General features: G+C 40.6%; 10 protein-coding genes across 21 annotated transcripts; 5 read left to right on the forward strand and 5 right to left on the reverse strand.

The window, feature by feature from the left end:
* Nucleotides 1-5,959: 5,959 nt before the first annotated feature.
* Nucleotides 5,960-14,470, reverse strand: LOC141767075 (uncharacterized). 3 transcript variants are annotated; one of them, XM_074634323.1, is made up of 23 exons: nucleotides 13,960-14,470; nucleotides 13,821-13,885; nucleotides 13,461-13,746; nucleotides 13,203-13,297; nucleotides 13,006-13,120; nucleotides 12,784-12,909; nucleotides 12,546-12,659; nucleotides 11,947-12,051; nucleotides 11,731-11,853; nucleotides 11,419-11,642; nucleotides 11,049-11,310; nucleotides 10,896-10,963; nucleotides 10,326-10,389; nucleotides 10,118-10,223; nucleotides 9,942-9,987; nucleotides 9,769-9,838; nucleotides 9,189-9,264; nucleotides 9,026-9,108; nucleotides 8,855-8,944; nucleotides 8,135-8,257; nucleotides 7,883-8,035; nucleotides 6,673-6,733; nucleotides 5,960-6,327 (listed from the first exon to the last, which is right to left on the reverse strand). In XM_074634323.1, exons 1-23 carry the CDS (start codon nucleotides 14,041-14,043, stop codon nucleotides 6,140-6,142), a joined length of 2,727 nt encoding a protein of 908 aa, XP_074490424.1. In that variant the 5' UTR covers nucleotides 14,044-14,470; the 3' UTR covers nucleotides 5,960-6,139. The 3 variants fall into 3 exon arrangements, with proteins under 3 accessions (XP_074490424.1, XP_074490423.1, XP_074490425.1); XM_074634322.1 differs by having other exon boundaries at nucleotides 13,203-13,300; XM_074634324.1 differs by lacking the exon at nucleotides 6,673-6,733 and having other exon boundaries at nucleotides 6,184-6,327; nucleotides 13,203-13,300.
* A 1,878-nt stretch (nucleotides 14,471-16,348) lies between these two features.
* Nucleotides 16,349-20,487, forward strand: edc3 (enhancer of mRNA decapping 3 homolog (S. cerevisiae)). 2 transcript variants are annotated; one of them, XM_074632499.1, is made up of 7 exons: nucleotides 16,349-16,508; nucleotides 16,720-16,885; nucleotides 17,142-17,368; nucleotides 18,029-18,367; nucleotides 18,462-18,615; nucleotides 19,666-19,883; nucleotides 19,974-20,487. In XM_074632499.1, the coding sequence occupies exons 2-7, from the start codon at nucleotides 16,722-16,724 to the stop codon at nucleotides 20,306-20,308; spliced, it is 1,437 nt and encodes a 478-aa protein (XP_074488600.1). In that variant the 5' UTR covers nucleotides 16,349-16,508; nucleotides 16,720-16,721; the 3' UTR covers nucleotides 20,309-20,487. The 2 variants fall into 2 exon arrangements, with proteins under 2 accessions (XP_074488600.1, XP_074488601.1); XM_074632500.1 differs by lacking the exon at nucleotides 16,349-16,508 and having other exon boundaries at nucleotides 16,565-16,885.
* A 3,589-nt stretch (nucleotides 20,488-24,076) lies between these two features.
* LOC141766064 (tyrosine-protein kinase CSK-like) lies at nucleotides 24,077-40,632 on the forward strand. Of its 2 annotated transcripts, XM_074632502.1 has the most exons (14): nucleotides 24,119-24,552; nucleotides 26,641-26,701; nucleotides 32,333-32,430; nucleotides 32,542-32,655; nucleotides 33,052-33,164; nucleotides 35,608-35,827; nucleotides 36,421-36,514; nucleotides 36,632-36,697; nucleotides 37,296-37,395; nucleotides 37,504-37,594; nucleotides 38,032-38,105; nucleotides 38,669-38,864; nucleotides 38,955-39,041; nucleotides 39,524-40,632. In XM_074632502.1, exons 3-14 carry the CDS (start codon nucleotides 32,416-32,418, stop codon nucleotides 39,704-39,706), a joined length of 1,353 nt encoding a protein of 450 aa, XP_074488603.1. In that variant the 5' UTR covers nucleotides 24,119-24,552; nucleotides 26,641-26,701; nucleotides 32,333-32,415; the 3' UTR covers nucleotides 39,707-40,632. The 2 variants fall into 2 exon arrangements, with proteins under 2 accessions (XP_074488602.1, XP_074488603.1); XM_074632501.1 differs by lacking the exon at nucleotides 26,641-26,701 and having other exon boundaries at nucleotides 24,077-24,552.
* Nucleotides 40,633-42,722: 2,090 nt separating this feature from the next.
* mapda (N6-Methyl-AMP deaminase) lies at nucleotides 42,723-49,506 on the forward strand. The gene is made up of 10 exons (XM_074632503.1): nucleotides 42,723-42,858; nucleotides 44,850-44,980; nucleotides 46,017-46,077; nucleotides 46,825-46,912; nucleotides 47,016-47,097; nucleotides 47,296-47,422; nucleotides 48,353-48,433; nucleotides 48,517-48,655; nucleotides 48,741-48,841; nucleotides 49,315-49,506. The coding sequence occupies exons 1-10, from the start codon at nucleotides 42,814-42,816 to the stop codon at nucleotides 49,504-49,506; spliced, it is 1,047 nt and encodes a 348-aa protein (XP_074488604.1). The 5' UTR covers nucleotides 42,723-42,813.
* nat10 (N-acetyltransferase 10) lies at nucleotides 49,274-59,836 on the reverse strand. 2 transcript variants are annotated; one of them, XM_074632497.1, is made up of 29 exons: nucleotides 59,697-59,836; nucleotides 59,434-59,563; nucleotides 58,312-58,403; nucleotides 57,860-58,031; nucleotides 57,538-57,660; nucleotides 57,389-57,450; nucleotides 57,183-57,297; nucleotides 56,389-56,496; nucleotides 56,072-56,205; nucleotides 55,882-55,975; nucleotides 55,690-55,788; nucleotides 55,461-55,597; nucleotides 54,930-55,054; nucleotides 53,651-53,801; nucleotides 53,009-53,105; nucleotides 52,793-52,909; nucleotides 52,497-52,598; nucleotides 52,330-52,404; nucleotides 52,120-52,236; nucleotides 51,845-51,978; nucleotides 51,715-51,763; nucleotides 51,533-51,629; nucleotides 51,332-51,439; nucleotides 51,078-51,250; nucleotides 50,874-50,993; nucleotides 50,667-50,765; nucleotides 50,250-50,323; nucleotides 50,079-50,159; nucleotides 49,274-49,992 (listed from the first exon to the last, which is right to left on the reverse strand). In XM_074632497.1, exons 2-29 carry the CDS (start codon nucleotides 59,545-59,547, stop codon nucleotides 49,848-49,850), a joined length of 3,114 nt encoding a protein of 1,037 aa, XP_074488598.1. In that variant the 5' UTR covers nucleotides 59,548-59,563; nucleotides 59,697-59,836; the 3' UTR covers nucleotides 49,274-49,847. The 2 variants fall into 2 exon arrangements, with proteins under 2 accessions (XP_074488598.1, XP_074488599.1); XM_074632498.1 differs by having other exon boundaries at nucleotides 59,434-59,560; nucleotides 59,697-59,828.
* A 951-nt stretch (nucleotides 59,837-60,787) lies between these two features.
* caprin1b (cell cycle associated protein 1b) lies at nucleotides 60,788-162,394 on the reverse strand. 5 transcript variants are annotated; one of them, XM_074632506.1, is made up of 20 exons: nucleotides 162,268-162,394; nucleotides 156,008-156,140; nucleotides 147,494-147,572; nucleotides 73,281-73,445; nucleotides 73,011-73,073; nucleotides 72,806-72,892; nucleotides 72,468-72,706; nucleotides 72,282-72,364; nucleotides 67,452-67,634; nucleotides 67,278-67,330; nucleotides 67,102-67,185; nucleotides 64,064-64,228; nucleotides 63,881-63,989; nucleotides 63,704-63,765; nucleotides 63,527-63,619; nucleotides 62,723-62,869; nucleotides 62,191-62,344; nucleotides 61,865-62,041; nucleotides 61,449-61,555; nucleotides 60,788-61,338 (listed from the first exon to the last, which is right to left on the reverse strand). In XM_074632506.1, the coding sequence occupies exons 2-20, from the start codon at nucleotides 156,052-156,054 to the stop codon at nucleotides 61,252-61,254; spliced, it is 2,184 nt and encodes a 727-aa protein (XP_074488607.1). In that variant the 5' UTR covers nucleotides 156,055-156,140; nucleotides 162,268-162,394; the 3' UTR covers nucleotides 60,788-61,251. The 5 variants fall into 5 exon arrangements, with proteins under 5 accessions (XP_074488607.1, XP_074488605.1, XP_074488610.1 ...); XM_074632504.1 differs by having other exon boundaries at nucleotides 61,865-62,044; nucleotides 162,268-162,393; XM_074632509.1 differs by lacking the exons at nucleotides 147,494-147,572; nucleotides 156,008-156,140; nucleotides 162,268-162,394 and adding an exon at nucleotides 77,315-77,483.
* On the forward strand, nucleotides 86,163-92,095 carry lmo2 (LIM domain only 2 (rhombotin-like 1)). 3 transcript variants are annotated; one of them, XM_074632494.1, is made up of 4 exons: nucleotides 86,163-86,815; nucleotides 87,699-87,783; nucleotides 88,980-89,195; nucleotides 90,952-92,095. In XM_074632494.1, the coding sequence occupies exons 2-4, from the start codon at nucleotides 87,773-87,775 to the stop codon at nucleotides 91,175-91,177; spliced, it is 453 nt and encodes a 150-aa protein (XP_074488595.1). In that variant the 5' UTR covers nucleotides 86,163-86,815; nucleotides 87,699-87,772; the 3' UTR covers nucleotides 91,178-92,095. The 3 variants fall into 3 exon arrangements, with proteins under 3 accessions (XP_074488595.1, XP_074488594.1, XP_074488596.1); XM_074632493.1 differs by lacking the exon at nucleotides 87,699-87,783; XM_074632495.1 differs by lacking the exons at nucleotides 86,163-86,815; nucleotides 87,699-87,783 and adding an exon at nucleotides 88,121-88,600.
* On the forward strand, nucleotides 122,183-148,133 carry alx4b (ALX homeobox 4b). The gene is made up of 4 exons (XM_074632510.1): nucleotides 122,183-122,854; nucleotides 135,371-135,684; nucleotides 143,372-143,500; nucleotides 144,042-148,133. Exons 1-4 carry the CDS (start codon nucleotides 122,497-122,499, stop codon nucleotides 144,360-144,362), a joined length of 1,122 nt encoding a protein of 373 aa, XP_074488611.1. The 5' UTR covers nucleotides 122,183-122,496; the 3' UTR covers nucleotides 144,363-148,133.
* A 1,975-nt stretch (nucleotides 162,395-164,369) lies between the features above and the next one.
* tspan18b (tetraspanin 18b) lies at nucleotides 164,370-205,257 on the reverse strand. The gene is made up of 9 exons (XM_074632511.1): nucleotides 204,959-205,257; nucleotides 181,591-181,671; nucleotides 172,104-172,199; nucleotides 169,153-169,347; nucleotides 168,798-168,872; nucleotides 167,791-167,889; nucleotides 167,357-167,533; nucleotides 166,583-166,666; nucleotides 164,370-165,238 (listed from the first exon to the last, which is right to left on the reverse strand). Exons 2-9 carry the CDS (start codon nucleotides 181,591-181,593, stop codon nucleotides 165,191-165,193), a joined length of 777 nt encoding a protein of 258 aa, XP_074488612.1. The 5' UTR covers nucleotides 181,594-181,671; nucleotides 204,959-205,257; the 3' UTR covers nucleotides 164,370-165,190.
* Nucleotides 205,258-244,051: 38,794 nt separating this feature from the next.
* On the reverse strand, nucleotides 244,052-272,088 carry cd82b (CD82 molecule b). Its single transcript, XM_074632516.1, has 9 exons — nucleotides 271,959-272,088; nucleotides 264,445-264,517; nucleotides 263,120-263,192; nucleotides 255,804-255,928; nucleotides 253,613-253,687; nucleotides 251,614-251,712; nucleotides 249,261-249,434; nucleotides 247,946-248,029; nucleotides 244,052-246,048 (listed from the first exon to the last, which is right to left on the reverse strand). Exons 2-9 carry the CDS (start codon nucleotides 264,505-264,507, stop codon nucleotides 245,971-245,973), a joined length of 771 nt encoding a protein of 256 aa, XP_074488617.1. The 5' UTR covers nucleotides 264,508-264,517; nucleotides 271,959-272,088; the 3' UTR covers nucleotides 244,052-245,970.
* Between the last annotated feature and the right edge of the window lie 1,300 nt (nucleotides 272,089-273,388).

Consider the following 273,388-nt stretch of genomic DNA (forward strand, 5'->3'; position numbering starts at 1 on the left):
ATTTAGAGGCATTGTGAGATGATATCTCCACCCCCGGCCCCCGCCCACCAGGGAGCAATATTACCGGTCAAGTCCCTCTGCAGATGAGGAGATCACTGGGATGAAGACGGGAATATACTGTATGCATGTCAGGACAGCAGGATGATTTTTCAACTTTGAACCAGGAAAGACACCTGCAGCTGCTAAAGATTATCTATAAGAGAATCCTTTTTTATAAAATCATGTAATACGCAGGCTCATTTTGTTGCTCAAACCTGAAACTTGTGACTCTAAATATCCAAGATGTTTGAATGGGATACAGATGTTTTGTGCTTTTGTAACAATGGCTTTGATTGACTGAAGAAGGAACATGTGGGGAGATATCTCCAGGACTGAAAGCCAGGATGTGTTTTCATAAGTCAAACAAGTGATCGTCTTCACTGAGACCTCTCGGCGTCTACTTGTTGATGTTTTAAAATAGGCTCTGACAAACTTTGGGCACACTGTTGGCACCATGCCTTACCACGATGAGGAGTACCCAGGTCAGCCTCTGTGGCAGTCGGTGCTGCTCTTCTGCTGTAAGGGTATGATCGAGGGCATCATGGTCATCCTCTTCTTCTGGCTGCTGGTGCAGGTCCTCTTCACCAAACAACTAGAAGGTATGGTCTTAAAGAATAGGTAGGTTCATGTTTTTTTTAAGTCTAAAACAAACATCTTGTGCATATTTACATTAAGGAGAGACACTACAGGTGAATAGAGTAAAATGTTTAACTAATAGATATCATCATGAAACTTCCCCAGTTGATTACTGACATTAAGACATTTCTTTTTTGTATTACAAGTTTTCTGAAAATGTATGTTTAAATATGCAAATGAGGCATTATCTAATGCTAACGTTTGATGAATTTAGGAGAAATCTACAGATGCAAATAGACAAAGTGGTAAAATAAACATATAAATGTGTATTTTGTATGTTTTCTTTCCACTAGTCTGAAAGAATGCAAGTGTGAACCACTCCTTTAACAGTACTTTAATATGAAATATGAGGTCTATTGCTTTCAGGTAAATGGGGTAAAATAGTACATGTTCTGTGTTATGTAATCCCGAGGTTGCACAAGCATAAATTACACCAGTTTCTAAACTACTGCCATCTGACTGATCTTATTATTCTCTTTTATGTCTGCAGTTCACCTCCAAATTCTTCTTTTGGTCGGACTGATAGCCTTTTGTCTGTGTTTGGTCCTGGGATGTATTATGTGCTGGTGGAAAAGTCAGATATGTGCAGTGAAAGACAAAGATCCCGTGACGTCAGAACCAGCTCCTGCCGAACCAGCTCCTGCCGAACCAGCTCCTGCCGAACCCATGACCTTTGCCCAGAGGCCCCCTCCCTCAGTGGCGACGACGGCATCCAGGCAGCAATACGAGGAGCTGGATGGAGACATAGTGGAGTACCCTTCCACGTTCACCAGCCCTGCCCCTTCAGAAAGAGAATTTACCTCGCTGTCGTTCTCTAACCGATCTAGAGCTGGCTCTGAACAGAAGGAGCAGGCAAAGTCTTATTTTTCCCTGCGCCGCCTCAGCACGCCACCACTAACATCACCCCTTTATAAACCCATTGATGCCAGTCATCCTTCCCTGCCTACATTTCCCAAACTGGGATTGTTGTCCAAAACATGTAAGGCTCTACAGAGGCGCTGCATGGCGACTGGAGATAAACTATCTTATGATGAACACAGCAGGCTCACCAGCCCCAGCGCTGTCGCTCCTTCTATGCCTGAAGAACTGATCCCGCTGGCTCCACTGAGCTACGGCTCCGGTGACAGCTGCCAACAGCCAGCATCTCCAAAACTCTGCCTCCATTTCACTATGGCCTTCTCTCCAGAGCAGCAAACCCTGGCAGTCACCGTCCTCAGCCTCACTGGGACGCCCCACAGACTGGACGATGTGTCTGTGCTGGGCAGCCTGCCGCCTCTGTTCCCCTGTCCCATACAGGCCTCCGCCAGGAGCAGCCTCAACCCAGAGGCCCCCAGCCTGGAGCTGCTTCTGAAGGTGAGCTCTGTGAAGGAGCTCCAAAAGTGTGTACTGAGAATAGCCGTATACACACGGGAACCTCCCAGCGTTAGAGGCAGTACCACACTGGGTGAACTGGAGGCCGAATGTGGAGGAAGAGACTGGAGAGCAGAGCATCCTTTTCACCTCACTAAAGAGCTCAACACAAACAAGTGGAAGCGGAAAAAGGTATCGGTGTATTGAATTAATGTGAGCAGATGTTGACTTTATTTTTAAGATACATAGAGGTATGGGTAGATTAAAGGCAGGGTTGCTGATCTTGAGAAAAAACAAGAATACACTACATTTTAAAAATGAGCCATCCGAAAAAAACAGCAGTGTTGTCAACTCTTTTCAAATGAAAGTGGCTAGCAGCATTAGCTGCTGACCAGCTTGCTAAATCTAGTGAGAAAGTCGCCAAGTTTGCAGCACAGCAAACAGCCCGTCTGTTCAGGCCTCCCTCCAAAGCCACTCCCCCAAAATCATCATTATGAGCGTAAACAACGAACATGGCTATAGATTGCTACAGGAATGAGTCCTAAAACCCGGAAATGAGTTAGCATTTGAGCACTTCTGGTTCGCTCGTCTGGAAGTCAATGGGTTTTTTGAATGGGTTTTTATTTAGATGCCTGAATTAAGGTCTGTAGTTAACACAAGCTTAAGAGATTGTAACGTTTTGTTCTATGATATAAAATACATCAATAAATACTCGTGGATTTTGAAGTCTTCGTCCGCCTTTACAGCCTCGCTGTTTATACTCGCACCACATGACCGTGGTGTAGTTTGTTTATAGCCTAACGTTAGCGTTTTACTTCTGGCGATTGCATTCACACTTCAAAAATCATTAAAGTGGTGTTCATTTGTGGAGATTATCTTGCTGAACAAAACTTGTAAGTATCATAAACGTGTGTTGGCCATAGAGCTTATTTTCTGCAATAATCCAAAACCCAATGGAAAAATCTGATTGGCTTTTTGTTGAGGGAATCAGGGTGATGATGACTTCCTGGTTGACCTACAAAAATACGACATCCCTGCAGCAGTCTATTGTTAGCACTCACAGCTGTTAAGCTAGCAGCTTGTGGAAGACTCCAGTGACGGGTTTATTACAATCCTGCGAAGATACTAGATTTATTTTTATGTCATTTGATTTATTGAATGCTGTCGGGATGTAAAGAGAATTTCAACAAATGTAACAAAACATTTATTTGAACAACACTACCAACCCTAACTTTAATCTTTTAAGGAGGCCCTGAGGCGAAAATCTGTTGCTGGGCCCCTTTTGGCCCCCCTTTTGAACACTTTTACGACTTCAGTTTAAGATTAAAGGTCAAGAATGATCATTCAAGCTCTACCTAGGGGTGTTGGGGCCCATGTGGGTCTGGGGGCCCGGGGCAGATAGTTGCCTGTTGTGCCCGGTCGTTGGTAATCGAGTTGAAAGGTTACTAGTCTAGAAATGATCTGCTGAAACGAGCAAAAAGTGGAACAGATGAAGACAAAAATCAGTTTTTTGTTTTATATTGTTTTGTTTGATTTTTGTTTTGTTGCATATGGACATGATATCTCTGTGGTCAGTACAACTAAAACCTTTTTCCTTTGGTGATTTATTGGATTTTTATATACTACAAAGCTGTGTTTCCTGCTGATGGAGGTTTCCCTCTCTTCTCTTTGACAGCAGAGTCTGATCTCACAGGATGCACTGATGTGTAAGGGGCTCAGCTGTCCGCCACAGATCTTCATCTTGCTTCAGTATCAGGCTCTGGCTCATCGCATCAAAGCCACGGTCCTCAGAGCAGATAACCTGGACAGCCTCGTTCACACGTTTGCAGCAGCAGGTAAAACCAGCATTTAATGTCACTTGAATTTGACACAATGTGTTTGATTTAGAGATCCCACAAGGACATCATGCACAGAGGCATTATGCAAGCGTGCGTGGGCACTAACTTTTGCTATCCAGGGGCAGAGGTAAAGTAATTCCCTATGTTTGCTTTTAATGTTTAGGGGATTAAATGATGTATTACAGGACCCGAATGCAGAAGGAGATCATCCCTTTTTTTTAATGACATTGTGGTTTAATCCCTTACTATTCACAATCCTCAGGGAAATGTTCCAATTTCCTCTGGATCTCTGATCTGACAGATCTAATCTTTGTTTGCATTAGCCCGTCAAAGCATCACTTTTATTGCAGACATCCTGTATAAAGAGCCATTAGATGTTATAATATCTGTCTAGGATGTACATTATGTCACATGAATTTGACTGAGATAATCTCTTTTGGTTTTATATCATATTCTGAAAGTATTTGAGTGGACAATAGTGCATTACTATGGATAAAGACAGAGGAAAATATGTATTTTATGCTTTCTAGCTCTGTGTTTTACTCTATACCATACTTTATAGTGTATTTACAGGAGAAAAGGTGGTGTGAGGACAGTAATCTTTTTTTATTTTTGAATTTCTATCCAGTTTTTATAACTGTTCTTGTGTGATGTGATTTTTCAACATTTCCACCTTTTGATAAATGTGTTTTCGATCTAAATAACTAATACAGAGACTCTGTTGGATTAGAAAAATGTATGCTTGTTGACTGCAACTCTGGGGTCGGCAGCTGTAGCAAAAAAAAGAAAGATTTGATACCGAAAACTGTCAAAAACAAATTTTTTGGCTTTGTGATATTCCAACTCAATACATACCTGTCTTGTGATTATACAGCATAGTATTGTCCTGCCATTTATAGTTTCTAATATTACTTATTTGCAAACACCTCTTCCCAACATCCATTTGAATCTTAGTTATCTACGTTTAATCTTTCTTCTACAATAGATTTCCTCTCACACTTTTTACTGTGCACAGAATACCAGGTTGTGATCAATCTGCACCATGAAGGAGTTGTGATCAGCTGCAGAGAAACTGAAGGAGACTCCTGCACTGTGTGGAATGCTTCTTTCCTGTTTGACCTGCCTCCAGGAGACGTAAGTCAGCTGCCCCTCATGCTGGAGTTCATAATCATGCAGGTAAAGATTGCTATGGGAGCTCGCAATCACAGAATAAAATGCATTTCTGCAAATAACTACATGTATCTGTACTGTAACCCTGTGAATTCCTGCTCAAATTTAGGTCCTTTCAGGAGGTAAAGTTCTTGGTCGAGTCCTAATCGGAGCCGAGGCTGCAGATGCAGGACGTGCTCACTGGAGGGACATGTGCAGCCTAGAGGTGGAGCAGCCACGCTGGCACACGGTACAACCAGACACAGGTGTGCTGAAAACAACTATGTTGTGACCAGACGTGGACCTGACGCACTGTATGAACCCAGTGGGCGTCCAAACTACAGGTTACCTTTGCCATGAAGTGCACACAGCTAATGTTTCACTTTGTATATCAAATGATGTGTTTACTGACAGTTTTAATGCATGGATATATGGGCACTCAGCAATACAATCTTGACAATGGCCTTATTTCAGTGTATCAGTCTGTGAATTCTGCAATGGGAAGGTACTGTAAGGGCACAAACATTACCTTTGTAAATGTAAGTTCATCATTTTTAGGCTTATAACAGAACAATTTATTTGTGAAAGATTACCTAGAACAGACTTTCTAAATGGATCTTTTACAGTTTTGGAGAACTTGGATCTCTTATAACTATTCGGTCTCTCCTAAACAAACATGAAGGTAATTTAACTGATATTTAACTAGAAATCCTGTTATTCTAGTATTCAGTCCTTGTAACTTAAATACACGTAATACACACAAACGTATTGTATATTCTCTCATCTGTAATGTCACTGTTCTTTTGAGATAGGTTTGAAATATCTTGTTGGCTGTAGGATTTTCTGAATGTCAAAATGATGTGAAGAACGATCATGTCATATAAATAAAACACACTTTTGCCTGAAGTACTTTGGAGACTTTTATTAACACTATTGTACGAGGTAAAAGCATCAACCAAGTATCACTTTAGCAGAATCTGTGAATTAGTTCTTACATTTCAGTTGATAGAAATGAAAAAAATAAAAGCTGTAAGGCACAAAGTTTGCTGGCACAGCACCCTGTAATGACTGGTCTATGTATAAAGTTGTATATAGCAAGTTCTGCCCAATGCAGGAAACAAAACACCTCATTTGTCCTCTCCCTTGTCTTCATCTTCATTTTCATCAGGGCTACATATAGCTACAATCTCAGCCAGGAATATCCCATCAGGATAGAGGAGAGGTGTCCTCTTCTGCTCATCTGAACAGTGAGAGGACTTGTCTGATAGTTTCTTCGCAGCAGGAGGGCCGTCCTGGATCGGTTGCCTTAGTGTGGCTAAATCAGGAAAAATTTGAGGGAATAATTACACAAAGATTAATATTTAAAAATGGCATATCAATTTGTGTTCTTAGACATGCAGAAGTTAGAATACCACAGAAAGAAGAAGATAAATTAATTAAGCTCAAGGACTTATCCACCAATAGTGATGAGAAAAGTAGCTGTTATTTTATTAAACAATGTGCTTCATATTATTTAGCCCAGTTAGGTATTTGTGGATATGTCCCTGACTGACATTAAGACATGAATCCCATGGTTTTCCCACCAAACTAAAAAACACGGCACAGATCACAGCACACGTTTACACTAATGATTAATATACCGATTCATGCACAACTTCACCTTGAAGCCGATTCTCATTTTGTGCCTTCAGATTGTGGATTTCTGCGCTCATAGTTGACATCTGGCAGAGGAGAGAATGGTTTCAAATCTCTCATTTCATCTTTATATTTTCATTGCTAATCCTCTTTTGCTGATATATTCTGTATTTTTTTAAATGAATGCTTTTTAAAGTAGATTTCCGTTATTATTTGTTTCACATCTCTTTTTCAAATAGCAGCTAAAAAAGAAGTTCAAAGGAGGGCAAAATCATTTTATTGTAAAGTGCAACTTCCTCTTTAACATTTAAGACCTTTGATCTTTTGTCTCACAGTCTGTAGTTTTTAGAAGATGGAATTTGCTATTTCTTATTTATCAGCACACAAAACTATGGCTGGGTTGAAATGGAGAAAATCAAATATCATGATATTTTTGACCAAATATCTCGATATCTATATTGGGACGATATTGTAGGGTTAACTATTGACTTACAAAATTAGATTTATGAGATTTTTTAATTCTTGAGTCTTAAGCCATATTACCATATCCAAAATCTAAGACAATATCAAGTCTCATATCACAATGTTGATATAATATTGATATTTTGCCTAGCCTTACTCAAGAGCACTAAGACTTTTTAATGTCTTTGATACAGACTTTATCATATTATGTCTGGATGTTACTGACTGGTTGTTGTCATAGTTACAGGCCTTCAGTATAAGACAGTGACGTCCTGTAACTCTTTCCTATCCTCTTATCATTAAGTCAGATGTGCTCCAGCTGACCGGTTCACTCCTCAGCTTCAAATCCGATTATTTCCCGAGTAGAAAGAGTTATATGTGAGATTAAAGCTGAACTACGTTTCACAAAGAGTCTAAGTGGTTGTGCAGCCAGGCTGACACCCCTCCCCTGTATGCTCTTTGATTAAAGCTGGGATTAGTGCACATATGTGTGTATATGTAATGAATGAATGTTCTGTTAATTGTATGATATAATCTGTGTGCCACGATTATGCCATCAATGATATTAATTTGCGTCAATTGCAGATGCTAATACGTTATTTATGAAACACACTAGCGTGCAGACAAGCAGTTACAGATGTTCTTTTGAGCGTTGTGGTGGCTGGAGGTTTTATGTTGATGTTAGTTGTTGCATATACATCCCGTTTTAGACTGTTTATGTATATTTTCAACTTGATGACCATTCCACTTGGTGTAATTTAAGCCTTTACAACCTGTTGGCTTTGGTTGTGGAAGTTTTCCTCATCATGATCCTCCTCTGCTGGCTCTCCTTCCTCCTCTCCTGACTCGTCACTCTCCTCCTCATCCTCCTCAAACACTGGCATCAAACCAGAGCCCTGCTGCCAGCTCCTTCTGTCCACTGAATTCTGAATGAAAATATAAAATAACATGTTCATTCTGCCCGTATTCACATTAGTGTAATCTATTTGATCTCTATTACTGTTTGTTGGTTGTAGATTCCTTACCCTCACAACTTTAGGTGTTTGGGACCAGTCTTGTGGTGATGAGGCTCCAGTCTGACCTGTTGATGATCCGTTGTCAACCTTTCCCACCTCCTTTCCTTCTTGCTCCTTAAACAGATTCTTTAACTACAAACATGGTAAGATACAGTATGTTACTTTTGTGAGGCTTGTTGTTAATTCCAACAAGTATAAAACAAGACTAGCCCCTCTAGCAGCTCTTCAAGGCTATCAGGATATAGCGACCATTTTATAGAAATAACTTTTTTTAATCATATTTGCTCCAATCTCGCCTACTTCAGCTTAAATCAAAATCAGCCCAATCTGGCAACTCTGACTCTGTTAAGAGTAAAATTTCTGCATTCAAAATTTTACTAAAATAAATGCATTAGCATCAAAATATTTTAAAGTAGCAAAAGTAAAAGTATTAATTATGCAGAATGGGCCATTTCAGAATAATTTATATTATAAATTAGATTATAATTATTGATGTATTATCACTGGTAAAGGTTGGGCTAATTTTAATTACTTTATTTACTTCTGGGCAGCTTGTAAATTTCAGTAGGCTTAAGGACATGATCAAATTTCATATCCATCCAACAGTTGAGATATTTCAGTCTGAACCAAAGTAGTGGACCGACAGACTGACATTACCTTCCCTAGAGCCTCCTTGCTGGATTAAAAACAACCTGAAATCATGTTTGCAGTATACAGTATATACTGTACCTGTTCAGTGACCATCCTCCTCTGCTGGTCCGTCTCTGGATTAACAGTTTTATCCGTCCTGCCTTCAACAGATGGTTTCTCATCTTTACCCTGTAGGCGAGGAGTCTGTCATTTATTATATTCATCACCACGATAGGAGGCAATCTTTAGAGGTGTTTTTACAAACTTTACCGGGTAAAGTTGCCTCAGTGTTTGAAGCTTCTGGACCGCCAGTGTTTCCTCCTGCTGCAGCTGGTTCGTCCTCCTCCTGCTCTCTGAAGGAGGAAGAAGTTTCAGAGCTGAGCCAGTGAGGGAAATCAGCACACTATAGCTTTCTTTAAAAGCAGGCTCATACCTTCCAGCTGGACCCTCAGTGAGTTAGTAGTTGACACATTTGCTTGGCCTCCATCAACTTGAGCATCTCCAGAGGCCTTTTTCCATGAGCGTTCATGAGATGATAAAGAAAGAAGACTTGTGCTAGTTAATAACCCATTCAACACACCTGCTGGTCCACAGCACATATTTATGATTTAATTCATAGCTTGATGAGACTGCACATTTAGGGTGTATGGCGACTGCATCTTGAGCTCCAGAGAAGAAATCTTGAGCCTCATTTCTTTCCCTTTTTATACTCTTCAGAGCTTCTTCCCTATCACAGTAATGATGACAACCTGATACAGACTCACTTCCTAGTCTTTAATTATTTTCCTTCAGCTCTTTTTCTCTTCTGTCAGTTTTTGCTTCAACCTTTGACCCTCACTTCTTTCTATACACGCCTATTAATCATGAAAGTTAGCCGTCAGTATTCTATTTATTCTAAATACATGTTTACATAAAAATACATCATTGTATGTAATTGAATCTTCACTGAACACTCTCCCCTCCCTTATTATTAAGCTCAAATCCATTTCAGTTCAGGAGGATCATCTTGTTACCTGAGGGGCTTTGTTGTGGCTGCTGTGGGCGTCTGGTGGCGTCTCCCATAACAAAGAGGATTCTGATAAGCTGATGAAGTGTACACGATAAAGACACAGATCACAGAATTTCATTTTGAGCGTTTTGCTTATGGTGCATTTTGAAAATGAAAATCACATCCAAATCCACTCACTCTGTCTGTGTCTCTGCGTCCTCAGTCTGTACCGAGGCTTCACCGCCTACAAAAAAAGGTCACAGCACTTTAACGCCCTCTTGTGTTTAAAGAATAAAATAACAATGTCTGTGCTTTAAAGTAATCTTGTTGAGAATATTTGCAGGTGCCACAGACTGAGAAAGAAGTACATTCACCTTTATCTTTATATCTATGAAGCAGAGCCTGACTCCTGCTCCTCTCCAGCTCCAGCTCTTGTTTGCATGCGTCAAGCTCAACCCTGAGCAGTGAGTCTGATTCCTTCTGTTTAAAGACATATAGTTAAATAACCAATATAGTGTATATATCTACTACATATTTAACAATAAGATCATCTCAGTGGCATAACACTGAGGGATACACTACCTTGGCTCTGGCCAGCACCGTCTCCATAGCAGCTTTGTGCTGCTGCAGATTCTCAATTTCTTCTCTAGGCAGGAAAATATGCATCATCAAAACAAGATGTGTTGATTTAGACAGCAATTAACTAGTGGAATTGGTGATTCATATTATTAAAGGTCTTATTGATTACATTTTTATGCAGACAAATATTTTTAAAAAATAGTGCATCCACAGAGCTTTTAGAAAGGTTTTGAATAATAGTATGTCTCTTCCTGAAAAAAAAATTATTACCATTGTGAATTAAATATTTTAAATTGTGGCAGATCCAAAATGAGTGTTTTGTTTATCTATGTGGAAGATATCTAATGTTTGGTTCCCACTTCTAACAAGGCTTGTGAGTCAATAGTCAAATGACGTCGGTATCACATGGTATCTCTGTGTCGTCAGTTTGGAAAAAACAGATAAATGTCTGAGATTGGCGGTAGGTGCCGGCAACGACTTGTTGTGAAGTAATTTCAATGGAATTGGGGAAGGGAGAGTGAGACATCTAGTGGCTGAATGTTATCAATGTTTTCAATATCATCTTTAACTGACTTGTCTTTCTGGCCCTCTCTCTGAAGTCTTTCAATCTCAGTTGCCAGATGTGCATCTTCCGCCTGGAGCTGAAATTCGATTTTTGATTTTTCAAATTAGATGCGTCTAAATGAACTGATGTAGAATAAAGTTATTATCAAGGGATGGTCTTACTTCATTTCTGGAGTTGTTCTTTTTTAGCTCCTCTAGTTCCTCCTGGTTGGACTGCAGGGTCAAAGCCACCTTTTGCCATTTCCCCGCCCAGTGTGAGGCCACAGCTTTTAGTTCCTCGACGCTCTGGACTCTCACTGCATCTTGTTTCCAATGCTCTTCTTCTTGCAGGTGTAGCTTCTCCTCCTTCTCAAGGACTTCAGCCTCCAAACACATACACCGATCCTGCAGTTTCTGTTTCTCTAATTCCACTTCCATGGATTCCCTGGATGAATAAAAGTTTGAGGGTTTCAGTAAAGAGAGGTTAATTATACTACGTTATAATATGTTTGTCTTCAAATATTGAAGATGCTATTCTTGATCAACATCTCACCTGAGCTGGAAGCACTTTTCTTTAATCTCTGACTCATGTCCACCTTCATTCATTTTACTCAACAGTTCCTCTTTTTCTCTGATCAGCTGAGATCGTTCTGCCTTCAGATCGGTGATCTGTTTGGAGTCAGAGACCCTCTCTGCTGTTACCTCCTGTAGCTGAGACTGTGATGTGTTCACTTTCTGCTCAATCATTTCAAGCTCACATGTCAGCTTTTGATTTACCTGGTGTAAAGACACAACAGGGATCATTTAATAAAGAATTCAGAAAAAGTTAAACTTCATAAAAAGATGTCCAGTTAAAGCTTTCAACCTCTCGGAGAGCCTTTAATTCTCCCTTCATCAGTTCATCAACAGTTTCCTGATCCTGTTTGTTGTTGTGGGACTCACAACCCTCTGAAGCTTGTTGGGCCCTCTGGTGCACATCTGCTTTCTCCTATATATGCGGGGGGAAAAAAAGCTATGTGTTGGATATTTTGATCTTAGATACCTCAGACATTGTAGTTAAAGATCATACTGTATATGATACCTGGATCAGGTGATCTTTGTCAGACAGAGCTCCTGTCAGTTTGGCCTTCAGTTCTTTAATATTATCCTCCAGCTTCAGCACTTGAGTTGACAAGATGGCTTTTTCCTGAGAAGAATTAAAGGTGTTATTGATAACATTTTTATGTAGACAAATATAGATAATAAATTTAAAAATACTACATCCACAGAGCTTTTAGAAAGGTGCCAAATAAAAGTATGTCTTTTCCTGAAAAATGATTATGATTGTGAATTAATCATTTAAAAAATTTGGTGGGTCCAAAATGAATGTTTTGTTTAAAGATATCTGACGTTCGGTTCTCACTTCTAAGGCTAGTGAGCCAATAGTATTATGACAATGGTATCATGTGGTATCTCTGGGTTGTCAGGTAGTGTGGAAAAAGCGGATAAATGGCTGAGATTGACGGTAAGTATCTGGCTTGTGAAGTAAATGCAAAGGAACGGGAAAGGGAGAGTGAGACATCTAGTGGCTGAATGTTATCAATAGCACCTTTAAAGACAATTTCCAAGATGTAACTCCAATTATAACATGTTGAAATGTACCTGTAGGATAAAGTAATATTGAATCAGAGGCAAACTGACCAGGCATGCTTGGCTGATCTTGTTGTTAGCGTCACTCAGCTGTTCTTGCACTTCAGAGTGAGTCTGTCTTCTTCGATTCATCTCCTCTATTTGATTCAACAGCGTCTTCTGTGTCTATACGTATACATAGAAGAAGAATACACAGCCTAAAGGTGTAAATATGGAACAAAATGAAACTTTCGTCTAGAAATAATCGACAGTAAAGTTTGAGATTTCCCTCGCACATTTTTAAACTGACCTCTGCAGAAGACTGGAGTTTCTGGAGTGCCTGGTTTCGTTCTTCTTCTTGTGTCTTTGCCCTCGTCTCAGCATCTCTCAGAGCCTCTCTCAGCTGACACAGCTCTCTGTCAACCTTCTGCCGCTCCTGAATCAAAATGTAAAAGCAGTGTTTGGCAAATAAAGAATAATACATTATTTAGAACACAAATCTGTTTTCATAATACATGAAGCCTACACACACCTGTCTGTTAAAGTCTTCTTGACTCATTGGTGCCATTCTTTCTGTTGGTTGACCATTGCTTCCTCTGTCCAAAGTAGACCTCATTTGCATCAGGTCCTTCTCCAGCTGTAGGACCCTTGTGAGTGAATTAAACATCAGGATTTTCAATCTTTTTTAAGTGTTTAAATTCTCCTTTCCATGTCTTTTGCTGCACTTACTTTTCATGAAGCTCTCCACGTTGCCGACTCTTTTCAAATTGGGATAATTCAACTGCCTCCTTCTGCTGCTCAAGAGCGCCCATTGTTTCTGACAGCTGCTGTGAAACACGTCAGTATAAAATAATAGGATGCTGTGTTCAAATGAAACATATTCGAAGCAGCTGAAAAACTATAAAACCACCCTAAACAACCAGTGGCAAGGAGAGAGAGAAATGCAAACTTGTTTCCATAGACATTTAAATTTAATTTTTTTCTTACCTTATGTTTCATGTCAAGCAGTTGTGCAGCAGTTATGTTGTAGCTCAGCTGTGAATTTCTGGCCCTCAGCCGGTCGAGGTGAGTGTCTAAACGCTCGTGAGCACCCTGCAGCCATTGCACCCCTTCTGCTTGTCTAAAGCTACTTTCACCTCGGGCAGCCCTTAATTCAGCCCCCGGAGATGGACGAAAGGGTCTTGTAGCACCCTCAGGTGCCAGATGGGACAATGACTGCCACTTCCTTAGACCTGGGTCGTTCTGTCTGAAGCCACCGGTGCTTCCAGATGTGCTGGAATACAGAAGTTATTACACTACCCTGACTTGAAAATGAATATCACTGTGTCACCTAAATTTCCTCCTCACCTTGTGCTGACGTTGGACAGAAATCCTGTACCAGAGACAGCAGCCATACCACACCATGCCGAGGTCTAAGAAAGTAAAACACATTTTTAAAATGATCAATGTGTTGTATCAGAAAAAAAAGACCATATCTGGGTCTTACCTGAGCTGTAAAGCGAGATTTGGTGTCCCACATGTCGAGGTCCGAGGTGAGAGAAAATGGACTTGTGTACGAAGGTCTAAACATTTTGGAGTGTCTTCCTAGATCAGAGTTATCTCTTCCCTTTGTATGGGAGAGGCTACAGTCCTCATCTCCCCATGTGTCTGCTGCCCAAGCGTCGGGATAGGTTTTCACACAAAGGTGACAGATCGAGGTGTGTGGCTATTCTTGGAACATGTCTTGATATTTCCACTGCTTGCTTGATGGTCAACAACTAGTTTTAACACTGCATGATTATTACAGTGTGGTCAGAATGATTTTCTCCTATTATAAATTGGTTAATCACATCCTTTTCTGTATCTAAATACAAGTACATATAAAATGTGAGAGGTAAGAAAAGAATATGCTTTGATTTAATAGCTGGAGTCTGCAAAAAATTACTTTCTCTACCTTTCTGCAGAAACCCTCTCATACTTGCTCTGCTTGTAAGCCTCACACAGCTTTGATTGCAAGCTTTTAGCCCTTGAGCCGAGTATCCATGGTAACCCATGTACACAGGACGCAGCGGGTGGGTGTGTCATGTGCTAACACTTCTGGGATAGTCTCCACATGATCTCACTCAGTCTGCTGACTGGCTGTTTGTTGACATGCGTTGTTATGAACATCTCACAAACACTGATCATAACACACATAGCTTACCTATGATTAATTGTGTATGACAGAGACTGTGTCTAGATTGTTTATAATTGCCTTTAGGCACACAAAGAGAATATGCTGTATAATTAGCCTATATACTCTTAGATAGGTGTTTTTTATTTTAGCCCCAGGGAAAAGCAAGCATGGGATGAATTGTCAGATACCATGTCTATATAAGCATGCTAAAACTCTACAGCTCAGTGTGAAATATTGCATGCAACTGATTAAATCCAAAGTTGTTTCGTTGCATATGACAGTCAGACCATTATTCATCTCTATCCTTCAAGAATATTGCGCATCCCAATCAAAGCAGCAGTAGGCAGAATATTTTTGGCAACAATGGGAAAAAAATTCATAATAACGTTTCAGCATATTATAATTCAAGTGTCCTGAGAGAAAACTTAAACGTCTGCAACTCCTCATGACTCTGTTTTCAAACTTTAAAAAGTCCTAGCCCGTGACTGGAGACTTTGGCCAATCACAGGTCATTTCAGAGAGAGAGAGAGCGTTCCTATTGGCTGTTCATTCAATGGAGAGAGCTGTCAATCACTTGCGAACTCCGATAAAACGGTCAAACTAGGCAGCGCTGAACAAATATGAATCAATATTCTGTTATTGTAATGTCTATTTCTCGCCTCAAATGTTTTCAGAAACATCTTGTAGCGTACTGTTTAGCTGTAAAATGAGAAAGTTTGCTCCGGCTGGTGGGCGTGGCTTGGTATTTCCTCAACTGATCTCAACATGGCTGCCGGGTCACAAACTTTATCATTTTACGGCAAAAAGATGTTTCTGAAAACATTTGAGGCGAGAAATAGGCATTACAGTAACAGAATATGGATTCATCTTTAATCAGCGCTGCCTAGTTTGACCGTTTGATCAGAGTTCGCGAGTGATTGACAGCTGCTCAGAGACAACAGGCTCCAGCTCGGCTCTGATTGGATGTTTTGCTCCGGTCTGTGAAATCTTGCAGATGCCATTAGGAGCACCAGAGGACACTGGAGGACACAGAGGGACATGATTTTTTTCAGATTACCTGTCTCATGTACTACTGTCAGAATATAGTGACCGTTTTACAAAAATAACTTTTTCATATTTTCTCCAATTCTACCCACTACAGCTTCATGCTCGCCTTTTTTAACTTGGCCCACATGGGGGCAGAATAATGGAGAGAATTTAATTATTATTATTATTATTATTATTTTATTTTAGATATTATTATTATTATTGTTATTATAATAATAACAATAATAATAATAAATAATAATAATTTAATTTAATTTAATTTAATTTAATTTAATTTAATTTAATTTAATTTAATTTAATTTAATTTAATTTATTATTTTTGTCCTGCAAATCTACTGCTCCATATTCCCGTCCAGTGACAAAGAAAGAAGGGAATTGCTATCAGGAGTAGATGATGGAAATATTACAATGGGTAATCTGCTAGGAAAGACATCTAAGAAAGTACACAATCTTCTAATTAATTACTTAAGGGCAACAGGAATAATGAAGAGAATTTAATTATTATTATTATTATTATTATTATTATTATTATTATTATTATTATTATTAATTATTATTATTATTATTTATTTTTATTTCATTTCTTTTTTCCTGCCAGTCTGCTGCTCCTCCCTCCAGTAGTCCAGCAGGTGGCGGTAATGCACCTCTAAGCTGGTTTGCCAGTAAACACCACAGAAGAAGAAGCAGTCCTCCAGCAGCAGCATCTCCTGACCATTCAATAAGCTAACAGCTAGCACACAGAAGCAGCTTCAATTCTCCTTTCAGCACTTAATTACACACTGAATTCATTTGTGTTCTTATAAAGAGTGTGATCTGCATCGACTCCGAAAAAGGTACAACATTTAACCCGACATCTTTAATCAAATCTGGTAATTAACGCTGGATAACAGGCCGAAGCTAATGCTAATCAGTTAGCATAACTTCAGTAACATCAGGCCAGTGGTGCCTCTGAAGTCCTGCTGTCAGAGAGTTGGTTTATTAACTCAACTCAAAGTCTGTGGTTTTATACAAAGCTTCTCTGACATTTGACCTTGTGTTGTGCAGTCATGGCTGCGGATTGGTTGGGTAGTTTGGTGTCTATTAACTGTGGTCCAACACTGGGAGTGTATCAAGGAGAGGTGGTGTCTGTGGACCAGACCAGCCAAACCATCTCCTTAAGGCTGCCTTTCCACAATGGGGTCAAGTGCCCTGTTCCAGAGGTCACGTTCAGGTAAAGCTCAGACATCAATACTCTCAAGTTTCAAGTTTATTTGTCATATGCATTTAAAAGTACAGTGAAATGCAATGAAATGCATTTTTACCCTGGCTCTCTTTCTCAGCCCTTAAAATCTATAAATAGTACAGTTGATAAATGCTACAATGAATAAGACAATACCTGAGAATAACATTATAAAACATCCATAAAACAATCCACAGCTGAGACTGTTTCTTCCTGTTACTAAAAGTTTTACTTATTTTTCCTGCAGTGCCATTGACATAAAGGAGCTAAAGATTTTAGATATCAAAAATGGCAATGCTAGGAACAGCTCTTCTGCATCTACAAAGGTAAACAGTGCTCCAGTTGCAGTCCCGAAGGGTGACCCCAGGTCTGTGGAGAAACTCAACTCCCCTCAGCACTGCTCCAAAAGCCATGGAGAACGACACCTGGACGTACCTGGCCAGCCAAAAGGATTTCGTCGAAGACACAACTCCTGTAAGTGCAATGTAGTTCAGTTTCTCGGTCAGATAATAATATTGCTGATTGTTGCTGTGTTGAGATTTACTTTACTTACTTAGTCCTTGTTGTGCCTGGTGGCACAATGGGCAAGGACTAAGGATCTCCACTCATCTCTGTTGTTTGCTTTCTTCTCAATGCTGTTCCAGCTGTATCCTCTCGTCTTCATTTCTCTTTCGATGGTTCGCCTCCACGTTGTTTTGGGCCTCCCTCTTTTGCGTTTTCCCTCTGGTGTCCAACGCAATGCCACTTTTGTCATGTCATCAAATAGTTTCCTTAATAAATGTCCTAGCCATCTCCATCTTCTCCTTATCAATATTGTTTCCATGTCCAAGCACCCTGTCGTTTTGTGTAGTTCATGGTTTGTGATCTTCTAGACCAGAATATCCTCATGATCTTTCTGAGGCGGGTTTTGTGAAAGCTGGAAAGCTTGCCTATGTCTCTCTGTCATTCTCCAGCACCATATAGAAGGACAGATAGTACACAGCTGTTGTATAACTTTATCTTGGTGTTTCTAGTTATATTATATGTGTCGGCTTCCAGATGTTTCCAAGTCTTAGAAATGCTGTCCTTGCTTTTCCTAATCTGACCATAATGTCTCGGTAAATTGAGATTTACCGTATGTATTTTTCCTATCAGGGTCATCTAGTAGTCGAGGGGTAAACCAAGTGACGCCGAAGAAGAACGGAGTGAAGAATGGTCAGATGAAGCCCAGAGACGACGAGTGTTTTGGGGATAACATGGACGACGGGCTGGAAGCAGACTTTGATTTTGAGGGAAACTTGGCTCTTTTTGACAAAGCAGCAGTTTTCTCAGAAATCGACATATCAGAGCGCCGCAATGGTGCAAGGTCACGTGGGACGCCTCAAGAGCAGACACCTACTCGGTACCGTCATGATGAAAACATCCTGGAGGCCAAACCTATTGTGTACAGACAGATTACCGTGCCGCAGCCTGGGGCCAAAGAATACTGCACTGGTGAGCTGTTTCACATTGTAATGAAACAAATGGTAGCAAGGGCAATTTATCTGAGGTAAACTGTTAATTTTCTGGTGTCCTTTTTTCCATACAGACTCTGGGCTTGTTGTACCCAGTATATCCTACGAACTACACCAGCGTCTGTTGTCAATCGCTGAGCGTCATGGTCTCTCACTGGAACGAAGACTTGAGATGACTGGAGTGTGTGCAAGTCAGATGGCACTTACATTGCTGGGTGGGCCCAACAGGTAAGCACAGAACAACTTTAGCTAAGTGACAGTTAAAGGAGTACTTCACCCACAAAATGAACATTTGTATATCAATTACTCATCCTATGTTATCTTGAATTCCTGCACGGTGAACGAGCAAAAAAAAAAAGAAGTCTTGATGAATTGAAGTAAATGGGAGCCGCGTTTATCAACAGCAAAACTATATCAAATTATCCATTTACAAACTCTCCCACAACTCGTGCAGTATAATCCAAGTGTCATTTATCCAGTCGTATGCTCACTCCTTCCCAAACACATGCATCTTTGCTAAGACCTTACTATTTAAAACACTTCCGCATAAACAATCTCAAGCTTGCACAGGCATGCTACTCGTCCGTACGAGTCTGAAGTGTTTTAAATGGTAAGGTTTTAGCAAAGATGCATGTGTTTTGGGAAGTACTGAGCATACGACTGGATAAACGAGACTCGGATTATACTGCAGGAGTTGTGTGAGAGTTTGTAAACGGATGTCTTGATATAGCTTTGAAACACGGCCCCCATTTACTTAAGTTGATCAAGACTTTTCTCCGTTTTGGATTTTTTGTCCGTTCACTGTGGAGGCATGCAAAAAAACAGTTTTTTTCGAGAAATCATAGGTAACACAGGGTGAGTAATTGATGTACAAATGGTCATTTTGTGGGTGAAGTATTACTTTAAGTCCTACTTGTATCTTATTGTCAGCTGAGCTAGAAAAACATCTGCCAAGAATAACTTCATCTGACCAGTTTAGTGTTCATTTTTACATAGAAATGAGTTACTTAACTGTTTACATTTACGTTTAAAATAACATGTCACAATATTGAGCAACGTTTATTATATTATTAGGTTATATTACATATTTTGTCATTATATATTCATATGGTTATGTATTTGTTAATGTCTTCATCTTTTTTATTAATATTAGACACATTGGGCCTACATACTAGTGGAGCTTATTGTTTTATATGCCGAATATTAATTTACTGGCATTCAGTGCTTGGTGAGTGCAACATTCAGGAAAGCAACTTAGTTTCTTTGTGTTTCTTCCAGATTCACTCCGAAAAATTTACACCAGCGTCCCACTGTGGCTCTGTTGTGTGGCCCTCATGTTCAGGGTGCCCAGGGCATCAGCTGTGGTCGTCACCTGGCCAATCATGAAGTGGAGGTCGTCTTGTTTCTGCCCAATTTTGTCAAGATGCTCGACTCGGTCACCAGCGAGCTCACGCTCTTCAACAAGACTGGTGGCAAACAGGTGTCAAGTATCAAAGGTGGGAATATTTTTCTGCTTTTATTTTTTTACGTTTTGCATTCCAGGTGAGGTTAGATTTTTTTAAAAATGTTTCTCTCCGACTCCGCAGACCTTCCAGACACTCCAGTGGACTTAATCATAAACTGCCTGGACTGCCACGAGAACACATTCCTGATGGATCAGCCTTGGTACCGAGCGGCTGCAGACTGGGCCAACCAGAACCGAGCGCCAGTGCTCAGCTTAGACCCTCCTGGTAGTGGACAGGGGCAGGCAGTCGAGGCCAAGTGGTCTCTCTCTCTTTGCCTCCCCCTCCCACTGACTGAGGGGGCTGGCAGGGTTTACCTGTGTGACATAGGCGTTCCTCGCCAAGTGTTCCAGGAAGTGGGAATCAAGTACATTTCTCCTTTTGGCTGCAAATTTGTCATCCCGTTGCACTCTGCATAACGGGACTAACGGTCAACATGACAGATTGAATCTTTCACCCTCCATGACCATTTGGGTTTTGGCGCCTTATATTCCAGAGTTCATCCATTAAGTTTCTAACTCATCAACACGTGAATGGGACCCCTGTTTGGTACATTAGTTCTACAAGGACTAGGGCTGTCCCGAATACCATTTTTTGGGCTTCGAAGCTTTGGGAGAGTGCCGCTGCCACACTACTGCACACACACGCACCGCTACGCATAACAAACAGCGATATCCGTCTGAGAATAACTAATAATAATTAATGGTGAATATGAATAATGTTGTGGAAACATTCTTTATTTCATATTAATAAGGGATTTTTACATTATTATTACATACATATATATATATATATATATATATATATATATATAAAAAACAAAAAATGAAGCATTCGAATACTGATTTGGAGGTTGGTTACCACGGCAACGGTCGAAGCTTCGAAGCATTCGGGTCAGCCCTAACTAAGTGCATATGGGCGTGATAGGAAAGAGCTTTATTGAAAAAGTAAATGTGTTGACCATTAGAGCCTTCAGCCATTATGTATATACCGTTGTATTTACATGATACTACAAGATATTTTCATAAACACGTGTCAAAAATAATACCACATAGTGTTCAGTAGTTTTAGATTGAATAGGACAATCTGACTTATAATGGGGGGGAAAAAATCTGAATGTTACTGTTATCTAACCTCATTCCAAAGCCATCTGGTGAATAAATGGAAATCCACCATATAATTCATGCAAATGTGATGCTACTACATTAATCTGCATGAGACAACAGTAATTCTACTTACAATGGTGTTACCATTGCTAATGGCTTGGCTTACAGCCCGCCATTCTCTGCAGCCCTCTGTTACTGTTGTCTGATGTTTTATTAGGATAGAAAATCCATTGAAGACAATGTGGAATAATTGTCATTTGTGTGAGTAATTTTCAAACTAAGCCAGCGTTGAATGGAGCAGCAGTTCTGTCTGTTAATGGTAAATTAGGCTGTCATGTTAAGGGCTTTGATAAGATGACACAGCACGCAAAACCTCCAGCAATCTTTCCTTTTTGTGAAAAAAATGTTTGCTATCTACATTTTGTTATAATAGAGAGCTAAAGTCATGACGTGAGCCTCTGTTCCACTAGCTTCTGTTATTTCTTTTCATCAGTCGTCTCGAAACAATTTCGGCATCCACTACAGCAGTTGTTATAAGAAATTCAAACCTTTGTTAAAGGAACAGTGTGTAACATTTCAGGGATCTATTAGCAGAAATGGAATATTATATTCATAACTATGTTTTCATTAGTGTTGAATCACCTGAAATGAAGAATCGTTGTGTTTTTGTTAGCTCAGAATGAGCCCTTCATATCTACATAGGGAGCGGGTCCTCTTCACAGTCCGTCATGAACGGACAAACCAAACACTGGCTCTAGTGAGAGCCTTTAAAGTTTTTACGTTACCCGAAGGCCACCGTAGTTCTCCGACATGCTTGTGAAACTGCGGTAACGTTATAACTTGCAGTCTGCAACCACACCACTAGATGCCACCAGATTCTACACACTGTACCTTTTAAACAACGATTACTTTGTGAGCATAGAAAAAACTACAAGCATCGGTCCCTCTGTCATTGTAACTTGTTTTGGTTCATATCCATAAAACATACAGAGCTTCTAGGAAATCTTTGTTTACGGTTGTTAAAAACATAAATACTGAATAAACAATGAGATTAGATTGTTTTTCAAAAACACTGCCGTCTTGTTCTAAACCCATGAAGCGAGACACCCGACGTGTTGTTGAGAAAAGACTTCCAGCTAGATTTTGAGTTAGTAGATTATTAACAAAGGTCAATTGTGAGATCTTGAATGATGTTTTCTCGGGAACAGAACCTAGAAGTTGCGGTTTTACTTTGGCTCTCTATTGTATCTGTTAAAGGACCATACCAGAGTGTTTGTTTCAGTTCCTTAACTAGAAATCATGTATATTCAACATGTGTTTTTAATTACAGGTTACAGTTTAAATTTATTTTTATAATTTTTTTTCTATTTGTTTCCAAGTACTAGATGATATTAAAAAATCTAGTCTGCAGAAGTTACATAACTGTTTGGCAATGTAGTTTAGTGCAGATTTCAAAAGTCTGCACTGGATTACAACATACAAAAATGAATGCATACTTGACATTGTCTGTGATGGACTAAAGTTTCAAGAGTGTCCTAGTAGATTTTCATGTTGAATGGAAGACAAAATACTTTAACATTTCTAAAATGGTTCGTTGTGATGTAAAATGGAAGTTATTTGTAAGAAATGGTGGTATGGTCCTTTAAGTTTCAAACCACCTTGCCAGTTAGAATGTCAACAGTTTTTGTTTGATCAAAGTTGTGTTGGTTGACAATGCAAGTAGTGTTTTCTAAAGTATAAATGCTCTGTATATTTGGGATTTGAATGCATTTCTGGATAAATCATCTTGATCTGAACTCACAATCAAGATGCAACATCCTGCACTGAGTAGACCTCTTTGAACCGATTAGATTGGGTCTTTATGGTGAGAAATTACTGAACATTTCTTTTCGTGAATTCCCCCTCCTGATGTTATGGAGTAATCCTGTTTGTGTACTCAACCATTGAGGGTATTTACCATGAAACTAAAACATAGACTGTGAAATATAATTAAAGCAGAGCTGCTTGTTTTGTGCTGCTTCTCGAGGCCTTGGCTGAGGGGTTGTAGTTATGTTGTATCTCTACTGCCAGATCTGTTTGACAATGAAAGTCAAACCTCTTGCTTGTTTGACAATGAAAGTCAAACCTCTTGCTTGTTTGACAAGATCACATTCATTTTGATTTGTCCAGAGATCATTGTGCACATCAACATGTACTTAAATCTTGTATCATTGAGGTCGGTGTTGTCTAGAAATGGCTGAATTGAAGCAGTTGCAGAAGCTACAAATGATGTCATCTGGGATATAGTTTATGGTGTGGCTTTGTGCCCACACATTAACTTCTCAGGAGGATTAAAAATACTTCTATTTGTTTTCTCTGTGCACATTATCCTGCACACAGTGAGAATAACTTTCATGCACAAAGGGTTTGTCCTTTCTCCTACATTCCTCCGGCCTGATGTGTTATGTCACATCTGTTGAGACAAGTCTGGCTTAGAAACATCAGCCTGAATGTGATGAGTGTTTTTTTGTTCTCTCTCTTTTGACCACCAGGGGGCCATTAAACCACACTGTTGGTTGGCTCTTCTTTATTCTGTTGTAATGGCAGCTTTTATGTACTATTTCCTTAAACAAAGAGTGTTATTTCTCTACGAAATGTGAAGTCAGAATCCATTTGGGGTTTTGACAGGAAAGCACCTGTTTTTGAAAGTTTAAACGCAGGTTATATGCTTCTTGAGATTTATTAAATTAGTTTACATGTTTCAAATTCTCAGCACTGGATTGTTTTAGTCTATGATTAGTTTGCAGTTCAATTGCATTAAATATCCAGTGGGAGGTTTTTGTCTAGACAGGACAACTGTTTGGGGTTGAAGTTCACTGTCAGGCTTCTTGTGCAAAACAAATACTGTGCAGTCCTCTTGTGTCATGTGTCTGCAGAATGAAACATTAAAAAACAAAACTTTCAAAGTTGCTTTCACCTTGTGGATTTTTCTTGTAAACATTAATGATCAAATTCCTTCATCAACTTGGACTGAAATGATCCTTTTTTAGCCGGACTAGTTCCTCATTAACGCGCATGTGCACTAAAAAATCAAGGTGGGGCAAAAAAAACTTGAATGTTTGTGAGGGGAAGAGGAGGAGTGAGTGGGGACAGCCTGAAGTAGACTCAAATTATCGCATTTATTTCACCGCTGCAATATTTAACCAGCTGAGTTATCGCGTGTTTTTGTCACCCTCTTTATTGTTTTCCAACAGGAGCGTCGACACTTGTATGATAAGTGTGCGTAAAAGTTACATTGTCGTCATATCAAGCGACATTTTCCGCATGATGTTGACAGGAGACGCACCAACAGAAACAGTCTTGGCTGGTTTTTATTGAAATACTGTCGGGCAGCTGCTGAAGTTTCAGGTCACCTGAGGCAGATATCTCACTTCCTCATCGGGACTTCATGTGTTTTTTGCACTTCGACATCAAACTGTCTGGTATTTATTTCGTGAATGGAGGATTTGTCTGCTTCCTGCAGTAACTGAATCACCTGTTGTTGACTCAAACTTCTCGCTTTTTTTGCCTGCAAACAGGTAAGAGTTTTATTTTGAAATGGAGCAGCCAACCTGTGTGTTATCAGCTTGTATACACTTCATGTTATCTTATTGTAACTGACAGCTCTGATGAAGTTTATCAGAAAGCATTTGGAGCCTGTGGCAATACTTATATCAATGTTTTTATCTCTACTTCCTTTTATATGATGAGTGCAGCTCAAAGTGGTTTACAGTAAAGTAAAAATAGGCTTAATAAATGTGTGATTTCCTTATTAACATCCTCCTCCTTCGTCCACTTCCTCTGTCTTTTGGGGTGCAGCAGCAGCATCATGCAACTCTCCATAGTGCTCTGACACATATTGATAATGATCATTATCTGCTGACTCAAGGTGCTGCATCAGATTAGTCACATTTCCTTCCTGACAGTTTTTGACAGTTCATTTTGTTACTGACTTTGTAAAACTGGGCTGCACTTGCGGGAATGTTTCAAGTTTATTTATTCCTCATATGCACAACAATACAAACGAAGAGGTCGTTGGCAATGAACATCTTGGGTCTCATGTTCCCTTCAACAATGCTCATTAAAAATGTATATTTAAACAAAAGAAAAGCAAAATGAGAATCAAAGAATTACATAGTGCAAGTTAACATATAAGGCTTAAACCTGCAGTAGGCGGAATATTGTTTCCGCATCATTGGGTACAAATTCCATATTAACCTTTCAGCATATTGTAATTCAAGTGTTCTGAGACAAAACTAGACTTCTGCACCTCCTCATGGCTCTGTTTTCAGGCTTTAAAACATCTAGCCCGTGACGGAAGACTTTGACCGATAACAGGTCATTTCAGAGAGAGAGCGTTCCTATTGGCTGTTCATTCAACGGAGGCAACTGTCGACCAAACGGTCAAACTAGGCAGCGCTGATCAAATATGAATCAATATTCTGTTACTGTAATGCCTATTTCTCACCTCCAATGTTTTCAGAAACATCTTGTAGTGTACAGTTTAGCTGTAAAATGAGAAAGTTTGCGCCGGCTGGTAGGCGGTGCTTGGTTTTTCGTCAACTGATCTCAACATGGCTGCCTGGTCAAAAACGTTCTCCTTTTACAGCTACAAGATGTTTCTAAAAACATTTAAAAATAACTTTTCTTAATCATATTTGCTCCAATTCTTCTAACCACTACTGCTTTAAAGATAAACGTACATAACTATAAATAATTTATGTGGAAGTATTTCAATGGATAAACAGAACATAAACTGGATGTGTAACTTGCGGAGGCCTTATTATTAAATGGTAATGCCACTCAGTTTTGCTATTGCTCTTTCTCATTTAGTCTGTCATCCTTAGGAAACAATTAATAAAACATTTGGACACTCCGCCAATGTGCCAAACAGAAAAAAAGTTCATTGAACCAGGAGGAACCACTGCGGACCTCTTGGGTCTGTTTCGGGGTGATGCCTCTCTGGCTAAGATGGCAAGTTTCTTAAAAAGTATGAAGCCAGTCTTGTGCTGACATACAGCCTCAGAGCTTCTTCCATAAAGGACTCCTCTTTTAGAGTGTGAGAAAACTGTAAAGAGTGATGGAGCTGGTGAAACCACAGCAAAGCATGCCCTGCTACCCGGTAATGTGTCATGCATGGCTGCATCAGCAGAGCAGCATTGCACTGCATGGTGTGTGCATATAGCACCTCAGCAAGGAAGTGTCTGTCCACTAGTGCTCAGCTTTGCCTTACATGGTGTTTTATGGCGTGTTTACATAGTAAAATCATCATTTAACCACAGTGCGATATGGGTCAAGACCTTCATTGTGTTGTTTGAACTTTGGATAGGCATAAAATGCAAAGTTTACTGTACTGTCTGGATGCCAAATTAATGGGGAATTTCCCCCTGACTGACAATCATTGATTTCCTCTTCCTGTTGCTCTGAAGACAGCCTTGTTTTTCAGTATTGAGTTTTGTATTTATTTATTTATGATAAACAGGAGGCTATTTAACCCTGTTATTTGCTGTCATGCCTTGTATCGCTGAGCCTCACAGGCAAAATTGACCGTCATTAAAGTGACACAATGACGGCTTGTGCTGCAGGGCCTACCGCTGGACTCGTACTTCCTGTCTCATATCCTGCAGGCAGTTGCTTCAGTGAGCTGTGCTGCTTCACCAGAGTCCAGCTGTTGTCCCGGAGGCAGAGGTGATTTCCTCCTCAGAGGTTTCAGACCCAGCTGGGTGAACTGTTGGCGTGCACTCGTTCTCTTTCTGTACATTTCTCACCACTCGGTGTGTTGGTTTGTGTATCTGCCAGATAAAAGCTCGGGGGATATATGGACAGAAATCATTGTTTCCTTCTCGCTGCACTTGGCCCTGTCACCCTGCTGCTGTAACGGTGATGATAACAGGGCAGAGGCATCAAAGCATTCACAGAGCGTCCTGAGACTGGACGGTCAGGATGAGGGGCAGCAGATTACCCAGAACCCCCTGCTGCTGCTGCACATAGAGGAGGGATGCAGGAGCACACAGACATGATGCTCCATGTGACAGTCTTACTACAGGATATCCAGTGGTGGAAGAAGTATTCAGATCCTTTACTTAAGTAATATCAATACATTAATATGAGAATACAGTCCTGCATTCAAAATCCTACTTAAGTAAAAGCACAGAAGTACTATCAGCAAATTACACCCAAAGTATCAAAAGTAAAAGTACTTGTTACATAAATAAATGGCTCATGTGACTGATATATTGTTAATATTGATGCATCAATGTGTAAGCAGCATTTTAAAGTTGTAGCTGATTGAGGTGGTGCTAGTTTTTACTACTTTATATAGTATTAAATTTCATCCGGTGATTCCCAACGTAGGGGTCAGGCCCCTTCAAAAGGTCACGAGAAAAATCTCATCTCATCCCAACTCGTCACATACTGACACTTTGTTAGACCCCTCGGCGTCGTTTTTCGGTCGCAGTAAACACGTGCTCAATGTTGTGAATTAAACAAAAACACTTGCTTAAGTTCAGGCAATAACACCACTTAGTTAGGATTAGGAAAAAACAACATTGTGTTGCGAGTGTTTTATGTTGCCGTGGATGGGTTTACGTTGTAGTTAATGGAAAGCCTGGTGTGTCTCATACTGCCGCTAAAGGGTGCCGGGTGCGGCGGTATCGAACGCCGACGACCATGACAAAGCTTTTTTCTTTTACGCCCTTGGAATGAGACTGGGCCGGATATAAACATTTTTATAAATTATTTTTGGGACTTTGTGCCATGAATACTTATTTAAATGAAACCATCTTGTCATATCACCATCGTCATTTTAAGAGGGGAAATGTCTCTTTGGTGGAACTACTAACAACTCGTCAAATGTGACAAGGGGCCCCAAGTAGACACTGCTTCTTTGTAAGGGGGTCATGAACCAAAACGAATTGGAGCCACTGATTTAAACGTTAACAAGGCAGTTTATTTGACTTCTTTTATGTCAAATTTTAATCTGAAATGTAACGAATCACTCTGGCTGTCAGATAAATGTAGTGGAGTAAAAACTGCAATATTTCCCTCTCAAATGTAGTGGAGTAGAAGTATAAAGTAGCCTAAAATTGCTCAAGTACAATACAACTATACCTCAAAATTCCACTTAAGTACAGTTCTTGAGTAAATGCACTTTGTTGCTTTCCATGCCTGAGGATATTTGTTTGAAGATGCCCTGTTATTCTTTAGATGATGATGCTGTTTTTGAGTGACGAATTTGAAAAATCAGTCCACACAGGACGTCCAGCCATCCTCACTTCATTATATCTCAGCAGTTTTGCAACACCTTGCATTATCAGCATTCTCACCTCTGCAGATAGACGAGGGAGTGGCAGATTTAAACACGACCAAAGTAGACATTTCTACATTCCTGTCCTGTCTTGCTTCGTGCAGTCAGGCTGCCGCTGAATTTGTACAGTTTAGACTACGAGTGGCTTGCACAAGACGAGAGAAAACGAGTCAAATGTTGATCAACCGGTTTGGTTTGAACAATAGGATTGTTATGGATGCCAAGAATATGCCAAATTGGATTATAATAGCTACATGAGCTTTGTTTGAATGTGACACCTCTACTTATTGGTGGCTTGTTACATTTGGAGTAAGTTTGTGCTCTTCCCTGACTTCACTTACAGTTTGCTGGTTTCCTGTTGCTTTCAGTAGCTTATGTCATGCATCGCTTCTTCTGTAGAAAACAATATCTCAATCGGATGTAGTAATTCACAGATCGCAATCTCTGTATCATGGCATCGTTAAGTATGAGGCTATATTTGTCTATGTTTAAAAAAATAATTCACGTGATACTAACAGAGCAGAAGACACATGTTGATTGTACTCGCTGAATAAAGCGTGAAGTTCATATGTCCAAACCTGCAGAACTGAAGCATTGCTGCACTTAAAGCTACTCACTGGACAGACCGATGATGATAGACTTCTCAATGAGAGAGAGGTCAGTAGAAGCCCAGGGGTCAGTAGAGACTCAACCGACTCACAATGCTAGCCTTGTCCGCCTCCCGAAAAGAGCAAGCTGTGGTTCCATGTCGAGCTCTCTGGAAATGGCAATGTGACACCATGACAGACTGAGTCCTGTCCCATTCAGTCAGCTGCTGGTGGCCTGCTGCTGAGATGCATTCACTGTCCCAAAAAAGAGGAATTAAAAAGTGCTTCTTGTGTGTCGGCCTTGGCTCTATTGATCCATTCCTCACATGGTGAGATCACTTTGCTCCTTCACCAAGGACTCTGCCCAGACAGAGTTTTCAGAGCATCATGAGTGTGATATCCTGCTTGAGTTATAACACCTACTGAGATTTTAGATTTGACTTCTCACCTAGCCACGCTAGCATCATGGCTCTAGGGATGGCATTGTCGGTCAGTCCACCACTTTGGTCCAGACCAGTGGGCTACCTCTGGGTCTGAAAAGTGAAGCCAATGCGGTAGTACCTTAAACTGTCATTCTTTCTAATAGCCAGCAGGGGGCGACTCCTCTGGTTGCAAAAAGAAATCAGATTGTATAGAAGTCTATGAGAAAATGAGCCTACTTCTCACTTGATTTATTACCTCAGTAAACATTGTAAACATGAGTTTATGGTCTCAATCGCTAGTTTCAAGTCTTCTTCAATACAGCCTGATGTTCATTTAGTAAATTATGGTCCCGTTTAGAGTAAAATAGACCATAAAGCAGGGGATGCTTTAGGGTGTGGCTACCTTGTGATTGACAGGTCGATACCACGGCGTTGTCCGTGTTTTCGTCTTAGAACTTTTAACCCTTTCACAGTGTGTTTTCAGTTCATGAAAGTTAATTGTAACATTTTGGTGTCTTACTCAGCGTTCGGTTGTCCACCGTCTTGCGTCACTTCTAGTTGCAAATAGCCAAGATGGCAACGGCCAAATTGCCGACTTGAGGCTTCAAAACCGTAGTCCACAAACCAATGGGTGACGTCACTGTGCCTACGTCTACTTCTTATATACAGTCTATGATTCCCCACAGGATGATTCTTACTGACTTTAATGATCCCCTGACTTTACCTCTAGCACCACCAGCAGGTTGACATTTGTGATTCAGAGTGAAATGTCTCGTCAACCGTTGGATAGATTATCATGCAATTTGGTGCAGACATACATGGTCTTTGTTAAACTTTGGTGATCCCCCGACTCTTTATCAATGGTGGAAGAAGTGTTACGATATTTTACTTAAAGGTCCAATGTGTAGGATCTTGCGACATCTAGTGGTGAAGTTGCAGATTGAAACCAACTGAAACTTCTTCCTTGTGCCAAGTGTGTTGGAGAACTATGGTGGCCGGCGCAAAAACGCGAATGTCCCTATCTAGAGCCAGTGTTTGGTTTGTCCGTTCTGGGCTACTGTAGAAACATGACGGTTGGCTCCGTGAAGAGGACCCACTCCCTATGTAGATATAAATGGCTATTTTCAGGTGATTATACACTAAAGAAAACAAATTTATTAATATTATATTCCATTTCTGCCAATAGATCCCCCTAAATGTTACACATTGTCCCTAAGTAAAAGTAGCAATACCACAATAAAAGTATACTCAGGTACAAGTAAAAGTACATAAGTAATATCACTAAAATGTACTTCAAGTATAAAAGTAAAGTACTGACTATGCAGCTAAAATGGACTCTATTGTTTTTTCATTATTATACATTATACTTTTAGATCATTATTATTGATATAGTAACATGTATGTTGTATTTTTAGGTTGTAGCTGGTTTTGGTAGAGCTAATTTTACTCGTTCTTTATACTGTTTAATTTACTGTATAACAATGCATAATATTTTATATGCTCATTATAGGTTTTTTAGATCTTATTCTGTAAAGTAACAAGTAACTAAGTGCCAAGTACATGTAGTGGAATAAAGAGTATAAAGTAGCATACAATTAAGATCAAAGGAGGTACAAATAATAACTCAGAATTGAGTAAATATACTTACTTACTTTCCACCACTGCTCTTTATGTCAGACAGAGGTTTCCAACCTGGGGGTCGGGATATCCTAGAGGGGTCGTCTGAGAGGCCACAAGATTGGTTTGGTTTTCTTCACAATAAGCATTACAACCTCAAAGCTCCGCTATTATGACTTCAGACTTTTAGTCTTCTTTTCCTGTTATGACCTTCTGCCCAGTGTGAAATGTCAAAGTGTAACCTAGAAAAGATGGGTTTGTGATGAGCGGATGCAGAATGGGGCGGGTGTCGTTGCTGGGTTGATGATGGGCGTGGGAAATGAGTCCAGATAGACAGCTGCAGTACTCCATGGGGGACAGCATCCCTCTCATCCTCGTCATACCGAGTGATGACAGTTCCAGATGATGATTTTTCACTCTCACATTTGGTGTCTGTGAAGAGGCCGGTCATTTATTTAAATGCTTGGAGAGTGATATCAGCAGTGTATCTGTTGTCATGTTTCTAAGACCTTCACACTAATCCATACAGGAAATGGACTGCATAGTAGTGGACATGTCGGAGGATGTGACCCCATGTAAAGCGACAGATCTATCAGAGCCAGGATTTTCCCTGAGCTCTGACCATTGAGCCCCGCCACCTCTCCATGGGAACTGATACAGGAAGAGAGGAAGTGGGGTTTTGGGAGGATTGAGAGGGGGGATGTTGAGCATGACTTCATCCATAGGTCATCATTTCGTTTATAACGCCTCTGCTCTGATTTGTTGTGCACGTATCATGGAAACGCTGCCCCTGGGTGAGTCAGGCCTAAGGTTACAGTTGCAGTGGCTGCTTTATTGACGTAAAGAAACGTTGGGCTGGATGAGTCCCTCGAGCATGGTCAGATCTCACCACAAGTTTGCATTCCAGCACTTAAGAGAGCTATCTCGATTCCTACCAGGGCCAGTCATTGGGGCTTAGCTGGAGAACCAGTGTGTGTCAATTTTTGGTCAAAATGAACCTATATAGAAGACAAAGTAGATCTGCTTTTTATTCATCAGCTAGAATATTATCCCGAAATATACTTGAGTTATTATCCACCAGCACACTGATGCCTTGTCTTTATATACATATACTGTTATCCTGCATCATGGAAACATTCTGCCCAAGTTGTGAAAGTGTGATTTAAAAAAAGACTTGTTAGTTCTGCTTTCTGTATCGGCGAGTTATTTTTACTGACACTGTCTGATCTGAAGCTACTCTAGTGCGTTCTGACAATAGCTGACTTGTTTACTATACAAATTAACGTTCACACCTACACAGCAAACTCCCTGAGAATTTGTTTTGTGGTTAAGTGAATATCTTTGAAGCAAGGGCGTCGTACCGATTAAATTATGTTTCTCCTCTTAGGTACTGAATGTGTGTGCGTGTTTACCAGCTCTGATGGTAGCAGCAAGAAGACATAAACTGTGAGAGGATTGAACCGCCTCACCATGACAGAGGCCCAGGTAAGTTCGGCCTCCAGATTATGTGCATGTCAGATACACATTGAGACATGTCTGATGAGTAATTTACAAGACATTTGTTTACTAATTAATGATGTGCCCATATTCCCGTAGGCTCCATGGCCACAGGGCACAGAGTGTGTGGCCAGGTACAACTTTAAAGGCACATCAGAGCAGGACCTGCCCTTCGACAAAGGAGATGTGTTGTCTATTATTATTGTCACAAAGGTAATATCTCATGTTCCTATTAGGGCTGTCAATTGATTAAAATATTTAATTGTAATGTATGTTAATCTGTTCAAAATGTACCTTAAATGGAGATTTGTCAAGTATTTAATACTCTTATCAACAAGGGAGTGGGCAAATATGCTTGCTTTATGCAAATGTATGTATATATTTATTATTGTTCAGGGCAATGCAAGACGTCAGGGTGGCGCATCGCCCTGTCAGGGTTTATTTCACCACAACGACCGGCTCGCTGCTCATAATCCCTCACGTAGTTTTGCTTCTGAGTTCTCATGCAGTTGTTTGTAGATATTAAAACACATAGAATGACCTCATAATTATGTTTCCTAATCCACACTAATATTTCATTTTAACAATTTCTGACATTTTGTGTTTCAGGATCCAAACTGGTACAAAGCCAAAAACTCTGCAGGTCGCGAGGGGACAATTCCAGCCAACTATGTTCAGAAAAGAGAAGGTGTGAAATTTGGTGGCAAGCTGAGTCTAATGCCGTGAGTACACAGTTTATCATGGTTTAGTTAGTTCTGATGATCACGTTTCAAAGAAAACAGGATCTTGTGTCTATATCTCAGAAGTTGCCACCACACTAGCTTTGTGTGGTGTCTGAAGCGATGGCTAAAATAACTTCCTATGGGCTATTTGTCGTGGCAGTGACGCCGTAGTTATGTGAATGGAGACCACAGTTGGGTCGGGCTGTGTTGTAATTGCAGTGCACTTGTGTCTGTTTCCAGCTCAGCGCTGCTTGAACTCTGCGTAGTTTCCTGTTGTTTCTTTTCTATCTCAGACTGAAGCAATCTCAAAAATCTCCCCGTTTGTCCACATGACGGGTTTCCGTGAACATGTGAGTGAATGACAGGTTTATTTATAGAGCCCTTGATCACAAAATTATGTCTCGAATAACTTCATGAAGACAAACCTACCAAGACAACAACAACCAGTGGCAAACAAAACGCACAAAGAAAGGTAATATGAAACATAACATGACAAAATATAGCCATTAGGAAGACATAACAGCCCTACTTGAGCTACTCTTAGCTTCATCTAACCACTATTGACCTTAAATCATCACTTTTTGGCTTGGGTCTTAGTCAACTACGATTTCTTTAGTCGATAAGTAATTTTATTTATGCTTTTTTCATGCTGAATGACTTGTTTCCAAGAAACTTATGAGCACATCTCTGGTAAACACAAGATTTAAAGTGGTGCTTTTGTGTGATTCTTTGTGGAGAAACTCAGTTTTACAGATCTGTCGATTAAATCAACTAATCGATTAGTTGATAAAATCGAGTGTGTTAGTCCACTAGGAATTGCTTTGGTCGTGGACAACGCTATTATTTATACATACAGAACAGTGTGGCTGAGCGTCCGTTCTCTTGTACAGCAACATATTGTTTACAGTTACACTGAAAAATTATATTAAAGAGGACCTATTATGTTTATTTTCAGGTTCATACTTGTATTTTGGGTTTCTACTAGAACATTTTCTTAAACTGGTCATGCTGCAGCACCTCTTTTCTCTCTCTGTCAAACTCTTTGGAGTCCGCTCCAGCTCCGCTCTAACTAGCTTTGTATGAGGGTGTGCCAAACTAATTGCTAGGCAGTTATTATGCAAATGTGTTACTTGGTGACATCACCACGTTACGGAAGAAAAGGCGGGACTTGAAGCAAGGCGTTTCAGGAGCAGTGTTTCTGTGGGGGAGAGTAACTCCCTTTGGGCTTTGTAACTTTGCAAACCTTTTACATGTACAAAAAACTATGTAACACACAAGGAAGGAACACCAACTGATCTTATCATATAAAATGCCGTTTTCTCATTATTGTAAATATCACCAGTCATGAATGTGAGAGTAGAATGGTAAAGGGGATCTAAGCCTCTGAGTGGAGGCAGCAGTATGTAAAGTATGTAAGATATTAAATACCTGTAATACAGAACTGAAAGGAAAACTCCTCTTCCTGTACACCAGAGGGAAGCTGCTTCTGTTTCTGTGGGAAATGAGGTTTTGTTTGTGATATTTAAATGAAACTTTCTCATGGAGCCAGATGCAAATGAATTTATTGTACATGCTGTCAATAATAGAACTGGTCACAGTGGATATGCAAATCTATTCCTCTTGATCTCCAGAACAGTGTTTGTTTTGTTCGCATTAAGGGCCCATTTAAGGTTGATAAATTAACATTATGAAGTGTATTGAACAAAGAAAGATGAAAATGTATCAAAGGCTAATGGAAAATAATCAGCAACACAGGCCCCAACTGGATCCTAGCAGTGTTTCCATAGTAATTCAGATTAGACCTTCACTGCTTTTACACACTGATGTCGGTCTGATTAATACCTCTTAAAGGTATCCATTCCAGTGCTGACAGAGGATATACTTTGTTAAAATAATTACAAATTAATGCTCATTTTGGTGGCTGTTGTTTGCAGTACTGTTGAACTGTATTATACCGAGTAACTGTGTTATACTTAGTACTGTCTCTAATATTTAGTCTCCCCTCATTGCATTGATAAAAATAGGATGGACAAAATATTATAAACACTTCTCAGTATCTGTATAATGTGGTTTAATTCAACAGCACTATACATGTAGCTGCCAAAATGACCATACAGTTGAACTAATACTGCTCTAAAACTGGACATTATAAATTTCATGAAGGGCAGATTTATTGCAGTACTGTTGTATTAGACTGCATAAGTTTTGGATTTGTCCACCTAATAAACTGGCAACTGAGTGTACCTGTAATATGCTTGATGCAAACAGACGAACGTCTGCAGAAAGGGTCCAAGTAGATCTCAATCATTTTGTTTCTAAAATGTATAACTTGTCATCATTTTCAGGATTGTTGTTTTTTAATTCACAGTGATTAGATTAGTCTTGGTGAGAGCGTTGTTATGGTCTCTTTTTATAGATGTTTTTACCTCTCTCTCACCCCCAGATGGTTTCATGGGAAGATAACGCGGGACCAGGCCGAGCAGTTGCTTCACCCTCATGAAACCGGCCTGTTCTTGGTGCGAGAGAGCACCAACTTCCCCGGCGACTACACTCTGTGTGTGAGCTGCGAAAGCAAGGTGGAGCACTACCGCATCATCTACTCCAGCGGCAAACTCACCATCGATGACGAGGGGTTCTTTGAAAACCTCATGCAGCTGGTTGAGGTAAGACACTGAAATTAGTTTTTGGTTTATAAATAAGATGAGGGGTTTCTAGTTTTGTTCTGGTGCTATATCAAGCTTTCGTCTACTGTATGTTTGTTTCATTTTCCTGTTTTAGAGCCCAGCGTCTCTGCGCTACCTCATAGACCACATACAGTTCCTGGAACAAATAATGAACAGGAAGTGTCAAAGAGGAAGAGTGAACAGTGTGCTGAGGTGCAGAGTCCTAACCTCAAAAAGACACATGGCCTTTTACTCTCAGACTGAGTCCTTTTCCCCTTTTAAACAAGCTTATTTTGAACCAAAGCTTACTAAATACAGTATATTCTACAGAGTAAAAGAGAGGAGTATGAGTATGAGTAATTGTAGTCAGGCCTATTTAAGAGGAAACCTGGTCAGTCCTCCATTACATGTTTTGGTAATTTGACTTTACAGCCCTCCCTTGGTCATTCTGAAACACTGCTCGCTGAGTTTTATTGCCCCTAAACTGTGGTGCTTTTCTGTGATATGTATATTTATTGAAGCTCTCTTAGTGTTCAGAAAGGCGGTACAGTTATATGCTTAAATATTCCATAAAATATAAGCTTTCTTTGTAGCACTACACCAAAGATGCCGATGGCCTGTGCACCAAACTAATAAAACCAAAGGTGGAGGAGGGGTCGGTGGCCGCTCAGGATGAGTTTTCCAGGAGTAAGTCTCATTTTGTCACTCCTTTACAATTTATGCAACCACGTCATTGTAGCTTTTTTTGTTTATGAGAAGCATGTATGGGCCTGTTATGTTTTTTCCTCTTTAAATGACCAACAGGTGGCTGGTCGATGAACAGAAAAGACCTCAAGCTGCAGCAGGTCATTGGAAAAGGAGAGTTTGGAGGCAAGTACAAGTGACCTAATTTTATTTTATTGTTTACATGTTACAGAGGTCAGATTAGGGCTGCAACAATGATTATTGTCATTGTCGATTAATCTGACGATTATTTTCTTGATTAATTGATTAGTTGTTTGGTCTATAAAATGTCAGAAAATGGTGAAAAATGTCGATCAGTGTTTCCCAAAGCCCAAGACACAACTGTCCACAACTCAAAGATATTCAGTTTACTGTCATAGAGGAGTAAAGAAACCGCAAAATATTCACATTTAAGAAGCTTGAATCAGAGAATTTTTCTTTTTTTCTTTAGAAAATTACTCAAACTGATTAATCTATTATCAAAAATATTACAAGTATAGGTAAAACTTGAGCATTAACTTAACATTTTTCTGTATAGAATTTGTACAAAGGTTTTGATAAAAGTCAAGTGAAACATTAACCATGCAAACTTGCTAAACTACATTATTCATAACATATGTCCAGTATGGTTCAAGTGAAGGTTTTTGTTATTTGTGTTGTTGGATTTGTATCAGGAAGATGGTTAAATAAAAGTACTGTTGAATGTGAGTTAACAGTTCATTGTTATTGTTTGTGATCCTTCCAGATGTCATGGTGGGAGACTACAGAGGGACTAAAGTAGCTGTGAAGTGCATAAAACATGATGCTACAGCACAGGCCTTTATTGAAGAGGCTTCTGTCATGACGTAAGGAAAATCACATATGTTATCACAGTGGGGATTTTTTCAGAAACATGAATAAACAAGTAACATGTAAACTGCATAACACGTCTGTGTGCTCCTCTCTGTCCTCAGGCAACTACGGCACGATAACCTGGTGCAGCTGCTCGGAGTGATTGTAGAGGAGAAAGGGAGTCTGTATATAGTTACTGAGTACATGGCCAAGGTAGGTGGCAGACTGTCAGTATGATTATTTGTCAACATCCAATGTAGAGCTGCAAAGATTAATCGATTTGTTGTCAACTATTAAATTAATCGCCAACTATTTTGATCATTGATTAATCGTGTGAGTACATTATTTAGAAGAAGTCTAAATTCTTTGATACCAGCTTCTTAAATGTGAATATTTTGTATGGTTTCTTTACTCCTCTATGACAATAAACTGAATATCTTTGAGTAAACAAGACATTTGAGGACGTCATCTTGGGCTTTAGGAAACACTCATCAGCATTTTTCACAATTTATGGACATTTTATAGACAAAACAACTAATCGATTAATTAACAAAATAAATGACCGGTTAATCGACAATGAAAATAAACGTTAATTGCAGCCCTAATCCAGTGTACTGTTATAAAGATGTCACTTGTTTTTTTGTTTTCAGGGCTGTTTGGTTGACTACTTACGTTCCAGAGGCCGGACGGTACTTGGTGGAGATGCTCTCCTTAATTTTGCACTGTGCGTATGACTGCAGTATGTCTATAATATCTACAATTATGCTGTTTTAAAGGTAGACTGTGGAGTTTTTGATCACTAGAGGCACTGTGGAGCAATGTTTTGATGAGCGGCTCCCTGATTTTTTTATATTTTGTGCTCTGTATGTCAAATTACGGATTGTATTTGTAAAATACACTCGCATGTAGGCCTACCTCAAAAACGAACCATTATTACCAAAGAACAGGGACAAGAACAGCTGTATGATGTCTCTCGGCTTCATGCAATTCCACATAATTTGGTGACGGTTAGAAGTGTAAAAGGCAGCAATGCACCAGTAAAAGAGGAGAAAACGAGAAAAAACAAACAGCAAATGTTTCATGAAGTTTGAGATGCATGCAACACATTGTGGGCGAGAAACACTGAATGTAAACTAAACCATGTTTATTTGCAAAACAACTCCAGTGTACCCTTTAAGATTGTCCATGTTTTATTGCATCATCAGGAAATTTGTACTGCATGTTTTTAATCCCAGGATTGAGTTTAAAGAGAAAAATCCTTCACTGTCTTTTCTTGTACTTTTACAGAGACGTCTGTGAAGCCATGGAGTACCTGGAAGTCAATAACTTTGTCCACCGAGACTTAGCAGCCCGCAACGTTCTTGTGTCGGAAGACAACTTGGCCAAAGTCAGTGACTTCGGTCTGACCAAAGAGGCCTCTTCCACTCAGGACACTGCTAAGCTGCCTGTGAAATGGACATCGCCGGAGGCCCTCAGAGAAAAGGTACACCATTGTTTACAGGGACTGTTGCCTTGTGTAGCTCCAACTGATTGAAATAAACTCTTACATGTGTGTTTTTCTCTCAATCAATAGAAATTTTCCACCAAATCAGACGTTTGGAGCTACGGTATTTTGCTTTGGGAGATTTACTCTTTTGGCCGAGTGCCTTACCCGAGAATTGTAAGTATCTATATATTTTTGGAAAGAGGCATACAGAAAATATTAAGGAGGATTTAGAGCTTTGATTTAAGAAGGAGATTAATCAGCAATGCATTTAGAGTCTAGACTCTTTCCTATTGCAGTAATACTTGAGAATGCGTAGTTTATCTTACTTAAGGGTACAATGTTGGTGTGACTTTTATATAACCTAAAAATTTACAATATCTATACCATCTAAAAAAGGTTTTCTTTGTGGTAATGTACATACTGGAAATTAAGCAGGATAAAAAAGAGACTCTAAACTACAATCCTCTTTATTGCAAATGTGACAAAAATCTATTTTTTGTTAAGAAAAAGTACTGTATATACTGTGTTCTTTAATGTGTCGACTGTTTCTGACCAGTCACATCGCTTGCCTCAAATCCTCCTTGTCTGATACAGAATAGTAGTTTTTATTTTGAAGTAATTTATGTTTTCTATCAACAACTTTTTCCATTCTGTAGCCATTAAAAGATGTTGTGCCTCGAGTGGAGAAGGGATACAAAATGGACTGTCCAGAGGGCTGTCCTGAAGTGGTGTATAACATCATGAAACAGTGCTGGAACCTGGATCCTGCTGCTCGACCAAGCTTTCAAATGTTGAAGGAGTGGCTACAACATATCAACCAAGGGATGAAAAAACACTGAGACAGAACAGACCCAAAGAGTGACTTTCCGCCTCCTTCATTTTGACCACTTGGACCATAACCTAGGAGGGAAAAAATTGATTTCAAAGGACTGTTTTATTTTGCAAAGTTCACGACAAAGTTTGCATTCACCCATCGTCCACGAACCGTTAATTAAAACTGTCAACGTTTATGTTTCTTAGCGTCATTCTCACCTCAGGTTGTTGCAGTAATTCGTAATTACTGGCTCAGTCGCTCTAGTGAGTCTTTCTGCGCTCGGTTATCAAGAGTGAATGATTAACTGTCATATCGACGAGTCTTTCTTTAGAACACAGTGCTGCCTCAGAGCCACAGTGCCATGACCTGTTTTTTTAAATATATTTTATGTCCTTTATGTTGATATCCTTGGTCATATTGGTGGCATCATTACATTTTATGAACAGGTAGAGTAAACCGTAATTAAATTTGAGTTGACTGAATCCATGGTATCCGTTTAAAGAGGAAAGACGCTTCAAAAGTAGGAACAGTCTTGATACATCATTACTTGCTGTATTATTTTTTTTATAGTTTCCAGGTACACTTTTTTGCATGAATGTTGGATTATTTTGTTAAATGGACTTAAGTTAATATAACTATAATTATGCAGCTCTATTTTTTCATTGCTATCTAATTTTAAATGTGTTTGGATCCCTATAAGTCAAATAAAGAAGCACAAGTTTGGACAAATGTCACCTTTACTACTGATATAATAACACCATTCAGCTCAGTCATGTAGAGATCATTTCCATGTACAGAATTTTCCATTCGACATTGATAAATGTTTTATTTTGGGAATCTTTGGATTTGACCAAATTTTCTGGATTTTGTATGTAATGAGAAAAGGAGAATGTTAATAAATGTACTGTGCTGCCATTTTTTCAAAAATAAAAAAATATTACATTTTGAAAATTTCTTTTTTAGCATCCTTTTTTTTTTTTATTAAATTGTAAAATTCAAAGTATTTGCTATTTAATTTGGAAGTAGTAAATTGTAATTTAAACGTCTGTAAAAGCCTACTTTAATATTCCTCAAATACTGTACTTACAATTGGTACCAGAACAATTTGGAGGTATTTTTTGTTACTTTCTACTTCCACCACTTATATTTTATGGACTATGATTGTGTGTTTTGCATAAAAAGCTTTGCTCTGCAAAGAAACTAGATAATTACAGACATTAGATTAATATAGTAAAGTTAAATAAAGCACAACATTTGTTTTTAAAATAAGTCAAAATACCAATATTTACAAGCTGTAGTCACATGGTGGGCTACTTTTCTTTCAGCATTGCAACGTTTTAATAAACGTTATTGCTGTAAATCCAGTGCAGTTTACAAAAAAGGCAACAGTGCCATCAATGGATGAGCTTTCTTATTTAAGGAGGGTGAGAAAGTAGCTATATATTTAATATAATTTTCTGTTTCTTTCAAATAAACAGCAAACAAAATTTACATTTGTGAATATGAAACTTTGCCACCAAAAAGAAACAAATTAATAAGGAAATACAAGTCATTGTCTTTATCACGTAGAAAGACCAAAGATATCTTTAAAGGGGAAAGAAAAGTCTTGCATAACATTAGTTTTCATTTTTGTAACTTCTGAAGTGAGAATTGAATGGCACTGCAAAGCTTTTATTTCAGCAGAAGTAGTGGAACCTGGAAGCTCTGGATGCTTCCCCATAAATACCTAATTGTGACTAAGCTTAAGGAGGTGTCTTTCAAAATTATTCAGAAATATTACCCTGCCAATCACTACATGCAGAAAAAAAGACATACAGTATATATATATATATATATATATACATTTCTTGGTGATGGAAATATGGCTTAAAGGAATTAAAGACAGAAGCCATAATTAATATTTATCATATCTTTAAGGACTTTACATTATGATGGGAATATGTGGTGTTTGGTTCATTAAAAAACCCAGGAAAAGTTTATAAATTATAATGAATTTGATAATGATGGCATTTTTCTTTTTTATTAATGATGAATGTTAATTTAACAATTAAAAACTGTATTTGGGTAGTTTACCTGAAGGATGTTAAGCAATATGTGAAACTACTTTGTAATTCGATTAACAAAAAGGCTATCAAGACACTTAATATCTGTATGGTTTGTAATATTTTTGTACTATTTTGAATTTTTTTTTTTTTTAAACCTTTTTCGACCATACTATACTATGACCATGTTTTGACGTAATATACTATATAATATAATATACTTTTCGAGATACTATGGTGTGCCTTTTTTTTTTTTTTTTACTTTTCTCGACATGTTTATACATGTCGAGAAAAGTTAATAAAAAAAAAATAAAATAAAATAATATGACTTTTTCCGATTTTGTTTTTAGACTTTCTGTACTGTGACTTTTTTTCGACATACTATGCTTACTATACTATGACTTTTTTTAGTTTTTTTCGACATACTATTCTACGACCTTTTTTTTTTTACATACTATTTTTTTTTTCGACATACTATACTGACTTTATTTTTAACTTTTTTCGACATACTATACTATATATATATATTTTTTTCTACATACTATTTTTTTTTAGACATACTATACTGACTTTATTTTTTAACTTTTTTTGACATACTATAGTATCACTTTTTTTAACCTTCTGCAACATACTACACTATGCCTTATTTAAAAAAATTTCGACATACTATACTATCACTTTTTTAAAAAACTTTTTTCGACATACTGTACTATAATTTTTTTTTCTAACTTTTTATCCACTTACTATACTGAGTTTTTCGATATACTATACTATGACTTTTTTCTTTTACTTTTTTCAAAGTACTATACTATGACTTTTAATTTAAAGACACTTAATATCAGTATGTTTTGTACTATCTTTGTCTAGTGTGATGTATATTATCCCACTGTATTATGTTTTTTTTGTTTAAAAAAAAAAAAGAAAAAAATAGCTACGGAACCTTTGACGAGGGGAATCCACTGTGTACACAGGGGGGCTTATTTCTGTGTTGCACTCGGTGGTGTTACAGTTAAATGTGTCCTCAAAACAAGGGGTCCAGCTTGTTGTCTCGGATCAGAGGCCTCGGAGGTTTAACTGTTTAACTCTAGACATGGACAATGAGGTCGATGTCTTCTATCGGGAGCTGCCGAAAGTGGTAAGTCACAAGAGTATATTGATAGATGATTAGAAGAGAAGAGAGTCGGAGGAGTTTAAAGATGGAAACATGTCTGTTAACATGAGATAACATGTATACTAGTTTACGCTAGCTACATGCTAACGTTAGCTTAACCCAGCGGTCTCTTAGCAACCTGCGGCGGTTATTTATCATTGTTGTAGCTCTAAACGGTACGACGGAGAATAAAAACATAATCTGAGTTTACAAGAATAAAGTCATAATATTACAAGAATAAAGTCATAATATTACAAGAATAAAGTCATAGGTTTATGAGAATAAAAGTCGTAAAATTATGAGAATAAAGTTATAATATAAAGTAGAAATTTTACGTTATTTTCTTTTTTTCTCATAATATTACGACTTTATTCTCATAAAGTTATGACTTTATTTTTGTAAAGTTATGACTTTACTCTCATAATATTACGACTTTATTCTCAGAAAGTTATGACTTTATTCTCGTAAAGGTATGACTTTATTCTCATAATGTTACCACTTTATTCTCATAATATTACCACTTTATTTTCATAATATTACCACTTTATTCTCATAATATTACCACTTTATTTTCATAATATTACCACTTTATTCTCATAATATTACCACTTTATTCTCATAAAGTTACGACTTTATTCTCGTAAAGTTATGGCTTTTTTCTCGTAAAGTTACGACTTTATTTTCATAAAGTTATGACTTTTTTTCGTAAAGGTATGACTTTATTCTCATAATATTACCACTTTATTCTCATAATATTACGACTTTATTCTCATAAAGTTACGACTTTATTCTCATAAAGTTACGACTTTATTCTCATAGAGTTATGACTTTTTTCTCGTAAAGTTACGACTTTATTCTCATAGAGTTATGACTTTATTCTCGCAAAGTTACGACTTTATTCTCGCAAAGTTATAACTTTATTCTCATAAAGTTAGGAATTTATTCTTGTAAAGTTATGACTTTATTCTCATAATATTACGACATTATTCTCGTAACATTACAACTTTATTTCATAAAGTTATGACTTTATTCTCATAATATTACCACTTTATTCTCATAATATTACCACTTTATTTTCATAATATTACCACTTTATTCTCATAAAGTTACGACTTTATTCTCGTAAAGTTATGACTTTATTTTTGTAAAGTTATGACTTTACTCTCATAATATTACGACTTTATTCTCAGAAAGTTATGACTTTACACTCATAAAATTACGACTTTATTCTCAGAAAGTTATGACTTTATTCTCGTAAAGGTATGACTTCTCATAATGTTACCACTTTATTCTCATAATATTACCACTTTATTTTCATAATATTACCACTTTATTCTCATAATATTACCACTTTATTTTCATAATATTACCACTTTATTCTCATAAAGTTACGACTTTATTCTCGTAAAGTTATGGCTTTTTTCTCGTAAAGTTACGACTTTATTTTCATAAAGTTATGACTTTTTTTCGTAAAGGTATGACTTTATTCTCATAATATTACCACTTTATTCTCATATTACGACTTTTTTCTCGTAAAGTTACGACTTTATTCTCGCAAAGTTATAACTTTATTCTCATAAAGTTAGGAATTTATTCTTGTAAAGTTATGACTTTATTCTCATAATATTACGACATTATTCTCGTAACATTACGACTTTATTTTCATAAAGTTATGACTTTATTCTCATAATATTACGATTTTCTTTCTCGTAATATTACAACTTTTTTTCTGGAAATCTCAGATGTTTTTCCCCTCAGTGTGGCCCTAATACTCCGTAGTACATTTGCACTTTGGCCCTCACTGCATTAGACTTATATAGTATATACTTAGACTATAAACTGTTACCTTCATCACAATGCTCAAATGTTTTGCGGCTCCAGACAGATTTTCTTTTATTATTTTTGCCTAAAATGGCTCTTTTGATAGTAAAGGTTGCTGACCCCTGAGTTACATGCTGACGTCATTGTGTTAACAGGAGCTTCATGCTCACCTCAACGGCTCCGTCAGCTTCCAGACTATCGACAAGCTCATCAGCAGAAAACCTCATCTCAACATTGAACACGACATGACTGCTATCGGCAAAAACCAGCGGAGGACACTGGATGAGTGAGTATAACTTTATAATTCAAAGTTTAATATGAGTGCTAGCTTAGATGGATAGATGGATAGATGGATAGATAGATAGATAGATAGATAGATAGATAGATAGTAACTTTATTGATCCCGAGGGAAATTCAAGTTTCCAGCATCACAGTTCCATAGTGCAAAACATGTTAGTAAAAAGGCAGTAAAAAAGTTAGTAGTGCAAAGTACAAAGTACAAAAAAATATACCAGATATAAAAATACAAGGAGATGAAGAAAACTGTTAAAAGTGAATATAGTGCAGGGTAACAGCTGTGATACAGGACTATTAAAAAAGTGAATATAGTGCAGAAGAGACTGTTAAAAATGAGTATAGTGCAGGGAATCACCAATTAGTGCTAACTTATCTAACTAATTGGAGATTAGCATTAAGGCAAGGCAAGGCAGCTTTATTTGTAGAGCACATTTCAGCAACAGGGCAATTCAAAGTGCTTTACATAAACATTCAAGAACATTAAGACATAATTAAAACAGTTATAAAAATATAAAAACATTAAAGATTAGAAAATAAAAACAAGCTAAAAATAAAAGCTATAGGATAGAAGCTAAAATAGAGTATAACACACAAGAGTAAAAGCTCTAGTGCAGTATATAAGATCATTATATCTGGTTTAATAAAAGGCAGCAGCAAACAGGAAAGTTTTATGCTTTGATTTAAAAGAACTCAGAGTTGGAGTTGGTCCTGCAGGTTTCTGGGAGCTTGTTCCAAATATTTGGTGAATAAAAACTGAATGCTGCTTCTGCATGTTTAGTTCTGACTCTGGGGACACTAAGCAGACCTGATCCAGATGACCAGATGATTAAGTCATTCCTTTATTTAATGTTAATTCTTTAAAGTGATGTAGAATGCAGTTCATATAGGAGTATATATTGTTTTCTTTGTATGTAATGGGGAAACAAATGGAAATGTATTCAGGCAGACAATAGTAAACATGACAATGGGGAAGAGGGGAGTCTTTGTTAAAGGGGGTCAACATTATAACAACATGTTGTCCGCAGGTGTTTTCAGGTCTTCAAGGTCATCCATCAGCTGGTGGACACAGAGGAGGACATCATGATGGTGAGGATTTGTCTGTTTGTTCAAAATAAAATTAGCTTTTTGCTGTGTTTTATCTATTTTTCTTTGCACAGAATATCAGTAATAGGCTCCACAACCAAGGCTGACCCCCACATGAGAACTATGAGGACTTGAAGAACTTTAAACATGCACTATCTGCAACCATCTTGGATTCTAACCACTGGCACACTTTACACTTACTTTACACTATACATCCTATATGCCACTTTATAGACTGCACATATGTACATATTACATTTATTTATTATACGATACGATAATACTTTATTGTCAGACAGGTCTGAAATTAGTTTTGCATCACAGCAGCTCCATTTGCAACATCACAGAAAGGACAAAGACAAGAAACAAGGATACGTACATTTAAACATTACAATCACAGAAGACGATATTCAGGGCCCTTCAACGTACATTTGATCTGGGATTAGGCTCCATATTTAGTTTTAGGATTGACTGGTGTACAAAAGAGTGCTTCAGTCTAACCTTATGAAATCGTGGAGCCCTGTATCTCTGATTTGATGGTAACAATTCATATTCACTGTTCAAAACATGGTTGTGGTCAGAGACGATGATGTCAGCCAGCCTTAATATGTGCATACAACATTTATTTATTGACGGACTGTACACACTATGTTCACCCATTCACTCTGTATCTTTTATATCTCTATTTATTGTTTTTACAATTTTTGTATACCTTTACCTCTCTTAAGTGTTTCTTTTCTTTCTCCCCAGGTGGCTACAGATGTTATCAAGGAGTTTGCGGCTGATGGTGTCAAATATCTAGAGCTGAGAAGTACACCAAGGGAGGTGAAAAGCACAGGTTAAGATGTGAACATGGAGCCTAATATTTTTGATTTACCTTCAGGATTGTTTTATCAAATTATTAGGCTTACAAGCTTATTACGGTATGTTTCTTCCTATAGGATTGACAAAAAAGAGTTATGTTGAAACTGTCATCAAAGCCATCCAACAGTGTAAAAGCGATGGAGTGGACATTGATGTCAGGTAGGCATAGACTGTATTATTTCAGTGTGCAACAAGTCCAGAAATGTATCTTGGGTGTATGAGATGTGACCGTGTCGGACATGCTCCCTTCACTACATAGCACTCAAAACACTGTGTATTTTGTTACTATGATGATCCAGTAACTTGAGTGCCGGCCACAGTAGTGCATGGTTCTGAATATGCTCATTTGTCCTGAAGGTTTCTGGTGGCGATTGACCGCAGGAATGGGGCTGAAGTTGCCATGGAGACGGTGAAGCTTGCTGAGGAGTTCATGCTGTCCTCTGATGGTTTGGTGGTGGGACTCGACCTCAGTGGCGATCCAACCGTGAGTCCAAATTACAGTTTTACTCTGAATATTATGCACCAATAGGGTTAAAGCGCACACTATTTGCTGAGGTTTTCTGGTACGAGCTGTGACTTATTTCTGTATGTTGGAGCTCAATTGCTGTTTTTGTGTGCCAAGGAAAAAAATTATAATGCAAATATAAATACTTGGATCTTGGTGTTAACAGTTTCTGCCTTTTACAGGTGTTGGGTGTATTTCTCAAACAGATTAAAAGGATTGTTTTACTCCTCTAATATTACGCAACTGAATAAAACACCCACTAGTTAGGTACCAGTTAGACAAGTTGTAATATCAAATTACATCTTACAGGTCACGGCATGTTCAGAATGAGTACCTTTACTTTTGATGCTTTGAAATACAGTGTAATCAGTTTTCCTATACAGTAATGGAGGAAACATAATGAAAGTAAAAAGCATCAACAGTATAAGAAAACTTCATTTTAATTTTGTCTTACCGAAAGTATGATCTTCTGAGGTTTTCTGGTAAAAGCTGTGACTTATCCCAGTATGGTGGATTATTTTTTGGTGTCTGAAGTGCCAAAGAAATATGACTTAGGCCTTGGTGTTAACAGTTTCTACCTTTTACAGTTAGTGGGTGTATTATTTCTCAAACAGATCACAACAGGGTCTCTCTTGTGTAATTGTGTTTGTCACATTTTGAAACATGCATTGCTGTTTTCAAATGCTTCTTTTTGACAATCTGAGTGTCACAAATGAAATGCCATTGAGTGCAACGTTTTGGGATGGTACAGCACAGTACAGTAACTGATGCCTCCAAACTTCAGTAAATAATATCAAAAGTATCTAAATGGAATATTCAGCCAGAAGTGTGTTTTTCCATCAGGTGGACCAATTGCATCTGGATTTTGTCACAATACTTCCTGTTAATTAATATACTTTTTATTTTAAGGTTGGCCATGGCAGAGACCTACTTCCTGCTCTACAGAGGGCCAAGAACTGTGGACTGAAGTTGTCACTGCACCTCTCCGAAGTATGACCATAACATTTTAATGTTATTCATTATCTGTAGTCACATTATCTGTGAGTGATCTGACATTACAACAACTGTTGCAGGTACCATCACAGCTGGAGGAGTCAGATTTGCTGTTGAATCTTCCTCCAGACAGGATCGGCCATGGCACCTTCTTGCATCCTGAAGTGGGTGGATCTCAAAGTCTTGTTGACAAAGTGGTGAAGAACAACATACCTCTGGGTAAGAGTGAGATTAAATTAATAACTTTTTGTGTTCTCAGAAATTTTACTTGGTTTTTGATTTCTCAACTTTCTTTTTCTTGTAGAGCTTTGCCTGACATCAAATGTCAAAGGACAAACTGTACCATGTTACTCCAAACATCATTTCAAGTACTGGTACCAGATGGGACATCCAAGTGTGATTTGTGTAAGTCTGTGGACCTTATTTTTTTGCTTTTTTGGCATACTATACTATTTTTTTCGACATACTAAACTATAATTTTTTTTACTTTTTTCGACATATTACTTTTTTTTTTTTACTTTTTTCAACATACTGACTTTTTTTCTTTTTCTTTTTTAACTTTCTTCAACATACTATACTATAACTTTAAAAAAAAAAAATGTCGACATACTATACCATGATTATTTTTTCGACATACTATTGACTTTTTTCCTTCATGTTTTTCGACATACTATGACTTTTGTTTTTATTTTTTTCAACATAATATACCATGACTTATTTTTTTTCCCGACATACTGTGCTATGACTTTTTTTTTTACTTTCTTCGACATTTATCAAATATGCTGGCTTCCTAAATTGGCACAGGGATTCTCAATGTTTTGATGACTGAGATGACAGTTGATGGTAATAAATGATTTTTATTCTTTGTCACATTACAGACTGATGATAAGGGAGTCTTCAGTACAGACTTGTCTCAGGAATATCAGCTGGCAGCTTCCACATTTGGTCTCAGTCGTGAAGACGTATGGAAACTCTCCCAGCAGGCCATAGACTGTATCTTCGCAGCAGATACAGTGAAACAGCAGCTCAAACAGAAGTGGATTGACTTACAGCCTCAGGTGTTCAAGTGACCCATTCAGTGGAACATACAGCCTAACATATACCTCAAAGTTCAGTTTTTAAAACTTTTTCATTTAACTTTTTACAAGTTTTTGTAGAATCAGGACATCAACTAAAAAGGGAACACGTAAAATAATGTTTGCAAAAATGTTTGCAATAACCGTAAGTGTGTTATTTTCTGCTGATACAGTCTGCACAGTGTTGCACACATCATATATCAAACAAAAAAAGATAACATCCTGTCTTTTGGATGCTCTTCTCTTCGGTATTTGCAAGTCAATCCAAAGTTCTCCAAATTACAGATCATGTTGATGCTTCTTTGTTCCCACACACCATCCTGTCAATGCAGCTGTCACGCCCTCTTCCCAAATTTGCCATGTTTGTCCTTGCTTTTCTTGAATTTGCCAGTTTGCATTTCCTTCTTCTTTAGTTTCCCGTGCTCGGGAGCCCCATTGCTTGCTTTAGCGTTTCCCCCATCCAACTTCCTCTTCTTGTCACTGTTGGGAGAAGGACATGTTACAAACATGTTTCTACAACAACCAAACAACCACACTTTTGCCAAAGATCCTGTATGTCACTGCACCTCTTGATGCTGACGATAGCTGTGTTTCCCGCTTCCTTCAACACCTGGTCCCATTCCTCATCATCTCCACGTATCCTGTACCTGTAAATACAAAGGGAATCATAACTACAGTCAAATTGCTCTGTATTGGTTTTAGTTCAAAATGATGCACACAAATAACTTCATACTCACTCTTCCATGTCCATTTCCTTCACTTTCTCTACATCCTGCTTGTGTTTCTCCTCAAACTCCTTGGCTGCTTCATTCTGTTTGTAACATTCATTTTTCAAAAAAAAATTCTCAAACAAAAATCATAAAAGGTGACGGGATACAACTAACTTTTTTTTCATTAATGTGTTAATTATTTTTTCAGTTGATTTTTAGGTTTATAAAATGTCAATAGTAAAAAAACAGCATTACAATTTGGAAGAGAACAGGGTGACGTCTTTAAATAACTAATTTTCCACAACAAATGGCTCCAAATCCAAAAATATTTATTTTACGATTGAAAAAAACAAACACATTATCACACGAGAAGCCGAAACCAGCAAATGTTTTTGCCTTTTGCTTGATAACTGACTTCAACAATAGAAAATGTTGACCACTTACCAGATCATCATTAAGGCTTCTGACGGTCGGCTCCATGGAAACGTCTTGAGTGGTCGCCATCTCTGCCTCAATAGCTTTTTCTTGGATGCTGGTGAAGACCTAGAATAGTAAACAAATTAAAAGTGTTATTATTGTTGCAATAGCTTTAAAAGGCAGCTTCTTTATATCGTGTTTTTCAATGGATTATGACTTCAAGAGCAAACTTACTTGCACAAATTTTCGGATCAGACGGTTGAAGAGGCCCATGAGCTGCGAGCTTGGGAGTTCAATTTCCTTTTCTAGCTGATCTACTGATTTGTGCTGTAACCCTATACCCAGCAGTAATGCCTAGAAAAGAACAGGGACAATCAACAACTATCAAAATAAAACTGTATTCACAAAGACTCAAACATAACCAATAGGGAACCTTACACACTGTGCTGCCGAGAGAGAGACGTCACCGAGCTGCTTGAGGAAAAACATGCGAGCCACCGTTGGGATCAGGTCCATGATGAGGTGGTAGTCCACCATGCTCCTCGAATACAGTTCCAGACGTTTGAGGTCGTAAGGGCTGAAAAGGGATGCCAGCTCGGCGCTACTGAGAACTGAAGGTCAAAGACAAGTCAGATCGGGTCTGTGAGACGCAGAGGAAATCTGATCAGGGTAGTTAGTAGAACGAGTCTTACCGCTCCTCTCCTCCTTGGACTTCTTGTTCTGCAGGATGCTGAGTGACAGGCTCGGATGAAAGCGGCTGAACTGGTAGGAGAGGAGAGACAGGAAGCGCCGACGGAAATCTGAAGAAATCAAAAACTGTTCAGTCAGACTATAATAAGTTTAAAACAAACCAGATCTTCAGAGGTAGTGCAGGAAAATTCATGGAAGTTCACCTTTCCAGAAGGCAGACAGCCACTGGCTCTGCTCTGTTGCTTCATCTGTGTTCAGCTCCTTCAGCATCACGCAAGAGTGCTCTCCTGTCAGGTCATTCTGGAGACAACGACATACACCAATAATTACAGCATGTGACAAAAAGCACAATGTACAGAAATACTAAAACATCTTTTATACTTACAGGGGTTTGTCTTAAGTAGACTGGAGTATAACCCGCTTTCCTCCAGAACCTGTGAGGTTGCAAAAAGAGTGACATTTCTAAATCTGCAAAAATATTACGACCCCCTTCCCCCATATTCAAGGAAACTCACTTGAGCAGCTGCGTAGTAAGGCCATATGACACCCCTAGATAGTCCAGTCTCTCTGCTCTCCTCTCACTCAGCTTCAGCAGCAGAGGAGGGAGCTCCTTCCGTGGAGTGATCACCTCCTCCAGCAGACTGACAGCCTGGACAAGAGACAACAACAAGGCTGCTGTCACAGAAGTGTACATTTAATCTGCTTTATCTAATCTCTAAATTGTGTTGTTACACTTCATGTGAGGAATTGGTGTCTTTTAAATATAGCTGAATACATTTAATTGTATTACCTCACTGCTGACGGAGGTGATCTCGTTGGGATTTGAGTGTGTGCTCTCATCCATGGTGGGAAACTTGCCCTCGTAATACATCTGCAGCAGCTGGAGAGCTCTGGAGCCGTAGCCCATCTAGTCGACAGGTTGAAAAAACAGTTACATACAGTACATCAAGGTTAATGTAAAAACTGGACAAATACGCTGAGGCCTCTACAAGCTTCTTACCCCTTGGTAGTCTGGATTGACAGCAATTCGCACCACTCTGGCTCCAGAGAGGCTGCCAAACTCTGGGTCTTGGAACTATGAAGAAAAGAGCAGAGGATTTTATGTTTGCACTGTGGAAACATGAGCTGTAATGATTTTTGACAAAAAGCTTTGTGACCAGTGTGTACCTGTTCTGACACCGTCCAGGGAATGAGGTCACCAGAGGCCTTCTTTCCTCTGGACAAACTGTTTAGGATGGACTGCCGAGATATTTCTCCCTCCAGACACACCTGAGTGACAGAGAAGAACAAAAGAAAAACAAATACAGTAAGTGAAGTCAAAAGGGGGAGGCCAAAGTATACTCTCTGTCTCTGAATACTTTTAAGTGAATTAGGAATGGCTGATTTGGTGGAAGTCTCTCTTGAACTTATTGGGACTGAATGGCCTTCACTCTTGTGTCATGAGGGGGTCCGGAGTGTCTTACCTGCACCACAGCGAGGACCTCAGGTAGTGAGTTCTGTGTGGGAGGAACAGGTGGCAGGAGGCAGAAGAGGTGATGGGCTGGAGCATCGGACAACATCTGCAGGTCGTTTGGTGAATTCTGGATCCCAAGAAATCATTTGAGCGGGTGAATAAACAGAAGGATGACACAACACTGTGAGGAAAAACAAGTTGTGTGAATACAAACTAATGATATCACCTTGTAGTGCGATGCCACGTAGAGGGCCATCAACCGCTGCAGGAAAGCCTCAGATGCCTTGTGGTAACAGAAGAGTGTGTCTCTGTTCACATAATATCTGGACAGAGTGGGTTAAGGACATACGCAGAAGAAACTACAACTTGTTTTGCTTTAGACTCAGACTAAGATGCATGTTTACAGTGTGATTAAAAAATGTTTAATCACAAAATTTGAGATTTATTACAGATAAACTAATATGTTGCAATTAGAATGTCATTCGATCAAATTAGATTCACCCCTGATTCTACTAAGCTCTGATATGATGAACATTTATATTTTTAAATGGTAAATAAATTTAATTGGGATGTCGAAAAAAGTCATAAAAGTCATAGTATGTGTCGAAAAGTCATAAAAAAGTCATAGTAACGGATGTTGAAAAAAAAAAAAAAAAAGTCATCGTATAGTATGTCGAAAAAAAGTCATTGCATAACATGTCAAAAAAAGGTCATAGTATGTCGTAAAAAAAAAAGTCATAGTATGTCGAAAAAAGTCATAGTATAGTATGTTGCAAAAATATAAAAAGTCATAGTAATGCATACTGTATGTGCATTAAGAGTTGACAGGTCAGGGTAACATTAAGCCTTTAAAGTGCATAAAGGATACAGGTCACAAGTCTGTGGAAGTGGGCAGCCAGAAATGAGCCTGGGTATGTTCAGACAGTCCAGACAGAGCAGGTCATTCAGCCACTTCTCAACAGCGTCCCCTGGAGCGTACCGAATGGACTCGTGAAGAGAAACCTCATGGAGTGAGCGAGCTGTGAACGGAGACAGATAAACAGCAGTCAGTCCATCCATTTTCTGCCACTTGTTCTTTGTCTATCCACTTTACTCTCACTCATGAACAAGACCCAGAGATACTTGAACTCCTTCATTTGGGACCGCAACTCACTCCCAACCTGGAGGGACCAATCCACCATTTCCCTGCAGAGAAACATGACCTCTTTGAGGTGCCAACTGCTTCACACTCGACTGCAAACCGCCCCAGTGCGTGCAGATGGTCAAGGTCTGATAAAACCAACAGAACCACATTATCTGCAAAGAGCAGCGAAGCAACTCTGAGGTCCCCAAACCGGACGCTCTCCTCCCTACGGCTGAGCATTGACATCTTATCCATGAAGATCATGAACAGAATCTGTGAAAAATGACAACCCTGGAGGAGTTCAACACCCACTGAAAACATGTTTGACTTTGTGCCAAGAATATGGACACAGCTCTCACCCCGGTTATACATGTTTAAAGAATGGATGTCTTGTAGTAGCGGCCCCTGTACTCTATACTACAGGTTACATTAAACTTGAAGAAAAAACAGATCTTCACAACTTAAAGGATTTAAAGGACAAAATTCAGTTTTTCCTTCTCTAGTAGTAAGTAGCATTTAGCATGATCTGGCCCGCCTGCACTTGAGCAAAAATCAAAACTTAACTACGGCTTTGAGAGCACTTTTTTGCACTTGCCCATCACGTGAATGATATAACTTGCAAGCTAGGACCCCTGATTCACCAAACCAGCTTGCTTCCAATAGTAACAAAGATGCTTAGGGGAAATGTATCAGAGTAGGAGTTCACATTATATTTTAGGAAATGTAGTGACGTAAAAGTGAAAGTTGATAGAAATATAGAAACTCAAGTAAATTACAGATACTCCCAAAAAAATACGCAAGTATTGTAACAAAGTATTATTAGCGCTGGTTCCTTCCCCCCCCCAGAGAGGTGATGTTCCACGTCACCTCAAACCAGTCTATGATGCCAGAAGTCAGCACGCCTACATCACCGCCTTTGCCTGCCACCAGACCCTCGCCAGGGAGCTTCCCTCTCAGGTCTGGCTCTGGGAGGGGCCCGGGTAACACTGAACACACACACATAATACAACGCTGAGATATTTACCTGCTGCGAGCCGCTCTGTGTTGGTGGACCTGTTCTGTGCTGACATGCTCTGCTGACTGTCTGAACTCTGCTGCCTCAACTGCTGAATCAGTTTGAGAGAAAGAGAGCGCCCGGTGCCTTCATACCTGCAGAGACGAAGGAAAACAGTGCTCAGAAATGCAAATAGTTGGAGCTGAAATTATGAAGCAATTTATTGATCGGCGGAAATATCACCTATTTCGACAATTGATTATTATTATTAAGGACCAGTGTGTAACATTTCGGGGATCTATTAGCAGAAATGGAATATAATGTGCGTAACAATTTTTTCATTAGTGTATAACCACCTGAAACTAAGAATTGCTGTGTTTTCGTTAGCTTAGAATGAGCCCTTCATATCTAGTATATCTATGAGTAATACAAATATTACTCATTATTGTTTCTACTTCACTGGTCATTGAATCCATATTACTCAAAATAGTTTCTAAAAATGTGTGAACAAAAGTAATGTGGTATTTGATAATGTGGGTTTCATGCAGCCCTGTTACTGACCCGTTGATGGTCGAGGCCATGAAAACCAGATAAGGTCCCAGCAGCTTCTTAACCAGAGGAAGAGGGATGGCTGCAGCCTCATCAATGACCAGCAGTTCAGCCTGGCCCAGCTTCACTGCATCACCTGGGTGGATGTACTGTGGGTCACATGAACAGGAAGGTCAGATATGAGTATTTCGCTAACTGTAAATAACAGGAAATGGAGACGAGTGGTCCGGTCTCTTTTTACCTGAATTGTCTGCCGGTGCTCTTTGAAGATGTTTACTCGCACCACAGCTTTGTTGAAGTCTGGATTCAACGACTGGATGATTTCATAGTCAAGATGCTCCTACAAATGCAAAAAAGAGGATATGAAATGGTTTGTGCCAACAGCGTGAACGTGCGGTCGCCGAAACACAGAGCAGATTCTCAGGCAGCCTACCTGATACTGCAGAGCATCAAAGCCTTTGAAGATGAATTCAAACATGGTGTGGAGGTTGTCCGGGCTCGGTGAGGTTACAAAGATATTTGAGTAGCTGTAAAGAATGTCAAGGTCATCATTAGCAAAATTGTAAGACAATGCAATAGACAAAATGGATATAATCATATGACGTTATAAAACTAATCTGTACCCAAAAGCCACAGCTCCAGCGACAGCCAGCCCCAGTGCTGCAGACTTGCCTCGACCGCGGGCAGCGGTCAGAGCCACGGTGCTCCTCAGAGTCTTCTCAGAGATCGCCTCAATGAACTTCAGCACTCCTTTAGCCTACAGGACAAAAACAAACCTTGAAAGTTACAGACTGATATAAAATGTGAAGACTATTGAGGTGTATATCTCTGGAACACTGTTGATGAAGTGTTTTTTTTAATTTTTTTTTATTGGTGCATTCATCAACAATAGCTATACTTGGTAAACGTGTAAAGTGTCTCTTTAGTGAGAAGTCCTGACCTGGTCCATGGTCCTGCAGCTATCCACTAACACACCAACAGGCTGAGTGTCCTGAAGGGACTCCTTCAGATCCTTCAGCTCCTGCTCTCGTGGAGACAAACCGTCCTCCTGAAGGGGATGAGACAAATGGTCAGATATCAGGGAGCATAAAGACAACAAGCAAGCAAACTTTATTTATGTAGCATTTCTTCCACAAACCGTTGTCACAAGTACTTTATGGAAGTGAGATAAGAAACAGAGACGGACAGACGATATAAAAACAAGAACACGAAGTGTACCAACTTCAAAATATTAACTTTTTAATATCAAGAAAAATCTTTGTTTTCTGCCTTGATGTTGGAACAACCAGAAGTCTCCTAGAGGAGACATGTGGCTCCCCCTAGTGGTAACATCTGATTTAAAAAGAGGCCTCAACATGAAATGGTTTGTATGACAAAGTCAAAAATGTTTAAATCAGTCCTAAAGGAGACAAGGAGCCAGTAGAGAGAAGCAAAAGACAGTGTCATGTCCTACATTTTGTACAAACAAACAGAGAATAGAGAAGAATAGATAAGAAGTGCAATGATATATGGAATAATAAATCTATTTGATTAGTTTCTAAAATGGTAGAAAAAGTGAAAAATGCCTGCCACAATTTCCCAGAGCCCAATGAGACTAAATGATCACATTGGAGATGGAAACAGTAAATGTCATTTTTGCTTGACTTAAATGAATAATTAATTATCAAACTTATTGTAGATTCATTTTCTGTTGAAAATCTATTGAACGACTAATCGTTTCTATTCTCTAGGTACCTGAGTCTTTGGAGGAACAGCCTTGATGTTTGCCATGTGGCTGGAGATTGGCAGGATGTTGAGTTGGTCATCAATAACAACACAGTTTTTGCAGGATGCGAGCGACAGAATGAATCTATAGAAACAGTGAATTAAAAATGATCAAGTATTGTTAAACTGTTGACTACAAATGCTACAAATGCCATGAAAGCCAGAAGAGCTCTTACCTCTCATTGAACCTTCCCACCACATCCTGATGAGCCTCTGTGCGGTATCGAGAGTGCACGTCCTGGAGGGATGAAAACAAGCCACGATGATCCCAAATCAAGCAAACAGAGTCTGACATGTGTGGAGATGGAACAGATTAAAGACTTACCATGGTCATGGTGTACAGCTGCTTGAGAGAGTTCATTGTCCTGAGCAGAATCACCACTATACCTCCTCCTTCAACCGTCTCAACAGTTCTTGCCAGGAGATTGGGAGTGAGAGCTTCAAAGTCCTGTGTGACACAGAAAACAAAAACTCTTACGAGTCAAATACATCGGCTACATCAGCTTTAGTCTACATCAGCTTTAGTCTACACAGCAGTGGGTAGCATCTGTTTTTTTGGATTGTGACCAAACAAAATGAACCATATTTCGTGTCCTTTACTACATCTCGGGAGCCACTGTGTTTACAGCCAAAGAGGAGGAACTCACCTGCAAGACGCACATGCCGTAGGTGTTTCCCAGGATCTTGTGTGTCTCGTTGTAGTAACAGTATCGGATGTTGGTTGCAGCGATGAAGAGTTCAAACGGGTCGTCCTGATTCAGATTCAATGTGCCAGTTTTGATCTTCTTCTGAAGCTGTCTCATACGCTTCTTCCGATTGCTGTTTCAGACAAATAAGACAAATCAAAACAACGTTCTCCTTTTTAAAAAAAAAATTAAAACAATTACATTTATGTCCAGTTCCAAATATGTACAGATTAGAACTATTGTTTTCATAGTTTTTGAACAACCGTAACCTCATTTTCACTTCTCTCCAAAACATGTGTGCCAGTTTCTGAATTGCATTTGATAAATTTAGGAGAGCTTTGACCAAGTTTACCCTTCTCCTTCTTCTTCATACAATAAATGGCAAACTAAATGTGAGAGGAGTTTACACTCACCTGCTGAATCCCAGGTCTTTCTTGTAGCACCAGAGTACAGAAGGTCGAGCTCTGACGGCAGCTTTAGACAGCATGTGATGCAGAATGACAACCTGGATCAGAGGAGGATTTTTACTTGGGTTAAATATAAAGAGACTTCTATAAAATTTAAATAAAACCTAATAAGGTTTTTAAGGGAGTCCCTGAGGGTCATTAAGGACAACACCCTCCTACAACACCCTGTTCTCCATCCTGCCCTCTGGTAGAAGATACAGGACCCCCAGGACTCTAACAAGCAGACTGAGGAACAGTCTTTTCCCCCAGGCCATCAGACTTTTAAATACACCATTCATATGACACCTTCTCACACAAAAAGTACCTCAATCATATATATTATACTGTATATGTTCTTAATATGCCTTGTACAAAGTATTTCCTTTTATAATTGTAATATAACTTATCTTTTTTTTTGATTTATGGAACATTTTATTACTAAAAACATGGCAAAAATAGATTTTTTTTTAATGGCTCTCGACAGTATTTTCTTTCTCTTTTTTTTAGCTCAAAGTTTTTTTATTGGTATTCTGTACAAAATCCAATAAATAATTGTATAAACAAATGATTCCCCCCATCCCTATAATAATATTACTGCACCATTAAATAAGCAGAGTTAATTTAATAAACAATTACATTTATACATATAAATGAATTAAATCCGATAGCAACATAAATGACACATATACCAAACAAAAACAAATAATAAAAAAAAAGAATAAAAAAAAGGATAGGACCAAAAAAACCAGAAAAATAAGTAAATTAGAAATAATAATAATAATAATAATAAAAAACTAAGTATAAGTTGTGAATTATATGTAATATGGGGTCAGCAGTTTAAAACTTCAATGTCAGTTGTCTCCATAGCATAACATTTCTGAGCACACCCTCTTGTAGTATAGCGAATCTTCTCCAACACCAAATGAAGTATGAGATCTTTAAACCACATCCTAAAGCTTGGAGGAGACGTCTCCTTCCATTAAAGAAGTAACTTGTTATTGTAATGAAGCTTCCCAGCAAAAAGCATTTCACACGATCGTCCTACTGTATATCCGACGTGACAGTAAACATGTTGAATCCTGACTGTACCTGGTCTCTGCCTCGGTCCCCCACCACCACATAGATGGTCCGGTGCTGCAGAGCGACTCCGTTCTCGATCTGGACTCGGATCCGGTTGTCCACCTTCTTCCTGACGGTCGCCATCGTCTCTTACTGACTACTGAGAGAGAAGTCAGATACATATCTCTCATATAGAGGCAGAAACACCAGAGATACAGACATAAACGTGCAGTTACACACCCACTAAGTGCTGCTAAAGTGAACTATGAGGAAAGATTAACAGTTAAAGTTACCTTCTGTTACACACGAAACTGGTTGTTGTTCAATTTCCACGCAGTTCAATCAGTCTGAGTTTACATGCTGCACACAGACATCATCATGCTGTGGAGACTCACGTGGAGACACACGTTCATGGAGGACCCCTGAGTGACGTCATAACTGTGAGACTGTGTTTAAAAAAGAAAGTTAAAATGAGCACATTGGTTTCTTCTGCCTGCCAGGTGGAGATCTAAACTACTGAAACGTTTTAGCTTTAAACTGGAACTATCTGGATAATTGTTTCATCGTTTAAGTCTTTTTTTTAAAGCAAGAGTGTCAAAAAAAATTAACCTATTATGACTTTTTCAAATTTTAATATTTTGCTGTTTTTTTTTTAAGTCAAGTTATAATAAGTCAAATATATTTGTGTTTTGGACAGATTAGATGGGCCGAGAAGCTATTTAAAAGCTTTCAACCACGGTTCAGGGAAATTGTGCAATGCAAATGCAATTTGATCTCATTGACTTACACAAAGACACAAAGACTATCTGATATACGTCTCTCCATAGCCAGTGTGTTCATCTTCCTGTGAACAGGAAACCAGTTCACTGCTGGCTGTGTTAACCACAACATATACTACACAGAAATGAACACTTGAGGCAAACAGTTCAGGCAGTTTATGAGTGCAACAATTATCATATTCATTCCACAATTTTCAGATATTTTAATGAAGAGCATCATATTAGTTTAAATTGGGACTGGTGATGAGCATAAGCTAATGGGGGGGGGGGGGGGGGGACTTAAGAAAGTGCATGTCTATGGTGAAAACATACCTTCCAAATACAGCATGAACAATGAATTTAAGTTTAGCAAGAAAGAAACTCAGTCTGATACAAAAAGTCAAAGGGCATTTGTTTGTATTTATGTCAGGAAGCCTTATTCAGAAAGTGTTTAGAGCAGAATGGAGCTGCTGAAAACGAAAGGTAATACATAAATCTAACAACAACCCTGAATACAACAAAGTAATCAGAATATAAAATGAACCACTGCAGCATTTCATAGTTGACATATTTTCACTGACTCATGGGTTTTCCTGTACAGCAGAAATCTGAGGCGGAAGCATGGGTATGCAACACAACTTTATTGAAACTCTTGAAGCAACATCAATTTACAAACAAGGAAACGGGAGCTCATTGAACATAAAACGCTTTTTTTTTTTTAGAACCAAAATGACAGAAAAGAACCGAGAAGGGGAATAAACTCCCAAAGGGTTGGACCAGCAGTGGCAGGTGCATTTTTTTATACAAAAAATAACTTATGAAATCTTTCAAGTTTACAGGAATATTGTAACACATGGCTTGTGTAAATCGATGATTGGATCTACAGCTCAGCTTGTGTTTCAGACTTTAAATGATTTAATATTTCCAAATATCAAAGCAGGCATTACTTTGATTTAAGAGACAGGAAAAATACCACTGATGAAGAACAAAAAAAAAGAGAACATGAGTGAGCTGGGGCAAATGCATTCTTGAATTTTGAATTTTCAGTGTGGTGCAAGTTAGTCAGTCACAGTCATTATGAAAGGCCTTTTCAGGATCGTATTGCCTGAGCGCTGCCTCTCGACACTCCTCTGGGTCCCTGACCAGCTCCGCGCTTATAGTTCGGTTGGTAACCATCCTTCAGCAACAGAGGGGAAAAAGGAAAACAGACATTTTAGAAACTACTCTAACAGACAGCAAAGATGACGTAAACAAATCCAGTGTGAGGTCTGAATGCTTCTTTCATACCCTCTGATAATTCCCGTTTGAGTAATCCCGAGGTGTGTTGAACTGAGTCTGTCCATAACCGGAGTTTGGAGTGTTGGCGAAAGGAGGACGATAACCATCATAGCCACCTGAAAACAGGAAGACTTTAAACTTAAAATGCTTCACTCAAGAATAACAATAAAATAAGCTCAGACTCTTTAGCCCCTTTAAGACATGCATGCAATTTTACATGTAAACAACCTGCGTCACTTTTATGTAAGTCACAACGGCAATCTTACAAGGTCGAGCTGAGTAACATCTCCACAAAAATAGCCAATAGATCCCCCTAATTGTTACACACTGGTCCTTTAACAGATAGTTGAAGCCAGCAATGTCACCTATTCCACATCTGAAGTGAAAATAAAGGATTCATTTGTGGATTTAGGTTGTGATCTTACCTCTGAATCCATTCGATGAGCCTCTGTAGCCGTTGATCATGCCCCTGGCATTGCGAGGTCCACCGCGAGACATGCCTCTGCTGTTGTAGAAGGATTGACCCTGCCTGACGAAGCCTGGGCCCTGCTGGGGAGGCTGCTGATGGCCTCCGGACTGGTCTTGGGAATGGAAGGCACCAACTACTAAAAAACAGGTGACCCAAAACAGATGCAAGTCAATCCCCAGTCAAAGTCGAACACACAGTATTTACACAAAAAGAAGTTTAACTGGAACATTATCTCAAAAAAGACAAATCAATCCAGTAAGTAAATACTGAAGGTCTGCCCACCAGACTGCAGTTGTTCTGACTGCATCTCCGTCTGCTCCACAGGATGCTGCGGCTGGCTGCTGAAGGCTTGGTTGTAGCTGTTCTGGTATTGGCTGGCCTGGTTCAAAGCCTCCGTCTCATTAGCTGGCGGGACTGGGGCATTGAGATTGAACACCTGAGGGGAGAACAAGGGCCACATTGTGGTGAAGCCAAAACCAGAGGAAAGGTCACAGGCTCATTAGGAGAAAGTCCATTACTCATTATTTCCTGGACATGGCTGCTTCACTACAAACCCATACAACTGCAATATGATGAGAGAGCACTTAAAGTCTACGAAAGCAATTCTTAATGGAAGTCATTAATGATTTTCTATTTTGATTCCACTGAAAGTCCTGCAAAGACCTTTTTTTTTATCTGCATGACAGGCCAGATATTCCGGTCTTTGAGTAAACTTAAATATTAAATGCTTTAATACAGGTATTATTTGATAACATAGGCAATTCTTCAGTAAGTTTAACAGATTCTTCAGTAAAAGTCATCACAAGGGCCTTACTGTCTGCATTGACTGGAATGGTGCTGCGTTGACATTGATGCCACTGCTGTGTGGAGCTTTGGAAACAGGCTGGAAAACTTGTGTTTGAGAGACAGGTGGGAGAGCTGTAGAGGGTGGAGGCTGCTCTGGCGACAAGGACATTGAGGTCTGTTGAAGAGGGAAAACACAAGCTCAGGAGGTCGAAACATTTCTCAAAGTCATTTATTATTTAAGTTCAGGTTTCACGATTAAAATTCTTTAAATTTTTTTAAGAAATGAAGATTGATGTATGCTGATAACTGAGGTCATGTCCTTGTTATTTTCCCTGGCTATTTGAATAATTTAACCTACAGTTAAATACTTACAAAAGGTGGGCATTTTACAGGCTGATTCCAGTATGTTTCGACTTCATATACTTCAATGGTAAATGGACTTGCTCATTCACACACCGATGGCAAAGCCTTCGGGAGCAATTTGGGGTTAAGTATCTTGCCCAAGGACACCTCGACATGCGGACCGGAGGAGCCGTGGATCTAACCGCCGATCTTCCGATTGATGGATGACCCGCTCTACCTGTGAGCCATAGCTCAACTAAATACAGGACTGGGGCTGGGTCTCTGTTTGTATGCTTATGCAGTACATTTCTTTGAGGATTATAAACAAGTTTGGACCCTTTTTAAATTAAAATCAAGCGTTGCAATTCATGTTTAATAAGATCTTTGCCCAAATAAAGTATTCTTAAGTTAAAAAAAGTTCCCTGAATTAAATCAGGTAAATTGCCCAGCAATATAAGAAGGACTCTTTCAACAGAGCAGCATGGTTTACCTGGATGGGGTCGATTGTTTCTGTTGAGGGTCGAGGATCTGGCGTGTGCGAGGTCTGATACATGGGGGGCGGAGTTGGGGAGACGATAGGAACCTGAAAACAGAGAAGAGTAAAAATGAAACAATCTCTCTCAAAATGTCTACAGTCAGTGTTGTCCGTTCAAGTTTGATTACTTACTTGTGTGGGCTCAGGTTGGACAGGAACAGTGTTGGGTTGCGATAGCCGGGACTCTGGGTGAACTAAGAAGATTTGAGCATTGCACCTTAGTAAACCAGAAAAGTCATTTCAAGCTTTCAAGTATCGTGTTTGCACAACACAAGACATCAGAACGGAGTTTCTCTTTGTAAAACGTACCTGGAGGACACACCATCTGTGGTAAGTCCATGTTCGGAGCGGGTTTCATAGGCTGCGCTGAGACGATAGCAGGGTCAATGGGCTGTCCGTCAAACTCCAGCATAGAGTCCTGAGAGCAGAGAAGCGATGAGCACCGTGCTTAATATCTACAGTAAACGGGCGTCACTAGCACAAAGTTCCCACCTGCATGAAGTTGTACGTTCCCTGCATCTGTGCCATTAAGTCCTGCACCACCTGCTTCCTGACCAGGGGGTCAGTAGGCGGCACAGGAGACGCTAAGTTCAGGGGGTGGGTCTCCAGGGCAACAGGCGAAGCCGCAGGCTGCTGCTGCTGCATGGCAACGACTGCCTGAGAGAGGAAGACAGACAGAACAGGTGAATCAGAAACATACCGGAGGAGGAATAAAAACTGGTATAGTACTTATTAGATGCTACCTGTGGATTTATATTCACATCATGGTTTGTAAATTGAAATGCTTATATAGTTCCTCAATGCTGTTTATTATGTATGTTTTCATTAGTCAGAGTGTAAACTTGCACACGTGAGTAACAATCTGACCAGTGTGACGGAGGCAAAATACTCAGCACAAAAACCTGGACCAATCAGCGTAAATCACACCGTCACAGGGTGCTGCTCAGACACCTGACAGCCCTCATCAGAGAAAGAGCCTGAACATACTGTACAGTGTAGTGCCCATAAAAACAATTCAACGCTCTTTGAAGGAACTTTCAGGTTTTATTTTTCCCCAACTGTGAATCATAGTAGGTTAATTAATCTTCTTTGACAATGCACAACAGAAAAGCACCTCATGTCAACACAGGTAAAAATAAATAAATTAAGTGTTACTGTCTCCAGCACGCACAGAGAAGTCAAATCCTTGTTTATACTCGCTCAAAACACCGTGATGCAGGCCTCCACAGATGGCGCACAAGCTACGAGCACGCACAGAGGAGTTCATGCCCGACACGTTGTTCGTTGCATTATTCTGCAAAATGCCAGGGGCCATATAAAATAAATATTCTGTGAAGAAGCAAGAAGTCAACGAGTGTTACCGGAAGAACGCAATAGACCTATTTCCTCACGGAAATTAAAGTGAATTGAATTGAATGCAGCTCCTCAATGCAGAGGAGGAATTGTAATTAACTGTAAACTCATCAAATATTCATGGATATACTTTATCACCTTTACAGAAAGGAGTCAAATATTTGGAACAACAAATGTATTATAATGAAACAAAGGTTGAAAGTTTGAATATCCTGTAAACAATTTGATTCGGCTGGCAAAATACTATTTACTGAAACGTGGATTTTAAAAGGTCTCCTGTTTTTGAAACATTTATAAAACAAACTGTCGGTCTTTCTAAAATCCTGAGACATATTGATAGTATGAATTAATTCACTATTTTACTTCTTAATTTCAGTTATTTGCTCTTATTAGTATTTGTGGCAGTCATGTCCGCACAGTGGGCGCCAAGTTGCAAAAATTCGGAGATGCACAGCCAAGCCCCGACTTATGGAGCCTTTGCGCTTTACATAAGATACGTGATGTCTGTTTGGTTGCATGCGCCCTCACGCAGGGGAAACTACGACGAGCATAAACCCAGCCTAAGAGAGTGATGAAAGAGAACTATTTAAATGTTGACCAGGCATTGTGTCAAGGTTGCTAACAAATGTTCCTGACTACATCAATAGTTAGCTGCATACTGTATGCCTGAGGATAAAAACAGGGTACACACTACATTTCTTCCGGGACCTTTCTGGCTATGTGGCTGCAGACATCACAACAATCATTTGCAGGATTCTGCCGATCTGATTATCATTCCAATACTGATCAAATGGATAAAACATCTGACAAACACTTTCTAGCCTCCATCTCTATTGTCACCATCAAATAAAGGCAAAATGCCAAAAACAATCTTTCTGATAAGATGCACTGATGAAAGCATCTAATCTGAACATCACATAACCAGTTTGAACATGACATATAGAAGGAAATGCAGATGTCAAGTGATAACAGCAGCAACCACTCGGCTTTTTGAGCAAAGGTTATTCACACAAGAGTATTTTGTTGTTTAAACCCCCCCTCCAGACAGTTTTACTTCCTGTTTTTTAGTTAACGTTCTTTCTCAAACAGAGAATGGAGGTGTGGTTAATAGTCCGATGAAATTTATCGGTTTTCAACCCAGTTTAGATGAAACCAGTTTAGATGAAACCAGTTTAGATGAATTTACTGTTTATCAGACCACAAATGAGACAAGAATTAGCGCAACACACCGACTCTCTCTCATTCGCTCGCTCTCTTTTACCGTCTCCTCCTGGCGAGGCGGCCGTCTGGCTGCTGCTGCACTGAGGAGCCGCACCGCCGCACGCCAGCCACTGCGCACCGGAGGACGGATAGACATGTTGCAGAGGTCCGCCGTTTGAATTACAGTTTTGGGACGTTTTGGAGGTGCTAACATCGGCCACTCCCGCCTTAGCTCCCAGCACCGACACCGCACTGGGCAGCACTGTGATTCGTTTATTTCTCTAACGGGACTTTTCTCCTTTTCTTTTGGGCTGAAAGTTGTGCGCTCCCTGTTCGGACCTGTTAGAGGCCGGTAAGGCTTCAAAACGATATCGGCAGCTTTCCGTTAATTTATCTCCAGGAGGAGACGGTAAAGAAGAGAGCAAGTGAGAGAGACAGTCAGTGTGTTGTGCTAAGTTAATTCACTGTGTTGATTGCACTGTTCACCGTTCACACAAATGCCATTGTGAAAATAAACACACTAAAGTAAAAAAATAAAATGAAAACCCTCAGTTAGCTAATGCAACTATTTGGTCTACCTAACTACACTTAACTACACCTAACTAGAAAGACAAACTGACAGATATAAACAGATTTATCAGTTTGCTGCTCAGACGCAAACGAGCATGAGTCCGCCTGCGCGAGCTTGGAGGATGACGTATGACCTGCAGCCTCTACTATAGGCATACGTCATATCATCCCATTTTAGCAACAACCTTCTTTTTTCACTTTGAACACAAAATTTAGTTATTTATCAAAAAGCTTTTGGCAAACAGTGTGGCTCAAATAAATATGAACTATCATAGAAATGCCAAAATACACTGAAGGGGGGCTTTGATGAAACAATTTCTTATTTTTGTGGCTGCAAAAATATTTATCAACACAAAGAGGAAAAAAGTAAACTTCAATCCCAGAACAACAACATCCCTGCAGCATACCTCTGTTTCCGTGGTCCACTCGTCCCCCTGCTCCTTCTCACTGCCGCTGTATGTGCCGTCTGGAATGAACTGTCTGTTTATAAACTGGAGGGGGAAAAAAGCAAACATCAGCACAACACTAATAAATATTATAATCAGCCCCAAGACTTCACTGGAAAGGGGAAAATTAATCTCACCTCTGTTGTTTCCACCGCAATGGGCTCTGTGAACTCCTCAATTATTTCAGTTTCTGTGAAGAGAAAAACTGTTTATGAGTATAATGCAGTGCCGATTTCATTTAATGGCTTCATTACATTATCATTTTAAAAATAGCGAGTTAATGTAGCATGTCTTCAGAGAGTGGTGAGGACCTGGATCAGCAGTCTGACTCTGCTCTTCTGCTTCTGACGATTCAGATACTGCTGCGGCAACCGCTGCCACTGAGGCTGGCTCTTCCTCCTCTTCCTCCTCACACACTCCGTTTTGGTGAGATGGAACCCGGTCGAAGTACCCACTCAGCAGAACCTGGTCCAAAGTCTCTCTCAGTGCCTTGTCTAGCAGAGGAATTACACAGTAAGCACTTTATTGGAAAGGCAAGCCACACAAATCACAACAATCAAACCATTATTTTGTGAGCTTTGAATTGACCTTTTGCTAAGCCCCGCCCCTTTGGTGTTAGCTACTCTGTCAAACTGTCGGAGCTAGCATGGAGCCCACACTGTCACTAACTGCACTCCCTGAAGAAATATCTGATTTTTTGAAAAACGAAAAGTGATTTCAGAGAGAAGCAGACAGAAGGGTCTACGAAATGCTTTTGAAGGATATATCAGGATGTCAAACTGAGAAAACAGCAGAAAAAATAGGTTAAAAAGATAAAGATAGAAGCTAAATCCTACAGATCACAGTGTCAAAGTAAACCACTACATCACATGGCAATCCAGACAGAAGACAATGAAACTAAAGAGCAACCCTGTTCCTGTAAAGCCGAGTAGGTCTCAACATGTGTATAGCTAGCGTAGCATAGAAGTGCTAGTTAACGTTAATGATGTGCTGTTCCATGGTAATGTTAGCTGTAGAGCTGCAAAGATTAGTCGATTAATTGTCAACTATTAAAATAATCACAAACTATTTTGATGATCGATTAATCGGGTTGAATTATTTTTAAAGAAAAAACATATATATATAAATCTGGTTCCAACTTAATGGACAGATTGAACGACAATGAAAATAATCAGAAGAAACGTATATCTCCTTCCAACCTCTCCGAGTAACAAGTACCACTATTACACGTGCCCCAGGCACAATGTTGTTGTCGGACTCTGGCCGGAGCGGGCCAATGCTACGCCATGACTGGCCAGTCTGTGTTCGAGGGGTGTGACTTCAAAAAGTCCTTAAAACTACATAGTAACATTTCAAACAGCAAGGATTAGTTGAAATGTGAGAAATTGTTTGTTTTCTTGGTCTTACGCTACGTTAATGTCACCTTGTGTATTAGGATATTGTGATGGGCTTTATTCACCGTTTCCTGATATTTTACAGACCAAAACGATCAATCACTTAAATCAAGAAAATAATTGGAGATTAATCAATAATCATTTTTTTTTTGTTGCAGCCCTAGTAACATTCAACACCAGCTAAGAATTATAAACAACACCACCAGCTGTATTCTCAAACCATAATCTCAACTGGTGTGTTTTCAGTTTGCAGCTCAGTTTGGTTCCAGCTTCTTAAATGTAGATATTTGCTAGTTTTTCTCGTCTTCTATGACAGTTAACTGTCTCTTTGTGATTTGACTGCTGGTCAGACAGCAGAACAAAAAACACAAATGGAAATAGCAGTGTTATCCTATAACTAATATAACTGTAGGTTAACAAAGTGAAAAAATAAACTTCATATGACACTGCTGACTGGATGCAGGTGACGCATGCAGAAAGAGGCCACAAGATCAATTGAGTTCAGCTAGCCAGACTGCTGCAGCAATCAAAGCTAAATATAGTGCTTTTATTTGCTCCCAAACTCAACACTGTGTGCATGACACACAACAATTCAAATATCCACTTTAAAGCCCCTGAAAATGTGTTTAAAATCTTCATATTTATCAATATAATTCAGTATTTAAAACTAATAAGCAAAAGCAATAATCAAAGCTTAAGTTCATAAAAATAGCTTTAGGTAGTATTTAGCTAGGGCTTTCCTCGAACAAAGAAATTCTTAGTTGGCTAACACTCATGCGATTTTGTTGACTAATCAATTAGTTGATTTAATCAAACCTGTGAAACTGAGTTTCTCCACAAAGAATCACACAAAAGCACCACTTTAAATCTTGTGTTTACCAGAGATGTGCTCATAAGTTTCTTGGAAATAAGTCATTCAACATGAAAAAAGCATCAAAAACGACTAAGACCAAAACGACCGATTAGTCACTAATCGACTAAGACGGGGCAGCCCTATATTTAACACACAAACTCAGATAATCTTCATCAGGACTGATTGGTTTGATTAGAATTGATTGACAGTGATCTGACAAAATAACCAAGGAACCCCACAACTGTCAACATATTTTGTTTCAAATGTTCCCTAACCCTGATATGGTCCACAAAAGCAATGGTGCCTTCAAATGGGGTCGTGTTTACCGTGTTTAGTGGAAAGTTTCTGAAAGCTCTGAGTTCACGAGTTGTGACGTGTTTGTTGACGTTGTCACAAATGGCGGAGGCCATGGAAGTTAATTTTTCCGGTACATGATAAGTGAATATATTGTAATTTTAGTCGTGTATTGTAATTCGTCGTAATTTTATAATATGTCTGAGGAAAATATTGATATTCTTAACTGCATAATCCTTTTCCTCCGTCATTATGCCTTTGCATTTACTGCATTATGTTACCCACTTGCTAGCTTGCTAAATTGTTAGCCTCTGTGGCTTCTAGATGCCGACAGTAACATTAATATTGCCGTTGCTTAGCAGCAGTGTTGTCACGACTTACCCACTTGAACGGCAAGCATATCGTGTACACGACTTCCCATGTTGTAAACACAAGCTCACAAGTTTTATTTGAAGGCATCATTTGTGTCATCACATTTTCCCCAACTGTTCAGACAAAACAACACACACACATGAGAACCAAACATGAAAATAGTGTATTAAGTAGTACCACATTGCCGAGAGTAACAAGCTGATTGAAATATGTGTTTTGTCAAATCTCCATAACAGTCACAGAACGAACTGAAAACTATGGCAACTTCAACATTAATTCAAGATGTAAAAAAAAAACACAAGGCCTGATAGGGGCTAAAATATCCTAAATTGCTGACTGACTACATAATAAATACGCCACTATAACAATCATGACTTGTAATTCACTAGAAAACTCTAGAAGAGCCTTTAAGCAAGCTCAGGCATTTCCACTTTTGGCTCTTCGGGCTTAGCAGGTCAGTGTTACTTCATTTACTGCCTCGTGCTTAAGGCCAAGAAGTCTGCTGCTGCCTGAATAAATATCACCCTGAGTCACTGAGTGAGACCTCCCTACTGAGGTGAAAGTGTCGGCCAGTGTCACTACAGTGAACTGGGTCACCAGTATCCTAATGTGGCTCCAGAGATCTGACCAGTGGAACCACAGGCGACAGGGCCACTGGCACCCTGCCCCGCTGCTGAGTCAGGATAAGCCCACAGCGCTCAGCCCCCAAGCAGAATGCAGCAGTGCGAGTCCTGAAGCCAGATCGCTGAGAATGCAGTACGCCAATATCCCCGAGCCCTGATTATTCACATCACAGCCCTCACACACATGCTGCATTAACAAAACACAATGTACATGCTACATTAACATATTAAGACTGGTTAGTGGCCTGCAGTGCAGTTTAGATCAACTTTATGCCTTGGGTACTAGGTACTATTACTCGATAGTATGTGACAAATGACTTATGGCCAGCTTCAACACAATAAAAGGCTCGCTGATGACTGCTGCGTCGTCAACCATCTGAAAAAAATGTCCTGCCAACAATTTTCACCACCAGCTGGGCATCTAAATAAAGCCAGTCTGACTTAAACAATGAATCCCCTCTAATGTCAACTTAATTATGCTTTTAATTACAGCCACTAAAAAATATTTTCAGCACAGATTAATGTGAGTTATTTTCTTCATGAATTGATTAATCCTTGGTCTATGAAATGTCAGTAAATAGCAAAAGTCTTAAGTCTTTTAAGTCTTCAAATTGCTTGTTTTGTCTGTCCAAAAGCCCAAGACCCAAAGATATTCAGTTTACCATCAAAGAAGACGCAAAGAACTAGCAAAGTAGGAACCAGTGGATTTTTGTAATCTCTTTCTTTAACAATTGCTTAAATAATTAACCGATAATTAGGGCTGTCAATCGATTAAAATATTTAATTGCGATTAATCGCATTATTGTCCATAGTTAATCGCCATTAATCTCACATTTTATATCTGTTCAAAATGTACCTTAAAAAGGGAGATTTGTCAAGTATTTAATACTATTATCAACATGGGAGTGGACAAATATGCTTGCTTTAAGCAAATGTATGTATATATTTGTTATTGGAAATCAATTAACAACACAAAACAATGACACCAAATATTGTCCAGAAACCCTCACAGGTACTGCATTTAGCATAATAAATATGCTCAAATCATAACATGGCAAACTGCAGCCCAACAGGCAACAACAGCTGTCAGTGTGTCAGTGTGCTGACTTGACTATGACTTGCCCCAAACTGCATGTGATTATCATAAAGTGGGCATGTCTGTAAAGGGGAGACTCGTGGGCACCCATAGAACCCATTTTCATTCACATATCTTGAGGTCAGAGGTCAAGGGACCCTTTTGAAAATGGCCATGCCAGTTTTTCCTCGCCAAAATGGTTGGTACTAACTGATACCTTATGTTTTCTAGGTTCATATGATGCCAGTATCGCCACTCTAGCTTTAAAACTGAGCCCTGTACAATCTAAAAATTGCAAGCTGTGTTAATGGGTTACAGAAATTTGTGGCATTCAAACAAAGCAGCATTAACTCTTTATGTTGTTGTTCGGTTACTGATTATCAAAATAGTTGCCCAATTAATTTTCTGTCGAATGATTAATCGATTCAGCTGTAAAATGCAGTGTGCCCTGAAAATAACTATCCAAAGCAATCATTAACTAAAATATTGAGCTCTACTGCTCCGTAGGATCCAAGTTACATTTCACTTACATGTTGTTCCAACCACAGCCTTGTCCTTCCCTTCCATCAGGTCCCAGAGGTGCACAGATGCTTCTTCATACTGGTCAACCAACCTGTAAGTGTAGAGATAAGTTGCACGGATCCCCTTGTTAAAAACGAAAAAAAAAAAGTCTTTTGCATCTCGACTTCTCCCAGATATCAATGCCTCAGACCTACCTGATGTTTTGGTCACGGTCTGGCCCCACTAGCTTGTAGAACTCATCAAAAGCTGCGAGGTCTACATCTGTCAGCAGCGGCGAGCCGCTGACTCCCTGCTTCAGGTCCTGCCGCACGGTGTCCTCTCCCAGCCGGTCCAGGAGGAACTGCAGCTCCAGAGTCGTCTTCAGCCTCCTCTGCTCAGCCTCCTCTCGCTGCAGCTGCTCCCGCCGTGCAGACTTCTTCACCACCTTCTGGATCTAATAATGATATGCAATAGCCACATAAAGTCAAGATACTACAAGTCACGGTGGACACCACTCTGAGGGAACATTTTCACAGAAAACAGTCATTCTTACATCTTGTCCCAGTGTGATGAACGTCTTCTGCAACTCTCGGCCAAATTCTAAGTTATTCGTGATTTCCTGGAATTTGGTGAGGGCCTCCTAAAAAAAGCAAAGGACAAAGAGACATTTTACACATTGCTGGGGTGTAACATCTTCATAAGAATTACAGGATTATATGTGTTCATGTATAAAATGATGAAGGCTTCAGTGCACCCACCAGTTGGTCCTGATTGAGGCTCTCCCCTTTATCCTTCTTGACTTGATAGTCATCCAGTTTACCCTGTAACAGAACATCCAAAATGCAGCTCAAATTGTTAACACATATTAAAAATAGATAAATTCTTCTTGTCAGTGGTTTAGTTTTTTAGGGTACGTCAGCTATGGATTGCTTCTAAGTGGTCATGCCTCATACTGTACACAACAGAGACATTATAGTTATGTTGTTATCAGGAAGGATCTGGAACAAATGGATCTCAACAGTACTCACTTTTTTCTTCTCCATGTTGCGGACCTTCTTGTCGAGGACACACAGCACTTGCTTCATAACTTCAGACTGTCCACCGAGTGCAAAATTGCCCATTGACCCTGGAGCGGATCCCACATCTGGGCTGGCAGACTGCACTGTCCTATTTGCATTCATCGCTGAGGGCATCTAGAAATTAAAGAGGGAAACTGAAAGTTAAACTTCTGGAGGAGTAAAAGAGATGCCTCCATCAATATAGAAATTATAGAAATTAATAAACAAAAGATTAATTGGAAATTAATATCATCAGCATGAGTTGACTAATGAGTTGTCAAAACTATGGTTGAACAGACCATTAAGTCAATAAATGCTGCATAATGACTATTGAGTGTAACGTCATGGGATTAGGGCTGCAGCTAACGATTATTTACATTACCGATTATTCTGCCGATTATTTTCTCAGTTAAATTAATCATTTGGTCTGAAAACCATCAGGTAACGTAGAAATGCTCTGATCGAATACTCCACATATCAACATCAGTACCAGTGCAGATACAGTTTCTTTGTCAATGTCATTATTGGCAGGCCCACAACTCAGTTATGTGTACTTAAAAACATTCCAATAAATTTCATGCAGCAAAGTATACAGATTTTAAATTTGGGGAAAGGAAAGCAAAAGGTATTTGGATTAGCTATTGCTATCAGCAGTTACTAGTTGAGGTACCGTGACCGGTATCAGGAGAGATAAGGTTGGATCAGTGCATTCCTAGAAAATCAATATTTGCTTGTTTTATAACTGACAAATAGTCCAAATCCTGAAGCTTATCAGTTTACTTATTTCAAAATAGAAACTAGAAACCTTTTTGAGAAGCTGGAACTTGCAATTTTTTGGCCTTTTGCTTAAACAATAACTCAAATGATTGTTATTGTTTATAAAAAATTGTTGCTGGTTGATTTTTCTGTCTAATGACTAATCGATTAATCAGTCAGCTCTACATGAGATAACGTCAGATTACATGATACAGTGGGCCTAGATAAATAGATTGCCAGATAGACAGATGTCACAGGGATCAAATATAACAGAGAGATTACATGAAGTAAAACATGTAATATATGGAATAATCTGTAGAGGTGGGACGTAATAGCACAAGCAAAACAGCTATGTACTACAGGTGGTGCATAATCGATGTAATCTAACTGTTAGCTAGGTGTAAACGATGTATAATCATCAATTGTAGCTTTATAACAAAATACACAACTCTAACTACATCCCTGAGCCTCAACACCCCAATTCATCAGAGCACCTGGCCAGCTTTAGTGCCAACCCTGCATTTCTCCTTATCAACATATTTACAATCAGATTACATGATACAGTGGGCCTAGATAAATAGATTGCACAGATAGACAGATGTCACAGGGATGATCAAATATAACAGAGAGATTACAAACAAAAGTAAAACATGTTAATATATAGAATAATCTTTAGCGGTGGGATGTAAAGCAAAACAGTACTACAGGTGGTGCATTATTGATGTAATCTAACTGTTCGCTAGGTGTAAACCATGTATAAACATCAATTGTAGCATAACAAAATGAAGTGCACCAGTCTGACTATATCCCTGAACCTCAATTTCATCAGAGCAACTTTAGTCCCAACTGTGTGTAAACTGGAGAGGTCGTTTTTTCTCCATATCAACATATTTCCACTATAACTGCAGCTACATGCATGATACAGAGGGCCTAGATAAAAAGATTGCACAGATAGACAGACAGATGTCACACACAGGGATCAAATATAACAGAGAGATTACAAACAAAAGTAAAACATGTGGAATAATCTGTTGAGGTGGGATGTTTTGCACAAGCAAAACAGCCATGTACTACAGGTGGTGCATTATGGATGTATAGCAAGGTATAAACGACGTATAAACATCAATTGTAGCATAACAAAATAAGTGCACCACTCTGACTACATCCCTGAGCCTCAAAAACCCCAATTCATCAGAGCAACTTTAGTCTGAACTGTGTGTAAACTGGATATCTAAATATCTCCACTATAACTGTAGCTACAAAGCTGTACCTTCGGCTACCAGCTCCATGGTTCAGTATCCCCCCCAACAGTGCGGTCAGCTCGCCGGTGTTATGATGGTGTCTAATGACTAATCGATTAATCAGTCAGCTCTACATGAGATAACGTCAGATAACATGATACAGTGGGCCTAGATAGACAGATGTCACAGGGATTATCAAATATAACAGAGAGATTACCTGTGTATTGACAAAAGTAAAACAGGTAATATATGGAATAATCTGTAGAGGTGGGATGGAATAGCACAAGCAAAACAGCTATGTACTACAGGTGGTGCATGATCCATGTAATCTAACTGTTAGCAAGGTGTAAACCATGTATAAACATCAATTGTAGCATAACAAAATAAGTGCACCAGTCTGACTATAACCCTGAGCCTCAAAAACCCCAAATCATCAGAGCAACTGGCCAATTTTAGTCCGAACTCTGTAACAAAATATAGATAGATTGCACAGATAGACAGATGTCACACACAGGGACAAAATATAACAGAGAGATTACCTGTGTATTGACAAAAGTAAAACATCTAATATATGGAATAATAGGTAGAGGTGCAAAACAGCTATGTACTACAGGTGGTGCATTATTGATGTAATCTAACTGTTAGCAAGGTGTAAACGATGTATAAACACCAAATGTAACATAACAAAAATAAGTGCACCAGTCTGACTATAACCATGAGCCTCAAAACCCCAATTCATCAGAGCAACTTTAGTCTGAACTGTGTGTAAACTGGAGAGGTCGTTTTTGAACATCCTTATCAAAATATCTCCACTAAAACTGTATCTTCTAAAACATGCAATAATATATGGAATAATCTGTAGAGGTGGCATGTAATGCAAAATGTACTACAGGTGGTGCATTATGTATGTAATCTCACTGTTAGCTAGGTGTAAACCATGCATAAACATCAATTGTAGCATAACAAAAACAAGTGCACCAGTCTGACTACATCTCTAAGCCTCAAAACCCCAAATCATCAGAGCAACTTTAGTCTGAACTGTGTGTAAACTGGAGAGGTCGTTTTTTCTCCATATCAACACATTTCCACTATAACTGCAGCTACATGCATGATACAGAGGGCCTAGATAAATAGACTGCAGATAGATAGATGTCACAAATATTACAGAGATTACAAAAGATTACAAAAGTAAAACATGTAAAATATATGGAATAATCTGTAGAGGTGGCATGTAATGCAAAATGTACTACAGGTGGTGCATTATGGATGTAATCTCACTGTTAGCTAGGTGTAAACCATGCATAAACATCAATTGTAGCATAACAAAAACAAGTGCACCAGTCTGACTCAACTCTAAGCCTCAAAACCCCAAATCATCAGAGCAACTTCATTTCCACTATAACTGCAGCTACATGCATGATACAGAGGGCTTAGATAAATAGATTGCAGATAAACAGATGTCACAAATATTACAGAGATTACAAAAGATTACAAAAGTAAAACATGTAAAATATATAGGGATTAATCTGTAGAGGTGGGATGTAATAGCACAAGCAGAACAGCTCTGTACTACAGGTGGTGCATTATCTATGTAATATAACTGTTAGCAAGGTGTAAACCATGTATAAACACCATTTGTAGCATAACAAACTACAGGGACTACATCCCTGAGCCTCAAAACCCCAAATCATCACAGCAACTGGCCAACTTTAGTGCTAACCCTGCATTTCTCCATATCTAAATATCTCCATAATAACTGCAGCTACAAAGCTGTATCTTCGGCTACCAGCTCTCTGGTTCAGTATCCCCCTACCAGTGCGGTCAGCTCGCCGGTGTTATCTCTTACGGTTGGTTAAAATGGCCCTGTCCGCAGCAGCAGACCGTTGACTGAGCTAGCATCCTAACGCGTTGCTAGCCTGGCTGCTGGTAGCTACAGCAACGCGTGCTAACCCGCAGCCCGGCCCGAGAGCCTCGTTACCCGGACAACACGACTCCGCGTTCACCCACCTTTTGATGGTGTGTATGTATCCACAGAGGGAGCTTTGATAGCGGGATGTACGAAACGGCCACGTTGTTGTTGTTGTTATTATTGTTGTTGTGTTGCTTTATTTCTCTCTCTTTCACTGTAGTGTGGGATCCGCCCCGCCGGCCTCACCGACAACTGAGACGGTGCGAAAGACGGAGACGCTCTTTATAAACGCGGAGCTCCGTTTTCAGCTGGTATTCAGCATGCCTGAGTAAATAAACTACAAAAACAAAGCAGTTTAGAGCTTGCATATATTAATAACGATATATTGATTTATAAAATGCAAATATTAACAGTTGTTTAATATGTGTTTTACTTTGCTACAATTAAACATTATAAAGTTGATATTTGTGATCAGGCAAAATAGTCGACAGCCTCTTGTCAGAAAATCTGCACAATCATTAGCTTTTTTTTTTTTTTTTTAATTTTATTAAACAAATTCAAATTTACAAACAACATGGCTCATAGATGATTGCATTAGAGTAAAATGACAAGGTGCATACAGAACAAGAACAAATAAAATATGTAAATTTATACATGTAAATAATAATAAATTAAATTAAGGGCTATAGGGCTGTATACCTGTAAATCATATTCTTCTGTTATGCTAAGAAGTTTCAAAGCATTTTTTGTTTTTCATGACTCTAAGGGCTTTTATGTAAGAAAGAAACTCAGAATGAAACACATTAAACCTATAGGTTTCACTTTCATATACTTGGATTTGTGCAAATAAAATTTTCCAAGAATGAGAATGTTATTCACCAGAAAGTCATCTTTGTTATTGTCCATGACAAGTCCATAAACAATGACCTTTTGAGAGAAGTTTCCCAGATGAGAAACCTTTGGGAAAAGCCAGTCATGTATATCAGAAGCCGTAAAGCTCCAGAATATATACAATGAACAAATAAATGATCAGTAGTTTCAGTATCATCACAAAATACACAGTTATTGGTTTCAATCATTAGCTTTGATTAGGCTCTCATCTGGGAAACTTCTTTTTTTTTTTTTTTCGGTCATCATTCAAAATAAAACTTATAAAAGATATAATTAAAATCATCATTATTTTTTTTTTTATTTCAAAATTACAGTATACATAGTAACAGCAGAAAACATCAAAAACATTTACATACAAAAGAAGCATTGCGAAAACATAAACAAAGAGCTGTGACAAACATAAAAGGAAAACAGAAATTAAACAAAACAGACATAAAATTAAAAAAAAAACACACACACAATAAAAATAAATAAATAAGTAGATAATAATAATAAAGACCACGCGAGAGTGTGACAATAATTTCACTTGAAATAATCTGGGAAACTTCTCTCAAAAGGTAATTGTTTATGGACTTGTCGTGGACAATAACAAAGATGACTTTCTGGTGAATAACATTCTCATTCTTGGAAAATTGTATTTGCACAAATCCAAATATATGAAAGTGAAACCTATAGGTTTAATGTGTTTTTTTCTTACATAAATAAGCCCTTAAAGTCATGAAAAACAAAAAATGCATTGAAACTTCTTAGTATAATAGAAGAATATGAATTACAGGTACAGCTCTAGCCCTTAATTTAATTTATTATTATTTTCATGTATAATTTTACATATTTTATTTGTTCTTGTTCTGTATAAACCTTGCCCTTTTACTCTAATGCAATGATCTATGAGCCATGTTGTTTGTAGATTTGAATTTGTTCAATAAAAAAAAAGCTTTTATTAGGCTTCTCTCTCTCTCTCTCTCTCTCTCTCTCTCTCTCTCTATCCCTGTGTGCCATATACAGTATTTCTTTCTGCAGCAGCTGTCCCATCCCACTGTAAAGCATGTGCGCCTGGTTCACAGCTGCACTCACTACACATTTAGTCATGCCAATACATGACTGTACTATCTTTTACACATCAGTTTGAAGTTTTAAAGTCCTAAAATCATGACTCCAGCATGTAGAGAGTTGTCAAGTTATCGTGTAAATGTGAGTAGGGATTCCTTTTGCATTGTCTTTTCAAAAACTTAGAGGTTAGTTCCTAAAATATGTTAAAATCCTGATGTACAGCATTTCCTAATCTATTGTTCAACATATCAAACAAATATCAATCGGCCAGTTTTACAACCGCAAATCCATCTGCGTTGCATGCATCTCTGTTGACCTGATTCCAACTCTGCTGTACACTGTTCATACGAGAAAATAAAGTATATTTAAAGACACAATTCCAATGTTTCCCATGTTAAGAATTCATAAAATAATTATATCATGTAATAAGCTGTGCAAGCACTTCAGTAAATGGAAAGTCTCAGATATATGGATGAACAAAACTGGTTCCAGAGATCAGGCCAATGCTGCTTTCTTTACTGCCATGTTACTCCAGTAGATGGCAGTAAAGTTCAGCAGTATCATCAACAACAAAACACTGGTTAGAGAGAAAGTTCAGTTTATGTGCATCCTCTCTGAAATATATAGACCTACTACCTATTTGCTATCATGATAAGACAAAATGAATTGCTTGCTTATACAAACACAGCCCATTATGCATACAAACAGAATAAATGCTGAAAACAAGTGAATACCTATTTGATTATCTAACTTTTCCAATATCTTTGGGACCTGTATATGTAATAATATGTTTTTCCAGTCTTTCCATCATGTTTAAAGGGCAGCAAACTGGCCAGAAGAATGTGAAACCAGCTTTCTTTTGTTTTGCCAAATACAGGAAGCAGTTAACATGGCTGCACAGCTTTTTGATTGCACTGTTCCACTGAAAGTGTTTTCTTTCGAGGATAATACTGATTATGGGAGGATCCCGAGGGTAAGTGAAGCTCCCTTTCAACGAGTGACTCATTTCCGCAGCCTGCTGTATTTCAATCAAACAACAACACTGGACACCGGCCATTTTCTGAAAGAATTCCAGGGTGTTTCCTCGTCTGACCTCTGACCTTTACACCTTGACATTGTAAAACTTACAGTTTTCTAATTTAAACTGTGGTAACAGTGAACAATAACCTTTGTAGACCTGTGACAGCTTAGGAGGAGGGCTTTGAAACAGTTGCCAATTATCACTTCACTTCAGATTAGGCAGGAAGTGGTCGGCTTTGCTATTGCTGTTCCAGAGTTCGTGCTATCAAAGCGTCAACAATACGTCCAGAGTCCCCTTATTTCAGGAAATGGGCCTGCAGGCCTGTGTCCAGATAATCCATGATGTATGGATAACCATTTTTGTCCCACGGCTAATTAGGAGATCTATTTAAAAATCTCTGATGACTCAGCAAGCAGGTGGATATCCTGCGATGGCCTTGCTATTTAGTAGAGGAACTTAACTTGTAATGAATTCACATTATTTGCTGAACGATGAGAGAAATAGCTGTTTAGTTATTGTTTGCTTAGTGCTGACGCTCATTTTCCAGCTGCCCTCAAATTCCACACTGCTTTCAACTCCATAATGCTCTCAGTACCAAACAGGCAAAACAGGAAGCTGAACATGAGTGACACCACTTCCCAAAAGGTTGTCTACATTCTTAACTGTTTGCTCCCAAATGCTACCTTCAGATAGGTATAAAAGCGAAAAAGAGATTGCCTGTGTTGCCCATGACATCACATGAACATTCAAATTGAGACTTGAAACTTGCACCTCCTCTATGCTGACATTTAGGAAGTGTAAAGACACAGATAAGGGTTTTACCGCCTAATGACAACAAGCTAGTTTTTAATGGTACGCTGCAAGCCGTGTTACTCCTATCATACTGAACCATCTGGAGTCAACCTGTCTATCTGGGGAGCCATGAGAGGGGTGCCATCATGCATGGGAGGTGGGGGAGGGAGGGTGGGGTAGGAAGTGGATGCAGTGTGCACCAACCCCCCAGGAAAGCTTCATCTCTGCATGCATGTTGCACATCCTCTGGGCTTACTCAGTCAACTCCACAGGAAGTAGTGGATGACTTGGGTGTCATATCAGCACTGACTCTCTACTCTCTTGCTTGTCGTCTGTCATAAATATGTTCTTGAGCTTTGCGATTGTGCAACATGACATTTTGGAGGGTTGAGACATCATGTTACTGATGTGTAGTTTTGATTAAGTTCTTCGAACCCTACAGACTATCAGTTGTGTTCATCTTTACAAAGGGGTTTTACTTTATTTTACATTCCTGTTGAGATGGCAAGAATTTCAAAGAAAACATTATGCAAAAGACATTTCATGTAATTGTACAGAATGATGTTGATAATGATGTAGTGTGATATAGATTAAATGCAGTGTTGGAATAGTATGCCATGTCATCAGATTGTTGCTGTTAAAAAAAGTCAAGCTGCAGTTTAGATCCACGTCAGTCCAAATTGTCATCACTACATTATTTTATCCTGTTAGACATTTGTGGGAAATTGTCATAATTAGCGGATACGTTCTTTTATTCCTTCCTTTGGTGATCTACCATGTGAATAGATGATAAAACCTAATATTGGGTGTAGTAGGCCCCCACTGACCCACACCTCTGGTGCTTATAATGATAACACCTATTTAATAACCTGACAACAGTATAATCAGCTGGTTTTTATCAACTGAGTTAAAGGGGGGATTTTAGGGTTCAAGTGTCAGTGGATGGCCAAAGGACAGGGTTACAGTGGACTCCCTTCACACAATTGGAAGACCTCGATTTTGCAGATGACTTGGCACTGATCTCAGGAACACACACACAAATGCAACAGAAGACAAACAAATTACATGAACACAGCAAACAGCTAGGCCTCATGATCAACGTTGGAAAGACCAAGGTCATGAGGATCAACACTAAATCCCACCAAGGAATAAATATCAAGGAGCAACCCCTAGAAAATGTGGCAGAGTTTGTCTACCTGGGAAGCAACATCAGCACAGACGGAGGAGCAGATAAGGATGTGGAGCTACGCATCAGCAAAGCAAGACATGCCTTCAGAACACTCCGACCTGTATGGCTCTCTTCCCAGCTCTCCAAAAACACAAAAATCCGAATTTTCAACTCAAATGTAAAATCTGTCCTTCTATATGGCTGTGAAACCTGGAAAACCACAAACACAATCACCAACAAACTGCAAGTGTTCATCAACAACTGCCTCCGATACATACTGAGGATATGGTGGCCCAGAAAAATTACAAATACAGACCTGTGGAAACAAACAAACCAGGAGCAAATCAACAAAGAAATCAAAAGGAGAAAGTGGAGATGGATCGGGCATACACTCAGAAAACAAGAAACAAACATAACAAGACAATCTCTGGACTACAACCCACAAGGAAAGAGGAAGCCAGGGAGACCAAAAAACAACTGGAGACGGTCTATGCTTGACGAGTTAAACAAGATCGGGACCTCCTGGCAAGAAGCAAAGACCACTGCACAGAAGAGAGTGAGGTGGAGATCCATGGTGGACGCCCTATGCTCCCAAGGGGGCCAAGAGGACTAAGAAGAAGAAGAAGAAAGCCACCGTGTACCGTGCTGTTGTGTTACAAAGACAGAAGACAAATGTTTTTCATTTAGAGTTTTATCTCTGTCAAGCTGCTCTGCTTCCTGTGTAGCTGGCCCAACACGGTGCCATGCTCACCTTGCTGCTGGGCCCTCTCAGCTTGGTATCTATCCAGTGAGCCCACACAGTCCAACAACTGTCTAGCCCAAGGATGCATTCAGCCTGAATTCAGAGTTTGCCCGCGATCTTCCTCCGTTGCATTTGGCTGAGGAGCTGACTGTGGCTGCTGAAGTTGAGGTGCTTTATCTCCCTGCCCAGTCCAACTGCTGTCAGCGGCCCTCCCTCCTGCAGGCCGCCCCGAGGCTTTGGCAGCCGATAAGAGGAAGAAAAGCCTACAGCGGCTCTGGTTAGAAAAGGAAAGGCTCTGAGGACACCAACAATGTAGAAATATCACTGCATTCATTTCTCACAGAGACGACTTTCAAAAGATCTTATTTTGGGGTATTTACCAGTTTAGGCCTATCTTGTAATCCAAGAGCTAAAGAAGACAAACCCATAGAGCGGACAATACTAGAAGAATCATATATACAGGAAACTGTGCGATTTATCAACTTTGTATGTTGACATAAATCTGTATTTTATCTGATTTCATCAGTGGTGGAAAGTAACTACATTTACTCAGGAACTGTATATATGTGTGTAAGCTATACTTACTTTAAGTATTTCCTTTTACTTTCTCCCTCTATTCAACCACATCTCAGAGGGAAATATTGTACTTTTTAGTTCACTACATTTGTCTGAAAGCTGTAGTTACTATTTAGATGGCAGATTAAGATTTTGTAAAATGTTACAGCTTCAACTACACAGCCTATGATATACATAACATAATAATAGTGCATAATGAGTAATTGATATTTTAAGTATATTTAGGTGATAATACTTCTGGGTCTGGATGAAGAAATAGATTATAAACCCTTTTTTTTAATAAACAACCCTCTTAATTGTACCTATTGCATCATACTGTATGATGTGATTTGTATTGTGAGATATTTTCTCTGCATCTCATTTCACTGCATTCAAAATAACCAGCAAGATGTACTTGTAATAAGCAAACACCAGTCGTAAGAAAGTACATTTACTCAAGTACTGTACTTAAGTACAGTTTTGAGGTACTTGTACTTTACTTGAGTATTTCCATTTCATGCTTTATAATTCCACATTTCAAAAGGAAATATTGAAGATTCTACTCCACTACATATATTTCACACTAATTTCATGCTAATATGATATGATGCAGTACTACTACTAATCTACCCAGTAGTACACAAACTATCTAAAATGGTCTCCACATTAAAACTAAAAACTCTCTATAATAATATAGCACATTGAAAGGAGCCATTCAGCATGAGCACTTTTACTTTAAGTACATTTTGCTGATAATACTTACTTATACTTTTACTCAAGTAACATTTTTAATTCAGGACTTTTACTTGTATGGAGTACTTTTAGACTATGGTATTCCTACTTTTGTTTAAGTAAAGGAGTCATAAGTAAATCTAAATACTTATTCCACCACTGGTACTAAATATCCAAAGTAAAGCAGTCATTATGCAGAATCGCCTCTAGGAGAATATTAAATTATGGAGGCCTCAAGGTCAAAAGATGATATGTCTTTAATCTTTTGTGCACACAAGTTATTATCTTGTGTAACAAGATAAACAATAATAATGATGTTGGGACTTCAGGGGTTTTCCTGTTTTGTTGTGGGACAAGTTAAAACATAACCTTGTGTAAATCCCAACATATTTGCACAACTCCAACCTGTTTTGGTCTAATCAGCCACATAATTACAAAATTAGGGTCAAGTGATTAAAATAGTTCATCGCGATTAATCACACTTTTTTTATCTGTTCAAAACTCTTATCAACATGGGAGTGGGCTAATATGCGTGTATATATATATATATATATATATCCCATGTTGATAAGAGTTTCACAAAAGTGGAGAGGAGGTCGTGTTGCTTTGGCTCAATCTATTTGGCGCAGAGAGGAATCTGTGTTGCTCTGGCTCGATCTATTTGGCGTGGAGAGGAGTTTGTGTTGCTCTGGCTCTATCTATTTGGCTGGAGAGGAGGTTGTGTTGTTCTGGCTATATCTATTTGGCATGGAGAGGAGGTCATGTTGCTCTGGCTCTATCTATTTGATGTGGAGAGGAGGTCGTGTTGCTCTGACTCAATCTATTTGGCGTGGAGAGGAGGTTGTGTTGCTCTGGCTCTATCTATTTGGCTGGAGAGGAGGTCGTGTTGTTCTGGCTATATCTATTTGGCGTGGAGAGGAGGTCATGTTGCTCTGGCTCTATCTATTTGGCATGGAGAGGAGGTTGTGTTGCTCTGGCTCCATCTATTTGGCGTGGAGAGGAGGTCATGTTGCTCTCGCTCTATCTATTTGATGTGGAGAGGAGGTCGTGTTGCTCTGACTCAATCTATTTGGCGTGGAGAGGAGGTTGTGTTGCTCTGGCTCTATCTATTTGGCGTGGAGAGGAGGTTGTGTTGCTCTGGCTCTATCTATTTGGCGTGGAGAGGAGGTCGTGTTGCTCTGGCTCTATCTATTTGGCATGGAGAGGATGTTGTGTTGTTCTGGCTATATCTGTTTGGCGACGCCGGGAAGCTGCTTGACATTACATCCCTCTGGATCCACCTTCTCACATATGTTCACATCATATGTTTTGCCCTGAGGCAAAAAAAAATTGCGGTTCATGTCAACTATAAAAATCTCTCTGAAGTGTATGCATAGCTTACAAGAGGCAACCTTTGGTAGAGGGTAATGCAACTAACGGATCACAAAAGTGTCATTTGAGAAAGAAAACATGTAGAGTAAAAGCACAGATTCCGCTCACAAAATATGCTGTATTTTTATAACTTATTTATGCAAATAAAATCTAAATAAGCGAATAGCTGAAGTGATATCAGGCAAGTTTTCTGAAGTATTAAATAATGGTACCATTTCAACTGAAACATGACATAGCTTAATATATACAGAGGAGTCCAAAGACAGCACACAAGGCTAAACCTGAACAAACTGTATCTTCTTGAGGCAGAGGTGGGACTTGTAGTCAGAGACCCAGAGGGTTGTGGGCAGTGTTAAAGGGGTGATGATGTAATGTAGTGAGTTGATAAAGTCATTAGTTGGAACTTATAAATCCTTTATATAAAGGATCAAATCTCTATTAGAAAGTGGTAGCCTATTAAAAAAAACTCTATACATTTCCTACATTGTTTTCATATAAGGGAAGTAATGAGACACACTGTAATTACAGGAGAAAACACACACACAAGGCCTGTATGGCTACTAATTATATCATCATGCCTCTCTTTTATCTTTTGTCCCATCAGCACTTTGGTGAAGCAGCTCGAGCACATAATGACCTCGTTAGTCTCAGTCACGACCTGACTGACTGACTGAGCTCTGAGCAGCAGGCTGTTCCGTGTTTAGCTGTCGCTTTAAGACCGATTTCCCCCCATTGTCAAACAGTCGTGAGCAGGAAGAGGGAAACGAAAGCACAGAGAGAGAGAGAGAGAGAGAGAGAGAGAGAGAGACCGTATTTAAACACGATGCTGCTGCTGCTGCTGCTGACCAAGGCTTCACACAGAGGAGGAAGAGGAGCAGGTCTGTCTGCAGCCAGACGCACAGACACGGACAGACTGACCTTTTGATGGTGGATCGATGGTGTTTTAATTTGCAGATCGGACAGTCGCTGCAGGATGAGACTTGAGAGACATGCACTTGTCACCGCGGGTTATTACTGCCTCAGGAAATGATGACATGATGTCCTCCATCATCGTTTAGCTGCTTAGAGCACAAATCGTCTTGTCTTGCGGCCATTTCCACAACTGCTTTTCAATTAAACACACAAAACAGACTAAACCTGTGTGTTGGAGGCTAAAGGAGCAGGTGCTTCAGTCTGCTTCACAGGTAGCCGCTCAAACCACATCTAAACCCGGCTGGACAGCATCACATCTCAGACATGTCATCCACTATAGAGAGGAAGACCATGGAGGCAAATGAGTAAGTATAAACTGGCCTATTTCTGATGTATATATAGAAAAAGACCTTCAAAGATGCTTCATCATTGTGGCAGCCAAACTATCTCACATGTTTGAATCAATAAAGTTACTAACTATCTACACTGTTAAGAATTCCCCAGTAAAATAACAGTAAAGAACAGGCAGCAGGGTTGCCTTTATGTTACTGTAAAATTAACATTATTATACTGTCGCTGAAATTTACAGCTTTGTACTGTTAATGAAAAATACTGTTTTTAAAAAAATTATAATTTCACAGTATTTTACAGTTAATTTTCTGTTTAAAGATACATTATATAGCTGGTTTTCACCTTTCTTTTACATTATCTTACCGATTTGTTTTAATGCACTATTTAGGTTGTATTTTTTTACATACATTTTAATAAACATTATTTTTTGCCTAGATGAATAGACTTAGCAGGTTACAGACATAGGAATAGTCACACTAAATACATTTAAAGGCACTTGTTAGGAAAAAGGCTATAATAGACTTGTTGACTCTTTTCCCAAAATGTCTGTCTATAGCTGGCTACAAGCACAGAATGAAAACCATAACAACATGTGAGTGAAGAACAATAAAGCTAATTCACTGATTTTACAATCATGTACAATATACAAGCCTCACATGTGCAGATCAGGTCCCAGAATTAAAAAAATACTGCATGAAACTGTAACTGATGAGACTTTAGACAGTTGAGTTCAGTTAAAAAACGGCCTATGAGCGTAATTTAACAGGTTTTCTTTTGTATTAACAGTAAAGCACTGTTTTTAGCAATAACAGGTTAATACTGTTGAAATCCTGCTGTAAATTAATAACAATTGTTTGCAGTGTATCTATCTATCTATCTATCTATCTATAAGTGCAGATGGCTGATAGCATGAGGTCAGGAGTCTCCTGCTGATAGGCAAGACAAATGATCACCTTCATGTCCAAGAGCAGATGGTTAAAATGTGTGTAAAGAGGAGTAAAAATAGCTCTTTGGAAGAAAAAAGTTCAGTGTTTCCCAAAACAAGTGTCCTAAATACAGGCTGAGATATTAATATTATTATAATAGCCGATTGTACCAAAAATATTTCAGTTTATTTTCTTATCTGTATTGTTTTAGGTATAAAGGCCTAATATACTGTATATATGAGAGGTATTTCTCCCTCAGCTGCCTGCAAACTGTGCATCCAAACATTATTCAAACTAACTTTATTTTAAATTCTAGTGTAGGGTTAGGGTTGGTTGTCAACGATTAAATTAATCACCAACTATTTTGATAATTAATTAACCTGTTTGAGTATTTTTTTTTTAAGAAAAAAAGTCTAAATTCTCTGATTCCAGCTTCTTAAATGTGAATATTTTCTGGTTTCTTTACTCCTCTATGACAGTAAACTGAATATCTTTGAGTTGTGGACAAAACAAGAACATTTGAGGACGTCATCTTCGGCTTTGGGAAACACTGATCGACAATTTTCACCATTGTCTTTTACCATTTTATAGACCAAATAACTAATCAATTAATCGAGAAAATAATCAACAGATTAATCAACAGTGAAAATACTTTAGTTGCAGCTCTATTCTATTCAGTGGAATAATTTAAAACCAAACTTGTCAGGCTTTGATATGATGCACAAAACTGACATGTAGAATATTTACATCTGTAGAATGGTGTATATACTTTGAATATTTCACTAACTATATAGTTTCAATGAAGATTTGGAACAAGCCGATACAGAATATATATGAATAATATGATTTTAACAACCTTAAAGCTTCCTTTTGGTAAAGAAAATGGGAAAATGTAATGTTATGGGATTAATAAAGTAGCATTTGTTTTGTTGCTACAGGATTGTATTTAAAAATACATTATCCAATGGCTCCCTCAGGTGGACAGCATCAAACTGCAATTGTACATGTAACTCAGGATGGACAGATTAGAATCAGTGGACCAATAAATGGCAATACAAGATCATTTGATCTTTTAGGTCTGGGCTTTAAGCTCTATTATTTTGAAAATCTCAAAATATGAACAAATTAACAAACACTTGTCAATGATATTCTATTGTAGATAACAGGGTGGTTAAATGAGTAATTGAGAAAGCAATAATTTGTTGTGTCCCTAGTATATTTGATTTTCTAACCAGTTTTCTCTCTGGTCTAGGGAGCCGGTGGATGAGGTCCTCCAGATGCCTCCGTCTCTGTTGACGTGTGGTGGGTGTCAGCAGAGCATCGGTGACAGATTCTTCCTGAAGGCCATCGAGCAGTACTGGCACGAGGACTGCCTGAGCTGCGACTTGTGTGGCTGTCGACTCGGGGAGGTGGGACGCCGGCTCTACTTCAAGCTGGGAAGAAAGCTATGTCGGAGAGACTACCTCAGGTTGGTCCGACGGTGTAATGTTGTACTATTATGATTTAATCAAGCAGGTTGTTAGTTAGCAAGACCAACAAGTATGGACCATTTCACAGTTTTAAGCATAAACATTCCAAATGTGTCCCAGTTTATTTCCTGTTACAGTATATGTGAATGACATAAGCTGACAGGAAGTAAACATGGACCCAAGCTGTTGCCTAGCAATGCAATTCCGTTGAAACGGTCTATATGTGTATGTAGGGGTGTAGGAAAATATCGATACACATGAGCATCGCGATATTATGTGTTGGGATACTGTATAGATTCTCCAAAAACACTGTATTCATTTTTAAATAACCTCTTAAAAATCTGACGGCCCGCCGTCGGACCCGGCCATTATTTGATCATTCGACGGTTGTAGCGGGCGTTTTAAAGCTAGAGTGAAGATATTGGCATCATATGAAACTAGAAAACCTAACGAATCCAGCGGTAGGCCTACCAACCATGTCATACTACCTTGTCATGACGAACGCTAAATAACGCTCCAAATTTACGCTAAATTTTGGTGAGGAAAAACTGGCATGGCCATTTTCAAAGGATTCCCTTCACCTCTGACCTCAAGATATGTGAATGAAAATGGGTTCTATGGGTACCCATGAGTCTCCCCTTTACAGATATGCCCACTTTATGATAATCACATACAGTTATGGGCAAACACCATGCAGTATTTTGCATACAGTATAAATGTGTTATTTTTGCTTATTCTAAAATGGTGTATTTCTGGTGTGACAGTTTTCCTAAAATAAGATTTGAAAAAATCTTAATATATCGCAATATATTGAATCGTTACCCCTGTATCATGATACGTATTGCATCGCCAGATTCTTGCCAATACACAGCCCTGAGTGTATGTAGCCAAAGCCTGATATGTCCGCCTATGTCCACCGACCTCCACTGTTGTCACAGACTATTAAAAACATATCAATGAGCCACATTGCTGCACTGGGTGACATGTTGTTTCTTCATTACAGTAAACATGGGCCCCTTCAGTTTATTTTGAGTCAATTCCACATACACTGTGTTCTGGTGCTCTAAATACTCACGACGAGTACACCAAATGTGTTGCGCAGCTGGAAATAGTCTGTATAGAGAGAGAATATAAATAAACTATATATTCATGACGTGATTTACATCATTTCTTCAAATTGAAATGAGGTTGGGGATGAGTGTCACAGACTGGTTAGAGAAGTCAGACATTATTAAGAGACGGACTAATACTTTGTTTTGGTCTTTTCAAGGGGTTTGTTGACAATAACAGAAATAAAGAATATTGCCACTCAAAATCTCACACATTTTTTTGACAAACCCCACTTTAGCTCATGCTGAATTGTAGGTTGTTTAATGGGTTGATTATTATTATAATAATTTTAATTTAATTATTTTAATTAATATAGTGCCTACTTTATTTAGTCCTAAATAAATTAACTTTATTGAGGATTAACTAAATAAAGTTAGTACTAAATAACTAACTTTATTTAGTCCTAAATAACGTTGTGTTTAATCAAGTGACTACAAACTAGAACACAGAAATCTTGAGGCCAGGTAGTGCTAATCCAGTATAGGTATATGGTCAGGGGAAAAGATCCACGGGAGTTAGTTAGTTCCTCGCTGTGGGACTAATAAAGGATTATCTTATCTTAAATTGAGACTGAAGGGATTCCTTAAAGATTCATGTTTTCCATCTTCTTCTCAGCATTATGTTCATATCCTCTCATCCATTCAGGCTTTTCGGTCAGGACGGTCTCTGTGCTTCCTGTGAGAAGAGGATTCGAGCGTTCGAGATGACGATGCGTGTGCGGGACAAGGTTTACCATCTGGAGTGCTTCAAGTGTGCCGCCTGCCAGAAGCACTTCTGCGTGGGTGACCGCTACCTGCTCATCAACTCAGACATTGTGTGCGAGCAGGACATCTTTGAGTGGACCAAACTCAACAATAACAACATGGTTTAGCAGAAGGAGTGTCACCCTGGCTTTTCCCACTGGCATGAATGAACCATTGATAAACAGACTTTTTGCAGGCTTTATCATGCATCTGACAGAATCATTTTAACACAAAAGGAAAGGCTACATCTCTGCATTGCTTCCCTGCTAGAGACTAATGAAGACTGCACCAGCAATAACAGAAAGCTTCTCATCTAAGGCTTCATCCTTGAATGCAAAAAAAATGCTTAAATACTGGAAATACTTATCATGCAATAATAGTTGTTTGTTATACACACTGGAATTTTAGACCTTTAACAATGAACAAAAAGTTTCTTACAGTCAAACACTGTTTCATCGCCTCAGTCTGGTCTGAACTGTTCAATGAGAATTTCAGTAAGGTTTTATTTTATGGATCGTAATTTCCTGAGAATTTCCTGAGAAGAACTGTGTAATTTGGTGCTAATTATAGGGAAAATACCTATAAAGGAGCTGCTCCTTGTAAAATCCAAGTAAATTCACAAGTAGTTCATTATTAGCAGCTATATGGTGAATTATATGCTTGCCTGTGGACAAATTTCACATTTGCATGTTCTGCTTGCCGGCTGCACTGACTGTTTCCATTTTATACATAAATAGTTTTGTATTTCTCTCCAAGAAACTTCCCTAGGAAATTAGTGAGAATTTATTAGGAAATTACAGACCTGTAAAATGAAGCGTTACCAGATTTTCTTGTTATAAATGAAAAGTCCTGATCAGAATGATTGTACTGCATTGCCAGGTTGAACTGGTGGCGCCCTCTGGTGATCAAGGGATCCCATGCAATACTAATTCTACTGACTTTAGAGCTGTTTCCAGTGTGTTTTTTTGTAACTGTTACACCTCTCTGAACATGCACCCACGGCTTTTTGGATATTTACTATTAAATAAATTTCGATTTAGAGAAACATTGATAATCTTTGGCGTGAGTGTCTGTCTCCCTGGTAGTTACAGATAAACCTGAAATCCATGCAATCCAAGCATTCAGAGTAGGGCTGTCCTCAACCAAAGAAATTCTTAGTGGACTAACGATTTTGTCAACTAATCGATTAGTTGATTTAATCGACCGCTCTGTAAAACTGAGTTTCTCCACAAAGAATCACACAGAAGCACCACTTTAAATCTTGTGTTTACCAGAGATGTGTTCATAAGTTTCTTAAAAATAATTCATTCAGCATGAAAAAAGCATAAAAAAATTAATAATCGACTGAGGAAATCTAAGTCGACTAAGACCAAAACGACCGATTACTCAACTAATGGACTAAGAGGGGACAGCCCTAATTCAAAGGATTAATTTTACAAGCTGTGCATACAGAGAAGGTTTTACTACTCAGTCAGTTTGTAACTAAAACAACCCGGATTTTTGAGCGTGATGTTGAGGGACAGTAATCCCCCACAATGTAGTGCAAGAAAAGTAATGGAGGAGCTTCTCACAAAAACATTTATCAAATTTTGAATGTTTAATTGGCGGATGTGTTGAAAAGTCGCAGTTTAATTGCCTTACATATTGTATAATTTCCTGTCCGTATACAGTAAAGTAGGGCTGCAACTAACGATTATTTTTATTGTTGATTAATCTGTTGATTATTTTCTTGATTAATCGATTAGTTGTTCGGTTTATAAAATGTTGATCAGCGTTGACGTCCTCAAATGTCTTGTTTTGTCCACAACTCAAAAATATTCAGTTTACTGTCATAGAAGAGTAAAAAAAATTGAAAATATTCACATTTAAGAAGCTGGAATCAGGAAATTTAGATTTTTTTTTTCTTAAAAAAATCCTTAAACCAATTAATCGATTATCAAAATAGTTGGCGATTAATTTAATAGTTGACAACTAATTGATTAATTGTTGCAGCTCTACAGTAAAGTAAGTTTATTTCTTGTACTCTAACTGCAAAACAACAACATCTTATAAAGATTTCTCCATACAGTTAGTGTATATGAAATTGGGACACAGCTATGGCCTTTAAGAGTATGTAGATAAATATTGTGGGTGTGTTTCTAACAGAGTAACAGTACATCCTTCTGGTAAAGTAGTGCTCTACCCTGTTTTAGCCACAAGAGGTCACTAAAAGATGTGTATATTCCAACCATCCATGAATCAACCAGTTATCAGGGTTGTTTTGGCCAGGGCAAGAAGAGCTGCTAAATATTACACTGTTAATTATTGTAAATCTATTATGGGATGCAGCTTTTTTTATCATAATAAACTCTCCTGGCAGGGCAAAAAGGGAGACGAGAGAGAAACAGAAGAAATTGACGTTAATTAAGTCATGATGTTTTGGGCTGTAACATTAACTGTCTGTCTTCAAAGCCGGTGTCCCTCTGCTCTTCTTCTTCATGTCTGCCAGCCGTCAACTGACTCTGAACTGGCCACGAGGCGTGCTTCTCCAGTGCCATCCCACAACCTCCTGCCATCCCCAGTTATCTTTACAGGCATAACATCAATAATTGAATCCATGAATTGCTCTTGCGTGTGAGGTTGGGAACGAAGGCGCCTGACCACACCGTATTAGCGGGTGGGAGACGCAGCCTTAACTGACATAAAAAAAGTGGATGAAATATGTGATCGGGAAACAATTTGCAACAAAGGAAAGAGAAATAGAGGAGAGGAGGTTAAAAGGAGAGCACAGAAGCTCCAGGATGGGGTCTTTAGCATGGCCTGACAGTAGTTAATTCATAGACAAGGGAGGAACCGATGGAGTTAAAAACCCACCCAGGCTGACATGACGCGTTTGCTGAAAGAGAAGCTTATGGGGAAACTAACGAGTTTTCCCACAATAGAGATGGGAATATACTGTATAGGCACACCGAGGGATACTGGGCCTTTGCTCGTTTGGAGGTCTGCAGATTGAACGATCGTCAGTGTGGTATTAAGCAATGCTTGAGGAATGGCTGCAAAGAAAGAACTACTACACGGTGGTCTCACCAACAAATCAGCTCCATATTGAACGCTAGGCTAAAGATATGTGTGGATAAATAACATAGTAACTACATAAATGAATAGTATTGGCACCAGCTCAGTAGTCTAAAAGCATCTACAATACTGGGACTGTTAACCCTTGTGCTTTGTTGACATTGGCTTTACTAAAAGTAATAATAATGATATTTGCAAAACCCGCCAATTTTTTTTCTTTCAGATATTTTCTTTTCTTCTGACTGCATTAAAACCCAACATGTAGAAAAGTGTCAACCCTTCTCTTTGCCACAAACTGGGCTTACACATTTGATGAAGGTGACAAAATACAAAAATTACCATAAAGCATTGTTGTCACATCAAATAAGGAAAAATCTCCTATTTTGCATGCTATTTAGGCAAATCATGAACAACTAGAGAACAAATTTGCAATGGGATCACACTAGCCGCAACGCCAAATCGGGCCAGGGGCGTAAAGTGGGGGGGGGGGGCAATAGCCCCTTCCCCACTTCCTACCCCCTTACTTCCGCGACCTTGCTCGAACCTCACCCATCTTTGAGCTTTGCCTTTATTTTGATCACAACTACACCCCTGTAAAGTCTTGTGACTGCATCTTGCACGTTTGTAAAGCTATCGCTGTGACAAAATTCGTCCACAGACAGACGGACAGAAATATAAACAACTGGCAAAGTATTCAAAACCGCCTCGCCTCGCTACAGTAGGTGTCTCCAGGACCACATTTTGCCATGATGACTCACAAGGTACAAAAAACACCAGCGTCGTGGCCAGTAAATAAACTCTCCTGGCGAGGCGAAAAGGGAGAAGAGAGAGAAACAGAAGAAATTGACGTTAATTAAGTCATGATGTTTTGGGCTGTAACATTAACAGTCATTTACAGACAAAGAAACATGTGTTATCCTATATAGTGATGTTTTTTGAGGTCAATTTGTTCCCTGTTGTGAATAAACTGTTATACTGTATAATGTTAATAATTGTATTTAACCCTTTTAAGCCAAGCTAGCAGGGTGGCTCTGGATGGCAATGTCGATCTGTTGGTGATTTGGTCCACCACTTTGGTCCAGACTGAAATATCTCAACAACGATTGAATGGATTAAGATTAAATTGAAGGTCCTCAGAGGATGAATCCTACTGTCTTTAGTGATCCCCTGACTTTCCCTCTAGCGCCACCAAGAGGTTGACATTTTTGGCTTTTAGTAACATATCTTGACAACTGTCGGATGGATTGCCATGAAATTTGGTACAGATAAAAATGGTGGATGAACCCTAATGGTGATCCCCCTTGAATCCTACCATTAAAGGTACAGTGTGTAGGATTTGGCAGCATATAGTGGTGTGGTTGCAGATTGCAACCAACTGAGTACCGCTCCGCTTCCTCCTCCCTTTCCAAGACTGCAGTTTTGTGAGTGCAAAACGGTGGTAACGCCGTCCACCGCGATCAGAGGCCATCCTTACCATAATAACACTACTTTAGGAGCGAACGGTAGTCAGACAGCGGCTGTTACTGCGGTTTCACAAGCGTGTTGGAGAACTACGGTGACCTTCAGGTAACGTAAAAACATGAAAGGCTCTCTCTAGAGCCAGCGTTATACACTAATGAAAACATAGTTATGAATATTATATTCCACTTCTGCTAATAGATCTGCCAAGATGTTACACACTGGACCTTTAACTTTTCGTCTAGCATCATCATCTGGGTAACTGGGTAACCTTTAGTATGTCCAATACTTTGGTTTACGAACAAATACGTGCAAAACTATACATTCCCATCAGCCTCAGTTGTAGTATGTGATTACTAATAAATAGCAAATCACAGAGCTGAGGCCTGCACTACAAAGCGAGTTCAACATACCCAAGGTATCTTCTTGTTATCTGGCTTAACTAACCCTAACAAACCAATGTTTTCTCTCTCTCTCTTGCTTCACCACTCACTTCCCACATAAACTCACACTCTACGCACTGGCTCTGCTATTCATCAAAATACCTAAACTACTCTTACAACAACTGTCTCTAGATAGGGCCATTCGTGTTTCCACGTCGGCCTCATGCCACCATATGTTACACACTGTTCCTTTAAGTATGTATTTTGAGCTGTCAAGGAAAGCCGGGAGTACCAAACAGAACTTGAGGGTTAAAGGAGGGTGTTTTACTCTTTGTGTTCGGCTCCCTTTCTACAAAGAGTTCACTGAGTTTAATGAGACTAGAGTTGAGGCCAGGTCTCATCTCACGACATTCACAACACACAACACACCGGTCCACAGAGACCCACAGCGTCGGCCAAGCGGCCTGCGTTCCATCGGCCAACTCTCCTCTGCTACCCTGCAGGCTGAGCTTTGCCAGAGCACTGCCCTGACTTGCACAGCAGCCTCGGCAGGACTCAATAAAGCCCTGTGCCTCTTGTGTCATCCCCACCAGCTGTACACAAGGCCGGGAGTGTAGTGCTGTGTTTGTGTGCCGAGTGAGGCCTGTTTCATCTCCAGCGCCCATGTCACAGCAGTCCCGTACGGGTAAACCTAAAAACATCCAGCTGTGGGCATGGAAACCAAGGAGACTTTCTGAGGATGAAACCGCAACAGCTCGCAGCTTGTTTTTATCAAACAGCTCACCCCACTGAAACAACCACCACACATCGACCTCACGCTGGTGCAGTTTTCAGTGTGGACAGCAGATGGCGGTTCTGGTCCAGGTAGACGTTCTCGGGGAAATGCACAAGTCTGTATGTGTGCACGTGCAAAATAAGTGACAGGCAGATTAAGGGAAAGCTGGTTCGTATGGACGCCAACTCTAGAAAAGATTAATTAGAACTGAACTGAAAGTGACGAGCCATATTCAAAGCACTGCAGACATGACAGTAAGAGTTCAACAACACCTACAAAGGAAGATGTGGTTGGACAATTATCTGCAGCACCACGGCGATTAATCACAGCGCGGCCTGTCAATGTCAAACCCGTCTGACAAAATGAGTCAAGTGCTATTGATCATGCCCGCCTTGGGTTTCACTTGCACTCACACTTTATCAGATGAAGCTAATTGGGAACATATTCAGTCTGTGGTCCTGAGAGATGTGTCTGTCAGGAGTCACATTCCTGCTCCGATTCTCCGATAGGCCGTAGCGCCTGCAGTCTGGATGGAGGACATGCGGTGGGAGTAGAGTTTTGGGGGTGGAGGGTTGTGGGGTAACGGGCATTACATTTAGAAGTGGATGAGTAATAAGTGTGCATCCTTTAGCTCTCGACGGGCTTGTCCTCTGACTGGATTAAATATGTGCTGAGGATTTATTATGTATGAGACCTCTGGGGCCCCAGGAAAACTCCCAAAACTGGGCTTGACTTTTCTGCCACCTTATATTTTCCCTCTTACTACCTCACACAATAATTCTCACTGATTTCTACCTAACTTCCCATCAGTCTTGTGTAAAGATGTGTGATGTGATGGAGTCTGTGATTATTATGATGTTTACTGCTTCAGCCTGGATGCCTGCAGGCTTTTTATGTCAAACAGAGAGGCTCGAGGAACAAGAGCACAGTGGTGGAGGAAGTATTTAGATCTTCTACTAAATCAAAAGTAACAATGTAAAAATACTCAATTACAAGTTAAAGTCCTGCATTTAAAATGGTACTTCAGTAAAAGTATGTAAAAATGTACTTAAAGCTACGGTTAGTAATGATAAGAAACTAGCAACAGCACACTACATTTTTAAAATTATCCAAACGAAAATCAGAGCCGTGTGTTTCCAACTCTTTTCCAATGAAAGAAGCCAGCAGCAATAGCTCCAAAAGTTGCTAAATCTAGCGAGAAAGTCGCCAAGTCGGCAACACTGACAGTCCGTCGCTTCAGGCTACCCTTCAAAGCCAGTGCCCCACTATTATCATTATGAACATATACATATCATAATGAACGTGAACGGTGAACATGGCTATTGTTAGTACTCACAGCTGTCAAGCTAGCAGCTTATGGAAGACTCTGGTGATGTGCAATGAGTGCACGGGCAGAGTGAGGGTAGGTAGACAGGAATTATTATTAGACAGTCCTGCAACAGCCACAGATACCAGATATTTTTTTTCTTTTTTTTTGTCCGAGCATTTGATTTATTGATTTATAAATAAATCAAATTTATAAATCAAGTCAGGATGTAATGAGAATATCAACAAATATAACAAAAAAAGTTTTTGAAGATCACAAACTCTAGCGTTAAAGCTGGGGACACACCAAGCCGACATCAAAGAACTAGCGGCGAACCAGCTGCGCTCACGTCGCCTTTGCCTTGACCAGAAGTCGCACTCGAACACACCACAAAGACTACAGCCGACAGCCAACTACCACGTACATTCTGCGCCTGCGTTAGAGGAAATGAACTGATTCGTTTAAGCTGAACAGCCAATCAGAGTGATTTCTCTCACGACAAGCTCCGCCGCTGATTCAACATGCTGCATCAGCCGAAAAAACTCCAACACAGGCAGATTAGGGACACACCAAAAAAAAACTAGGCCGACAGACGCTCACCGAAGGCCCCAAACTTTCAAATGGACAACCGTTGGCTTGGTGTGTCAGGGCCTTAAAGTTTCACATATAAAAGAACTCAATGCGGAAAAGTGGTGTGGAATTGTGTCAATTATATATTTGAATTATTATTACTATTACTATTACTATTACTTACAGTAATATATAAGTAGCATTTTACTTTTGTAGTTGGTCAAGATGGAGCTAATTTTATAATTTTGTATATTTAAATCAAAGTGAATACATCAAGTTGAGACATGTTTTGTATGTAAAATATAAATTAGTTGTAACTATATCTGTCAGATAAAATTAGTGTAGTGAAAGGTATAACATTTCTTCCTGAACTATAGTGGAGTGGAAGTGTAAAGTAGCATGAATGGGAATACCACATTTGCAGTCTTATTGAGAGTTAGATGAGGAGATCGATACCACTCTCTGTAAACATGAGGATACCGCCAGCAGTTGGTTAGCTTAGCTTAGCATAAAGAGTGAAAACCGGGGGAAACAGCTAGCCTGGCTCTGTCCATAGGTAAAAAAAAATCTTTACATATCTATATACTGTATATACACTTTACAGGGGGGTATGTGGGACCAGTAACTTCTAACTTCCTGGAGTCTCTGCTGGTTTCCTGGCTCCAAAATCGTCCAACGTAGTTGCTGGTAGACAGATTTTTTTACCGTTGGACAAAGCCAGGCTAGCTGTTTCCCTCCGTTTCCAGCCTTTGTACTAAGCTAAGCTAACTGAATGTTGGCTGTAGCTTCTTCTGTGCAAACATGAGATTTCTATCAATCTTCTCATCTAACTTTCGGTAAGAAAGCGAATAAGATGTCCCTTTGTTACATTCCACCGCTGTCGAAGCGGCTTGTCTGAACACACTGACATACTATTGCATTTATCATAGCTGAAATTCTTTAGATCATCAAAAAGATGTGATGCAAGTAAATCTGTTTTGAGCCAATCTACCGTATGGTTTTTACATATGTTTCTTTGGCCATAAGTCATTTTTCCCCCTAAAATGATCCCCATATGTTGAGCGGTGTTCCTGGCTTCTGATGAACCAACTACACACTGCACACCAGGCTCTGTCCCAGGACCTGCATCAAACATGCTGACCTTATGGGATGGGTGGGGTGTTAGGTGAACCATTCTTTTTCTCTTACACTGACTGACACGGGCAAGCAAGCAGCAATATTGCAGAATAATAACTGTAGCCGCATGTCAAGACCACATAGCACAGATTAGAAACTGAAAATCATGGGTATTATGTGTTCTATAACTCCAAAACCACAGACTTGTTGTACTTTCATGGATGAATAGTCAGGAAAAATGAACCGACATGACACATGAAAACATTCTTGAGGGTTCAGTGTGACCATGAGTGAGTGGATACGGTGTTACAGGTCAAAGGTGAACTTGGTCGGTGCTGCCAGCAGAGAGAGCGGCTCGTTATAAAGAGTAAACCTGTCCAATAGAGTAGAAAAATGATTTTTCATAAGTGAGAATCTCTCTTTTACATGTGAATACGTTAGCTATTTCAGTGATTGATTCCTGTGGTTACTTTTCATTCAGCAATCTCCATTTTCTCATTAAAACACATCACTATCATGTATATCATTTTTTATCTAGACACATTATTCCAGTGGCGGTAGGTGACCTCTGGCACCACGCATCATGGGGACCTCATAAATTTAGACCTGCTTTATTTAGATGAGCATAAAAAAGCACCTCCTGGTATAAATCTAAACCTGACTCCCACCTCCTTCTCATCAGACATCAGTGAAAAGCCAGACTGTTACCAGGAAGCAGACCGTGGCAGCAGTGCATTTCTCTTTCAAGCAATCAGCTATGGAAACTCCAATTAAGGTGGTGGAAAAAGGTGGCTACTGCTTTTAAAAAATCAGTGCAGATGTGCAGGTAAGTGACCATGCGGCAAACTTGTGGCTACACGGCGTCGGGCTCAGTGCAATTTCCGTCTCTAATTGGACTTCCCACGCAATGCCTGCTTCCAATCATTGCAGAGAGCCGGCGAAGGCAGGCACACTGGCAGGATGGTGGTGGACCACAGTGGGATAGATCATGAAGAACTGAAAGGACACAAAATTGACTGGGCAGAGATTTTAAATTACACATTTACAGGCTCTGTATGGCTGTTGTCAGTGATGGAAGAGGCAAAAATACTCCATGTAAATGTACAGCATATGTGTGTGTGTGTGTGTGTGTGTGTGTGTGTGTGTGTAAGCATCATTTTTAATGTTGTAGCTGGTTGAGATGTTGCCACTTGCCACATTTAGTTTGATCTAGATGTATAATATGTTATAAGCTATTTGATGTGCTGCAACGATTGGTCAATTAATCAATTAGTCAACCAAAAAAAAGATTATCTGAAGTCATTGTTCGAGAAAAAATGCCAAACATTTGATGGATTCGGGTTCTCAAATGAGACAATTGTTGCTTTTCTTGGTCTGAATATTTTAGGGGTTTGGTATGTTGGTCGGACAAAACAAGACATTTAGTGATATCACCCTGTGATCTGTGGTATTGAGATGCAGACCAAACGATTAATCAATTAATAAATAGAGAAAATCATTTGCAGATTAATCAATAATGAAAATAATTGTTAGTTGCAGCTACAGTATGTCACGATATGAGATTTTCAATAAATGATTATCGAGGCCAAAAGAATTCACAATAATGATATTAGCATGATATCTATAGACAATTAGAAAAAAATAAATATGCTATTAGTCAAATTCATCTTTAACTTTTTAGCAAATGAATTACACTCAAAATATGAGTGTAGGAAGGTGGAGAGAGAGTTTGTAACCATAATTTTTTTATAAAATGATTTAAGAGGCACTGGATTATTTTGTTTGCACGATATTATCATATGTGAATTATTAACATGTTATCAATATTTCATTTTTTAAATATCATGGTTATCGTCAATACCGGTATATCGTGACACCCCTAGTTAAAACCCTAAAGCTGGTATGTTTTATGCGTATAATCCTAATCTGCAAAACGAGTAGCAACTATAGTTGCCAAATAAATGTAGTGGAAGAAAAAGTACAACACTTCACTCCGAAATATGGTGGAGTAGAAGTATAAAGTAGCATACAAAGGAAACACTCAATTAAAATACCTCAAAACTGAACTTGTTCAGAACTTGAGTAAAAGTTAGGGCTGTAGATAATCGAGATTAAACGCATATTAATGGCACATTTTTGATCTGTTCAAAATGTACCTGAAAGGGAGATTTGTCAAGTATTTAATACTCTTATCAACATGGGAGTGGGCAGATATGTTTGCTTTAGGCAAATGTATGTATATATTTATTATTGGAAATCAATTAACAACACAAAACAATATATAATAATATAATAAACAATATTGTCCAGAAACCCTCACAGGTACTGCATTTAGCATAAAAACAAATATGCTCAAATCATTACATGGCAAACTGAAGCCCAACAGGCAACAACAGCTGTCAGTGTGTCAGTGTGCTGACTTGACTATGACTTGCCCCAAACTGCATGTGATTATCATAAAGTGGGCATGTCTGTAAAGGGGAGATTCGTTGGTACCCATAGAACCCATTTTCATTCACATATCTTGAGGTCAGAGGTTAAGGGACCCCTTTGAAAATGGTCAAGCTAGTATGACATGGTTGGTACCAATGGATTTCTTATGTTTTGTAGTTTCATATGATGCCAGTATCTTCACTCTAGCTTTAAAAAACTGAGTCTTTGACAACTGAAAAAAGTTGCATTAATACATCAAAGAAATTAGTCATGTTAAAACAAATTTGCGTTAACGCGTTATTATCTCGTTAACTTTGACAGCCATAGTAAATGTATTGATTTACTTTCCACCACTGGCTTTCGTCTATGAAAATCTTGTCTTCCCAAACTGTTGAAGCACTGCAGGGAATTGCCACCCACCACAATATTTGAGCCTCATCGATTCTCTACACCTGCTGTTCTAAATCTTCCCTTAATGCTTAAATCCTGGCAATGCCATCTTTAGTTAAGAATTTCTCTCTTCCCTTGGATTTCCTCTCTTTCAGAGTTGCCTCACCTGGAACCAATCTGTAACACAATCAAAGTGTCCTAACATGAAAGCTCAGTTCCTTCCTTTGATAGTCCATTTCTCTCCACACTTGTTCTTTTCTCTTTTCTCTTGTAGCTCGAGCAGCCGTGTCTGGAAAAAATTCATCTTAAAATAGAGACTCAGTCACTAAGCATTATGCAAATTTCCTTGAAACAATTCACTGCTGCTCTGCTTTTTGCAGACAACAGAATGGGCCCTTTGTCTAAAAATAAACTGTGCATAATGAAAGCTAAGGGCCTGGCTTGTTGAGAAATGGAGAACACTGTTGCGAAGGCCTTGAGAAATTTGAGGTAATAAAATATAAATAGGAAGAAGAATAACTTTAATCTAATGACTTCACAAACCAATTGTTCCAAAGCAGGCGAGAGCCAGTTTTTAATAAAATAGGAAGCGTGAAATGTGGAACGAAGAGTGTAACATAACTTTTTTTAAAGCTTATTCTGTTTCCTCATCGTTGGATTGCACTCATCCATCCTGAGCGTTGATTGCAGCTTCTGGATGAGTTGATGCTTACGGTTTGTATACTGCATGCTCATCAGTCATCCCTCTCAGCTTCAGAGTGTGTCCAGGATCGCAGGGTGATTAAACTCTAATAGCAGCCTTTTGAGCAGTCCGGGGGGATTTACTCCTGAGTCAACATGCCAGACCCCATTTCCTCCTCACTCACTGCTGCCTCTCAACACCCGGCCGGCTGCAGCCACAGTAGAGCTCCACATGGAACTTGTATAGATTGAGAAAACCTTGGAAGTGACCCTGCATAAGGCCTTAGACATACACGAGGAACTATGCCAATAAATGACTTCCAAATATTACGTAATTTACTTTGTTGAAACATCAACGTTTGAAAACATAACTGTAAAGCCATGATTAAGAAGCTTTTGTTTGATTATCATGATAAATACAGATACGTAGTTCTACCAGATTCTGCTTGTAATCCAACAGGAAAAGTAATTCCACATACTTTATGTTTACGATGCCTGAATATATTTAAAAATAAAGCCCAAAAATAACATTTATTAAAGCTACAGTAGATAATGTGTTTTAGAAACCTTTTTGTTATAATTGTTGAAATTCTTTTACAACCAGACAGTAATCAAATATCAAAAGCTCGGATAATAAAGAGACAAAAATCCAGTATCTGTGGCTGTCACACTGTAATAAGCCCATAGACTTATAGATAAAGATGGACAATATGACAGCTCCCCAAAATAGAAGCCGTAACTTCTCTATCGCCCCCTGGTGGCTGGCTGCAGTATAGATCATAGAGCCCGCCTCCTCCATGTTAGCGGATGGGACATGGGCCAAACTAAAAAGTCAAAGTACACATCAAATACATTTTTCCCAAAGATGGTTTCAGTCATTTTAGGTAGTTCTTATCACGCTGATGTATGTTAAAGTGTTAATTTTTCTGATAAGTTTGGTTTTAGTTAGCCCCTCCGATCACTACTGTGCAGACTCTGGCTCAAAACGCCAATACCTCAAGATGGCAGCTCTCGTATCCGGGATATTTTGGCTTCACTTTTGTAAAGTGGGAGGAAGTGGAGACATGTCGGAGGTCTGCGCTGTCCCGAGTGCACTTGTAGTCTGTATCTGTATCGTAACTTCAGAAAGAGGTTATTCGTTAAAACGAAAAATTATCACTTACTTTTGGAAGGTGATGAAATTATGAAAATACTTCATGACACTTTTGCTCTTTTGGACAAAGCCTGGTACCCCTCTGCTCACTGCTCCCTTTCCAAGACTGCGGTAACATGAACCGCCGCGTGCAAAACTGTCGCCGTTTGCCTCACTCAGAGGCCATCCTTACCATAATAACACTACTATAGGAGCAACAGAAGTCAGATGGCGGCTGGCGAGACCACGGTTTTGCACTCTGCGGCTCACGTTACCGCAGTTTCACAAGCGTGTTGGAGAACCACGGTGGCCTTCAGGTAATGTGAAAATGTGAAAGGCTCTCTCTAGAGCCAGTGTTTAGTTTATCCATTCTGGCGGAGCAACATGGCGGACTCTGTGAAGAGGACCCGCTCCCTATGTAGATATGAAGGGCTCATTCTAAGCTAACGAAAACACAACAATTCTTAGTTTCAGGTGATTAAATATTATATTCCATTTCTGCTAATAGATCCCCTGTAATGCTGCATACTGTTCCTTTAATGGGATAAGCAGAGTAGAAGTTTCTGGCACAACTTAACCTACCAAGGTGCGTGGAGAAGGGAAAAAGTCTGAAGAGGTCAAAACTCCAACAACACCAAGGTCTTACAATTAAGTTGTTCTTTATACTACAAGTGTTGCTGGAGTTTTGACCTCTTCCATTTTGATGGTATGACACATTTATGCAATCATTACTTTTCTTATATTTTATAGACCAGATGATTAATCGAGAAAATAACCATCAGATTATCTGATAATGACAATAATCACAAACTGATCTCTACCAGGACAGTAGTAGGACACTAATGTCCAGACAAAAATTGCAAAATCTATTCAATTATAAATAAATATATGTGAATATCTGTCTAACTATTCAAAAGACGTTTTTGGAACAATGTTGTATAAAGAAATCTGTAAGCATCTAATCATGTGAATTCCTACTAGCTGTTATATGAATGGGATAGTTACGTGTTTGATCCAAATTCATTGTGGTGCTTTCCCAAGATGTCGTCAAACAAAACTGATTGCAGAGATTGAGACGATTGTCATAGTGCTAACATTTCAGACATCTTGTTTTGAAACTTCCCACGAACAACAACACAGCACCCGTTATCCAGCGTCCAGCGGCTCAGTGGAGACGACGTATGCTGCTCCTCCATGTGACTTTAATTGAGTGATTAGATGTAATTCAATAAGCAATCGAAGGGCAATGCGCGTGAGTTTTAAGGCGTAAAGCAAAAGAGCACTGGTGAGTGGAGCCTTTGTCCGTGACCCGCCATCATCGCTGCTACCTTTCAGGCTAAATCACGCGGCCTGATCGGCCCTTCGCCAGCGCCCCTGTGAGGACCCCTCCACTCTAATTGTCTAGGCCACCAATTTCAGGAACCACACAGTTTACAGGTTTAATGCTCAGGCTTTGCCATGTCTTGTGTTTGCCATGTGAGCCACTATCTTTAGATTGGGATCGACCACACAAAAACATCCCACTTATTATTTTCTGTGAGGAGAATTTCCACTAATCCCTTTGTTGAGATGTTGATGATGAATGTTTGCCATCAGCTACCTCTGATAGGCCAATATTCAGTCTAAAGCAACCACCATACAGAGCACATCGACTTCTTTCAACAACTAAAAGAAGAAAGTTTTGAATTCAACAACATCAGTGACAGAGGATTTCGAAATTACTCTGAATTGTGACACAACTTTTCCCAGCTTGAAATATTACCCCTGCCTGTGGATCCATTAGACCCACATTCACACAGCTGTTTACTGTCAATCCGCCCCAGCTCATGCAAATTTGGCAGGAAATGGCTGGCATTATAATAAAGAAACTGAAAATGGCCCGCTCCATAGCTCCACTATGATGTAGTGAAATAGTTCCATAAATTACTTCAAGTCTGCTAATTCTCAGAGTAAATCAAAGTCCCCAGAGGAGCTGAAGTCTGTAAAATATGGCTCATTACTCAACCAAAAGGGACACCAGCCCTCAGCAGGATTAGAAAGTCAAGGCTAGTTATAAAATATAAAAGAAAATGTTAATCTTAAATCCAGGATTGTAGAAATGTCAGAAAATTCTCGCCACCATTTGAGGAGCTGACTTGTGGAAGCAATCTTGGCAAATGTGTGTGTAGACAAGTGTATTATCCAACATGTGTCTTTAATGCTGGGTCAGCCCACTTGCCAACTGTCATATTGTTAAAGATAGACTACACCCTCTTGGATTGTGCCAAGAAGGCCCATAGATTTACAGTAATACTCCGCAGCACAATAGAGAGAGCAGAGGCCTGCCGGGTAGCCAGAGGCCCTACTCTAAAGTTATATGTTGTAAAGCTTTGTTACTATAATTGCTACAGACTCCTGGATACAAAGATGACTACTGCTGCTGACTCAGATCACATCTGAATCCACAAATCACAGATAAGTCAGCATCACATGCAGAGTGTTTGTATCAGCAAAGTGGGGCTGCAATCAACGCTCAGACACCGTCCCTGACATCATATCTATGACTGACATACTTACTTGTCATATCCAACTTATTCATTGCCTTGCTGCAGCAGGCAGCTATTTTCAGTAAAAAGAAGGGGTCTAATAAACCCACTGTACACTACCTGCTCAGCACCAAACAGCAGACCGGTAAATTTAGCGACTAGCCGGTGAACACAGCTAAGCATTTAGCAGCTAAAGAACCAGATTACAAACTGCACTGACTTGTTGTACGTCTCTATAGCCTTCAAATGTTAACACCCAAAGTGTGGGAATCTGTTTGCCAACATGTGCCCTTGGGTTCAACCCAACACAACCCTGATTAACTTATTCTGGGAGATCTCTAATTTCTCCTGGAATGTTTTTTCCCAGACGTTCAAACCACGAACAAATAGAATAATGAAAGCAACACAAGAGCAAAAGGTGGCATGTTGTTTAACGTGAACGGATGCTGCATTACGGAGACTGAGATATGGGCGAGGATGTGAACTAATATTGTCCTGTGGTGGTTCAGCAGGGGTAAGTAGGACACAGAGGCATCTGAAAGAGGACAAGGCAGTTGTTCAACAAGTGTTCTCCGAAATTCATTGCAAGGAGCATGACTCTGATTATAACGCCATGTGAATGAGCGTCTTTCTTGTCTCAATGAGGACATTCCTGACAATTAGGAGGATGACTACAGCTTTGTTTGTCTCTCGGAGGCAACCTTGTCCGTTGGGTCAGTGACTACCTGGGAGTCTAAGATGCACATGTGACCTGTCTGCATGCAGCTCTGCAGCGACAACAGATGGCAGGTGAACAGCCACAACCTGTTAAACCTGCAGTAGGCAGAATGTTTTTGGCATCATTGGGCAAAAAATCCATAATAACTTTTCAGCATATTGTAATTCAAGTGTTCTGAGAGAAAACTAGACTTCTGCACCTCCTCATGGCTCTGTTTTTAGGCTTTAAAAGATCTAGCCCGTGACGGGAGACTTTGACCGATCACAGGTCATTTCAGAGAGAGAGCATTCCTATTGGCTGTGCTCCAGCTGGTGGGCGGTGACTGGTATTTCTTCAACTGATCTCAACATGGCTGCCGGGTCACAAACTTTCTAATTTTACAGCTAAACGGTACACCACAAGATGTTTCTGAAAACATTTGAGGTGAGAAATAGGCATTACAGTAACATAATATTGATTCATATTTGATCAGCTAGTTTGACCGGTCGATCTGAGTTTGCGAGTGATTGACAGCTGCTCAGAGACGGCAGGCTCCAGCTCGGCTCTGATTGGTTGTTTTCCTTCGGTCTGTGAAATCTTGCAGATGCCGTTAGAAGCACTGGAGGACACCGGACGACACAGAGGCACATGCTTTTTTCTCATGTCTCATGTGCAACTGTCAGGATATAGTGACTGTTTTTTTTTTATCAAAACTTGCTCCATTTCTACCCACTGCTGCTACGATTACAGTAAATGTTATTGATCATGTCAGTTACAAATAACGAGCTGCAAAGAAGTGAAGACTGACATGTTTATTGGGCCAGTGTAACTTCTAATATGACTGGAGTTGGGGGGCTTTATGCTGAGCTGCAGAGCCAACCAAAGAGCATAAACAGGAATGTCACTTGGTCAGGATATTTCATGGTGCAACCACAAAACCAAATCCGGATATTGCCTCCTGGGATGCTGCTACGCTTCAAGTGCCAAACTCTGGCACTGGAAACAAAAGAAACAATGTGTGACAGAGGAAAATAGAGTGAACATAAAAGTGGTTTGAGAGGGGTTCGTATGAGAGATGAAAAAGGAAAAAAGACAGAGAGCTTGAGCAAAGAAGACAAAAACAAGATATGTTACTGAGTGAAATTGTTGTTGACACATAAACATCCCAAAATGTTGTGTGTCAAACCCTCAGGTATGCAAAAGAAACTGAGGAGCAGAGGTCTCTTTAGGACAAGAAAACACCTGTTGACCTCACAGCTTCGTCTTCACTTCACTAGAAATACTGGACAGCTCATCCTACCAAGCAGAAGCACACCAAGTCATCTAATTTTCTTACTTACGAAAAAGTCTCACATCTCCTGTTTAGCCATGCTAACGGCATGGTCCACACTGAAATATCTCAACAACTATTGAACGGATTGCTTTGAAATTCTGTTTACACATTCATTGTCCCCAGAGGCTGATGCCAACATCAGATCAAAATTTAAATTTGTCCAGCACTTTGGTTTATGACGAAATACCTGCAAACATAACGACAATCCCATCAGCCTCAGCTGAACTTTGTGTTTAGTGCTAATTAGTTAGCATGCTCATACCTGTTAAACATCAGCATGTTGACAGTAGGCCTTTCCCATTTCTGATTTTATACGGCTCGATTCCTCTCCTCGACTCCTCTCCTTGCGTCTTAGTCCCGCCCACGGGAGATGCGAGCGGAGGAGGCGAGGAAGGGACACGATGAGAGAGGAAGAGAGGAAATATGTTTTTAAAGACATGGGACATCCTTTCATCTAAAGCGTCACGTGAAGCGACGTCCGTTTCTCATCCGTCTGTTGTTCACACCTACAATTAACAGATTTTAACTAGATGGTGAATCAGAAGACAACTAAACTATAAAACTTTTAATCTGTGATTTGTCTTCACTCCAGTATGAAACTCCAGCGATGTTGACATCTATCAGATCAGTCCGATCGGCACAGCGTCAAATCAATAAATGATATCCAATAAGGGGGCGTGTCGGTCGGTCGGTAAAAAACATCCGTGAAGGATACACTGGATGTGTATGTATACACATACAAGCAAAAAGACATATATGTGCATAGAAGTTGTGGAAATAAACCCAAAATTAAAACAGAAACAAGTTTTAACACAATTTGAACCCAGGGAATCTGATAAAAACAGAAAAACAGGTGAACCCATTTAAAAATGTGTCTTAAAGGTGCTAAATGCCAGATTGGGCGCGTCTCTATTACCACCTCTCGGCTCTCAACATGGCGACGGCTGAGCTGGCGTCTCGCAGCTAACAGTGAAAACAATGACAAAGTGCAGACGGAGCTAACCGTGTTAACCTGGGGAGGAACCAGAGGGTGGGTGCTTCGCCTCCGCAATGACACCGTCAGTCGGGACGGCGTTATCAGCTGTAACCGCCGTATGAGTGCAGTGGAAAGCGGCGGCTGTGAGCTAGCCAGTGGGGCGCGCTCACATGGACGAACATGCACTAAAAGCAGGCGCAACCGGCCCGGCCATGTCAACAAAGCTCGGATTACAACACACACAGAGGGAGAGCGACTTTATTCTCTGCTCAGGTAGACATTACTCCTCTGTATCTTTACAAAGCAAATAGTTGTATGTTACTGCTCTGAATATCGTATAGAGCACCTTTAAGGTGCAGCTTAAAAGCATCAACAGACTCAACCTGTCTAATGGCCTCCAGCAAGCTATTCCAGAGCTGAGGTGCCGGCCTTTTTCTTCCACTAACAGGGCACAAACATGCCACAGTGGGTGGATCTGAGGGTCTGGTGGTGCTGTAAGGGGTGAGAAGCTCTGAGATATATGTAGGGGAGAAACCATGGAGAGATTTTAGATGAACAGTAAAATACCGGAAATACCTCTGCTCAAAGAGGTTACAGGGAAAAAATATAGAACTGATTATGAGGGGAGAACTGTCTTGATTCAGAGCTGGAAGGACGTGTAGGTGACCTGGGGTGGGTCACGGTAACGATAACGATCGGGTCAAGATGCACTCTATCCTTGTGTCCCTCCTCTGAACATATGCAGGCTGTTGGGGGGGAGACTGGGTGAGTCAACCAGTCACCCACAGTGTCCTCCTGTTCAACCTCCTTTAAAGCGAGCTCTCTATTGGATTAACGTTGGCCCGAGGGTGAGAGTGGGTAGAGGTAACCTGAACAGAGGGGAAAGGGGGGTCAACCGACTGTTTCAAGTGAAAGTGGAATTTGGGGCATCTGTGTTTGTTTGTAATTGGACGTGTTTGGGGCTGACTCTGACATCCTGCAAAGCCTAAGGGGTAGGGCAGAGGTTAGCCATCGTAGTCCCGTAGTACACTGTGCTCATGCCCGAAACTGCACATTGACCGCTGCTGTTGAACTTTGAGCATCCTTCCTTTTCAAATGTATCACCATCAGGTTCGGGTATAAAAGTATTTTTCTGACCTGAAGCTCTGCTCCTCGCATCCCTCGAGCGAGTTATCAGCGGCTGTTGGGTGTGATGATGTCAGCGCACAGTCTCTGACATTAAAGGAGCAAACCGGTTTCTGATGACAGCTTCTCTCCTCGCCTCCTCGCACAGATCTGATTTTCTAGAGATAGCCTCCAGTTTGCTGAAACAAGCCAGGCTCTTCTCGGCTACTGGCAAGTAAAGTGGGCATCATGCTGCCTGTGCAGTATGCTAAAATCACATGACTGCGATATGACCTCAGATACATGTGATTTTCAGCCAATATTAAAATATCAAAGTGTGTTTTGAAGCAAAATACTGACAACAGATCTCAAGATTTGTTGAAATATTAGTGTGTTGCAAATACTGACATGGGATAGCACGGCGCTCCAGGAACGGCCCACCTCTGAAACTCCTGGGGTGAAAGGTTACTAGTGTGACAGTGCCGGCTCATCTGAGGGTCTCTCTTTACCCCAAAAGCAAAACACCCAAGGGCAGAATGGTGGGCTTGTCAGGCCACCCCAACCCGACTCCCCAGGATCCTGGCAGGGAGGCAGAGAACCCAGGATCAGGGCTCCCCCCTGCACAAATACAGACGGGGTCGTGGGTCATCTGGGGAGCTCACACAAGGCTTTCATCCCAGAGAAGCTCATTTCAGGGGAATGTGGCTCTTTCCCCATCTAGATAGGAGTCCTCCCTGAGCCCTGTGTGGCTGCGCTGAACCCTGGATCGACAGACATGTTCCCTCAGACCCGTTTGTTTTGTTTTGGTGCTGCGTCTCTGCGCACATCGCCTCGCCTGGTCCAGACACTGCTGTGGGAAGATCAGGCCGGGTCAGCGCACACATGGTGTTCCGTTACAATCCAAACACTTGCTAAAACTGTATCAAACGGGCAGATAGTGGAGACCTGCGTAGAAAAATAAGGTTGCTGTATTTTTGGCTATTACCTTGGATGGTCTGGAGAGGACAGCAGTGGCTAATATACAGATATTCACATGCTATGAATAAAATTTAATTAATTTCAGACTTTTAAAACATAACCAACCCAGTTGCACTAATTGGTGTATGAATGACATTCGCAAGACATTTCCCATGCAATAAGAACGCCGCTTTTGCTTTTGGAGTGTCATTTCTATGCCATGTAGTCTGCATTGACTGTAATATAAACGCAACCGCATAAATAGGCCACGTTTAGAGCTAGTGACGTATTACAGAAAGAGAGAAAGACCACTTACGGTGGACGAGGGGGGGGAGGTGGATGGGTTCAATGAACACAGGACTTTAAACCAGGAGGCCAGTGTGTCCCAAAGAGTTGTTTTGAAGTTACGTTGGTGACGTGTTTTTTGTGACGTGTTTTCCGTACTTCTGTTATGTTGTTTTTGTGCGAATTTTCGGTCACATGTAAACATGGGCTTAATGTTGTGAATTAAACAAATACACTTTCTTAGGATTAGGCAAGAAAACCACTATGGTTAGGTTTAGGACATTTAGATTTTGGGCTTGGAACTACTACGTTTGTACAGTGTAAATGACACTGAATGCTGTGAACATGGGACATGAACGGACAGCTGATTGTAACGTGATGCACGAGACACGAACAGCAGTCTCCTGGATGAAAGCCTTGTGTTTGTTGGACAAATCCAGAGTATTTGCGGCATCTGCGGATGCCTGATGTGTTTCATACCGTCGTCAAAGGGTGCCGTGTGTGGCGGCGCCAAACGCTGACCGCCGTGACAAAGCCTCAGCATTTAACAAAACTTGTGGTTTTGTTGCTTACATCTAACTACGGCCGTTACCATAGCTTGGTTGCGTGGCGTACAAATAACAAGCGAAAGGGCTAAAATGCGTTCTCATGAAACGCAGAATGTCCTTGTAATGTTGTGCTATTTATACGCCTTCCCCTGAGATCAGGACTAACATATTGTGAGAAGGAGAGACTAGAGCTCATGGTGGAGTGTAATTTCCTGTTTATTTAGTTCTAAGCTTCTACAAACCCAAGTCAAATGTAATTGGGCAATTACACTGTTTAGATACAATGCAAGCCGTGTTACATCTAATTAAATGAACTCCCTTTTGCCTGCAGAAATACTGTACTGACATGTACACTATAGATACTCTTGTTAGGCTCAATTATAATAATTTAGACTTCAGATATCCGCGGAGCGGTCCGCCATCGTCAGCAGCTTATTTCATAATGATCTGAAAGGATGCAGGTTTGAAGTGTAATCAGTCCTCCAGGTAATTTTGCGTTGTTGAAAAAAAGTCATCATGTTCAAGAGTACTTATTGTAAATTAGGGCAAGGGTAAACAATAAACATCAGTACATGGAAATGCAACAAGTGCTATTTTCAGAAAGAGAGCATTTGACTCGCATTAGAGGCTGGCCTTGAATGTGTCTTTGTATGAAATCACTCAGAAGATGCACTGCAGCAGCTAGAAACCACTGAGATTTGTGTCTACAAATAGTATGCAATCTTATCTGACTAACAGCGAGATGAGGAAGGTATTAGAATACAATAATTTCAGTAGTAGACATGTAAAATTGTGGCGTAAGATGCCTTTATCGTTGCTTTTCGAGATGATTTGGGAACAAAGCACATCTGGCTTTTTCCAACGATATTAAACGTCAAAATTACAGGACATTAGTTTAATCTTTCCAGAATGCTTGGCACATGGCACATTTTCTGTCTGCAATCAATTTGCACAGCATTAATAGAGAGAGACTCATTATCTTCATTATCTCCTGTGTTCGTTTGCAGCGACTGATCTTGGCAAAGATGCCCTGTAGCTGTCATCAACTATCGCTCAATATAAAAGACATTTAACACCAGAGCAGAGATGTTTCTTCTTTTGGAATACATTACTGTTACTGTGTGTGTGTGTGTCTGATCTCCTGTGATATTTGCAGCATGTGTCCACAACTGTTCAGCCTCCGCCTCTGAAGTCTTCCATATGTCCCGCGTTTGAACAATCATGAGTGCTGCTTCAATTTTTGCGTTATTAGAGCGAGGCACCTCCATGAATATGTTAACACTGTGGAGCGATAAATATATTCCACATCCAAGCTTCCACATGTAAAATGTTTCATCTATTTTTAGCACAATCCCTTTGTAATATGCATTAATCAAGTGTTCCTCTGAGGTGATAAAAGCCTTGATTTTATGGACTATTTTCTCTCAATGTTAAATTGATTATATTTTGCAGAATGGTTGTAGATGAATATTACAGTTCAGTAAGGAGGACAGTGAATCTGGCTTGATCTAACGTGATATAATTCTCTGGACACAACAATGTTGTGTGGTATTTCAAGTCAAGTCAAGTCAAGTCAATTTTATTTATAAAGCCCAATATCACAATTCATAAATTTGCCTCGGGGGTCTTTACAATCTGTACAGGATACAAAACCCTCCGTCCTTTGCAGTATGACCCTCTCTTGTTTCTATTATTTGAATAATGGTAATAATAGTAATAATAATCTGGCTGCAAGTAATGATTATTTTCAAAATCGATTAATCCACAGATTATTTTCTTTAAGAATCAGAATGCGAAATTTTTTTATTCTGGATTAACTATTGAATTGTTTTGTGTATAAAACAGTGAAAAATGCTCTTTATTTTATTAATTTATTATTTAATTTATTTATTTTTAACTACCAAGACCACAAGTTTACATCTTCAAATTGCTTGTTTTGTTCGACAAAGAGTCCAAAACCCCCCAAAATATTCAGTTAACTATCATATATGACAAAGAACAGCAGATATCATCACATTAATCAACTTGAAGGAATGAATGTTTGACATTTTTCCTTGGAAAAACAACTGAAACAATCGATTATCTGAACAGTTGTCAATTAATTTAGTTGGCTAATCATTTCATCTTTAAATAACTACTAAATAACAGTAGTGAGTGATAATGAATAATCCTAACCTTAAAATGAATGAATTACATTTCTGAAAAACACAAGAGAATAAAACATCAGCACAAAAAGTAAAAGTAAATTTTTTTTTTTATAAAATCCATAGCTGTCTATTATGATCTAGGGCAGCAACTAACAATTATTTTCATTATAGATTAATCTGACAATATTTTTTTCAATTGTTTAAGCTTTTTACCATAAAGAGACTCTATGTAAGAATCAGAAATTGTTTGTTAACAGTGACACCTGTGGTCGTTAAGTCAACGACAGTCAGCATCTTGTTGCTCGCGCTTGTGCTCGCACTAGCGACACACACGAGACTAGATATGACTTTGTTTTTTTTGTGCTTCCCTGGAGTTCGTGTTAGAGTCTGAGTTGTGGTTGGGGCTGGTCGTTTATTGGTGTTAGCTTACTTCATTTCTAACTGAATGTTAGCTATGGCTAAGGCACTTGCAACCGTCACATCTGTTGGATTTTCCAGGAAAAACGGGCACGGGTTCTTCACAATAAAAGCAGTCTACAGGCTGATAGAGGAAACCCAGAAAGTGACGGAAGGTCTAATTTTTTAGGTTAGGTTACAACCTATCCACACATTGGCAATAAAAAAATATGTATATGTGTAAAAAGACTCCATTTCTAATCAAATGTTAGCTATGGCCAAGACACTCACGAGCGTGCATGACGTCACATCTGTTGGATTTTCCCGGAAAAACGGGCCCGGGTTCTTCACAATAAAAGCATTCTCCAGGCTGATAGAGGAAACCCAGAAAGTCACGGAAGGTCTAATTTTTTAGGTTAAGTTACAACCTGTTCACACATTGGCAATAAAAAACTATTTATATGTTGGAAAAAGTTACATACAGTCCTTTTAAAATGTCAGAAAATAGGTAAAACTGACCATTAAAATGTCCAAAAAAGCAAGGTGACATCTTCAAATGACTTGTTTTGTCCGGCCAACAGTGCAAAACTTTTAAAAAATATTCAGTTTATGAACACATAAGATGAAGAAAAGCAGTCAATCCTCACAATCTAAAAGCTGGAACTAGAGAATGTGGCGCCAAAACGATTAACGAAGTATTCAAAACAGTTTTCAGGCGATCGACTAATAAATGAATCGACTAGTTCTTTCAGCTCTGTTATGATATATGTTACAAAAAGGATATCAAAATTGTTTGCTTGGGTTAATAAAGTAAGATCAAGTGCATTATTACTCTCTACATCCGTGCTCCTACGTATCTATATTCACTTTAGTGACTCCAGAGTGTCGGCTGCTGCTGCAGTGATGATGGATGGAGGTGTATGCCGCTCACGGGTTAACTGTCCGTGTCTAAACCAGATAAAGAGCCGAGAGATGAAGGCAGTACAGCATCCCCTCTGTCTGCCCCTGCTTGGTCCTGTTTATTGAATTATACATCAGTACAACCGCTGCCTCTTTTTTCTTCCCCTCATCTCTGCTTAATTTGATCAGAGAATCTGCTGATGCAGTGTGTGCCCTTGCTCATGTGAAACCAATTTAAAGCTACACATAAAAATCTGGTGTCTCTTTTATTCTCTCTCACACACACACACTCACACACACAGAGTCAGAGATGCAGAGGCCTTCTTCTAATAATAACCTGCCTGTATAAATCCCCAGCTGATGGTTTGTCCACAGGTGAGACATGGAGAGGTTTCTCTAACTCAGACGGACACCAGAGCAGTATATAAAGCAATGTGGCAACGATTGTGAGTGCAGCCATGTATTCAAAAATGTATGTGGTTTGAAGGATTGTGCGTTCATACCACATGCTGATAAATATTGCGGCAAGATATTCGAGGCTCATCGTCTTGTTGCCGTGGCAACAGATCAACAGTTTTGTGGATGGAACAAGCTCTTCGCAGGCTGAGGCCGGAGATGTAACTTCATCTTATTAACACAAGAACTTTTGCCTCTGTTTATTTGTAAAGTTGCACAAATAAAAAGCACAACAAATCCAACGCTTCACATCCACAATCAGTAACGGCAGTCACACCCGTGTGTTACATTTTTCAAGAGCAGCTATGAGTCAAAAGATAGTTTCACGTTTGTTTGTTTTTTTGTCTTAAAGCAACACACACATTCCCATATGTAAATTGAAACCCTTTTTGATCTCTTGCTTGCTTCTAGTCTCTGCACTGGTTTGAATAGATTCTTGTGAAGGCCACTTCATGTTACTATCCCTCCACCATGGCTCATTGAAGAAACACTGTCCACAGAAACGCAAAGAGGGAATTTCACATTAAAAAGGGGTAACACTGCAGAGTCTTCTGGCAAAAAAAAAGTTAAATCAGGCTCAATTTTTGCTGCAATTCAGCATCATCTGGCAAAAAGATGCATTGGCCAATCAAATACATGCAAGTGCACATTCCCCAAGGATTATTTTATGATTTGGAAACTATATTGCAACCATGTAACTCGCAACAAAATGTATAATGATTGTCACTGTGATAACCAGAGTTGTTAAATCATGGCTCATAGTATTATAACCTGCTGTGCAGGTTTTTAGCATCTATATTACTAAAACCGGCCTTCCTGGATTTTTTTGTCTCACTAACCATATTTTTATTCACGATTTTATGCACATTTTGAAGTATCACATTAGAAAAGCTGGATGGAAACGTCAAAAACTACCTTAATTGCGAAAAAAGTTTTTATGTTCACTTGAGGTGGTTTTTCGTGCGAATGCTTGTCTTTGTCTCCAGACAACATGAAACATGATTGATAATAGCTGACATGGAAGAACAATTAAAACTCGCCAAATTGAAACAAATTCCTGAAGACATCTCTCTCCATTTTTCTCTCGTAGATGGTTAGATGGCCAAGCCGAGTTGTTTTGTTTTCAGTTTACAACCTCTACTTCTTGTACTCTGTTTGCTGGCGGATTACAGCCATGTGTAGCCTGTAGCGCCAACTTCTGACCAAACTACAATGTAGCTGAGTTTATTCGCTCCAAACCAGTTGATGGAAACGGGCCTAATTCGCATCGATTGATCGCTTTTTTGCAACATCTCAAAAGTTTGCTTAAAATTTGCTTGACACCTGAATGGAAACACGACTGCAGCACAGCTTGAACACAGGACTGTTCTGTCTGAATGCCACTTGAAATCACATTAGGTAGCAATTTCGCTTAGAGAGTAGGAACAATTACAGCAATCAAAAACTGTTTCAACGTATGTATGGGCATGTGAGTGTTGTTTGAAGACGGGTTTGAAAAAATGTTAAACTATCCTTTAACGTAACCTGCAGCCACAGGAGAGGATAAAGGGAAAGGACACTGCTACAGCAGGACACCAGGAAAACATCATCCTAAAATACACTTTGGGACAAATGACAGATCTGATCTGCAGCCGTGATTTGAGGAGGAGGCTGAGCTAGTTTATGAATTCCCAACATTCCTCTAATTACTTAAAATTTCCAATTGTGAACGAAACTGGGCATCACAGCGAACAAGTCCAACTGTGACGTGTTCCTGCTGAATGACATGTGAACATCTGCACAGCAATATTAAAATCTTACACACACGACTACAGACTTTGATTGTCAGCGTTAGAAAGTTTCCATACATGTGCTGTTTTTACAGAAATGCCATTTCTTATGTTCCCATAACAACAACAACATATAGGCTACGTGCTTCCCATCTCCCATGCCTGCCATGGCCTTTCCCACAGCCAAACTGAGCATGGCATCGCTGAGACATAAAGTCTAACCTACAGCACTTTCTCCAGCCCATTACCCGCACCGCCACGCCTCCCATACAAGGAACTCATAGCCAGAGGAGGTTCAGGGACCCTGCTGCTGATACACATGGAGGCCGTGCCAACATAAACCCCAGCGGCTCGGAGTTGAGCCCGTCCCCTCAGCAGCGAATACCTGGTCATGGTTCCTGCTGGAAGTTAAACAGACAAGTCGCCATTTAGTGGAAACCTTTTAGAGAGAATGCCACGCATGAGTGATGTCTATCTGTGACAGCTGAGACTTTAGCCTGTAGCAGTGGAGTGGTTTATATTAAGGGAGGCCTGCGCTGCACTCACAGTAGAAGTCTGTCACTCTTGTTTAGCTGTGACAACATTTGACTTGTAATTTCTAGTTTCTTTATCGTGACACTATTATCTTAAAATGTTCGTCTCAGCTTTTTCTTCAGGAAAAAAGGAAGCAAAGGTGGAAAGAAAAAGAAATTCATTCCAATTCAGAGTCTCCCTTTATTTCTTATATTTGTTGCCAAATGTTCTCATAATAAGCAGACAAATCTCATTATTATTGTTATTAGGGCTGTAACTAACGATTATTTTCATTGTTGATTAATCTGTTCATTATTTTTCTGGATTTCTGGATTAGTTGTTTGGTCTATAAAATGTCAGAAAATTATGAAAAATGACGATCAGTGTTTTCCAAAGTCCAAGATGATGTCCTCAAATGTCTTGTTTTGTCCAGAACTGAAAGATATTCAGTTTACTGTCATAGAGGAGTAAAGAAACCAGAAAATATTCACATTTAAGAAGCTGGAATCAGAGAAATTTGACTATTGTTTTTGTTTTTGACTCTAACCAATTAATTAATTATCCAAATAGTTGCCGATTAATTTAATAGTTGACAACTAAACGATTATTGTTATTGTAACGATTGTTAATGTAACGATTATGTTACATTATAAAGGCTTTATAAACTGTAATAAGTGGAATTATTAATTGATAATAAATAATTTACTAATGTTTCATAAAACAGTTATAAGCTATTAATAAGAACATCATTCGGGTTGCCAGGTTGTACAGAAACCTCGTCCAACGTATGACACTTGGTATAGCTCTTTAATCGACTGTACAACCGTTGTTGTTAAGTGATAGTTGTTGTATAACTTAAAATTAAATGGATTTTGGTGGTGAAATAGTCCATTTGAGGAGACTTCCTGATACATTTAAGAGTTTGCTTCAAGGACAAAGCAAGTATGGTTGCAACAAACGATTATTTTCATTATCGATTAATCTGTTGATTATTTTCTCGATTAATCGATTAGTTGTTCGGCTAAAAAATGTCAGAAAATTATGAAAAATATTGATCAGTGTTTTCCAAAGCCCAAGATGACATCCTCAAATGTCTTTTTTTGTCCACAACTCAAAGATATTCAGTTTACTGTTATAGAGGAGTAAAGAAAACAGAAAATATTCACATTTAAGAAGCTGGTATCAGATCATTTTTACCTTTTTTTTCTTAAAAAAATTACTCAAACCAATTTATAAATTTTCAAAAAGTTGGCAATAAATGTAATAGTTGACAACAAATCAATTAATATTTGTAGCTCTAAATGTGCATGCATGTGTCCACTTTAATACCCTGTGCACTCAAGTAGCTAAACAAATAAATCTCATCATATCTACATCAAATGTTTGTCTGAAAAAAATAAACTGAGACTATTTATAAATCAAAGTCAGTATCAATATGCTGTTTTAGAAAAGGAGTAGAAATATTTCATTAATTTTTCCACTTGTGTAAAATGCACAAATTAATATCAACTGACAAATAAAGAGCTGACATGTCTCTGCTTGTTTGTGTCAATCACACACTGGATATGATATTGATATGCAGATAATAATGCAGAGAAAAGCTTAACTCATCTACAGAGACATGAATGCATTAAATCGACTGATATAAAGTGCAGCACTGAGCGCAAAAACACCCGGAATAAAATAACAAATAGGTCGAACTTCTCCTCAAATTAAAAAGCCACAACATGAAATGAGTAAACAAAAGTTGGGGTCGCAGCCAAATTTAAACCCATTATATTGGAAATAGAAGTTAATAGCAGACATTTACTAATAAACCAATGAAGAATACAGTGAAAAGTCTCGTTAATGAATACCTGCACAGCCAGAGAGGTGCCGGTGGTGCACGAGACTACACCGGAGAGGCTGCACGTGCACTGGGCCCAAACCAGTAAACTGGTAGCCTATTATTATTATTATTATTATTATTATTATTATTATTATTATTATTTTTGACCAATTACATTTTCAAATTTCAAAATGTGACCTCCTGACAGCGAGAAACTGTATAGCTGCTAAACGATTATTGGTTTTGGGGAATCTTAAATCTTGTGATTTGCATCGTTTGTATCATTTTTATATTTTATTTTTAATAACTATAATCGTCCTCCTGGGTGAGGATGTGGCCGACATCATGTTGTGCAACTGCGACACGACACGAGTTATGTCTCGTGTCATAATTAATGAGTTAATTAGGCCGGAAAATAAGAAAGAGCGAGAAAGAGAGAGCAAGAGGAGGGCGGAGTGAGATATTATACTTTATAGAAATATTTCGTTTCATCTCTTTAAAATATAGTTCAGGCGTGGTAATTTAATAGGCTACTAATACTGATTTGGTTTGGTCCTTAATTGTTAACCTACGATTACACTAATATTGCCTTGTACACTTTCTGCAGTGCCACATTTAATAGGCTATATTTTCCTCATTTATTACCATCACACATTATCTCTCGATAATGGCAGAGAAAAAAAAAAATAAGGAGGGGATTTGAGAACACATAAAGGCCACTTGTTTCCTTAAAATAGCTTTAATTCAGATTATTATAGCAGAGAAAAGGCTAATTGGTGGCGCGGCGTCATTTTTACATAATTGTGAAAAAGCGCACAAACGCCAAACACATCTCAACGAACATCACAACCTTAATGTCTTATAATGAATTTAGTATTATGAAGCCAATTCTGCAAATTGCATGCAGGGACTGAAAGTTGTTTGCTTTAATTCTCCATCATTATGACAGACTGACTTCTCACATAACGTCCTGGTCAAACTCTTAATGCTGTTTGGATTCATATAAAAACAAATACACAAAGAAAATATATGTATATCATATGTAAGCTTAACATCGGGTTACTTTATACTGTCATTGGTCTAAATTACCAGCTAGATCCTCTCAGTTATAGGCTATACATTTGATTTTAAGGCCTTCTTTGTTTATATGCAGGGGGGCAAAGAAAATTCTCCTTACATTAATACCAAAGTGTGACTCCAGAGATGGACATTTGAAATGCTTTAAAAAGTTTGACATAAAGAAAAAGTCAGAGGTTATTGGTATTCAGTCATGCAACAGCACTGAATCAAAGCCTTTATATTCATCCTCTCTAATTGCATTAATGTCATGTGTTGTGTGTCTCCCGCGTGTTTACCAAAAAAGCTTTTCCCCCTCCTGCAGCTTGACCTCCCATTTCTCCAGCAGGCTGCATAATAGCTGCAGCAGCTCAGTGTGGGCCTTATACATACACGCACACACACACTGTAGGTCTACTGAGCACCAGCAGCTTTGAGCAAGGCATTTCTCTTTACCCCGTCAAACCTTCAGGGGGCTTTTTTATCATTTGTTCAAGTCTCTGGAAAAAAACATCTGATTCATTTTGTAAACCAGTCCCAGATGCCTCAGCGTGAGAGTGTGCAGCAGTGTGCATGAGAGAAGATCTTCTAGTTGAAGGGGAGGGAAACAAGAACAGTGTGGATTTTTTTTTTTTTAATATCACTTTTTTTTTTTAGGTATGAACGCAGCGTGCGTCTCATACTGCGATATGACATCGATGGATTCATATTATAGCACGTCTACTGCTCCAGGTAGTAGGGAGCACCAGGTGAACAACCCGTTCAGGACTTTCACGACCACTGAGAGCAACAAATACAGCAGCAGCACGTTCATTCCGGGGAAAGGGCAACAGGGCTACGGAGAAAAGCCCCGGAGTCCCTTCCAGCCGGACTGCCAGTCGTTGGATGGCTCTGAGGAGGGCTCCTTCAACAAGTACCAGCTCTTCATGCAGAGACCAGGCTGCAAAACTCCTCCCGAAGGAGGCAAGCTGCTGCCGGACAGCGGACTCAACAACGGGACGCTCATCTCCTGCTACGGTGAGTGAGATGAGAGAGAGAAGTGAAGCAACACGGTGAGACTAGATGAGGAGACACATCTGGCTCTGCAGTTTAATAACGGAGACGCACGACAAAAAAAGGGGATATTTGCAAGCAATAATTACAAATTACATACAGAATATGAAACTCAGGAAAAGTGTGAGTGAAGAGCTGAGAGGAGGAGATGTGGTAAACGCACCAAGACTCCCATCACACATCCTTTTATTCAACCAACTCTGTATATTTCTAAAATAAATGAATGCAAAACAACATATTTTCCTATCAAACTATAATGAGGGCAATTGTGTCCGAGGAAACTGTTTGTGCATCATAGGGAGCAGAATACTGCAGGGTAATAACGGAGACACACGACAAAAAAGGTGGACATTTGCAAGCAATAATGAAAAAATGACTGTAGTGTGTAATACAGAATATGAAACTCAGAGGAAAAGTGTGAGTGAAGAGCTGAGAGGAGGAGATGTGGTAAAGCCACCAGAATCAGAATTCGAATAAGAATCAGAACAAGAATCAGAATCAGAATCAGAATCAGAATGGCGTTTAATGCCAGGTGTAAGAGGTATACACTAGGAATTTGTTTTGGTTTTGTTGGTGCAAGTTAAACAGTATAATAACAAAAGAATAGATAAAAACGTTAGAATAAAATAAGAATAAAAAAAAATTGAATTTCTACCAATATACAATATACAAAATAAACTATAAACATGATATAAACAGAACTGCAAATAATCAGGTACCAGAGAGAGAGAGAGAGGGATACAGTAGGGGGGTGGTATTGAGACTATGAGAGAGGGAGAGAGACTCCCATCACACATCCTTTTATTGAACTGTGTATATTTTGTTTTTAAATAAATTAATGCAACAATATTGTTCCCTATTAAACTGTAATGAGGGCAATTGTGCCGAGGAAAATTTACTTTTGTGTGCATCATAGGGAGCAGAATACAGTAGTTGCTTAAAAACCTTATTAGAAATTAAGATAACATTTTGCATGGAATAAATAACTATAAGTCAAACTGAATTTAATCATTTATTGACAAAATCCTGAATGAATTTGAAATATGTTCCAGGGGAAGTCATATTTCCTGCCCTATAAGCTTGCAAGCTGAGCTATAATCATAGCATTACAGAAAATGATTTCCTTCATAAGATGTGTGTGCTTAGACTGAGAGGTCAAGAAGTTATTTATTTTGTGTATATATTGACTTTATGACGTTTCTATATTCACTAAGTTTATAATTTCACCGTCACCGTCACTGATCTCCCTGGCCTATACGACTGTCTGTTATTGTCTACAGACAATAAAAGTCTCCTCATTAATACAAATAACCTATAGGCACGTCATGAATTATTTTAATATTCCAATATGAACTATAAACCACCGAGGCATGCGCGCACAAACAGAGAATCCACGCGCTATATGTGGTAAAAATGAAGAAATATTCCATAATTAATAGTCCATATTTAACGCAGTTCATTATGTTTATTGCAATTTTTTTTTTTTTTTTTTAGCACAACTCATTCTTTAATGATAAATAGAATAACTTATGACAACATGGGGTACAAATTTAGCTCCAGTTATTATAGGCCAAGATCTCACTATTTGTCGACCATAATACAAGAGTCAATGACGAATTTAAACATTTAGAGAATATCAGGACGTCCTGACAAATAACATTTATTTAACACAAAAGCTTTCCAGCTTTACAGTCTTCCGACAATTCGTTGCACTACAAATGTACCGTTTAAAGAAAACAATCCATTTTACTGTCTCTTTTATGGGACGTGGGGGCTTAAAATAAAAAAGAGTTCACCCTGTTATTGGGCAGACTAAACAGGTCCACAAGGGAGGGCCGATGGACTGGAAAAAAAGAGTACATTATGTATCAAAATGAACTTTATATAATTTATGCATGTGTAGGTATATGTAGGTTATACAATATATTATAGGCCTACTTGAAAAGCTATATTAAAATATCATTTTTGTGAGTCATCATAGACCTATAGACTCGTCGGCGCTCATATATTTCTGGTCCAGATGTTTATCATGATGCGGATGTTACAGGAGAAAACATCTGTTATGATCGTGGTTGATATTTGATGTTGACCAAAAACCTATGTAGTATAACCCAGCCTTTAAATGGACATTTTAATCGGCAATTCGTGCTGGAAAATAGATTCAGACACTGAGAAAAAAAAGCAGTTCAGAAAAAAAAGAGACTGGTAAACATTAAAATACTCTAAATGGTTGTTGATGGTATGTAAGTAAAATTTAAACATTATAGGTGCAACAAATAAAATTGAACTCTGCTCAGTGGGACCAATTAGAGCTAGGCCTGCAGTAATTTTTTTGTGCAGTAGCCAGCACACTTTGCCAAAATACATCCACAAAGTGCAAAGTAATCTGTTTTCCTGCAGAAACAACTGGAGTCACTCTTTACTTTAAGCTGAACTGTCACTTTTTTCTGGAGTTTGAGAGCAATGCCTCCACAGATTGGAGCCCCCCTGCTGCACTGAAGTGAACTGATTTGGCAAGTGCATTGACAGAACCATTTAAACACCATCATTAAATGCAACACGCCTCCCCGGAGGAGAGCTCTGCAATGTTATCATTGAAAATGTTGCAGCCAGATGAAGGCATCATGGCTCTGGGGAGGATGCTTTGGGCTCCTGCCAAAGCCTCAGGCGTCAACAGGCTTGCGTTGGTTTGTGTGGTCCTCAATGGGAGATATATTGCTCAATGCTGACGTTTTATCTCCATCATGATGACAAAAGTCTTCTCATACATACCGAAGGGAGTTTTCTGTGTGGCAACTTCAGCTACAACTGTAATACTATTTACACGGCAACCTAACATTTTGTATCTGTGTCATTCTGAGGATGTTACACCAAAATGCACCAACAAATTAAGAAAAAACTTTTAGATATATGCTCAAATATCTGATATATTATTACATTTAATGACACACGAGGATAAGATAAGCAAAGATAAATATGTGGATTTATTGTGTTAATTCTGTTAAAAGATAATGGGGAATATTTTTTGGCATATGCTGCATGATAGTCACACTTCATTTTCACACTTTTAATTCAGAAAACTTCCAAACTTTTTTGCAAATTATTTATTTAAAATCACTTTATTCCAATGCCACTAAGTATGATTCAGCTGTAGTAAAACAATATTAAAATTTAAGAGCTTGAAAGCAATTCTAAAATTCATATTCAGATATTTTTCAAACGCTTTTTACTGTTCAATCTCTAAAATCACTAAATAGTGTTTTGCAAGGTTTATGTTGTTTTGCATGGATGAAAATCCTACTTGGGCCCAACCAGGTTTTTAAATGATGTTCATTAAAAATAGAAGATCGTCTCTAGGGCTGTGAATTGGCAAGAATCTGGCAATACGATACGTATCGTGATACAGGGGTTACGATTCAATATATTGCGATACTGTAAGCAAGGCGATATATTGCTATTGCTGATATTAAACTGTATGAAGAACACACCATAATATGCATAAAATGTGAGTAAAAAAAAGTTTATTTGCAATAAGAACAGTGGGATCTGCATTTATCACGGTCCCTGTGACATCCAACATTATAGCACTACTTTGAGAGGCTGCATATCTTTGCAAATGAAATAAAGTATTGACTGAATTAATCTTTGCATGTAAACTATTAATTAAAAAATCTATACCGTATTTTTGAGAATCTATACAGTAACATAAAACATGATGTCGCGATACTCAATATTTTCTTACACCCCTAATCGTCTCTGGAGGAGTGAATGAACACATTTCTGCACAGTAGTGGCTCAGGTTGGCGGGTTTGTTTCCTTGAGTGCACGTTAATCAGTGAGACTGTCCCACAGCGAGAACAGGGATGGAGCCGTCTACCTGCTTACACAGCGATGAATGAAATAAAACCCCCGGAGCTGATCGAGTGCTGAGGAATGCAGGTCAGCACTGCGGGAGAGGTCCACATTAATCTAAGGCAGATGTGCATTACTGGCTCCTATAGTTATTATTCATACTCCCCAAACATCAGATCTCCAAAGCTACAGAGACGACAAAGTGGGACTGGTTTACATAACCCCGTGTCAACAATACCTTGTACAAATAAGCAAGGAGTCAGAAATGGTCATTGAGATTTGGTAATGATTTGAACGGCTCGGGAGAAGTGAGAGGGTTTTGCACACGTGTGGGAAGGACTGTTTACATGAACGTACTTTACTGAACTCTATGGCTTTGAGATGCATAGCATAAATTAGTTTTTTGCTTCATAATTTTAATTAATTTTCAGCTTTTATCATTGAAACAGATTGTTTGCTGCAATAGAGAGAAACATGAACTTATGGTGAAAATATTAGGGCTGTCCTAGACCAAAGAAATTCTTCACGATTTTATCGACTAATCGATTAGTTGATTTAATCGACCGAGCTATAATATCTATAAGTTTCTCCACAAATAATCACACAAAAGCACTTTAAATCTTGTGTTGACCAGAGATGTGCTCATCATTTTCTGGGAAATAAGTCATTCAGCATGAAAAAAGCATTAAAAAACGACTAATCGACTAAAGAAAGTCGACTAAGACAAAAACAACCGATTAGTCGACTAATCGACTAACAGGAGGCAGTCCTAGAAAATATTAACACACTGTCTTTATACATTTGAAAGAACAAAAGAGGAGCTAAAGCTAAAACTGCAAAGTAAATGTCACTGTGTTTATAGGCTTGTTGTTACTGAGGTTGAGCTCTGCATTGCTGATGTACAACGTAGTGTTTGTGGGAACTCACTAAAGGCGGTTTGTGACTCGTCCTCTTTGTCTCTTCACAAAATAACAGTTTAAAGCAAATTAAACATTTATAACATACAGCTTTGTTAATCTTTGTACTTTCAAACAACCCCTCCTCCCCTCAGCGGGACATCGAAGCATCCTGTGATATGTAAAGCATTTTTCTCTGCATATGAAAACCAAAACAAGAACCCCCCAAAAAATCCTGGCAGCGTTTTAAAAGCCTCTTGTCAAAATATAGTACTCTTTTAAAAGGCTCGGGGAAGTGATGTCACAGGATATGCATGCGCTGATGACTAACACATTGTGTCGATGTTAACAATAAGCCTGAGTGACACCTGTGATCGTGCCGGCGTGTGTCTGCGAACCAGAATAAATTAGAATATATAATGGAAACGCTTGAAAAGGATGAATTCCTGGCTTGTTAAAATGCGATGGCTTGTAGAAATGTGTGACTCAGGAGGTGAAGCAGCAGCATTCTGCCCGCCATTGAATGAAAACACATTCAACTCTTGAGGAGTGTAGTGTTTCATGAGGTGTTGCTTTTCTCAAAAGTTCAGTTAAAACTCCTCTTATCACTACTTTTTCTCTCATGCTGCTGTGCAGCTCACACAGCATGACATGCCCTTTACTTCCATCCTCCTCTCTCGCAGGGGAAGGTAACTCCTCGCCGTCTACCTGAGAATCACATGCAGCCCAGATTAAAGAGATGCTTTGGAAACTTTAACCAGCTGCTGCACATTTTGATCTGTGCCTTTCGTGTTGAGGCCGGCGCTGTGTCTTTACTTTGACTTCCTCCGTTCTTATCAATGGACTAAATCCAACCTCTGCAAGAGTTCTTGAATAATGCAAACATTTGGCCATACAGTACTATGTTATATGGTCAGAAAATAAGCTTTTTGCCTGACACGTCACAAAATGTAAACTCAAGAAAGCCATCTATGACAGAGTAGTGATGGGAACTACTGCAAAAGTATGAGGATCCCTTTTGAGTCCATGATTAACAACAGTTCTTTTTATCTTTCTCAACTCTCTTTCAGCAGAGAGACACAGCTCATTTTGCTTGTTTGATATATTTTTTTAATAAAAGCCATGGGTGGAAAATAACCCAAATCATCATGGAGTGACACCGCCTGCACCACAAACTTTCTTTATGCTTCTCTATGATTTCAAAGAGGCAAAAATATCTCATAAAAATGGGATTCCAATATCATCTAGACCAGAGGTCGGCAACCTGTGCCATTTTTAATGTTTCTTGTTAATCAGTGTCCCATATCTACATTAAGGTTAACATTAACTTTAATTATGGCACCACATTAAAACTTAAATCTCCAACGGATCTGTAATTTTATTCCATATAGGCAATGTGCATAGCAACATTTAAAAAAAGAATCAGGACATTGTAATTATATAGAGCTCTAAACAAGAAGGCTTCCATCCTTATGAAAACATCCGAGTTGAAGTCATTAACCCTACCAACCTTCCACCAAACTTGAAAATCAGCAATAAACTTAACAGATTCTGTGAAGAAGGCAACGAGTACTAGCCAATCAGAGGCAGAGTAAGGCGGGGATTCACAGAAAAAAAAAAAAATCAAACCACCGTAAATAACAGGCTGCGCAACTGCCAATGTGAAAGAGGTAATTTGGCATGCGGATGAGAGGGCACTTCAACATTTCAAAAAACTCTCTTGCACACTTATTGCGAGTGTGCCATTGGTTAAGCTACCTAAGTGCCTCAGGTTGCCTACCCCTGACATTATAAATATGTTCTTGGAATGAATTCAGAACTACTGGAAGACAGGGAGAGGCTAACAGATGATTGATTACATAATAATCACATTTGATTTCAATTCCTTGTAAATTTAATTCCTTGTCCTCTTTTAACTTCATGTTTATCACCAAACCTAACTTACTTTTAATATTGATAATACAAAATACAATAGAAGCATTAAAAAGATCAGCCTGACAAATGATTTCCTCTAGATCTTTAGAGGTTAATGCTTGGACTATGGACTGTTTGTCTGCATTAATATATGACATTAGGTTAAACATGAACTTGTCATTTTGGCACATGCATTTAGCTGCAAATACTTAAAAACTCTCTTTTTAAAATGAAATATTTTGCCAAAATAATATTTTATCAACATGCTCTACAAGTTTTTTCCCCTTAAAGCTGCAGTCAGGAACTTTGAGCAAATATGATAAAAAAGATATTTTTTAAAAACGGTCACTATATCCTGACAGTAGTGAGACAGATAATCTGTGAAAAGAAATCATGTGCCTCTGTGTCCTCCTGTGCTCCTAATGGCATTTGCATGTTTTCACCGCATCCGCACCCAAACAACCAATCGGAGCTGAGCAATCTCTACAGCAGCTGTCAATCACTGCTTGCGAAATTTACTGTCAAACTAGGCAGCGCTGATCAAATATGAATCAATATTCTGTTACTGTAATGCCTATAGCTCGCCTCAAATGTTTTCAGAAACATCTTGTAGTGTACTGTTTAGCTGTAAAATGAGAAAATCTGTGACCAGGCCGCCATGTTGAAAACAGTCGAGCCAAAACTAAGCACCGCCCACCGGCTGGAGCAAACGCTCTCATTTTACAGTTTAATAGTACACTACAAGATGTTTCTGAAAACATTTGAAGTGAGAAATAGGCATTACAGTAACAGAATAATGATTCATATTTGATCAGCGCTGCCTAGTTTGACAGTGAGTTTCGCAAGCAGTGATTGACAGCTGCTGTAGAGACTCATCGGCTCTGATTGTGAAATCTTGCAAATGCCATTAGGAGCACAGGAAGGCACAGAGGAACAAGATTTTTTTTTCACAGATTATCTGTCTCATGTACAACTGTCAGGATGTGGTGACAATTTTTTATTCATTTTTGCTCAAAGTTACCAACTGCAGCTTTAAGAAGAAAACGTGTACCTCAACGTGTCCGTCTACATAAAATCCCAAACTATTTTTGAGCTCTTTGATATGAGACAGTGACAGCCACGGCCCAAGGTATTATGACAGTAGTGAGGTCATGATCGTGTCAATTTATCAGGAGCTGAGGCTGAACAGAAAGATTTTTTTTTTGTTTCCCAGGGAATCTGCATTCCTGCATGAGCCGCTGGCATAGATCTCTCCTCAGGAACATCTGGGAGCCTCCCTTCCACTGAGGAAACAACAGTCAACATCAGGTCTCAGACTGTGCTGCGGGAAAAATAATCCAGCCCAAAGCTAGTCTGCGAACCCTGCAATGAATGTAAAATTAAAAGCCATATTTGGTTTATATATTTGACTTGATTTGGTCCATATAAGGTGTGATAAGTAGGGAGACATTGTGGCAGACGGCTGTCAGCTTTGAGTGTTTTGAGAGAACATTGTGGAGCACTCTGTTTAAAAGCATTCCCTTCCCTATTTAGTGTTTGGTCATTAACCCTTCCCCAGGTTACTAATTTATAGTGTTTCTTTTATTTGGCTTCACTTGACCCTCCCCATCCCATTCCATAAAAACTGAGAGGGTGCCCTGTTGCTTTACAACCAGTTAAATTACACTTTGATGTTTTCTCTCTGTTTTCAGCAGTGATTAAATTGCTGACCCTAGTAAACATCTGACCTCGGCTAACTGAAGAGGTCTGCAGCTTGTCACAGAGCAACTTTGGCAAATTGCAGCATCAGCCGGTGATATTCGCTGCATTTATATACACGTTGATGCTGAAATGAGAACAGTCAAAAACACATTCCTCTGAATGCCAAGAAAACTGGAGCCAACTCAGTGGAATCTTGGCTCGCTAAAGAAAGTGTGTGATGGCTGTGTTCTCCAGAACAGCATGCAGAAAACACAGCTCAGCATGCGGCAATTCTGGAAGATGTTTGTGGCAAACGACTGTGTTGTTAGCGTGACAGAGAAAAGACAGATATGTTGGCGTACTAGACAGAGAAAGACGTTGATTAGAGCATATTCTAGTGCTCATTATGGTGATATAAAGAATGAGATCCTTAAAGGATTGCTATATGATATCCAGAGCATTAATATAGAAGCAAACAACTATTTGCTATGTAAAGATATAGAGGAGTAATGTCTAACTGAGCAGAGAATGAAGTCGCTCTCCCTTTGTGTGTGTGTGTGTGTTGTAATCAGAGCTTCTCTGTGCTTTGTTGACATGGCCGGGCCAGCCGCACGTGCCTTTTTACTGCATGTTCGTGCATATGAGAGTGCCCCACAGGCTAGCTCACGGCCACCGCTCTGCACGGCGCTCATACAACAGTTACAGCTGCTATCACTGTCCCGACTGCCGGTGCTATTGCAGAAGCGCAGCCCCCAACCTCCTGTTTCCCCTCAGGTTAAAATTTAGTGGCATTTATTGGTGTGGTTGCACATTGCAACCAAATGAACACCCCTCTGCTCACTCCTCCCTTACCAAGACTGCGGTAACCTGAGTCGCTGAGTGCAAAACCGTGGTCACGCATCCATCCTTACCATAATAACACTACTTTAGGAGCAACAGAAGTCAGACGGTGGCTGGCCGTATCACGGTTTTGCACTCTGCGATTCACATTGCCGCAGTTTCGGAGATCTACGGTGGCTTTCAGGTAACGTAAAAACGTGAAAGGCTCCCTCTAGAGCCAGAGTTTGGTTTGTCCGTTCTGGGCTACTGTAGAAACATGGCGGAGCAACATGGCGGATTCCGTCAAGAGGACCCGCTCCCTATGTAGATATGAAGGGCTCATTCTAAGCTAACGGTAACACGATTCTTAGTTTCAGGTGATTACACTATACACGATACACTAATGAAAACAAGGTTATGAATATTAAATTCCATTTCTGCTAATCGATGCTCCAAAATGCTACACACTGTTCCTTTAATCTGTACAAAAACTGAAGTGTAAAAGCATCAAATCGATATTTTACAGGGGGGTTATGTGCTGCACTATTCCTAGGTCAGCACCAGTAACTACCTCGATTCTCCCGACCAAGAAAGAGTCACAAAAACTTAAGCAAATTTACCCACCATCTCTCCATCCCCCAGCTGCACCTTCTGCCTTACAGGATATATGCCTTGCTCAGGGGCATTTTCTCTCACAGATGCAAATGCAAAGCAGGAACCTGGAGTCGACCTGTCTTTCTTCTCAACATTGGAGCCATGCTCCTGCCCAGGGGTAGAAAGAACACATTGCACAGTGCTTCAGCATTAGAGGCCAGTGCAGGGGTAGGTGATGTCAGAACATCTGCCTGCGTGGAGACTGTAAGAGGGTCTGACAGGTGGGCCACAGCGATATGAGGTCATGAACTCCAGCTGGGCGAGCTGTGTTGTTCCATTAGCGTCTCTGTCGGGGCAAGTCAGAGTCAGAGAGCAGGGGAGGGCTGCCGCAGCATCGAGAGGATGACTATTGACATCTCATTGTGGGACACACTAGCCAAAGGCGTGCTAATCCATGAAAACAAACATGCATGTTGCAGACAGCCACCGCCTAGCTTCATCACTCTAAAACTATTCAGTCATCTTACTAACCGCTAAAACACTTGGCTCAGAGATTCACCAGTGCCACAAGGTGTCAACTCTCTTTCCCTCGTTGCGCTGGCTTTCTGAGAATGACAGGAAGACATTACTGGCATTTGTCATGACAAAAATGCAAAGCGACAAAGTAAAATGCACATAACTATTAAGTTAATTACCCCAAACTTGATCCAACTCAGCAGACAAATGTTGGACTGAAGTTATGCTGGTTGCACAAGGCTTACAAGTCTATTTATGTGGAGGAGACCATTATGCGCTGGTTTCGGACCAATACAGTTAGGACATGCTCCCCATGCCCAGTCGCAGGAAAGACAAACAGAGAGGCTGACAGAGTACACTGTTCTCACTGGCCCGCAACCAGAGCCCTTCAGCTTATTTATTCACACAGCTGTTTGTTTATTGAAGGAGAAGGGACAGCTTTCTTCATCTCCTAAAAGGAAACAAAAAAGCTAGCGAGCGCTGACAGGAACAGAGCGGGGTCTGTCACAAAATGGACGCTCTCTAAATTGAAGGTGACAAACACAATGTTGTTTACTTCTCAGGGCTAAGGCTGCGGGGCGAGCGTGGTCGTACACAAGGCCCGCCATACACGACTAGAGACGGAGCAGGTTTTTTGCGTGTCTCGGGTTTCAGGTGGCGTGATTGAGAGATGTGAGGGAGAGGGCTTCAAGGGGTTGTGTCACAGGTCACGCCAATGCGTAGTGACATGGCTTTCAAACAGAAAACGACATTTCTTCTCTTGTTGCAAACAGACAAGGCCTTTGAACCTTAAAATAAAACATTACAGAGGTGACGTAAGCTTAAAGTAAATGTCATTTTGCATGGATGTTGTAACGTGATGATGAGCAGACACACTCGCCGACTTGAACGTGAGGCACCATGGTTAAATTCAGCCACGTTTTAAAGAAAGTATTGCTCTGCTGAATATTCCAATTATAGAGTAGTAACTATAATTATAGGACATTCATTGACAACATGTGGCCCTCTTTTTTCTGCTCTAAAATGGTCATAATGATGGTTGTAATAGCTTGCTTGAAAACAATATTATTACAGAAAGAATATGATTTGTATTTTATGTGAAGCCACACAAACTATGAAGGTTATTTTGAGTTTTCACGCTTCATATGAAAATAGTAAGACTGGCGCACTTCATACGAAACCAAAATTACTCAAATGTGTTTTATTAGAGCCACAATGTAACATCTAAACTTTAAAATATGAATGTTTTATGAGGTTTTTGAGCGTCAATCCACATCACGGAATTAAAAGGGGCCCTCCAGTGATTTAGTGCTGTACTTCCATAAAGTTGGACCGAGACATATTTTAAAAAGAATGGCCAAATTGATGCAGCAGAGGCTGAGATGTCCTGACTTTAATTTTTGAGCAAAGTTCAAGGTCCAAAAACCCTTGACCCTACTCTTCCCACAATACAAATAGACAGTCGATTAGATTGTTATCAGGTCATTAGATTAGAGGTTATTGGTGGTTATAAATTCCATAGATGTGGGTCAGTAGGGCCCTGCTACACCCAATAGTAGGTTTTATCAGCTATTCACATGGTCGATCACCGAAAGAGGGTGTAAAAGAAGACTACAGCGACCTGTAGTGGCCATAGTAATTATGACAAGAGCAGAAGTGGAAGTGAAGTGTAGTATAGACAATGTGAAACTTCCGATGGGGTGGAGGTTGGTGGCGATGGATGGGACACAAAACACAGGGCTTTCAATCAGGAGACCGCGGTTCGCATCCTGTGTAAAACCAACAACATGTTGTTGTCTTTGTGTTCACTAGTGTTAAGTTTCACTTTCACTATTGAAACATAGGTATTTTAAGCCAAAACACAAAGCCAAACCTAAAGAAGTTGTAGTTTGTTAAAACATAACGTTTCATTCAGTTTTACGTTAGAACGTTTTGGTTTTAAGTTTCGCTTTCATTTTTACAACGTAGTAAGCATAGTAGGTCCCTACTGACCCACATCTATGATGCTTATAGCGAACGATAACGCCTATTTGATGGCCTGATTTGCTCATTAAACCACTTCTTTCAAAGCCCACACCTTCAGTTTGTATTGCAGACTTTCTGTTAAATATCTGAAGTCTTAAGTCCAAGCTGAGTGCAGCTTTAAAAGAATGAAATCCAATTGATTGTAACACTTCTTTCTGTGTCTTTCTTAATCTCATAATTACAGGAAAAGACAACAGCGGCCTGACAGAGACTGAGTTGCCCCCTAGTGTCGACCCTCCCGGGATGGAAGGCAGCTACCTGAACCTAAAGGCGCCTGGCGAGAAGGGGCTGAGCGAGCGACCGGGCTCTGACTTTTCCAGCCCTCTGGACAAAAGTGAGGCCGAGAGCAACAAAGGCAAGAAGAGACGCAATCGCACCACGTTCACCAGCTACCAGCTGGAGGAGCTGGAGAAGGTTTTCCAGAAGACACATTACCCAGATGTTTATGCCCGCGAGCAGCTGGCACTGAGGACGGACTTGACGGAGGCACGTGTACAGGTGAGGACGGGGGAATAACGGCAGGTTACACATCGAAGAAAAACTCACGTCATTTTTCCATGCCCTCTAGAACAAGAAATGTTTTCTGATCTTCCAAAACCATTACAAATCACTGTTGAAAAATAAATCAGTTTTATGTGACAACCCTATGAATGAGTTTTAGTTAGGTTTAGGCACAAAAACACTGCTGGGTTGAAACAAACAGCGATCTCTCCTGTTAAAGTCCATCCACCCCGACCCCCTCGTAACTCTATCATCATCCGATTTCCTCCTTTGCCTCCATGAAAATTACTATGGCCACGAGAGGGCTTTGTCACTTCATCGGACCTATCTACACAATGCTGTGTCAGCGCTAAAGAAAGGTCTGGCTCCGCAAATTATCATTTTGGTATAGGGGAAAAAATGCTCTCGCTTATTTGTATTTCTTTAAACCAAAGACAATCGTATTGGGTGGCGTGAGATACGCGGCCGGCTTAAGCTATGTTCACACTACGAGCAACAAAAGCAACAAAACGGCCAGCTATATTGTCACAGAGTCGCCATTGAAATGTTGCTCAAGCACTCGATGTAGTGATGTGGTTGAATAGCACTGGGAACTGGCTAACGGCATCTCTTTAGATCAAATGGAACAGGGTGAAGCAAAAACATGATTGGTTGACACTTCACCTCGTCATTGGAGCGCTGAAAAAAGTTGAGAGCAGCTCAACTTTGATTTATAGCGCATCACGCCCGTCACCAAGCGACAAGTGTCGGCCGTCAGTTTGTAGCTTCATGTCGAAAATGACTTGTGGCCTGTTGCTGTGTTGTTCATAGCTGCGTTCACACCAGATCTGGCGGTACGGCAAAAATGCAAGTCCTCTCATTAATTTTGATTGGGGGTAGTGCGTTTGGGCTGTGGCTATGGTGGCCACAGGGGTTGCTGGAAAAAAAATGCAGCGGCCTGCAGAGGAAAAGTAGAAACAGAATCAAATTTTGGAGAAACTCAATTCCGATGTCATACTGCGGTCACATAACCGGCGATCCAGCGCTGTACAACCCAGCCATGAAAGAAAAAAATACGCTAATCTTCGCAGTCAATGGGTCATTAAAGTGACTCTCCCACACCGAATGCATCCCTACACCCACTACATCCGGTGACTACTTCATCGTATGTCATTTCAGGGCACTTGCTGAAACGACTAAAGCTGTTGTTCCTACTTGGGAGAACAGTCTCCGTGAGCTGTGTTGAATGACTGCACTCGTTAATGTTTGCGTGCTAATAATCACTCAGGGAAATGACAGAGAGGGCTGGGAGAGTCAAGACTGGCATGTTGACAAAGATTGTTGGGAGCAGCAGACAGCGAGGCCTATTGTTCTTCATCTCTCTTTCTGCCTGCCAGCTTTAGATCAGAGTGGGATGGGTGGGACTAAGGGAATACTCTGCTCTTAGCTCTTACATGCTGCAGACTCTGCAGAGGGGTCAGAGGCCAAGGGTTTCTCCCCAGCACTACCATGTTCAAACTACTTCACCACACAACTCTGGAGGCAGGGAGGGAAAACACATGGAGAGAAAAAAAAGGAGTCATCAAAGCTATTTAGCAAGGATATAAAAAACACTTTGAGATGCCACTTTCAATTTCCACGCGGGGTCCGAGACATAGTCAGGGACAGGGAACCTGGCCTGGTCCTTGTGGTGGTACAGTAAAAATAAGTAGATTCACGTTGCGCTCACACAGACCCATCTATTCCCCAGATGAATATAATTAACTTCCTCATCTGACAGCCACACAGCACACTCTGTTGAGTCAGAGGTTTGACCCATACTTCTAAAATCAGACCCTAAATATGTACGCAATCAAGACTAAACCCCACAATTTCAACTGAAGGTCTATCAAGACAAAGTCCAGGGATATCCAATTGTTGAATACCAAGGGGCACTCGAAACTTGGCAAGCGATCGGAGAATCCTTTTCATCTCCCAAACAACAGCCATTGAAATCCAGAGTACAGATGTTTTCTGCCAAAATGCCAACGTCAAGGTCCTACAGTTTCATCCTCAGTTTGATGATGAATGTCTTCATAAAGTCGGGCTGCAGTTTTCCATAATCACAATCTGTGACTTCTGCTGCCACTAGTTTATTTTGTACAATTAGCTCTCAACCTCAGACTTGAACTTCACCACACTGCCTACTTTTTATGGAGAGGGAGGCTGTGTGAGTGACTGCTGAGGCAGTCTATCAATCACAGCGGTCCTGGATGACAGAGATGAGGTGAGACGGCTGGACTTCAAAGCTGCTTTTGGAGTTGTGCACTCTGCCCTCCCTCTCTCCCTCTTCCTCTCTCTCTGCCTGCTGGCTCTGGAGCATAAATAAAGCTCTTTAATGGCTCTGTAAGCTGCCTTCTGCTGTCAACGTCTTTAGCAATTACTGTATCACCGCCAAGCACTTTGAGCTCCAAGAGCTCTGAGCCACCTTCCTTGCAGATGTCCGCTAGATAAAATAAAGAAGAGTAGTAAGTGTTTGCAGTTGGTAAAGCTCATCCTTCATATATAGGTTGGGTTATCATTATGAGAAATAATAAAAAATCTTTGGGTTAATTGAGATTCTGCTCGTGCAAAAGCACCACTAGCTTTCCTTTCTAACGAACTTAGAAGTTGGGCAATAAGGGACATGGACACAAAGGACACATCTGACTTCATAATGTTCCCCGAATGATCTCCTCGCCAAACTATTTGGCTTGGGTCTCCTTCCTACTGCCGTTCAAAGGCAAAGCTACGTAGAGCGAACCCTCTGTGAAACATGACACACTCACTACCCAGAAACCAAGACAAGGGGTATATATATATATACTGTATATGTGCTCAGACATTATTTGCTTGTTGATAAAAGGCTCCAGTAAGTGTGTGAGTGTCCAGGTTAAAAAGACGCATTTGTTAGTGACTGACTTTGAACTTTGCATATATCGTGGTATGTAAATGTGTGTGTTTTCTGTGTGTGTGTATGTGTACGCTCTCGTCTGCACGCCTTCGAAAGGTCAGAGGGGTTAGCTGCGGAAAGCCAAGGGCTTAGGCGTCAGGAAATTAAACATGAAATGAAAACAAGCTCCAGTTTGAACATTCTCCCATCTCACTTTCCAATATCCCCACTTCCCCTCGCCGACTTAAAAGGCAGGAGGGCAGAGAGAGACACGGAGAGACGGGGGTTGGCGGTGAGGGGGGGAGAGAAGGGGCTGAGCTTCAACAGAGGGGTGGGAGTACGACAGAGAGATTAAAAGTAGAGGAGTAGAGTTGGGTTATCTTGATCTATCACAATTAAGATGACAGCTAGGTTACTTATAACACTTTATATTTTAAAAAAGTAGATTGGAGCTTGAAATACTTGTTTAACATGAACGTTATCCCCAGTTTGTGCCTCATGTATTACTATTACATTCAAGCCACAGAGCTAAGCATTCCATTTTCCTTCAAATAATTCCCTGGTGATCTTTTAAAAACTTTTTTAAAAAGGTGGTTTAACAACACTAAAGCTGTTCTGAGACTATTCCCAGAATCCTAAAATACTCTTCTCATGATCTGAATGAAAATCTATTTCATCAGCTGCACCATAAAAAGATATTTTATGTTTCCGGCAGTTGTGACTGTATTGCCTAATCCAGGAAGTCTGAAATGACATTTGCCTTTGCTCTTTTTGTAAAACACAAGCAAAATAATGTTATTCGTGTATGAAAATATAAAATATTGGAAAGAAACATCAATATAAGCTAACATAACATATTATTAAAGTTTACATTATTGCTCATGTTCCACAAACTGAGCAAGGCAAAAAAAGGTGTAACATGAGAAACAGGTTAAAATCTTTTTTATGGTGCAGCAGATGGAATATTCTTTCATCCAGATGGTTAGAAGAGTCTTTAAGGATTGTTTATGTTTTTTAAAATGTTGCTGTGTATTTTTTGAGGAAAATCAGAGGCTTAGCTCTGCGACTTGAATGTAGTAGTAATGCATAGGAGGCTACATTAATCTCTGTTGAATCAAACCATGTCATAACTTTTTAGAAACTAAAACTAGAACAGTCATGGTACGTGTCCACAGGATCCGTCCTTCCCATTCATTGTCTATGTAAGAAGACGTGCAATGCATTCTGGTAGCGTGGCATTGCGTTTCAAGAGATGGACCATCACGTTGCCTGATCCTCATTTGCGTAAAGTTGAGGTCTAGGCTACTTTATGAAAATCAGGGGGCGTCCGGCACGACTCACCGCCTCTGGCAACTCCCGAAAAACTTTTAAACTAACTGTACCAAGAGATTCAGCAACTGCATGGCTTATTTCTCGCCTAAAATGTTTTCAGAAACACATTTCGTTGAATTTTATTTTCATAATATACAAGAAAAAAAGTTTTGAAATGAGTCGCCATCCTGGTTCCGGTTTGAATGCTGGGAGCAGCAGCCCACGAGTGAAAATGTTCGTCTAATCAGGTGCCTAGTGCCTAGTGCCTAGTGGTGAGTTTTATGCTCATCAGTCCAACCGGGGCCTTTTGTGTTGAGGATTATATTTGGAAACCTGTGATGTTATGAGCTCATACAACCAAAGGAAAGACATGACATACCTTAAACAATAATAGACCCCAAATCCTCAGGGGGAGCATAACATAGACTCCAAGCCCCCCCTCCAAACATATGATATAATTCAAAGGGCAACAACCCCTCACCTTGACACTGGGGTTCAGCCACAACCTCAGATATCAGTTTACCACTTTGAGAGGGTGAGCTGTCCTCTAATCTCGCCAGCTGACCCGAGGAATGTCGGAGTCAGACGACATTTCTTTACGTCACCTTCTCGCAAAAAACACAGTCAGCGGCTATATGTGCCACAGGAGGCCATATATGGTCTTCTCTTTGAAAATGAGCCAGCTAGTTGTTTTATCCAGTCAGAAACATGACAGGTTTGAGTGCATGTTGCAGTGCTTTTAGCTGGTCTTATCTCATAAAACATTCCTTCTTGCCCCATAAGAAAAACTCAATATGGGATAATATCTTTGTGCAACACTGGTCACTAAACTCTATTGTGTTTACCTTGATTGAGAGAAATGGTGAGAGAGAGAGAGATGTAGGGGTATTTGAGGAGTTTGAGGGGAAATTTCATGTCAGGGACTGTGAAAACCACACGCTGATTGGGCTGGGAATCAACCCACAATCCAAGTTCAAACCCCTGTGTCAAGGCAGGATCGCTCTCTCTTCTCTCTTTGAAGAAGTCTCCCGTTCCCTCTTGGGAGGATAAGATTCAGACAACCAACAAATACACACAAATAAACATGTGGGGACATCCAGTACCCCCCTTTGCTCCTCTATTCTCTTGCATATAGAGATGTGAGAAAACTTTGTAGAAAAAAGCGTAGCTAAAGTTACAACTGGTTGTTTGAAAGAACAGAAGAGATGCATGGTGGAGAAATAAATGAGGGTTACTGATAATAATATCAGTAATGTCTTAATTTGTGTTATTTGGGCACATTAATCATATCATATTATTATTTGGGATTTGATTAATTGTCATCAATGGGAAGATGATTTTAGTCTGACTTTACCCCTCATCAAATGATTGTACAGGTATCCTATATCTGGGCAACATAAAATAGGAGCATGCTAGGACTGCAATTAACTATTATTTTCAGTATTGAATATTCTGGCAATTACTTTCTTTATTATGCAAATAATATTTTGTTCTATAAAATGTCAGAAAACTGCCCTTCACAAGCCCAGAGGGCCCAGGCGGACATCTTCAAATGTCTTATTTTGCCCAACCAACAATCCAAAACCCAAAGATGTTCAGTTGGCTATGATGAAAACAAGGGAAAGCAGATTTCACAAGTATATGTCAGAAACTGGAATCATAAAATGTTTGGCATTTTTACTTGAAAACTGAAAAGATTTTCCACAGATAATTTTAGTTAAGTATTGTTGCAGCTCTATAGAGCATGCTGACATGTTTGGCCTTTCACATACAGTAGTTTGGAAGCCACTCCAAATAGCTAATATTTAACCAATTATAAAGCAATGTTACATAAAGCAGAACTGAAACAATAGAAATGGCTTGTGCCAAGGAATGCATTGTCTAAAGCGTGGTTAGACAGTATGTCTATAATCATTATCCAGGAGCTGTTTTATCGGGCCAATAATGTCACTGTTGCTCATCTTTATCTACATTTGTCAGTTTCGTTTGTTTAGCACGAAATCACAAATTTGCCTCAAAAGGATTTACAATCCGTAAAACCTACACAATCCGGTCTCACAGGAAGGCCTATGAACGCATTTTAAGCTTTTAAGCTTTTCTTGTATCATTTTTACGCAAAGCAACAAAACTACCGTAACGTCTGCAGTTAGGTTTAGGCCACAAATCCATTTAGATAGGTTTAGGAAAAACGTCACGGTTGTGCTTAAAATAAGTACGTAAACTAAGTAAAATACGCACAGAAACAACAAAGAAAAAGTACGGGAAACACATCACAAATGTCTCTAACGGAACTTACAAAACAAAACACCGGTCTTGAACAGCGGTCTCCTGGTTGAAAGTCCTGTTAGTTGGACCCATCCACCTTCGTTTTTTATTCAACGTCACTAAGCGTAGCATTTTTGCGGCGATGCTTTAACATTGCAGTCAATACAGGTACAGACTACATGACATTCTTATTGCACTCTAAATGACTTGCACATTATTGTGTCATTCATACGACTTTTTGGTCGAACGAGCTGACATACGACACTCTCTATACTTAGACATTCGATTTGGATAATGAAAAACTAGCCCCAAAAAACTCAAACTTGGAAAAAAGAGGAAGAAATCTCAGGAAGAGCAACAGGGGAGGAATACCTCTTTTCCGACAGACAGTAGACATAAATGATCATAGTAAGTAGAAATGATTACATTACACAGCATTGACCATGAATACCAAGACTGCAGAGGAAAGATTTCAGTGAATTTCTCTCAGGATACAAATTTTACTTTTTTTGCTCATAACGCTCTCTTTCATAACCGTCACTCTCTGTCCTGTTTTCCTCCAATGCCTTCACAGCTAGAGAGAAGTGGACTAAGTAGCCTGCACTTGGTCTGTCAGCAGGTACTGAAAGTACAACCTCTCTGCAGAGAAGCAACCTACTTCATACAGTATACCACATCCAATAGTTAACAATCCCAAAGACGGACAAAGAAAAGCATATTCTTGGTCAAAAGTTGAACTTTTGTTTCATGGATCATACGGAGGGATTCCCCACTGTATCCCTCTGTGCCGACATGTGGGGGAGAGCACACCTCGCTCAGAGTGATTTATGAATGGCTACAGGCCCAGATGTGGATCTGTCGACGCTGGCAGCCTGAACGGAGGCAGACGCCTGTGTATCAAAGGGAGGAGCTGATTCGTGCAGCACCAGGGGAGACTCACCATTTTCACATCAATAGCTCCGTGTGGACGGCACTTTAAAGACACGTCAAGTCTTAAAACCTGGGCTTGGACTTTCATGTGCTGCAGAATTTATTTGCTTCACTATCTTCATTTTATGTGGTTCAGTTTCTTACTGAGGGGAGAGGATGGTCTTGTTTTCAGCAAAAAAAAGTACTTGGGTTTGCACGTGATATGAGATCCATGAGAGCTGTGTTTAAAATGATGTTTGTTTGATAGTGTCTGGTCTGTATTTTCCTGATGGATTGTTTTCTTTGCAGGTGTGGTTCCAGAATCGCAGAGCCAAGTGGAGGAAGAGGGAGCGTTATGGCCAGATGCAACAGGTCCGGACACACTTCTCTACTGCGTACGAGCTGCCTCTACTGACTCGGCCCGAGAACTATGCACAGGTAAAGGAAAAGAAGTGGTGGTCCGCTCACTGAATATTACGAAGCAAGCACAGGTACTCATGATCGAGATATCAGAATCATAGATGGTTTTGAGGGTTGTTATGAAACCAGCATAACAGATTTTTCTGACCATTTAAGGGCAGCAGAAAGAAGTTGTGAACACATCATTGACATTATCATTTAAGTTGATATGGTGATCTTATTTACACATCCAGCTTGGGCTGCTCGATTATCGCAAAAATCATATTCATAACTATTTTGGTCAATATTGAGATCACGATTATTTAATACAATTACTCATTGACTTTGGAAACATCATGCATTTAGAAAGAAAATTGTGTAGTCTACATTTTAAGGTTAATCTTAATTGCATCAATCTGATGCACTTGGAGAGCAAAATGAAGAAGTTAGATTTATAAAGAACTTTGTGCTCTTGTAAACAATTTAATCATAAAACACATTGGTTGTATAGATATGAATGATGATGACACAGTATTAATTATAGGGACCTTAACTTATTAACCCTGCTCTTCTCCTCCAGATCCAGAACCCGTCGTGGATCGGGAGCAGCAGTGGAGTATCTCCAGTGCCGGGTTGCGTTGTGCCTTGTGACACCGTCCCCTCCTGCATGCCGCCTCACTCTCACGGTCCCGGAGGCGTCTCTGACTTCCTGGGCGTGCCCAGTCCAGGGAGCAGCCACATGGGACAGACACACATGGGCAGCCTTTTTGGGGGTCATGGGATGGGCGGGGGAATCAATGGCTACGATCTCAATCTGGATCCAGATCGCAAGTCTTCCAGCATAGCTGCGCTGCGTATGAAGGCCAAGGAACACAGTGCGGCCATCTCTTGGGCTACATGATGCCTCAGCCCAGATCCACCCTGCCCCCCATATGGCCCTCCTTTCTGGAGCAGCCATCAGCAAGCGCTGTAGGGGGAGTTTTCCTGAGAGCACTAACGATAACACAGGTCAAATGAACAGGGAGAGACTGTGGAGATAACAGAGGCCATTACAGCGGCCAACGTAACCAAGATAACAACTGTGACTGTGACAATCAGCAGATGCTGAGAGTGAGAGAAATACAGAGGTGTGACTCAGAAGATGTTCATTCTTGATTCCTTGATCTCTCAGGGCTCACTGAAATACGGGGTTTAGTCCCCGATAAACTGGGTATCATTCATGATAGTGATAGGTTTCAGGATAATAAGCAATATAATAAATATGGTTTACAATCATAGAATACAGGAATGCAATGCCAAAGCCAGCCACATCATACAGTATTTTAATTTACAGAAGATTCATGTTATTTACTTCCTGTAGCTTATTTTTTATGCCACCCATCCTGCCCCACTCATTTTGTTTGTGTTACTTTAGACTTGTTTCTCATACTGTATACACGAGTTCAAGTACATATCTGAACATTCAGTATTTTAAAAGCCATTTAAAAAAACAGGGCTTAGATGGATACTAAGTACTGAGAATTTATATTCTGTCACTTGCCATTGCAAACTGTCCTTAATTGGTTATAAAAGAAAACATTAATTTTGCGGTGGGTACTTTATGTCCCTGCAAAGAATGAATAAGTGAACAGAGTCTAATTGAGTGAGAGCAGACATGGCCTGTGCCAATTTATTCCGGGAGGAGGGCAGGCACTGGATTGGCAGCAATTTCAAACCAACGTGTCATTTCCTCCCCCAGGCCTGCCTCCACAGGTTCCCCCGCTAGGCTCAGGCCTCAGGTTACAGGAAACACGGTCTCCACCGGCAGACAAGGCGCAGCAACGCACAGCAGCAGCCTTCAACACCAACTAGCCACGCCAGCTTCAATCAGCGACCAACAGGAATAGACACACTTAATTAGCATCAAAGTGAGCCGTCCTGGCCTGCGAACACCGCAGTACATCACAGCGTACACGGTGAGGACATGCTGCACGCACAGCTCCACACGCTGTAACAATCAATTCATCGTCAGACGTGGGCTCAGCAGAGATGACTCTTGGATTTGTAGCTCGCTCACAGAATCCGTCACATGCCAGAGACTGCAGGCCAAATCAGTGGCCCCAATCGTCCCGAGTAGCATTCTGTAATGTTTAGGTAATGTGATGACTTTAGAGCCGGACGGCAGGAATGTGGTGAATATGTCCAGTGATTGCAGGGGTGTCTCGGTGTGTCACCAGAGCTGGGCTGCAGGCTGAGGCTAGAGACAGGCTTCATTAGTCTTTTGGCTGATCTCTCTGTGACGCCCGCTGGGCCACATATCCGTTTTCTTTCCCCAGTGAGGACGATGGCAGGAGAGTCAGTTTCTGCTCCTCATAGCTGGTTGATCATTGTAACATATGAGTGCCCGTTACAGCCTCCTGCTTGAGAGTAGGACTGCAACTAACAGCTATATTCAGTATTGATTCATTTTCTTGATTGGCCGATTAATTATTTGGTTTATAAAATGCCAGAAAATTGTGAAAACTCACAATTCTCCTAAAACCCAAATGTCACATCTTCACATGTCTTGTTTCGTTGCCCCAAACCCCCAAATATTCAGTTTACTTATCTTACTCAAGTAAGATAAAGAACAGCAGCAAAGCGAAAAGGCTGGAAGCAAGCAGATAATATTTGCCTTTTGTGAATGAAAAATTATTTTAAAAGGTCGAGTGTGTAGGATCTGGCGGCATTTAGCGGTGAAGTTGCAGATTGCAACTGAATTTTCTCCTGTGTGCCAAGTGTGTAGGAGTACTACAGTGGCTGATGCGAAAACATGGATGGCCCTCTCTAGAGCCAGTGTTTAGTTTGTCCGTTCTGGGCTACTGTAGAAACATGGCGGCCGGCTCCGTGAAGAGAACCCGCTCCGTAAGTAGATATGAACGGCTCATTCTAAGCAAACTAAAACACAATAATTCTTATTTTCAGGTGATTATACACTAAAGAAAACATACTTATTAGGGCTGTCAATCGATTCAAATATTTAATCACGATTAAGCGCATGATTGTCCATGATTAGTCGCAACTAATCACAAATTAATCGCACATTTTTTATCCATTTAAAATGTACCTTAAAGGGAGATTTGTCAAGTATTTAATACTCTTATCAACATGGTGGGCAAATATGCTTGCTCTATTCAAATGTATGCATATATTTAATATTGGAGATAAATTAACAACACAAAACAATGACAAATATTGTCCAGAAACCCTCACAGGTACTGCATTTAGCATAACAAATATGCTCAAATCATAACACGGCAAACTGCAGCCCAACAGACAACAACAGCTGTCAGTGTGTCAGTGTGCTGACTTGACTATGACTTGCCGCAAAACTGCATTTGAGTATCATAAAGTAGGCATGTCTGTAAAGGGGAGACTCGTGGGTACCCATAGAACGTGGCGTTAAAACAAATTTGCGTTAACACGTTATTATTGCGTTAACATTGACAGCCCTAATACTTATTAATATTATATTCTATTTCTGCCAATAGACCCCCCTAAATGTTACACACTGTTCCTTTAAAATGATTCTGAATAGTTGTTGATTAATTTTCAGTCAATCCCTCATTACAGCTCTTTTAAATGTAGAAATACTTGCAAAGCTTTCCTTTTTTTTTTTAAGGGAAAAAACATTTTAAACTCCTAATATCATCCCGTGATCAAATTAAATTGTTTTTGCCTTCAAGTAAAGCCCTTTCCTGTCAACAGCGAGTAAATGAGGTGACAATGTGATGATTACTTAAACATGAGTGTTCATGCTGTTATATACGCTGTTAATATATTCTACACAGAGGGTTTATGGGCTGTACGCAAACAATCATCGAATTAAAAGACAAAGGCCTCTAAAATTGAGTCGTGACTCCGTTCAATAAGGGAGACACATTTGTAATCAATATAGACTTTGTTGGATGTGAGGACTAAAAATCAAAAACATTCTCGTCAAAAAATCAAGATTAAAACATGATGCAGTCAGAATAAATGATTGCATGACCACATGTGTGACTGAATTCCTACTTTGTGGAGTTGAGTTTGTCTCCTCGCTGGTCCTCCCTCAGTGCTCCACTCCTCTGCAGCTCCGTCCATGTTGATACTACTGAAATAAAGCAATTGAAATCGATAGTTATAATGTCGTATTGTGTGAATGTGAACAATATAAATGATATTGTTCTTTTGCTTGTACATTTGTTTTGCTTATTTGTCAAATAATGGACCTCCAGAGATAAACCATTGAAGTATTACAGTAATATTAATAAGAAATGTAAAATTATGTTTTGTGTTATTCTGAAGATTTGTTCTGGACTTTTAGCGAGGTTGAAATTGCTTTCTAATTTTCTTATGGCTTTAAGCAGCTTTTTGTATGTTAACCAAGTATTTCTACTTCTGATTGTGACTTTATATAATGTGCCATTGCAATAACTTATTGCACTTACAGTGTTGGAGAAGTTTTTTGGGACAGAGGTGTCTTTGCTAAAGCCAAAGGCGTGTGGTTTTGTGTCCCAACAGTCTCCTGAACCCGTCCATATTTAGCACCATGAACAGCATCACTGACATCTGTTTAAGGTGCCTGACATTTGTTTGTACAGAAGTAACTTGCTGTTTCTGTTGACGAAGTTTTTGAAGTGATTTTGAAATAAATGAATCTCCAACAGTTGAATGAGTTCAGATAGTTTTTTTCTTTCGAGGCCCTGAAAACCTACTTTCACAGTTTCTCTTGTTTCTCTAAGCGCTGAGTTCCTGCAGTACATGATCACACTAAGTTTTTTATTTGTCACATACTTAAAATATTTCTACATTGTGCAGTCCAATGCTTTGTTGCCCTCTCCAGTACTGTACTTTAAATAAAAATACAATATGTATAAAAATGCGATATATACAATAAGAAAATATGTACAACGAAAACGAAAATTCCAGGTGAAATGGGAGTTACAGCGTCTTTAGCCTCTGTACTATGAGTGTTCCCCAGTGAAACTGAATATTTGAGAGCTGTACAGTTACAAGAGGGATTTAAATCAAATCTTTCACATTTGATTGGACCTCTAAAAAGAGGGCGGGATTAATTGCAAATTAATCACACATTATTTATCTGTTCAAAATGTACCTTAAACGGGAGATTTGTCAAGTATTTAATACTCTTATCAACATGGGAGTGGGCAAATATGCTTGCTTTATGCAAATGTATATACAGTATTTATTATTGGAATTCAATTAACAACACAAAACAATGGCAAATATTGTCCAGAAACCCAGAAAAAATATGCTCAAATCATAACATTGTAAACTGCATGTGATTACATAAAGTGGGAATGTCTGTAAAGGGGAGACTCGTGGGTACCCATAGAAGCCATTTTCATTCACATATCTTCACATATCATGTCTCAGTTTCATATGATGCCAGTATCTTCACTTTAGCTTTAAATCTGAGCCCGCTACAACCGCAAGTTGCATTAATGCGTCAAAGAAATTAGTAACAAATTTGCTTTAACTCGTTATTATCGCGGTACCTTTGACAGCCTACTATATACTATAGAAATATAACTATACTAACTACTATAGAAATATTTAATGCACACTGACAGATGAATGTGTGTGTGTGTGTGTGTAACTGTGTGGTTGAAGGTGGATGATATGTGATCCCATTCTTTTCCTCGCATCAGCAGCTTCCAGATGGGATGCTCTGCCCGAGCCATTAGGCCTAGAGTTAAGCCTAATAGTTTGAATGGGACTTAAATACCTCCAGGTGGTCTTGGGCTAACAGCGTAGTCATGGCCGCAGCGAGAGAAAGCTGTCATGCAATACAGTACGCAACATCGTTTCACACAGATGTTCTTTGTTTTTGCTATACGAGCTCAGTCATGCAACAAAACAGTCCTCAGAAAAACATTTCTAATCACTTCAAAACGTCTTTCCTACGCAACAAAAACTACGTCTGTAATCAATCCACCCTTTATTTCAAAGTTTGAGCTGAAGATCATCCACAGAAGGCACAACAACTTAGGACAACTCTCACGTTAGACGAAGGGAAGGCACGGCCAGGAAAACAAAAAAAAAAGATAACCTGTGCCAATCGCTCTGGTCTTTGCCCTACGAGGAATGTTGGAGCTCCCCCACTTCTGCTCGCTCAGAGCAACAATAGCTGTCTTTTCCACAGTTGTGCAAGAGTTTAACTGGAGCAGTCTGATCGCACGAGAATGGGAAAAGTCAAGAGAAGCCTGCTGTCACCCGCTAAAGCCTCCAGCTCTAGTCGAGAAAGTGGAGATCAGGACAGCAATGGAAGAGTAGAAGAAGACCTGCTTCAGTGCAGGCTTGAACATGAAATACTTGTAAAATATAATACTTATCATGCCATAGGCTTTTCCTCTCATATGTCCTTCATGATGCTAATAATAATGGTAACAATGGGCCTCGTTCACCAAGAAGAAATTTCTTCCTATTTGGGATTTGTTCTCGGTAAGAACAGAATCTATGCACACTAAAGAGCACAGCACATTGTTGTTTGCAAAATAATTGGCTATTACATTTTCTTCAATTATAAAGTAGTATAATATTATAGGATTTAAATTACAATAATATTTTTCTTATTTATTATATATACAATACATTTATTATTTTGCTTATTTTACAAAATATAATGGTCTTTTAAAATATATAAACACTACACTATACCATTCACATCAAGTATGTTAATTGGGAACCATACCATCCAATAATTAGTGATTGATCATGCTATTTATAGGCCCCAAGTAAGCTTCTTTCTGCACAATAGTATATTTACTGCTGCTGCAAGATGTTGCAGATCATGCCCTGCAGAAGTCCGGTGCTCCACCCTCTTTAGACTTTCGTTTGGGCATTCTTGATTTAATTCTCGAAATTTTTCTTTTCATTTTCTGTGTGCGCATGGCCCTGCAGCCTCGCCCTTTTATGTGGATTGGTGGGTCGTTTAGTTAAGCTAATTATGATCAACTGGCATGCACTTTCAATTTATGACAATGGGATTCATCATTAAAAGAGCACGAGTAGGAACAATGCTTCGGTTTAAGAAAATGTCATGAATCTGACGTAGACTTTTCTTTGGACCTTCTTCTTAAGAACAAATTTAAGAAAAAGCGTAAAAAAATATTGGTGAATGAGGCTGAATAAATTTAACTGACATCGAACTCTTCAAAAACAACCTTACAATGCACTGTTGTGAACTATTTTTATCTTCAAGATTTGGGGCACTGGTGAGTATTTACTAGAGCTGCAACGATTATCAAATTAGAATCGCCAACTATTTGGATAATCGATTAATCAGTTTGAGTAATTTTATAAGAAAAAAAGTCAGAATTCTCTGGTTGCACCTTCTTAAAATGTGAATATTATCTGGTTTCTTTACTCCTCTGACAGTAAACTGAATATCTTGGTCTTTGGGAAACACTGATCGACATTTTTCACCATTTTCTGACATTTTATAGACCAAACAACTTATCGATTAATCAAGAAAATAATCGTTAGTTGCAGCCCTAGTATTTACATTGCCCTATTCACCATAATGAAGGAACATGTCAGCTGGTGCAACAGTGTGGAGTATTAATGTGTTTTTGAACAAGAGGTCTATGGCACAGAGGAATGAGCCATATCAGACAATACTTGTTAGGATAAAATCAGTATTGAAAAATAAAGAATATGACCAGACTTCTCCTTTAACAACCGATGGTAAGAAATTATATATACAGTAGATACACTGCCTAAATTAAAAGGCTTATGATTCAATCCTGACCATCTAACTATCTGAGTTCAGTGGTCATCACAGGACTGATACAATCAGAGACCCAAACAACAAGATGGGCCGCTAGTTAAAGAGACACTCCCCCTGCTTCTACACTCCCCTTCTGTCTAAAAGACGGGCAGATGAGATAAATAAACACTCGCAAAGAGGAAGAAGAGCAGCACACTGTGCCCTGAACAGCACTCATTAAATCTAATGGGTCACGCTGCTCCAGCCAGGCTCCACTGACACCCTTAATAGAAGCCTGCATGGTTAAGGGACCATGAAGACCATTAGGGCACTTCAAAGTTCACCCCACTGCATTAGGGCCCTGCTGATATGGCAAAAAGGGGACAGATCCAATTCCTCATTCACTACTTTATTTTTCCATCGGTTGGCCTGTCAATCAGCCCGCTCCATAAACAAGTGGATGCTTGAGCTGCTCATTAAGGGCCATCGTTAGCAAGGCCAAGGCTGTAAATCAGCGCTTATATCAGCTTTCAGGAAAAAAAAAATCTTATAGGTCATATTTTAGAGCTGACACTTTGGCTTACAGTGTTAAATGATCCCTTTGGTTTTGGAAATAAAGCTGGTGTTTGCACTGTAAATCAAATTTCTCCACTTACTTTTGGACCAATGAAGGGACTCCTATGAACTGTATAGAGGACTGGAGCCAAAGGAAAATGACAAGCATGCTGACCAGTAAAAACTCCTAACAGACTCAGACATGTAAATTCACACAGGCCATGTTTGCTACTATGAAACCAAAGTCCACCTCACTCAAATAACTTCAAGCGACATGTTGCCGTAAATCAAAAGAGCCAGCAGAAGCTTGATATATTGATGCTGTCCTAAGGGACATAAAAGGCCGAGCGGTCTCCTGCCGTGGTCATAAGTCAGCGCTACAGCCCCTCAGCACGGCTCTGTGGAGAGGAGCAGGCGGCTGAAGAGGAAGGAACACCACATACATCACTTTGTCCAGTAAAACGTCCCTCATTACAAGCTGAGAATGCCAGTAAACAGCTCACATTTAGCTAAGCTTTTGACACACATAAGAAACCAATCCTAAACAGCTTGAATATACCACGGATCTAAAAGTGGTGACATCTGTTTTTAGCAAGATGTGCCAACCCAGTAAAGAAGGAAACAGAAAAACAGCATGAGAAAGAGACAGGATGGTACTGTCTGAGTTTACAATGTGTTTTATAACAATACTCGCTGGGATGTTGTACAACATTTTAGGGCGAAACGATTGGAAAATAAACTGAACACGAAATGTGTGTTTGCATGTCACCATGTCTGTGCATCACAGGATCTGACAGGTCATTGTGTCTGCAATAAGTGTAGGAGGAGGACTTGGATCAGAGTGGGGGTTTAGTGAGAGAGGAGCATGGATACTTTACTTCCCTGAGCTCCTTCTAATGGGCTCTCTGGCTCTGGGCCAGCCGGTCCTATCAACTTATCTATAACTCAACTCTATCAACGAGATCAGTTTCATCTCTTTAGATGCTCATACTGTGGAGCACATCTGCAGAGTTGTAAATTTGCAAATACAGTGTTCATACCCGATCGAAACGACTTTTATTAAAGTATGAACACTAAGTGGTCCCCTGCTTCTTCACTTAATATTCAGGTGGTTAAGGACATACTGGTTAGAACAGAGGTTTCAAAACCTAAGGGCCGCAGACCAGTACTGGACCTCAGTTAGGGTGTAAGAAAATATTGACACACTTGAATATCACAATATTATGTTTTGTGATACTTTATCAATTCTCAAGAACACTATTGATTTTTAATTACTAGTTTGCATGCAAAGATTCAAGGCAGACAGTGACTCAGATTGCACAAAAAGTAGCGCTATGATGTTGGATGTTACAGGGACTGTGATAAATGTAAATTCAGATCTCACTGTACTGATTGCTTAAAAAAGTTAACTCAGATTGTATGCATATGGTGGTGTGTTCCTTATACTATGACAGTTTTCCTAAAATTAGATTTGAAAAAAAAATCGCAATATATTGCCTTGCTTACAGTACTGCCAATACACAGCCCTAGAACTCAGGAACATTTGCTCCCGAGATATGAGGAAACAATATGATTCGACCACAATAAAGCTGAATAATAAATAGGGCTAGACCCGAGTGCTTCGAAGATTTGATGTTTTTTTTATATATATATATATATATATATACATACATATGTATGTAATACTAATGTATAAGTCCCAAAATAGCCCATGAAATAAGGAATAAACCCACAACATTATTCATTATTCATATTCAACATTAATTATTATTAGTTATTCTCAGACGGGTATCGCTGTTTGTTGAAGTGCGTGTATGTACAGTAGTGTGGCAATGGCTCTGTCCCGAAGCTTCGAATACCTTTTGAATATTTCCCACCAAAGCTTCAAAGCCCAAAAAGTGGTATTCGGGACAGCCCTAATAATAAATGTATGACTCCATGAGTTATAATATTTTTGTGGGAACTTGGCACAATCTGCCTGTGCTGCATTTTTGCTCATCAATCTCTTTCACTGCCTCAGCAGCAAAATACTGATTTTGAACTGAAGTAGATAACCAGTCCATAACCACCTTACAGCATTCAGCCAGATCAGCAACGACTTATCGATTAGTTGTCAACTATTAAATTAATTGCCAACTATTTTGATAATCGATTAATCAGTTTGAGTCATTTAAAAAAACTAAAAACAGTCAAAATTCTATGATTGCGGCTTATTAAATGTGAATATTTTCTGGTTTCTTTACTCCTCTATGACAGTAAACTGAATATCTTTGAGTTATGGACAAAACAAGACATTAGAAGACGTCATCTTCGACACTGATCGACATTTTTCACCACTTTCTGACATTTTATAGACCAAACAACTACACAAGAAAATTATCCACAGATTAATCAACAATGAAAATATTCGTTAGTTGAATGAGCTCTTTGGGAGGCCAGTGTGTGAGTGTTACTGAGACATCTTATCTGTATTTTTTCATTTAGCAAGCAACCACAATGTTTTCTTTTCTATCTGGTCTCAGGCATATTTATGTTTCTGCTGTGTCCGCAACAAAGTTGACAATATGAAAAAACTGCGGTGCAAAAAGAAGTGAGAACGCATGGTGTAAAAAACAACAAACAAGTACTGTTGCAATTAGCGGGCACTGTGCAAGACTAGAATCAAAACTCACATCGAGCATCAGAGCATCTACCATGTTTAAGAAGGCATTAGCTTGCTTTGTTAAACTGTGGTCGGACTCAGCTTCTCCTCCATTTTCTCCGCCAACTCGCCACCAAACAGAACATGCCCTGCCAGCTGCCTGACAGGCATCACTGCGGTCTGTAACCATGGAGACAGCCTCACGATGGCTCACATCATTCACCGACTCCCACTAATAAAACTCCAGTTTATTAGTGTGGAAATGTCTAGTGTGGCTTTTTGACATGCTAACATAAACAGAGAGGGAAAGGATTTAAAGTGGTACGGACACATGGGCGGAGGTTCGGGGCAGGCTGAGGTGAACGCCGTGGATCTAACCACTGGGTTAGTGGGTTAAACCAGCACGCGGGTATTGTTGTAGAGCAGCAGCACTGTGAAAACTGGCAAATATAAAAAGGGCATTTTTGCAAAAGCATTACGTATAATGGTTTTATACGTAATGGAGATTGGTTAAGTTAATAAAAGCAGTTTTCTTTTTGTATTTACAAGATGCCTATGGTAGAATGTAAATAATACAACTAATAAAACATGCTTCAACTGCGCGCTGTAGCAAGGAAATGACTCACCCAGTTGATTCCTCTATTTTTTTCTTTGCCTGTGTGTGCAGCCCTTTAAAATCTAAGTCAACACACTGAAACCAGCAGCCTGTCTACTGATTTCCTTCAAGTTTGTTATCAGGCTGTGTTTCTAACCCCCTCAACCTCTTTGCTCCATGAGCAGCATTTTGTCTCTCCTTTCGGCAATATGCTTCCAATTATGAATCTTGTGAATATGGGGGCGGCGAAGCATCATTCTGATTTATTGTGCACTCAAGTTCGGGCCTTGTTCGGTGCATTTGCACGAGAAGCCCTCCTGCTGCAGAGCTCAAAGGTCAGACACACACAACAGTTGACCTCTCGCGGACTCATGCGCAACGGGTCACTCTGGACCTGATTGACAGGCGGAGATGACGGCTCGACGGCGAAGGCCACAGGGTGAGAAAATCTGGCGTGCAATGAGGAGCTAAGCGCTGCATTAGCCTCCAGCTGCGAGGAAACTTTGTAACGCAGGGGGTACAGAGAAAGTGGAAAAACAGAGAGATAACTAATGAGGAAAAATGAAGTGGCCTCATACAGTCACTATCACTCGGCTGGCCGCAAAACATTACTCTCCTCCTTTGTAATTCATAGAGCACTTTGTGGTCTTCTCACATGGGATAGCTATGACCATCTATTTGTAGTCATCATCTAAATCCAATTCCTGTGGACTGAAAACACATGCTTCGCAAGTGAGTCACAAGAGATCTCTCAAGACAGTAGTGATGCTCGGCCTGAGAAACGACCCAAGACCCATCCCTACAGACTAATTTCCTGGCCTCTCCAGCTCACTTCCTGTTTCACGCTGGGTCATGGGCACCATACTGTGCGTCACAAAGTCTGCCCTGACGAGTCCGAGGCCACTGGTTCTGTGTGACTCAGTAGCGTGTGGGACAATTCAGTTGTTATAAACCACAACAGCAAAGCTGTTACTGTGGGCTGCAGCATTATTTGGTTTACTGTGTATTTTTTTAGATTCTCACATTTTCACAATGGCTGTTGCGGTCACATCGCAGCAGATGTGAATCATCTGCCCTCCGGTATGGTTTGTGTTGAACGGTCCTCAGGGGCTTCTCCGGGCCCTTCAACTCCCCACCGGACCTAACACCTTTCACACTGGATAAACACAACACAAAGGAGAAACGTACGTTTTATGTTAGAGGGTGGGTTATTACATGCAGGAAAAAGGACTCTTTAATTCCCCTGGGAGTCTAACCACTCATAAATCATCAAGCAATGAAAGTTTCCTCTCCAAACAGGGGGCTAAAACAAACTGAAACACAGAGCCCCTCAGCCCCACCACTCCCCCCATCCCTCGCTCTCTTCTCCCTTTTTCCCGGTAGGAATTTTTATGAGGAAAGAAGAGCTGTAGTGGTGCAGGACTACACTAGAGCAAAGAGGTACATACTACAACATCAATCCTCTGCAGTGACCCCGAACTACAAAAAAATCAAGCATTATTTTAAGGGCTTTTACACAAGTTCCTCTAACAGCAGTACAAATCCTACCCCTGTAACTGGTAACATAATGACAACAAAGGAGCAGTCTTCAGTTTCTGTTCTTCCTAAGATTTGTTACTATAGAGATGATCCAAAAGCTTTTGCAAGGATGTTCTGGAGGCCACAATTAAGATGGAAAATGCTGACGCTATGAGAAGTTTTTACCACAAACTCATACCGCCAATCCATATAAACAAATTCAGAGCAGAATCCTCTATTTTGCTATTCTTCTGTAAAACGACAGCGTAACAAACAGAAGAAAATCCTCTAAGTACGTCAAAACAGGTTGATTTTTGCCAGATTTTGAAATTCAGCTGCTTTCCGTTTGATTTCACAGGTCTAAATTGGATTCAAGCATCATCATCCCAGAGGCAGATACAGTATCCACCTTTTCAACTTGACAACATAAACAGTTTAAATTGTCCCTCTGTATTTCCTGTTCCAATGTTTGTAAATGCAGTAGCTGACAGGAAGTAAACTTGGACCAAAGCTGTTGCCCTAGCAACAGAATGGCAATGAAAAGGTCTATGGTTGCATCCGATATTCCATACCAACATGCTATTTAGTACGCTAAAGCAGTATGTGAGGTATTTTAGTATGTCCGAAACCTTAATATGAAACCAATAGTACGCGAATTGTATACTATTTCCGGTGAAATATTACAGTACGCAATGCTGGACAAAGAACGTATATTGCCAAGAAGTGAAAGTCAATTGTTCGTTCCATTGCAACATCAGCGCCCACTAGCAAAGTTACACTTCCACCATTTTGGACTGAATGACTACCAGACGCCAGTCAAGGCTTATTGAAAGAGGCTGGGACACGAGTGTTGAGCTATGGGGTCATGACACATGTGGAGTGCCGACTGGGCATTTGTTGTACCCCAATAATATGACGCGATGACGCGTGACATCTCCTCTTTTCGCCCTCCTTGACACCAGTAAAGTGTGCCATACAAACGAAAAAATTAAATTATTTATATTCTACTGTCATATTCTACCAAAATGGCCTATGTTGAACAATAAAATATTATAAATTTAATATGCGTCTTCAGTCCAAAATGGCGGCTGCGGTTTTGTCTCTTTGCCGGCATAAATATCCCACAATGCAATTCGGTACTGACGAAAACATTCACAACGGACTTTGACAGGCAGCTCTGTAACGTCAATAACACTTCAATTTTACTGTAAGTAAAAGATTTAACTTTGCTAGGCGTAATATAGTTTTCAAATGAATTATGACTTTGATTCTCACAAACCGTCGTTTTGGTCACATCAGGTTGGCATGGGTTACCACGGTTACACGACTCCAACCGGCAAAGAGGCTCAGTAAATTACAGCTCAGTAAGTGCGTCTGAAAAGATACAAACTAATGTCTATTCACACAAAAGTATGTTGAACGGTAGTACACATATTGGGTATGTAGAGCATAGTGTGTGATTTATGTCTGCTATGATGCCACCAGGAGGGCTGCACACCTCAGGCTCGTGTTAACATCTCTTGTATGTGATGTGTGAGCAGGCTGAAGAGTAAACCAGCAGGATCAGGAGCTGCTCGTGCTGCTGACCACCAGTAACACTTAGCAGCTGTTAAATTCTCAGTGAGATCCTGACCTGAACCAGTGCAGACACTTCAAATGGGAGAGAAGAGATGGTGGTGGTGGAATGGGGGGTGCTGCTCTGACACATTGACTGCTACCGGTGCTTACTTTCTGATCAGCAGGTCAAACAGAAAATGTGCCTAAAATACCAAATCACACTGTTTTAATTTGAGGCTACGGTCTTATAGTCATGTCAAATTGACTTCAGTCCACACTTTGAGTTTGTAGGATAAAAATCTCAAACCTCTTGAGATTGGAGCTAATGTTAACAGAGTCAGAGAAATGGCAACATGGACCATATGATGGTTTTAAATTATATTTGTTTGTGGCAAAGAGCAACTATCATTTCTCATTTTTAACCTATGAAAATGAGGATGAATGTACTTGAGTCTTTATTATTAAATACTAAAAGGAAACTCATACTGTACATTAGGGCTTGGCAATATGAGGATATCATCAAAACGATATCAACATTTCTATTGTATATATTTTTCTATATTGTTTCTATTGCAATATAAGCTAGGCCTGTTTTGTTCATTTTGCACTCAAGTTCTTAAAATGAGAAAATATTGAGTACTTTTCATTTGTCAAGTATCTAATTCACACAGGAGTATACAAAATAGACTTTACCATGTGTTTTTTTATTTCATATAGACAATTTATTTATTGAATTACCAGAAAACATGCTATATTGTGCATGTATCTTTATCCAGATATGAAATTACCTTTATCGTGAGAGAAGATTTTGGCCATATCGCCCTGCCCTGCTGTACATATTACTACCTAAATAAAAATACCTACACATAAATTAATGACAAATAAATGCTTGCTGAAAACCTCATGTATACCTTACAAACAGCCTCTATGCAAAGGTCCCTTCTTGTTGATGCTTAGAAGAAAATATACATTTCCAAGCAGTGGATGGAGGAGTAGTAGGAATGCTACCGCCCTCATGTGGTGAATTAAATGATTGTTGGCTACTGAACACTAAAAGATGCAAAATGGGCTGAATTCATCATCTGTCGTTTAACATTTTATATTTTAGACGACGAATGTTTTTATCCTCAGTGAGCAGATAATAGATTTTATCTTAAGATGAAAGGAAATAAACATGAGCCAGAGTGAGGACACTAATACAAGTGTTTAAATAGTTTAAAACAAAATACAGTTGTGTGAGATGTTGTACAGATTTTTAAATTTATGATTCAGTTTGGTTACGATTCACTTAACACCACTGGTTACTGTTTCGTGACCATTATTGATTGCCCTCGGCGTCTATGGCACAGGAAACAGAGCTGCAAATTTCTCTTTTTATTTGAGGTGACTGTAATGAGCTCCAGTATATGGTAATGAGGCAGGGAGACTAAGAGAAGTCAGCTGGCCGTTGTTCTGCTCACCTTGAGCTTAACAAGTATTCATACATTCCCAAATGGGATCCAAAAGTGTGTTTCTTAATAAGCCTGTTAGGAAAATTGTAATCACATGTTCGGTTGTGTAGTAGAAAGACGTTTTATCTTCACTATTATTTTTAATATGTGTCCAATTATTTAAAAATAGGATAGAAAAAAACATACATATAACAAGAGCTGCAACAATTAATCGATTAGTTGTCAACTATTAAATTAATCGACAACTATTTTGATAATTGATTAATCGGTTTGAGTAATATTTTAAGAAAAAAGTAAAAAATTCTCTGATTCTAGCTTCTTAAATATGAATATTTTCTGTTTTTTTTACTCCTCTCGGGCAGTAAACTGAATATGTTTGAGTTGTGGACAAAACAAGACATTTGAGGACGTCATCTTGGGTTTTGGGAAACACTGATTGTAATTTTTCACCATTTTCTGACATTATATTTATTTTTTTCAGACATGTCTGTCTATGGAAACAGTATGTCTATTGTATGTGTACTTTTTCTCAAACTGAGCTGCCTATGGATGCAAAATGAATTTCAGTGCAAACTGACAATAAAGTTGTATCGTATCGTATTTTATAAACCAAACAACTAAGCGATAAATCGACAATGAAAATAATCGTTAGTTGCAGAACCTACATATAAAAAAGATCCCTGAGAAACACAATATAATGAACGAACATTTTTGATGAGTCTAGAGTCTACTTTGAAAGTACAGTTATAATTGTTACGTTGTGTTTAAGGAGGCTGAAGTACAGCAAAGAAAATCTGTACTTTTAAATTAAATTAACTATGCAAAACATGCAATGCCATATAATGCAAAATGATAGTATTATAAAACAAACACTGGACATCTCTGCATTCTATTTAACAGAATATTCACTGTATTTACACACTCATGCCCATGTATATACTAGATAAATAAGTCTTAAATGCAAATCATATTACTTTATCTCAGTTTGTTGCGAGAGAAAGCTCAAGAGATGTTTGTCCATCATGTTGTCATTTACCCTCTGGGCTTCCAGAAGCTACAGTCTGGGTTAGAGCTGCAACCGTTAGTTGACTAATCGATTAGTCGATCAACAGAAAAACAATTATTAATCGATTATCAACTACTTTGATAATCGATTAATCATTAAGTAATTTTTCATGCAAAAATGGCAGAAAATGCCTTTCAAATATAGAGATTTCCTGCTATCATATTAAACTGAATATCTTGACAAAGCAAGACATTTAAAGACATCACCTTGGACTTTGAAAAACTGATATTGATATTTTTCACTATTTTTTGATATTTTATAGACCAAACGATGAATTGATTAATGTAGAATATAATCTGCAGATTAATCGATAATGAAAATAATTGTTAATTGCAGCCCTAGTCTGGGTCAAATCAAAGTTTAGAAAAAAAAAAAGAGTAGAATTAATAATAACTCCCTGATACAAACAATGTAAAACCAAAATAACTAACAGACTGCACCTTAAGATGACAATAAATCGATAAAGCAGTATCTAACCCAGTCAAGTTTCATAGCGATATGTCAGAGTAATCTGTAAAGTTATAAATGGTTGCTCTTAGAATAGTCTAATGTGAGTGTGACAGTTTGAAAAAAATAAAGATTAGATTATTTATAAGCCCAAAAGGTTAGCCACTCTAATGTCAGGCTTTCCCCAGTAATAATAGTCACCTGCTGGCAAAAAAAACAACACAAAAACTTGGCTAACATGTGGCTTGTGAACAATGTTAATGAGGAGGGAAAGAATTATTACAGTAATGTTTTCTCATATTTAAAAAAAAAAAAGCACATACGTGTGTGTATGTATGTATATATGTATACAGTATATATATATGTATATAAAAATAGATTTTATTTTATTTTATTGTTTTTAATTTTATTAATTTTTTACTTGTGTATATTCTTTTTACTTATTTATCTATTTCTTTGTATATAATATGTTTTTCCTTTATCTATACTGGCTTACTTTATATTAATATTAGGTTTGTTAAGTATCTTTGTACCGAGAATGTTATTATTGGGGACGTTTGTGAATGTTTGTTCTGTTGTTTCAAAATGAACAAAAAAACAATAATATAATATTGAAAAAAAGGTACATCTATCTATCTATCTATCTATCTATCTATCTATCTATCTACATATCTACCTCTAAATTGTGTGTTTAGTCTTAAACCCAAACATATTTCATTTAGAAGGTCACAAGGTTTTCTGCCAGTTATCCTTACAAGATAAGCAGAAAACCCCACAAATGAAAAGCTGAAATTGAACAATCTATTAATCAATTATCAAAATCCAAGACATGTAATCGTTTTAGTTCTAAATAAAAGTCATTGTATCTGCTCCACAAGGCTATTATATATATATATATATACAGCTCACTGCTAACTATCTAATAGGAATCATATATTTGTTCATGGATAACTGTAGTGGCTGTGAAATGATGCATATTTGTAAATGATAACCTCAATCTGTCAGTAATTACACACCACAAAGTAAACGTTGATTTTTCATACTTTCTAGTCAAGTTGAACAAGTGTCTAACTCTAACTATTCATCAAACTGTTATTGCTCTTTATGAAGTCATGACTGTGAACTCTATGGAGTTTCCTCTGTTAGCTAGGAGCTAACTTGGTGTTTTGTTTAGACATTTAACGTTAGCTAGCTAACCAAGATAAACCTAAACAGAGCTGATGTAGAGTGGACATTGTACTTACATTCATCAGGTGGCCAGAGACACGACTCCAAACGAATATGTATGTTTGCTCCGTGTCCACTGGATGTGAATACATGAAGCACTTGTTAGCTCACTCGGTAGCCTAGGTGACGGCTAAACGGCCCGTTTGTTTTGGTGTTCTACTGCCTCCTAGTGGAGACTAGTAGTCATGGGCATTCCGACTCTTTTTAGTGATCCAGATCATTTGGCTCAGCTCATCAAGAAGATCCGGCTCTTTCGGCTCCCAAACGGCTCTTTGTTTTACCACTTCTGCCTTTATAATTCAGCCAAATTTAGCGCTGTTTTGACCTGTGATTAGTATGTGTACACATATATCACTTAAATTATTCAATATAATTATACTAAACCTTATAATTTCCAGAATACTGTAATTTTGCATGCTGCTTTGTTTCCGACTGTAAGAGCCAAAACATGATGCTGACATACAGAAGTTGTGGTGTAATTCACTGTTAGGAACACTAGGTGGCACTGTATTAATTGATTGACCCAGCTACGGGTATATAAGTAAGGAGGTGTGTTGTTGGCGTCAGGGTTTATCCCGGTAGGGCAAAGGGTTTTTGACCGCAGGTACGCTGAATTGTTTGCCGTGTTGTTGTTGTTTGCTTGTTGCTATGGTAACCGGACAATCTTCTTTACTACAATATTACGAATAAATGAACTTTTATTGAGAAACCAACGAGCGGCCTGAGGATCAGTTTTGTACAGCACAACATGCAAAAGAAGGTAACATCTACAGCGAAAAGCGCGTCAGTCCAGGGCTAATCACCTCAGTAGCTACAGTAGTAGACTTAGCTCCTACACCGACTGTCACTCATCTTGTCTGCTTTTCGCGCACCGCACTCCTCTCTCTCTTTCTCTCCTCCTCTCCCTCCTCTGTACCTGTGGACTGTCAGCGCACCCCCGCCCTTCCCTGCTTGATGGTATGATCCTTGTCCGTCATCACCTGATTGGTCGCACGGCATGTACATTCACTAGATATTCTCAGAGCTACTAACTCTTCTACAGTATGTAGTGTGCGCGCATGCACGTGAGGTGGAGCGAGCTGAGTGAAGGCAGGCAGGCAGGCAGAGGAGCAGAGACTCTGGCCCTGGAGACCAAAGCTACGGTCTCCCCCGCGTCCTCTGACCGCGGCCAACACTGTTTTCTAGGACGGACTTCACTAGATATAACTTTACGGTTTTGGTGCTTCCGTGTAGTTTGTGTTGGAGTCTTGTCTGAACAGTGTAGCCACACGCGAGCGCTCATATGATATGCGAGTGCACATGGGACACCGACCCGGGTGATTTATACGTGTAAGAAGTTACAAACAGTCCCTTTAAGAGAGTCTACACCATTAGTGCAACATAAAATGTTCAAGAACTAAACAGGTTTTTACAACCAACAATCTAAGATGTCTATCTGAAGTCTTATTTATTTGATGGATCTAGTGAAAGTGTGAAACCACTCAGACAAATAGGGGGCATATTTTCTACTTTGCAACCTGCATATCCACACAGGCTGTACCGTACCTTATTCATTATCACTGTACGTTGTTCACACTTATGGATTTTTTCTTGTAGGAAGAAAATCAATACGCTAATGCATTTGAGGTGAAATTGAGTTCATTATCATAATAACACCAAGAGCTGTATGTGGATCCTAACTACATTTCATTACGCTTCGGCTCATAAATAAATGAAACATCCATCTTTTGTGTTTCAATACTTCAAATGTCAAAAAGGTGCAGCAGAGATGAATGATTTGTTATTAAAAGAGACCAATCAGCCACGAGGCTGCAGCAGATAACTGTCTATTCTGACAAATATCTTGGTTTCGCCCTTAAACTAGAACATTGATTTTATCATGAGGCCCGCCTGAAAAAGATCTTAAATCTGCATAAAATTAGCAAGGCTGGTCATTCTTAGTTGATCAGGCTGCAAAAACATTCATTCTTGCAAAAACCTTCATGTACTGTATGTGTTTCCATCATGCTTGGATGCTTTATGAGGATTGTTTGCAGCACGCTACACATAAGGTTAATTATATGTATGCATATGATCTGAAATCGTGCAACCAACAAAACAAAGCAAAACACAGGGCCAGTCATTTAGAATGCCATTTACTGTATGTCATTGACTTTTCAAGAGTCTAATACAAATGCATACACATACATTTCACCACCTAAAACCACATTATAACCGCTACTGCAATAAACATCACCATACAAATAGAAAAAAGAATCAGGAGGTTGGCTTTCAAGCTCGGGAGGGGGTCATGAAGAGCCACGAGCTCACAACATGCTCACAAACTAGTTCATACACATTCAAAAAGAGCATCCAGTATGTACACATACATACGCGCACACACACACAGAGCTTACATATTACAGCTTTAAAGAAGAGTGGCTGTAAAAAAAAGGCATATGGAGGGAGGGAGTGTTACAGTATACAGTATGAGCAAGAAAAAGGGTAAACAGCCAAAGTGTACATAAAACACATTTTTTACAGTTAAGCCAACTTTACTTAATATAAATATTCTTCATCCAAACGTCAGTGCAGTGCCTTCTGCTCAGGCTTCACCTGGTCCTCATGCCTGGTCCACTTTACACCCAGTCTGTGCTAGACCTGGTCCAAAAAAAATTACTGTTTCCACTTTACACACAAATCTTTTTACATCAGTTTTGTGTCTGATCTCCCACTTTCTTCTCTATGGTTTATGTATGTGTTTCTGTGCACGTGTTGTTGTTTTTTTTGCCACCCAGTACCTCAAAAGTCCAGCTGTGAAGTACAAGAGTTTGTTTTTCTACCAATTAGCCAATAGAAAAAAGAGATCAACAAATTTACAAGTGTCCATTTTTGTTATTTTCTCCTGAATTCCCTTTTTTTTAAGAAAAAAAAAAAAAGAAGTTCACAGATGGAGCAGCTCTACTGGATTCCCCTGAAGAGACACATTGCAAAGACCATCGCAAAGAGCTGAGGAAAGAAAGAAAAAGACATTATTAGCACACGGTTGTTTTTACAAAATTATGACAAGCATATGAAACTAGAACAGCAGTATATTACCTGCACTCTGATTACTATTTATTTATTGTTTTACCACTGGTTATAAGGGCTGGACAATATATCGACATTATATCGATATTGTGATATGAGATAAGATATCGTCTTATATTTTGGATGTCGTAATATGGCATAAGTGTTGTCTTTTCCTGGTTTTAAAGGCTGCATTACAGTAAAGTGATGTAGTTTTCTGAACTTTCTGAATCAAGGAGTTCGCTTACAGTGTTCATTGTTTGTCTTTTCATACATGACAATGGTATTTTTATTTTAGCTTTTTTTATTTACTCCCATGATGCTGTATTGTAGTATATTTTAGGAATACATTTGTTTTCAAACTGTTCGGCATTGATGGCCTAAAGTTTATTTTCAGGCCTGAAAATGTAGAAATGCACTGAAACCACCACCAGGCTGTGGCTCAGTAGCCTATTTGCACTACTGACATTACTGTATTTGTAAACAGCACAATATTGTTTTACGCTATAGCCTAGTTATAATTTGAACTACAGTAAGCTATATTTTATATAGAGTAGTGTACTGTTTTATAGTGTATTTGAGTTATACACAATACAGTAATTCAATTCCTACAGTAATTTTAAAAGCGTTTGAAATAGCTGTACTGTATTTTTAAATGTCAATTAGATGATAATCTGCATGAGAAATAAAGAAAAAGTAAATGGTTTTAATAATATTATAGTGATCATTTTGACCCAGACAGACGTGATCACTATAAAAGGCTTCTACTGTATAATGAAATCTTGGTTTATGCATTATTAGAAAAAAAAAATCAAAAATAAATCAATTAATAGATACTTCAAAGGGAATAGAGATACATGTTGTAATGCTATCGGTTGTTATAGTTGTTTTTAGGTCATTGTATTGTGACGAGTGACACAGTTTTCTTTTTGGGAGACAGATGTTGTCAGTGTTCAGGTGCAGGAGTTGATCCTGAGATGTGTATGAAGTGATTTGGTGTCATTGTGGATGTGAGATTAACTGTTGTGTTGAGCTCCATGTTGGTAACTCGGTACAGACTGAGACATGCAAAATCTAATCTATGTTCCTGTAGCACCACATTGCACCACTAGATGGAGATGTTGCCACACAAAGAGCTTTCAAATAACACTACACACACATTCAGGCAAATATCCTCAACTTAATGCAGAATTCACCATTTCTGAAATGAATATTCACATCACTGGAGAGACAAAGAACATGCTGCATATGAGATGATTTAACTGAAAGGAAAAACCTTCATACCTCAATGGTCAGCACCACAATGGCCAGCGCTCCAGCCACATAGATGTACAGCTCAAAGTAGTCAACTACTGCAGAGTAACAGCCCTGTGGACACACAAAAGACGTGACACTCAGCAGAGAATCAATAGGCTGTAAAGTCGCAGAATTACAGAGGCAATTAAAGTAACATCACAGCTTTAATCGAGTGAGGCTCTGAACAAAGGCCTGGCTGAATGAGTGGGAAGCAGGGCCTCCAGTCTTACTGCCTTTTAATGAGGGCTCTTTGTGTGAATGAACAGAGAGCGAGGCACACATTGTGGACATCTTGCATTGTTCTGGTGGTTTGAAAAACAACAGGTGGAGAGTGTGGTGAAAACCTCTTCCTATCAGCTTCCACTGTAATTACATTTCACTCCAAGGCTTTCTTTACACACATGGGAGTGGGGACGTGGGCGTGCATGTGTGGAACTGTGAAGCACACCTAATTTTCATATATTCATACACTCGTTATCCTCTATTTTTGCAGACATTTCTACAAAAAATCCAATTTACCAATATATGCACACATACACAAACACATGCATACATACACTGGTGTCTCCACACTATTACACATAGGATGGCCTCCTGTGACACCCAAAAGCCCTAATCAGCCATGGAGGAGTCAGCGAGTCCCTGCATGTCACCCCTCAACTGTCTCCTGCTCTAATTAAGCCTGGAGGTGGTTTGGAAGGAGGGAGGAAGAGAGAGAGGGCAAGGGAGAGAGAAGGTGTCGTGGTAGATGTCACAAGTTACCTTGTTATTGCGGAACATCATATTGCCTGTTAAGCACTGGTGCTGGTTGATATAGGCCAACTCCTCGGTCTGACTGGCACGCTGGCAGCAGGCATCTGGCACAATTTGAGTTGGGTTGATCATCCTGAACAGGCTGTCCTTAAAATCCTCTGGGCTGTTCACCCCACAGCAGTCAAACTGATGGCAGGAGAGGAGAGAATAGCAGAAGAAGCCCTTATTTCTGAGTGCCCATTTGTGCACTGGCCTGTGGTCCACTGTATGCGTGCACCAATCCAGCATGAATATTGACCTAAATGTCTAGGATTTTATCTATAAAATATAGCCCCCTGACGCCAGGCTGCAAACCTTCCTGTTTCCACAGACGGTTGGTGAAAGCAATGAGTTGGTAAAAGCTACAGTATGTGAGCTCTTTGCCATGTGTGCTGTGGCCTTACTGTATTCATGATGGCATTCCATGTGGAGGTGAAGACGTCAGTGTTGTTGTAGCCCTGATAATGTCTCTTCAGCTCCTTGGTGAAGTACTCTCTGGTCAGCTAAACAAGAAAAACAGCCGGCGAGTCAGTCACCACAGTGTCACCATGGGAGTGATATCTATTTCTTTCACTTGACACAAGGGCTGGTTGTCATTTTAATAGGGAACTGTGCCGATGAGGTGAGTACTGAGTAGGGCTGCTCCCTCTTATTCGACAGCCCAGTCACACAGCAGTTCATGAAATAGTCACGATATTTAATGTATTGATTTGCATACATAGACACGAATTTCACTTTTTTTTCGTGATGGTCAGCACGAAATCAATTCATATGTATTCCACTTAATTGTGAACCGGGAAGTATAGAGGGCGGCGAATGCTGCGTAGGGAGCAGGTCTGGGTGGATGGGTGTGTCAACAAACACAGGATTTCCACCCAGGACACCGGTGTTTGTGTCCCGCGTGAAACCACAAGTCAAAGTTTATTTATTTGTCACATAACTTCCATGATTACGTTACAGCACTTCTGGAGTTATTTTAACCCAAACCATGATCTTTTCCTAACCCTTACGAAGTAGTTTGTTACCTAAACCTAACCAAGTCAATCTATTCCTAAACCCAGCTGAGTAGTTTTATTTTGAAATGACTGGAGCGGAAATTGACAAATTGACACATGTGTTGCTAAACATTCGTAGGAAAACGCACAAAAAATGCGTTGTTAAAAGTCATGCTGGGCATCACGACAAAAAGGTAAATGCGTGTCTATGTACACAAATCAGATAGATTAAATTTCGTTACTATTTCACAAACTGCTGTGAGACTGTGTTGTAGTCGATTTAAGGCCAATTCCAACCATACCATACGAAAATGTTGGCATCCGCCAACTAATCGATTCATTGCCAAAATCATATGCATGTTAGTGGACTAAGAATTTCTTTGGTCGAAGACAGCCTTAGATCTGAGGCAACTTACATGCTCCCGGAATATGAAGGCCAGGATGGCAGCAGCCAGCTCTGCTAAGAAGATGAGCAGGATGAGCATGAAAAACTGCAATAACACAAAAGAAAAAAGAGAGAGGGAGTGAGAGAGAGTAGAACAAGGTGGTAGTCAGTCAGTAAAAATCACATTCTGGCTGTGCCCGCTTCACTCAGCATTAACTATGCATGAGGCTCGAGGCACGAAGGCAAATAGAAGGGTATTTTGCTCTTTTGGCTTTCTGTTTCAAGCATGACAGTCCAAAAAACTGACAGACAGAATAATCAGCCCATATGCATACAAACAAGATCAGTAACAGAACGACATTTTAAATTTGTCAGCCCCGACTCACAAAGAGGAGCAGACACTTGTTTTCGCGGATGGCTCCACAGCAGCCGAGGAAGCCCAGAAGGAAGAGCATGCCTCCCATGCCCAGGATGATGTAGACACCAGTGAACAGCAGGGGGTTGGCTGCCACAATTTCCCTGAACCCTGTGGGGTCCACCAGTACCCACACTCCCACTCCCAGGAGGAAAGAGCCCCCCAGCTGATGGAGAAAAGGGAAAGAAGACACTAGTTAGACAATACAGAAATTGGCTGCATTTTAAAATTTAATGGGAACTCAGAGGAGAGCTCCCAGTGGCACACGAAATCATTCAACAACATCGAAAATAAATTTGTGTTTTTTTTTCCATGAAAACATGCCGGTAATGTACAGTAAATCTCAGAGGTTGGGGTGAGAGTTGAGGGCAGATAAAAGGCTGGATATCTACAGAGCCATAATGCCTTGGTGGGGGGTGGGTGGAGATATCTTCCCTTCTTCAACTAACCCCCCAACCTGCTAAAGAAATGCGCATCACTGCAACCTCCATCCTCTCCCATCCTCCCTTTCACTAAAACCCTATCTTGGTTGACTCATGTGATTAAGAAAAGCATGTACTGAGGTAGGGGGGTGGAAGAGATCTGAGCCTCACACACTTCTATCACAATCCCCTTCTTCCTGTCACGGGGAGACACCTGGTTGTCTGAATGAACACCACTTCATGTCAGAGGCAGAGGCTATTAAGTGTAGGGGAAAAGAATCAATACAGCATAGTATCGCAATATTTTGCGGGGCAATAATGTATCATTACACGGACGTCAAGTATCAATCTTTTATTATATAAACTATTAACTGCTTTACAGTCTGACGGATGCTTTTCTAAATTTCAGAGGTTGTAGCGGGCTCAATCTTAAAGCTAGAGTGAAGATACTGATATCATATGAAATTAAAAAACCTAAGTTATCCATTGGTACATGGTCCGTTGGTAATTCAACCATGTCACGTTTGCTTGTCGGGAGGAATGCTAAATAACGCTCCAAAATCACGCAAAATTTTGGTGAGGAAAAACTGTCATGGCCATTTTCAAAGGGGCCCCTGACCTCAAGATGTGTGAATGAAAACTCTGAGATGAAGAGTATCTTATTAGATAAAACACATGTTGACAAACTGCATAATTGGCAGTTGAAAAAAGGTAATATATCGCAATATATCTTATCGCAATACCAAAGAGTATAGAAGCAAAGAGACAAAACTCTGGTGTTTTTGGTGTTTGGTGTATTTCGCTATTTTGGACTGAAAACGCTTATTATATCTATCATATTTTATTGTTCAACACAAGCCATTTTGGTAGAATATGACAATAAAATAGAAATAATTTTGTTTTAGTTTTGTACGGCACTTTTTAGACGGATGTTTTACTGGCGTCCGGTAGTCGCTTTCAGTCCAAAATGGCAGAAGCGTGGCTTTGCTGCTGGGTGCTGATGTTGAACGAACAATTGATTTTCACTTCTTGGCAATATACGTCGTTTGGCAATATTCAGCATTTCGCAAAATGTTTAAAATCGTAATAAGATCATATCATGACTTAAACCTGCAGTAGGCATGTTTTTGACATCATTGGGCAAAAGTTTCATAATAACCTTTCAGCATATTGTAATTCAAGTGTTCTGAGAGAAAACTAGACTTCTGCACCTCCTCATGGCTCTGTTTTCAGGCTTTAAAGGGGACGGGAGACTTTGGCCAATCACAGGTCATTTCAGAGAGAGAGCGCTCCTATTGGCTGTTCATTCAACGGAGGCAACTGTCAATCACTTGCTCTGATCAAAACGGTCAAACTAGGCAGTGCTGATTACGGTTACTGTTACTGTAATGTCTATTTAGCACCTCAAATGTTTTCAGAAACATCTTGTAGTGTACTGTTTAGCTGTAAAATGAGAAAGTTTGTGACCCGTTGCCATGTTGAGATCAGATGAGCAATCTTTCTCATTTTACAGCTAAACAGTACACTACAAGATGTTTCTGAAAACATTTGATTGATTCATATTTGATCAGCGCTGCCTAGTTTGACTGTTCGATCGGAGTTTGCGAGTGGTTGACAGCCGGCTAATAGATGGCAGCTGGAGAGCAGGCTCTAGATAAGCTCTGACTGGTTGTTTTCCTCAGGTCTGTGAAATCTTGCAGATGCCATTAGGAGCACTGAAGGACACCGGAGGACACAGAGACACATGTTGTTGTTTTTTCAGATTACCTGTCTCATACTCTACTGTCAGGATATCGTGACTGTTTAATAAAAATAACTTTTTTTAATCCTATTTGCTCCAATTCTACCCACTGTAGCTTTAAGTATCGTGATAATATCGTATCGTGGGGCCTCTGGTGATTCCCACCTCTAGAGGTTATGTATGAGGAGAGGACGTAGCCATTTTGAAGGCTCATTGGGCTTGAAAAATGCTGTTGTGTTACATGAGTGTGAAATGGCCATAGAGAGAAACAAAGGGATGTCGGTGAAAAGCAGTGGTTGTTATTGAGTGATACTAACAGTGAAGTTCATTCTTTGCTCTGCTGGTTGCATTATTACCCCGGCCTTGAACAACCGCATCTGAGTAAAGTCTCTAAACGGTTTGGTTGCGCTTAATAAAGCAGGAAAAGAGACAAACCTTCTTACTGAGACCCTCCCCCCATTCTACAGGCTCAGACTAACAGGATTACCCTTGATTGTCTGATCAAGACTGATAAACTCAGGTGCCAGTCACAAACTCTTCATGGCACCGTGTGCCTCAGATGTGTGTCAGCACACTAAAATCTAATCAAAGGAGAATTTGATAGAATCAAGATTGCCTCCATCTAATGAAATGCAAATGTGGCTCCATTAGTGAGTCGGGCAGGGGGCAGCCAGAAGCCCATCTCAAATCATTAGATTGACGGCGACTTCAGAGATAGGCAGATTAAGTGTCTTTGAGAAAGAGATGAGAAATACTTACAAAGATGAGGAAATTGAAGACAAACATGAGGTACTTGATGCAGCTGAGACAATCCCCCTCCATGGTCGTCCCCCGCGCTGAAGCTTCTCCCTGCCCCTGAAAGAAAACAACGTAAACATTAAAACCTGCCACTTAATGAATCCTGCCAAATGCTCACAGTATTCCCGGTCTCCTGCGCTCCGGATGAAACTGCCAAGAAAATAATACTCTGCAAAAACCTGCTCACATTTTTAATGAGTTCTGCCACTCAAACATACAACACACACAGGCCTGTCAGTTCATTTGGTCCAATTTCAGCTGAAAATCCTTGTCTTATCCCCTCAGGCGCACGGTACCAGCTAGCAATCCCTAAGTAACTACGAGTTTAGGCCACACAATGTCAACCCAACCTGACACGACTCATCTCGCCACACACCGCGACAACTTATGTAATTTTAAAACACGCTTTCAAAGTCAGGTGGCCTGATTCCCTATCAGCACTTCCTGTTTCTGGACAGATGGGGTCCCTTGGGTACAGTGTGACTTGAGGGGCTGTCTATCTCAGAGCATTTTAAGGATATGAGTCATGACTGGGCCTCTATGCGCATTAACCAACAACGTATGGCCTTTACCATGAAGCTTCTTCTACTTAATGTAATGAGAGGCAGGAGCCCTGTGCTCCCATCTGCCAACCCTCTATCTGACATAAACACACTTTCCCTGATGAGGGGAGGCACTCCGGGTTGATGAACAACGCCTCTCCTGCATTAGGAGACAACATGGGTGCCCCAGTATCCATGACCCCTGTATATCTATATACTGTATATCTGATGCACCACAAAGCCTTCACTGAAGCATTCGTTTAACCTACCAAGCTAGAAATGAACACAGTCTTCCCCTCAGGGAGGAGAGGAATTGTCTGAGGAATCAATTCTACATATTCTGCAAAAACTGAAAAAATCTGTGGGGCAGTTATAATTGCAGTCTCAGTGAAAGAAGAAAATTAATTATTTGGCAGAAACGAACCGGCACTCTTTGCTTTGTAGTTGTGATTATTAATTTGCTCTCCCATAGCGATAGCCAGTTTTGAGGCTGAGAAACAAGCGGATTAAAAAGCAACTTCTCTGAGGAATTGTAAATAGGTTTACAGAAACAGGCAGCCAGACACTGTCACCTCTAATTGAAAACAAAAACTTCTTTTCAGTTCTTTTGTGATCCGGCAGATGTAATCTCATAGTCTTCAGGCAGTCTTTCCGATGCTTTATGTGCTGTCAGATGACTCCTCTGGGTCATCTTTCTGCTTCTCTGAGGCGGCGGCGAAGCTCAAGTTATGATCGACGCCAGTTTTGATTCCTGTGCGTCCTTGAAGGGGCTCTGCTGTCGCTCAAATGTAACTCAGCCTTGACCTTTTCACCTCTTCGACTTGGAAGTTCACAATTTCAGGTGAAATAAACCATAATCTCCCCAAACCGCTGTCTTAAACAAGAGCTGCTTAAAGGACCAGTGTGTAACATTAAATGGAATATCTCTTTAGAATGAGCCCTTTATGTTTATATATGGAGTGGGTCCTCTTCACGGAGCCAGTTGCCATGTTTCTACAGTAGCCCAGAGCGGACAAACCACCGTGTTAACTTTTCCTGCTTGGCCCGGAGTCGATAACATTACTCGCCCACGCCGTCACTCCACTCAGTCGCCAGGAAACCAGACACGAGAAACCTCTGTTGGTCTTGAGGAGCTGCAGCATTTATTTCTGCACAAACTGCAACTTCCAGTGTACATTCACTTGATATTCTGAAAGCTAAACTAACTTTCACTTGTTCGCTCACACACATTCGTCACCGCCGCTCTCTCTCTCTCACTTCCCACGTAGACACACATTCTACCACTGGCTCTGCTATTATCCAAATGACCCTTAGCTACTCTTACATCAGCTCAAGATAGGGCCAGTCATGTTTTCATGACAGCCACCGTAGTTCTTCTACACGCTTGGCACACGGGAGAGGTTGCAATCTGCAACCTCACCGCTAGATGCCGCCAGATGTTTCACACTGTACCTTTAATTGCTTGCTGCAAATTATTATTCCACACAGAAGTTGGCAACTGTGTGCATAAGAAAGTCATGACCCATATCTTTTTCTAGTCTGTTTTTCTTTTATTATGGCGTGCTTGCACTGGTTTATTTTTCCTCCTGCTTCTAATTTCAATGTGCTATGAGCTCCAGAGAACGTTTTTTTTGTCTCACTGTAGGCTTGTGTAAGTTGACAATAAAATTGAACAATACTGAAGATGTGCAGGCGGTCTTTGTCTGCTGTGGGAGCGAGCTAACATAGAAAAGAGCACATTCCTCCCCTCACCAGCCTGAGGGCTTATTATTTTTTCTTCTCCTCCTTTCCTCCCCAGACCCGGGGAAATTGATTTAGAGCTCTGGTTTAACACCTCCTCTAAATCATAATGATATGCTTAGGTATTGATCACCATCCTAGTGGTACTCTGAGAGCGACCAACAGCCTCATTGCCCGAGATGGGTTTTAATTATCCCCCCCACCCTCCTCTCACACACACACACACACGCACACACACACACACACACACACACACACACTTTCCTAAGCCCCACTGAAAGGCCTAATGAGGGCACAGGAGGTCTTAATTGAGATTTGCATACATTACAGTCTCAGAAAAGAAGCATCAGAAAAGGCCTTTTCTCATCCCTCCTGCTCTCCACTGTGAGTCCCGGGCCCCTATGAAGAGTGCAAACTGTATTTATTGGAGCAGGGGATGAAGAGGCGGAACGAGGAGGGGGGAGGACGGGGTCGGATGGAAAAACTCTCAGGGCTCAGCTCACATCTCATTCTCCAAACAAAATGTCTGATTTCTCTTCCAGCTTCACCCGTTGGCTCTTCGCTCCCATCTCAGGGTCAAACCCACTGTCAGATCTGGAGCCAATTTTCTTTTCTGCATTTAAAATGCATTGGATGCTGCTTAAGAATGAAGTGGACTATATGGACCCAGCCAGGCTCCAAATAACAAGCCTATGGTGCAAACCAGCGCAGTATAAATCAAACTGCCACAGCGACCCTGGAGAAAGTGCAGAGTAAACAAACTGGTCTTTCCCATGACTCCCCTGGGATCGCTGGTCCTCATCGATCACAACCCAGCCGTGGTGATCAGACCACTAAGTCTCTTTGAATATTCTGCAGAGTACATTATGTACACAGGGGAAACGTGGTTCACACCCCAAGAGCTGCAGCCTTACAACAACAACATCGACAAATTACTACTAGATTAAAGGCAGATCTTCCTCAGGTGTGCTGCTCTGCTACGCCAGCAATGTGTCACAGCACAATGAGTTGTGTGGCATTGTGTTTGTATAGACTAGCAAAAAAAAAACTTCCCATTATAAACAAACATGACACACACAGCAGCGAGGAATGCTGCACTGCTATATTTGCAGACAATGTGTTTATTAGCTGGAAATACTGTCCTCAATCTGACAATCTAAGTGGCAGTCTTTGCCCTGAGGTATCCAGTAAATGCCAACTCCGTCTACGTCTGCAGCGTGTCCCGTTACTGACATCACCAAGATCCCATTGTTCACTCTTGGCAAAGACCGATCCATAGCCAGCTTGGGCTGTGTGGAGCCCTACATGGTTGAGTTTGATAGTGGATTAATGAGAAGTGATCCTAAATCAACTCCACAGCACCGACAGAAGCCAGAGCTCTGTAATGAGGGCAAACCCATCTGACCTACATTCTTCTCAGTATGAAGATGAGGAATTCTGACACATTTCTACAGGCCTGTTTTCATGCTTTAACTCGGAAAGCCAGAGGTATATTTGGCCGGCCGGCGTCTACACTATCAACCATTATGCTCATATCAACTCACTGTGGTTGAAAGATAAGGAAGACATAGAGAGCTTGCATTTAGAGCGCTCCATATATAAATAGTATACCCTTGGGTGGTTCTCCTTGAAGTTGACACTTTGGGCACGATTAATGAAGTGAGTCCATATTCCCCTGCTTCACTGGCCACCGCCCCGGACAAATGGATCAGCGCGACAAGGACACTGTGTCTGCTCCTCGCCAAACTGTCGCCACCCTCCACCCCCTCCTTCGATAACCAGCCCGTTCACTTCATCTTGAGCGTGAGCCTGCATAACAAATAATCATTAATACTGCTGAGACTATGAGGGCTGGAGCTTGACCCCTCTAAATGTCATTGACCCCTCTAAATGATCACCTGTAGTTGAACCCTGGGGACGACACATTTCGTCCTCTGGCTCCTCTGATGCAGCTGGAGCAGGTGTGTTTCTTCCATCTACTGTAAAGCTCTCTGCGGACTGCGCTAATACCCTCTAACAATGACACTACAGGACCACACACATGCCACATCAGCCTTTATCTCAATTAAAAACCCATTTTCATATTTCTCCACAACTTCCTAAATCAGCCAGAGCAAGTAAACACCCCAAAATCCGAATAAAGACAGGCTCCTCTGGCAGTGAGCAGGGCTCCCCTGAGGCGCACTATGTCCCTTAATGAACCTCCAATTAGGAGAGAATGAGCCCTGGGCTGTGCTGTCACACTGAGGAGCTTTGAAGTGCACTGAATGCTAAGCAGCTATTGCACTGTATGCTGCTTTAGAGGGCATGCAGCTTGCACACAACAGCGAACAAGCACAGAGAGAAAGTGTACGAAAGTAGCTCAAAGGCAACGCGGCACACAGTGTGTTTGTATGGGTGTAGCTCACACAGAGACAGCACGGCGTGTAGAAACTCAGCCGGGTTGGGAAGTTGGAGAAACTGCTAGGCTTGTAGCAAAGGTCCATGTTGGTTGGATGTTTAGGTGGAGACATACAAATGCTCTACCCTCAGGCAAGCTTAGCCTAATGAGTTCTCACAGCACATATATAGGATTGTGAACATTATCAGCTTCTGCACATTACGGGCATTGCTACTTCTCCACACAAAAAATTCTCTGATGAATTTGCTCTGCCTTGCAAAGCCATTTATCATTTCAGTCCATTGTTGCGCTACGTGCAGTGAATCTAAAGCAGTTCCAATCTGAGCCTGTGAGTGGCGCTCTCCTGACCCACTCAGTTTGGAGATTGTGTGAACCCCCCAGGGCAGAAGTCCTCTGACCAGGCAGCTGACACACTCCTGAACAAAAGGCCGATTAACTAGAGCAGGCTCCAGAAACTCACTGACCATGTGTTGTCAACAGCACTGCGGGCCACATTCTTGAAATCCCAACCGGGTGGGCACACATCCAGCTGTTAGTTCAGCACTAACAGTTGCTCATACTCATACAGAGAAATCGATTCTCCTGGCTCCTTAGATAAGAAGGATTGGAAGGGGGGGGGAAGGGCATTGATAGCTTCTTGGTTAACTGGAGCAGAGGACATGTGATTGAGATGAGCAGATTTTTGGCTTCTATTGAGCACTAGTGTGTGTGTGATCCTCGCTCTCTCAAAGAAGAGATTCTCACTTAATTGTGTCGGCACCTCTATCTGGCTGAGTGAAGATACAAACTGGCTGGATCAATACGAGGCCCAGGCACATGCTCAATGATGCATTGATCCCCCGGAGTTGCAGCTCTTAGTCCCCTGGTTGTCTGGCAGTGAGGGCATGTGGCAGCAGCAACACAATGAACACATAAACACCTAACCGGCTGGTAGGACTCAGCTCGGGCTTTTCCCACGGGGTGCTCTGGAGGATGACACATTGCCATAGGGGCTTTCCACAGAAATGAGTTATAACTCAATTCAAAACTAAATGCTCAATAATTACTATGACGACAACGGGAGGAATTATTTTCCTGCAGTCCTACTTCTTCTTTTCTGCAAGTTCCCACAATCATAGCCAGAATCCTCTTATTATTATGTTAGGGTCATGAGGAGAGGAATCAATTTCAGTTTGACAAAAAGTTTTAAAATTCCAATCAATAATCTCAGCAACTCTACAGTGTTTCACCCTCAGGCAAGAGACAATTAAAATGTTTGAGATGTTCTCAGTGTTGTAGTACTCCAGCAGTCTCAAGACCACTTTTTGAAGGTCTCTGTCTCGTATCGGAATCATTTTTACTCAATACTAGGGATGCACTGATACCGGATCGGATATCGGGAAAATACTGAGTCAAAATAGCTGGATCGGGTATCGGTGACAATGGGGCCGATCTTTTCAATTCAATTTTATGTTTATCTACTAAATACGTTATATATTGGAATTTTAATTCCTGTTGAAGTTTTGACCAATTTGTTTCAACATTAAAAAGGTTTACACTTGAATTGTAATTCCTGGTAATTTTGAAGATTTTTTGTCAAGTTGCTGGTGTACGATTTATTATTTTAATGATAAATCTCAATTCAGTACATTTATATCTAGGTATTTATTTGTTACATTTTGTTTTACAATGTTAGGAAAGCAATGTTTAAGTCAAGCCTGATGTTGCCCTACACATAAAAGAATGATCCCAGTCCCACCGTGAGGCATTGAGCTTATTAATTAAACACTGGTATCAGATCGGTTCTCGGTATCAGCCGATATCCAAAGCCCAGGTATCGGTAACGGTATTGCGACGGAAAAAGTTGCATCAAGTATCGGTGCATTCCTACTTGATAAACTCTGGTCTTGGTCATGACTTGGTCTCTGTTTAGCTGGTCTTGACTACAACACTGGATGTTCTCTCTGGTCCTTGTTTTATACCGTTGAAGTCGAGGGTGTTGTCTTCGCCAAATCTCCATATAAAGAGAGTTTACATCACAGATGGCCTCGGCAGAAGTAAACAATGGGAGATTTAAGGAAAGACAACGCTTTCAGCCTCAGGGGACTAAACACAAAAGGAAACTTAGGAGGGTAAATATGCACAGAAGCAAAAATACACACACACACAAGTGCTCGTACACCACCAAATCCTGATGATGAACAGACATGTGCGCACTATGATGATAATAGTAATCAGAGCTGTGACTTTCTTATGGCTCAAATACACAGTTTTGTGAAATCCGCTGGGGTTGTTTTTAGCACATGTTGGAATATCTCCAGCCCTCCAATAAGGGCGCTGGTCTCCACGGCAACCCGGATATGTGGTGAGAGTGGCCTTTGTCTGCTGAACGGTGTTTGGCATCTCCACTTAGCACTAGTTCCTGTTAGAAAACAAAGGGGAGCAGAGCCGGGCACTTTACGAGGGGGGGGACAGCTTGGCCAGCCATTTGTCTAATGAGCGATCACTCACACCCTGTTGCAAGGCCATATGTTAGTTTGAATACAGCTAGTTCCCCTCTTTGCTGCACACACACACACACACACACACACACACACACATCTGAACCTTCACACACTCAGCTAAAGTTCAAGGAAAGAAGAAGAAAAACAGCAAAAGGAACAGTGTAACCTAATTTGTGTTACAGGCTGGAATTTCAAGCGCAATGCAAAGATTAAAACAAGAGCCTCGAGGATAAAGCATGTGAATGTTTGTGCCTCAGATGAAAGAGATATCCACATATATTGAAGGCCCCATTGCAAATAACAACTTCATAGAAATAAACCAAAAGGGTGTTAATGCCTGTGCATGAACAGAGTAGCAGAAAATTCATGATTCTTTGATCTTGCCTTGTAATTTGCTGCAACAGAGGCACCTTGAACTGTATGTGGTTATTAATGTTACTCTGTGACTGGGAGACTGTGTGATTATGGAGCAATTGGTTGAGATCATGCTGGCTTAGAGGTCCATTATTTTTGGGGTTTTTATATCATTCTGTAGCTTTCCAGTGGTGTTCCTTATCCTTATGTATTCACATCCGAACATTCACATTTTTTTTGGGTGGCCAAAGTACGTTTTTCTGCTGCTCTGTCCGCACCCGCTTTACCTCGCCGCTAGACAACCCTTTCAAAGGGGAACTGAAGCCGTTATATCGCTCTATTCAATGCCACCAGACTACATTCACAAAAGCAGTAATTTGGAGTTTGTCCCATTGTAATTGTGGATGTTAAAATTTCCATTTCTTTGTGATGGGATTGTTTTTTCCAACTGCTGTTTCTTAGGTAAAGAATGAACTTTAACCTCAATGTTTAAACCAACCTGGAGCAAGAACTGGGCAAAGTCCAGCTGATGAGGAAGATTGTTTGACCAAAAGCCATGACGGACCATGTGGTGAGATTGTTTTCTCAACTAGTTTCCAATAAGCCAACAGTTTAGCCAGATGAACTAAATTTATTTGGAGGTAAAATTGAAAAGTGTGGTTGGTAAAATCCCTCATTGCCTGAGGTACATTGTAGGGCTGCAGCTACCGATTATTTTCATCGTCAATCAATCTGTTGATTCTTTTCTTGATTAATCGATTAGTTGTTTGGTTTATAAAATGTCAGAAAATGGTGAAAAATGTCGATCACTGTTTCCCAAAGCCCAAGATGACGCCCTCAAATGTCTTGTTTTGTCCACAACTCAAAGATATTTAGTTTACTGTCATAGAGGAGTAAAGAAACCAGATAATATTCACATTTAAGAAGCTGAAATCAGAGAATTTTTACTTTTTAAATCAATTATTTGATTATCAAAATAGTTGGCGATTAATTTAATAGTTGTCAACTAATCGATTAATCATTACAGCTCTAGAAAACTGTACTTATTAAGTACTTGTACCTGGAAGTCGGTCTGGTTTATACCTGACAATTTGGGTAATTTTGAAATGTTGCCTCTCTTTTCTCCTCCAATCAAGTTTGTTAACCTTTGTTTCAAACAGATATAGTCATCTGACAGCTTTTCTTTCCATGTCTTTTTTTTCAGCAATGTTGCTGCGTTCCCATGTCTCAGCAACTCACTGGGTGAGTACAATTTCATTTTTAGCAACACAAATAATGTCCAAAATTCAGAAAACAAGACCCAAATTGTAATAAACGAGACCTATCCTTTAAGTCAGTTCTTGTAAAAATCAAAAAAAGAATCTGGTTATAATTTTACATGTCACTTGCACATGTAACACACATGTATTGTCTGCTTGGCTGCTTTTATGGTTATGTGCTATGACTGATTACAGCTGATGTGTCTGGGTCTAAACTCCCCTTTAACCTCTCAATCTATACATGTCTGCTGCTCAGCCGTGCCTGGAATACTAATATAACAAATGCCAATGCAAATCAGAGGCTAACAAAGACCAGCGCTGGCCTGCTGTGGTGGGTAAAGGACAAAAGCACTTGTCTGCCTCTTCGCAGGGCCGGCTTCACGCACCGGCTCTCGCCAGCGCCGCACCTCCTGTTGATGGCAACAATGGCTTTTTGCGCCTGTGCTGTCAGCATCTTACTGAAAAGAGTCTGTCAACAAGCTCTTTCTGCTGTTTCTCTCTCTGATTTAACGTGTGTCTGCTGGAGTGGAATCACTGCTGGGTTTGGTAGAAATCATTCATGACAACACCCCCACATTACAGATGCAGAAATGTTTTCACACTGAAGATAAAAGTTGTGGGTTTTCTTCAAAACCGTGCGCTTCATTTATAGATAAAATACTACCATACCATGTGTATCTTGTGCCTCTTCTTTGTTCAGGTGAAGCTGATGACTCCTCTCGGTTCCCTCTCCTCTCCTCTTTTCATGGGCTGTTGGACAGAAGCACAATGGAGGAAGCAGAGGTCAGCACTGATCTAACGAGATGAATAAACAGTGAGGCCAGGAGACAGAAAAGTGGCACATTTGTCTTTGTGTGCGTAATCCATTTAAGCAGAATAAGACTGTGAGCTTGGAAACCCCCCCCACTCCACAGAAAATAAAATTCTAGGACACTTAAAATGACAGAGTTTGCATTTATTATGTATGAAGCTCTCGCTCCCAGCAGCGAGCTAATTTAAGACTGCATCAGTGTTTTATGTGTGAATGTTTCACTCAGCTGGAAGGCAAAATTAACAAGGAAAGAAGAAAAAAAAAGGTACTGCCTTTAATAGTAGCAGTCCAGGCCTTTGTTCTGGGCAGGTAAAATTTTAATATCTGCCTTGAGGTGTTCGTATATCTTCTTACTTAGTTAATTATCTTTTATTAGAAGACCCAACTCACCACAGTTTCCTCAACCTGCTTCTGACGGGACCTTGATGAGCATCTGAGCTCATGAATTATTCACTGGAAGAGGAATACCTTACTTTCTTACTAGCTGGCTTAAACTGTCAATGTACAATACGTCTCCTACCAACTGTGTCTAATGAGCATAAACGCTTTAAACTTTTTCCCGTTTCTAAACTGCTTTGCCACAAGTGTCTCCCAGCTGAAAATAACGATAGAGCAATGAGAGCCAATTAAACTGCTGGTATTCCAGCATCGATGTGCAAAAATAGTCAGCAGCACGGTTTTTGACTGACAATACTTTGGAGCTGGTTTCAAAGCGCTGGCACAGACAACTACAGCATCAAATATGGCGAGAGCTGCCTACGGAGGCATGAACAGCATGCAGCTCTTCTTGCCACGTTAGATGGTGAAATACAGGCAGGGTATTCTCAGTCTGACAGGGGCTGGGGATGGAGAATATCCCAGGAGTGTTCTGGCTGATAGAGCCAGCCGCATCATCCCGCCGACACACCATATTGCCGGCAGACATCAGATTCACCGGGACGCAGAAACCAACTGACAGTGGCAGCAGCGCACCCTCCCCCATACACAACACAAGGGCTGTGATTGCATCTAGAAAAGGCAATCAAAGCCCGAGTGAGGAAACGGACGCATCCGAGAAGAGGTGAGATGCACTGGAATGATACACTCCCTTATCACAGCCTTGAATTCAGACACTACAAAGCAGCTCAGGGAATCAATAACATCTCCACAGTGGCTTCACATGCACGGTGGAGCCAAAAGGATGGAGCCTGTTTGAAAGAGTCATTTACAAAATATTCACAATATGGCTTAGCAAACATATCCCCCAGGCCATACAACACTGTAATCCCTTTCCATTTTGTTTCAGTCTATCACAGCAGATAGGTACAGTATGTGTGTAATCTGGTACCAAGCAGCAGAGTGGTCAGATTTTACCCTGAAGCCTGTTGCAGAGGTGTCTCTCTCCCGCGCGCCTGTTTAGAGAGCTATTAGCTGTTGGAGAGCAACAGCGGTGAGGGTCTGCATTATTTTTTGGTTTCCATGGAAACCCTTTCACTGGAAAGTGGAGCACCAATAGGATCGCAGAGTCTCATTGAATCGGTTATGGGGGTGAGAAGAGAGAGATCAGCGCAGACGGCTGAGAAAGCACAACAATAGGACGAACCCTCGAGGGAGACCAGAAAGGCCAGACCGCTGAGGGTCCAACAAAGCCGGGAACGACTCGACGCTAGAGGAAAGGTTTCATCTGCATCCGCTCAATGGCTTTCCTTTTCAAAGATATCCCTCTCGGCAACTAGTCGTTGACATTTAAGCTCACGAGCAACTGTGGGCAATTTAAACATCAAGGGAGCCGCTAATTGATTAGCCTCTGCTGATATTTCAGGCTCTGACAATATAGTTGCATCACCAGCATCTATCCAGTATGTAAAACAGTAGAACATTATAAATTATGCGCTTAAACATACAGTATGTACTGTAGTTATCCCACCAGAGAGCAATTCACAATAGAGATAGCGGAGGAAACTGTAATGGCCATAAATGAGAGGAATGAAGGAGTCAGTATGCTTCAAATAAACTATTCCTCTAATCGTCACACAGTGATACTTTTGGTTTGTTTCCTATTTAGTCTGGTTTGGTTTCACAGTGCACAAATTAAAGCTGACCAAATTTTTAAAAATAATTGGCTGAGGGGCGTGTGCAAACGAGCAAATTGATCTTTTTTGTCTAAAGAGCTACCACTTCTATGCAGGTAATCGCGGACTTTGATATATTGATGTCGAAATGTTTTCACTTTCACTCTGCACTGATCTATTGTGTGCACAAATCCCTTCTCCTCCAGTTTATCTCCAATGGCTTTATAAACGCTACTATTTTTGCGGAGTTTATTTAGCATATTCTGTATGTTCTCTTCGGCCCAGATGTCAAGCAAACATCGGACTTCTGCTAAAGTCCAGGTCAGTCCTCTCCCGCTCATGTTATCCTGTTGTTTACTTGTGTCCATCTCAAATGCCCGCACAGGCAGCCTGAGTTTTGGTTCGCTCATACCATTTTTTCCTTCCTGTTACCGATTCCGATACCTGAACTTATACAGAGTACCGATCCGATACCAGCGCGATAAAAAAATATATAGTTATTATTATGATTATTATTTAACAGCTGTTTACTACACTCCTACATTTTCCTCAACCGTTACCGTTCTACTCTCCACTATCACCGCACTGCTGTTGTTTGCTATTGTCACGTGACAAACTACTTGCACTGAGTTCTTCTTCGCTGCTCTAAAACAGTAGTTGTCAGTGTCATCCATGATACATCCAGATCGACAGCACAGTGAAGGCTACTGTTTTGGAGCGGCGAAGAAGAACTGATTTCCGGTTAAACAAGTCGATTTTTTTCTGAGTTAATAACTTATGGTATCGAATCGGTGCATAGAATGGCGTACTCACAGATACCCGACCCCAAATTCTGGGCAGTATCGGGCGCATTTCCGATACTGGTATCGAAACAACTCTACTTGGAAACGGTCCAAGACCACCTCTCTCAATTGGTCTCGGACCGGTTGTTTTGGTCCACACCAGTGTACGATTTCTGCATTCACAACTGCCCAAACCAACCGCACCAGGGGTTGAACCGCACCCGAGTTTGATTAAAACTGACTAAACGTTGGCTTGTGAAAGCATCCTCAGTCTAATCAGTTCAGGTTGAGTCTCATTTTACTGCCACAGGTCTCGAGTCAATGCGTGAATATGTCAGTATTAGCTCTGATCAAATGGTTAATCATAATCAAGCATGATTTTAGGAAATCAGTAGCCTATGAAAATGATTTATGCTATTAAATGATAAATTACTATTTGGAATTAGATTCACAGACATTAAATTAGTTTCTAAAATGATACTCTCAACCAGTTGGCTGCAAAATGTTTTGGTTTTGGTGCTCTCTCTATATTAGGCTCTGTTCCAGTTGACCGCATTTTAAATTTTTGATTTAATTATCTTCAGGACTTCTCAGGTTGGGTCTGACTGTACGCAGTGTTGGAAGGATTTCAACTTCTCTCTCAGGCTCTCATTTTTCACTCTTCACACATCTACTTCTGTTACACTTTTTGTGTGTACATCCAAGTGCAAAACCACGAGGAGAGACTGTCCGAAAGTGTGTAATGTTATCTCCATTTGTACAATTCTTTGTGTCTTGCCTCTCTGAGCACACGCTTTTCACCATGTCTTCAAGTGCGGCCATAACAGCACAGCCATAAACACTTTTGCCTTCAAACATGATCTGACAACACGTTGCTCAAACTTGTTTGTTTCGAGTAAACCCCGTCCTTTACTATATAGGCACTATTGGCCAGGGACTCATATTTCATATTTTTGTCTTTGCCTCCAAGTCTCCTCATCCTGTCTATCAGCTGGGCAACCTTGAATGAAAGGTCAGAGGTCAGAGAACAGCAGGGAATTTGACCGGCGACACTTCCTCTGAGGACAGGAAGTGGGCAGGAAAACGAGGGAGGAAGTGATAATTCTTCCATCTACACCTCGCAGCTGCGTTTGACCTCAATATCTCACCAGTGTTGATAAAAGCAAACCTCTGAGCTGTAGAAGAGCAACTGCAAATTTAGAGATAATGACCTATGGGGCCTTTTACGCCTTTAATCCAACCTTTATAAACACACTCAATAAAAGGAACGGCTCTGGATGTCAGCTCTCCCCGGTGATCTCCAAGTCCAAGTCCATATACATCATGGGATAATATTATAGAAATGAGAAAGAGGGTAATTGCCAGCAGCCATATATCTCCTGAACGGCCACTTTAATGAGGGCAATACTGAGGCAGAATTATCGCCTCACCCCATCTGGATTTATTGATCTAACGGTGCGAGTTAACCACCAGAGATAAAGATAAACCACCACGATGGAGAAACAATCCCCACTCTGATCAGAGGGCATCGCTCAATTAATCACTCACCGTCTCCTCTCTGGCCACTGTTGTCTTTGTTCTCCACACTACAGTAGGTGCTCTCGGGGTTACACGCTGGGCAACAACGCATTCACTCATTTGCGGTACATAATACAAGATGCAGATTGAACTCATTACGCAGTCATCTGTTTTCTCTGCGTTAATTGTTTTGTGGTAAATGGAAACCTGATAAGAATGCAGCCCTGGAAACATGTTTGCAGGGTGCTATTTTGAAGCTGATGAAAGCTGACACTGTGTCCACCTCTTAGTAAATGGCCAACATTAGCCATGCCTCTTCTCTTTGTAGCAGGTTCTCCCGGCCCCGTATCGTTCGCCTCTACAAAGATGCCCTCATCAAAGAACGGCGAGAAGTGTCTTACACCGATCCTTTCAAAACATCTGCAACCTGCTTTTATAATTACACAACTTCTCTCTAGTGACACCGTGATGAAGAACAGCAACGGAACTACTTGTTGTTATTTTCTTCCACCCGGGCCTGTCTAACTTAACAAGCCGCCTTGTACACTACCATACTTTCACCCTACTTCCCAGGCCCCAAAGGCTAGCCCCCCTGTCTCTGAGGAACCGGGGGCCTGCAGGGGCAGCACCGCGGCGCTTTGAAGTCGAGCGATTAAAGAGGAGAGACCTGTCGAATTGGGATGATGGGGCTAAGGTTGGAAGAGGGGGAGGATCAGTACGAGGGACAGGAAAGGCTGTGAATACTGAGAGCTCAGGGCCCCGTGGGATACAATTAAGAGCAAGGCTTTTTTAGTGAGGGTTACAAAAACACAGCAAGGATACCAGCAGCAGCGCAGCCTTCCAAGCGAAGGTAAGAGTTCATTACTACTACACACAGAGGGGGCTGGGGCTGTTAAACTCTCGCCAGTTTGTTCGCCGACTCCCCCACCCACGGGCCCTACGAGCTGACGAACAGCCGCACGATAACCATTTCCATCCCAGTTAAATCCTAAAGCCCAGTAAAGCTTGAGAATCACGCAGCTTACAGGGCCTCAAATTTAGAAAGGAATTGAGATGAAGATCCAAGCTGCCAGCACAAAGAGGAAGTTTGCACAGTCTTCCCTTGGGATGTTTACCTCAGCTAAAACATTATGAGCGCACAAAAGACAACACAACAGATTTGTAGTCAAGTCAGATTTGAAGAAAGACAGGGCAATGATGTGTTTTTATGAAAAAAAGTTAGGACTAGAATAGAGCTTCAATAATGTGCAGATTATTTTATCATCAACATTTGGTCTATAAAATGTCTAAAAATTACTAATCATTTCAGCTTTAGTAACAACAAACCTACCCTACTCTAAACCAGGCTGCCCAAATTGGGGCCTGCAGGCCAAAGTTGGCCCACTATCAGGTTCAGATGTTAGTGAATATTTTTTGTAAATACCATACCATGTTATCTTGTTGGGAAGGAAGCTAAATAACGCCCCAAATTTACGCTAAATTTTGGCGAGGAAAAACTGGCATGGCCATTTTCACAGGGTTTCCTTGACCTCTGACCTCAAGATATCTGAATGAAAATGGGTTCTATGGGTACCGAAAAGTCTCCCCTTTACAGACATGCCCACTTTATGATAATCACATGCAGTTTTGGGCAAAAACATTCCGTTGTTTTTATGCAGTATAAATGTGTTATTTTCGCCTATTCTAAAAATGGTGTAGGCTGTTTGAATATTTCTGCATGCTGGGGTCCCTAAACAGTCTTGGAAATGCATAAATTGTGTATGACTGGAAATTAGCCCAATTTTATTCAGCAGGTGGGGTTTAAGGGGTTAACTATGTAAAAGCTAAAATAATATTCAATTAGAGGAACTTGGGATCCTAGTACCATTTTTCAATCTTAACAATACAGGTGTTTTCTTTTGGCCCGTGCCCCACCATTGAGTTCCAGTTTTCATGTTTACCAAAGTATGTTAGTTATAACACCTGTACCTCAATAACTGATGAGTATATTGTTCATGTTTTTGTATGTTATTACACCTGATGGACTGAAGTCCAGTGGGAATCCATGGTATTTTGTATTAAAACATATGGTTGTATTTTCCCCAAGACATTGAATGTAGAAATATGTGGCCACTGTTGTCCCATAAGTCAAACCAGCCACTTCAGCATGTGTTAGGAACACATCTGGTAACAATTTCTAGGCCTCATTTAAATTTAGCTAAAATACCATAGAGCAGTAGGTTCTGTATATTTGTTGAAATCAGATTCTGTAGCAAAGTGCACTTTAGCCATGATAAGGTCCTTATCAAGTTACCTGTAATTATGAATATCTGTCCTTAACATGCCCTCACCTTCATCCTTCTGCCTGCTTAAGACTCTTGAAGCTGTTTGGTATGCTGACAAACAATGCGGTAAACATCCCAATGCAGAAGATACACAACAAGTGGAAACAGATTCTTTGCTCAGTGTGACCAGATGCAGCTGATTTTCATAATTAAAACCAGTGGAGGGCATTTGAGTTTGGACTCCTCCACAAGCCAATCTCCCTCTCTGAGATAGCTATTTTGCTCAAATGCAGTAAAAGCTAAGCCAAAGCAGTGATGTTTTGCTTTTGTTAATCTGAATTTTGCTCCATGACCACTTGGCAATTGCCTGTACATCACATGGCAATGCAAATGGAAAATAAAAACGTTGACACAACAAGGATTAGTATGAAAAACACAGTAAATCCCAATAAAAAGGGACACTTGGGCCGAGGGACACTGGGTTCGCTGCCTGGTCGTAACAACGTGCCCAAAATCGGAGGCCCAGTGTGTCTGGTTCCCATTGCTGATGGCTTCTACAGCATACCTTACTGAGCAACTGCTTTATGCACACCATCTGAAATTCAGATAATAGTGGTGACTAACCGTGATTAATTCCAAAACAAATTTTTCTATTTGGCACATTTGAGGCATAGAATTGTTGTTTTCAACCATTTTCAAACAAGCTCAAACAACACTGTGAAGTCTGGTCTGACACAACGCACTGACCTCCTTTGTTTACGAATACAAACATGTGCATCCCATCACACATACAAAAGCATAAACAAACACGGAGGAAGATGGCAAGATTGCGGCGTAGTTTATCCAAGATCTGGTGGTATTTTGGATTTCACAACTTTGTCATGGCAATGTTAATTGTTGCAGTAACTCAGCCAAAATCATTCTCGAAAACCATGTTGAGGTAAGTGCAGAAGGAAGCGACGGGAAGCAACTTGTTGCTCAATCTGGACAAAAGACTCCAGAAACACATTAAAGAGACACTACTGTACCTTGGAGTTCCCTGCAGTGTTTCATAGCGAACCACCGTCGCTAACATCCTAAAAATCAATACATTCTTAAGAAATAAAACATTACTCATCAGGGGGAAAAGGGCAGTAGCGCTATATATTAAATTATATTAAATTCAATTAACAAAATTGAATATAAGATGAAATGCGTTGAGATCTGGGTGGCTAACCATCTCTGCTAAACCATTTACTGCAGGAAATCCTACTTATAGAGTAGTATGCCTGAAAGTATCAATCAACTGTCATTGTCCAGTGTTTAAAAAGTAAGCGGTAATTATTAAAGAATGTAAATATTGAAAGGCAATATTACAGATCTGTAACACTTAGACTACATTCACACTGCAAGCCCCAGTGCTCAATTCTGATTTATTGCTCAGATCAGATTTTTTTTGGCTGTTCACATTATTTTTTAAATGTGGCTGCTCCTTCTGTACGCAGGATTGGTGGGATCGTGATGTGAATGGCTTCGCAGCGCAGAATTGTGACGAATGTCGATCCAGAGTGACGTAAAAGTTGCATGAATTCTGATATGGCTGTTCAGACTGAGGTTGCATTGCAAAAAATCAGACCTGTATCTGATTTGGGATCAAACATGAATGTGGCCCTAATCAGAATTGAAAAGATTCGATTTCATGTGATTTGTGCTTTTCACATTGTTATGAAAAAACAGATGAGTCACATATGTGCAAAAAAAAAAATCAGATTTGGGCCATTTAGCCTGCAGTGTGAACGTAGCCTTAAAGACGTGCAGCAGATATGGCATCAACACCTTATGAATCAATAATTGATCATATCAGGAGGTCCCTGCTGACTATCTCGAATCTATATAGTTGACAGTATAAATCAATTAAGTTTTGATCTTATACAGGCAATTAGATGCAAACTAAAATCTATTTCTTGTGCGCCAATTTATTGAGTAATAAAGAAGGCAAATCTAATGTATAATCCCCCAATGAAAACAAATGCACAAGTTATCCAACACAAATAAAACACATGCATTTACTCATAGTTTCCATACCACCTATAAACACAAGCATGACTTAATGTACGTGTGTAAGTAATATAAACAACAGTAGTACTTACTGATGCTAATGCTTAAAAAAACTATTCACTTTTGTGAAGCAATTCAAGCTGTAGCAATGCCTAACATTGTATATGTAAAGAGTTTACATTCAGGTGTATTTTGGAGTAACTGAAGCAACAGACTGTCTGAGTGGAAACATTGTTTGACTTGAGCTTTGCAATGATTATGCTCCATTGAAATACACAAAGCACGCTCTCCATTATAAGACTGAAAGCCAACACACAAGCTGCTATTATAGAAGCTGCATAGAAAATCAGTGTGAAACAGCATTTTATAACAAAGTAGCTGCACACAGAGAGACTACCAGCCTGAGTCTTTGTGGATTTTGCAGGGGGGCTGTACAGGAGCAGCAGGGCAGGTGTCCCACTGGGTTACGAGACCCAGAAGCTTTGCATCTGGATCATTTCCTCAGCCCAGAGGGGCTCCACACTGGGACCTCCTCATAAAGCTGCACATGTGCCAAAGCACCCCAAATCCCTCCGAATCCTTCATCTGTGTCAGCCTGTATGTGGCGGCTGCGGTGATGGCAGGTAACAAGCTGTGACAAACTCACAACATCACAGAGGGAGGCAGCAGTGAAAATGACTCATGCTTTTTGTCTCTCGCACTGTCAAATACGCTCTCACTAATGGCCAAATACCCTGAAAATGTGTTTCTGCACGACGAGCAAAAAAATGGTTTTATCACTCATGTTCTTCAGCGGAGCAGAGCGAGACTGATGGCAGGAGGATTACTGATGAAACCAGGATGAAGAAGAACTCTGAACTGTGTGATTAAGACTTCTGCCCACTCCAAAAAAAACTTAAGGTACACTCATTTCCACATGGGTTCACTCTGAGCTCGATGATCCTGGGACGAGGAGTTGAAAGATATCCTTTGAGGAGATATCCTGCCTGTGAGTGAGTCCCATGAGGAAGCCAAGAGGGACTGAAATGTGGAAAAAGAGGGTTGGACACTTTCCATGGTACAATCTCGTGAAAATGCAGGAGTGCTTTAAGAAACATTCCTTCGAGAGGCTGAGGGAGCCACAAGCGGGGAGATGTCAGGAGAAATCATGCTTGGCTCAACACAAAAAGCACTCAGAGAAATGAGATTTAATCTGCTGAGCTTTAGAGTGTATTAGCCAGATGTAAACAGGCAGTACCAGCTGTGAGAAAGTTAACTTCCACAGCCCTGCTGCTTAGAAAAACAATACACAAAACATCAAACACTACCAATGACAGAAACTCTGCAAACAGATATTTAAGGGCCAAAATAAAACTTTCACAAGCAGGGGATGTCGCCGTTGTGGGAGTCAGTGGGTTAAGGTTAACTGGCCACACTGAAACACTTTCTCTCTCTGCGAATACTCTCCCTCCAGGCCCAAGCTGTGGGAAAGGGAGTTTATGCAATTACATCACATTGATTTATGGGAGACAGAGGAAAGATGGGGAGAGGATGGAAACTGAGCTGCTTGGAGGCGGTCCAAGATTTGGTCCCTGAAGGAACACAAGTCAATAGGTTTACACCACAAAACATGATGGATCTGAGACGATAGTGTGGGGATGAATGTGGTCAGAGGAACACTGGCAACATGGTGAGGTCAAACCTATCTATAATGACGGTTTTGATTTACGACTGAAAACACACAAAACTATGAAAACCGCCATAATTATAATACCGAAGCTTCTCGATGAACCTGCTCATGGTTGTAAATGACAAGTTCAGAATAGCAAAACACACGCCACCGCTGATCCATACTTTCAATTCTCTCAACTCTGGGGAGCTGATGATAACTGTCTTGCTCGAGCAGATGCTGCTGACGCTGTCTGGAGTATTAATTGGGTGTTAGTGATGAAATTGGGAGTAATGCGCCCAAGCGTGTACTCCAGCGTTAGCGGGGTAGCATATCTCCATCAGCCCACCGCTGCCTAACAGTTATAAATAAACAGTCCATTTAGTGCTCTCCACTACTGTAACAGGACCACAGGAGTGACACAGCTGGTGAAACGCATTACTGCTCTTCTGCTTATTTAAACATTTGCACGTGACTTGAGTTTAAAATGCAAAAAAATGCTATCTTCCTTCCACTTGTCTAGGAGATGCACGTCCTGTGAGCTGAAACCACTGTGTGACTGAGGTGCTAATCACCTTGTAGTCGTGACTAAAGCAGCGTTCATCAAATTGCTACAGATGAATGTTGCTGATTGTTAAAAGAAGTCTATGCAAAAAGACATCTATGTAGGATTTCTGTCATATATGGTGCCTTCAAATGGGGTCGTGTTTACCATGTTCACGAGAAGAGTCAATATGAATGAAAAAAATTGTTAGCCTCTGTGGCTTCTAGACACCGATAGTAACGTTAATATTGCCGTTGCTCAGCAGCGGTGTTCTCCCGACTTAACTACTTGAACGGCAAGCATATCGTGTACACGACTTCCCATGTTGTAAACACGAGCTCACCAGTTTCATTTAAAGTCACCATTAAGCAGCGTTCATCAAATTGCCACAGATGAATGTTGCAGATTGTTAAAAGAAGTCTTTGCAAAAAGACATCTATGCGGGGGTTTCTGTCAGATAGTCCAGATAAACAACGTATGAGCCTACGCAACAAAGACCAAAAAACGCAACTCATTAATTTTCACCACATGAGACTTTGATACCAGCCACCAAATGGTGACGATATGAACAAAGCAGGAGGAGATCACAGAAGATATCCAGTATAATGAGCTGTGGAGTTAAAGTAGGAGATATTAAATGGTTTTGTTTTTTAAAGTTTAGCAATATCTCTAACTGTCTGCAAAGTCTCAAGCTTCTTGGAAACACAACAGACCTTTGGTTCGGGCCAAAAGCAACAGAATAAATATATACACACACGAAGAGCCAGCCAAATATTTGAAGGGGGTGTTTTGAAAGCTCGCAGAATAGACTGGATTATCAAGGGTGGGTGGCTGTGCGAGGAGGGGGTTGCTCTAGATGTGGCAAATGTATGGAAAGCTCACTCAGAGATGTTTTGAGTAAGAAAAAGGTTGGACATCTGTTCCTTATTACATTAAAAAAAGCAGCTTGTCCAATTCCAAACTGCCTGCAGAGATAAGCGAAAGTGGTTTAGGTAATTGCTCTCAACATTGGCTTTCCCCTCCTTCATTGTTTCTTTTGTGCATCATTTTAATGTGGGGGAGATCATGAGATCATGTCTGGTTATTGAGACTAAATTTTATTTAAATAAAATAGTCCAAAGGCTGTTTTAAATTCTGTTTTGTCATCTGTCCAATTAAAGCGCCAGTTTGGAGCCACCAGTTACTGTATGGCTTGACAGATAAAGCCAAAAGGAACCTTTACACATCCCGGGGTTTTTCCGAGACACCCACAAAATCTCTTTGGCTTCAACATTGGTGCTGAGGCATTTCACATGGGATCTGACTCCTGCCAAGTGTTATCGGGAAAGATGATCTGGGCCCGTCTCTCCCGGGCGCAGGCTCTTGGAGAAATGCCTGAGCGGTCTGTTTTTTCCTCAAACACTTCACAGTTCAGAGCGTCACACCCAGGTGGTCAAGATGTGGTTGGCCGACTTTGCTGTTCTGGCCTGTCGTCCTGTCGCGGGACAGGTGACAAATCAGTGGGAAGCCATCCAAGATCACCTGATGTTCCACTGAATATAAAATCCCTGAGAGCGTCGGCACTCTTTTTTTTTAAACACTTAAATCAATGAACACTGCAGCCAATTTAATTTCACGTACCAGAGACACCTGCCGTGCCTGCACTATCTCTGACAAACACATGTGAAGGTGATCCCTCGATTCTACTCTCAGAAACATACAGACTGAAATACATTTTCAAGAAAATATCAAACTCCTTTAATATACTTCAAATGGTTAAACAGTGGCTAGCTTTTCTATGCAGTGGATTCTCCTTTTTCCCTAAGCTTCAAAGAAAAGAAGATGCAGCGAAGTGAGGATTAGGGAAAAAAGGAATTAGGCTTCACGGTGTGCATGTGTTTACCCTAATAACTATTAGCAGGGAAATTTTACAGCGAAGAAAATACCACCTCATATATCTATTTTCTCTTCTCTTCTTAGAAAAGCATTCTTAAGAATTCCTTGTTGAAGTTGAGCCACTGAGCTTATAAAATGCAGCACATGCTGCACATCAGTAATGGCATCAGTGGTTTGCTTGTGGCCGTAACACGTCGGCTGGCATTGACCGACTGTTTGCCCAGAGGACAAGAGGCCGTGTTTTAGTGCAGCGACCCGTGAATGGCGTCTCGAGAAGCGCACTCTTAAAGTGGTGGTGGGCTAAAAATTTCATAAAGCGCCATCAAATAATCATGAGGCAGCAAGGCGCTCGGTCTTTGCTGTCTAATTGTTTTCCCCTTTGAGGAGTAAAAATAACTGTCTACAGCGTGTACATCTGATCTGCTGTTAAAAGGGAAAGGCTATTATTCAGTCAGACATGCAGAAGCTGTTAAGACAAGTGAATTCATCACCGTAAGAAGCAGACAGGGAAGTTGTCTAAGAGCCATCACTGCAATCTTTACACAAACCGGTCTGGATCGCTGGAGGATGCCAGGTCGCATGAACGACCTCAATTGGCTTTAAGGCTACATTGTCAGCAACAGTTCAGCACTCCTTTGTGCTTCACTTTTCAACCACATGTGGTCTAATGGTGTGATGGTGGGCAATAAACCAAATGACAGTGAGGAAGCAGAAAACCCTGCAAAAAACACCTGTGTCACACTCTAACACAAGAGGCCTTTATGTGCCGTAACCGCAGGTGAGATAACATTATCACTCAAGCAAAGCAAACCACAAGAGAGGTTCTAAATGCAAAACAGACAGATGGCCCTCACCTACACTGCTATTAGTTTATAAGCCCTGAAGATTTTCAGTTCCTGTTCTTTAACAAGCTGAAAAGAAACACACGCGTCTATCTCAGAGGCCTGTGATCCTGGCAGGAGACATCATTAGCCGGCACTTCCCCCAAGTTTCCCCAGGTAGAAGTCGGACCCCGCTGTGGATTTTTTTTGTTAATCAAACACCGATCCGTCCCCCTGATGCTGCAGAGGCTGACAAGGTGCCCATATGCCCAATAGACCTGTGGCGAGTCTCGCCCTACGGGAGGGACTGTAACATTGCTGTTATCCCACAGGAGCTGCAGGGAGCAGCGCTGTGGACAAGGTGTGTGGGCTTCAAAGGCAGCAAAAAGCAGCCAGCCTAATGGAAAGAAAAACGCTGGGGCTTTTTAAAGGGGCTCTATACGATATCCAGAGCATTAATATACAGTAGCATCAAATAAGGATAAATAAAGCTCTCTGTATCTGTATCTGTATCTGTATAACTATTTGCTATGTAAAGATATAGTGGAGCAATGTCTACCTGAGCAGAGACTGAAGTCGCTCTCCCACTGAGTGTGTTGTAATCTTCGCACCTTGTTGACATCGCCGGGCTGGCCGTGCTGTCCATGCTTTTAGTGAATGTTCGTGCATGTGAGCGTTCCCCACTGGCTAACTCACGGCCGCCGCTCTGCACTGCTCTCATACGGCGGTTAGTTAATAGAGTGCTACAGGGAAATTAATTAGCATTTTAGCACTTCCGGTTCCCTCGTCTCGAAGTCAATGGGTTTTTATTTAGATGTCTGAAATAAGGTCTGTGGTTAACACAAGCTGAAGAGATTTTCACATTTTGTTCAATTACATAATTTACATCAATAAATATCCCACCGGTGAATCTTGAAGCCTTTATGTGTCTTAAAAAAAGGCGGTTGCTAACAAGTGGCTAAATGGGACTACGAAACGTCATCACGCCAACTCGTCCGCCGTTACAGCCTCGTAGTGTGTGCTCGCGTTCATGCGACCGTGGCGTAGTTGGTTTATAGCCTAACATTAGCTTTTTACTTCTGGTGATTGCATTTACGCTTCAAAAATCATAAAAGTTGTGTTCATTTGTGAAGATTATCTTGATGAATAAAACGTGTGAGTATCATAAATGTTTGTTCTCTACAGAGCTTATTTTCTGCGATAATCCAAAACCCAATGGAAAAATCACATTGGGTTTTTGTCGAAGGAACCCAGGGCGATTCTAACTTCCTGGTTGACCTACAAAAATACGTCATCCTGGAGCGCTCTATAACCGTAGCGTAGCACCCACCCTCCAGTTCCCCCTCAGGTTAACACTGTTAGCTCTGTCAGCAGTGTTAACACTGTTTTCACATTTAGCGCTGATAGCACCGTTAGTTACGAGCCGCCGGCTCAACCGTAACCATGTTGAGAGCCGTGCGGAGGCAATAGAAATGCTGCCAATCTCGCAATTAGCACCTTTAAAAGGTACTTACTCTCACATTGGCATGATTTTTCAATACAAACGCACATAATCAGATTGCAAGAAGGAAGAAGGAGAATCACATTAGCCCAGTTACATCGACTGGAGTTTACAACCTTCACTTTCAAGTCGTACTAAAGAAATTCCTGCTTACCTAAAAGGTTTTTCTGTGCCATGTTTACGACTTCAATGCAAAACATTAACCTAGATTCTAGCAGATATGAGATCCATATACAGAACATATGAAACAACCCCATTTCCAGTTGTGCCAGCAGCACACAGGCTGCAGGGATGTGCGTGTGTGTGTGTGTGTGTGAATGTGTGGGAGCACTTCATGTCCATTTGTGTTTGTGTATTTGAGGTTTGTACGGTTATCACTGACTGGAACGGCAAAGTGTTATTAGCAGACTGGGATGCAAACCCAAATCATGCTCAAAATAAATCTCTGAGAGGTACTCTATAATTCAGCCACGCTGGAAAAGCCGAGACAGCAAACAAGACTACGTCATTATACTAACTAACAGTCTTCCCTGTGTCCATAAATCTGATGTAACCGCACCAACTCTCCATATCACAACTTCCAACCATGAGAAAGTGAGTTAATGAGCTAACATCCAGCTCCAACTCCCGACATGCATTTAATTTGTTTAAAATGATAATAGGCTAATTATCTGGGTCGTCATTACAAACCTACTGTCCATCCCTACAATAATTTGTGCACTCTACATTACCAAATCAATTTGTGGTGAAAGCAAGTGTGTGTTTGTATTTGCGAGTAACAATTACCATATCACATTATACTGTGTAGCCCATCATCTGTGATTAAAAATAAACAGGATATTTACAGGGGCTCAGATCCCCTTTAGGCAGAGTAAATAAAGATGCCGAGCTGAATATGCAATAACATAGGGCACATTAAAAAAGCACAAGATGACTAATGAGGGCATTCTTGTTAAAGGGATAGTTCGGGAGTAAAGCAATGTACTGCTGTGGACGGGGCCCGCAGCAAAACATACTTTAGTCACTTAAAAGAAAGGCCTACCTAAAAAAACACCTAAGTGTACGTTATATTTAGAATATTTTCACCGCTTTACCTTGCCGTCAGACAGACGTTTCCAACTGGGAACTGAAGCCGTTGTGTCCATGTATGCTTGCGCCAAAGCCACCAGACTCCATTGAAAAAACTGCAGTTTTACCTCGCAGCACACTGCAGTTGCTGGTCTACCGCTGCCTCGATCGATTCTTTTGTTTGGGTTATTGTGTGACTTTGGTGAATCCGAACTAACCAAAGACACACGATAACACAAACAAGCTAACCGATCGAAGCAGCATTAGACCAGCAACTCCCTGTGTTGTGTGAGGTAAAATTACTGCGTTTTTCTGATGGAGTCTGGTTGCTTTGGCGAGAGTATAGATGGATATAACGGCTTCAGTTCCCAGACAGAAATATAGACTGTCTAGCTGTCTCATGGCAAGATAAAGCGGCAAAAATATTCTAAATATAGCGTATACTTAAACTGATATTGATTTTTTAGGTGCGCCTTTCTTTATGGTGTCTATAATACGTTTTGCTGCCGGCCCCGTTCTCTTCAGTACATTGCTTTGCTCCCGCGCAGTAACTCCTGACTGCTTCTCCAAACCGGGGGCGTGCTGACCGTCATCCACTGTAGGTGAACCACTGACTATGAATAAGTACCTCATACTACCCCACTTCAAAACACCCGAACTATCCCTTTAAGCTATATTCTTTTATTCCAGAAACGTGGATGGAAAGAGCAGGAGCACTCGAGGAGGAGAACCTGGGAATAGAGGAGAGAGAGGAACAAGGAGTGGAGTAGAGCAGAGCTGGGACACAGTTGTGGCTGGTGCAACAGAAAAAGAGAAAGACCAGAAGCTGGGAGAGAGTCCCATTTCATCAGAAAAAAATGCCTGAGTCAGGAGACGAGAGAACCATTAGGCCCAATGAGTCACAGGGAGAGGCTGAAAAAACAGATCTGGGCTGAGCTCGGCTCACAGTACCGTCCCCGAACAAATAGCCAAAGAGAAGCAGAAACAGTGGCCCAAAATCCCCAGTAGTGTACCTCCTCACTGGTGTCATATATACTTCTGCAAAAGTACATGTAACGTCTCTGCACATCTACACAGAAAAGGGGTTTATGTGTAGATCTTTAGGTTGGAAAACTTCTGCCATTTTGGACTGAAAGCGAATACCAGACGCCAGTAAAACGTCAGTAAAAAGTGCCGTACAAAAGTAAAACAAAATTATTTCCATTCTATTGTCATATTCTACTGAAATGGCAGTGGTGTTGAACAATAAAATATTATAAATATAATAAGCGCGTTCAGTCCAAAATGGCAACAGCAGCTGTTGTAAAAAAAACACTGGAGTTTTGTCTCTTTGCTTTTATACTCTTTTGTAAGTAGTTCTGTTGCCTAAACCTAACTAAGTCCTGTGAAGAAGGAAGTTTATTTTGAAGACCGTAACGAGCGGAAATTGACACGTGCGTCACATGTTGCAGGACATTCGTAGTAAAATGCACGAAAAATGAGGAATAACTTTTCCGTAAGATATCATGCGAAGTACGAAGTATATCATACAAAGTATAAAAGAGAACAGCATCTCAGAATGACACCAGTGCATGTTTGCTTACATGCAGACGGAGAAGCATGTAGTCTATTCGCAGTATATACTCAAAATACAACAGTGATTTTCTCTTTCCACCACACATCTTCTTCTCTGCAGTGATTCCCAAACAATGTACAATCCTTCATTCGAGTTGATAAATGATTCCTCTGAATCTTTATCGAAATCCTGAACAGGAACCAAGCAATTTATGAAAGAAGTTTCACAAGAGTACTGCTTTAGCTGTAAAATGTTCGAATTGGCACCAAATCTCATCCATAGTGAAAAGCTCCAGTGTTAGTCAGTGAATGTGGGAAACAATCACACATCCATAAAATGAGCTCTTCCTCCCTGGTGCTACTTGATTTAGCACCCAGCTTCCTGCTGCCCAGTGTGCCAACACTGAACCCAATGTGAGTCAACCAAGAGTCATTGTGTGAACTTAGTAAAGAACTGATTGTTCATCTGGCAAACAATCAACAAATAACTCCACACATAAAGCTGTGTGGTGCTCTACCAAAACTTTCCCGTGATCTTCCAGGCAGCAATGTGCTTAAACTTCAGCATCATTCAGTGGATCAGAGATGTGCTGAAGCCAGGCAGGCAGGTAATCTCCCACACGTTAGCCCCGTGTCACACATAGCTATCAGTGCCAGACTCCCCGGCCAGCCTAAGCCCCTCTTTGAGCTTTGACTACATCTGGGGGGATGAAAAGAGCACAAGGTGATGAAGAAACCCTCCGGCAAAGGCACGGGGATTTACCGAGTGTGCTCGCTCTGTGTAATGACCAGCGGGTCCTCACCAGCAGCCTTTAATGGACACCTGAGTGACACGGTTTATTAGTTCTGAAAAACATTATGCGGAGGAAAAGATGGCTGGGGGGAATTTCAAGATAGATGTGATTCAAGCATCCCGAGACGGGGCTGAGTACACCCTCAACTAAGCGCCTAGCAAGCCGTGAGCCCGTTGGAGAGCCCGCTATCTGCCGAGCCCAGCTTGTCAAATATATACCTTTTACCTCATTACCTGCTCAGCACAGCCATTATTGAGGGAAATAGGGTGAACGCAAGATAAGCACAAAGAATTCTTGGGTTGAACACAAACAGTCGGCCTGCTTCCTCCTGATAAAAAGGAAGCGTCAGCAGCAAGGAGCCCCCCAGCTTCCTGCTCTCGCTTAGGTCATTCACTACTTCCTGGCCCATATGGAGACACGCAAGGGTCGAAGGAATGTATGAATGTGTGAATGTGTGAATATGACTGGATTATACAGCATTTTCTCTTATCTTCATGCAGGAAACCGAAAAGTTTATTTCAATAAAATATGTCATCATAGGGGAAGTTATAAGAAACTTGTAATGGCTGGTTCAGACTACACGATATCAGCCCGATTATAGCCCGGCATGGCTGTCATAGGGTGTCGGCTTGGATCGGAAATGACAGTGTCGTGCATGACAATCGATAATTTTATCCCGTGTAGGGAGTCATAGTAGACGACAACTCGACAGACAGTCTAGCGTGTTTCTTTTTTTTTTTATGCCATGACTTCACCAATAGGAGCACAGAGCGATCTGCCATGCAGGCGTGCACAGCTGTAAACAATGGCGAAGCGAAGGAGAAACAATGTTGGTGTTGCGAGGTGGAATTGTGAAATGGAGAAAATATTTGTGGAGCTATGGCAACAACACCCCAGCCTTTTTGATGTTTCCTCAAGCGACTACCACAACAGATTGATAAAAGAAAAAAGCTGGCGTGAAATAGTAGAGGCACTTCAGCAACCTGGTGAATAGGCTACTGCCATTAGCATCAAGCTTCCTTCCCGACAACATCACGCACGTGGTGAAAGACGACCAGCGATGATACGATGATAGTGACCATCGTAATGGACAAAAATATTGTGTAGTCTGACCCAGGCATAAGAGAAAACTTAATTAGCCCAAGTCGACCAATCACAAATCAAGTTTCAATTCAAATTTAGCCCAAATTGTAACCAAATTTCTAGAAAATCAGTGAAAGAAAATGTGAATCATGTGTCTCCATCCAGTATCGCTATGAAAATATGGTGGCATTAATTCCCCATTCAGGTGACGTTAAAAAATTGCAGAAAGAGCACCAGTCAAACTACAAATGATTTGAAAAACACAATGTAAATATGGCATTTATGTTTCATTCATGTATTCATTTGAGGAAGGTTACAATCTCCTCATTGCTCCACATAGATCTGCCACCATTTATCATTTAGTGGACGTATAAGTCACTTAATGATTGATTAATTTGCTAAGTCTGTTTTGAATTAACTTTGTCGCATTTGCTTTTATCAATACATCAACTTTTCCACATCAGCCAAGCATAACATCTTTCCTGCAATACTTTGACGCCAAAGCCCCGACACATAGGCCTAGTTGTATTTTTGAGGTGGCGTGTCAGCTCTGCTAGGCTTTGTTGTACACCATAACAGCTCAACAAACAACTAAAAATCAATTTTTATATGACATGACCTTTAGATAAAACTGCCTTCAGCAGACAGCATCAAACCACAGTGTTTGGACACTCAGCACTGAAAAGACACAGTGCAGACATATATAATAACAACGCACACTTTCATGGCTTTTAAACAGCTGATGAAAAATACACCTTTCCGAGAGTAAATTATTTCTGCCAGCTGAAAAGCAAATTTCATTTTCTCATGTCTCCCGACAACAAAGATGCTGAACCCATTACTAGCCAGGGCCTCTGCATCACACACATTAAATGAAGGGTCCTCTAGCAATCGAAAAAAGCAATTTTCTCATTGAGCCAATAGATACTCCATTTAGTTCCGGGCTCTCTACGGACCGCTGCTGCCGTAGCGGGGCTGATACAGGGGAAAGCAAGTGTAGAGTGATGACCCAGCCTCGTTTTCCCTCCGCCTTGCTGCTCTGAACCCATCGATACGGATGCGGACGTGCTTCGCAGGCTGGATGAGGGGGGGGGGGGGAATGAAGAAGATGGGGACAAGAGGAAGAAATAATAACAGATGAGATGATACAGGCGGAGACAGATAGAGGAGGTTGAAGGAGGTTGTGGCGAGGCGGGATGAATCAGGGCCAGTGATCAAATGACCGGCCAAAAAGGCAGCAGCTTCATTTGCAGACACGTCAACCGATGTTAAGGAAAGAGTGAAAGAGTGAAAGGAGCAGAGAGAAAGAAATCAGAAGGCATCCAACCATGTGGAACCACAGATTGATTAATTTCAAGCCTTTAATGAGCGGTGCTCTGCCAGGCCAGGCGGCATCAAGTCAGTCACCCGGTCCCTCTCAGCAGGAGCTGCCATACACTGAAATTCACACATTTATATTTCTGCCAAGACCTGGGTGGCCGAGGAGCAGTGAACTCACCACTCACACATAAACTGCCTCTATCTCACACTTCCTTTCCTATTCATTTGTTTTTCGCTGTATACGTTTCAGCGCTGGCTCATGCGGATGTGTGATTAAGAGCAACACATTATCAGAGGCACTATTAAAATGAGTTGCACTGATCACCAGTGGCAAGTCTCACACCAGGTGTTTTGTGTCCGTAGGCGGAATAAATACCAACTTGGCTTCGGAGGAGATTTGAATACACTCAAACAGGCTTCCTCCTAATTGCTACTCTCCGCATTGTTGCTGCCAACCTTTATTCCCTGTATAAATGACACTGTAGGTTTACAAACCCTGTTGTTTGCATTTGCACTTATCCCACAGACATCACTCTGTGTGTTTGACCAACAAAACTATTCCCCAACACTCGTGTGAGTCAAGCAGCGGAGAGAGAGAAAGGCTTCAGGCGGAGTTTAGTCATCCGTGTTGGCAGCTGCTCCAAAAGCATCAATACTACTGTTTCTTTTCTCTTTTTTTTTGACAAGACAAATGTTCACCCCACAACATGGCGAACAAACACGCCTCTGTTTCCAGTTTGTGTGCTTCTCTCTCTCTACAAATTGTTAAGCCCAAGTCATCTAGGGTTTATGGAAGGGTGGAACTAAAAGAGAAAGAGAGAAATCTCCACATGATGCAGCAGTATCGCAGCCCAGCTCATTAATCAGGACAGAAGCTGATTTGTCAGTCTGTCCAAGCTGGTGGGCCGCGATATGATTCTTCTCTCCTCTTTCCTGACACACTGTACAGCCTCAGGGAGATGGAGAGCCGAAGTGAGTGGTTTAACTCGAGGCAAGAAAACCCAGCACTCACCTGGACACTGGTGTGTGTGTTAATGGGTCCCCTGGAGCCAATCTCTTTGAGCAAAATCTGATTAGGCTTTGCTAGTTACTGTATCTACCCAAGAGTTGTCGGTATGAGCAGTAACTTTTTTTAGAAGCTGGTGTCCAAAACTTTTGAGTGAACCAATGATGTAATCACCCCAAAAAGTCACATGCTCAGCGCTATATACTGTGAAAAGCATGTGTCCCTCAGAAGTATTGACTTTTCTCTCTCTCAGAGCTCTTGAACGTGTCATGTTCGCTCCAGTGGAGATGAGACACAGAGAGAGAGAGAGAAAGGGATGAGGTGGTTTTGGATGATGAATCCCCTCTGATTAATGCAAACTGACAGTGAACTCGTGCCCTACAGCGAAGGTAGCGCCGTCAGAGACATCCATCTGCTGACCCCCATACATCTCTGCAGACAGACTCCTCCTGGTGATGGCTGGAGCCCCGTGGGAAGGATGCCAGCTTTTGGGAGACTGACACACATCATCACTACTGGATCCCCCTCCTGATGTCAGGGTTCTCATACTATAACCCACTATTATCTGCATATTTACCAAATTTCATACAACTGATTCAGGGCACAGTTGGATATTTAGTGTTTGTGCATGCGTCTGTTTTATTCCCAAAAGGAAAAAAATACCAACCTGACCTGAAGTTAACTCAAGTCTAAATGCTGGTAACAGCTCAATAAACCACTTCAGCGATTAGGGTGAAATCTCTCCTCATTTGGTTTCTGAAGCTCATCTGAGGAGAAAATGATGCCAGCTTTGGGAGACTGACACACATCACTCCAGATCCCCCTCCTGATGGCAGGTTTCTCCTACTATAACACACTATTATATGCATATTTACCACATTTCACACAACTGATTCAGGGCACACATCAGTTCATCACCTGAATACAACAAAGACATTTCATCTGTTTGAGATCTTTATTTCAACATTCATTAGGACTCATCTAAGGGAAATAGAGAGAATTTCCATTTACAGGATATTTAGTGTTTGTGCATGAGTCTGTTTTATTCCCAAAAGGAAAAAAAACACCAACCTGACCTGAATTTAACTCAAGTCTAAATGCTGTAACCTCTCAATAAACTACTTCAGCTATTAGGGTGAAATTTCTCATTTGGTTTCTGCAGCTCATCTGAGGAGAAAATGTAACTTACAGCAACAAAGTATAAGCCCAAATCAAACATAGCCCTTTAGATATGCTGTTGTAAATAATGAACTCATTCAACAAAGGCAAAGGATTCACTATGTGATCATTTAGCTTTCATTTCAACACACATTTTAAGTTGTAGAGTTGTAGTTATATAAAGCAGCGACACGTTTCTTACCTCAAAGCGCAGCTCAGTGCAGAAACCTCCGTCTGTGACAGGATGTTTCCTGAGAAAATGTCTCCAAAACAACCGATTTGAGAAGCCGAGAGGAAAAGTATTCAAATAAAACAGAGCAATGCCGATCAGCTGGGATGTCCACGGAGCGTCCAGCTAATAAAATCCACCGCTCCGAGATCTGCGATCTCAGTGTTGTTGAAGCTCTCAGTGTTGAGAGGAGAGACTGGTCTGCAAACAGTTAGTGAAGTGAAGTGAAGTGAGTGGAAGCGGAGCGGCTCATCCAGCAGCAGCTCTGCTCTCTCTGCTCCGGAGGGCGGAGACTCTCCTCTACTACATAATACACGCCTCCAGTTCACCTTCTCTATTGTCACTCCGTTATTACACCGAGCAGTAAACACACAGCTGGTATCCTACTGCACAAATAAACCTGTAACGTTACATTACAGTATAACAGTAGTACACCTAAATGAGGTGTAAGTTAATAGCCTATAAGTGAAGTAATAAATGTATCCAAAAAGTTCCCCAAAAAATCTCCTCGATTTGTTTCCTTTCACATCAAATGAGTTTTCTAAGACAGAGTATAAGGGCCACATGGAGGAAAAAAAAGTGAGATTGCGAGAATAAAGTCATAACTTTACGAGAAAAAAAATTGTTAAATTACGAGAATAAAGTAGTAATTTTACGAGAATGAAGTCGTAATATGACGAGAATAAAGTAGTAATTTTACGAGAAAAAAAGTTGTAATATTACGAGAATAAAGTCGTAAATTTACAAGAAAAAAGTTGTGACTTTACGTGAAAAAAATCGTAATATTACGAGAATAAAGTTGTAATTTTCCGAGAAAAAAGTCATAATTTTACGAGAAAAAAGTCATAACTTTACGAGAAAAAAAGTCGTAATATTACGAAAATAAAATCATAACTTTACGAAAAAAGTCGTAATATTACGAGAATAAAGTCGTAATTTTACAAGAATAAATTCTACAACAATGATTCATAAAAATGAAAATGTAGACAGAAAACAGTTATTCATTTCCATTTTTATAAATCCACAGGGTGCCACTGGAGAGGGTTAAAGAGCGGCATGTGGCTCTGGAGTTTATGTGCATGACTAACGTTAGCCGATTTCTTGGCTGGGGTGCAGTAGCCTAATGCTGCACTCATGTTATGTCGAAATAATCGGAAAAATGAAACCCCGACTGGGAAACAAGTCAGAAAAACAACTCAGAAAGTCAGCACAAACAGGATATCACTAATTAATTAATGAGCTTTAGAGGCTTGTAGGCACAGAGCCAGGCTAGCTGTTCCACCTGTTTCCAGTCTTTATGCTAAACTAAGCTAACCAGCTGATAAGAGAGAGGTATTGATCCTCTCATCTAACTCTGGATGAGAAGGCCAATACGTTTATTCCCAAAACTGTTGCTTTAATGCTCAAAAGTTAATTTTTTTCCCCATTGAAAAATCTGAATAGTAGGAATTAAAGGTGCAGAAGTCTAGTTTTCTCTCAAAACACTTGAATTACAATATGCTGAAAGGTTATTATGGAATTTTTGCCCAAAGATGCCAAAAGTATACTGCTTACTGCCACTTTAAGTCAGAATTTATTAATCTATACAAATTCTTACTTCAGTTGCAGAATAAAGACTATTTGAGCAGAAAGCTTTCTTTGAATTCAGACTCTGATAGCAATCTCAGAACTTAAACATGTTTTTCATGTAGCTTATCTTTCTCTACAGTTTGTTGTTAGTCTCAGTGTGGAAATGCCTTTCTTTGGAAGCGTAGGACAAAATAATCCCAAACGCCATTGTGTTTATCCTGATGTGGTCTTTTACACACACAGAGCCATGGTGGAACATCTTATTTATACAGATGAGACAACACGCAGTCATCACTTGTTGGGAAAAAGTTAGAGTACAACAAATCACTGCTTCTAGAGAATATCCTATGGCATAAAGTAATATTATCTTTTTGAGAGTAATGAGTATTGGTTTCTTGAGAAATGAGCTCAACACTGTTTTTGATTGCAGCAACAGATAAGTGACAACTCTGAGATAGGCAGCTGATAGTTATTGTTTGTCCCTTGTTAATTATTCATGCTGTGTGCCTCTCTCACAGCCAGAAAACAAGAGGAGTGCTTTTGTTTCGGGTTTGGAGGGGGTGAGAGGGGGGAGCCTGAAGTGTTTTCTATCCCTCTGTGCTCATTGTGTCACAAAATCTACTACAGATGGAGAGCAAGATAAGCGCTCCGGAGACTGATCTTTTTGCCTTCTCCTCTAAGGTCGTGACACTGACATTCCCAGTGGCATACGTGATACTTCCAACCCCCAGTCTCCTTGTGTTTTCTCCTGATCCTTTTCTTATTGGCCCTTAGGAAGTCTGCAATTTTATGAGCATTTCTGAAGTCAAGAATAAACGACAACCAGCGGCTTAAAGCGAAGTTTAAAACAAGGCAGAGATTAGCTTATGGAAAGGTTGGATTCAAAGACTCGTCGGGAGCTCGGTTCAGACGCAGGGCCTCCGCCTGCAGTGTAAGAAAAGTATCACAGGAATGGCTTGGCTGCCGAGAGAACAGCTGTGAGGTATTTTCTTTTTGGCTCCTTGGGTATTTTCAGAGGGCTCAGAGAGTAAAGAAAGGCTGAGGTGAATCACTGACTAAACCACCACCTCCCCCCGCCGCCTTTGAGCGCTCACATGGATCACCGGTGTTGGGGAGAAGTTCTCTCTTCAGGCCGCGACGCAGTTGTTTTTCTTAGCTAATCAGTGATTGATCAACAAATGTAGTGATCTGTAGCCTCTCGGGATTTACTACACCAGTCAATACACAGCTCCAAAATCAGTTTACAGTCCCTGGTTTTGACCTTTCAGTGATGGTCGAAGTCACTTTGCAAGAATTCAAGGAAACATTTTAAATTGGCTCAGGATTTAACAAAAGTGGTGACTGATACATAAGAAAACTCTCTCCAAGCTCTAATTAATGGCATCTGAGGTGACTCGGATGAGGTGATGGAAGGTTTTGCTGCTGCAGGGAACAAGTAGAGCAGACTATTATTTCAGTGAAATCTTCCAATGAGACCATGCGGATGTTGAACCTCAGGGAATCTGGATTGAACGCTCTGTTCATTACGTGTGCAAAAATAATTTGAAACCCTCTTTTTTTCTGGCACAATTTGGTGAAGAGTCTACTTGTTCATCCTCCATCCAAGCTGCCGGCAATAAAATTTACTCTTGTGTCCATGTTAATCACATAACACACACACACACACACACACACTGATAGGCGGACTATACTAGCTTACAGGCTGTTCCTCACATGCACATTCTTATCGCGCACAAACCCATTTAATTCAATTTACACAGCCCGCGCTTCAATTTCACACAGAAAGCATCATACCACATGCTATCTCATTAAACAGGCTGTGGACATGCTTCACAAGCTCTCACAAAGTAGGCCCCATTGTTGTGCACGCACACACACACACACACGGATGTAGTCTTAAGGAATTTCCCCGGCAACAGCATAGGAGTAATTTAATATTGCATTTTGTGCTGGTTTGTTTTGTCTTTAAATGTTTCTTTTTAATATGTAAATGTTGAGTTCCTATAAATACGGGATGTAATTTCATCAGTCTGGTTTTTGCACGGAGATAAAACTGTCTCTTCTTCCCCATGTTGAAACGTGGTTTATGTTGTGCAGGTTTAAAATGGCATAAAACCTCTGTGCGGCTTCTTTTCTATTGAGACTGACATGCATATGGTGTAAGAGAATAGTTTGAAATATGCTTATTGGCTTTCTTGCTGAGATATCGATGAGAAGATTGATACCACTCTCCGCCTGCGCAACAAACAATTACTTACATTATCAATTAATCTTCAGATTATTTTTCCCAATTAATCATTCTATAAAATGTCAGAAAATAGTGGAAAATGCACAATTTCCCTGAGCCCTGGGTGATATCTTCAGAGTGCTATAAAAATCAGTGAACAGCAGCAAATCTCCACATTGGAGAAGCTTAAACTAATGATTACTTAATTAACTGATTATCAAAATAGTTGCCAATTTGTTTTCTGCCAATCAACTAATTGTTTCAGCTCTAGCATTAAAGCTAGGGTCGGTAATGCTGAGAAACTAGCAAGAGTACGCTAGATTAAAAAAAAAAATTAAAAAAAACATCCCAGCGTTGCCAAGTCTTTCCCAATGAAAGTATCTAGCAGCAATAGCTCCAAAAGTCCCTAAATCTAGAGAGAAAGTCGCCAAGTTGGCAACACTGACAGTCCGTTGCTTCAGGCCTCCCTTCAAAGCCACTTCCCCAAAATTATCATTATGAACGTAAACACTGAACATGGCTATTGTTAGAAATCACAGCTGTCAAGCTGGCATCTTGTGGAAAGGCCCTGACGCACCAAGCCGAAGGTCGGCCATCGGACAGTTTTTTTGGTGTGTCCCGCACCGTCGTCTCTAGTCTGCCCGTGTCAGAGTTTTTTTGGCCGATTCAGCATGTTGAATCAGCAGCAGAGCCCGTCGGTGAGAGAAATCACTCTGATTGGCTGTTCAACGAATGAGGAACGGCGTGAGGAAAGCAAGCCAATGAGTTAAGTCAAGACGGCACACAGAAGGCTCTTCTCATTCTTCATCTTCATCTCATCTGATTCTCCAATACAGGGATATTTTCACAACAACACGGCCATCTGGAATGAAGCTAAGTGGTGAGAGTGGTGTGAAAATAGTCGTCAAACGCCGCTTTATTTTCATTAACGTATCTTTACAACGGCTTGTATATCTGCAGTCCTTCCTGGTTCCCTTTTTTGAATGACAAATACAGACTATCACTACCTGCTGGTGTGGAGAGTTATTTCCTCTCACACAGGCGCAGAAAGTACGTGGTAGTTGACCGTAGACTGTAGTTTTTGCGGTGTGTTTGAGTGCAACTTTTTGGCCAAGACAAAGGCGACGAGAGGCGACGCAACTGGTGGCCTTCGTCGCCGCTAGTTCTTTGATGCCTGAAGACCGGATTTCTTTTTTTTTTTTTTTTGTCAAAGCATTTGATTTACTGATTGCTGTTGGGATGTCTTGAGAATTTCAACTACTATAACAAAAAAACGTTTTTGACGAAGATTACCAACCCTAGCTTTTAGTATGTAGCTAGAGTCAGGAGGAGATTAGTTTAGTTTAGCATGAAAACCAGCGACCGGACGCACAGACTTCGTGGAGTCTCCACTAGTTGCCTGGCAACCACATGTTGACGACAAGACTTGAAGTCACTGTGTCCAGTTGCTGTTTGGCAAGAAATAGCTCCATAACTTCTCTTTATTTAGATGTAATTGTATTGTGGGCATCAGAAACAGACTCAGTGACTGATCATAAAATGTTGGGATTAGGCTCACAAAGCAATTAAAAAGTTATTTGGCAACTTTATAAAAGATAAATAGAGCAGAAATCACAGTAGGAGGATCAGTCACAAAACACTGATGATTGCTTTTTATGATTCATTTATTTTAGAATTTTTATTTCATTTGCTTGAACAAACAAACAAAGCCATGGAGGTTTTGTCCCCAACTGTGCGATTTGTCTGCTATTATTCTGATAAGTAACACCCCCTAAGCCACACACAGACACAGATGTACACAGGAAGACTTTGAACACACCGTTGAAGCCTCAATCTGTCAGGGGGCATCAGCCAGCGCCCAGGGGAAACGTGCCATCATGTCTCTCAGCTCCCCGCCCACTCTATGACTCCGGGACCAGGATCAAACTAAGACATGGTGTAGACGGGCAGGACTCATCTCCTGGATGCCCTTTAGGGGAACCACACACACATTTGGTTACACAACTGCGGCGCTGAATAGGCTTTGCTGTCTCTAATTTTCCATTTGATAGCCTGAGTCATAATTCTGTTTTCCAGAATTTAACTTCAACATGTATTTTTGGAAAATCTCTTTAACGTAGATATTTAAACAGAAACCGTTCTCGTGGCAAACATTTTCCTCCAAAGAATTAGTCTGAGACACCATTCAAAATCAGTGTGCTTTCACATGAAATCATCTGTGAATTCATGCATCTCCATCTGGCTTAGTGAGCCTGTCTGCGTCTGTCACATGGCCAGGCTGACGGAGCGAAGGGGTAGAGGAAGGTGACAATGGAAACGACGCTCCTAAGCTTCGAGGGTACTGAATCATCTTTACTTGGAAGCATCTTCATCTTAACTACTCCTGTGGTAATGGTGTGTATTACCTGGCTGTAACCTAGCAACAAGCCCCCGACGCTGTTTAGAGGAATAATTGGACAAATCCGTAAGAAGAGGCGTAAAGAAGAGTATTAACACGCTTAATCTGAAATTAGAAAGCTTTTAGATGTATATTTAACACTTTCTGTATTGAGACAGCTCTGTTCTGTGTTTCATTTTGTACTTTTTTTATCTGTTTCTGTGTGCATTCCCCGCCATTAAAAACACCTGTAGGCACTTTAGTGTGAGGCTTTCCTCCACCTTAATAATTATGGACCTGCTGTAGCTCAGTCAGTGACAGGAGCCTGAGGACACGAGAGAGAGAGAGGGAGGAAAGTAGAGGGAAGAGATGTGTGTCAATCTGATATTTTATATTCTTTCAGGAATTCACACAACAGAAACATCTGCTGGGTTTGAGCTTAACCAAGCAGCGAGAAAACACACACCGAGGAGGCGCCGAGGCTGTAGAGCGAAAGGAAATGGAGAGTGTAAAGATGGAAATAAGGAATGACTGGACCATTTTTGCCCTTGTGTCCTCTTTATGTATAGTAAGTGTGCTGACTGACTGACTCCCCCCCCATCCCGCCCAAACCCCCTCGAGTGCAGCCATTTCTTTGCTGTCTTGCGGTGACAAGCCAAGCGTGGCTAAACTCCCTCCATATACTGTACCTCCAGTGTTCCCAGGAGGATGCACTGGTTGGTGAATGGAGGAAAGTAGGCCAGGGGAGCCACCGCTGCATCCCCTCTTCCTCCTCCTCCTCCAGAAATCTGATTCACCAGGAGGGAAAGATCCATTTGTCTGTCACACACAATTTCTCTCCTCCTCTGTTTCATTCGGGGATTTCGTTCACCGCAGAGACAACATGCATTTTTAACTCTGATGATTTATTTCTCATATCCACTCGGTTGCTGTAGGTGTGCTATAAATCCAGTGTGTGTGTGTTTTGACAAGACATCACTGTTTGGTTTAATTCAAACAGGTCTGAGACACTTCTTCTGTCAGAGCACTGTGGTTGGGAGTGCAGCACAAGTATGGAGGTCTGTGGTTACTGGTCCGGCCCAGACACATTTTCTGGTCTGGGAGTCTTGGAAGGTGGAAATGTGGGATTTAAAAGATTTTTAAAAATGAATTATGAATTGTGGATTGAGGCATTGTGGCTCGGTGCACTGTAAAATATTGTGCGCTGGTTAAACTTAAGAGAAACAGAGGCGTTCAGAGTCTTTATCAACAATTCTTCTAACTGAACTGACGATATAGTGAATCAGCACTGAACGAATCAGCAGTTTTTAGCGGTGGAGCTCTCCTTACTGGTGGATAAAAGCACTGTTGATAACTCAGTAGTGATAAAAAAGCAACATCCTGGTTAAACAACACATTCTCAGAGGGGTACCTATCTTGCGTTACTTTTGGACGGACGGGGGACGGCGTGTTAGCAAACTTGCAATATTGATCGTGTCATATTGCTAGCAATTTCCTCCCGGTGGTAGCTGGGAGCTGTTGTTGCGGTGTTGCGACCTGCTGCAAACTGCTATCTAAAAGCACCTTTATAAACAGTGCTTGTATTTTACTAAACTGAACAGACTGAACGTTAGAATCAGTGCTGAACCTCACAGTCGTATGAACTTACTGATGTACGTATTAAAGTGCGTTGGTAATGAAATCACTTACAATGCATGACTGTGAACGAAACGAGTCAAATCAGCAAAGCGATGTGCAATTTCCACCTCTAACGACAGCTTAGAGCTAAACATGTTCAGTTCATTTGAGTCCACATTTGTTTTGTCATGCTGACATACTTTACGGTCACATATATTTTCCGCTTACATACTCTCAGCACAAAGGGTCTGTTCTTCATTTCCCTCAAAGTCCTCACAGCTTTGGCTGTTCCTGCGCTAGAATAGAGACAACATGTGAGGTTGCTCCCACAGCGTTTGTTAAGTTAGAAGTGTATCGGGTTCATTATTATCGAAGGAAATAACCGTGACATAATTTAACGTGTATTAAAAGACAAACAGCAAGTCCCCATCAGGTATGTTTTCATCAGATTACAAGAAAGGAGGGTCTCTGTTAGTCAAATGTATTATCAGGAAAAAAACCTGAGATGTATCAACTTATTTTCAAGAAGATCCCAAAATATACACTCACAAGAACAAACAGAAAACACAACAACACAAAAGGAAAAACAACCTCAGGACAGACACTCTCATGAGAAAAATTAAACTATATGGAAACAATAAATGATTGCATTTCTGAAAGCACTATTTGTTTTAGGTTAAGAAAGTGAAGCATTTCAAATAAGCCAACAAAAAAAAACACAGAAGAAGTAGAACCTTGAGGCACACCTTTTTGATGAGTTAACAAATTGTAAAAGTAAGGCTGTCAATCGATTAAAATATTTAATCGTGATTAATCACCTGATTGCCCATATTCGGATTAATCGCAAATCAATCACACATTTTTATCTGTTCAAAACGTACCTGAAAGGGAGATTTGTCAAGTATTTTGTGGGCAAATATGTTGCTTTATGCAAATGTATGTATATATTTATTATTGGAAATCAATTAACACAAAATAATGACAAATATTGTCCAGAGACCCTCACAGGTACTGCATCTAGCATGAAATATATGCTCAAATCATAACATGGCAAACTGGAGCCCAACGGGAAACAGCAGCTGTCAGTGTGTCAGTGTGCTTGACTATGACTTGCCTCAAACTGCATGTGATTATCATAAAGTGGGCAAAGTTCAGCACAAGTTCAGAGCGCTATTTCCTTGGCCTTAAAAAATTGATTCCTTAGGTTTTCTAGTTTCATAGATGCCAGTATCTTCACTCTAACTTTTAAACTGAGCCCACTAAAACCTAAAAATTGAAAGTTGCGTCAAAGAAATTAGTGGCGTTAAAACGAATTTGCGTTAACGCGCTATTATCACATTAACTTTGACAGCCCAATTTAAAACATCACATTGCTTTGTCAGAGAGACATTAACCCCCCAAAAAATGCATGCTGCAAAGTCTGCTAAAATGCTAATCATGTCTCTTTACAAAACTCAATTTGATGAGTTAAATGAACTCTCAGCTGTATATTTATTCAAATCATTTGAAATCACAAGACTTCAAGTCAGAGGATTTTATGTCTGATGTTTTACAGTGTTGTGGCAAGTCTGCAGAGGCCTGGATGGTTTCGACAGCTTTTAACTGGAGACCAGTAACCAGGTGTGGAAACAACACTGTCAATGTGGTCACTATTTTATCCCGCGTCCGGCCTGCTGGAGACCCGCTGACCAAGATTAATGTGGAAACCTGTTAATACAGTTTGAGCTTGGGACTTTCAGAGCCATAACTCTGTCTACTACTGTCCTACCCCACCGCCAACGCTGTTTTTTTTATGTCCACAAGCCGATAATGACGTTCCCAGAGTTTATTTTGGACCTGCTACACTTAACGCTGCAGTCTTTTTACAGATGCCCAGGTAATTTCCCTCCTTCCCTTCAGAGAGCTACTATACATAAATGAAATATGGATGCAGCTCGAAATCAACTCCAGCGGCATCCAATCTCTTGAATCAACTTTGGGGATGTTTCCCTGCCAACTCCTGCTTGGATACCAACACTTCCTTAGCAACTGCATGGCCAGCGGCTATATATGTGCATTTAATGCTGACAGGAGCTGCAGGGCTCAGCTGTTGATGGAACACAGTTATCCTTTTTCTCATTACTGTCTGCTGCGAGTGAGATTCACCAGGCCTGAGGACAACCATCAGGGACTTACATGTGTTTGTGCACAGTGTGGCCAATAAGGAGAATAGGCCCGCTGCTTAGAAACACCTGTCCAATACTCTGAGTAGAAATCTGAGCATACAAACAAAGGATCTTTTCCTCATCACTCTCCAGATGTCATCAGATATGGATGTAAACACAACTCCCTGACAAAAATGAAAATTGCTCAAACATGTTCAAAGTGCTCCTCCCGTGACAGCAGTGTTTGCTAACCTGTTTCTACACGCGCAGGAGCTGCAGCCACGCTTCCATTGACAAACACACAAGACAGGGAATACCCAGGAATCGGTGTCCAAATCAAAACCTACAGCGCTGAAAGGATGTTTCCAAGGATAGATGAATAACTCAGGCTGGAGAAAAGGTGACGTCATGCTTAAAGAGACACTTTGACATTTTATCATTTATTTCGATATTTGTGTCCACCAGACAACGAGTGTGCAATTCTTAAATATCAGAGGATGCCTATAAGGTCACTGGTGATCTTAGAGGAGAAAGCAATATAAACACTGCATTTCTGTATTGATCCTCCGTCCCCATACAGACCTTACTATAAGAGGGCTTCACCACCAGCCCCTAATGGTCTCACAAGGTCAGCAGCACAAGCTTTCATCTCCTGAAAGTAGCTGCAGCCAAAACATTGCATTCAAAAGCAGCCTTCAGCATTATGGCGCCATCTGGAACCAGCTGGACCGGTCGATGCAGGAAAAAAAACAACTCAGCCAACTACTGTTTGATATGTTTTAACTGTTTTATTGTAAAGGGGTCGCTCGTAGTGATGAATCTACAGATAATTAACACCCGACTCTAAACCAACCCTGTATCCTACAACATTAGGTTCCCACACAACTAAACCGCATTCTCAATTACATTTCGTATTTTCTCCCGAATTACGTTTGTATTTTCTCCCAGATTATGGTCGCAGTTTTAAACACGTGGTTAACGTTGTAAATTGAAATTTTAGGTTTCACACGGGAAACAAACAGCGGTCTTCCAAGTGAAAGTCCTGTGTATGTTTGACCCATCCACCAGATCCAACCTACTCCCTATGCGGATGAGAAATATTAGAAACTTATTTGTGATACGCCAGAGACAAACAGAATCCATGACAAAATATGTTTCCCCCGAAACGTAACTCACAATGCAGTTTTTTTGTATGGGAATGTAATTTTTAGGAGATGGAGCTGCTCTAAACCCCTCAGTTCTACAGAGTATTTTAGCATCTTTCCAGCTCATGTTTGCGAAACATTACTGTTTAATAAACTCTCACTGCTCTTATGTTTTCGGCAGCTAAATTCAGTGAAAAAGCTCTAAAAAGCCACTGTACACTACCTGCTCAGCACCAAACTGCAGACACAGTTAGCAACTAGCTGGTAAACAAAGTTGAGCGTTTAACAGCTAAAGAGACAGATAGTTTGGTTGGTGGAGACCAAAAACAGAGCTAAAAGGAGAATGAATATTGGATTTATATTATGGTAAATGCTATAGTTGAACTATATCTGCTGGATTTGCCATATCAATTTCAAAGGTGATAAAAAGCTTGTTTCTGCTGCAACCCAAAAAAAATCACTGGTTGAATATTTTTACCCAGGATTTGGTGGCATCTAGTGGTGTGGTTGCAGATTGCAACCAACGGAGTATCCCTCTGCTCACTCCTCCCTTTCCAAGACTGACGCGAGCCGCCGAGTGCAAAACCGTGGTAACGCCGTTCGCCTAGCTCAGAGGCCATCCTTACCATAATAACACTACTTTAGGAGCAACGGAAGTCAGACGGCGGCTGGCGGTATTACGGTTTTGCACTCCGTGGCTCACGTTACCGCAGTTTCACAAGCATGTCGGAGAACATCAGTGACCTTCAGATAACGTAAAAACGTGAAAGGCTCTCGCTAGAGCCAGTGTTTGGTTTGTCCATTCTGTGCTACTGTTACTGAGCAACATGGTGGACTCCGTGAAGAGGACCCGCTCCCTAGGTAAATATAAACGGCTCATTCTTATCTAATGAAAACACAACGATTCTTAGTTACAGGTGATTATACACTAATGAAAACATAGTTTATTATATTCCATTTCTGCTAATAGATCCTCCGAAATGTTAGACACTGTTCCTTTACAGTATATAAGGTGAATTTAAGTGTTTGTTGTCTTCACCAGGAGATCAGGACATTTTATCCCGCAGACGTTTGCCTCCATGGGGGTTAAATCTGCTCACAACAACACCCATCTGCTGCATCTGCTAAATGCACACCATTCTTTATGACCTGTGTAATAAATGATCATTTTGAGATTATTGAAATGAATTCAAGATAGTAATTATGGCTTGGTCACCTCCTTTGGATGGAAAGGTCATGTCACCAACAAGTCTGTCAGAGAAAGTGGAGTGATGGATAAGTAATGGATAATTATTTGTCCACCAGGGCAAAGATGATCCCCATCATGTCTGAGTGATGTGACACATTAATTTACTCAGTCTCATTATTTGAAGATGTGATTGGTGTTCAAAGATAACCCAGGTGATTGATTGGAACAATCTATCATGAGAAATGGAGGCACAATGGTGTAATTATTTCTATAGAAGGACAAGACAAGGTGAAGGTTTAACCTTGGATCACCATCAGTGGTTAATAAAAGGTCAGCCAATGAGCTGTGGAAAATTGTCATTTCAAAGACCTACTTCAAGATCCATTTGTTGCAGCATCAAAGAATAAATGTCACATACCATATGAGATGGGGGACTTAATGAATAGGGGATGCGACCAGGGGGGGGGAAAGCAAATAGGAAAAGCAGAGCATAACAGGTTATTTTCTTCTTCATGTCAAAACTCAGCAGGCGGTTCCAGGGGAAACACCAGACTGCCACGTTTCAAATGCTCATTTTTAAATCATAAATCCATGAGCCCAAGTCCATCAGGGGAGAATTGATGCCGTTGTCAGCTGGCAGTGTACATTTTCTTAATAAAAAAGATCAGATTCTTTGATGTGATATTTATATTCCCTCAGGATGAATGTTCAATTTGCTCTGACTCCGTGATACCTCTCTGAAAGTGACAGATACATGAAACTTTAACGTGAGATGTGGATTCAGGGAATACAGCTCATAAAAAATCGCGAGCCTCCTCCATCAGTTTTTCTCGTTTGAGGTTTACAGGAAGACTTGTAAATCTGCTCCGACCACTCACCTTGTGTCAAGAGCTTCCAACTCTTCAGCTGCTTTCCGTTTCTTTATTAAACTGTTTGACCTGAAGCAAAGTAAATTAATTACTGCTAACGATACAAATGTTTTGGCGCCGGAGGGTCTTGTTTAATAATGAAAGCATTTTCCTCTCTCCTGGCAGGGATGTGATAAACTGCACACTACTGGAACAATTTACTGCCTGTTTTCTTGACGCCGGTCAAAAGATACCACCCACGAGTCAAACTCAGGAATGAAAAAAATATATTATGACTACAGTGACCTGACGTCGAGAATCCAGATAAAAGTCACAAACATTTGAACATTTAATTAAAGGAATAGTTTGACATTTTGGAAAGTGCTTACACTCTTACTTGGCGAGAGTGAGATGAGAAGATTGATATATTTGAACAGTAAATATGAAGCTGTCACCAGCAGCCGGTTAGCTTAGCTTAGCACAAAGACTGGAAACAGAGGGAAACAGCTAGCCTGATTCTGCTGGTGATAGCTTCATATTAACCATACAGACATAAATGTGGTATTGATCATCACATCTAAAGGTCCTTACACACCGGGGGCTTCTTCTTTATGGTGTACGGTCTAAGACCTGCTCTATATATAAAGCGTCTTGAGATAACTTCTGTTGTGATTTGATGCTATACAAAAATAAATTGAATTGAATTGAATTCTTGCGATTCATTTGATTATCAAAATATTTTTTCGAACTGCTGTTTTTGTCAGAACATGAATATTACGCGGCAAAAAAGCGTAGTCATTTTTCTCCGGAACGAGGTTGATTTCTCTGATCTTTCGCACCGCAAATAAAGGCATAATCCAATGACGTTGTGTGGAACGGATATTCAAAGCGTACACTATAGTGTACAACAACCACAACAACACGAGGCTTCGCTGTCTGAACCAAGACAGCAAACTTGACAACCTTGACAAAGGCAACGATCTACTCCTTACGTTCTTACCCTTCACAATAAAAGAGAGAGAGAGCGGCGGCGACAGGAGCGAGTAACGTTATCGACTCCAGCTCAAGCAGGAAAAGTCCATTCTGGGCTATTGTAGAAACATGGCGGTGCAACATGGCGTAGTCCGTGAAGAGGACCTGCTCCCTATGTAGATATAAACGGCTCGTTCTTAAGTAACAAAAATACGACTCTTATTTTCAGGTGATTATACACTAAAGAAAACAAACTTATTAATATTATATTACATTTCTGCCAATAGAGCCCCCTAAATGTTACACACTGCTCCTTTAAAAAATATAATTTTCATATTCATAAAATATTATTAGCTGACATAACAGAAGATACTTGACCTGGGAACTGTTATTGGATATAATTATTGAGGACAAGATGTGGAGAGAAACGTTCATGAAAAGAATTTGATTGGAAGTTTAAAATTAGGATTTTTAAAAACATTTAATACGAGCTTCAGAGCAGTTTTGTGTTGGAGGAAGTGAGAAATGACAGGAGACTATGCTAATATTTTCAAGGGTTTTCCAGTTTTAAGGGAAAGAGGAGGCTAAAAAATGATGAATGTCCCACTCAGGGAATACCTAAAGATGTAAACAATGGAAACCAAATATATATTTTCAAATACATGCACTCATGGAGTCCAAAGCACTCTTCTGGCAAAAAATAAAAAGCCTTTATTCAAATGGCTATTTCATGATGAAATGCTAAAAACAATGCTGGTACATGTTCAGTTTGGGAAACAACCAATTAGGTTAGGTTTGGTTTAGTAGAGCTCCTTTTGTTTTTAACTAATGCTTTAAATAAAAGAAAAATACTTCTCTGCAGTTTGAGAGGCGAGATGAAGAGGACACTCAGGCCACATCCTCCCCTTCACCTCATTCCCTGTGAACCCTCGTCTAATGGCTATTTAATTCAAAGTACTAACGGATTATCAAAGCCATTTAAATTAGTCATTATGGAGAGGATAGATTGTGAGACAGCCGTGGGAGGTGGGTCACGTTAACCAAAAGGCCTGGAGGAAAGATGAGGAAAGCATGCAAATGAAATATAAAAATGGGATGATTTTCCCTCTCTCCCTGTAGATTCCACAGGCTCTACTTATGATTTAATCTCTATAAAGCTGAGCCCACTGTGAGAGGCCCTCGGGGAGGAGCCCCCTATCCTACACTTTCACCAGAAATAATGTCACAAATTCAAGAGGATCTTAAGAGAAAGAGGCGAGACAAAAGAAGATGTGTCGTTAGAGAACAAAGCTGGAGAGAGAAAAATGGAGGAGCAAGGCGACGAGCATGAAATACAGGCGGCACTAAAGCCAATAAAATATAGATCTCAAACATCGCTGTGAAGTGACAGGGTGACCTTGTAGCCAGAGAGTGCCATTTATGAAAAGATAAGAAAAGGAAAAGCAAATACAGTTAGTTTTTACTCTATTCATTTGATGTCAGCCTGCATGCATTACTCTTCCTGCTCGCTCTCTCCATTTCCATTGTTTGGTTTAAGCATTTTGCAACGTGGCTGGACTGTTTCCAGACTCTGTGAAATCCCTGTCACAATCAGAGAGAAGCTACCGTCCTATTGGGTTTTGAAAGTAGTATCAGGGTAAGCAAAATCAGAATTTGTCATCTAGGTTTATGTTAAGGGAACAATTCGTAGCAGTTTGTTATTCACTTTCTTTCCAATAGTTAGATGAGAACATTGATACACTCTTATCTATGTGTTAAATGTGCAACTAGAGCCAGCAGGTGGTTAGCTTAGCTTAGCTTAGCATAATGACTGGAAACAGGGGGAAACAGCTAGCCTGGCTCTGTCCGAAGGTAACAAAGTCCATTACAAAATCCATTTTTATCCTGGACACATGACCTAACTGTCGCACTTTACTCTGTCCCTCTTTATCACGATACCAACGCACAACCCTTTAGCAATATTAACGTTACTGTCGGTGTCTAGAAGCCACAGAGGCTAACAATTTAGCAAGCTAGAAGTAACATAATGCAGGAAATGCAAAGGCGTAATGACAGAGGAAAAAGATGAGGCCGTCGGGAATATCAACATTTTCCTCAGACATATTATGAAATTACCAAGAAAAACAATATATAACTAAAATGACAATACATTCACTTATTATGCACCAAAAAATGAACTTTCATGACCTCCGCCATTTCTGCCAACGTCAACAAACACATCACAACTGGTGAACTGTGAGCTTTCAGAAACTTTCCACTTACGAGGTCATGAATACGACATGAGTGGGGCGTTCATATGGACTCTTCTCGTGAACACGGTAAACACGACCCCATTTGAAGGCACCATGAGATGCACCAAGCTTTCAATTAACTACAATGTAATACCATCCACGGCAATATTAAACAATCAGAAGAAGTGCTCTGGGAGTGTGGTGATGTAGTATGAAGTCCAACAAAGACAGGGTTTTCATCCAGGAGACCGCTGTTTGTGTCCAATCTGTTCATTTTCATTTTCATATTACAATCAGCTGTTTGTTCGTGTCCTGTGTTCACAAAGTTACATTTCACTTTCACTTTACAAACGTAGTCATTTTAAGCCCAACCATGATGTTTTTTCCTAAACCTAAGCAAGTGTTTCTTGTTTGAATTCACAACGTTAAGCACAGCATTGATCTTGAATGGTTAAGGTTAGGCATTGATCTTGAATATTATATTAACGTCCGCAATTTGCGGGTTACCCTCTAGACACGACCCCTCAGACTTTCCCTTCTTTCTGACATTAACTAATTAACAAATTATCCAAATTGTTGTCAATAAAAAAAAAAAAATCTTGGTTGACTTCTCATTGTGATCAACAAATTGTTACAGCACAATAGCATCAAAGTACACAGCACTGTAAGCCTACTGCAGTATCAGCGCTCTGTAACAGAGATTAATGATTCTAATTTAGAAGACCGCTGGAGATGAGTGAGATTTAAATGCATGCAAAACACAATAAAAGCCCTTTTTTTCTGTGTTGCATTAAAATCCTACATTGTTATTCTTATAACCATTTGAGATTAAAGGGCACTGAGAGATGCACTTGTGCTTCCACACATGAGAACGCAGTCACAGATGTGTGACACAGACCACTTCATCAGCTCATGTCTCCGCTCGCCGCGGGCCGCCGGCTCTCCTCCGCCGTGGAAATATCTTCCAAACCATATAAATATTTATGTCCATTAATAGTAAAGAGGCAGCGTGAGTAGATGCATAATGCTCTGGCACTGGTCTCTTCTCCGAAGGAGATGCACTCCAACTGCCACGATGTTTCTGTCGCCATGACAACAGAGTTCAGCGAGCGAGCCAAGCAGGACTTGGCCCCGTCAGTCTGCTCAGACAAAAGTAGCATGCATCCTCGTAACAATGTGCTACGTTTAGTGTGCTCCAGCAGCAATATGCATGTTAATGCTAACTTGTAGTTACTAAAACATCATAAGAACACGAGTTTAAGCGAGAGAGAGCGCACACAACACACTTCAACGCAACCTCTGTGCATAGGCTTCCCCCACAGATGTCAAAATGTGGATATGGACGTGATTAGATGATCTCAGGGCATTTCTAGACATTGTTACCAAACAGCAGGAGCCACAGAATACTTTGACCATATAAAGATGTGGACGCTGATGAGGAGAGCAGATGTGAGGAATTACAAGCTATCACATTCACATTCCACAGACCAATGAGTGCCCGAGTCCAAGTCCAAAACATTGTCTTAACAAGGAGCCAGAGATTTATTGTCCTCCTGCTGTCAGATGCTAGTCGAAGGGGGGATTTTGAAAGAATCATTATACATATGAACACTATCCCTCATATAAACAAACAAATAATTTCACCCTTGCTTCACTTCTTTCCATCTCACACACACACGCTGTTCCTGCTGCTCTGGGCTGTAGTCTGTCAGAAGAGTGAAGTTTTGTGATCACGGACATGATTTCTCTTTGCACTGACATCCCCTCTGGGAGCAGCGACGACTCTGAGATAGAATATGGATGGAGAATGAAGGGGGGTCTTTCCAGCTACAGCTGGTGGATGAGAAACAAATGAAAGACAGGAAGCACATAAAGCTGAGGCGTGTGTCAGAAAACAGCAGCGGAGGGTTATTAGAGTGTGTGTTCAACACAGCAGCTCCATGAGGGATTAGGAGGCCGAGCAGCAGGAGCGATTTGCTCCAGAGAAAACAGCTTACTGACTTTCTGCTTTCAAGGTAACGCAGCTTTCACTTCCAGACTCAGCATGCATGCACGCGCTGGCTCGAAGTGACTCCTGCAAGATTAACCAGGAAGTTTGGTCATTGTGTGAAGGAAATATCTTCCACCAGAACACGGCGGAGCTGGAAAAGTTGAGTTTCTTTCCTGATGAAAAAAGCTTGTGAGGTGAGGGTTTGCATCATACGGTTAGTAATTTTCCCCACGATGAGAGAGTTCCTGTGGAATGACAAGGGTCCGTCCCTCAAGCTGTCCTCAAAGACTTTCACTTTCCAGTTCAGAGATGACCTCGTCAGAGAGTCAAAGTAAGTTTGCTTTTATAGCACCTTTCAAACACAGACACAATTTAAAGTGCGTTACATGTGGCAAAGGAATGCATTCAAAAACACAATAAAAAGGAAGAATAAATGAGTCAAGTCTGGGTGCATTTCATATCATTAAGAAGTTGGTTCCATTTGTGTGTCAGGCTGTTGTGACCGTTTGTAGCTAAACCTACGGAAAGTAAAGCACTGTAATTTGTATATATCTTGCAAAATCAATTCATATGTAACCCACATAATCGTGAACCAGGAAGTAAAATAGCGACAAACGCCACATAGGGAGGAGGTCGGGGGGGATGGGTGGGTCAAAAAACACCTGAGTTTTGCCCAAGAGACCGCTGTTCGTACCCCCGGTATCAAACGATGAGGTTGCAGATCACAACTTCTCCCATGTGCCAAGAGTGTAGGATTGTTACAGTGGCCAACACGAAAACGCAAATGTCCCTCTCCAGCCAGGGAAGTGAGTGGTGAAGCAAGAGATTGAGAGCGGCGGCGACAGGAGCAAGTAACGTTATCGACCCCGGCCCAAACAGAAACAGTTAACAGTGTTTGGTTCGTCCGTTCTGGGTTACTGTAGAAACATGGCGGTGCAACATGGTGGACTCTGTGAAGAGGACCCGCACCCTATTTAGATATGAAGGGCTCATCCTAAGGTAATGAAAACAAAATTACTCTTGTTTTCAGGGGATTATACACTAATGAAAATATATTTATTAATATGAACTACTTCCCCAAAATGGTCTTCCCAAAATGACCATCAGACAGCTGCAGCACATTCAGAAGGCATCAACCAAAGCTCTAACAATTTAACAAGAAGCCATCACTTCTGTTCCTAAAGGAAACGCGTATTACAACTTGGGTTTCAGACTGTACTCACCAAAGTAATTGCTGAAATCTGGGATCGCAACCACATCACTATACACAGTCCAGCTGTGGAAGAAAGGCAAGCAAGCAGACAATCATACAGGTTGTAAACAAACTAACAGTTAGGTCAGATTATCTAAACCACTTTATTTGAGAGTGAAACGTAAAGGGCAGCACACCTGTGATGTCTTTAACAGTGTGTGCACACAATTACAGCCGGTCAAAGTTGAACCAGGAACTGTGATGGACGTTCATAACAGGCTGCTTGAGTTAATAATGCTACAGTTTGCCTTTGTTTTCTTTTCTAAATAAGTTTGGGGATTGTTTAAAGGTGCAGTGTGTACGATTTGGCGACATCTTGTGGTGTGGTAGCAGATTGCAACCAACGGAGTACTCCTCTGCTCATTCCTCCCTTTCCAAGACTGCAGTATAGTGAGCCGCTGAGTTACACACTGTTCCTTTAAAACCTGTTCATCTGACTTCTTTTTAGCAATATCGCTATGTGTTTCCAGATCTCTGCTGAGCAAAGTGTTATTATTATTACAGATAGAAATGACGTGCTCAGTTCTCCTGGTTCTTGTTAAAACTGTGGTAGCACTATTCTGAATTTGATTAAAATGTCTAAAGGTCTTTTCCATTGCAAGCTACACTGCAGTTGCAGCTGTCCACCCAGCTGGAGATGATTCAAGATTCAAGAGGTTTATTTGTCACATACTCATACAGGATGTGCAGTGAAATGCAAAAGGAATGAGTTTGAAACCTCTAATTCTTGTTATTATTATTATAGGTTTGATTGTTCACATCTGTTTGTTGATATTCACAACCAGTGTCCACTGGAAAACTTGCCTACCCCATTAGAGGTGATGTTATTTGTTCAGACTGCGACCCCAAACATCCCCACTCCTATTTGAGTGGGAGACAGAGAGACACCCCATGTAGAGGCAAAATAGACAAGGGTGTGGACGAAGACTGGCCGGCCTGCAGCGACAGCAGGACGTTCCCACACACACACACACACACACACACACAAACACACACACACACACACACACCAACCAACCCTCTGCGTCCCTCTGATATTCCTAAAAACAGCAGGAACCCCAGAGAGCGGGCGAGGAGGGCGGAGTTTTAGGGCTCTCAGCTGAGCCTGAGGACAGTGAGACAGCAAAATCCAGGACACGCACCCCCCCCCACACACACACACACACACACACACACACACACACATGCCTCTCCCTGTTATTAATACAGGTCGTCAATTAGGCCTGACCTAGAAAGCCTGTCTGCACGAAGGCTACACAACAAGCTGAAACAGACTGACGGGCTCAAAACACTCCAAATCCCTCCACTCAGCTCACTGTCTAAAAGCCTGGATTAACTCTCACACGTATAAACACACACATGCAAACAGAAAAATGCTACTTAAAAAAAAAAAAAGACTCTTCAACCCAAAGACTGATTTACAGATGCAGCAACATGAAGAGAGGCACATGTTGCAGGACAAAAACAAAACAGACACGGGAGGAGAGCCAACACTGAAATTAGGCAACACATTTAAAGCCTTTGAAACTGCTTTCCGTGCCGTTGTCAGCAGAAGAAGAGACAATTAGTTCCAGCGTGTCTGTAACTGTTTCTGTGACTCTGCAGGTGCTGCATGCTGCGAGGAAGCTGTAAACAACACTAACCTGCAGTGAGTGATACGGATACCCCTCAGCTTTTTTGTCTCTGTTATTCTTTCCTTCATTTAGAGAACTGAGTCTTAGGGGTCACGTCTGAGTGCATTAGCATAGGAGGAGGAGGAGGAGGGGGTGTTCACTGAGGAAGGAGGATGTTCTGAAGGTGAGGAGGGTGAAAGTTGTCCTCCTGTGCCAGGCATGTGCTCTCAGTTAGCGGGCAAGGACGTGCCAGGGGCAAGCAGTCGCGTTTTGGCTCCGTTCCCTGAACCCAGACCCTCTGCTTTCAGTCACGGCCTCGTCTTAAGGGCTCTTTCCTCTTCTATTGTTCCACAAGGCCTGTCTAAAGGGTTTATGCCTCTGACTTGTGCTAAGCACTCTGGGTGACAGAGCCAGAGCTCATCACAAATCCTAAAACCCTCTGCAAATGCTTTTTCTCCTCCCTGGCTGCTTTCTGTCTTTATTATTGTTTTTTTTACTCTATCCCCCCCCCCCCTCTCGGTCGCCTCCCTCCTCACTCTTTGCTCTCTTCGTGTCTTAATGCCTCTATCTCCTCTCCACTCTCACTATGACAGTGGAGTGCAGGCGTGCTCTAATCTAAGCCAGATGAGCTAGAAAAACACAGGCTTCCTCCGCCGGTTGCTTTCCCCATTAACCAAGAGGCCCATCATTTCTCTCTCCAATCACAGAGCAGACTTCTGAGGTTTACCAGCACGTCTGCATATGCACTACAGCAGACGAGCCAGTAAAACTCCTCCATGAGTGATTTACAATGACACTCGATGGCTGCTGCCATCTTCTATCTCCTCACCGCAGACTATTGGGCAGTGGCTCGGAGCCAGACTCGTGGCACCTGTTGAGAATACAGCCGTATCAAAGCACTTTTACATATTGTTTTCTTTTTATGGATGGATTTGGATTCCCAGCATATTCAGGATCCTGAAGGTATTTTTTCAGATCATACGGGTGCAGTTTTGCATGTAAACGTGGCTCCCCATCAGACCAGACTGAGAGTCCGGTGGCCATCAGGGTTGAGCTGAGGCTCCATCCTCTCTGTCATGGTGAGTTTGGGCTGAGGCTTTCATTTAGGACTGGCTGGCTCTCGCTCACTGCTGAGGCAGAAGGACATCGCGTCCCTCTGGGGACAGTTGCCGTCCCGCCCTGTCACTTTCACTCGCTTATCCACAGGCCACAAAAGCACATGGCAAGTCAAGGCTGAAGTGAAGCAGAGGAGGAAAGAAGTGGGGAAGAAAGAGAAAAAGATAAACTGGACAGAAAGCTGGAGATAGCTGAGATTTTTTTTTTAAATTATAGTTTTTGACTCAACATTTATCTGATTCACGCCAGTTATGTCTAGACGCAGAAGCAAATAAAGCCAGTGCAGTGTGAAAACCGATACCACTCCCATGTCTGTATGGTAAATATGGAGCTGGATGCTTCTAAAGTTGTGTTATTATGGTAAGGATGGCCTCTGAGCGAGGTGAACGGCGTTATTACGCTTGTCTTCGGCATCAAGTCATGAGAACACCGCTGCTAGGCAATGGCAATATTAACGTCACTGTCGGCGTCTAGAAGCCACAGAGGCTAACAATTTAGCGAACTATCGAGCAGATAACGTAATGCAGGAAATTCAAAGGCATAATAACAAAGGAAAAAGATGAGGCCGTTGGGAATATCAGCTGTTTTCCCTTGCCTCCAGTCTTGATGCTAAGCTAAACTAACCAGTTGCTTTTAATGTCATTGTACAACATGCTTTGGCAACATAAATAGTTGCACATCTGCCATGTGAGAAAATAATGTTGCCGACAAATCAGAAAAATGATTTTTCACCTGATTTGGTGTGAACAAAGTATTCATCGCTGTCTGGGTTGGGCGAGATGATCCCTGTGGCAGCCAATGATCTAACATCAGAGAAGGCAAGAGGTGAAAAGGAGGTTGTTACATCCATAATCATCCGCTGCTCACTGGTGTCATGCACTGCATGCCAAATCAAGCCTTTTCGATATTCTCCGTTCTACCTTCTCCCTCACACTCTTTCTTCTCTCTCCCTTGTGTTACCCCCTTCATCCACCCACCTCTAGTTCACAGCAGAGGGTACAATAAGTGAAGATAGTGAGATTTCAATCAGCAGCGAGATATAGGAAGTGAGAAAAAAGGAAACTTTCCTCAAACAATTTATCATTTTCCAAGTCCCCCCTTGTGACTACTCATCTTTTACAGGGCACAAAAGATGCTAAGTTAATAACATTGGGAGGAGAGCATGGCGCGGCAGGAGAACGGGCTCAGGATCGCACAATAACACACTCACTAGCGAGCCCCACATGAATCAAAATGACAAAGCCAATCTAGCGAAAAATTCTCTCTTGCTGGCAGTAAACTGCTCGGCTCTCTGGATGGGTGGATGCGGGAGAGCAAGCGGGGAAAATTGTGAGTTAAATTTGAAAAAATAAAATTAATTTAGGTGTGCAGCCTCGACAACCCCACCTCTCTTTCCCCGCGGTGGAGTTTAATCACATCCTGGTTTATGGGACTTGTATTCTCCCCAGTGATACAGGCTTTCGCTTCTTGTGGTAGCGCATGTGTATCATAAAGGCCTCTCAGGTCAGTAAAAGTCGAGTGAGTTCACTTATCCCTGCAGCTGCCTGTTGAGTATAAAACTAACCAGAGCCACAAGCTAACCTCAAGAGGGTACAGTGTACTCTATATATACAGCTCGCCTTCACTGGTGAATGCTGCTGCCTCTAGAGGAACTATCACAAGCATGAAGACGGACAAAATATAGATAACTTGGGGGCTTTGGGTGATAGAAGTATAATGATGCCATTGAGTCGGTCAGTTAGCTGTAGGCTACAATCAAGCCCTGTTTTTTAGCCTGAATTTGTTTGCATACTTTACCCACAGATGACCCTAATAAACACGATTTTGTACATAGTGTTTATTAGTTTCTGACCTATTTATTTACCTATGCTGTTTTTAGCCATTTTCTCATGTCTTGTCATGGCATACTGTATGTTTGTCATACTGTACTGTATCTGTGCTGTTTGTGTCGCTTGTGTGGACTGTGTTTTTATACTCTTGCTGCTGCCTCTTGGCCAGGACATCATTTTACCTGGTTAAAGGTCAAATAAAATGTACGACAACTACCAAAGTCGCTCCCTGCTGGCTATTTAAAAGAATGCAAGTTTAAGCCACTTCAGCATTGGCTTCACTTTTCAGACCCCGAAGTTGGCCACTGGATATCATCAGAGTATAAGTTACTGGATCCGAATCTAACAATATGTGTGTTATTTCTCTCCATTATGACTCTGAGAAGGTCAAGTCTCTCCTTTCCCGACCCTCTGGAGAGCCTCACAGCTTGAAAACCAATGGTCTAAAGCGTGCTGGAGTCTCTGGGTACTGTGACTGGGAAATACATATACTGTAGAAGTGGTGAGATGGAAACATATGGGAAAAGCAGGGTTGAGGAGAGAAGGGGTTAATCTTCTGTCTCCATCCAAAGCCCAGGTGCACCATGTCCCACCCCCAGGCTGTGAGAGTCTCCATGCTGGGGAGACCTTTAATAGCCTTGAGATGGAAGCACACTATCCCCAATAGCCCATAAAAGACAGTGTTCCTCTGCCCCAGTCCCCCAAGTCTGTCTGGTATGGCCTCATAAAAGACTTAACTGGTCTCATATGACCCCTCTGTCCACCGGTGCCCTGGTTGGCTGGATCCTCAGAAGCAGGGGTTGTGATTGGACGGCTTAGGGACAACGCGGATCACAGTTGAGCTCATCCTGTCCTGCTGCTGTCTGGTCAGTCTGAAGAGGGCCTCTTCCTCCGTGATGGCAAACATCAGCTGGGCCTTAGCCTTGGGAGACAGAGGGTGAAATATTACAGAAGATGTTTAAATGCACCGTGTCAAAAGTCTTAAAAGCGTACTCCACCGATTCAGCATGGTACTCCTATGAAAACGTCGGAAAATGGAAAGAAAAAAAACAGCCCGTATGAATGCCACAATAATGTGCAAGGCATTTAGCGTGCAATAAGAGCGCTTCTCTTGCTTTGTTATTTGTCTTTTGTACGCCATGTAGTCTGTACTGACTGCAATGTAAACGCATCCGCATAAATCCCAACAAAACACACGACTTTCATCTAGAAACCTGGTGTTCGAGATTGGTGTTTCGTTTTTCAAGTTACTTTAGTAAAATTTTTTTGTATAACGTTTGTCAAATGTTTTTCATACTTTTGTTCCGTGCGTCACGTTACTGTCAGCTGTTCGTTCATGTCCCGTGTTCACAACGTTCAGTGTCATTTTCACTGTACAAACGTAGTAGTTTTAAGCCCAACCATGTAGTTGTTTCCTAATGATGCCAAGGGGCGTGACAAAGGGGCGGTATGTGATGAGTGGGGATAAGAACAATGTGTCAATGTGATGTTTAAAGACTACTGTCAGGACAGTGACTTTAATTCTGTCCACCATACCGTCAATACAGTACACGCCATTTAGATAGATAGATAGATACTTTATTGTCATTGTCATTGAAAACAACGAAAAACAGTTTAGCAGCTCTTTGCAGTGAAAAACAAACATTAAAACATTCAGTCACAGAACAATAAATAAGTGGATCATCATAAAGTGCAAATTATGGTTCAGCAGCTAGTGTCCTCAGCCTTTGGGGGGGGGGGGGGGGGTTCTACACACTTGACAGCCTGTGGGTAAAAGCTGTTTCGTAGTCTGTTGGTGTGTGTTTTAATTGTCCTGTATCTCCTTCCGGAGGGAAGGGGAGCAAACAGTACATGTCCAGGGTGGGTGGGGTCTTTGGAGATACAGCTGGCTTTCTTACAGAGCCGACCAGTGTATAGGTCACTGAGGGGGGGTAATGTGGTCGCAATCACTTTTTCCGCCATCCTCACCACCCGCTGCAGGTCCCTCCTGTTCTCCACTGTGCAGCTAGCAAACCACACAGTGCAGCAGTAGGTCAGGAGGCTCTCAATGGTTGCCCGATAGAAGTTGATCAGCAGGTGTTGAGGAAGGTGAGCCTGTTTCAGCTTCCGGAGGAAGTAGAGTCTCTGCTGGGCCTTCCCCACCTGATGAGAGATGTTTTTGGACCAGGTGAGGTCTGACGAAATGTGGACTCCGAGGTACGTGAAGCAGTCCACCCTCTCCACCTCCTCTCCACGTACGCAGAGGGCAGAGTGCTCCACCCGTCTTGCTCTCCTGAAGTCTATTATCATTTCTTTTGTTTTAGTGGTGTTTAAATCCATGTTGTTATGGGAACACCATTGTGTCAGATGTTGGATCTCCTCCCTGTAGGCTGTCTCGTTGTTGTTGGTTATCAGTCCTACTACAGCAGTGTCGTCTGCAAATTTGACCATGGTGTTGGTGGGGTGAATAGTTGAGCAGTCATATGTGAAGAGGGAGTAGAGAAAAGGACTGAGGACGCACCCCTGTGGTGTTCCAGTGCTCAGGTTCAGAGTGGCCGAGGTGTGGTCCCCCATCCTGACACACTGGGGTCTGTTCCTGAGGAAGTCCAGCACCCATGTGCTCAGTGAACTGCCTAAGCCCAAGTTGCTCAATTTTTGAACCAGTTTGTGTGGAATTATTGTGTTGAAAGCAGAACTGAAATCAACAAACAGCATCCTTACATATGTGTTGTTGTGATCCAGGTGTGTAAGGGCTGCGTGAAGAGCTGTTGTGATTGCATCATCCGTCGATCTGTTTGTCCGATAAGCGAACTGGTGTTGGTCAAGATCGGCAGGGATGACAGTTTTAATGTGGGACAGAACTAGTCTCTCGAAACATTTTGTGATAATGGGGGTTAGAGCAACTGGCCGGTAGTCATTCAGGCAGTTCACTTTGGTTTTCTTGGGTACAGGGACGATGGTGGTTTCCTTAAGGCATGTGGGAACAACAGACTGTTCAAGTGAGAGGTTGAAGATGGTTGTAAATACCCCTGTTAGCTGGTCTGCACAGGCCTTAATGATTCGTCCGGAGACCCCATCCGGTCCTGATGCTTTCCTGATGTTGACTCGGCGCAGGACGGATTTGACCTGGTGGTGTTGGAGCTTTATCGGTTGGTCCTTCTCAGTTAGTGCAGGCTGGATGTTGGTTTCCTTGTTTTCCTGGTCGAACCGAGCGAAGAAGTGATTCAGGGTATCAGGAAGCGTGTTGTCTGTGGGACTTGAGGCTGTGCGGTTGTCTTTGTAGCCAGTGATGGTTTTTATCCCCTGCCACATGCTCTTGGAGTCATTGTTCTTAAAGTGCTCCTCTATGCGCCATTTCTAGTGAACAGACAGTAATCTAAGTGAGTAAGGAGAAGAAGGACATTGTACATAGTAATGAGGACTTTCCTGCTTACAAACGCCTTTGCTCTGCTTATTGCACTGAAATCAGCAACTGACTTTTACTCTTATGCAGTCCAGTGTCACACCTAAGTGTACTTAGACAAACCTTCAGTTAACCATCTGGGAACCATAAACAATTATATACTGTATTTTTAGTTGAGTTGAGTTGAGTGCATTCCAGTTCAGTTTTTTTTTGTCCCAAGAGCAAAACTTTGCATGCAGCATTGCAAAAACAGGCACATCTAAACAGACATCAGACAGAATAAAATGCACCTAAAAGCAACTTTTTAAAATGAATAAATAAGTAAAAACAAATACAAAACATGGTTTATTATCAGTTGTTATGGAATAGTCAAAGTGTGACTGCTGAGTTTGCAGCAGTACAGTCTGGGCAGAAGCTGTGTAAAGCAACATGTGGGGGACTTTTCCCTGGAGGCTTGTGGTTTCTGCTTTGTTTGTCCTCTGCTGGGGGAAGTTGGGTGTTGTGGCCAGAGTGCAAACGCAGCACCCTGGGATCCATCCCTCCACCTGACCCCTGCCGACCTCTCCCTCTTTGTCACGACACTGAGGCTGCAGCCGCTCAGCTAACATGGCTGTGGAAGTGTGGCCTGGGGGAGGGACCATTAGCAGCGGCCAGACTTTTTTTGTAGTGAAACAGGATCACCTCCACGCAGACACACTTCTACTTTACAGGGGCCACTTTAGTCTGCTGCAAACATCTCCAGTCCCCCTTCCTGCTGTCCACAATCACAGTCTCAACTATTTCCCTACAAACCTCTCTCTTTATCTCCCCCTCTCACACACAATCTGTTGCATACACACCCACAGGCATTCCAACACATTTGTTTCTGTTTCTACATCTGGCCAATGTTTTACTCTTTCCATCTTTGTTTTTAAGTGCTCTTACGCCAAAAGAAGTAATTAGGTCACAGTTTATCTGAACAAAAAGTACTTGCACAATAGTCACATCTCCAGCTTTCACTATTATGAAAAGGATATGTACACACATGTCCTCAAACTGGCTGGATTAAGGGTTTCTTTCTGGGGTCAACCGAGCTGAAAGCCTCAGATGTTCTCCCCATGAACTCATCCTTAAGCTTATTGAGCTGAAACATCTGGGCCCCCCTACTTTCCCTACACAGCTCTCCACTGAGCCCAGAGATGGATCCTTCAGGATTTGGCTAGTGGGCAACACACACTTATAAAGTGTACACACACACATACCGAGGCGCTGTGTTGAGTGACAGCACCTGACAGGATATGATACACTGCTTATAGGCGAAAAAAGCAACAGCAGTGGCCCGTTCGTCATTACTCCTGTTAATATGGCCCAGCTGCCTGCCTGCCTGGCTGGCTGGCTGTCACGTGGCGCCGCCCGTCCCCGAATCCCAAGGTGCTTTGTGTGTGTTGGCTGGCTGCTCCTCCTGCTTAAAGCCACTCAGGAAGGAGAGACAGTAGAGCTGTCCAAAGCGTGTGATGTTTAAGGTTAGGGGTGGGGGGGAAATATCGATTCACTTTTTTTGTTTTTATGATTTTTAAATCAATTTTTTATATATTTTCATATATTTGCTTCATTTGAGTCTATGCAGAGGTAGAGAGAAGTTACCGCTTTTATTGTTGTAGTCTGAGTAACGTGACGTCATATCCGTTCCGTATCCGTCAACCAAAACAGACCGTAGCCGGCCACAACAAGGAAGTACAAAATGGCGCAGTGTCCGCATGGATACGACTTGATCCCTCACAACTAACTCTGTCATGGACAGGAAACGTTATCGTATCAAGACAGCGGTCACTCAGCGGTCACTCTCATCTCCGTGGTCAAATCAGCCGACGCTACAACTGTGGAGCACCCATATACTGACATGATTATAGTATATATGATTTAGATATTTTTCAAATCAAAAGTCCCTAGAAGTGTATGATTCAACTTTTCCCCCATGGTCTAGTTAACAAAAAAGTTAACAAAAATCGCAAAAAATCGTAATATCGAATCGCAATTCATAAAAATGACAATACATATCGAATCGGCACCCAAGTATCGTGATAGTATCGAATTGGGAGATAGGTGTGTATCGTTCCAGCCCTATTAAAGGTACAACTCCACAACTGTGATCATTACAGAGTTTGGTGTAAATGGCCAGATCCCCCGCTGTTTCAGTCCAGTGTAAACATGCTTCCCTCTGTGGAGAAGAGACAGACCGCCAGGAAGAAGAAGTGCGAAAAAGAGCAAAACATGAGACGAGGAAGGCGACCGCGAGAAAGGGACGGCACAGACAGACACAGCGGGGGGCACGCTGTTCTCCGTATTAGACTGTCAATGAATCTCATTAACGTGGCTTCTCTAATCAGCATCCGAGAATATTCCACTGAAGGCCATCCGCTCCGCTCCGCACCTCCTTCCTCTCATTTTGATTACACTGATGCATAAATTTACCATTACTTTATTTCCTTTTACCCATTTGAACTCCCCGAGAAAGCAGCATCTGTTGTCCTGTGCTTCCATTACGTCCAGCGGTCCGTCCTTACATGTGAAACCCAGCAGGCTGCCATGTTGAGGATATCCACTCTGCCCTCGTCACATCGGGAGAGGCTTGTTTTCCACCATTTCAGCCTCGCTCAATAAGCAGTGAAAATAAATGGGCACTCATGCTGAAAGCCAGTCTTTTCCGAATGACAGCTCACTAGATAAACACAGCCAAATTACTTCCAATCGCTGGTCACGGTGACACTGAAAAATTAAAGGTTGCTTGAAGATGTTAACAGTAATTTCTGAGACGCTGACAAGAGTCTTTCTTGCTTTTATCTTTTTAGATTTGTTGACGCCACTTAAAGTAACAGTGTGTTACAATTACGGGGATCTATTGTCAGAAATTGAATATGATATTTATAAGAATGTTTTCTTTAGTGTATAATCATCTGAAAATATGAATCATCGTGTTTTTGTTAGAATGAGTGGTTTATATTTACATAGGGAGCAGGTCCGCCTCACAGACACCGCCATGTTTTAACAGTCGCCCAGAACGGACAAACCAGACTCTGTTAACTTTTCCTGTTTGGGCCGGAGTCGATAACGTTACTCGCTCCTGTAGCCGCCGCTCTCTCTCACTTGCTTCACCACTCACAAACTAGCGATGCACCGATCCAACTTTTTCAGTCCCGATACCGATAGCGATACCTGGGCTTTGGGTATCGGCCGATACAGAGTACCGATCCGATACCAGTGTCTAATTAATAAGCTGTATGCCTCACTATGTGGAAGTGACCGGGATCATTCTTTTATGTGCAAGGAAACATCAGGCTTGACTTAAACATTGCTTTCCTAACTTTGCAAAACAGAATGTAACAAATAAAAACATAGATATAAATTTACTGATTTGTTATTTATTATCAAAATAATAAATTGTACACCAGCAACTTGGTAAAACAAATCATCAAAATTAACAGGAATCATAATTCAGGTGTAAACCTTCCTAATGCAGCAACAAATTGGTCAAAACGTAAAAAGGAATTAAAGTTCCTGTATATAATGTGTATAGTATACAAACATAAAATTGAATTGAATAGATCGGCCTCATTGTCACGATGTCCGATCCAGCTATTTGATCTGGTATCGGTATCTGTGCTACCACGTGCACACACACTCTACACACTGGCTCTGCTCCAAATGTCTCTGGAGAGGGTCATTCGTGTTTTTGCGTCGGCCACCGTAGCTCTCCAACACGCTTGACACACCGGAGAAGCTTCAGTTGATTGCAATCTCCTCACCTCACCGATAGATACCCCCAGATCCTACACACTGGACCTTTAATTGAATTGGTTGAAAAGGAAAATTATGGCAGGATGTTTGCATGTCCAATATGTAGTGCAGGTTTTCCCCCTGAAGGTCAAGGATGAACTCTCAGGGACAAAGAGGTGTCAATGGTCGGTCACACGTGTGACATGATGGGGCCCCAACAGGAAGCTGGCTGGTTGTTAAACAGGAAGGTCTGACCCCATGTAACGGGTGTTCCTCTTTTTTTATTTGTCCTGCGCTTCTCCTTAATGAGAGCAGCTGGTATCCAGCGCAAACAAACCCCGGCTATTGTCCAGAGACATCAAAACAGTAATATTTAATTGTCCTTGGAGAAATTAGCATGGCACAAGATGAAACCGAGGAGATTAGAGGTTGGAGGCGAGGAGTCATGCCAGAGACATTCACAACACCACACAGGCTCATTCTTTAATCATGATCAAGTCCTGCCAATATTGGGAAATCTGAATTCCAAAGGCTTTTTGGCATCAAATGGGACGAGAGCGCAGCCTCGTCTATCTCTCTAACATCTGACAGAGTGACTAATGGGAGCTACTGAAGCTTCATTCCCCCCCAAACACCCTCACAGACTCTCAGTCTCTTTTACGTCTTCTGAAGCAGCCTCGACTTTACATGCTACACTTCTGACACACATTTTTAGGTCCAGACTGATTTACTATCTGTCCTCTAAGTCCTCTCCCTTTCTCGACACTCTCCAGCGGCTCGAGGCAGCGTTCCCATAGTCCTGTGTGCTCTCAGGGTGTGTTCCTGGCACTGAACGTGCAGATAGGATAAATAAATCTCACATAGGCCCTCTGGAGAGCAGAGAAACTGACTGGAACGGGCTACAGGGAATAAAGAAGACATCTGGTGGAGGAGCTGGAGTCTTTCTGGTGAGGAGAAAATGACTTATAGAAAGACATTATGATAGGACACCGACTACTGGAGCCTGTTACACCATCTCTTCATGAGTTCAACCTTGATAACGTATTCACATGTTCACTAAGGTTAGTTTTTACTAAATATTTACACCCAGTAACTGCCAGTGGTGAAATACATTCATTCAAGTACTGTACTTAAGGGAAATTGAACCCAACAGTATATAAAATAGTTAAAATTATTAAAACCTTGACCAGCTACAGCAGTAACATGCTACTTATCTGTAGCTTTGGTCTCCAGGACCGGAGTCTCTGCTGTACTCTGCTCCGCTGCCTGTTTGCCTTCACTCAGCTCGCTCGTTACTCGCTCAGCTCGCTCCACCTCTACACGTGCATGCGCGCACACTACACACTGCAGAAGAGTTAGTTTAGCTCTGAGAATATCTAGTGAATGTACAGTGGACGTTTGTGCAGAAATAACTGCTGCAGCTCCTCCAGACCAACAGAGGTTTCCCGTGTCTTGTGAAGTGACGGGGCTCCGCAGCGAGAAACGTTATCGTCTCTGACCGGGTGTCTCCCCTGTTTCCTCCGGTCGGGAGGCTGAAGCAGGAAAAGCCAACACTAGGATCAGCAGTGATTCATGGAGAGACCTTCATCTGGTCAGCTAACATTACTGCCAAGCAGGTGAAATATAGAGTGATATTGTGGTTTTAGCTGACGTGTGTCGCCTCACTGTTTTGAGCGATGCTCATTCAGGTTTATGTAGAGCGAGCACAAGCACAAGCCTGACGCTGACTTTCGTTGACTTAACGGCCACAGGTGTCGCTGTTAACAAGCATTTCTGATTCTTACAAACAGTCCCTTTAAAGCTTGTGATGCTGAACTGACTTGATGTTCACATAGTTGATACTAGCTTCTGATTGGATGGAGCTACGGATTTATTCTAGCAATACATTTACACATTACTAAACTCTTTCCTTGCCAAAACATTTTATTTATTTTTTTACTTTTAATGGTGAATTAATGGTGCATTTAATTGTGCAACTCAAATTAGTAGAAACAAAGAACTTAGCAAACTTGGTAATGGACCCAATTTAGGTCTTCTCATTGTGAGATTGAAATGAAACACTGACCAGAAGGAGAGATCACATCTCTGTCAGCCAGCAAATGAGTCGACTCGTATGAGGACGTATGTTGTGTGATGGCACATACTGTTAGCCATTTTGGAGAGGCGCTCACATTTGTAGTCCATACACAAACGCAGCCACGAGAGCTGGAACAGTTGATCCCCTATCCACCCTGGTCCCAGTGCGTTAGTGAACAGAGATCCTATTAAATACTGTAGCTGCTGCATTCAGCAGAGGAGGAGGAGGAGGAGGGAGAGAAACACACATGCACTATCCTCCATCTGCTATGGTCAGCTTTGGCACGGAGGCGGCAAGACTCTCCAAACGGCAGAGCTTACTTTACGTGTGTGTGTGTTAATGTACAAGATTGCAGGAGAAATTGAGAGAGAAAAGAGAAACAGAAGGAGATAGATGGAGTCAGGGGATGGAAGTCAGGCGAAGAGGGGAGAAAAAAAAAGTGAAGAAGAAGCGAGAACAGCCATCCGCAACAAATGTGCTGCGAGGCTTTCGTATCAGGGTGACAGGTGCATTATCATAGGTTAATGAGAAGCCTAGCGCTGCCTGTAGCTCCAATCAGTTGAGCGCTACCTCCACTACCACCCCCATCAATCAGATCAGACATAAACTCCCACTCGAGCACCGAGCACACAAAGGTATATACAGTATACCGACTCACACGGACACAAACACCCTCAAGTATTCAATGCAGAGATAGCGCAAAGCTTGTTGGTTACACTGATACAACAATATTATGGCCCCAATTTGGTAGGATTACAGTGTGATTATGAGGTATTTATGGACACAATGAGAGATAATTAGCACCTCAAGCACAGCCCTCAAGTGTGATCAGCAGCAAAAGATGTTAACAACAGCTGGTACAGTGTGTGATCGCTGTAGAAATACAGTAGACGTGTAGTATTCATGTTATGGGTTAAGGCGTCCTACATATTACGTTATCTTCTGCTAAAAGATTTTAGTGTTTGTCACAGTGCTGATGCAGTTGATAGCTGAGGTTTTCTATCTTTAATCTGCATAGTAACTAGTAATGAAAGCTGTGAAGTAAATGTAGGTTATGTGGAGTAAAGTACAAGTTCCTTCAGGAGCCCCCCACTGCCAGCGACACCGCTCTAGGGTTAAGGCCCTGACACACCAACCCGATGGTCGGCCATCGGACAGTTTGGGGCCGTTGGTGAGCGTCTGTGTGTCCCATATCTTCAGCTTTAGTCTGCCCGTGTTGGCGGCTTATCGGCCGATTCGGCATGTTGAGTCTGTGGTGGAGCTCGTCGGTGAGAGAAATCACTCTGATTGGCTGTTCGGCTTAAACGAATCAGTGAAACGAGAAAAGAAACAGACGTGAGGAAAGCTATAGCCTACGAGTAAGGTAAAGACGACACACAGAAGGCTCTTCTAATTTTTCTTTGACTTTGTTTCATGTACGTATAACAACGGCTTGTATATCCGCCATCCTCGGTCTTCCGGTTTCCCCTTTTTGAATGACGAATACAGACTACCGCGACCTGCTGGTGTGGAGCGTTATTTCCTCTCACGGAGGTGCAGAACGTACGTGCTAACTGGCCGTCAGCTGTAGTCTTTGCGGTGTGTTCAAATGCAACTTGTCGGCCAAGACAAAGGCGACGTGTGGCGACACAACAGTCGACCTTCATCGCTGCTAGTTCTTTGATATTGGGTTGGTGTGTCTGGGCCTTTAGGTTTAGGGTTCAACCCCCCACAACCCTAATCCTAGCCCTGCATGTAAACCGCAACACATTAACAATCAGCGCCCTCCAGAAGGTGGCACCCTAGGCTACCGCCTATATGGTCTATGCCTTAAACCGACCCTGAGTTCCTTAATATTGTACTTAAGTAGAGTACTTGAGTAAATATACTTCTACCACTGGAAACAGTCTTTCTTTGCAAGCTGCTGCGCGTGTGGTGTTGTGGTTGAATATATAAGTAACTGGCTCCCAGTTGTTTCCTCTCTCGGTCCACACTTGGCTCTCTTCATGCCCATCTCTCTCTCTCACCTCCACCGGGCTGGAGCAGAAACCGTGTTTTCACATACTCATATTGCTGATGTTCACCGGTGTTCGGCAGGGCAGTGCAGCTGCAGCAGAGTGATTTCAGAGGTCTTTACTCTCCGCAGGCCAAAGAGGCCACATGGGGAGGAGAGCTTGTGCTTATCACTCTGGATTAACCCACGAGAGGAAAAAGAGAGAGAGAGAGAGAGGCATAAAGAAGAAGGAGAGAGGAAGGGAGGTGAGTATGAGTGTGAGTCAGGGTATCATTCTTCTCCGGTGCTGGAGCCTACAAGCTGCTGGGCAGGAAATGAGGCGGAGGACACCCGCTGACCTGCAGCCACTTGCCGCCTCTCAGCCTATCACAGAAACAATTTAAACAGCTAATGGAAGTAGGCTGATCGTCTTTCCATCTCGTACAGGGGCAATGTGACTCATACTGCTCATTTCTGATTAGAGCTCCTCCGGCTTAAACGTAATCTGCACCAGACAGGGGATAGACCCTGCTAGTTATTATATTATTATTATACATATAGGCCTATATGTGTGAGGGAGTGAGTTTGTTTATGCATGATCCATGGGAGGAAGAAAAACAGGAAGGCCAGTGAGGGTTTGTGCAGGAGGAAGGGAGCAGGCAGGCGGGTCAGTCTGCAGGTGGAGGTGGGGTCCATTGTGGGGTGACTGGGGGGCATTCTGCCTGGGGGTTCTGCCTGGACATGTTGATGACACAATGTGAACAGGATGCTGAGAGGAAGAGCGCAGCGGGCAGCTGCAGGGAGACCCCCACCATCATCTGTGCTGGATGAGCACCAGTGGAGCGGCGAGCTAACTAAAAACACACATTGCTAGGGAGACAAATAGTTACAGAGAGAACATCCTGGTAAACATACATCTCATCTGTATGTATGAGCTCGATGCAGCGCTGTGAGATGCATGTATGCTCCGCATTAAGAAAAGACACTATACAAGTTTTAGCTGCCTATCACACATTCTCAAGAGACATGTTTTTCACATCAGCATATTCTGTTCACTGCGGGTCACTTTTACTGAACACGTGGACCTGACATCTTCATTATTCATCCTTTTATTTCATACGGTCTCTGAGGGATCATCATCTGTCCCACTTCCTCTGCCCGGGACTCACTGACTGACAGTTATGTGGAAAAAACAGAGGAAGCTTTCCTTCCTCGTTGTGTTTGGACTGGATGATGTGTGTGTGTGTGTGTGTGATGAGCCCAGCAGCAGCACACTCTCCTGCCTAACAGGCCTATACTTCCACAGCCTGCATACAAAGATATCATGTGCACTGGGGCTGCAAATATTTTCAAGATTATTGTCTCGATTCATACTTTTGTCAATAAAATGTCAGAAAATTGTGAAAAATTTCCATCACAAATATCTTAGAATTCAAGGTGACGTCTTCAAATGTCTTATTTTGTCCAACCAACAGTCAAAAATCCAAAACATATTCAGTTTCAAGCATCAAATCCTCACATTTGAGAAGCTGGGAAAAATAATGACTAAATGTGCCGATTCATTATCTGTCTAGAGACAAACTGATTCACTCATTTGTGCCCAAAGACTATATTTGGTGTGATAAGGACAAATGCCACAACATGTGTTATGATTGGTCAAATGTCTTGAAATTTGGTTCAGATATACTTTGGGCAGGTATAATATATAATAGTATATATCTATAATCGTCTGTAGTTTCTGAGATACAGCTATTTTCTTATCATACTATACAGTATATCTAGTATTTGGGCACATGGGACTACTGTTTTTTTCTAAAATATATCAGAGTCTATTGTAAAAACAGTCGTCCCATCATGTGCCCAAATACTAGATATATAGTATGATAAGAAAAACTCACTTTTCAGCCAAACGGTTTGACCGATTTTGAAAATTTCTTCATATTTGTGCTTTGGCAAGACCAGGGAACACTTCTACCAAAATTTTCAAAAGGCACAAAAGGCTTAATCGAGAGAAATCTTTGCAGCTCTATAATACGTACAAAATGGTAAAAACAAGTATATTTCCAAGAGCCCAAAATTACATCTTGAGATTGCTTTTTTTGTTCTACCAACAATCCAAAAGTGTTCATTTTACAACTGATAAGAAACAGAATAAAGCATGAAATCCTCAACTTCTAGGAGCTGAAACCAATGAATGATTCACATATTTGCTTGGTATATTACTGAAAGGATTAATCGGATATTTGGTGGTGCGGTCTAGACTAGAGCTGACTCACCCAGAAACAAACCGTAAGCTATATTGAAAATGAACCATTAAATTAAACATTCCTAAACCATGTTTTCCCCCTCATTTCTCCCTTCAATTACAAGATCATTTTTATTTGTTGTTTAATTTTGGCAATATGCCATAGGAGGGTCATATTGTAAATGCTGTTGACTACTGTATGACTACACTTAACTATGACTTAATATCAGCACGATGTTATCAGGTTTGTGCCTATATAAACCTTGTAGTCCTTTGTAGTGATGTAAATCACAAGTTTATATCAATTATCTGGACGATACAATTTTCAACTCACAAAAAGCAACTAAATTATGATTTGACAATTACTTTACTCTTCCAGATATTTAAATGAAAAACAATATATTCTTTAAAATTAAAAAAAGAATAAAAATAGAGCTGTTGTTTACTATAAAGTGCCACATTTCTCATGTTTAAGCTCAAATCTTTTTTTATCACTGAAGAATTTCAAAATAAAGACGTATCTTAAAGATGACGATGTGCATCTATGATATTGGATCGTTGATCATTGAATCGATATATCGATCCAGATCGTTACACTAGTCCTTCGTCATGTTGTCCATTTGCCTGATGAAGATCCTTTTATTTTAAGTCCAATAACATTTTGGGAGCTTTAATCCAGTTTGTGGATATATTCTCTTTATTTCCTTCGTGGAGCCCACAGTTGTTGTTCTTAAGTCCAATATCGTATTTTAAATGAGAAGTTGAAGCACTCAGCATGGCCAGAGCTCCCTGATGAGTCGTGGCTCTGTTGAGTTATTTGAAAACACTAAGATGTACTCCTTATACTGAGGTTGAGTGTCTTAGACAATAGTGGATTAGAGCAGCAAGGTCGATGCTGTGATTGTTATTTTGCTTAAAAGCAGCGCTGATGGGTCAGCGGTGAGGTATAGCTTCTGGTATGACATGACATCATGACGCTCCCTGTCCTTGATAAGAGTCATTGCACTGAAATCTTACGGGAGGAGCTCTTTTGGAAAAATCCTGTTATTGTAGTGAAATGAATGGACGTGGAGCTCTTTGTTCTGTTCAGCCACGGGGAAGTCAGACGAAATTAACAAGAAAAGGCAAAAACTAAACTGGGAAATAATCCAAAAAAAGGAAATGAATTAGTTGAGAGGTGTAGAACTGGGAAGGTGGTGAAATAAGTAATTTCTTTAGAATGACGCCCATAATTTAACCTGCAGCTTCTAAAATCAGAATTAATCTATTGATGAAGAGTCTTTCTTTTTACACTTTAAACGCCAAAACATAGTCATTTTGCTCCTCTTGTCTAAATGCATTTCTGTCTACGCCTGTGGCACTGTTAAATATATACTGCCATCTTCTGGCTGCTTTAGGTAAAACACCTGACTGACCAAGAGAAACATCAAACAGGAACCTGACTAACAAAATATATAATGTAAAATATATATTAGTTATATAAGCACTGTTTTAAAAAAAAAACCACAAAATGTCCAATGGATTCTAGTGGGTTCAGGTTTATTAATAGTTCTCAATAATAAAAAAGACAACATTTGATTTTAAACATGGCTTACTCTATTTCTTCTGCTAAACAAAATCATTATTTTTTTTGTAAAAGTGTAAAAATATCTTAAACACACAATAAAAAGCCTTCATCTCTCCTTAAGATAAATTAACGTTTCAATTTGGCAGGTCATAAAACAGATCGGCTGTAATTCTGACAGACAACTGTTTTTAAATATCTTTTTTAAATGGACACTTTCTGCCCTCTTGTGTCGTTTCAGCATGATGAACACGATTAGAAATGACTCCTGTGAGACATAAACCATAATAAAAAGTGCAATCTATCTACTAAATTAACCATAAATTCAGCAATAATAGTGTGTTTGAAATGAGGTGGAAGAACTGAGATGGCGAGAAGTGGCGTGAGGAAACTCAAAGCAACATTTCTTTAGCAAAGACAGCATGAGTTGATGAAGGTTTTCTGGTCATAGCGGCCTCTGAAATATGCAATCACTGCAACGTTTTTCTCTTCTCTTGTTACCGATAATATAAAACCCAGGGAAATTGACTTCTTGAGAAAACAAACAATCATGCAGAGAAGGGAAAATACGTTGTGGTCGCACAGCTGCGGCTATGATGGTAAAAAAACAAGATTGTTCAAAATGAAGGCAGGTGTGAGCTTAAATAAAGATGTTTAAGGGAGGCGCTATGGTACACAAACTCATGCTATGCTAAAGAAATGAAAATATAGCTTCAAGAGTGATGACAGATTCACTCCAAAGGGATCCAATTTCTCTGATTCAGACCAAAATAGTGCTGACGAGCCGCTGTGGCCGCCACATTCTGTACATCATAAACAATAGAGAGGAAACGAAGAACAATAGGACTCTTAAAACAAGAGCACGTGGGCGACAGCTTTCCCATATAAAACGCTGACTAAGCACTCGAGTGCTGTAATCCCTTACCAGTCATATATATACACAGTTGTAACAAAAACAGAGATGACATGAGAATATAAAATAAGAAATAAAATACTCACTCGACACATCACACGCACACTTACTTCATGCAAAACTAGTCATTTTGGAAAGCTACTGGTTACCAGTCAGACACACCCGAGAGGAGGACAAAGACGGGATTTTGATGGTGGGTAGCTGGAGGGAGGAGGCGGCGGTGGCGGTGGGTGTAAACGAAGGTTAATATCAGGGCTACTGGGTACAAGGAGCTGATGACAGAAGCCAAAACCTCCACCACAGCAGCCCTGCCCCGGCTCAGCCCTGGGCCTCTCCTCCACCCTCCGCACCAAAAATACCAGCTGCAGGATCACAAAGTGGCATTAATCCTCGAGCGCGTCGACCACGCACCCACCCGCCCGTCTCCCTCTCATCTCCATGCCCCGCAGTCAGAAGATGCTCTCAGCTCACCAAAATGTCACTAAAGTGCTCTCTCTGCTAACTATGTTAAGCGCTTCATTGAGGTCAGCCAAGGAAAAACAACACATAAATGAACATTTGCATAGTATCAAACCGCAAAATTCTCAGGCTTCCACCAAAAAACATTACCAACACATGATAAATGTCTCCTTAAAAAAACACAAAGTGATAAGACAACAATGGTAACTTGTTGGACGTACGTCCAACAAGTGTGTCAAAGCTTGATTGAGAGGTGTGTGTGGGACATATGGGGCGTGAGAAATCTGCACAGCTGTCACGGCAGGAGGAACTCAAATGGTGGAGACAGCTGTCATAATTTGTGAGTGTGTTCATGAGAATGGGAGACAAAGAGAGAGAGAGAGAGAGAGAGCAGATAGAGAGAGAGAGCGAGAGAGAGAGAGAGAGAGAGAGAGAGAGAGAGAGAGAGAGAGAGAGAGTCCATCCATCTGTGTGTGGTGTGAAGCTGGCTCTGTCTTCAGCTCAGTACTTCGGTACTTTGGTATAATCCTCCACGACGACACTCTTGCACAGACACATGGAGAGGATCATCCCGAGGAGCTGCAGGAAACAGAGGTGTCAACTTTAGTTATCAGAGTTGAGACTGACCAGAAGAACACTCACTCAAACATACGGATGTTGAAGCCAAAGACTGAAAACACATATGCAACAGTAGACAGTTTTCCATCCGAATCTAAGGCAAATTTCAACATCCCAACTCGTCACAGACCGCGGTTTTGTCACTTTATGATTAGGCAACAAGACCACTTAGTTAGGTTTAGGAAAGAACAACATGGTTGGGCTTAAAACTACTACATTTGTACAGTGAAAATGACGCTGAACGTGGTGAACCTCAGACGATGGAAAACAAGTGATGTAAATATGGCATCTATGTTTTATCATCATGTATTAATTTGAAGAAGGTTACAGTCTCCTCATCGCTCCCCACAGATCTGATGTTTTCGTCTGCCTCAAAACGTTTGTCTCTTCAGTAGAGTGGAAGCTTCAGTGGACGTTTAAGTCACAAGCTTCATGTACATCATAATTTATTCGCCTTACACCTCTGCCTAAATGGACGCGACGCGAACGAGTGAACATCAGATTGTGTCAGTTTTTCCTAATGACGATGTCCTAACCTGCTCCGTGCGTCAGCGAACATGCAAAGGCGGTGTGTCGCTTGTTTGAATAAACGCTCGCCCTGGCTCTATTTATGCAAAATTTTGCATACCTCCAAAATATTTTCATTGGTCAAAATCAACGCTGACAGTAACTGACAGTTAATCAATATCACTATGTAATAGAGAGTGACATCGCTTGTAATAGATCTGGACAGATCTTGTCGCTGTATGTTAGGAAGCGGTGTAAGCCTGTTGTCGCATTTTCATTTCATTACTTTTCCACCTTTTGTTCTAAATGACCGTCTATGGAAGTCCCAATTGTTGATTTTGTTGAGGGATAGTTAGACATTTTGTGAAATCTGCTCATTCGCTTTCTTGCTGAGAGTTAAAAGTTAAAACCCAAGAGCTTTTAAAACTGACAGATATGAGCTACCAATCTCATGTCTTAATGTTAAATATGAAGCTGGAGCCAAGAGACGGTTGGCGTAGCTTAGCATAAAGACGGGAGGACTGTCCAGCAGCACCTCTGTAGCACCTCTGTAGCTCACTAATTAACACTTTATTATCTCTTTTATTTAAACCATCCAAAAACTAAATGCTTCATATTTATATATCATATTTTATATTTATATATACTAGTGCAGTGCCTGTTGAAAACATGCCTGTTCAGAACGGTCTGAATGCTTGGCCTATGGTGTTGCTGCTTGAACAGCTCATACAAACAACTTCACACTCGACACTGCGCTTCTTTGGGTCCTGAGCAATACACACCATGACATAGTTGCGTCACACACCCAAAGTCAGAAGCACCAGTAAAATACACTCTGGTTCACGTGAAAAAACACCAGGGGGCAGACTACCATTACGCAAGGTAGGCAACTGCCTGGGGCCTCCAACTTAAAGGGCACCCAAACCACTATAGATTCATTATAATGTTTAGATATGAAAAATATTGAATCGTGTTACTATTCTAACTCATTGTACCCCGAAATAACTTAAAAAAGGCCCCCAAAAACGCACCGACCGGATGAGCGGTTCTCGAGATATGCGAAGGACATGCACACATATTACCCACAGACAGAATCTTCTCAACTACCTCCGGGCAAGAAAGCAAACAAGCGTATTACCAAAAATAGTGAACTATTCCTTTAACTCATATTATCTTTGGCTGAACTAAGAATGTCCCCCATCTTTTACGATGGTGTTGCGTTGGGGGGGGGGGGGGTTGTGGCCAGTGTGGACACGAGGAATAATAACGGTGGCCAAACTCTTTCAACATACAGTACAGTATAAGAATAAAAAATCATTCCTGAAGGTTAGTCTGGAGGAGAGATAGATACCTCTATGACTGCTATACCGACACAGATTCCCAGAATAACTCCACAGTTGTCCAGAAGCCATTTCTCCACGCTGGTCACACAGCCCTGGAGGAGAGAACAAGAGAGGGAGCGGTTAAGAAAGACATGGAAAGAGGAGGGGTTGAAGGCCAATGTGCGGAGGAGAGATGAATGGCTACGTGATCCCAGCCGGACATGAACAGAGCCTTTTCAAAGCACAACTGTTGTCTTTGGACTGTGTCAGCGAGGGCAAGAATAACACGGCTTAGCTGAGCGCAGGAAAACCGTATAGAGCGAGAGTAAAGATTCTGAAACACGCAGACCAAACAACCGAACAGTAGAGCTTTCCTACTGTTTGTTCAAATCACACAGCACAAACAACTCAGCCGTTGGCATTCACTGTGCTGATTAAATACGAGCACAGTGCCGCACCGAGCCAGCAGCCGGACTTACACAACACCAGTCAAAACTGACTTACGTAATGAGTAAAGGTGTAAGGTCTGTCAGAACAATGCAGGCGTTCTGTAGCATTGTTCACCCAGCTGAAATAACACTGACCAGGGTTTAGACTTCTGTAACAAATGCTACCATTTATGTAAACCTCAGTGGCGCTGGGCAGCAAACCCAGCTTGCAAACACTATCATAAAGACTACATCATGCCAATTAAATGAGCCAACAAAAGATTAAAATACATTTAAATGAATGTTATGTTTGTGGTAAATATATTGTGAATGAAAGCAAAAAAACAGCTGAACTACGTGATATCCAACACGTCTGTGTAGTGACTGAATCACGGCTGAGTAAAATCCTGCATTAATGGGAAAAGTCCCGTCTCAAATTAAATAGTTTGCTGAGCACAGAGAGACAGACTGCAGGCCGGAGTCGCAGCTGCTCTAAACAGCAGTTTCACACGCTGCCTGAGTGAGTGAGTGACCACAAACATGATGAACCGAGGAGGCACAGTTGTAAAGATTTTACAACCAATCTCAGAGTTATGCTGCTCTATAACATAATGTATTCACATAGACTGTTAGAGTAATGTTTTCCGTGCCAGCCTTGATACATGATGTCGAACAAAGATGGGAAAATTGGATAAACAGCTGTTGGCTTCATCAGTAAATCAATTTCAAAATGATGATATGATGGATAACATTATTAATAACTTGACAAATCTCCCTTTAAGGTACATTTTGAACAGATAAAAAATGTGTGATTAATTTGCGATTAACTATGGACAATCATGCGATTAATCACAATTAAATATTTGTAGCGTTTCAACCTTAAAGAAACAGCATTGTAGATTTTAGTGTTCTGTACCGTTTCATAGACGGGTGCTTCTGTGGACAGGTGCTCACACAGGCCTACGGACCTGAGGTCCGTGCCGGGCAGGGACTCGTTGCGACAGGAACATGAGTAGAGGTTCTGGGAGCTGTTCTTGATCGAATGGTTCTCTGACCAGTTGCCTGGACCAGTCCATCCACAGCACTTCATCTGGTGACATGAAAGAGAGGGAGGATGTGAGTGAAAAGATGAGGAGATAAAGCAAACGTTAAAAAAAATAAAAGGGGACACACAAAAGAGAGGAGGGACGGAAATCATGTTAAAATAAACAAGATGAAGGCAAACTAGCAAATGCATTGGCTCAGTGAATGAGGATTTCTATTGTGATGTTTGAGACCAATCTGTTCTTGGCTGCTGTTTTCAGAAAGATCAGAGGAAAAGAGGCTTGGCAGGAAAGAGAGGGAGAGAAGGAGGAAGGAGATAGTGAAGAAACTTCATCAGAGGATGGAACAATCTGACTTCAGCTTGATTCAGACCTGTTTTTATTTGCAATGTGCTGATTAGTTTAATGACTTGTTTCATCCAAAGTACAAAAAAAATAAACATACAGTAGTTTCTCACTTACCATTAAAGTGTCTGATTGTTCAAATAGTTTCATTTTTTATGTGCTGAGATTCTGAGATATCCTTCTCTGAAACTTCTGCTGCCGGCCCGAAACAATACAAGTGAATAATCAAATTTTGTTTGTCCTCCTCAAAGCATTGAAACTCACAGATCAGATCACAGTAGTAAATAGTTCAAATTAAAACTGTTCACAGTGAGATCTGTGGGTTATCCAAAGTGAGTGACAAGTTATTTAAATGTAATTTTCTAATATTTTGACCTCCAGTGCACTGGACTCAAGACAGAAAACTTAGACACTAATGTCAAAACCTGGACACATAAAACCAAAACGTTCTGCATGTCTAGACCCCTATGGATACTTAATTAAGTCTGAAAGTGACATTATAGCGTTCTTAGACCGTAAATACGAGCAACCAAGTCTGTAAACCGTTCACATCAGCATCCAAGTTGTAATTCCTATTTCAGGAATTTCCAACAACAATACTTTATATCCCACTTGGTGAAAAGAACCAAGGGCCAACATAACTCGTGGTAAATGGCTGCAAAGCCTCCCCCCCTGGCAGTTACAACTAACTATTGGAATTCCCGCCTTCGCCAACCACTCAAGTTGCAGTTTACTTCCATGTGTGTTACTTCATCATTTGATCCTGTTAGACATTTGTGTGAAATTGTCATAATTAGCATATGAATTATTGAGTTATGGCCAAAAAGTGTTTTGCGAGGTCACAGTGACCTTTGACCACCAAAATCTAGTCAGCTCATCCTTGAGTCCAAGCGGACATTTGTGCCAAATTTGAAGAAATTCCCTCAAGGCGTTTCTGAGATATCACATCCATGAGAATGGGACGGACAGACGGATGGACAGACAACCCGAACACATACTGTAGTATCTCTGGCCGCGGCGCAGAGGCATAAAAATCCAATATTTACACTAATACTTACAATCAATTCAGTTAGTTTAAAAGGAGCTATACACAGTTTATACGCCCATCATTTGTATTTGGCTTCATCTGTTAATGAACTGTTCCAAATACGTCGCAAAAGTAACTAATTTAGGCCATTTAAATGACGTGACTACGAGGCTACATCACATCCTTTAAATAGCCTAAATAAGTTACTTTTGCAGCGTATTTGGAACAGTTCATTAACAGATGAAACTAAAAAAAATACATTATATGACTACAGGGCTGAGGGGCGGCACGGTGATGCAGTGGTTAACACCGTCGCCTCACAGCAAGAACAATCTGGCTTGGGGACTTTCCGTGTGGTATTTCCATGTTCTCCCCGCGTTAGCGTGGGTTTTCTCTGGGTTCTCCAGTCCAAAGACATGCAGGTTAGGTTAATTGTTGACCCTAAATTGCCCATAGGTGTGAATGGTATATGTCAGCCCTGTGATAGGCCCCGCCATAGTTTTTTTACATTGTTTCCTGTTCTTCCCATTCTGCTGACGCTGTGTGGACGCAGCATTACAATTAAAAGAACATGAGACTGAAGGGTTAAGAGTTCAATTCACACAGAAGACACCAATTCTATAAATATATACGCTCATGTTACTGTAAGAGTCCCTTAAGTTGACATCTGTTAATCCAACCTGCTGCTGTTCATGGATCTATGTAGCATATGTCCTTATGACAATAAGAATCCAAACTCAAGGAGTATTAATGGTACCAGCAACGTGAACTGACACTTCATTACAACAGACTTGTTTGGTGCATTCAGACTTTTGGGTGTGTCTTGTTCAGACCAGGTTGAAGAGTTGACTCACCGTCTTCTGGATGTAGTCCCAGGTCTGCTCTGTGGTCCTGTTCTCTCCGGTGTAGTTGATTATCATGCCCCTTATGATGTTGGACATCTCAAATTTCAACTGGAGAGGAGATGAGAATACATGATCAACAAGGTTTTATTGATACAAATACTGTAGAGAGCTGTGTACATGAACTATGAATTATGTGTGAACATGTTTGTATGTAAGGCATAAACAGAGCGACCGCATAGAAATCAATCTTTGGTGCCGGGTAAAGACAGTGTTGGAGAAAAGAAAACAAATACACCCACGCTAAATCTTGTTCTAAAATTAACTGGCAACATCTGAACTTAATGTTTCTTAAGGCAACACCTCGGGTGGTATTTCTCTGAAGTCCCGCGCTGGGCTGAAACATTGCACAAATAGTAGGAGCACAACTCAGTGTTTATGTGTGTGAGACCACAGAGCGGTGGCGGTGGCGGCGGCGTATCTTCAGAGCTCTACAGGAGATGAGCGAGAGCCTCTCCCTATTCTGGGAAATGGCACCACCCTGCCCTGTGGTAAGCCTTAAACACAGAGAGCGCGTCTACAGGCTGCGGACACACACGTGCTCTCACAGATACACACACAAACACACACACATGCGTGCTGGAGGGCTAACAGCTGAAAGGGCGACAGCAGCGTCCGCCTATCCTGAATCCTACAGGTGTGGCGGTTATCAAAGGAAAGGCCTTTTATGTCCTGGGAGGGAACGGACAAGTTCAGAATATGAAACCAGTCCGAGAGGTTGGCGTGTTCAAACAAAACACTCCCTTCACACACACGGTGCAAACACACTGGCTCTATTGTTTAGACTGGTGTGATAATTGATTTGAGCCCAACAGAATAAGTTTTAGAGGAAAAACACAGGAGAAGAGTTCAAACCCTACTTCTGTTTTGATGGTCACCCCCTTTTACTGTGTATCTGGTAACTTCAAAACTGTGTTGAGTGACCTGTTAAAGACGCCCAAATGCTCTGCAGATTTAAAGCTCACAAAAGACCTGTAATATTGGATGTGTTCTTGACATCTGGCTGTAATGTTTTTTAGCCCTAGTTTACATGAAATATTCAAAATCCTGAGGTGCATATGGTTTCCACTGAACAGTGATGATATCTGTGTGACCCGTCTGACTTGTTTTCTGATTTTCCTGAGTATCAATGACTAAAGTTTTCCCCCTGGGCTTATTTATCTATCTATCAGTCTATCAAAGGCTGTAAAGAGTTTTACAGTTTGGTTTGTATCAAAACATATTCAATCAACCCTGTTGAGTGTGTGATCTGGCCTGTAGGGGGCACTGTTTCATCAAAGACTTCAGTAGAACGGGCTTTCTGTCCCTGCTGGGGTGATAATTACTGTTTTAGATGAAGCAGTGTTAGACATACCAATTTAATATGTCAGCACATGACAGCAGCTTCAACAACAATACACAGCACGAGTTTGTTTGCCTTCCGCCTCTAACACAAAAAACAAAACACCCAGAGGAAAGACAGAAACCAAGAAAGACAAAAATGGAAACATTGAGTGCGAGAGCGCGCTTGCTACTTCCTCTACAGTTGTCACACATCTACTTCAGTCCACCCGCTTCATCTCACTTTCTACCATCATCCAGCGTCACATGAGTCACAAACGGCACTTTCCATTCGTTGAGGTATAAAACTGTGTTTCATCACAGGATGCAGGGGGCTCCCTAACAGGTTTAGCTAAGACCTAAGCGCAGCCAGTCACAGATGTGAAGACGGAAAGCACAGTAGGCCCCCAGTTGTACCACTCGGAGGAAGGGTGGTGGGAGGGAGAGAGCATGAGAAGTAGGAGTTAAAGAGCTAAAGAAGGTCAAAATTAGGACAGGAAGCGAAATGGGGAAGAAAATAAGAAGACTAATAATAAATACTGTAAAGACAGGAGGACAAATTATAAAGAAGTGAAATTGAGAAAAAGGGAAGGGAGAGAAGTAGAGTGATAAAGTAGAGCTAGAGTCTTACCCGATCTCTTTGGAAGTAGATGAGAACTCCAGCAGTGACCTGGGCGATGAGGATGAGCAGGAGGCAGGTGAAGTACTGTGGGGGATAAAGGGAAAGGTCAGTATGACAACATTCATAATCTAAACTTTTAAAGCACTGACAGTACTGATCAAAATATCGTGATACTATGCTGTATCGATTTTTGCCCTACCCATAGTGACAAATGACAATTTAATAACAATGTGAAAAGGGTTGCATGTAGTGATGAACCTAGGGAGAATCATCAGCAGAATCTGCAGCTCCCCTCGGCTTCATGGAGCTTTATTGGGAGTTTCAGCTCATGGTTTATCTGTCCAGCCTGCAACTTTAGCATTCTAGTGTTGTTTTAGGCCGCAGCAGGCAGCTGTTTTCAGAGAAAAATCTCTAAAAACTCATTGTACACTACCTGCTCAACAGCACCAAACAGCAGACAGACACGGTTAGTGACTGGCTGGTGAGCACAGTGGAGCTTTTAGCAGCTAAAGAGGAATATTTTCCAAAAACAGAGTAAAGTGTGGACTTGCATTCATCAGGTGAACAGAAACAAAACTCCAAATGAATGATAATGTTGCTGCATAACTGCTGAATGTGTAAATAAGCAACGGTTTGCAAACAAGTTCATCATATCAGGTTAAAAGATGATACATCAGAACTTGTTTCCCTCCCATGTGGCCAAAAAAAATCATTTCCTGCAGGTTAAAAAAAACCAACACATTATATAAAATAAACAAGCAGAAAAGAAAAACTCTTGGGCAGACATTTTTACCTTTCATTTTAAATTGTTGTTAATCTGTGTTTAGAGTCTCTAATCTCTAAAGCCTTCTGCAAGAATGATGTAAGCCATTAAAGATCCACTGCCTCATGCACAGTGTGTCCTCCCTGTGTGTAAAGGTGGCGTGTGTGTGTGTGTGATGGGGGGTCCCCTGCCAGCTGGTCACTGTCACTGGGAGAAGTAGGTCACAGCAGTTCTTCAGTTAACCCCGAGCAGGTTTAACGCTGTAGAGGTCGTGCACCCATCCCCACTCTTGTTGTACCCCCTACGTCTCCCTGGCTTTATCCCTGTCACCCCCCTCCCCCTCGCTAAATCCACACATGCTGCGAGGCCCCGGCCCACACATAAGCACAAATGTGAAAAGGGCTTTACTGTCAGCAGGAATCTATCATGTGTTCTTAGCCAAGCTTGAGATCTCAAGCAGGTGCATAAAGTAGGGGAGGGCGATACTGCAAAATTTGTTTTCGATCCGATACCAAGTAATACAGGCCAAAATCACCAATACCTATACCATTCTTTTTATAATCAAAAGCAGTTTATATACTTTCATGTTGCTGTCCTCTGTTCATTACTTATCAAATGCATGTTAAAAAACAGGACACTTTTAAAAGACAAATACCAAAAATATGTTTTTTTTAATTATTGGTAAATTGAATGTGCAAACATGAAAAACGTTTTTTTTTTAATAAACAATGCAAACATTTACTTGTTGAGAATAATGAATGCTCTAAAAGTTTGTTATTGCAAATAACTACACAAAAGCAAAAGCTTCTTTCACATCTGTGAAATAGCGCCAAACAATGCTCCTCTTTCTTCAGAAAAACGAGGCATAGTTATTGGTAGTATCGATATTTTCAGATCGATCTGCCCACCTCTAGCGTTTAGGTGAATGTTTTGTGCAAAACGTAAGTGTACAGTAGCTACAACACAATATATACAATAATATATAGATGGTCGGCCCTGTAAACAAGCTACTGAGATTTTTTTAAACTATTATTTTTAGGAATTGTATGCCTTTATTTAGAGACTCAACATTAGAGAGATGACAGGAAATGAGTAGAGAGAGAGAGAGAGAGATATAAAGGTCCTCGGCCAGACTCTAATGGAGGATGTTGGGGGTCATGCTCAGCATAGATCACCAGGGTGCCCCTCGACTAAGAGTTTTTCAATTGAGGATGAAGACCTATTTATTTTCTCTGTCATCGAACAGAACATTTAGTTTCCTGTGTGGTAATAACGGTGGTCAGATGTTAGATCTTACATAAATGTCACATGCACATTTAGTTTTAAACTGCCTCATCTCGCTGTGGTGGGGGTGTTAACCCTATCTCTGCCTCTTAGAAAATGAGACCAAGCTATAGCATGTTAGCATTTGAGCTTAAAGTGAATGTAATTTCTCACCAGACCCAGCAGACAACGGATTTCGTAGATGGCTCCTAAGCAGCCGAAGAAGCCCATGGCCATTGACAAGGAACCCACTCCGATGAGGATGTAGGCCGCCACTTTCACTGTGTCTGATGATTCCTCTGGAAAAAAACAGATGTAAACAGACAGAGACACACGGAAAGGGTTAGACCGCTGAAACCTATGTGGGCACTGTGTGCTAAACACCTGCTCATAGTTGTATGGCAACAGTTGGTAGTTAAATTCAGCTTTTTAAGTTAAACCTCTGCTGCTTTTTTTTTTTTTTTTAAACAAAAACACAACCAATTAGCACACCAAATGCATTCACACATGATTTTTCATGATAAAATAACAGCAGCAGGGCCCTGATCTCTCTCTTGTTTTTTCTATTTTAACCACAGTTAAACAAATGCAGCTCAGAGGAAGGCCTCGGTCACATGCGAAAACCATTTTGATACAGACGGTTACAGCGAGCCAGAAATGATTCACAGTGCAAACCTTCCACTTCTCAATTCAATGCAGAACATTGTGCTGCTTTTCTCCCACAAAAGATTATTTTAATTGGCCACCAGAGAGAGTTGGACCAATGTGTGTGAGATTAATTGATTTCCCTCTTTGGTATGTGGCGAGCTCCAGGAGGAGGAGGAGGGTGCAGGGACTGAAATGGAAGATTGGAAGGTTGGAGAGGAGATAAACTGGAGCCACTATGTGGCCGTGTGTTATCTGGGCTGGAGGAGCTCCAGAGAGTCAGAGCTCGGTCGGCACATGAAGCCAGAATCCGAGCTCTGTGAAATGGCTCCAACACTGAGAGGTTCCTGGGCCAAGCGAATCAGCCAGAGCTATCAGATAACTCCCTCCCATTCATTTTGGTGAGGAAGCTGTCAGACAGCAGCTCCTCCAACACTGCTCAATGAATATAATATAATGTTCTTGGCTTCCCTTGTCACGTTAGCTGCTGATGCTTCATGCAGCAATCATCAGATATACACTCACGCACAATGAATATTAATTATCCCACGGTGTCGTTCCAAGTACAGCTCTATTGTGTAAAACCTAATGACTGTACATCCACTGAGCCAACATTCGTCCACACAGGCATCCAAGTCAGACTATAAGCTGCTTCATGATAATAGCACCACCTTACTTTGCAGACATCCTCAGTCTTTATACTGCATCACGTACACTCATTATCACAGGATGCAAGCTGTGTCTTTCTTCCAAAGAAAAATAAGCAATCTGTAGGGCGGCACTGCATTTTCCCACCATGCCCCATTTCTTTCGGATAAACCACGACACTCGACTACAGACGTAAACACAAATGAGATTTTTAAATCAAGAGTGAAAACCTATTTATTTTTCATACGACGGAATCTACAGGTTCTCCCATGAATTTGATTATTTGTTGCTTATAACAGCTCATTCCCAGGATAGTTTAATATATTTTACGTGTTAGTATATACATATTTTTAGGGCTGCAACTAACAATTATTTTCTCGATTAATCGATTAGTTGTTTGGTCTATAAAATGATGAAAAATATCGTTGATCGTTTAAAAATAGTTGGCGATTAATTTAATAATTGACAAATAATCGTTGCAGCTCTACATACCTTTTAAAGTATTATGTACTTATGACATGTTTGCCTGTAATGGACAGTTGATAATATAGAGACAGCTGGAATTAAACCAAGGACATCACAGTTATTTGCATCTTAACCACTCTGCCAATAGGAAACCCCATTCTATAAATAATCAAGAGTCATTTTTCAAGCAAAAACTTCAACCATCCTCTAGTTCCAGCTTCTCCAATGTGAGGATTTGTTGCTTTTCTAGCTACTGTAAACTGAATATCTTTAGGTTTTGAACTGTTGGTCGGACTAAAACAAGACTTTTTACTCTTTTTTTTGACAATTTATTGACCAAACGATTAATCAATTAGTCAGGAAAATAATCTGCAGATTAATCAATAATAAAAAAACGATCGTTAGTTTCAGCCCTAAAGCAAAATATATATATATATTTTATGTACATTGTGTTTTGTATATAGATGGTGTAGTGTACTGAGACACCCTGGCACAAAGACATCATTACATACTGTACATGTACATCGCTGACTCTAAATGGGTTACCAGAGCAACACATGTTGTGGTAGTTTGAGAGTAATTGAAAGCTAAAAGTACATCAGTCAACATATGCGGAGTGCTTATGTGGCTACAGGGTAGCATTTAACGGGAGGCAGACAAGGATACTGTATGTTCTATATCCAGCACTCTGTTGAAGCATGTTATTTCAATCTCTCGCTCTCTAACACACACGCACACACAACCAGTGTCTGCACAAACAGATGTCCATAGGCTTTTTAAAAACAGGAATTACCTGAAGAATACGGGAAGATGCATGAAATGGTTTAAGCAGAATTGAGATACACTGATGAAACATGAGTGCTGCCAAACTAAAGCATGCAAGAGACTGCCGAGTATCTAGTTAGTGGCATAACAGATCGATATCTAGAGCAGAGATGGACCAAAGGAAGCAGTGACGCAAGTTGCAGAGCTGAACTAGGATTGCAAGATACATGGCCGTCATTTTTTTCTGCTAGATTTCTATGATTTCATACAGTTATTAGACTCAACGTGGAGCAAAACTATCTCACTGTGGCACATTAAATCAACATAATGGAGATTTAGTCAGTGGACCTTAAAAAACATATTTTCCATGTAGATCATAAGCCCGTTTTTTTATGGTTATCTAACAGTGGGAGCTATAATGGAGAAAGATGTTTGTGTGTAGTCTCCCTGCAGCCCCGTGATTAAATGAACACTTGTTCCAGTAAAAACATACACCCTGGAGTTAGAGGAAACGTCATGCAACACTAATGCAACCTCAAAACGATTCTCCGCTGTGACCACTTCTGAAATTCTAATTGAAGCCGTTTTCTAATATTCTTGGCATATTATGGCAATACGTCTAATCTTTGACATGGTTTTTCTCCTCCAGCATCATGTAGAATCCGTAGCTACGGTAGCAATGAAACATACAGTGATGCAGGGATGACGGATTTTTGTAGGCCAACCAGGAAGTTAGCCCTGGGTTCCCTCGACTTAAAAAGCCAATGGGGGTTTTTCCATTGGGTTTTGGATTATTGCAGAAAATAAGCTCTGTGGCAAAATGTTTATGATAGTTACATGTTTCATACAGCAAGATAATCTTCACAAATGAACACCGCTTTTATGATTTTTGAAGTGTAAATACAATCGCCACAAGTAAAAAGCTAACGTTAGGCTATAAACGAACTAGGGTCGCATGAACAGGAGTATACTGAACGAGGCTGTAAAGACAAACGAGTCGGCGTCATGACATTTAGAAGTCACATTTAACCATTTGTTAACAACCGCCTTTTTTAAGACATATTAAAGCTTCAAAATTCCCGAGTGGGGTATTTACTGACGTATTTTATATCGTAGAACAAAACGTTAAAATCTCTGAAGCTTGTGTTAACCACAGACCTTATTTCAGGCGTCTAACTAATACAAACCCATTCAAACAACCCATTGACTTCCAGACAAGGGAACCAGAAGGGCTAAAATGCTAACTCCTATAGCACTCTATTCAGGCGGACTTTAAAATCTTGGTTGTTATCTATCCTACATTCTTAAAATTAAAGTCTTTTAAAGCTCAAAAAAGGTATTTCCTGTCAGGTGTGTCAAAGTTGCAGAGCAACAGAGCCTGTACTTTACAACCTTCCTGCTGTGGTGCAGCTGGCATCTGTGTTCTGTGGTAATTTCAAATACACGTAAGTCAGCCTGTGTTCGCCTGGTTACTGTGCTGTTCTGTCGTGTACCATGGCATGTTTCCATGTAGGTCGCTGCTAGATACTTTAAAATAGTTCCTCGGGTGATTTCCAATGGAACTTTCCATTTAAAAAAGAGGCAAGAATTATGGTGCCCTTCAAGAAAGCTGCTGCTGAGGGAGGAGGGCGGACTGTTTGTTATGCACGTCCTTCTGTAAACATAACCAGAGCCACACATTCAGCTCGTATAGAGATGAAGAAAAGTCACGGTTGACATTATATACAGATTTAAACATAAGTACATCGTCTTTGTGCTTAATTTCTAGAGTTAAAGCGGCCCAAAGAAAAGTCGTTTTCCAACCGAGTTCTCTTCTCTCTGTTTGTGACTTTGGAAAGTTTCTAAAATAATCCTCAGCATATTTCCAAACTGGGCTTTGGCGCGCTCTCTGGCTCACAGACCTCCTTTCCAGGCTGACTTTTGTTTAAACACAAGGCAAGCTGTGTTTTGGCAAGTGCCAGCAAGATACAGTAAACTCAATGTCACTGAGGTAAACTATTAACAGCACTGTATTGATATAGAGAGTGAGGGGAAGATGGCCTTTCAACCGAGAAATAGGGATCCTGAAACCAAAACATTCCCGAAGTTCCCCTCGCTGAAGTCATTGGGACAGCTGCAGAGGCCTCTATTAATGCAACTCATAAAGAATGGAAACTGAAAACACAGAGATCCTGTTTATGGTCAGGCAATGGTACAACTTCTGAGGGGAACACACAGAGTCAATAAACAGAGTTGCCTGCAGCTTTGGTTTTTGTTTCCCTCTACAGCGGGTAAGAGGTTTCCAGTGAGGGATGCAATTCGGAGTTGAAGTCAACCCCTCCTGGCTACAGGGAACAAAAATACATGGAGGAGAGAAGGTCATCAAGCCCCACATAGGAAGGGATATCCTCAGGGTATCAGTGGAGCAGGATCTCTGCTATCTCAGAAGCAACAGCTGGATTATCATAACAATAGGACTGGGCCTGGCAGGGATGATGGATACTGTATTGCCCTTTATATTCTGGACGGCTGACTGGAGATAAGCAAACTCAGCTCAATAACAACCTTGGAGCGATTCCTCCTTGAGTAGTGACCTCAAGAGCTGAAATATGAGCTGGAGGAAGACAAGACCCAGTCGGACTAGTTTAGGACACAAGGTCAGTTCTGGCTGGTCTTCGTCATAACTTCCGCCTTTTCACAACTCATTAGTCAAAGCAGCGCAGACCTCTAGCCTAAATATAGATTTCTCTAGTTCTGCTCAGCCCTCAGAGAAAGGCCTTTCTCATCATACAACTTCCCATACTTATTGACTGCAAACAGAGGCTAAAAAAGTTGGGACTGCAACTTGTGATTATTTTCACCATTGATTAATCTGCAGACTATTCTCTTGTTTAATCAGTACGGCTGTCAATCGATTAAAATATTGAATCGCTATTTATTGCATAATTGTCCATAGTAAATCGCAATTACATGCAAATTAGAGACCCAGAAACCCTCACAGGTACTGCATTTAGCATACAAAATATTCTCAAATCATAACATGGCAAACTGCAGCCCAACAGGCAACAACAGCTGTCATTGTGTTAGTGTGCTGACTTGACTATGACTTGCCCCAAACTGCATGTGATAACCACAAAGTAGCCATGTCTGTAAAGGGGAGACTTGTGGGTACCCATAGAACCCATTTTAATTCACATATCTTGAGATCAGAGGTCAAGGGACCCCTTTGACAATGGCCATGGCAGTTTTTCCTTTCCTTCCTTCGGTTTTCTAGCTTCATATGATGCAAATCTTCACTCTAGCTTTAAAACCCACTATCCACTACAACCTAAAAATCTAAAGTTGCGTTAAAGAAATGAATGGCATTAAAACTAATTTGTGTTAACGCGTTATCTTGTTAACTTTGACAGCTCTATTAATCAGTATTCGTCGAGTCTATAAAATGTAGAAAATTATCATTCACAATATCCCAGAGCTCAAGATGATGTCTTCAGATTATTTTGTTGTCAACCAAAACAAAAAGATATTCAGTATGGCTGCCTCCCTCTCAGTTGATTAGTCGACTAAGATTTTTTTTGTTGATTAGTTGATTTCTATGCTTTTTCATACAGAATTACTTATTTACAAGAAGCTCATGAGCACATCTCTGGTAAACACAAGATTTAAAGTGGTGCTTTTGTGTGATTCTTCGTGGAGAAATTCCGTTTCCCAGATCTGTCGATTAAATCAACTAACTGATTAGCCGACAAAATCATATGAGTGTTAGTCGACATAGAATCTCTTAGGTCTGGTACAGCCCTAGTATTCAGTTTACAATGATATAAAACAGAGAAAAAGCAGAAAATGCTCACATTGGGTATTTTTGCTTGAAGATATGACTGAAACAACGGGTGGATAATCAAGCTGCTTAATTCAACCTAATCGGTTGCAGCTCGAGAAAAGTTATTCACTCTTGGACAAATGTTGTCGGTATAAAAGCAGTAAATCTCTTTCAGACTGGCACAGTGGACATGCTATACCCACATCTGAGGTTGCTCTGAATGGGTTAACACGTTCTGTAGCTTTGCGATCCGCATCATATCTCCTATAGGAAAGGGGTATCCCAGTTTCATTTTGCTTGACTTCCAACACATATTAAGTTGCCAGATAATAAATTGAAAGAATTCTTCTTTATAGATTGACGTTGGGAGAAAACCTCGACGCTGCCTTCGGCAATGTTCCATCCGGGATGAACACACTGAAAGCATTTATAACGAGATTTATGGCAACTAAGAGTTTCCATCTGTGGTTCCTTGCTCTTTTCAGCTGGAGCTGGGTTTCATTATGCTTCCTCTGGTGTCTTCGCAGTAGATAACCTAAGTTAGACATATTGTTGTCTATGACAAAGCAGATAACTTTGCCTCTTAGGAGAATGCAATTCGGAGGTTTTTTTTTCACTACGCAGCGTCTACAAATAGATCTGTGACAACATCTGTGAAGGTGGGAGATTTTATCTTTGCACCTCTGCCGTCTGGGGAGGCGAGAGAAGCTGCAAGTTCAAAGTACAGCTCTGTGTGGAAACTGTGGGGCAAATAAAGCTGCTATTTACTGTCATAAGATAAAACAACTTGGTATGCCTTGGTAATTGTGAGCCTGCCACCTCCCCTGACTAACCCACTCCCCAGATGTGTCTATCAGTGTGAGTCTACAGAGAAGCTTGAGGAAGTCATAAAGCTTCATCTGTGAGTCACATTTTTAGTTTGTTGTGTAAATCCCTTCCTGGTTACTTGGGAATGATTCCTATGGGATAAAATCCACTTAAGCTCTGCGAAGTAGGCCAGAAGTTTTAGGATTTGACAGGCACACTCTCCAATCTCTATTTCCATTTTCTACTGTGTTCTGACCAGCAGAACTGACATGGGTCAAAAGTGCTCATGTGAGTTTTGTTTATCACTTAAGGACGTGGCATCAAGGACTGCGTGTGTGTGTGGGAGTGTTGCAACACTTACGTAGAACAGCAATGAAGCTCTGGTTATCAAAGAGGACCCACAGGCCAAAACCCATGATCACTGCCCCGAAGATCTGCAGAGGAGAAACAGAAAAGAATCAGGAACCAAATCTCATGTGAGTAAAACACAGCATCTGTGCTGGTGTGTCTTAAAACAGAGAGGGCCTTATTTATACGTCCTCAGTCTGTCACATCTGGAATTAATCAGATCCCAACTCTTCACTCTGTCTCTCTTTCTGCTCGTCTCTTTCTCTCACAGCAATGTGCAGAGAGAAAGAGGATGTGGAGAGGATCAAGAGACCCACTTTGCTGGTTTTTCCTCACAATTAACAGCCAGCCAGCCAGCCAAACAGAAATCTACCAGTCACACTCAGTCATCCATATCCTATTCAGAACAGCAACAGTGTTAAGTAAGGATAAAGGGGTCAAGACAATCAGAAATGAGAACAATCATCACTTCTATACTGAAACACTTTGTCTCTGGCGTCTGAAAATAATCAGTTTTACCTTATATATCCTTGTAATGAGGAAATGAAGCTCAGAACTTCTATGTAATTAAGAGGGCCCTTGTTTAGAAGTTGTGGGGCACTGTAGTGGGGGCAAAATCCATAAATGAGAGGCTCTGTTGATTCACCAGCTCCCCTCCTCCTCCCAGACCCCACAGCAGTCATTAGAGCCCTGGTTAAGAGCTGTTCATTTCAAGGTACTGTTGAGCTCCCGGCAGCCATCATTAGCCCACCACTTCCTGGCTTCCCTAGCCTCCATTAGTCTAATCCGTCCACATGGACAAACACTGACACAAACACACACGCTTCCTATTAGACACTAGTTCACATCAAAAGGTCTGCGTCAGGTTTACAGCCGCAGTCTCATTGGAAAGGTCTGGACATCCTCGCAGAGTCAGTTTTAGGAGACTGGGGTTTTATCAACCCCTGGACTTCACGTTGTGGCCGGTGTGAGAGAGGAGGAATCAAACAGAAACCATCTGCTGTTGTTTAGACCTGGCTGTGCTGAGGCGCTCTGTGAAGTCTCTCGCTCCAGGCAGAGCTGCAGCGACATTTCCCTATGCATCTCCACTAATCTCTGGTGCTATTTGAATAAGGACTCTTATTCAAATAAAAACTACTGCTGAAAGGCATCCCAATGCGTCACGAGTGCCTGATTCAGCTGAAGCAGCATACTGTACCTATCTTTCTATCTTAGGTAAATAAAGCTGCTGACAAAGCGGAAGTCATGTGACATGATTCTGACGGCGCACGCTATGCATTGCATTGCAGTTATTGCAGCACTGCCACAAAGCAGTGATGAAGAAATGTGATTACTTACAAAGAAGAGGAGGTTGAAGAGGAATAGAAAGTACTTGGTGACTGTGATGCATCCTTTCCCCATGGCTGCGCTTCTGGAAGACAGAAATAAACAGAATTTATTGTTTAAATTAAACATCAGAGGGTAATATCGCAGTCAAGTGTGGGCGTGTGGGATAAAAAGGGAAGACAGTCACAAGATGGAGAAAAGATACAACAACAAAACAAAGACGCCTTGCCTTGAGATAGCCTTGCATGCCACAAAAACAAGGACACAGGAAAATCTGCACAGTTGGGTTCCCGATTAAACACAGCTTTAATCTTCAAAGCAACAACTTCCAGCCTAATTCATTTTCAACAGCCACGTTTCTCCAGTCTTAATCAGCCCAGCTAGTTTTATAAGAAAACAATTGGCCCGTTGTCTTTGAAATACTGGGTTTTACGACAGCGTAGTATTGCTTTTGAAAGCAAATTTGTTAACGAATATATAGTTTAATTCTTGACAAACAAGAGGAACCACCCTGATGAGACAGATTGGAGGAAAGACCACCACAAAGTGGCGAGCGGTGAAGTCATGATGACTGTGTGGAGACCATGACAGCATGTGGTTGGACATGCTATTGTCATCACAAGCAAAAGGGAACCAGGCCAATCTACGACTGTGTTTACTAGCAGTAACAAGCTTGGTTGAGAAACAGTGTTTTATAATTGATTTCATGAACTATATCGAGCAAAATGTACAACAAGAGTAGCCTATAATAAAACCATATCCAGCCATTTGAATAATAGGTCTGGCTGATGTCATACAACGACAACCAACAACACGATAATGTTGTGAATCAGACTCTCAAAACAAGCTCAGAACTGTAGCTGTGTGACATTTTGAGTTTGAGCATGTTACACTGACGTCTGCATTGTTTTACTATCAGTCTACCTCTCACTCATCCCATGTATACAGCCTACACATACTGTATGACTGCATTCAGTGACTTTTCTGTGAGTAACATTTTCCTTTGAGGAAACACCTGTAGGCCAGACCAGCACCACACATACTGCACAGTATGAAACCCTCTTGCAACATAATTCAGCCTGGGCTCCGTGAGTCAAAGAAAATATTTACCACAACCAGCCCTTTTCCTTCGCTGGGAGCACCGAAAATATAACCGGCCATTGTGGTTATTTGAGGAGTCTGAAAATATCCCAGAGAGACAACTCCCCGTGTATCAGATGACAAGCTGCTCTCTTCTCCCTGTCCCTTTTACATCAAAACTGTAGGTTCCTCCCAATGCCTGGGCCTATAATAGTGTGTTTTAAACAGTATACTACATTTGGAAGCAAAAAACAATTACCTGATGTTAGTTGTGTATTATTTCTGAATATAAAAGGATACAGTTACTTAAAATCCTTTAGAAATGTCCCCATATTTTGCACTGTTTTGTTTTTGACTGAAAATATTACTTTCTTCTAATATGTTATGTTACCATATTATTATATTATTATAACATGTTAACGTAAATTTGTTGTAACGCCACTAATTTCTTTAACACATTAACGCAACTTGCTATTTTTTGGTTGTAGTGGGCTCAGTTTTAAAGCTAGAGTGAAGCATCATATGAAACTAGAAAACCTAAGGAGTTCATTGGTACCAACCCTGTCATACTAGCTTGTCGTGAAGGAGGCTAAATAATGCTCCAAACTGCGCTAAATTTTGGCCAGAAAAAACTGGCACGGACATTTTCACAGGGGTCCCTTGACCTCTGACCCATGAGTCTCTCCTTTACAGACATGCCCAGTTTGGGGCAAGTCATAGTCAAGTCAGCACACTGACACACTGACACACTGACAGCTGTTGTTGCCTGTTGGGTTTGAGTTGGCCATGTTATGATTTGAGCATATTCAATATAATATATATTTATGCTAAATGCAGTACCTGTGAGGGTTTCTGGACTATATTTGTCATGTTTTGTGTTAATTGATTTCCAATAATAAATATATACATACATTTGTATAAAGCATATTTGCCCACTCCCATGTTGATAACAGTATTATATACTTGACAAATCTCCCTTTATGGTACATTTTGAACAGATAAAGAAAGTAATTAATTTGCGATTAATCGCGATTAACTATGGACAATCATGCGATTAATCGCAATTAAATATTTTAATCGATTGACAGCCTTAATTACCAGTTAAATTACTTTTGTGTTTCCTTGGAGCGTTTTAACTTTACTGACATCTCTGACTTTTACTGTATCTTCCCCTTCAATCGGTTAGTGGTGTTTCTATCTATGCATACAAGTGAAAGGGGAAGCAATAGTATCCACACTGCCATCTCCCGCCTAATTTAAATATGAAATGGTATTTAACACCCATCTAAAAATGTTTCCATACTGTTTACTTCCTAATGTTTTTCTAAAACTACTGTGTTTATTTTATGTTTTATGTTTTTCCTTCTTACAAAATTCTTCATCTAATATAATCTTCCCAATTAGATTCATGGCTCAGCTGGTTGAATAAAACACTGAAAGTTAGGATTCACCAAGTAATACAATTTGAGCTGCTGAACCATCACAAGAGCACTAGTTATTTAGAGTAACCAAATACAAACATGGGCATGGCCAACACAATTCATGTTTACAAAACTAAACACAGCACAAATCCCAAAGCAGATACCCCTGCAAAGTAGATAATCCTTAAAGGAGATTGCTGGTCTTTATGTCTAGATGGTGAGCAGCAGTGCAGATTAAAAAAGGCTTAGTTATGACAACCATTGTTTGTTGACTGAGCCCCGTCCATCTGAAAACAATCCCCAACAATGCCTCAATGCTACTTAGTATATTTTTCAAACAACAAATTAAATAGGCTAACAGGACCAGCCCAATTCATTCTGAAGCAGCCAACTGAACATATTGAGGTTAGCAGCAAAGCCAAACCAAACCAAACCAAACCAAATCATAAATCAACTCTTTTGCAGAACGTCCATGCAAGCTCACACATTGAGCAGATCCTGCAAACAACTGTGGGCCCATTTTATAGGTTTATTTTTGCTGAGCCTACCTAGACAAACCCAATCACACTGGACTCCCTGAAAGTGGATGACAAATCTGTTCCAAGGTAAAAAAATAAGGACTGGAAAGTGCGATGGAAATTCAAAGGAGAGCCAAACAGCAATTCCAAGAAACAGCAGTATAACAGCTATTCATAATGAAAGACAATGTAGTTTCTTTGTCTGAAATGGGACAGCAGAAAAAGACTATTAAGCTCAAGTAGGGCATTCACGACTGCTGCATTTTAGTAGTCATCAATTACTCCCAAAAAGTAGTCGACTACTCGATTAATCACAGGAGATAGATATTATTCAAATCTCAAATACAACCAGTAAAGGGTTAACTAATGTAGGCGGGACCCACCTAGAGGTAGGTGAAATAGCACAGTCCTCGATTGGCTCTGAGAGGCCGTTTACCGATGAGCGGCGATCTGATTGAACTAAACCCCCAGCAGGCTTGTCTGAGCTGGAGAAACTGTTTGAGTGCTGTCAAAAAACGTATATTGCCAAGAAGTGAAAGTTAATATTTGGTTACATTGCAACATCAGCGCCCAGCAGCAAAGCTACGCTTACACCATTTGGACTGAAATAAATACCTTAAGTTCTGTTTATTTAACATGGCATAATATAGAAAGTGATTAGTCAAACAAATTGTTCAACAACAACTTAAGTTATGTCCACCTTTGGTCAGTGCCATACTGTCGATCATAGTCAAGCATTGGGATGTATAGCCATGTTTCTTTCTGCCTCTTGCTGCATGTCTGCTGCTTTAGTGCCCCAACAGTGTTAAATTCACGCATGACAACAAAAACTACCCCAGCTGCATATCTGCTGTGATGTAGATGTATTGCCACTGTTATATGACTGCACCGTGCTAAAACCACAGATGAACTATTAGTCTACAACGATGCACAGTGTCGACTAGTGGTTTTGATAGTTGACTATTGTGTGAAACTCCTAAAGCTCACACTCATGGTGCAAAAACCATGTGCAGAAAAGAAATGACTCTCTCTAAGAAAGCTGCAAATGAGTCACCTGAACTTTACAAACTCTGTGACCTCTTATAGCCATTTTCCTCCATGTGGTTTGATCACCATCGAACAGTGTTTGGGGTGCACTAAATTGAAATTGGAGTTTATTAAAAAGCCAGCACACAAGCATGGGGTACAGAGATGATTATGAAGGCAGCATTAGTGGCAGATGGCATCGACTGTGTCAGTAATGGACCCAGCATGGATCAACTACATCCCTGTTGTACACAAAAAGCAAGGCGACGTGCCAACCTCCATCTACCTTCTCCTCCTATTATATTTCATATATGACCCATTTACACATCTGTGAGGCCAACATCACGCTGGCATGAACTTGCCTGCTGCTAAAGCCCTTAATACCATGCCAGAATCCTGCATCAACATGTGCAACCAGGTTGTTTGTCCCTCTGTACAGACAGGATGTTGCTCATTATCTCAGTGGCATTTTGGTGACTAAACTGATTTTTTTTTTAATGTTTGAGTAAGAGGAAACAGCTTCAGCACATATATATTTCTAGAGGCAGTTACTGGTGCAAGTTAAGTTTTGAGTGTAATATTGCAGCTTGCGAGGGTGAAGACTAGGCCTGCTAGTAATTATCATTTTTACTATCAAAATATTGTTTATGTCTGTAAAGGTTTTCATTCATCTGGGTCATGTAGTCTAGACTATGTTTCATCAGTTGAGTTGCTTCATCGGTTGATAAGCCTTAACAAATTCTGTGGGATGGAGGGGATTTCCTATTTAGTATCGATGGGACTCATGACATAAAGGGGTGAAATCCCCCACAGCGGTTCAGTGCCAGGTACCGTCCCACCATCCAGTGGAAACGATGAAGCATCTCTGGCGACAAGACCAAACAGAGCTTAGAGTATTTTATGATATAAAACAGAAAGAAGAAAAGGATGTGGTTTGGTGAAAAACAGTGTTTGTGTCACAACCAGCTTCAAAAGTGTTGCCAATACAACTTTATTAACCTCCTAAAGCCCAATAAAGCAGCTGCAATGGAACCAGCAATATGAGGCTACAGCCTGAGGCTGCGGTGTCCTACACAGCATCAAACAACTCACCTCTGCTCCACTGTGGCTTTTCAAGATACATCATGTGGGTATATGAGCTGTAAAAGACTTTAAAGTGGTATACTGTAGTTTGTAAACGTGACACACAGCAGCCAAATACATGGCTAGCTGAATGGCGATGGTGGCCAAATCCCAAAAGCAAACTATTTCAAATTCTGTCACTGAATAATGATGAATCCACTTGTAATTTCTGCAGTAAAACTAAATGAAACTTAAGTTGTTGTGAGAGCAGACAGTAACTTGGAGTTGAGAATGAATTTTGCTTGCTCCACTACAGTAGGTATGCCTGCTCAGATATGAATTTCTGCTTGCAAACCACAACATTGCTAAAAAGCGTGCACCTAATGCAAGAGGGCTGCAAGAGCACTGTTGCAACTGGATGTTGCCTCGCATAAGGCATCTTACTCACTGCTTCTCTTCAGTTTTGCCAAATAAATGCCTCCGTACGGCTCACAAACTTTTTCCTGCCAAGACTTCTTATACACATACAAATCCTAACAAAAATAAGTTTGTGTCCCTATCCTCTCTGACAGCTTTGTAAAATAATGCAGAAAACTAATGTCACAGAATAGTTGTACATTTCTTGTATATAACCAGGACATTTACCAAAGAATGCAACAACGGAGCTGCATCAAACCTCGTCCAACATAGGGGGTTTGGGGATTATTTTCATGCTGTTTTAGCATACAATATTTTTTACAATACACTTTATCAAAGGTGATGGCTCACATAGGGACAAAAATGTCTATCAAAGTTGAGACACATGACCATGTGATGAGGACAGTTATCCTGACCCACTGTACAGTCTCTAAGTGGGCTAAAACTTTTCACTATTTCCCCTTACAAAAAAAGCAGTATACTTCAAGTTTATTTTAATGAAGTAAAGTTCAAGTATATATTTCCCAAGTATACTTTATGTAGTAAGTATACTAATATCAATGTACTAGTAGTATACTTATAGGTGTACAGCTTTAATAATTCTTAGTATTAATTTTGGCGAACTTTTTAGTTTATAAAAGTATACTTTAAGTTTAAGTATTGTACTGCGTTTACTAGTTTTATACTGGTAGCACTCTTTTTAGTTTATGAAAGTGCACTTTAAAGTATACTCTCAGTAAACTACTAGTTTAATAGTTTTTATAGTGCAAGTATGCTTGTATATACTTGTAGCCCACTGTATAGTTTTTAGTAGTGCACTTTAAAGTAGCCTATATTCAGTAAACTACTAGTTTAATAGTTTTTATACTACAAGTATACTAACTTATAATTTTCTTAGTATCAATATATTAAGTACAAGTATAAGACAAGGATACTTAGACTTTTCTGTATACTTGTCAGTATGAGCCAAGTAGTATACTTTTGTTAAGTATCTCTCTGATAAGTACATAAAAAGTCAACTTAAAGTATACTCTCTTATTTTAAGTTTAAAAGTGGAATACTATATACTTGTAGCCCACTGTATAGTTTATGAAAGTGCACTTTAAAGTAGCCTATATTCAGGAAACTACTAGTTTAATAGTTTTTATACAAGTATACTAACTTATAATTTTCTTAGTATCAATATATTAAGTACAAGTATACTTATACTTTTCTGTATACTTGTCAGTATGAGCCAAGTAGTATACTTTTGTTAAGTATCTCTCTGATAAGAACATAAAAAGTAAACTTAAAGTATACTCTCTTACAGAAGTATACTAATAGCACACTTGAATAAACTTATTTCTGGTAAGTGTCCCCATGAGGGAGGTCCTTCACCTTTGGGACCACTTGACCACCTGCTTTAACGTCAGCGGTTTACTTATGAGATTCTTTAAAGACCAACATACAGCATAGAAATAACTCAATACAACTCAGAATATTAATACCTCACAACATATTTGAGCCGCTACAACGGCGTTAACAGATTGAGATTGAGACGTTGAGACGTGACCGTGGCAGCGGCAGGTTGCTACAGTAACATACACATACATACTTTTATAAGTTAGTCCTTCTTTCACAGACCTCAAATGTAACACTTTTACAAGTAGAACTGAGCCCGCCATTTTGTTTATTTATTAAAGGGACTTTAACTTTATAGAATGTTATCAAATCAGTTCGGTGGACTTTTAACCAACGTTCTAGAACGTTAGCGTAACTTTGACGTTAACGTCAACAGTAAACTAACGTCTCTTCATTCAGACATCACTGTTAAAGCAAACTGCCGTTAACATGTTAGTTATCTTTCTGTAAGTTTAGTAATTTAAGACACTTTTCACAAGTTTTCTAAAGGAAAAGGAGATCGCTGCTAACTCTAACAACGATTCTGGCGTGCTCTTTTATCACTTTAACTAACCTAACGTTACATACTCAACGTTAAACATGAATAACGTAAAACACTTACGTTGACTTGGTCTCCTGCAGGTGGTAACAGTTGTTCTGATGGGTCGACCGTCTTCTGTCCTGCTCGCTGGGGGACTGAACTGTCTCTGGTGAGAAACAACACTACTGTGTGTGTGTGTGTGTGTGTGTGTGTGGGAAAGTGTTCACACCCCTACGTAGAGACAGACAGACGTGGTTATTAACCCTCTCCTGCCCTGCCGAGACAAACTACACTGCACCGGACGGTTTTAAAGGTCACACAGGTGCATTTTCTTATAACTGACTGAGTGCAACAATTTGCAGACAAGCTTTTACAAAATTATTATTATCATCATATATACATATATTTGGGGTTTTTGGTTCCATGTAGATCTTCATATTCACTCAGACATATGCAACATCCCTTTTTCTTTGTCCCAAGAATTTTCAAAGAAGTTGGACACAGGTCTTTCTATATATATATATATATATATATATATATACTGACAGACATGTTTTTTTTCTTATTTTATTGTTGATCATTGGTGCTTTTTATATATAATATTTATATATACACCTATCTTGTCACTACTAGTGTACATAACAGTCCTGTCTATTCCTTATCATAGCTATTATTTCTATTTCTGTGTAGTACATTTAGAGAGACGCATAAAACTGGAGTTAAATACCTTGTATGTATGTACTTGGCAAATAAAGGTGATTCTGATTTTACTTTTAGCCCTTTAAGTATATTTTGATGCCAGTACTTTTGTACTTTTCCTTTAATTTAATGATCACAAAGACAATTTGGGGTATGTTGAGAAAGCGTTTTGTAACTGTGAGAACATAAAGCTTTTTAGACCACAAAATAAATATTCTTTGCTCATGAGAAAACACATCATGAAAATATTTACATCCATTGGCTGCCCAGATCCATCTACCAAAACATTATGCAAATTATACCAGATGATGATAAACTGGTTTTACATGTATGTTGATAATAAGCTGCCGCAGGTAAAACACAACAAAACTGTTTTAGACTGCCTTTTAAATGATCCATTGAAAGCCATTCTAAATTACTGTTTACCACCATGCCTAGAAATAAACTGCTACTCAATATATTAAATGGAAAGTATGGAGAGAATGCACACACAGGGACACATGGGAGCTTTTTGCCTATAAACAACCTGTAACCACACACATTTCCTTTGCCACACAATCCCCCCCTTTCACCATTTGCCCAGTGTAAAGGAGAGAGAGCTCTGGGGAGGAGGTTTAGGCAGGTTAGGGCTACCCCAGGTAGGTTAATTTACCGTCACAGACAAGATCGTTATGCAAACCAGAAGATAATCATGTCATGACATGTTTAAACTTCCTAACAGAAAACAAAGGGTGAGGTTACATAACGGCCGTCTAGTTTTCTTTGTTGAGACATGTTAGTTGTTGGTTCTGTTTTGTGGTTTGTCGTGTCTT

Source organism: Sebastes fasciatus, chromosome 4 (assembly GCF_043250625.1).
Source record: "Sebastes fasciatus isolate fSebFas1 chromosome 4, fSebFas1.pri, whole genome shotgun sequence".
NCBI classification, from domain to species: domain Eukaryota; kingdom Metazoa; phylum Chordata; class Actinopteri; order Perciformes; family Sebastidae; genus Sebastes; species Sebastes fasciatus.

Coding starts and splice junctions, on each gene's coding strand:
- LOC141767075 (XM_074634322.1), bottom strand. CDS start 14,043: ATGTTTAGACCTTCGTACACAAGTCCATTTTCTCTCACCTCGGACCTC. Junction 13,121..13,202: donor CGTGGAGAGCTTCATGAAAA/GTAAGTGCAGCA, acceptor TTCACTCACAAG/GGTCCTACAGCTGGAGAAGG. Junction 6,328..6,672: donor AAATGAGAATCGGCTTCAAG/GTGAAGTTGTGC, acceptor TTCCTGATTTAG/CCACACTAAGGCAACCGATC.
- edc3 (XM_074632499.1), top strand. CDS start 16,722: ATGGCTGCGGATTGGTTGGGTAGTTTGGTGTCTATTAACTGTGGTCCA. Junction 18,368..18,461: donor GGCCAAAGAATACTGCACTG/GTGAGCTGTTTC, acceptor TTTTCCATACAG/ACTCTGGGCTTGTTGTACCC. Junction 19,884..19,973: donor ACAGGTGTCAAGTATCAAAG/GTGGGAATATTT, acceptor CCGACTCCGCAG/ACCTTCCAGACACTCCAGTG.
- alx4b (XM_074632510.1), top strand. CDS start 122,497: ATGAACGCAGCGTGCGTCTCATACTGCGATATGACATCGATGGATTCA. Junction 122,855..135,370: donor GACGCTCATCTCCTGCTACG/GTGAGTGAGATG, acceptor TCATAATTACAG/GAAAAGACAACAGCGGCCTG. Junction 135,685..143,371: donor TGACGGAGGCACGTGTACAG/GTGAGGACGGGG, acceptor TTTTCTTTGCAG/GTGTGGTTCCAGAATCGCAG.
- cd82b (XM_074632516.1), bottom strand. CDS start 264,507: ATGGGGAAAGGATGCATCACAGTCACCAAGTACTTTCTATTCCTCTTC. Junction 253,688..255,803: donor TCCGTTGTCTGCTGGGTCTG/GTGAGAAATTAC, acceptor TATCCCCCACAG/TACTTCACCTGCCTCCTGCT. Junction 248,030..249,260: donor AAGCACCCGTCTATGAAACG/GTACAGAACACT, acceptor TCTCTCCTCCAG/GGCTGTGTGACCAGCGTGGA.
- LOC141766064 (XM_074632501.1), top strand. Junction 37,396..37,503: donor GAAGAGGCTTCTGTCATGAC/GTAAGGAAAATC, acceptor CTCTGTCCTCAG/GCAACTACGGCACGATAACC. Junction 39,042..39,523: donor GAGTGCCTTACCCGAGAATT/GTAAGTATCTAT, acceptor TCCATTCTGTAG/CCATTAAAAGATGTTGTGCC.
- mapda (XM_074632503.1), top strand. CDS start 42,814: ATGGACAATGAGGTCGATGTCTTCTATCGGGAGCTGCCGAAAGTG. Junction 47,423..48,352: donor ACCTCAGTGGCGATCCAACC/GTGAGTCCAAAT, acceptor TTTTATTTTAAG/GTTGGCCATGGCAGAGACCT. Junction 48,434..48,516: donor TGTCACTGCACCTCTCCGAA/GTATGACCATAA, acceptor CAACTGTTGCAG/GTACCATCACAGCTGGAGGA.
- nat10 (XM_074632497.1), bottom strand. CDS start 59,547: ATGGCGACCGTCAGGAAGAAGGTGGACAACCGGATCCGAGTCCAGATC. Junction 55,976..56,071: donor GCTGGAGCTGTGGCTTTTGG/GTACAGATTAGT, acceptor CATTCTTTACAG/CTACTCAAATATCTTTGTAA. Junction 51,764..51,844: donor CTTACTACGCAGCTGCTCAA/GTGAGTTTCCTT, acceptor GCAACCTCACAG/GTTCTGGAGGAAAGCGGGTT.
- caprin1b (XM_074632504.1), bottom strand. CDS start 156,054: ATGATTCACATCTGCTGCGATGTGACCGCAACAGCCATTGTGAAAAT. Junction 63,990..64,063: donor GAACGTACAACTTCATGCAG/GTGGGAACTTTG, acceptor CTCTGCTCTCAG/GACTCTATGCTGGAGTTTGA. Junction 61,556..61,864: donor CTCATCGAATGGATTCAGAG/GTAAGATCACAA, acceptor TCCTGTTTTCAG/GTGGCTATGATGGTTATCGT.
- lmo2 (XM_074632493.1), top strand. CDS start 86,775: ATGTCATCCACTATAGAGAGGAAGACCATGGAGGCAAATGA. Junction 86,816..88,979: donor AAGACCATGGAGGCAAATGA/GTAAGTATAAAC, acceptor TCTCTGGTCTAG/GGAGCCGGTGGATGAGGTCC. Junction 89,196..90,951: donor TGTCGGAGAGACTACCTCAG/GTTGGTCCGACG, acceptor TCATCCATTCAG/GCTTTTCGGTCAGGACGGTC.
- tspan18b (XM_074632511.1), bottom strand. Junction 169,348..172,103: donor TCTTCAATTTCCTCATCTTT/GTAAGTATTTCT, acceptor TTTCTCCATCAG/CTGGGGGGCTCTTTCCTCCT. Junction 166,667..167,356: donor TGATGTTCCGCAATAACAAG/GTAACTTGTGAC, acceptor GTGTGTCCACAG/GGCTGTTACTCTGCAGTAGT.